Source organism: Bufo bufo, chromosome 3 (genome assembly GCF_905171765.1).
Source record: "Bufo bufo chromosome 3, aBufBuf1.1, whole genome shotgun sequence".
In the NCBI taxonomy this organism is placed as follows: domain Eukaryota; kingdom Metazoa; phylum Chordata; class Amphibia; order Anura; family Bufonidae; genus Bufo; species Bufo bufo.
In genome coordinates this window covers 138,740,341-139,028,698 of record NC_053391.1, presented here as the reverse complement: position 1 = coordinate 139,028,698, position 288,358 = coordinate 138,740,341, and the positions used below count along the sequence as shown (strand labels likewise).

Below are 288,358 nucleotides of genomic sequence, written 5' to 3'. Positions count from 1 at the left end.
GAGCTCCATAGCAAAACAGTGAGATTTCTGATTAATTTACTATGTTTTTTGGAGGACTTTTTTAACAAACTGGAAAAAAGTTACCTTGCTTCCACATGACCTCTATGTCCAGAAAAGTGGAACACGCTTTATAAAGATGGTGCACATATCGGACACATATTTTTTCGATGTATTCACACAAGACAACTGGCATCCAAACGTTGACAAATCGCCACTATACAACCTTATGTCTGCAGCTTCCTTTCCCACAGTGTGTTATAAAACTGTCTGCCCACAGCCACCACTAGGGGGAGCTCAGTAATTGGGAATATATACAGTTACCATTAAACTCAACTGCAGTTGTAATATCTCTTGCATTGAACTCCCCCTCGTGAGAGGTGCTGGAAAAATCTCTAGATTTATTTTGGGAAGCAGGAAAAGGTGACCAGTGCTGGGCCTGCTTTCACCCAGGACCCCATGGCAGTTGCCTGATCTCTCTCCATGGTAAGTATACCTCTAAGATCAGCCTAAGGTAACACTAAGCTAAGTAAGTGCCTTTAAAGCAGAGTTTCCACGTATAGTCAGTTCATGATTGAAAATTTACAACTTTCTAGTATACATTGTGTTCCAATTCCTTAACATTTTCAAGATATTTGTTTGCTATAAGTGAGACTGCTCTTTTTTATATTTATTGTATGGTCTAGTTAAAGGGTTTCTATCACTTTATATCACATATTTAGGTGTCAGACACTAGCGATCCGCTAGTGTCTGCTCTAACAAACCATCCTAATATGATAGGTTTTGGGGCAGCCGTTTTGCTAAAATAACAACTTATATCTATATGCTAATGAGCCTCTAGGTGATATGGGGGCGTCATTAGCACCTAGAGGCTCCGTCTACCTTCATAAACTGCCGCCGCCCAGCGCGTCCCTCCAGCCCGCCCATCTCCTCCTGAATGCGATCCTCTCCGTGCGCGTCTCTGTTCTGCGCATGCGCAGTGAATGTCTGACCGCTTCCCTGATCAGACATCTCCACTGCGCCTGTTCCTCGGAGCACTATGATGTCATCGGCGCAGGCGCAGTGGAGATGTCTGAGCAGGGAAGCGGTCAGACATTCACTGCGCATGCGCAGAACAGAGACGCGCACGGAGAGGATCGCATTCAGGAGGAGATGGGCGGGCTGGAGGGACGCGCTGGGCGGCGGCAGTTTATGAAGGTAGACGGAGCCTCTAGGTGCTAATGACGCCCCCATAGCACCTAGAGGCTCATTAGCATATAGATATAAGTTGTTATTTTAGCAAAACGGCTGCCCCAAAACCTATCATATTAGGATGGTTTGTTAGAGCAGACACTAGCGGATCGCTAGTGTCTGACACCTAAATATGTGGTATGAAGTGATAGAAACCCTTTAAATGCTCCTAAACATGAACTCATTAACGTACAGCAAAATAATATTTTGAAAATGGTGAGGAACTGAAGCACAAAAGGGCAGATTTTATAAAAAACCTGCAGATGGGGTAAACTTAGACAGGCTGTCGAGACCTGCAGCAGATATATCTCCGTGGCTCCGCCTGGATGATAAATGTGGTGCACGGATATATACTTTTCTACGACCCTATACCAAGAATTTTACACAAGAATAATGGTGCAATTTAGGAGTAAAACATTGCAACTTAGGTCACACCCTTTCCACTAAGCCCCAATCCCTTTTTCAGACGAGTAGAAAAAAAATGAAGAAACCCAAGATGTGCCATTTTGCGACATTTTTAGATAAACTCTAGGCATTTCATTTATATAGTGAAAAATCTTCATAAAAATAAAAAAAAAGCTAAACCTTTTACATACTATATAGTAATCTATATAATGATAATATCCTGTTATTGGCAAACATTTGACTCAAATATTGTAATCAGTTATTATAGCCAAGGAACACATTACCATAATAAAAGCACCCACTAGGTCGATAAAGCCAGTTTTGACATATGGACATACTGTATGTGTTTCCTATGACATACACTTCACTCATTGCTTTTCACATTGGCACTATATATATATTGTGACACAGTGAAGGGTATGGTCTGGGAAAACAGGTATTTTCCTCCCAGCGTGTGCTGCTGGGTTGATTTGCAGCCAGGTGGGGTCAAACACCGGACTGGATTATAAGTGCCAGTCTGCGTTTTGACAGCACCTGGCTGTCCTTAAAAAACAGCTGGGCTCAGCAGCAAGGTGTGTGTGTGCTGGGATCTGAGGCTTGTGCCGTGCTGGAGGGCTGAGACCCATGTTTCGGGGAAACAGGACCCCTGAAAGCCTGCTATGAACTGTTGGAGGCATAACTGCCAACAAGGTGATTTTTGCTATGTGAATTTTACATTGCATGTAAATTAACACGAAGACTGCAAAGCGACGTTTTGTTTTTGCCTTATGTGTGAATAAACACAGAAGTTTGATTTATGAACTGGTAATTTGCCTCTGTACTGTGTCTGCTTACCCTGTCTACCAGAGCGAATCCCCACAATATATATATATATATATATATATATATATACAGTTGCAAGAAATGATATGGATTTCTGCACAAATTGGTCATAAAATGTGATCTGATCTTTATCTAAGTCACAACAATAGACAATCACAGTCTGCTTAAACTAATAACACACAAAGAATTAAATGCTACATTGTTTTTATTGAACACACCATGTAAACATTTAAAGTGCAGGTGGAAATAGTATGTGAAGCCCTAGACTAATGACGTCTCCAAGAGCTAATTGGAGTGAGGTGTCAGCCAACTGGAGTCCAATCAATGAGATGAGATTGGAGGTGTTGGTTACAGCTGCCCTGCTCTATAAAAAACACACACCAGTTCTGGGTTTGCTTTTCACAAGAAGCATTACCTGATGTGAATGATGGCTCGCACAAAAGAGCTCTCAGAAGACCTACGATTAAGAATTGTTGACTTGCATAAAGCTGGAAAGGGTTATAAAAGTATCTACAAAAGCCACATGTGTTAATTCATAGTTTTGATGCCTTCATAATCATGAAAATAAAGAAAACTCTTTGAATGAGAAGGTGTGTCCAAACTTCAGGCATCAAAACTATGAATTAACACATGTGGAATTATATACATAACAAACAAGTGTGAAACAACTGAAAATATGTAATATTCTAGGTTCTTCAAAGTAGCCACCTTTTGCTTTGATTACTGCTTTGCACACTCTTGGCATTCTCTTGATGAGCTTCAAGAGGTAGTCCCCTGAAATGGTCTTCCAATAGTCTTGAAGGAGTTCCCAGAGATGCTTAGCACTTGTTGGCCCTTTTGCCTTCACTCTGCGGCGGTCCAGCTCACCCCAAACCATCTCGATTGGGTTCAGGTCCGGTGACTGTGGAGGCCAGGTCATCTGGCGCAGCACCCCACCACTCTCCTTCATGGTCAAATAGCCCCTACTTTCAAAGTTTTCCCAATTTTTCGGCTGACTGACCTTCATTTGTTAAAGTAATGATGGCCACTAGTTTTTCTTTACTTAGCTGCTTTTTTCTTGCCATAATACAAATTCTAACAGTCTATTCAGTAGGACTATCAGCTGTGTATCCACCTGACTTCTCCTCAACGCAACTGATGGTCCCAACCCCATTTATAAGGCAAGAAATCCCACTTATTAAACCTGACAGGGCACACCTGTGAAGTGAAAACCATTTCAGGGGACTACCTCTTGAAGCTCATCAAGAGAATGCCAAGAGTGTGCAAAGCAGTAATCAAAGCAAAAGGTGGCTACTTTGAGGAACCTAGAATATGACATATTTTCAGTTGTTTCACACTTGTTTGTTATGTATATAATTCCACATGTGTTAATTCATAGTTTTGATGCCTTCATAATCATGAAAATAAAGAAAACTCTTTGAATGAGAAGGTGTGTCCAAACTTTTGGTCTGTACTGTATATTATGGATATATGTGTATATGGGATTCATTTATATAATATTTAACATGCCTGTATACATCGCTATGGTTTTGCCATTATTTGATTGCAAGCCTCATTTATAAACTATTACTTCTTAACTTTTGGGATATCTTAATAAGTATGACATTTTATATGCACCTTTGTTAGCACTTATTTGCAGAAAATGTATCCTTTTTTAATTTTGTTGTTTTTTACTTAAGTAGACTATGCTTTTGCAAAAAAGTATCGATGTACTGTATACCTGCCAAACATATGCCTAGTCTTCAGCCATATGTCTGCTTCATAGAAGTCAGGAGTATTTCCTGCAGTGCATGCCAAATGCCAAACATAGTGCCCAAACACAGTGTGAATTCCATATGAATGTGACAGAAAAAATGTTTTCGTATGCTTTGTCGGATGTATAAGGACACATTGCTTCTAGGGGACAATAGCTACAACACTTGACAAAGCCTTTGGCAGCATGTAGATGCACATAAGCATTATACTATAACAAATGTGCTAATTTATTCTTCAATATTTTTATTGATTTTGTAGTAGACATATGAAAAACAGTACAAAAATACTGTGGACGCAGCCACTGCAATACATCATAAAGTTACATAGATAAAACATTGATTGTTATTTTATCAAGCACCATGTGTCACGACATCTACAGAGATGCTGCTAATGGCGGCACACAGGTTGACAAACCATTTCCTTCTCTTGTATACAGCTGGCTCTACAGGTGTCCACAAAGTAACAGTCAAAATGACAACAAAATAATAAAAATAAACTAGTAACCTTGAACCAGTTCTCCAGTGTTTGTGTGCTTCTTTCATTTTAGTGAAGTGCAGGGTCTCTTTTTGTGTGAGTATTAAACACAATAGTTAGATTGTTTCATCCATGGCTCCCACACACGCTCTACTTTTTTCTTATTAATCAAAGTATCTGGTAACATAGGCTCATAATGACATGTCAAATTTAGCGTTCTATATACTTCTTCCACACTTGGGGAGTTTAACTCTTTCCAATGACGAGTAACCACCTGTTTTGCACTTAACACAATATGACCAATTAATGGTCTCGCCTCTGGTGAGAAGCGGTGTATATTGATGAATAGCTAGAAGTAGTTTGGAATCCAAATGCGTAAAAAAATGCCCTGTGAAATCGTAAAGATACTCTTTGGAATTTGGGCCCCTTTGCGCACCTAGGCTGCAAAATAGTGTCACACATGTGGTATCGCCGTACTCAGGAGAAGTAGGGAAATGTGTTTTGGGGTGTCTTTTTACATATATCCATGCTGGGTGAGATAAATATCGCTGTAAAAGGCAACTTTTCCCATTTTTTTTATGCAAAGTTGTCATTTTACAGAGATATTTCTCTCACCCAGCATGGGTATATGTAAAAAGACACCCCAAAACACATTGCCCTACTTCTCTAGAGTACGGCGATACCACATGTGTGACACTTTTTTGCAGCCTAGGTGCCGAAAGGGGCCCAAATTCCAAAGAGTATCTTTACGATTTCACAGGGCATTTTTTACGCATTTGGATTCCAAACTACTTCTCACGCTTTAGGGCCCCTAAAATGCCAGGGCAGTATAACTACCCCACAAGTGATCCCATTTTGGAAAGAATACACCCCAAGGTATTCCGTGAGGGGCATGGCGAGTTCCTAGAATATTTAGTTTTTTGGCACAGGTTAGCGGAAAATGATTATTATATATTTTTTTTTCTTACAAAGTCTCATATTCCACTAACTTGTGACAAAAAAATAAAATTTTACATGAACTCACCATACCCCTCACGGAATATCTTGGGGTGTCTTCTTTCCAAAATGGGGTCACTTGTGGGGTATTTTTACTGCCCTGGCATTTTAGCGGCCTTAAAGCGTGAGAAGAAGTCTGGAATCCAAATGCGTAAAAAATGCCTGTGAAATCGTAAAGATACTCTTTGAAATTTGGGCCCCTTTGCGCACCTAGGCTGCAAAAAAGTGTCACACATGTGGTATCGCTGTACTCAGGAGAAGTAGGGCAATGTGTTTTGGGGTGTATTTTTACATATACCCATACTGTGTGAGATAAATATCTCTGTAAAAGACAACTTTTCCCATTTTTTTCATACAAAGTTGTCATTTTAGAGAGATATTTCTCTCACCCAGCATGGATATATGTAAAAAGACACCCCAAAACACATTGCCCTACTTCTCCTGAGTACGGCGATACCACATGTGTGACACTTTTTTGCAGCCTAGGTGCGCAAAGGGGCCCAAATTCCAATGAGTACCTTTTAGGAGGGCATTTTTAGGCATTTGGATTCCAGACTTCTTCTCACGCTTTAGGGCCCCTAAAATGCCAGAGCAGTATAAATACCCCACATGTGACCCCATTTTGGAAAGAAGACACCCCAAGGTATTCCGTGAGGGGCATGGCGAGTTCATAGAAGTTTTTTTTTTTTTGGCACAAGTTAGCGGAATTTGATTTTTTTTTGTTTTTTTCTCACAAAGTCTCCCTTTCCGCTAACTTGTGACAAAAAGTTCAATCTTTCATGGACTCAATATGCCCCTCAGCGAATACCTTGGGGTGTCTACTTTCCGAAATGGGGTCATTTGTGGGGTGTGTTTACTGTTCTGGCATTTTGGGCGGGGCTAAATTGTGAGCAACCCTGTAAAGCCTAAAGGTACTAGTTGGACTTTCAGCCCCTTTACGCACCTAGGCTACAAAAAAGTGTCACACATGTGGTATCGCCGTACTCAGGAGAAGTAGGGCAATGTGTTTTGGGGTGTATTTTTACATATACCCATGCTGGGTGAGAGAAATATCTCTGTAAACTGACAACTTTGTATAAAAAAAATTAAAAAGTTGTCATTTACAGAAATATTTCTCTCATCCAGCATGGGTATATGTAAAAATACACCCCAAAACACATTGCCCTACTTCTCCTGAGTACGGCGATACCACATGTGTGACACTTTTTTGCAGCCTAGGTGCGCAAAGGGGCCCAAATTCCAATGACTACTTTTAGGATTTCACAGGGCATTTTTTACGCATTTGGATTCCAAACTACTTCTCACGCTTTAGGGCCCCTAAAATACCAGGGCAGTATAAATACCCCACAAGTGACCCCATTTTGGAAAGAAGACACCCTAAGGTATTCCGTGAGGGGCATGGCGAGTTCCTAGAATATATATTTTTTGGCACAAAATGTTTATTTATTTTTTTTCTCTTACAAAGTCTCATATTCCACTAACTTGTGACAAAAAATAAAATATTACATGAACTCGCCATGCCCCTCACGAAATACCTTGGGCTGTCTTCTATCCAAAATGGGGTCACATTTGGGGTATTTATACTGCCCTTGCATTTTAGGGGCCCTAAAGCGTGAGAAGTATGGAATACAAATGTCTAAAAAAATTTACGCATTTGTATTCCGTGAGGGGTATGGTGAGTTCATGTGAGATTTTATTTTTTTCACAAGTTAGTGGAATATGAGACTTTGTAAGAAAAAACAAAAAAACAAAAAAAAAATAACAATTTCCGCTAACTTGTGCCAAAAAAAAGAAAAACCTTTTATGAACTCGCCATGCCCCTCAAAAGTGATCTTTATAGCGCCGCAGCGATTTTACAGTGTTTTTGCAGTGATCAGAATTTTTTTTATTTCTGTCACTGCGGTGGGGCGGACTGAACGCAAGTGTGTGCACAAGATCAAGCCTGATCGGGCGAACACTGCGTTTTTTGTATAGCCTATAGAACATGTCCTATTCTTGTCCGCAATTGCGGACAAGAAAAGGCATTTTCTATATAGTTCTGGCAATGTGCGGATCCGCAAAATGCGGAAAGCACATTGCCGGTGTCCGTGTTTTGCGGATCCGCGGATCCGCGAAACACATACGGACGTCTGAATGGAGCCTTACAGTGGGGTAATCAATGACAGGAGGGTGATCAGGGAGTCTTTATGGGGTGATCACCCCCCTGTCATTGATCACCCCCCTGTAAGGCTCCATTCAGACGTCCGTATGTGTTTTGTGGATCTGTGGATCCGCAAAACACATACGGACGTCTGAATGGAGCCTTACAGGGGGGTGATCAATGACAGGGGGGTGATCAGGGAGTCTATATGGGGTGATCACCCCCCTGTTATTGATCACCCCCCTGTAAGGCTCTATTCAGATGTCCGTATGTGTTTTGCGGATCGGATCACAGGGGGGTGATCAAGGAGTCTATATGGGGTGATCAGGGGTTAATAAGGGGTTAATAAGTGACAGGGGGGGTGTAGTTTAGTGTGGTAATTGGTGCTACCTACAGAGCTGCCTGTGTCCTCTGGTGGTCGATCCAAGCAAAAGGGACCACCAGAGGACCAGGTAGCAGGTATATCAGACGCTGTTAACAAAACAGCGTCTGATATACCTTTCAGGGGTTAAAAAAAAATCGCATCTACAGCCTGCCAGCGAATGATCGCCGCTGGCAGGCTGTACATCCACTCGTTTACCTCCCAAACCTGTGAACGCGCGCTCCTGTGTGCGCGCGTTCACAGGAAATCTCGCGTCTCGCGAGATGACAAACCGACCGCCCACAGGACGCATCCCTGCGTTAGGCGGTCAGGAAGTGGTTAAAAAACACCCTTTTTGGGCAAAATACTATATTTTACAGCCCTTGCTGCATCTGTCAGTGTGAAATACAAGTGTTAGATGCTGCTGTCATATTCTGATATTAAAAAAAAACACCCATTTTGGGCAAAATACTAATTTTGAGGCGTTTGCTGTATCTGTCATTGTTAAATACAAGCTTGAAATACTGCAATATTTTTCTGGCTTTAAAAAGCATAAATTTTTGACATCTGGGGCCCATGCAGCATTTGACAGTGTGAAATTTAAGCTTGAAATACTGCAATAATTTTCTGGGTTTTAAAAAACAGCCTTTTTGGGCAAAATACAAAATTTTTCAGCCCTTTGCTGCATCTCTCAGTGTGAAATACAAGCGTTAGATACTACTGTCATATTCAGTAATTAAAAAAACACCCATTTCGGGCAAAATCCTAATTTTGCAGCAATTGATGCATCTGTCATTGTTAAATACAAGCTTGAAATACTGCAATAATTTTATGGGTTTAAAAAAGCACCCAATTTTGGCAATACCCTACATCTGGGGCCTATGCAGCTTTTGTCAGTGTGAAATTTAAGCTTCAAATACTGCAATAATTTTCTGGGTTTTAAATAACACCCTTTTTGGGCAAAATACTAAATTTGCAGCCTTTGCTGCATCTGTCAGTATAAAATATACGCATTAGATACTGCTGTTATAGTCTGTTATTAAAAAATACACCCATTTAGGGCAAAATACTAAATTTGCAGCCTTTGCTGCATCTGTCAGTGTGAAATACACGCGTTAGATACTGCTGTTATATTCTGTAATTAAAAAAAAACATCCATTTTGGGCAAAATACTAAATTTGCAGCCTTTGCTGCATCTGTCAGTGTGAAATACACGCGTTAGATACTGCTGTTATCTTCTGTTATTAAAAAATACACCCATTTTGGGCAAAATACAAAATTTCCAGCCTTTGCTGCATCTGTCATTGTGAAATACACTCGTTAGATACTGCTGTTATCTTCTGTTATTAAAAAAAACACCCATTTTGGGCAAAATACTAAATTTGCAGCCTTTGCTTCATCTGCCAGTGTGAAATACACGTGTTAGATACTACTGTTATATTCTGTTAATAAAAATAATTTTGGAAAAAATACTAAATTTGCAGCCTTTGCTGCATCTGTCAGTGTGAAATACACGCGTTAGATACTGCTATTATATTCTGTTATTAAAAAAACACCCATTTAGGGCAAAATCCTAAATTTGCGCAGAATGAGGAGAGCGTCGAATAAGGGACGAGGCCCCGGTCATGGTGCTGCTGGTGGAGCTCCTGCTGAAGGGAGAGGACGTGGTCGATCTGTGCCAGCTACACGCACAAGTAAAACACATTCCTAAGGTGCGAGTAGGCAACAGAACCTTCAGCGTTATTTGGTCGGGCCTAATGCGGCTCTACGAATGGTGAGGCCAGAACAAGTACAGGCGATAGTAGATTGGGTTGCTGACAGTGCCTCCAGTTCCTTCACATTGTCTCCCACCCAGTCACCTGCTGAAAGATCAGAGTTAGCACCTGCAGCTGATGTCCATTAGTCTTTCACCTCACCCCCTTGAAAATCAGCCAAGCAGTCTGAGCCCCAAGTCATGCAGCAGTCTCTTCTGCTTTTTGATGACTCTGTTAGCAGGGTTTTTCAGGGCCATCCACAGAAGTGGAAGAGATTGAGTGCACCAATGCCAATCACTTATGTTTCAAGATGAGTACATGGGAGGACCACCGCAGCACGTCTCGGATGATCACGAAACACAAGTGCCAACTGCTGTGGCTTTCTGCAGTGTGCAGACTGACAAGGAGGGCAGGGGTGAAGTCTGGGTGGAAGATGATGTGGAGGACGATTAGGTCCTCAACCCCACATGGAATCAAGGTAATGCGAGTGACCTGTGTAGTTCGGAGGAAGAGGCGGTGGTCGCACAGAGCCACCAACACAGCAGAAGAGGGAGCAGGGTGCAAAAGCGGAGCGGCCATACCCTAGACAGTACGCCTGCTACTGCCCACAGCAGCAAGGGACCGAGCACACCAAAGCAAGCTCCAAGGAGTTCCCTGGCGTGGCAATTCTTGAGACAATGTGCTGACGACAAGACACGAGTGGTTTGCATGCTGTGCAATCAGAGCCTGAAGCAAGGCATAAACGTTCTCAACCTGAGCACAACCTGCATGACCAGGCATCTAAGTGCAAAACACGAGCTGCAGTGGAGCAGACACCTCAAAAACCAAGAAAAGTCTCTGGCTCCTCCGGCTTCCTCTTCTGCTGCAGTCTCGGCTTCTTCATCCACCTCTGGAGTGACAGTGGCACCTGCCACCCCGCAAACAGAGGATCTGCCAGCAACACCACCACCTAGGTCACCAAGCATCTCCACAATGTCCCACGGAAGCGTTCAGCTCTCCATCTCCCAAATGCTAGAGAGGAAGAGGAAGTACCCCCCTACCCACCCGCGATCCCTGGCCCTGAATGCCAGCATTTCAAAATTGCTGGCCTTTGAAATGCTGTCATTCTATCTGGTGGAGACGGAGAGTTTTAAAGGCCTTATGGCGGTGGCTGTCCCACAGTACGTCGTGCCCAGCCGCCACTACTTTTCCAGGCGAGCCATCTCTTCCCTGCACAACCAAGTGGGGGACAAAATCAGGTGTGCACTGCGCAACCCCATCTGTGGCAAGGTCCACCTAACTACGGATACGTAAACCAGTAAGCATGGTCAGGGACGTTATATCTCCCAACAGCACACTGGGTAAATGCAGTGGCAGCTGAGCCTGAGGCAGATATCAGTTTGGCGCATGTCCTTCCACCACCGAGGATTGCAGGGTGCTTTTGGTGGTGCAGAGGTTCCTTTAAAATTACCCCGATATGTCAGAGCTACTGCAGAAAGTGCGGGCCGTCTGAGCACACTTTCGGCGTTCTCACCTTGCTGCTGCTCATCTGTCAGCGCTGCAGTGTAACTTCAGCCTTCCCGCTCACCGCCTCATATGCGATGCGCCCACAAGGTGGAACTCCACCTTGCACATGCTGGCCAGAAATAAACGCAGTTATCTGTGTGAGCAGCAGCAGGCGATAGTGGAGTTTCAGCTGCAGCACACACAGGTGAGTCACTCTGCGGAACAGCACCACTTCACCACCAATGACTGGGCCACCATGCAAGACCTGTGTGCCTTGTTGCTCTGTTTCGAGTACTCCACCAACATGGCCAGTGCCGATAACACAGTTCTCAGCGTTACTATCCCACTTCTATGCCTTCTTGAAAAAACACTTCTGGCGATGATGGAAGAGGATGTGGCACACGAGGAGGAGGAGGAAGAGGGATCATTTCATAGGGTTTCCGGCCAGTCATTCACAAGTGGCTCCGTGGGTGGGTTCCTATACCCACAAACACCAGGTACACAATTTTCCAGCCAGGGCACAGTTCTGGAGGATGATAAGGTGGAGGATGAGGAGGAGGAGATGGAGGAAGAGGAACCGTGTTCACAGCAGGGTGGCACCCAAACCAGCTCATGGCCATCACTGGTGCATGGCTGGGGGGATACAGAGGACACAGACAATACACCTTTCACAGAGGACAGCTTTTCGTTGCCTCTGGGCAGCCTGGCACACATGAGCAATTACATGCTGCAGTGTTTCCGCAACGACCGCCTAGTTGGCCACATTCTAATTTGTGCAGATTACTGGGTGGCCACGCTGCTGGATCCCCGTTACAAGGACAACGTACCGTCCTTATTTCCGTCACTGGAGTGTGATCAGAAGAAGCATGAGTTCAAGCGCACACTGGTAGACGCGCTGCTGTGGGCATTCCCACCTGACAGCGGGGGCACAGTGGAAGCACAAGGCGAAGGTAGAGGAGGAGGAGGAAGAGGTCGCCAACGCAGCTGGGGCACCACCAGCACCTCAGAAGGCAGGGTTAGCATGGCCGAAATGTGGAAAAGCTTTGTCAGCACGCCACAACAACCATAACCACCAGCTGATATGGAACGTCTTAGCAGGAGGCAGCATTTCAGCAACATGGTGGAGCAGTATGTGTGCACACGCCTACACGTACTGAATGACAGGTCTGCCCCCTTCAACTTCTGGGTCTCCAAATTGGGCACATGGCATGAGCTTGCCCTTTACGCCTTGATGGTGCTGGCCTGCCCTGCAGCCAGGGTATTCTCTGAAAGTGTGTTTAGCACGGCAGTGGGCGTTATCACAGACAAGCACAGCCGCCTGTCCACAGCCAATGTGGACAAGCTCACGTTCATTAAAATGAACCAGGCATTGATCCCACAGGTCTTGTCCGTACCTTGTGCAGAATAGACATGTACAGGGAGTGCAGAATTATTAGGCAAGTTGTATTTTTGAGGATTAATTTTATTATTGAACAACAACCATGTTCTCAATGAACCCAAAAAACTCATTGATATCAAAGCTGAATATTTTTGGAAGTAGTTTTCAGTTTGTTTTTAGTTTTAGCTATTTTAGGGGGATATCTGTGTGTGCAGGTGACTATTACTGTGCATAATTATTAGGCAACTTAACAAAAAACAAATATATACCCATTTCAATTATTTATTTTTACCAGTGAAACCAATATAACATCTCAACATTCACAAATATACATTTCTGACATTCAAAAACAAAACAAAAACAAATCAGTGACCAATATAGCCACCTTTCTTTGCAAGGACACTCAAAAGCCTGCCATCCATGGATTCTGTCAGTGTTTTGATCTGTTCACCATCAACATTGCGTGCAGCAGCAACCACAGCCTCCCAGACACTGTTCAGAGAGGTGTACTGTTTTCCCTCCTTGTAAATCTCACATTTGATGATGGACCACAGGTTCTCAATGGGGTTCAGATCAGGTGAACAAGGAGGCCATGTCATTAGATTTTCTTCTTTTATACCCTTTCTTGCCAGCCACGCTGTGGAGTACTTGGACGCGTGTGATGGAGCATTGTCCTGCATGAAAATCATGTTTTTCTTGAAGGATGCAGACTTCTTCCTGTACCACTGCTTGAAGAAGGTGTCTTCCAGAAACTGGCAGTAGGACTGGGAGTTGAGCTTGACTCCATCCTCAACCCGAAAAGGCCCCACAAGCTCATCTTTGATGATACCAGCCCAAACCAGTACTCCACCTCCACTTTGCTGGCGTCTGAGTCGGACTGGAGCTCTCTACCCTTTACCAATCCAGCCACGGGCCCATCCATCTGGCCCATCAAGACTTACTCTCATTTCATCAGTTCATAAAACCTTAGAAAAATCAGTCTTGAGATATTTCTTGGCCCAGTCTTGACGTTTCAGCTTGTGTGTCTTGTTCAGTGGTGGTCGTCTTTCAGCCTTTCTTACCTTGGCCATGTCTCTGAGTATTGCACACCTTGTGCTTTTGGGCACTCCAGTGATGTTGCAGCTCTGAAATATGGCCAAACTGGTGGCAAGTGGCATCTTGGCAGCTGCACACTCGACTTTTCTCAGTTCATGGGCGGATATTTTGCGCCTTGGTTTTTCAACACGCTTCTTGCGACTCTGTTGACTATTTTGAATGAAACGCTTGATTGTCCGATGATCACACTTCAGAAGCTTTGCAATTTTAAGAGTGCTGCATCCCTCTGCAAGATATCTCACTATTTTTGACTTTTCTGAGCCTGTCAAGTCCTTCTTTTGACCCATTTTGCCAAAGGAAAGGAAGTTGCCTAATAATTATGCACACCTAATATAGGGTGTTGATGTCATTAGACCACAACCCTTCTCATTACAGAGATGCACATCACCTAATATGCTTAATTGGTAGTAGGCTTTCGAGCCTATACAGCTTGGAGTAAGACAACATGCATAAAGAGGATGATGTGGTCAAAATACTCATTTGCCTAATAATTCTGCACTTCCTGTATACCAGCCTTACCCAGCCATTGTTATACTACAGCGCAATTGCTCATAGTTGTATGTTTTTATATTTACCACTCTTTTGGGGTGTACCCTAATTTAAAAAATATATAAAATTTAAACAAAAAACAGTGTTGGCTACCTCGTCCTCCTCCACCACCGCTTCCACCTACACCGCTACGTCCACCACCTCCTCAACCTTCTACTCCATATGCACCTCCACCTCATACATCAACATTATTTTTTTATTTATTTGTATGTATTTTATTTTTTGTCATTTCACTAATTTGTCTGTTACAGTTTCGGGTGATATTCCCCTGCTCTACCTAGTGGACAGGTTAATAAATTTCACTAATTTTTCTGTTACATTGTCGGGTGACATTCACCATTTCTTGGCTGTGATATACCCCTGCTCTACCTTCTAGACAGGTTAATAAATTTCACAAATTTTTCTGTTACATTGTCAGGTGACATTCACCAATTTTTGGCTGTGATATACCCCTGCTCTACCTAATAGACATGTTAATAAATGTACCTAATTTTTCTATTACATTGTTGGGTGACATTCACCAATTTTTAGCTGTGATATACCCCTGCTCTACCTAGTTGACAGGTTAATACATTTCACTAATGTTTCTGTTACATAGTTGGGTGACATTCACCAATTTTTGGCTGTGATATACCCCTGCTCTACCTAGTGGACAGGTTAATAAATTTCACAAATTTTTCTGTTACATTTTTGCTGTGAATAAACCCCTGCTCTGCATAGGTGACAGGGACCCAAATTTTTAAAAATCTGTTCCATTGGTGGGTGACATTAACCCATTTCTGGCGATGAAAAACCCCTGCTCTGCAATAGGTGACAGGGACTTAAATTTCTAAAATTCGTCTTTAATTGGCCCTTTCATTCGATCCTTCTACTTTAATAACTTGTCCCACATTTCCGCTCGATAACATTGCAGGCATTGACCTCCCTTGGATGTGCTCTCCCTTTCTCACCCTCTCTCTCCGGCGTGGAACCCTGATTCGCCGCTAACCGTGATCAACATGGTAGCCGCAGAAAAGAACATCGAAAGTTGATAGAGAAGATATTCAATCGGATCGTGGATGTCACGGGGATGTGCGATCAGGCAGAAGTTATCTAGAGTTAACAAACATTTCCAAATCCAAAATATCCCAGTGACTTTCCCTATAATTTTTTATTAATCATTTTAATAACAGGGTATCTTAAGAGTCCTGTATTGTTATTTATCGTCATTACCTCCCCGAGTGGTCGGGAGTGGGCAATTGCCGAGCGCCCCCTCCTTTCATTCGTTCCTTCCGCTTTGATAACTTCTCCCACATTTCCGCTCGATCACATTTAATTTCATACATTGACCTCCCTTGGATGTGGTATCCCTTTCTCACGCTCCCTCTCCATCGTGGAACCCTGATTCACCGCTAATCGTGATAAGCATGGTAGGCACAGAAAAGAACATTGAAAGTTGATAGAGCAGATATCCAATTGGATCGTGGACATCACAGAGATGTACGACATGGTGGAGCAGTATGTGTGCACACGCCTACACCTACTGACTAATTGGTCTGCCCCCTTCAACTTCTGGGTCTACAAATTGGGCATATGACCTGAGCTTTCCCTTTACGCCTTGGAGGTGCTGGCCTGACTTGCAGCCAGTGCATTGTCTGAACGTGTGTTTAGCACGGCTGGAGGGGGTTATAACAGGTTATATTTCCTAATGTTTTGGGGCGTACCCTAATTTAAACAAAAAAAAAATAAAAAAAAAAAAAAAAAAAAGCAGTGTAGGCTACCTCCTCATCCTCCACCGCCGCTTCCACATACACAGCCACATACACCTCGTCCTCCAAGATCAAGATTATTATTTTTTATTTTTATGTATTTTATGTTATTTTAAGTCATTTCACTATCCACATTTGTTTGTAGAGCACTTGCCACGCTCTTAACCACATTTTGCTGCCATTTGCAACCTTCTAGCCCTTTCCATGACTTTTTTACAGCCATTTTAGTGCTCAAAAGTTTGGTTCCCCATTGACTTCAATAGGGTTCGGGGTCAAGTTCGAGTCAAGTTCGGGTCCCGAACTCGAACTTTTTTGTGAAGTTCGGCCGAACCCGTCGAACCCGAACATCCAGGTGTCCACTCAACTCTACACACACACCTTATTGTATTTGCACTGTCTAGTGTTGAGCTGATCTTAAAGGGATTCTGTCACCAGGTTTCACCCCCTCCAGATAAAAATATGGTTATGTTCATGGAGCTTTCACAATTCCTAATGTGGTCTTATAAATGTAATCTGTAGGCTCATTTTGCTAAAGAAAAAACGCTATTACTAACCTGTCATTCAACAAAATAAGGTGCCCAAGGGGATGTAAATGGATCCAAGCTGCCGCCCGCACCCGCCGCCGTTCGTGCCCAGCTCCGCCTTTCCCGACCTCAGCGCCGCCTCATAATCCTGTGTGACGCCTCCGGCTCTCCCTCCCTCCCCCCTCCTTCTGCTCTAACATCTCGCGCGTGCGCACATGGCTCTGCCTGATGCACCCGTGAGGACTTCTCCGTTCGGCTTCATAGAGCGAAGTGCACATGCGCCGGCACTTCGCTCAACCTCTCGATGACCTGCACACTGGCAGAGCCCTGTGCGCACGCGCGAGATGTTAGAGCAGAAGGAGGGGGGAGGGAGGGAGAGCCGGAGGCGTCACACAGGATTATCAGGCGGCGCTGAGGTCGGGAAAGGCGGAGCTGGGCACGAACGGCGGCGGGTGCGGGCGGCAGCTTGGATCCATTTATATCCCCTTGGGCACCTTATTTTGTTGAATGACAGGTTAGTAATAGCGTTTTTTTTAGCAAAATTAGCCTACAGATTACATTTATAAGACCACATTAGGAATCGTGAAAGCTCCCTGAACATAACCATATTTTTATCTGGAGGGGGTGAAACCTGGTGACAGAATCCCTTTAAGACTCCAGTGGCAAAAGCTGCCGCTGGTCGTCTTATTGTCTGGGATTATGGGTCTCACACTCACACACACTAGTATCGTGATCCCACTTTGCTGCCACCAATATGTGACGAATACCACGCCTTCTGCCCGCTTGACGTCACCCACATCGAGCTCACGAGACGCAGTATGGTCATGCGTTACCAAATCGTGACGATGCGCCCTCCAGAGGAGCAGGTAAGGTCAGCTTGGTACAGTTTACACAGACACCTCCTATCCACGCGGGCACAGAGAGGCAACAAGTTGAGAGAGCCTGGTCACTGCAGCAGTGAAAACAGCGCTTTCTCAGCCCGGGAAATCTGCCACTAGCTTCTCATTTGATATAAGCCTGGTCCACTAACGGGATTATATAGGGTGAAAAACCAACCCGGGGTAGCTTATAACTAGGCAGAAACACGGACGTGGGGATTCGTGATAAAGATACAAGACAATATAACAAAACAATAACAAGGACAGGTGCACTCTGCAGTCTCACTAGACCCTCAAACTGATTTTAAAATTGAGAGATTAGTAAACATGTCCTACGGTGTAGAACATGTCTAAGCCCGGACACCACGCCAAGGTTTCTCAAGTAGCCCGGGACCTAACACTCTCCTACCTGAGCCATATGGGCGATACCAGGAGCCAGTGGGCAAATTACAGGAGCATAAGGCCGACTCACAAAAGGCTCACCAGTTACCTCCAGCATGTAGCCATGCTTCCAATGGGAGGAGGGAGGAGTCTGCGATAGGGATGAGCGAACCCGAACTGTATAGTCCAGGTTCGTACCGAATTTTGGGGTGTCCGTGACACGGACCCGAACCCGAACATTTTCGTAAAAGTCTGTGTTCGGGTTCGGTGTTCGGCGCTTTCTTGGCGCTTTTTTAAAGGCTGCAAAGCAGCCAATCAACAAGCATCATACTACTTGCCCCAAGAGGCCATCACAGCCTTGCCTACTATTGGCATGGCTGTGATTGGCCAGTGCAGCATGTGACCCAGCCTCCATATAAGCTTGGGTCACGTTGCGCTGCACGTCACTCTGCTGATTGAAGCATAGGGAGAGGTTGCAGCTGCGACGTAAGGGCGAGATTAGGCAGTGATTAACTCCTCCAAAAGACTTCATTCTGTGATCGATCTGCAGCTGTGGATCATTAACCACTTCCCATCTGGGCCCTTTGCCCCCTTCCTGACCAGGCCAAATTTTGCAAAACGGACATATCTCACTTTATGTGGTAATAACTTTGGAACGCCTTTATTTATCCAAGTCATTCAGAGATTGTTTTCTCGTGACACATTGTACTTCATGATAGTCATAAATTTGAGTCAAAATATTTCACCTTTATTTATGAAAAAATCCCAAATTTACCCAAAAATTTAAAAAAATCGCAATTTTCTAAATTTCAATTTCTCTGCTTTTAAAACAGAAAGTGATACCTCATAAAATATTTATTATTTAACATTCCCCATATGTCTACTTTATGTTGGCATCATTTTGGAAATGTCATTTTATTTTTTTAGGACGTTAGAAGGCTTAGAAGTTTAGAAGCAATTCTTCAAATTTTTAAGAAAATTGCCAAAACCCACTTTATAAGGACCAGTTCAGGTCTGAAGTCACTTTGTGGGGCCTACATAGTGGATACCCCCATAAATGACCCCATTGTAGAAACTACACCCCTTAAGGTATTCAAAACCGATTTTACAAACTTTGTTAACCCTTTAGGCGTTCCACAAGAATTAAAGGAAAATGGAGATCAAATTTTTAAATTTCACTTTTTTGGCAGATTTTCCATTTTAATCAATTTTTTTCTCTAACACATCGATGGTTAACAGCCAAACAAAACTCAATATTTATTACCCAGATTCTGCGGTTTACAGAAACACCCCACATGTGGTCGTAAACTGCTGTATGGGCACACGGCAGGGCGCAGAAGGAAAGGAACTCCACATGGTTTTTAGATGCCAAGTCCCATTTGAAGCCCCCTGATGCACCCTTACAGTAGAAACTCCCAAGAAGTGACCCCATTTTGGAAACTAGGGGATAAGGTGCCAGTTTTATTAGTACTATTTTTGGGTACATATGATTTTTTGATCATTCAATATAACACTTTATGGGGCAAGGTGACCAAAAAATTGGTTGTTTTAGCACAGTTTCTATTTATTTATTTTTACAGCGTTCACCTTAGTGGTTCAGTCAAGTGACATTTTTATAGAGCAGATTGTTACGGACGTGGCGATACCTAATATGTATACTTTTTCTCATTTATTAAAGTTTTACACAATAATAGCATTTTTGAAACCAAAAAATTATGTTCTAATGTGTCCATGTTCTGAGAGCTATAGTTTTTTTATTTTTTGAGAGATTTTCTTATGTAGGGGCTCATTTTTTGCGGGATGAGGTGACGGTTTTATTGGTACCATTTTGTGGGACATACGCATTTTTGATCACTTGGTGTTGCACCTTTTGTGATGCAAGGTGACAAAAATTGCTTGTTTTGACACAGTTTTTTTTTTTTTTTTTTTACGGTGTTCACCCGAGGGGTTAGGTCATGTGATATTTTTATAGAGCTGGTTTTTACGGACGCGGCAATACCTAATATGTATACTTTTTTTTATTTGTTTCACTTTAACACAATAATAGCATTTTTGAAACCAAAAAAATTATGTTTTAGTGTCTCCATGTTCTAAGAGCTATAGTTTTTTTATTTTTTGAGAGATTTTCTTATGTAGGGGCTCATTTTTTGCGGGATGAGGTGACGGTTTTATTGGTACCATTTTGTGGGACATACGCGTTTTTGATCACTTGGTGTTGCACCTTTTGTGATGCAAGGTGACAAAAATTGCTTGTTTTGACACAGTTTTTTTTATTTATTTTTTACGGTGTTCATCCGAGGGGTTAGGTCATGTGATATTTTTATAGAGCTGGTTTTTACGGACGCGGCAATACTAAATATGTCTATTTTACTTTATTTTTTCTATTTTAATTTTTTTTTTTTATTCCTAACTTGGGAACTTTTTTTTTTTTACATGTGAAACTTTATTTTATTTTATTTTTTCAACCCTTTATTTTTTTTATTTTTTTTTACACTTTTCGTCCCCCATAAGGTCATACAAGACCTCTGGGGGACATTTGCTTCACTTTTTCTTTTTTTTTTCACAGTTGATTTCTCCTGTAACTGGGGCTGAGATAGTAGCCCCAGTTACAGGACAAATGCACCCCTATAGAGGCTGTACAGCAGCAATCCTGCGCTGTACAGCCTCACAGCAGGGCTGATCGAGGTCTCTGAGAGACCTCACACAGCTCCTGCACTCTCCGGTCCCGGCGGTCACATGACCGCCGGGCCGGAACAGGAAGCGCACAGCGCTTCCTGCTCTGCAGACACAGCGCTCGGTGAGCGCTGTGTCTGCAGCGATCGTGAAGGCAGGGACACCTGGGCACTGTCCCTGCCTTATCTCTGGGTTGCCCTGCTGTCACTGACAGCGGGCAACCCGATCAGCAGCTGCACGATTAGCGTGCAGCTGCTATTTCTGACAGGACGTTTTAAAACGTGCTGTCAGAAATAGACGTCCACCCATAGGACGTTTATATCCTATGGGCGGACGTGAGGCGGTTAAAGTGCTAATATTGACTTGCTCACTTATTTGAGGCTGCCAAGAGCGTTTTTAGATCACTTTTTTTCTGGGGTGATCGGCAGCCATTTTGTGACTTGTGGTGCGCCAGCACAAGCTATCACCAAGTGTATTTAACCATCAATAGTGTGGTTATTTTGTGCTATATCCTACATCAGCTGCAGGCTGAGCCTGTGTCACCGAAGTGCATTTAACCATCAACAGTCTGGTTATTTTTTGGCCATATACTACATCAGCTGCAGGCTGAGCCTGTGTCACCGAAGTGCATTTAACCATCAACAGTCTGATTATTTTTTGGCCATATACTACATCTGGTGCAGGCTGAGCCTGTGTCACCCAAGTGCATTTAACCATCAACAGTGTGGTTATTTTTTGGCCATATACTACATCAGGGGCAAGTTGAGCCTGTCACCCAGCGCCTAAAAAATAGACCTGACATTTCTATTCAACCAAATCTGTAAGGATATCTTACATTGAAGGTACTGATAGTGTCATTCAGAAAAACCTAAGACACACGCTACCGTGCAGATAGAAGTCTGATTCTGAGATTAAACCTTAACCTGTCACACAGTGCAAAAAAAAACAGGTCTCACATTTCTATTCAAGCAAATCTGTACTGTTTTAGCTGGTCAAGTTATTTGTAGTGACCGTAAAAGCACATTTTTTTTTCTGGGTTGAAAAACTATTCCCAAATTTGCCATTCTCAAAATAACTAGTTTCTGGTATTTGAGGCCTACTTGAAATCTATCCCAAAAAGGATATCTTACATTGAAGGTACTGATCGTGTCATTCAGAAAAACCTAAGACACACGCTACCGTGCAGATAGAAGTCTGATTCTGAGATTAAACCTTAACCTGTCACACAGTGCAAAAAAAAACAGGTCTCACATTTCTATTCAAGCAAATCTGTACTGTTTTAGCTGGTCAAGTTATTTGTAGTGACCGTAAAAGCACATTTTTTTTTCTGGGTTGAAAAACTATTCCCAAATTTGCCATTCTCAAAATAACTAGTTTCTGGTATTTGAGGCCTACTTGAAATCTATCCCAAAAAGGATATCTTACATTGAAGGTACTGATCGTGTCATTCAGAAAAACCTAAGACACACGCTACCGTGCAGATAGAAGTCTGATTCTGAGATTAAACCTTAACCTGTCACACAGTGCAAAAAAAAACAGGTCTCACATTTCTATTCAAGCAAATCTGTACTGTTTTAGCTGGTCAAGTTATTTGTAGTGACCGTAAAAGCACATTTTTTTTTCTGGGTTGAAAAACTATTCCCAAATTTGCCATTCTCAAAATAACTAGTTTCTGGTATTTGAGGCCTACTTGAAATCTATCCCAAAAAGGATATCTTACATTGAAGGTACTAATCGTGTCATTCAGAAAAACCTAAGACACACGCTACCGTGCAGATAGAAGTCTGATTCTGAGATTAAACCTTAACCTGTCACACAGTGCAAAAAAAAACAGGTCTCACATTTCTATTCAAGCAAATCTGTACTGTTTTAGCTGGTCAAGTTATTTGTAGTGACCGTAAAAGCACATTTTTTTTTCTGGGTTGAAAAACTATTCCCAAATTTGCCATTCTCAAAATAACTAGTTTCTGGTATTTGAGGCCTACTTGAAATCTATCCCAAAAAGGATATCTTACATTGAAGGTACTGATAGTGTCATTCAGAAAAACCTAAGACACACCCTACCGTGCAGATAGAAGTCTGATTCTGTGATTAAACCTTAACCTGTCACACAGTGCAAAAAAAAAAACAGGTCTCACATTTCTATTCAAGCAAATCTGTACTGTTTTAGCTGGTCAAGTTATTTGTAGTGACCGTAAAAGCACATTTTTTTTTCTGGGTTGAAAAACTATTCCCAAATTTGCCATTCTCAAAATAACTAGTTTCTGGTATTTGAGGCCTACTTGAAATCTATCCCAAAAAGGATATCTTGCATTGAAGGTACTGATAGTGTCATTCAGAAAAACCTAAGACACACGCTACCGTGCAGATAGAAGTCTGATTCTGAGATTAAACCTTAACCTGTCACACAGTGCAAAAAAAAACAGGTCTCACATTTCAATTCAAGCAAATCTGTACTGTTTTAGCTGGTCAAGTTATTTGTAGTGACCGTAAAAGCACTTTTTTTTTTCTGGGTTGAAAAACTATTCCCAAATTTGCCATTCTCAAAATAACTAGTTTCTGGTATTTGAGGCCTACTTGAAATCTATCCCAAAAAGGATATCTTACATTAAAGGTACTGATAGTGTCATTCAGAAAAACCTAAGACACACGCTACCGTGCAGATAGAAGTCTGATTCTGTGATTAAACCTTAACCTGTCACACAGTGCAAAAAAAAACAGGTCTCACATTTCTATTCAAGCAAATCTGTACTGTTTTAGCTGGTCAAGTTATTTGTAGTGACCGTAAAAGCACATTTTTTTTTTCTGGGTTGAAAAACTATTCCCAAATTTGCCATTCTCAAAATTGTGGTGAACGGGAACAATGAGGAAAACTATCTAATAAGGGACGCGGACGTGGACATGGTCGTGGTGGTGTTAGTGGACCCTCTGGTGCTGGGAGAGGACGTGGCCGTTCTGCCACAGCCACACGTCCTAGTGTACCAACTACCTCAGGTCCCAGTAGCCACCAGAATTTACAGAGATATTTAGTGGGGCCCAATGCCGTTCTAAGGATGGTAAGGCCTGAGCAGGTACAGGCATTAGTCAATTGGGTGGCCGACAGTGCATCCAGCACGTTCACATTATCTCCCACCCAGTCTTCTGCAGAAAGCGCACAGATGGCGCATGAAAACCAAGCCCATCAGTCTGTCACATCACCCCCATGCATATCAGGGAAACTGTCTGAGCCTCAAGTTATGCAGCAGTCTCTTATGCTGTTTGAAGACTCTGCTGCCAGGGTTTCCCAAGGGCATCCACCTAGCTCTTCACCAGGGGTGGAAGAGATAGAATGCACTAACGCACAACCACTTATGTTTCCTGATGATGAGGACATGGGAATACCACCTCAGCACGTCTCTGATGATGACGAAACACAGGTGCCAACTGCTGCGTCTTTCTTCAGTGTGCAGACTGAACAGGAGGTCAGGGATCAAGACTGGGTGGAAGACGATGCAGGGGACGATGAGGTCCTAGACCACACATGGAATGAAGGTCGTGCCACTGACTTTCACAGTTCGAAAGAAGAGGCAGTGGTGAGACCGAGCCAACAGCGTAGCAAAAGAGGGAGCAGTGGGCAAAATCAGAAAACCCGCCGCCAAGAGACTCCGCCTGCTACTGACCGCCGCCATCTGGGACCGAGCACCCCAAAGGCAGCTTCAAGGAGTTCCCTGGCATGGCACTTCTTCAAACAATGTGCTGACGACAAGACCCGAGTGGTTTGCACGCTGTGCCATCAGAGCCTGAAGCGAGGCATTAACGTTCTGAACCTTAGCACAACCTGCATGACCAGGCACCTGCATGCAAAGCATGAACTGCAGTGGAGTAAACACCTTAAAAACAAGGAAGTCACTCAGGCTCCCCCTGCTGCCTCTTCTGCTGCTGCCGCCTCGACCTCTTCTGCTGCTGCCGCCGCCTCTGCCTCTTCTGCTGCTGCTGCCGCCGCCTCGGCCTCTTCCTCCGCCTCTAGAGGAACGTTGGCACCTGCCGCCCAGCAAACATGGGATGTACCACCAACACCACCACCTGTGTCACCAAGCATCTCAACCATGTCACACGGCAGCGTTCAGCTCTCCATCTCACAAACATTTGAGAGAAAGCGTAAATTCCCACCTAGCCACCCTCGATCCCTGGCCCTGAATGCCAGCATTTCTAAACTACTGGCCTATGAAATGCTGTCATTTAGACTGGTGGACACACACAGCTTCAAACAGCTCATGTCGCTTGCTGTCCCACAGTATGTTGTTCCCAGCCGCCACTACTTCTCCAAGAGAGCCGTGCCTTCCCTGCACAAACAAGTGTCCGATAAAATCAAGTGTGCACTGCGCAACGCCATCTGTGGCAAGGTCCACCTAACCACAGATACGTGGACCAGTAAGCACGGCCAGGGACGCTATATCTCCCTAACTGCACACTGGGTAAATGTAGTGGCGGCTGGGCCCCAGGCGGAGAGCTGTTTGGCGCACGTCCTTCCGCCGCCAAGGATCGCAGGGCAACATTCTTTGCCTCCTGTCTCCTCCTCCTCCTACTCAGCTTCCTCCTCCTTTTCTTCCACCTGCTCATCCAGTCAGCCACACACCTTCACCACCAACTTCAGCACAGCCCGGGGTAAACGTCAGCAGGCCATTCTGAAACTCATATGTTTGGGGGACAGGCCCCACACCGCACAGGAGTTGTGGCGGGGTATAGAACAACAGACCGACGAGTGGTTGCTGCCGGTGAGCCTCAAGCCCGGCCTGGTGGTGTGCGATAATGGGCGAAATCTCGTTGCAGCTCTGGGACTAGCCGGTTTGACGCACATCCCTTGCCTGGCGCATGTGCTGAATTTGGTGGTGCAGAAGTTCATTCGCAACTACCCCGAAATGTCAGAGCTGCTGCATAAAGTGCGGGCCGTCTGTTCGCGCTTCCGGCGTTCACACCCTGCCGCTGCTCGCCTGTCTGCGCTACAGCGTAACTTTGGCCTTCCCGCTCACCGCCTCATATGCGACGTACCCACCAGGTGGAACTCCACCTTGCATATGCTGGACAGACTGTACGAGCAGCAGCAGGCCATAGTGGAGTTTCAGCTGCAGCACGCACGGGTCAGTCGCACTGTGGATCAGACACACTTCACCACCAATGACTGGGCCTCCATGCGAGACCTGTGTGCCCTGTTGCGCTGTTTCGAGTACTCCACCAACATGGCCAGTGGCGATGACGCCGTTATCAGCGTTACAATACCACTTCTATGTCTCCTTGAGAAAACACTTAGGGCGATGATGGAAGAGGAGGTGGCCCAGGAGGAAGAGGAGGAAGAGGGGTCATTTTTAGCACTTTCAGGCCAGTCTCTTCGAAGTGACTCAGAGGGAGGTTTTTTGCAACACCAGAGGCCAGGTACAAATGTGGCCAGACAGGGCCCACTACTGGAGGACGAGGAGGACGAGGATGAGGAGGAGGTGGAGGAGGATGAGGATGAAGCATGTTCACAGCGGGGTGGCACCCAAAGCAGCTCGGGCCCATCACTGGTGCGTGGCTGGGGGGAAACAAAGGACGATGACGATACGCCTCCCACAGAGGACAGCTTGTCCTTACCTCTGGGCAGCCTGGCACACATGAGCGACTACATGCTGCAGTGCCTGCGCAACGACAGCAGAGTTGCCCACATTTTAACGTGTGCGGACTACTGGGTTGCCACCCTGCTGGATCCCCGGTACAAAGACAATGTGCCCACCTTACTTCCTACACTGGAGCGTGATAGGAAGATGCGCGAGTACAAGCGCACGTTGGTAGACGCGCTACTGAGAGCATTCCCAAATGTCACAGGGGAACCAGTGGAAGCCCAAGGCGAAGGCAGAGGAGGAGCAAGAGGTCGCCAACGCAGCTGTGTCACGGCCAGCTCCTCTGAGGGCAGGGTTAGCATGGCAGAGATGTGGAAAAGTTTTGTCACCACGCCACAGCTAACTGCACCACCACCTGATACAGAACGTGTTAGCAGGAGGCAACATTTCACTAACATGGTGGAACAGTACCTGTGCACACCCCTCCACGTACTGACTGATGGTTCGGCCCCATTCAACTTCTGGGTCTCCAAATTGTCCACGTGGCCAGAGCTAGCCTTTTATGCCTTGGAGGTGCTGGCCTGCCCGGCGGCCAGCGTTTTGTCTGAACGTGCATTCAGCACGGCAGGGGGCGTCATTACAGACAAACGCAGCCGCCTGTCTACAGCCAATGTGGACAAGCTGACGTTCATAAAAATGAACCAGGCATGGATCCCACAGGACCTGTCCATCCCTTGTGCAGATTAGATATTAACTACCTCCCCTTAACAATATATTATTCTAATCCAGGGCACTTCCTCATTCAATACTATTTTTAATTTCATTTTACCATTATATTGCGGGGCAACCCAAAGTTGAATGAACCTCTCCTCTGTCTGGGTGCCGGGGCCTAAATGTGTGACAGTGGCCTGTTCCAGTGGTGGGTGACGTGAAGCCTGATTCTCTGCTATGACATGAAGACTTATTCTGTGCTGACATGAAGCCAGATTCTCTGTTACGCGACCTCTCTCCTCTGCCTGGGTGCCTTGGCCTAAATATGTGACAGTGGCCTGTTCCAGTGGTGGGTGACGTGAAGCCTGATTCTCTGCTATGACATGAAGACAGATTCTGCGCTGACATAAGGCCAGGTTCTCTGTTACGGGACCGCTCTCCTCTGTCTGGGTGCCGGGGTCTAAATGTGTGACAGTGGCCTGTTCCAGTGGTGGGTGACGTGAAGCCTGATTCTCTGCTATGACATGAAGACAGATTCTGTGCTGACATCAGGCCAGATTCTTTGTTACGGGACCTCTCTCCTCTGTCTGGGTGCCTGGGCCTAAATGTGTGACAGTGGCCTGTTCAAGTGGTGGGTGACGTGAAGCCTGATTCTCTGCTATGACATGAAGACTGATTCTGCGCTGACATAAGGCCAGATTCTCTGTTATGGGACCTCTCTCCTCTGCCTGGGTGCCTGGGCCTAAATGTGTGACAGTGGCCTGTTCCAGTGGTGGGTGACGTGAAGCCTGATTCTCTGCTATGACATGAAGACAGATTCTGTGCTGACATAAGGCCAGATTCTCTGTTACGGGACCGCTCTCCTCTGTCTGGGTGGCGGGGCCTAAATGTGTGACAGTGGCCTGTTCCAGTGGTGGGTGACTTGAAGCCTGATTTTCTGCTATGACATGAAGACAGATTCTGTGCTGACATAAGGCCAGATTCTCTGTTACGCGACCTCTCTCCTCTGCCTGGGTGCCTGAGCCTAAATGTGTGACAGTGGCCTGTTCCAGTGGTGGGTGACGTGAAGCCTGATTCTCTGCTATGACATGAAGACAGATTCTGTGCTGACATAAGGCCAGATTCTCTGTTACGCGACCTCTCTCCTCTGCCTGGGTGCCTGGGCCTAAATGTGTGACAGTGGCCTGTTCCAGTGGTGGGTGACGTGAAGCCTGATTCTCTGCTATGACATGAAGACAGATTCTGTGCTGACATAAGGCCAGATTCTCTGTTACGCGACCTCTCTCCTCTGCCTGGGTGCCTGGGCCTAAATGTGTGACAGTGGCCTGTTCCAGTGGTGGGTGACGTGAAGCCTGATTCTCTGCTATGACATGAAGACAGATTCTGTGCTGACATAAGGCCAGATTCTCTGTTACGCGACCTCTCTCCTCTGCCTGGGTGCCTGGGCCTAAATGTGTGACAGTGGCCTGTTCCAGTGGTGGGTGACGTGAAGCCTGATTCTCTGCTATGACATGAAGACAGATTCTGCGCTGACATAAGGCCAGATTCTCTGTTACGGGACCGCTCTCCTTTGTCTGGGTGCCGGGGCCTAAATGTGTGACAGTGGCCTGTTCCAGTGGTGGGTGACGTGAAGCCTGATTCTCTGCTATGACATGAAGACAGATTCTGTGCTGACATAAGGCAAGATTCTCTGTTACGGGACCTCTCTCCTCTGCCTGGGTGCCTGGGCCTAAATATGTGACAGTGGCCTGTTCAAGTGGTGGGTGACGTGAAGCCTGATTCTCTGCTATGACATGAAGACTGATTCTGCGCTGAGATAAGGCCAGATTCTCTGTTACGGGACCTCTCTCCTCTGCCTGGGTGCCTGGGCCTAAATGTGTGACAGTGGCCTGTTCCAGTGGTGGGTGACGTGAAGCCTGATTCTCTGCTATGACATGAAGACAGATTCTGCGCTGACATAAGGCCAGATTCTCTGTTACGGGACCGCTCTCCTCTGTCTGGGTGCCTGGGCCTAAATGTGTGACAGTGGCCTGTTCCAGTGGTGGGTGACTTGAAGCCTGATTCTCTGCTATGACATGAAGACAGATTCTGTGCTGACATAAGGCCAGATTCTCTGTTACGCGACCTCTCTCCTCTGCCTGGGTGCCTGGGCCTAAATGTGTGACAGTGGCCTGTTCCAGTGGTGGGTGACGTGAAGCCTGATTCTCTGCTATGACATGAAGACAGATTCTGTGCTGACATAAGGCCAGATTCTCTGTTACGCGACCTCTCTCCTCTGCCTGGGTGCCTGGGCCTAAATGTGTGACAGTGGCCTGTTCCAGTGGTGGGTGACGTGAAGCCTGATTCTCTGCTATGACATGAAGACAGATTCTGCGCTGACATAAGGCCAGATTCTCTGTTACGGGACCGCTCTCCTCTGTCTGGGTGCCTGGGCCTAAATGTGTGACAGTGGCCTGTTCCAGTGGTGGGTGACTTGAAGCCTGATTCTCTGCTATGACATGAAGACAGATTCTGTGCTGACATAAGGCCAGATTCTCTGTTACGCGACCTCTCTCCTCTGCCTGGGTGCCTGGGCCTAAATGTGTGACAGTGGCCTGTTCCAGTGGTGGGTGACGTGAAGCCTGATTCTCTGCTATGACATGAAGACAGATTCTGTGCTGACATAAGGCCAGATTCTCTGTTACGCGACCTCTCTCCTCTGCCTGGGTGCCTGGGCCTAAATGTGTGACAGTGGCCTGTTCCAGTGGTGGGTGACGTGAAGCCTGATTCTCTGCTATGACATGAAGACAGATTCTGTGCTGACATAAGGCAAGATTCTCTGTTACGCGACCTCTCTCCTCTGCCTGGGTGCCCGGGCCTAAATGTGTGACAGTGGCCTGTTCCAGTGGTGGGTGACGTGAAGCCTGATTCTCTGCTATGACATGAAGACAGATTCTGCGCTGACATAAGGCCAGATTCTCTGTTACGGGACCGCTCTCCTCTGTCTGGGTTCCGGGGCCTAAATGTGTGACAGTGGCCTGTTCCAGTGGTGGGTGACATGAAGCCTGATTCTCTGCTATGACATGAAGACAGATTCTGTGCTGACATGAAGCCAGATTCTCTGTTACGGGACCTCTCTCCTCTGCCTGGGTGCCTGGGCCTAAATGTGTGACAGTGGCCTGTTCCAGTGGTGGGTGACGTGAAGCCTGATTCTCTGCTATGACATGAAGACAGATTCTGTGCTGACATAAGGCCAGATTCTCTGTTACGCGACCTCTCTCCTCTGCTTGGGTGCCTGGGCCTAAATGTGTGACAGTGGCCTGTTCCAGTGGTGGGTGACATGAAGCCTGATTCTCTGCTATGACATGAAGACAGATTCTGTGCTGACATAAGGCAAGATTCTCTGTTACGCGACCTCTCTCCTCTCCCTGGGTGCCCGGGCCTAAATGTGTGACAGTGGCCTGTTCCAGTGGTGGGTGACGTGAAGCCTGATTCTCTGCTATGACATGAAGACAGATTCTGTGCTGACATCAGGCCAGATTCTCTGTTACGGCACCTCTCTCCTCTGCCTGGGTGCCTGGGCCTAAATGTGTGACAGTGGCCTGTTCCAGTGGTGGGTGACGTGAAGCCTGATTCTCTGCTATGACATGAAGACAGATTCTGTGCTGACATAAGGCCAGATTCTCTGTTACGCGACCTCTCTCCTCTGCCTGGGTGCCTGGGCCTAAATGTGTGACAGTGGCCTGTTCCAGTGGTGGGTGACGTGAAGCCTGATTCTCTGCTATGACATGAAGACAGATTCTGTGCTGACATAAGGCCAGATTCTCTGTTACGCGACCTCTCTCCTCTGCCTGGGTGCCTGGGCCTAAATGTGTGACAGTGGCCTGTTCCAGTGGTGGGTGACGTGAAGCCTGATTCTCTGCTATGACATGAAGACAGATTCTGTGCTGACATAAGGCCAGATTCTCTGTTACGCGACCTCTCTCCTCTGCCTGGGTGCCTGGGCCTAAATGTGTGACAGTGGCCTGTTCCAGTGGTGGGTGACGTGAAGCCTGATTCTCTGCTATGACATGAAGACAGATTCTGCGCTGACATAAGGCCAGATTCTCTGTTACGGGACCGCTCTCCTTTGTCTGGGTGCTGGGGCCTAAATGTGTGACAGTGGCCTGTTCCAGTGGTGGGTGACGTGAAGCCTGATTCTCTGCTATGACATGAAGACAGATTCTGTGCTGACATAAGGCAAGATTCTCTGTTACGGGACCTCTCTCCTCTGCCTGGGTGCCTGGGCCTAAATATGTGACAGTGGCCTGTTCAAGTGGTGGGTGACGTGAAGCCTGATTCTCTGCTATGACATGAAGACTGATTCTGCGCTGAGATAAGGCCAGATTCTCTGTTACGGGACCTCTCTCCTCTGCCTGGGTGCCTGGGCCTAAATGTGTGACAGTGGCCTGTTCCAGTGGTGGGTGACGTGAAGCCTGATTCTCTGCTATGACATGAAGACAGATTCTGCGCTGACATAAGGCCAGATTCTCTGTTACGGGACCGCTCTCCTCTGTCTGGGTGCCTGGGCCTAAATGTGTGACAGTGGCCTGTTCCAGTGGTGGGTGACTTGAAGCCTGATTCTCTGCTATGACATGAAGACAGATTCTGTGCTGACATAAGGCCAGATTCTCTGTTACGCGACCTCTCTCCTCTGCCTGGGTGCCTGGGCCTAAATGTGTGACAGTGGCCTGTTCCAGTGGTGGGTGACGTGAAGCCTGATTCTCTGCTATGACATGAAGACAGATTCTGTGCTGACATAAGGCCAGATTCTCTGTTACGCGACCTCTCTCCTCTGCCTGGGTGCCTGGGCCTAAATGTGTGACAGTGGCCTGTTCCAGTGGTGGGTGACGTGAAGCCTGATTCTCTGCTATGACATGAAGACAGATTCTGCGCTGACATAAGGCCAGATTCTCTGTTACGGGACCGCTCTCCTCTGTCTGGGTGCCTGGGCCTAAATGTGTGACAGTGGCCTGTTCCAGTGGTGGGTGACTTGAAGCCTGATTCTCTGCTATGACATGAAGACAGATTCTGTGCTGACATAAGGCCAGATTCTCTGTTACGCGACCTCTCTCCTCTGCCTGGGTGCCTGGGCCTAAATGTGTGACAGTGGCCTGTTCCAGTGGTGGGTGACGTGAAGCCTGATTCTCTGCTATGACATGAAGACAGATTCTGTGCTGACATAAGGCCAGATTCTCTGTTACGCGACCTCTCTCCTCTGCCTGGGTGCCTGGGCCTAAATGTGTGACAGTGGCCTGTTCCAGTGGTGGGTGACGTGAAGCCTGATTCTCTGCTATGACATGAAGACAGATTCTGTGCTGACATAAGGCAAGATTCTCTGTTACGCGACCTCTCTCCTCTGCCTGGGTGCCCGGGCCTAAATGTGTGACAGTGGCCTGTTCCAGTGGTGGGTGACGTGAAGCCTGATTCTCTGCTATGACATGAAGACAGATTCTGCGCTGACATAAGGCCAGATTCTCTGTTACGGGACCGCTCTCCTCTGTCTGGGTTCCGGGGCCTAAATGTGTGACAGTGGCCTGTTCCAGTGGTGGGTGACATGAAGCCTGATTCTCTGCTATGACATGAAGACAGATTCTGTGCTGACATGAAGCCAGATTCTCTGTTACGGGACCTCTCTCCTCTGCCTGGGTGCCTGGGCCTAAATGTGTGACAGTGGCCTGTTCCAGTGGTGGGTGACGTGAAGCCTGATTCTCTGCTATGACATGAAGACAGATTCTGTGCTGACATAAGGCCAGATTCTCTGTTACGCGACCTCTCTCCTCTGCTTGGGTGCCTGGGCCTAAATGTGTGACAGTGGCCTGTTCCAGTGGTGGGTGACATGAAGCCTGATTCTCTGCTATGACATGAAGACAGATTCTGTGCTGACATAAGGCAAGATTCTCTGTTACGCGACCTCTCTCCTCTCCCTGGGTGCCCGGGCCTAAATGTGTGACAGTGGCCTGTTCCAGTGGTGGGTGACGTGAAGCCTGATTCTCTGCTATGACATGAAGACAGATTCTGTGCTGACATCAGGCCAGATTCTCTGTTACGGCACCTCTCTCCTCTGCCTGGGTGCCTGGGCCTAAATGTGTGACAGTGGCCTGTTCCAGTGGTGGGTGACGTGAAGCCTGATTCTCTGCTATGACATGAAGACAGATTCTGTGCTGACATAAGGCCAGATTCTCTGTTACGCGACCTCTCTCCTCTGCCTGGGTGCCTGGGCCTAAATGTGTGACAGTGGCCTGTTCCAGTGGTGGGTGACGTGAAGCTTGATTCTCTGCTATGACATGAAGACAGATTCTGCGCTGACATAAGGCCAGATTCTCTGTTACGGGACCGCTCTCCTCTGTCTGGGTTCCGGGTCCTAAATGTGTGACAGTGGCCTGTTCCAGTGGTGGGTGACATGAAGCCTGATTCTCTGCTATGACATGAAGACAGATTCTGTGCTGACATGAAGCCAGATTCTCTGCTACTTCCGAACTTCTCGAACCCGAACATCCAGGTGTTCGCTCAACTCTAGTCTGCGAGTCCCACTCAAGACTGGCTGATATGTCCCAGGCCTCACCGGTGCACCTAAATGTGGCCTGTAGATGGAAAACAGGCACATTTAAATTGGAGTTTATACACCTCCAGAAATCTTTATATACAAACTAAGAAGACAGTTTGGCATTAGCAGGAGGTGCTCAAACCCACATGCAGTAGTGCATATATATAGGGGAGCAAATCCTGCACTTGTGGCCCGTTGCAAATGGCAATCCCCAACAAAATGCATACAATGGAGGATGCCTGCGGCGAACCACAAGTACCAAAATAGACATCCTACACAAGATAACAAGTGCGGATGTCATAATTAATATAACAATATAACAAAACAATAACAAGGACATGGGCTCCTGGTATCGCCCATACGGCTCAGGTAGGAGAGTGTTAGGTCCCGGGCTACTTGAGAAACCTTGGCGTGGTGTCCGGGCTTAGACATGTTCTACACCGTAGGACATGTTGACTAATCTCTCAATTTTAAAATCAGTTTGAGGGTCTAGTGAGACTGCAGAGTGCACCTGTCCTTGTTATTGTTTTGTTATATTGTTATATTAATTATGACATACGCACTTGTTATCTTGTGTAGGATGTCTATTGTGGTACTTGTGGTTCGCAGCGGGCATCCTCCATTGTATGCATTTTGCTGGGGATTGCCATTAGCAACGGGCCACAAGTGCAGGATTTGCTCCCCTATATATATGCACAACTGCATGTGGGTTTGAGCACCTCCTGCTAATGCCAACCTGTCTTCTTAGTTTGTATATATAGATTTCTGGAGGTGTATAAACTCCAATTTAAATGTGCCTGTTTTCCATCTACAGGCCACATTTAGGTGCACCTGTGAGGCCTGGGACATATCAGCCAGTCTTGAGTGGGACTCGCAGACTCCTCCCTCCTCCCATTGGAAGCATGGCTACATGCTGGAGGTAACTGGTGAGCTGTTTGTGAGTCGGCCTTATGCTCCTGTAATTTGCCCACTGGCTCTTGGTATCGCCCATACGGCTCAGGTAGGAGAGTGTTAGGTCCCGGGCTACTTGAGAAACCTTGGCGTGGTGTCCGGGCTTAGACATGTTCTACACCGTAGGACATGTTGACTAATCTCTCAATTTTAAAATCAGTTTGAGGGTCTAGTGAGACTGCAGAGTGCACCTGTCCTTGTTATTGTTTTGTTATATTGTTATATTAATTATGACATCCGCACTTGTTATCTTGTGTAGGATGTCTATTGTGGTACTTGTGGTTCGCCGCAGGCATCCTCCATTGTATGCATTTTGCTGGGGATTGCCATTAGCAACGGGCCACAAGTGCAGGATTTTCTCCCCTATATATATGCACAACTGCATGTGGGTTTGAGCACCTCCTGCTAATGCCAACCTGTCTTCTTAGTTTGTATATAAAGATACAAGACAGCACAAGATTAAATTATATATTTAAGGACACACTAGATATAACACTATACACAGAGAATATATACAGTGGTCTGAGGTTACAGATACAGGTGTTATAGGTACAACAGGGTTAAGCAGAGCAAAAGTCAGTTACTGGGTATTTGAAAGTTCTATGATGGTGGAATAGGTATCTCCAAACACAGGTCTCTCCAAACACATTTGCACAATGTGACCCCCTTTCAGAAAAAGACACTGTCTGCTGGCTTGCATGGGCTTAGTTATGACCTGTAGCTGGCCGCTCCCCTGCCCGCCTACGGGTAGGGTTCCCTCCTCCTTCTCTGGTGCTGGCAGAAAATGACCCATAAAACCCCTTAGGGCTCATAGCCCCAGACCAGAATGTCACAGGAAGATGGTTCCAGGCCCAATTGATCCGCCTGGGTTCCGGCTACAACTAGAGCCCAAACATGGTGCTGCTATTTGGTTTCTGTGGGGAGATATGTATACCTCCCCTCCTGGGCATCCTAGTCTCAAGACAGGACTATGTGGATGTTCGGCTTTGCCCCAGGATCGCAAAAATATAACCAAATTATTCCTGGGATGGATGAACGATTCATAATTCCTTATGGAATGTAGGTGCCAACATGTCTGGGAGGTATCATTGATCCTGGGCAAGAGCTGAGACCCCCTGCTCTGGGTTTTCCTGTAGGATTAGCTTGCCTCCAAACTGGCTGGTTGAGGTGTGACATACATTCTAAGACTGTACGGAGATGGATCTCCATATAGTATTAATTCAAAGTTATGAACGAAGCGACCGGATGTAACATCGAAAGCTCGCTTAGCTCATCACTGGTCATCACCATCCTCTCTCCCAACTTCTCCTGCAGCCTCTGTAGCGTCAGTACATTCTACAGAACTGGAACACCTGTGCTTGATGTGTACACAGCTCTCACAGCTTGTAATGCCCTCTCAGTGCAGTCACATGCTACCTCACTGGTGAGACAGGGTCATAGCACCTCCACCCTTCCCAATATGGTGTCACATCTTGGTCTCATTCTTGCAGCTTCTGCAATGCAATCTCCATTGCCTTTACTTTTGCCACCGTTTCTGACTTATCACCCCACATCAATTGATATCCCCTATTGTCTCATTTTATCATCTTGCCAACTATTGTCAAAATGGGGCCAGACTGGTTTGGAGGTAACTTTTTTAGTGGGAGAAACTTACTAAGGGCAAAAGTGGTGGTTACTCACAACTTTTTCCTGAAGCAACAGAATGTCAGTCAAACTCTTGGTTTGCAAACTCAACAACACTTGCAGACCAGCTTCTGCAAGGGGTAATCAGATACAATTTGTGATGTGCTCAGAGGCTAGTGTTTTCTTTTCATCCTGTATGCATTAGACTCTCAAGTCCTGACTCAATTGGCCTGCTTTGACCTGTCAGGCCACTGCTGCTAATACTCCCAACTTCTCCTGGAGCCTTTGTAACCTCAGTTGCTCTATAGCACTGCAGATATCCTGAGGCAAATTTCCTGAGAGAAAGTGGGTTGAATTAATGTAAAACCCTGCCAAAATGGGAGTTTCAGGGCAGGTTTATGATTTAGAGAAACCCTATTGCATATTTTTCTGAAAGACCCCATGGCTATTGTACCCCCTGATTAGAAGGTACTACATCTGACGATTACAAAACAAAAAGTACCACATTTAAAAGGTGCCCCTAGGTTTTAGATGAGGAAAATCAGACAAAAAATATTTTTCATTAGACCTTAGATTAGACCCCCAGTCCTCATCAGACGTCAGATCAGACCTCCAATCTTTATCAGACCTCAGATCAGAGACCCAAATCAGAACCCCAAACTTTATCAGGCCTCAGATCAGACCCCCAATGTTAATCAGATTTCAAATCAGACTAAAATAAAATAAAATAAATTAACTTAACTCTCCTGTCCCAGACGGAACTGCCACTCTGAAGAAGCAGCAGGCTCTTCCTGCACTCACTGCACCCTGGTCTTCTGCAACCCGCCGCACTGTGACCTGATGTTGCACAGCGTCCGTTCATTGTGCATGCCTAGGTGCATTACGTCCTGGAGCTATACCCACTCAGGATACAGTACAGCATGGCACCCGAAAGAAGATCAGGGAGCAGTAAGTACATCCAGCACTGGCAGCACTACACTCACTGCTCCCTGCACCTCCTGGATCCTATTGAGCACTTCTATAATGGAAAAGCACATTAGTATTTGTTTTATAAGACGTACTGTCATTTTCCCCAACTTTTATAATATAAAAGCATAAAGCAAAAATGATGGTAACTATTAGCTGATTTTTTTTTCTAGATAACATAAATTTCAAATATACAATTTCTAGGGTTAATCTGTAAAGACAAGCTTCACTGATAGAGTTAGTGATGTTTTATATAATAGGTTAGTACTTTTTATGCATTGTTATTGCCATCAGACATCTGATAAGCTCTGCCTATTCTATTGCAAACACAGCACAGCATTTAGTAGGGTGTCTTTGAAGACAGAAAAAGCTGGAACTGTAGAAACATTTTCTTTCTTTTTTTTGGTTCTTTGACCAAATCTTTCCCCTGCTGACTCTAAAAAATATTACTAAAGATCTTTTTAGACTGGCAGATTTGGCTTTTACCTGCACACAACAACTTTTACTTGCACACAAAAGATGAGATCAGCCAATAAACCAGTGCTTGGGGATCGACGGGTGCCTTTACATAGGGCAATGATTGGGAATCATTTTTTGCAATTGCAGTGATTCAGCTGATCATCTGCCCCTGTAAAAGGCCCTTAAAGGGGTTGTCTCATCATGAACAATGGGGGAATATCGCCATATGCTCCCATTCACTTTTATGGGGAGCCGGCTTGGTGGTGGCCGGACTGGAATCCTCTAGCCACCACCTTGCGGGGCTCCGTTCTCGATATAGGTGTGGGTCCCAGAGGTGGGACCCGCACCTATCAGACAGTGGGGGCATATCCTAGTGATATGCCCCCATTGTCCATGATGAGACAATCCCTTTAAGGTGTAAAAAGCTGTCCATGTCAAGTCAAAAGAAAATGCAATGGGAAGGTCCAAAATAAACATTTTTAATTAATTATTGTGTACCTTTTATAAAAAAAATATTTTGTTTAAACATCCAAAGCCATTCGCTGCTACATATGACAATAATAGGGGTGTCTCAAATGGGGCAAAATTATATTTTTACCATATTGCTCATACTGTAGATTACTTAATTACATCTATTTCAGTAATGTATATGGTGTTTCTCTTCATTACTGCGCATTAACTCTGTAAAATCATGTTCTCATTGTTCAAAACATTCTGAACCATTATCTTATGCAAAGGGGTATCTCCCAGTCAAAGAGAACCATCTCACGTTTGCCCCCTTTAGGAAGTGGCTCCCTATGAGTTACAGTCCGACTTCTTAGCAAGCCTTGGGACATGACAATGGAAAATAGCCAAGTCAAAAATCCATCCTATGACAGTTGTTTCACGGTTCTTGCCCCTCATTAGTACAGAATGGGATGCTGGCTGGCTGAGTGAGATGCCTTGGATGCAGGGTACTGGCTCTTCATTAGTAGACTAGTTGTGTATGGAGACTTAATGGCAATGCTCCATGGAAAAATGTGATGCAAAGAGGTACTTCCCAGGAAAATAAAACCATCTTGCTACCGCCACCTTTTGAAAGTGGCTTTTGGAAGTGAATTTGACTCATAGGGAGCCACTTCCAAAATGTAGAGCTAGCAAGACAGTGTTGTTTGCCTGGAAGATACATCTTTGCATATTATTTTCTCAAACAGCATTGCCACTAAGTCGACTCTCCATACACAGCTGGTCTCCTTAAAGGGCATCTGTCAGCAGATTTGTACCTATGAAACTGGTTGACCTGTTACTCTCACGGATGGTGTTGCAGAAAGCTGGAACTTATAAATAAACATCCGACTGGCTTGATCCCAAACTAAGGAGCATATGGGTGAGCCCTATAATACCCCGCTGGGAGAAGGAAAGGAGATGATAAAGTGAAACCAAAACAAATAACTTCATGCAAGAGGTAGCGAAGAACGTCTAACAGACCTTCTCATAGAGCTGGCGGTGACAGTACCCCTCCCTCTACGGGTGGACTCTGGACACTCAGAGCCTACCTTCTCAGGATGAGACCTATGGAAAGCCCTGATGAGACGAGTGGCTTTAATGTCCGCCACTGGGACCCACATCCTCTCCTCAGGACCATAACCCTCCCAATGAACGAGGTACTGGAGAGAACCGCGGATAATGCGAGAATCCACAATCCTAGAGACCTGAAATTCAAGATTACCATCAACAACAATCGGAGGAGGAGGCAAAGAGGAGGGTACCGTGGGTTGGACGTAAGGTTTTAATGGGGACCTGTGAAAAACATTATGGATCTTCCAAGTCTGAGGAAGATCAAGACGGAAGGCAACGGGATTGATGACGGACAAGATCTTGTAAGGCCCAATAAACCTAGGACCCAACTTCCAGGAGGGAACATTTAGTTTGATATTCTTTGTAGACAACCACACCAGATCCCCCACATTCAGGTCCGGACCAGGCACACATCTCTTATCCGCCACACGCTTATATCTCTCACTCATCCTTTTCAGATTACCCTGAATCTTTTGCCAAATAAATGACAAAGACGAGGAAAATCTCTCCTCATCAGGTAAACCAGAAGACCCCTCTCCAGAGAATGTCCCAAACTGCAGATGAAACCCATGTGCACCAAAAAATGGTGACTTATCAAAGGACTCCTGGCGACGGTTATTTAAAGCAAACTCAGCAAGGGACAAAAAAGAACACCAATCCTCCTGATTCTCCGCCACAAAACAGCGCAGATATGTCTCCAGATTCTGATTGACGCGTTCGGTCTGACCATTCGACTGCAGGTGAAAAGCAGAAAAGAACAACAACCGAACCCCCAAGCGAGAACAGAAGGCCGTCCAGAATCTGGAAACAAATTGCGTGCCCCTATCAGAAATGATGTCTGAAGGAATGCCATGCAATTTAACAATGTGATCAACAAACGCTTGCGCCAGCGTCTTAGCATTGGGTAACCCAGGAAAGGGAATGAAGATCCACTGTGGCTCTGCTCCCCGGGTGCCCAGCAAGGACAGTATCGTGGTGCTCCTTAAAAACCTTGTGTCGTAAAGCGAGAGGCACAAACAACCTCCCAGGGGGACAAAAATCAGGAGCCTCTGCCTGGGCTGCCTGAACCTCTGCCTCCAAATCAGGATAAAGAGCAGAGACGACCACCCCTTCAGCCAAAATGGGACCCGGGTCTTCAAAGTTCCCCCCTCTCGGGAAAACAACATGACAGGGCATCCGCCTTTACATTTTTAACCCCAGGGCGGAACGTAACAACAAAATTAAATCTAAAAAAGAACAAAGAACATCTGGCCTGTTTCGGGTTCAGACGCTTGGCCGATTCCAAGTAGGCCAGATTCTTATGGCCTGTAATCACGGTAATAGGGTGTCTGGCTCCCTCTAACCAATGGCGCCATTCCTCAAAAGCTAATTTGATGGCCAACAACTCCCTATCTCCCACATCGTAATTTCTCTCTGCAGAGGAGAGTTTCCTTGAGAAAAATGCACACGGTCGTCATTTGGCAGGAGAGGGACCCTGAGATAAGACGGCACCCACACCCACCTCAGAAGCGTCCACCTCAACAATAAAAGGTAGAGAGACATCAGGTTGTACCAAAATGGGAGCGGAATCAAAACTCTCTTTGATACTAGAAAAGGCTTTAAGCGCATCTACCGACCACAAAGAAAAATCTACCCCCTTTTTAGTCATATCAGTGAGTGGCTTAACAACAGAGGAATAATTCAAAATGAACTTTCTGTAATAATTGGCAAAACCCCAAAACCGCATCAGCGCCTTCTGATTCTCAGGAAGCTCCCAATCAAGCACAGCGCTGACCTTCTCAGGGTCGATGCGAAAACCAGAAGCGGAGAGAAGAAAACCAAGAAATTGAATCTCCGGAGCCGCAAACACACATTTTTCCAGTTTAACGTGCAATTTATTATCCCGCAGAATCAGCAAGACCTGACGTAGGTGGTCTCGATGAGTCTTGAAATTTAGGAGAAAAAATCTAAATGTCATCCAGATACACCAGTACAAATTTCCCTATTAAATGATGAAAAATGCTGTTCACAAAATGTTGGAAGACGGCCGGAGCATTCATCAAACCAAAGGGCATAACCAAATTCTCAAAATGACCCACAGGGGTATTGAAGGCCATCTTCCATTCGTCCCCTTCCCTGACCCTGACCAGGTTGTATGCCCCTCTTAAATGCAACTTAGAAAAAACCTTAGCCCCAAAAATCTGGTTAAACAGGTCCGGGATCAGAGGAAGCGGATATGGGTCACGAATCGTGATACGGTTCAGCTCCCTGAAATCCAGACAAGGTCTTAAAGAACCATCTTTTTTCTTAACAAAAAAAAAACAGCGGCAACAGGTGACTTCGAGGGTCGGATGTGTCCCTTTCTCAGGCTCTCAGAGATATAAGTACGCATAGCGACTCTTTCAGGTTGGGAGAGATTGTATAAACCTGGGATGAGATTAATAGGGCAGTCGTACTCCCGGTGCGGGGACAACTCCAAGACACCACTCTCGGAAAACAAATCCGAAAATTCAGAGAGAAAAGATGGCACAGTCTTGGTAGAAACCTCTGAAAGAGACGCCGCGAGGCAATTCTCTCTGCAAAACTCACTCCAACCATTTATTTGCCTTGCTTGCCAATCAATGGTGGGGTTATGTTTAGTGAGCCAGGGTAGCCCCAACACTAGAGGAGTAGGTAATCCGCTTAAGACGAAACATGACATATCCTCAACATGAGCGTCACCCACAGTCGGATATTGTGAACCATGCCCTTTAACGATCTTTGAGAAAGTGGAGCGGAATCTATAGCAAAAACAGGTATATCCTTTTCCAAAGTGAATACCTGGAAACCATGCGTTATTTCAAATTGATTATCAATGAGATTGACAGCTGCTCCACTATCTACAAAAATCTCACAAACAATGTTCTTGCTGTCTAGCGCCACCCTGGCAGGTAGGAGAAAACAGGAACTACAAGTACATGGCAAACCTTCAATTTCCGCATCAACCTTGCCAATAGTAGCAAATGGAAAGTTTTTGGAGGTTTTTTTCTTTTTGTTTTTGTTTAATTACCCTCAGAAAACTCCATGAATCTCCTAGGGGGGCAAACATTAGCCAATTGATTTATACCCCCACAACAGAAACAAACCCTCTTCTGAGAGCTGAATCTACTATCAGAGGCAAGCAAACCCAGCTGCATGGCCTCCTCCTCAGAGGGGATTGAGAGAGACTGAGACCCCTGCGCACTGAATGAGACAGCCCCACTGTCCTTGGACTGAATATGACAGGAAGGAGTAGTCTCCTCTCTCTCTCTCTAAGACGCCTGTCAATACGAACAGCTAGAGACATGGCAGATTCTAACGAGGCTGGTCTCTCATGAAAAGCAAATGCATCTTTCAATCTTTCCGAAAGACCATGGCAAAATTGACTTCGGAGTGCAGCATCATTCCAACCAGTATCAGCTGCCCATCTCCGAAATTCTGAACAATATATCTCTGCGGACTGTTTACCCTGACATAAAAGACGCAGTTTAGATTCAGCCAGAGCAATACGATCCGGGTCATCATATATATGCCCCAGGGCTACAAAAAATTCATCCACCGATCGGAGGGGACGTGCCCCGACCAGCAGCGAAAAGGCCCAAGACTGAGCGTTATCCCTGAGCAGCGAGATGATGATCCCCACCCTCTGCTCCTCATCACCAGAGGAATGGGGAAGTAGGCGAAAATGGAGTTTGCAAGCCTCTCTAAAGCAAACAAAATTCTCACTACCCCCGGAGAACGTATCCGGAAGCAAGATCTTAGGCTCGGAACAAACTCCATGAACGCAAGCAGAACCGGTCACCTGAAACTGAGACACAGTTTTACGGAGATCTGCTACCTCCAGTGAAAGACCTTGCAAGTGGTCAATCAAGACTGAAACCGGATCCATGCTTAAGACGGTTATGGCGGTTTATAATGTCACGGATGGTGTTGCAGAAAGCTGGAACTTATAAATAAACATCCGACTGGCTTGATCCCAAACTAAGGAGCATATGGGTGAGCCCTATAAAACCCCTAGAGCTCTCCCTGACTGCTATGCCCATGCAAATATCTTTATGGTAGACGATTGCATGTCCACGTACCTTATACTATCTGAGACCTGAAAACCTTATAATAGTGAGGGGACACGATCACCAGCTCCCTGCACTTAATACGGTCGGAGTCAGGGTCACCTACAATCAAGCCAGCAAGTAAACACAAATAAAGGAAACAGACTTATCTGAGGAATCAGGAGAAGGAGCATCCAGCAGTGAACAACTCATCCAGGGAGAAGTATAAACCGCAAAGTGAGGCAGTATGGGAGGGAATATAAAGGGAGACAATCAGTGCAAATAGATGACAGCTGGGAGAAGGAAAGGAGATGACAAAGGGAAACCAAATCAAAGAACTTCATGCAAGAGGTAGCGAAGAACGTCTAACAGACCTTCTCACAGAGCTGGCGGTGACAGTTACATGTGTGCTTGGCAGCTGAAGATATCTGTGTTAGTCCCATGTTCATAAGTACCCGCTTTGCTGAGAATTTTTTTTTACATTTTTAATGATTTTTAAATATATATATATTTTTTTTATATATGCAAATTAACCTCTAGGAGCAACAGGGGCATTGCCTTTACAACAAGAGGCTCTGCTCTCTCTGCAACTGCTGCGCCCTATCCACTTTGATGGACAGGGCCAGGCAGTGTAAATGTCATTACCCCTGGCCCCTTCAATCAAAGAGCAGAAGGCCCAGCAGTTGCGGAGAGAGCTGAGCCTCTAGGTGTAACATCAAAACCTCTGTTGCTTCTAAAGGTTAATTTGCATATATTAAAACATAATGTTTCTCAACAATGCAGGCACATATCAACATGGGATCAACACAGATGTCTTCAGCTGCAAGCGCACATGTAAGAGGTCAGCCAGTTTCATAGGTACAAATCTGCTGACAGATGCCCTTTAAGGAGAGCCAGATCTATTATCCTTGAATTAAAGTTCTTCCCATATTGTTGATTTAGGCATTATTGTATTTTGTCCATATTTTGAATGCACACGCTTATAGATGCTGTCCGTGGTGCTGAACATGGTGGTGCTCTAATGAATTTATATGCACACATGGGGCTTAGAATTTATGCTGTATGTATAATATGTGAAGGTTTTTTGCACAGTATAAAACACGCACAGGACCATATTTATCTTTAGTGTACTATCAGCAAAATTTGCAGGTAGCATACTGACTAATTCCTCTCTATGGGGCCATGACCACATCTATATTTTTTAAAGATCCGTGTGGCCATTCCACAAATAGTACAGCGCTATTCTTATACAGTTCTATTCTTCTTTGCATTTAAGTCATCTAAATGACTTAAATATAAAAACATCTTTATTACATGATTACATATAACATAACTTGATCAAAGATAAAAACTACAGAAGAAAAATTACGGTTCCCCTGAGGGACGGTATGGCACTACAATAGTATTCTATAAATATTGTAACAAGGGGAGTCCATAATATAAAGTGAACAATTGACAAATCCCGTATATCATAAATAGATACTTACTGCCTATTAGTAAAGTGCAAGTGCCGGGACAAAAAGTCAAACAGGTATCAAATTCAAAAGGAATGGGGGCTCCCACCTAAATAGCACAATACAACTAATAAAGCACAAATAACATAGGCTACATATCCATCATGTTATGAGGACCCTCAGGAGAACCGCACACCCCAAAGTGCGTTTCGGTGAGCCCTTCCTCTGGGGGCCTCCAGGAACTAAAAGAAAGGCTTCGCCAAAACGTGTGTTGGGGTGTGCGGTTCTTCTGAAGGTCCTCATAACATGATGGGTATTAGGGATGAGCGAATCGACTTCGGATAAAACATCCAAAGTCGATTTCAGGAGCAGGAGCTCCGTACAGTATTAGAATGTATTGGCTCCGATGAGCCGAAGTTATTGCTTTGCGAAGTCTCGCGAGACTCCACGCAATAACTTTGTAAATTTGTACTGTAAAAAAAAACATTTCCCGAACTCAGGTTCAGTTCCAAGTGGTTTTTTACAGTACAAATTAATTTATAAAGTTATTGCGCGAAATCTCGCGAGACTTCGCAAAGCAATAACTTCGGCTCATCTGAGCCAATACATTCTAATACTGTACGGAGCTCCTTCTCCGACCAGTTTTAGAACAAAGTTTTATACGAATCGACTTTGGATGTTTCCTCCGAAGTCGATTCGATCATCCCTAATGAGTATGTAGCCTATGTTATTTGTGGTTTATTAGTTGTATTGTGCTATTTGGGTGGGAGCCCCCTTTCCTTTTGAATTTGATACCTGTTTGAATTTTTGTCCCGGCACTTGCACTTTTCTAATAGGTAGTAAGTATCTACTTATGCTATACGGCAGGGCTGGCCAACCTGCGGCTCTCCAGCTGTTGCAAAACTACAACTCCCAGCATGCCTAGTCTGCCTACAGCTATCAGCCTACAGCAGGGCATGGTGGGAGTTGTAGTTTTACAACAGCTGGAGAGCCACAGGTTGGCCAGCCCTGCTATACGGGATTTACGGGATAGAAATCACAGAAAATTTTAGATCTAACTCTATACTTAGTAAATATAAAAAGTATACAACCACATGAAAGAAAACACTAGGGGGGAGATTTATCATGAGGGGAAATCTGAAAGTCACTTTTTCTTAAATCTACATAGCTGAAATTTGCTCCAAATTTATCAAACTTCACACACTGATAAATTTGGTTCATCTTTAAAGACAAGTTTGTCTATAGATGTTTCTTTTCTTTTTTTTTTCACCACAAACCTTCTGGAGTGAGGTTGTGCCATTTTTTTCAATATTAAAAAAAAATCCCATTTTATAAATCTGGTGTACAACTACTCAACCAGCTAACCACATTCACTTTCCCACCTAGTTTTCAAACATGGCAAGAGGAGTGGAAAATCACAAAAAGTTGCAAGTATTTGCAGAAAATTGTGTGCAGTTATGCCCCAAAACTGTATTACATTTATACCCCATAAAATGGTCTAAGGACATTGAAAATTTTCATCTAAAATATCAAGTTAAGAGATAGATATAACTACATAAATTATCTGTGCACTAATTAGGACAAAAATGAACAGCCTTACCTCCATTGTCTTCTATAAACAGAGTCTGATATCTGATAGATATTGTAGATGGGGCGGATTGAAACTCTTCCTGCATCAACTTACAAGGATTTCTCCTTCCTCTCAAGACTGGATGGCCCCAAAAAGATAAACCCCTTCCCAGCAGTTGGCCTTAGAAAATGTCCTTCTTCTCTTTCCCTACACTCTTCATGTTAGATGAAAAAATGTACAGGCAAAATCCTGCTGAACTTAATGTTTCTACCTCTATATCTAGTCTTCAGGATCAGTTATTAATATCAGATCGGTGGGGGGTCCTTCACCGGGCACCCCCACTGATCAGTTGTTCTCTGCAGCCTATGATGCCAGAACTAACACCTTGAAAAGAACTGGAAGCATAGCTCCATTCAAAGTGTAGTGACCATGTCCACTTACTGCAGTATTTAAATGAGTGGGGCTGAGATGCAGTAACCTACTATTACCATTACACTTTGATTGGAGCTGTCCTTCTGGCTCCTTTGAAAGTGGTAGTTCTGCTGCTGGGAACAGCTGATCCATGGGGATGTTTGGTATTGGACTCCAACTGATCCACCAATATCTGGAGCCCAGAAAACCCAAATAAGGCTCAACAGCAAAAAGGAGTGCAGTGCAGTACTGCTCAGAACAGTGCATGTAGCACTATTTCAGCAGCATCTACATATGCAGTGTTCCCAATGCAAGTGTTGATGTCACCATATTCTTTGCACAGTTAATCCCACAGACTGAATATGGAGAGAGCAGGAGGTTCCTAGCTACTGTTTCTAGGCAGGGCTGGCACCACCCCTTCCTCTCTAGGAATAAGTGAGTTATTATTATTATTATTATTATTATTATTATTATTATTACTATCATTATTTATTTTATTATTTGAAAGCGCCGTTATTTCCATGGAGCTTTACATCAAGTAGGGTTATACATACATAATATAAACATACAATAAACAAGAAACTATTAACAGACTGGTGGAGGGAGATAGGACCCTGTCTGCAAGAGCTTGTAGTCTATAAAGGAAGGGAAGAACACAGTAGCAAAGAGTATAGACTGCTCATAAGGCTATGCGGTGGCAGCATGCTCATAGCAGATGGTAGGCTTTCCTCAAAAGGTGGGTTTTCAGATTACTCTTGAAAGTTTGGATGTTGGGAAGAGTCCGGTGTGCTGACGTACTGAGAGTATGGTGGAGTCACATGAGAAGTTTTGTAGTTGCAGGAAGAACTGATAAGAGGAGAACAGAGAAGGAGGTCCTGTGAGGATTGGAGATTACGTGTTGGGGTGTATCAGGAAAGCAGGTCAAATATATAAGGAGGGGATAGGTTGTGGACGGCCTTATATGCAGTTGTTAGTATTTTAAACTGAATATGCTAGGCAAAGGGGAGCCAGTGAAGGGATTGGCAGAGGCAGAGTAAAAATGAGGGGAGAGATGGATTAACTGGGCAGCAGAGTTAAGAATAGATTGGTCTCCTCATTGCATGCATCAACACCTGCATTGCTGTCACATCATTCAGGGACCCTGCTCTGCACCTCAAAACTCATCTATACCAAGTGCACCCAATGTAACATAAGGCAGGGGCCCAAAACTAGGGTGTGTCCCAAAGGGAAGAAGTAGAGTGCCCTTCCTATCATTGCACGGCCCTGGGAGCGACATAGCAAGGACTGCCGCCGTGTACAAATACTCTCATCCTCTCCATCTCCCCTTGCTGCACAAATTCACACATAGCTAATGACTTGCCTCCACATCAGATTGTCACCAATCAGATCATTGCCAGTCATGGCATGGACCTGGAAATGTTGCAGTCTCATGGAGTGTCCTCTATGTGTTGCTAGGCTGCGCTCGTTTTAACATTCTGACACTAACCAGTCAGGCACTAAATTGGCTTATGTGGTCAAATTAACACTGGATTTTCTTCTAGCTATAGCACAACCATACAAGCATAAACTATACCTCACAGTCAAATACTAGTTAGGAGGTTTATATACTGTACATCAATTGTATTGAAATCATCATATAGCCATTTAAAGGGACACCAAACCATAAAAACATAAAAAGAAAATAAATATGCAATAAACCTGTCCCCTATGGAATTTCAGCGAGCTGCGGAAGAAGCAGTTTTGCTGAAGCCTTACAGGCAAACAGTGAGCCCTTTTCTCCCAGCCTAATCCTTCAGCTGGAGAGCAGCTGGTAGCAGCACCAGTATGAAATCACTGATGAAATCAGAAGTTTAAAGTAAAGGAGCAAGGCTTAGTCCTCATTGATAGTGTTAAGTTAGCATGATCGGCCGAACACCTCGTGTGTAATGCTTGAGTCAGTGCATTTAAATCTAATTTAGCCTCTATTTCTGAAAAATTTCTGCCAGGATTTTAACTCACAACCTTCTACATTAGAGGCAAGGACTTTAACCACTCAGCTATAAAGCTGAATGATAAACTGTAGTTTGTTATATAGTAACTATTCCTATACAGCAGAAGTATCATTTCATATTTCACAGCAGGTTAACATGTAGCTATATAGCGTAGTGGTTAAGGTTCTTGTCTCTAATGTAGAAGGTTGTGAGTTATATATATATATATTTGTAATTACCCATTTATTTTGTGCCATACATTTTTTACAATTACTAAAAACAATATTAAATATATAAATGTAATTTAGCCTCTATTTCTGAAATGCTTCTGCTGGCATTTGAACTCACAACTTTCTACATTAGAGCCAAGAACTTTAACCACTATGCTATACAGCTACATGTTAAGGCTACTTTCACACTTGCGTTGAGAGCGGGTCCGTCTGGTATCTGCACAGACGGATCCGCTTCAATAATGCAAACGCTTAGATCCATTCAGAATGGATCCGTTTGCATTACAATGAACAAAAAAAAATATATATATATATATATATATTTATTTTTTTTGTTCATGATAATGCAAACGGATCCGTTTTGACTTTACATTGAAAGTCAATGGGGGACGGATCCGTTTGAAAATTGAGTCATATTGTGTCAACTTCAAACGGATCCGTCCCCATTGACTTACATTGTAAGTCTGGACGGATCCGTTTGCCTCCGCACGGCCAGGCGGACACCCGAACGCTGCAAGCTGCGTTCAGGTGTCCGCCTGCTGAGCGGAGCGGAGGACAAACGGTGCCAGACTGATGCATTCTGAGCGGATCCGCCTCCACTCAGAATGCATTAGGACTGGACGGATCCGTTCGGGGCCGCTTGTGAGAGCCTTCAAACGGAACTCACAAGCGGACACCGGAACGCTAGTGTGAAAGTAGCCTAACCTGCACTGAAATATGAAATGATACTTCTGCTGTATAGGAATACTTACTACATGACAAACTACTATAGGTTTTTCTCACATAGAATATCATTAAGCTTTATAGCTGAGTGGTTAAAGTCCTTGCCTCTAATGTAGAAATAGAAATAGAGGCTAAATTAGATTTAAATTCACTGGCTGTCCCCAAGCACTGACTACATACAGTATATGGGCATAGCTATATATGGAGTCAGAGCAGGGACTCCTAAGCTGCGGACTCACACTAAGGGATTCCATCACTGTACAGCGATCTTCTGCATAGACCTCATTGGGACCCGGCACCCTCCCTTTTCAGAGCAGGGGGTGCCTGGTTTAATGCTAGGTTTCTTCCATTGTGTTCGGGTGCTCTAGCACCCGAGCATCGCAAAGTGTTCTACTCGAGCACCCGAGCACTTTGATGCTCGATCAACACTACTCATCGACTATAATGGAGTCTGTAAGCCGGGCAATGCTGACCTGAAGCAGGTAATCAATGCAGCTGTCAAGCAGGAATTATATCTGGAATAAATATGTATTGTATATTTATTGCTTTCATTTACAGTACTTTGTTTCCAGTTACTGTATGAAGAGCAGCTGTTATAGACTTTTTTCGGGACTTGTGTAGAATAATGGTAGAAAATACTGTATATTCTTGCTACTTTCACAAAAAATGCAGCAAACATTTGCTGCAGAAATGCTGAGATTATGAATAATATGTACTCAATATTATGTTGATCATTGTATGTATACTTTGGAAAAGAAGAATATATTGACATAAGCAATTATTATGCCTGATATATGAAAATTTTTCAATAATAACAAAATGTTACAAGAAATGCTGAGAAAATGCCAAATGCTCCTAAAAGGCAAATCCCCCTACATACTGTATGACACAGCTTGATAGGGAGGACGGAGGATTTACATGGGCAGATTTTGTATTCAGTAGATCTCTATGACAGCTCCACATTATTATTATTTATTAAAGCACCATTCATTCCATGGCGCTGTACATATGATAAGGCGTATACATACAGTGCATTATACAGACAATTGCACTAATCATGAACAAGACGAGTTACACACTGGTACAGAAGGAGAGAGGGCCCTGCCCGCGAGGGCTTACAATCTACAAGGTGGTTTGTTATCCGTCCTTTCCCAGAAATCTGAAAGACAAATCTTTTTTTTTTAGCATCACTTAGGCCTCTTGCACACGACCGTATGGTTTTGCGGTCCGTTTTAAACTGATTCTTTTTTTCAGTTTTTTTTTGTTTCAGTAGTGTTTCAGTTTCCTTTCTGCCTCTGTTCTATTTTGCTGCTCCGTTTTTCCGTTTGGTTTCCGTTTGTGATCCGTTTTTTTTTTTTGCGGATAGCTAACGGAAAAGGAAGCATACAATAATGTTTAAACAGTGAGTACATAAAAAAATTGGACTGGGCATAAAATTTTCAATAGATGGTTCCGCAAAAACGGAACAGATACGGAAGACATACGGATGCATTCCGTATGCATTCCGTTATTTTTGTGGAACCATTGACCTGAATGGAGCCACGGATCGTTATTTGCGGGCAATAATAGGACAAGTTCTATCTTTCAGTGGAACAGAAATACGGAAACGGAATGCATACGGAGTACATTTCATTTTTTTGGGTGGAACCATTGAAATGAATGGTTCCGCATACTGAATCCACAAAAACAGAACGGAAACAGAAAAAAAACATTTGTGTGCAAGAGGCCTTAGAGTGAGGGGATGCTACTTGACAGATTTAGTATTGAGCAGATCTTTACCAAAGTTTAGCATAATTTGCTACCCATCTTTCCTGGGACCCTGAAAGGAAAATCTGTCTTCCTATGGCATCATTTAGAGTGAGAAGGGTGATATAACGGGGCAGATCTCTGACAGCTCGTTGGCCGTTGTTCAGCTTCCCTGGGACTTTGAAAAGCAAACCTGTCTTTCTATGGCTTTATTTAACCCCTTAAGGACTCAGCCCTATTTCACCTTAAGGACTTGGCCATTTTTTGCAAATCTGACCAGTGTCACTTTAAGTGCTCATAACTTTAAAACGCATTGACTTATCCAGGCCGTTCTGAGATTGTTTTTTCGTCACATATTGTACTTCATGACACTGCTAAAATTGGGTCAAAAAAGTTAATTTTTTTTGCATAAAAAAATACCATATTTACCAAAAATTTAGAAAAATTTGCAAATTTCAAACTTTCAGTTTCTCTACTTCAGTAATACATAGTAATACCCCCAAAAATTGTGATTACTTTACATTCCCCATATGTCTACTTCATGTTTGTAGCATTTTGGGATTGATATTTTATTTTTTGGGGATGTTATAAGGCTTAGAAGTTTAGAAGCAAATCTTGAAATTTTTCAGAAATTTACAAAAACCCAATTTTTAGGGACCACTACAGGTCTGAAGTCACTTTGCGAGGCTTACATAATAGAAACCGCCCAAAAATGACCCCATTCTATAAACTACACCCCTCAAGGTATTCAAAACTGATTTTACAAACTTCGTTAACACTTTAGGTGTTGCACAAGAGTTATTGGCAAATGGGGATGAAATTTGCGAATTTCTTTTTTTTGCCTAATTTTCCATTTTAACCCATTTTTTCCACTAACAAAGCAAGGGTTAACAGCCAAACAAGACTGTATCTTTATTGCCCTGACTCTGCCGTTTACAGAAACACCCCATATGTGACCGTAAACTACTGTACGGGCACACAGCGGGGCGCAGAGTGAAAGGTGCGCCGTATGGTTTTTGGAAGCCAGATTTTGCTGGACTGTTTTTTTGACACCATGTCCCATTTGAAGCCCCCCTGATGCACCCCTAGAGTAGAAACTCCATAAAAGTGACCCCATCTAAGAAACTACACCCCTCAAGGTATTCAAAACTGATTTTACAAACTTTGTTAACCCTTTAGGTGTTGCACAAGATTTAATGGAAAATAGAGATACAATTTCAAAATTTCACTTTTTTGGCAGATTTTCCATTTTAATATTTTTTTTCCAGTTACAAAGCAAGGGTTAACAGCCAAACAAAACTCATTATTTATGGCCCTGATTCTGTAGTTTACAGAAACACCCCATATGTGGCCGTAAACTACTGTACGGCCACACAGCGGGGCGCAGAGTGAAAGGTGCGCCGTATGGTTTTTGGAAGCCAGATTTTGCTGGACTGGTTTTTTGACACCATGTCCCATTTGAAGCCCCCCTGATGCACCCCTAGAGTAGAAACTCCATAAAAGTGACCCCATCTAAGAAACTACACCCCTCAAGGTATTCAAAACAGATTTTTCAAACTTTGTTAACCCTTTAGGTGTTGCACAAGATTTAATGGAAAATAGAGATACAATTTCAAAATTTCACTTTTTTGGCAGATTTTCCATTTTAATATTTTTTTTCCAGTTACAAAGCAAGGGTTAACAGCCAAACAAAACTCATTATTTATGGCCCTGATTCTGTAGTTTACAGAAACACCCCATATGTGGTCGTAAACCGCTGTACGGGCACACGGCAGGGTGCAGAAGGAAAGGAATGCCATACGGTTTTTGGAAGGCAGATTTTGCTGGACTGGTTTTTTTGACACCATGTCCCATTTGAAGCCCCCCTGATGCACCCCTAGAGTAGAAACTCCAAAAAAGTGACCCCATTTTAGAAACTACGGGATAGGGTGGCAGTTTTGTTGGTACTAGTTTAGGGTACATATGATTTTTGGTTGCTCTATATTACACTTTTTTGTGCGGCAAGGTAACAAGAAATAGATTTTTTGGCACGTTTTTTTTTTTGTTATTTACAACATTCATCTGACAGGTTAGATCATGTGGTAATTTTATAGAGCAGGTTGTCACGGACGCGGCGATACCTAATATGTATACATTTTTTTTTATTTATGTAAGTTTTACACAATGATTTCATTTTTAAAAAAAAAAAATGTTTTAGTGTCTCCATAGTCTAAGAGCCATAGTTTTTTCAGTTTTTGGGCGATTATCTTAAGTAGGGTCTCATTTTTTGCGGGATGAGATGACGGTTTGAGTGGCACTATTTTGGGGTGCATATGACTTTTTGATCACTTGCTATTACACTTTTTGTGACGTAAGATGACAAAAAATAGCTTTTTTTACACCGTTTTTATTTTTATTTTTTTACGGTGGTCACCTGAGGGGTTAGGTCATGTGATATTTTTATAGAGCCGGTCGATACGGACGCGGCAATACCTAATATGTATACTTTTTATTTATTTATTTAAGTTTTACACAATGATTTCATTTTTGAAACCAAAAGAATCATGTTTTAGTGTTTCCATAGTCTAAGAGCCATAGTTTTTTCAGTTTTTGGGCGATTATCTTGGGTAGGGTATGATTTTTGCGGGATGAGATGACGGTTTGATTGGTACTATTTTGGCGTACATGCGACTTTTTTGATCACTTTTATTACCTTTTTTGGGAAGTAAGGTGGGCAAAATTTCAATTTCCTAATAGTTTTTATTTTTTTATTTTTATGGCGTTCACCGTGCGGGGAAAGTAACATGACCGTTTTATAGATCAGGTCGTTACGGACGCGGCGATACCAAACATGTGTAGGGAATTTTATTTTTTTCATTTTTAATCAGTGATAAATGTGTTTTTGGATTTTTACTTTTTTTTCACTTTTTTTCACTTTTTTTTTGACCCAGACCCACTTGGTTCTTGAAGATCCAGTGGGTCTGATGTCTGTATAATACAGTACAGAACAATATATATTGTACAGTACTGTATTTTACTTACACTTTGTCTGAACAGATCTCTGCCTTTAGCACAGATCTGTTCAGCACCATGGACAGCAGGATGCCTGAGAGGCGTCCTGTTGCCATGGGAACCTTCCCCGTCTGCTCAGAACTTCGCAGACGGGGAAGGGTAAGGAGGGGATCTCTCGGGGGGCTGTCTGGGGGCTCTCTCCCTCTCCATCGGGGGGCTGCAAAGGCACAGCAGCCCCCCGATGGGAGAGGGAGGGAGCTCCCTCTTACTGTTAACTTTTTCCATACAGCGGTCTGTACGGACCGCTGTATGGAAAGGGTTAAACGGCTGACATCGCATCATCGATGTCAGCCGTTTATACCAGGGTGCCAGCAATGTGCTGGCACCCTGGTATACCCACTAGAGACCAACGATTATACAAAGGGAGGCGGGCGGGGGATCGCGATCCCGCCTGCCGCACCGCCCGCCTCCCGCACCGCCCCCACCGCCCACAACTCCCCCCCTGCACCACCCGCCGGCAAAAAATCATGCAGGGGTGCAGGGGGGGGTGTAAAATATATATTTTAGGGACACTAAAGCTTCTGATCCCCGCGGTCAGGGCCCGCGGGGATCAGAAACTGCACAAAGCGCAGCAAACCGCAGGTCTGAATTGACCTGCGGTTTTCTGCGATCGCCGATGCGGGGGGGTCAAATGACCCCCCCCTGCATTGTTACGGGATGCCGGCTGAATGATTTCAGCCGAAATCCCGTTCCGATTAACCCCTCGGGCGCCGGAATACAGATTTCAAGTTATGACGTACCGGTACGTCATGGGTCCTTAAGGACTCGGGATCCATGCCGTACCGATACGTCCTAAGTCCTTAAGGGGTTAAAGCGAGAAGGGGGATTTAGTACTTAGCATATTTTTATTACAGCATCTTGTGGTTCATTACCCAGCCTTCCAAGGACCCTGAAAATGAATTCTGCCTAGTTATACTACAGTATACAGGATTTATCACTGTGTAAGAAGCTAGATATGTTCATTGCCTCCTCACAGGGACTACCGCCCTGCTTTTCCAGGTTCCTGGAGAAGCTGGATTAGGGATTCATCAGTGTATACCAGGCATGCTCAACCTGCCGTCCTCCAGCTGTTGCAAAACTACAACTCCCAGCATTCCTGGACAGCGTACAGCTATCAGCCTACAGCAGGGCATGGTGGGAGTTGTAGTTTACAACATCTGGAGGGTCGCAGGTTGAGCTGATCCCTGATGTATAACAAGGCAGATTTGCCATTCTGGAGTCTGGGAAAGCTGGGTAATAACCTCTGTGGGGATGTGATTGATGACTTATTGGTTATATAAAATTTCACATTATACTGCTCTGGTACATTGGGGGAGATTTATAAAAACTGGTATACCTATACGCCTGTCTGGCGTCTCTGCCCTGCTGTGCACCAGAAACTGGCACAGTCTGGCACAGACGAAAGCTATAGCTTACAATAGTTTCCGTGTAAGGCACCTGCCCCCTTTTCTCACCACTTCAGAAAAAGTTGCAAATTATAGCGCCCTTGTGGTGTGTGCCATAATTTGTGACTTTTTACGCCACAATAGTGGTGTAAGGTGCTTAGTAAATGTCCCTCATTGTGTGCTTATTTCATGTAGTATCAGGGCAACATGATCTGTGGTCACCATTGTAGCTCCACGGTGCTGCTTATCAGCGTCTTGGCTAAGCTGGGCGACTAGTTACCACTAATAAACCAGGCAAATATTCAATTCAGCAGACTGGGAAAGCTGGACAACAACCTCAAGGGAGGCCACACTTGGTACATACATACATTATATTTATGGTATCAGCTGCGCCTATAGCTGCTGTTATGGCCATGGGGGATCAGTGTACACTCAATAGGAAATCAATAGAAAGGAAGCAAAAGAGAGATTGTGAAGGGGAGGGCAATGAGAAAGAGAAAGGAGAGCTCCGCGGACAGAGGAAGGCCAGCCCTCTAACTAGAAAAGTGCCTAAGGATAAGTGGCGCCCCTGTGATGGAAAAGATATTCAAAGCACTATGTAGCTATTGTAGTAAAGAGAGGGATAGAGGCAGGGATAGAATAGTGCCAGGCTCCTAACTGAAGATAAGTGGCGCCCCAAACAGTTTATTCAGCACCAGTGATAAAGATGTTACATATTATATATTACAAAGTATGGAGGGGGACGATAATAGCAGATGGAACAGGGGTGCTCAGGGAGACAGTTATGATCCAAGGATAATCGGCGCCTGTACCTAGGTAGGGAGATATAATACTCTGTTTAGTCATTTTTTAAGACTACAGGTAACAGCTAAAACTACTGGGGTCAGTTATCAAACTGGTGTAAAGTAGAACTGGCTTAGTTGCCTATAGCAACCAATCAGATTCCACCTTTTATTTTTGACAGCGCCTTTGGAAAATGAAAGGTGGAATCGAATTGGTTGCTATGGGCAACTAAGCCAGTTCTACTTTACACCAGTTTGATAAATTATGCCATATGTTCGTTGATTGGTAGAGTGCTAATGTGGAGGAGCATGTAGATGCTGCTGACCTACACATGCTATGGCCTGCAGCCCGGCTATTATATTTAGAGACTGAGGCTCTAGTTTGTTGCCTGTACATTTTCCTTCTTGATGAGTCCATGTTCAGATGTACGATGAAACACATAGGGAAGGAGCAGTAGTGCATCATTAGTGGTAGGATATCCACTGGGAGGCGCCCCATTTTTTACGGCAGTTTCCCTGTTTATCCCACTCATAGGAGGGTGAGACATCTTTATAGGGAGAGTCTCATCCGCCCTTCCTACAATTGACCGCTGCAGGTATATTCAGGATGGTGGAGGGGAGAAGACTGTTCCCGTTATGTTCTGTTAGTACACAGATGATCTGTAATGTGTATCCTTGTGGTGTTTTGTGACTGTTGATGTGATATCTGTCACTTACCCTTTTGGATTCTAGTTAGTGTTTTGTTTCATGTAATTACCATTTCCATTTTTATGATTGAAGTTCAGTTTTAGATTGGCGACCCCTTTTCCTGCGATCTCTAGCTCTAGCCAGGTCTCAGCTCTTCAGCCCATTATCGGGGAGCTGCTGCCATGTCTCGACAAATACCCATACATCCTCCACCTTGCCTAGGCTTGGAGTCACCGCCGGCCTAAGTCACTAGTCATTAAATCAGCCTCTTGAATTTCCCACATGACCTGTTTTTGCCCATGCATCAGCGATTCTACGGCGTGCCTCCTTGAGCATGTTGATCCTTCAGAGTTAAACAGACCATTGTTGTAATTAGCAATAGCTTGCTTAGACAGGCGTTCACGCTTTTAGCATGTTCCAGGCATTAAGACGATCTTCATCTTTGCAGATGAAACAGACAGAAAAATGCAAATCTACTTGAGGTTACGATGGACTTCTCCTGTGGCTAGGAGATTTTTTTTTTGTAGGCACTTGTCCTACCATTATGCTATGCTCATGTTAAAGCAGAGAGAACTATTCATGGAGTGACGCTGCTCTTCACCTACATTCTCTGTGCAGACTGCAGCTTCGCATTCAGCATTGAAGCCTGTTGCTAATCTCGCAGCTTCTCAGCAGGACCGAGGACAAAGAAAGAGTAGCACAATCCCCCCCCTTCGATTTACATGTTACAGGCTAGAGGCTATGGCTGAAGGAATAGGCTGCCAATTGTATTCATCAGTACTGGCAACATTTCTATCAAGCTACGGATGACGTGCTACTCAGCACAATGTGCGGGCTATACCGATCATTCCTATAATTGTTATCAGGTTCCAGGCATTGGGTAGGAGCAGCCCTTCCCAGTTTTCTTAATAGTAATTGCTTCGAAATGAGGAATCATACTGCAGGGTTATCACATCTCTGCGATGAGAGGCAGCTAATGCTAGGCAGAGCTTACATGATGTTAACCACTCATGGCACGTCCGTTTGCGTTGGTTTGCTACTTCCTATATATTAGTGGCTGTGGAAGACAATTCATCCTGGCATCCTCTTTGTCGTGAATCAGCAAGTCACTGGAGAGCCTCTGATGGTGGTTGTAGTGTAAGGTGAGTAATAGTGTGAATTCAGCGAGGGGCGATGGGGGGGGGGGTGAAGGGTGCTGGTGCCAGTTCTCAAAGTATTTCACGGTGATTTATTCCCCTCTCCTTGTATTTATTTCTCTCTTGAAGGAAGGACAGCCCCTGTGGCAGTTGATTCAGGGAGGAGTGGCTGGAGAAGGTGGGGGGGGGGAGGATAGGGATGTGCTATAGATCATGCTGCAATAGAAGACAGCTTCCTGATGTATGGGGCTTATATCTTATTCTTTTGGATTTGCTTGTATGGGCGTTTATTCATTGAGCCTTTGGCATACACTTCTCTTAAGCTGTAAGTTTGTGAGTGCATTTGAGTAGTCTCTCCTTTTCTAACTAGTAAGCCAGTGGCATTGATGTTTGGGGTGTGTGTGTCGGGGGGGTAGTCAGGGCTATGTCTGCACCCCTGCATTTTCACATCTATTTGTATGTTACCACTTCATTCTCTTTCTTTCAGGTATTAACCAGCCGTATTTCAAGGTAGGAAAATGCCAGTTCCTGTCGACCACTCCAAGAGGAGATTGCAGCTGCATACAAGCGAGAGATAGAGAGGTTTGGGAATAGCCTAGACGTTTCTGGCTGCTTGGATTTTAGCAGTGTTCTCCAGTCATGTGTTGACAGTCTAAGTAATCTCCTGAGACCAATGAAATACACAAAACTGTATCTATGCGATGATCAAGCCTCTTTAAGGATGGAATTCACAAATTCTCGTCTATGGCTAAGACCTCATCAAAGTAGTGAAAGGAAATTAAGACCGGGATTGATTGAAGAGGAGACCTGCAACTTTTAATGCATCAAATCAACAATATCAAACAAGGCGGGTTTATTCGACTTGTAGCATTTGCCTGCATTTCATAGAAATTCTACCTCCTGCTAGAGAAGAAGACGCAGCAATGGGACTCACCTAAGGTGGATTGTACTTTCACTGACAGACCACTCATCCTGCTTCATTTAGCCGCCTTGCCATTTTTTTTTTCCCTGTCGTCAAAATGGTTGAGTAAATCATCTGTCTTGACCCTGATCCTAAAAATGTCTCAGGCACTAAGGTCTGGCTTTCATTCAAAGCCTGAAGAATTCGACGCATCACTTCCTCATTATGAGCAATTAAAAATCAATCCATCCCCAGTGTAAATACAGCAGTGGATATGACTGTCTAAACACAACTTTCAAGACTGTTTTCTGAATACCCAATGAGTTTTTGGAGACCTGTGCACCCACCTAAAAGACACAGGGTTGCAGACTTTGGATTTGAAGTGCATGGTTCTTCTGGTCTACCATGGACTGAGAAGTGAGGCAGGCAATCGTCATATTTCAACCAAACCACATACTTTGCACAGAAATATTGCCTTAGTGAAAGATGAGAGATGATTTTGTCAGTTACATGACCCTATTATTAGCTGCGTTCTGTCAGGTGCATTTTAAACTCTTATGTTGAGGTTTCTTATGACTAGGGAGTCTCTCCGCATGTGTGTGATCCCTGATGGTCCTAGCCAGGCTCTGGGAGAGCCTCAGATCTCAGCCTGTGACTCTCCCCCTCCTTAGCAACCTCTGCACTAGGATGTTGCGGAAGGCTCTGCACAGGGGGCTGAGAACATGTTTTTCAAGATTGGGCTTTTTCATCGCTAGCCATCCAGTGTTTTTTGTATCAGCCCCAATACTGATCTCTATATTGCTGGGGGCTAGTTTTAGCAGGTATAAGGTTGAAGAGAACATTGAATATTTGCTGGCCCCTAAACACAGCCTAGCCAAAATAGAGAGGAACCTGGTGGATAATCTGTTCTCTGTCAATCGCTCAAAACACCGTCTATACTCAGATCTCCAAACACCTGGGAGGTACGGCAGAGTCATCATCACATCATCCAGGAGAGCAAACATGTTGGACCAACACCACACGGATCTCATTCTGAAGGTAATTATACTGCATAGGCTTGCTTCTCCAACCACCTGTAGGCATACAGCTACTTAGCATATTAATGCTGCTCTCTAGAGATGCTGAACAACAATGTCAGATGAAGAGACGTTGCTAAAGTCATTTCTTATTTGTCCAGTTTCTTATTCGCAGGAAATGTATATTTGTTTTTTACTGATTCATTAATAAGGAGAATGTATCTTAATAATAATTGACATTGCTGGGAATACAGTGAAAAGTAAAATGAAAACAGAAATAATAGGTGCAAAAATGGGTGTCAAGTGAGTGTGATTTAAAGGGTTAAAACACTTCAGGTCACTTGTCTTGCAGTGCATGCACACAGATAGGGAATTCCCATATAAAATTCTTTTAGTTCCTGTCCCAAAGCAGTTCTAGGCATGAAGACTGGCATTAAAATTGGCAGGTGACCACTTTTTACATAGTAAAAAAAAAAAGTCATGAGAGTTTTTAAAGGGTTAAATTACATTGGGCCACTGATGTTACAGTGCCAACAGGATGTCTCGCATCAAATTCCGTGGAGTCCGGTCTGACCCAAAATGGTTCCTAAAAAATGGTTCCTAAAAGTGTTAAATGACTATGGACCATCGATTTCACATAAGGTAGAAAGGGATGTTCTACATCAAATACAGTTGAGCATAGGCTGGCCCAAAGTGGTTCTAGACCTAGAAAACTGATATCAAAGTGACCAGGTGGCCACTTTCGTTCCAATATGAACAAGTGACTGGTGTCTTTACAGAATTTGGTTATGGTTGTAACAACCAATACACAGATAGGGATACTTGGAATAAAACTCACAGAAGTATAGGCTGGCCCAAAGTGGTTCTAGACCTAAAAACTGACATCAAAGTGAACAGGCGGCCACTTTCGATCTAATATGAACAAGTGGCTGGTGTCTTTACAGAGTTTGGTTTTTGGTTGTAAAAACCAATACACAGAGAGGGATGCTTGGAATAGAATTCAGTGACTGGCCCAAAGTGGTTTTTGGCTTAATAACAGATATCAAGGTGGACAGTCACTTTTTAGTGATATGAATAAGTATTGCTTTTTGTTTTTTTAAAGCTGAATAAACTGTAAGTGACATGCAACATGCAAGATCATTTGACTGCAAGGTGTTAAGAAGTTTTGAGTATTAATACTGGCATCAAAATGGGCATACAGATTAGATTATGTAAATTTGTGTCAGAGTTTAAATCTCCAGTTAAACTTGACAGTAGCTATAGGGTTGCATGCAGCAATTTTCTTCCTTTGAAAATATATACCACAAAATAAACCTAAAAACTCTATTATGAGACAGTGGGGTCCTGGTGGGCACTGGTTGCAGCAATCATGTGGCTGATATAGTAGGGTGATGTGGCTTCAGTCACGAACAAAAGTCAAGACTCAAGTGTGGACAGAGCCTTTAGGCCACTGATCTCATGATATAGTAAAGTGGAACCAGTCTTAAGTGTTTTAAAGGAGTGTCTAGCCTTACATTTTTTACTAGCCCCAGCCACTTGTTATACCTAGTGAGAAAATGATCCTTACCTGTTCCCTGCTGCTCCATTCTGGCTCCGTTCCTTGATCTTCTGCTCCCCTGCCTATAAACCTCTGGACAGGTTCACCTAGACTGCTGCAGCCAAAGACTGGTCTCAGTGGTAATGTTTCCCCAAGCAGTACATGACCTATTCATGACATGCCACTTGGAGACACATCACTGCTGATGCTTGTTATTGATAGATGTTTACAGGCAGAGGAACAGAACCAAGGAACATCACTGCTGCCTGCCAATCAATGACCTCAGTGGTGATATATCAGTAAAAGCACGCGACCACTGAGCCGCACTTCTGGTCTCCTGGGAATAAGAAGCATAACACTGGAATCAGGAGGCTCCAACATGGAGAGTACTGCTTTTTGTACTCCATACCTTGCCAACCTTAACAATTTTTAGATCTTAGAAAACCCCTTTAAAGGGAACCTGTCACCAGGATTTTGTGTATAGAGCTGAGGACATGCCACTAGCGCATCCGCAATACCCAGTCCCCATAGCTCTATGTGCTTTTATTGTGTAAAAAAAACGATTTGATACTTATGCAAATTAACCTGAGATGAGTCCTGTCCCTGACTCATCTCACGTACAGGACACATCTCAGGGTAATTTGCATATCTATCCAATTGTTTATTTTACACAATAAAAGCACACAGAGCTATGGGGACTGGGTATTGGTGATGCGCTAGCGGCCATCTAGCAACCCATGTCCTCAGCTCTATGCACAAAATCCAGGTGACAGGTTCCCTTTAACTTAAATTTTTAGAGCATCTATCTATCTATCTATCTATTTATCTACAAGTTTGTTATCTAAAACTACACAACACAAGTGGAGTGCAACCACACTATTTATCAATAAAAAATCAATTTTATTCATATAACAGTTAAAATCATAACATATTATACACAATATGAGTATAACTAAGCAGGGACAAACACAGTCATACATCACCCTGTCAGCACACCCCTCTGAAAACTACTCAGTGGTATACCCCCCTTTGATCAGTGATCAGGGAAAGAAATTTCCTGGTGGATGTTCAGAAATGGGGATATACAGTATGGGAACCTATCTAAGTTAAAGGCATGCCTCCCTTACAACTAATTACCGCATGACCACGGCTCAGACCACATGGGTCAAGGACAAAAACCGAGGGTGCATGAAGTAAGGATGAAACATACCGATATAGCGGGGGCTGCTGGCAGGGTCGAAGCGCTCCTCAACGCGCGTTTCGCGTAATTTGCTTCCTCGCAAATTACGCAATGTTGTAAGAAGTACTGTAGCAAAATGAAAGCTGAGCTGTGAGTGGTTGCTATGGGCAACAAACAGATTGGGAAAGATTCATTAAAACTGGTGCAAAGGAAAACTGACTTAGTTGCCCCTAGCAACCAGTCAGATTGGTCCTTTCATTTTCCAAAGGAGCTCTGAAAAATTAAAGGTGGAATCTGATTGGTTGCCCCTATTGGGCAACCAAGCCAATTTTCCTTTGCACCAGTTTTGATAAATATCTCCCTTTATCTTTTAGACAGCACATGCAGAAAAATGAGGGGAGACTTTAATGCAGGGAAGATGTAAGATTCTGAAGACTCTATGCAAAGGGCCACTCTGGCACAGATGAAAAGATGTTTCCTCCATGAATGGGCACCTGGAGCAGTAGAGGCTTTTGCACAGTTTGCAGGTTAGGGCCCCTATATACCTACACATTCAGCTCAGCTGAACATGTATGTGTATGTTAATGAGGAGAGGGGGAAAATCCACTGCCTGACACTTCTGGTGACTGCTTATCTCCTGGGAGAGCAAAAGGATCAGGCAAAAATATCAATTTTGCCATATCCTTCTCTCCCCTTTCTCCACTTCTCTCAATTGTGGGACATGAGAGAAAGGGGGATCTCCATGCACATTAAACTGTTGGCAGAACCCTCCGAGAATGGTGGGTTTGGCCAACAATGGACTAATGTGTATGGGGAACTTGAAAAACAACAAATACATAAGAAATAGTATTAGAAAATATGTATAGAGATAGATGTACACCCAGACATCACCAGGTATATACACCAGTCTAGATTGTCATAAGTACTGTTCTGTGAATAAAGGTGACAAAAATGAAGAATGGTGCATGCTGCAAGTTCCTCTGCAGCAACCAATTGTCTGTGTAGAAAAATTGCAGTGTAAATTGCATTTACTTTAAAGGGAGCCTGTCACTAGTGTTATAGTGTCCCAGTTAAGGGCAACATGAATAAGTGACAGATCCCCTTAGATAAATGCTGGGTCACTTTCTTTAATTGTCTCAGCTGTTTTGCTAAAATCTTGTATTGAGTACTCCAGCATATGCCAATGAGTCCTGAGAATTCATGAGCTCCTGAATATCAGGACTGATTGGCATGTGCTGGAGCTGTTAGAACCTACAGGCATAAAACTAGTGACAGATTCCCCTTATTGGGTCTGTGTGCTATGTAAGTACAGTCCAGATAGCACATGAATCTGCCCCATATTAATGTTCTTTCCTTGTCATATAATGCCCCCATTCACATATTTTGTAGGTCCAGTGGCTTAGCCTGCCTGAAATGTAAATGATAAAATGTAAAATGCCTTTGGTCACTGAAATGAATGCTTGGAAGACTTGGCAAATTTCTTGGGTTGCATTGCTTTCTCCTATGTACTTAAGCGGTACTTGGTACTGTGTCATAAGACTTAGTCCCAGCTGCCAAACTTGGATTGAAAAGCCAACAAAAAGTGGTTTGATTTGTCATAGAAAGGGGACATGGCCTATGCTGAAGGTGACGTGGTTTAGAAAAGGGGCACAGTAATGGCTGGAAGAAGATTCCCACTGCTACCGCCTTTTGTGTATACTACCCTGCAGTAGTCGGTATAAAAGATCATTTTGTGTTGATGACAATCAGCAGTAGAAGCTTTATGATAGACTAGCTGAACACAAAAAAAGGTAAAATATTACAAACTGTTCTAAAACCTGGTGTTAAACCAGGACAACAGATTTAGGAAATTGCCTAAAAGAAAAACTGTCTTTGTTGTTACCCATAGCAAGCAAGCAATCATGTCCCAGCTTTCATCTTTCAAGAGCTCTAAAGGAAATGAAAGCTGCGCTCTGAGAAGTTACTATGGGCAACAAAGACAGTTTTTCTCCTACAAAATTTCATAAATCTGTCGCATGTATTTTGTTTGCCAAAATGACATGGTGCATGGCAAGTAAAAAGATAAAAACTCAACCTAAATAAAAGTGTTCTATGTGTGGATGGTGGAAGCTTTGGAAAATTGTCAAATGCACAAATCAAAGCAAAAGGTATAGTAAATCACACAAGACAACAACGACTACATCATATAGATCCCTGGGGGCATCTGAGCTGCTTTCCTTTATGTCATGGTATATAAATGACTCATTATTTCTCAGCACAATTCTTGAAAGCAAACACTTAACTGGATCTACATTTATATATCTCGAGATCGGTGATGCAGAGTCATTGAAGACTGTTCACTAGAGCAGGTATTAGAAAAAGTGGGTGTGAAATGCTGAAATGTTGTCACATTAAACGGCACATCTGTGTTTTTCAGTCAACTACCCAAAGCCAGGATTTCTGATAAAATTAAAATAATAATATATTAAATATAATATAATAATAATAGTAAAAAATCCCCTTTGTTTCCAGTGTCCCCATACTAATACTCCCCACCAGGCGTTGTTTAATTGGCTGAAGTGGTGACGTGGGCCAATCATTGACCTCTGCGGTATATGGAACAAGACCACTGAGGTCAGTGATTGGGGTATATGGGCACATCACTGCTGAAGCCAAGTAAATAAAATCCTCCAGGGAGAACCATAGAGGAGTACTGGAAGCAGTAGTGGATGAAATAGGTCAATATAACTTATTTTATTATTTCATCACAATTCCTAGCTTTGGGGAGCTTTTTGAATAACTCAAGGGAACCCTTTTAAGTCTACTATCTAAAAAGATCAGGGGCACAAGCTTTAAAGTGAATGTTTCCACCAATCCTGTCCCTAGATAGTTAGATAGATAGATAGATAGATATTTGTTGTTTTTCTACAGTATATAGCACTTACATATTCCACAGGGTTGTACAGATATTGTCATCAGTCACTGTTCCCATTGGAGCTGACAGTTTAAATTCCAAATGAACTTGTCTGTATGTTTTTGGAGCATATGAGAAATCCCACACAAACACAAGGAGAGAATATAAACTACATGCAAATTTTGTCCTTGTTGGAATTTGAACTAAGTACGGTACCTCAGGACTATAAGGCAACAGTGCTTAACCACTGAAGCACCATGCTGTTGAATAATACTGGTGAACCAGGGCCTATTATTACCCACATGTAGTGATTAAAGGGGTTGTCCGCTTTTTTTATATTGATCATCTATACTAGATCGGGGGGGGGGGGGGACAACTCCCGGCACCCTGCTGAACAGCTGTTTATAGAGAAGGATGCGCTCCTGCAAGAGTGGCCTTCTCTTCATTGTTTACCAGCCCGCCGTTGCAACTGCAGTGGTGAGCAGGTGAAATTACAAGTAATTCAACCCATTCTTTTTGCTGCCCCCATAATATACCTGCTGTGTGGCTCAGTGCCCACAAATATTGTACTTCAGATAAAAGGCTGTCATTATTATAATTATCCCACAAACAATGGCAAACAGACATGACAATGTGACAGCTAGTACCCCCAAAAATAACAGTGCCAAACTGATAGTGCCCCCTATTGTGTCACAGACAGTGGTTGTGCCTCATGTGGTAATAGTACACTACATGGTAAAAGTTCCCCCTTTATTCTGCATAAATCTTTGCACCCCATAGAATAATGGTGGCCACAAAAAGTTAAAGTGATCTTCTTAGTGCTCACAAATAGTAACTGTGCCCTTTTTAAGCCCCACACAATAATAGTTTACCTCTTAATGCCCCACACAATAATAATGGCCATAGTTGTGCCCCTACAAAGTAATTATGTCCTTATTCTGCCCTCTAGATACCAATAAAGCAGCCTTGACAGTAAGAATGTCCATTTTCTGTTGTAACATAATAATAATAATAATAATAAGAAGAAGAAGAAGAAGAAGAAGAAGAAGAAGAATGGCCTCCTTGGTGCCAACACACAGTAAAATGCCCACTTTTATGCCTCCTAGAAAGTATTAATGTCTCCCCAAAAAGTAATAATAATAAAGGGGGGCATTTTTATTGCATGGGACAGAAAAGGAGTTATTACTGTTCTGTTGTAGCAAGAAGGTGGTATTGCTGATAATGTGTCCCAATTTTCTCCAGATTATCATTAGTGTTGGACGTGAATATTCGAATCGCGAATTTTAATCGCGAATATCTCCACTTCGAGAATTCAAGAATATTTAGAATATAGTGCATTATATTCATATTCGTGAATATTCTAGATTTTTTTTTTCCATCTGAACCCATGATCCCTTCCTGCTTCTTGCTTGTGGGCCAATGAGAAGGCTGCAATGTCTTTGTCTGAGTTTAGCAACATCCCTAGCAACCAATAGGAAAGTTGCCTACCCCTTAATATATAAGAACCTCCCCAGCAGCCATTTTCTGCTGTTATTTTGCAGTTCTGAGAGAGACAGCAGTGTCATTGCTGTGCTCTGTGCTTTACTGTTTAATTACATTAGATAGTTAGTTAGTTAGTTAGTTAGTTAGTTAGTTAGTTAGTTAGTTAGCTCATATATATATAGTACAGATAGTTAGTGGGAGATAGTCAGTGTAGGTTATATCCTGATATAGTGTAGCGGATAGGTTCTGCTGTCCATACATACATGCTATATACATATAGTGCTGTGATGTCACAAGTTCACAACAATACTTAGTGCACCAATCAGTAATATGTAGTCAGACCTGCTAAAATGGGAAGTTGCACGTATTGCGCCAAAATATGCGCATCATTAATTGCAGATTTGCACAAACGCAAATACATTGGAGCAAGCTACAGTATCTGCATATAAAGCCATTGTAATGTTCTGCCATGCCAATCATTTTCTCCAGTCTCAGGAAACTTCTAGCATCTTGAAAAATGTAGCTACAGGGAGTGCAGAATTATTAGGCAAGTTGTATTTTTGAGGATTAATTTTATTATTGAACAACAACAATGTTCTCAATGAACCCAAAAATCTCATTAATATCAAAGCTGAATATTTTTGGAAGTAGTTTTTAGTTTGTTTTTAGTTTTAGCTATTTTAGGGGGATATCTGTGTGTGCAGGTAAATATTACTGTGCATAATTATTAGGCAACTTAACAAAAAACAAATATATACCCATTTCAATTATTTATTTTTACCAGTGAAACCAATATAACATCTCAACATTCACAAATATACATTTCTGACATTCAAAAACAAAACAAAAACAAATCAGTGACCAATATAGCCACCTTTCTTTGCAAGGACACTCAAAAGCGTGCCATCCATGGATTCTGTCAGTGTTTTGATCTGTTCACCATCAACATTGCGTGCAGCAGCAACCACAGCCTCCCAGACACTGTTCAGAGAGGTGTACTGTTTTCCCTCCTTGTAAATCTCACATTTGATGATGGACCACAGGTTCTCAATGGGGTTCAGATCAGGTGAACAAGGAGGCCATGTCATTAGATTTTCTTCTTTTATACCCTTTCTTGCCAGCCACGCTGTGGAGTACTTGGACGCGTGTGATGGAGCATTGTCCTGCATGAAAATCATGTTTTTCTTGAAGGATGCAGACTTCTTCCTGTACCACTGCTTGAAGAAGGTGTCTTCCAGAAACTGGCAGTAGGACTGGGAGTTGAGCTTGACTCCATCCTCAACCCGAAAAGGCCCCACAAGCTCATCTTTGATGATACCAGCCCAAACCAGTACTCCACCTCCACCTTGCTGGCGTCTGAGTCGGACTGGAGCTCTCTGCCCTTTACCAATCCAGCCACGGGCCCATCCATCTGGCCCATCAAGACTCACTCTCATTTCATCAGTCCATAAAACCTTAGAAAAATCAGTCTTGAGATATTTCTTGGCCCAGTCTTGACGTTTCAGTTTGTGTGTCTTGTTCAGTGGTGGTCGTCTTTCAGCCTTTCTTACCTTGGCCATGTCTCTGAGTATTGCACACCTTGTGCTTTTGGGCACTCCAGTGATGTTGCAGCTCTGAAATATGGACAAACTGGTGGCAAGTGGCATCTTGGCAGCTGCACGCTTGACTTTTCTCAGTTCATGGGCAGTTATTTTGCGCCTTGGTTTTTCCACACGCTTCTTGCGACCCTGTTGACTATTTTGAATGAAACGCTTGATTGTTCGATGATCACGCTTCAGAAGCTTTGCAATTTTAAGAGTGCTGCATCCCTCTGCAAGATATCTCACTATTTTTGACTTTTCTGAGCCTGTCAAGTCCTTCTTTTGACCCATTTTGCCAAAGGAAAGGAAGTTGCCTAATAATTATGCACACCTAATATAGGGTGTTGATGTCATTAGACCACACCCCTTCTCATTACAGAGATGCACATCACCTAATATGCTTAATTGGTAGTAGGCTTTCGAGCCTATACAGCTTGGAGTAAGACAACATGCATAAAGAGGATGATGTGGTCAAAATACTCATTTGCCTAATAATTCTGCACACAGTGTATAGTGACCGATGTTTGTATTGCGCGCGCGCAATACGCGCATATTACATTGGCGATTTTCGTAATCAAGAAAATAATGGCGAATTTGCAAATTTATGATGAATATTTGCCTAAATATTCGCGAAATATCGTAAATTCGAATATTGCCCCTGGCTCTCATCACTAATTATCATCTATACTCATTCTAACTCGATCCCATGAAGAGTGCCTTCTGACAGCTTATGCATGGTCCTGGTGTCTTAATTTATCATTTAGACAAGTTACCGTATCTGTATTAATAAATTAGTAAAGATGAGAAATAAACTTCTTGTAAATAAAGGCCCTTTTACACTGCTTAAAGGTGACCTGTCACATCCTAACATGCTGCCTTTAGCTCAAGCACTATGTTTAGAGTCGGAGGAACTGAGCAGATTGATGATGTATAGACTTGTGGGAAAAGATTCAGTAAAACTTACTTTTTTTTACTTATATCAATGGTTCTTTTGGTGTGCAGGAGGTGGTCCTATCAGTGATCAGCCTTCCCTCTACGACTGTGTATAGCTGTCAATCACTGATAGGACCACCTCCTTGACTTCAAAGCCAAGAATGAGACGGAATTTAAACTAAAGTCTTTTACCACAAAACCATATATCAATTCACATTTTCATGTTGACAGGTTCCCTTTAAATATCAGGCTGATTATTGCTAACACGTGTTTGTATGAACGATAATTAGCGATAACCTATATTCGTAGAAATATTCGTTCATCGAGTTTGCAGATTGTTCATGCGGTCACCTGAATCATCATTTGCAGCAGATTGTGCCATCTAAACAGTAATCTGCAGCCAGCAAACAATGATTCTGTATGGGGACGAGCGATGGCATTAACAATCACTAATACTGTAGAGGAGATCACTGCATGTAAATGCAGCTTTCTCCTGCACTGATGAGCAGGAAATTCTCAGGAAGGAACAGTTCCTTCCCGATAATCGTCAATTGAGCAATTTACTGGGGCCGTAAGAAAGTACATATTCCCTTCTTATAAACTGATAGCATATTATTAAAATATGCCACCACTATATGATTGTGGGATTCTTTGGCTTCTTTCACATCAGCGTTTTAGATTTCCAGTTTTGAGATCCAGCAGAAGATCTTAAAAACCAGGCCAAAACGGTTCAGTTTTATCCCCATTCATTGTCAATGAGGACAAAACTGATTAGGATGCAATGCAAGTCAATGGTGCCGGATCTATTTTTTTGGGTACCGAAAAAACTGGATCAATCAGCCATTGACTTACAATGATTTTAATGCTCCTTTTACATTTAATACAACTGCATATGAATGGAACGGATACACAGTGTTGCATTAAAAGAAACAGATCCGTTTTATTCAGGTTTTTGAGATTTTCTGCCGGATCTCAAAACCTGAATAAAACAGGCAGATGTGAAAGTAGCCTTACTTCTGGGATCCTCATCGATCCTGAGATTGATGAGGCTGCAACAACTCTATCCAAGGGTATAGGGTCAACTGCAGTTCCATGCACATCCAGGCGGCCGAGAGCTTGGCTGTGCACTGAGAAGACACCACATTGCTACACCAGCGCTGCGGCCCATTTATTGTCACGATCCCAAAGTGATCATAAATATATGCCAACTACTAGAAATGTAAGTTAGCTTATAACATGCAGGTTACAGAGCCTGTAGTTCATTAACATCAATCACTCTATGGTCAAACTAGTGCAGATGTGCCGTAGACTGAAAAAATGCAACAGATTAAGGTTAATCTAGATTACTTGTTCACAAACGAAAGCAAAAAGCACTGCTTACAATGTGCTTACACTTATCCCTTAAATCACGGAAACGGCTGCATGTGGGGCAGTGTGCTGGATTACGGCATTTGCATTTTCAGCTATTTAACGTTGCCAAATTTGCCATATTGAAAGATGTGTGAGAAATATTGATATATACACATGTATTAAATAATAGTCATTGGCTGGTGTAAAATCTATGGAAAGCCTTCATGGAAAGTCATGGTGTACAGTACATTACCTGAATATTCGCTAAAGTCTTCTTTGGGTTACTTTCACACTGGTGTTTTGGTTTCCTTTTGTGAGATCTGTTTTAGGGCTCTCACAAGTGGTCCAAAACGGATCAGTTTTGCCCTAATGCATTCCGAATGGATAAGGATCCGCTCAGAATGCATCAGTTTGCCTGCGTTCCGCCTCCATTCCGCTCTGGAGGCGGACACCAAAACGCTGCTTGCAGCGTTCTGGTGTCTGCCTGACGATGCAGAGGCAAACAGATCCGTCCCCATTGGCTATTTTACAGATAATACAAACGGATCCGTTCTGAACGGATGCATGCGGTTGTATTATCGGTGCGGATCAGTCTGTGCAGATCCATGACTGATCCGCACCAAATGAGAGTGTGAAAGTAGCCTAAGCTGAATACATTTGCTTGCTAAATCAATTTTTTTACAAGTTCAGAATAAATGTTCAGTTAAGGCCTCCTTCACACTACCGTATGGCTATTTCAGTGTTTTGCGGTCCGTTTTTCACGGATCCGTTGTTCTGTTTTTTTGTTTCCGTTTCCATTCCGTTTTTCCGTTCCGTTTTTCCGTATGGCATATACAGTATACAGTAATTACATAGAAAAAATTGGGCTGGGCATAACATTTTCAATAGATGGTTCCGCAAAAACGGAACGGATACGGAAGACATACGGATGCATTTCCGTATGTGTTCCGTTTTTATTGCGGACCCATTGACTTGAATGGAGCCACGGAACGTGATTTGCGGGCAATAATAGGACATGTTCTATCTTTCAACGGAACGGAAAAACGGAAATACGGAAACGGAATGCATACGGAGTACATAAGTTTTTTTTGCGGAACCATTGAAATGAATGGTTCCATATACGGACCGTATACGGAACCCAAAAAAACAGCCCGCAAAACGAAAAAAAAAAAACGGTAGTGTGAAAGAGGCCTAAATATGAGAGCTTAAGAGTGTCTGTAGTAAAACGTGGCCCACATTTAATGTAAGTTTCCTAGTTCCATTTATCTTACGTTTCCTAACCCCTATTATAATACTATATTATAGTATTATAGTCATTTGACATATTGACATGATGATTTTTTTCAATTTTTTTTTTTTACTTTTCTGTTCACATAGCTGTATGAGGGCTTGATTTTTATGTGACACAATTTTAATTTTTGTAAACGGCACAATTTAATTTGGTAAATATCTTATAATGGAAAATGGAAAAAATTCCTTGTGGGGTGAAATTGAAAAAAAAAAATAAATCTATCTATCGTTTTGGGGAATTTCATTTTTACAGCAATCATTGCGTTCTAAAACTGACATGTTACTTTTATCTAATGTTTCTTATGCTTTACTGCTTTTAAAAAAATAAGAGCTTTGAAAAAACTAACTTTGTGCCACCATATTCTAGCCCCCATAATTTTTTTAATTTCCGTTTACAGAGCTGTGTGAGGGCTTGTTTATTGTAGACCCAGCAATGATGAGAATAGGATCTTCAAATGTATTCCACGCCCCAGCCCCATTCCCATGAACAACCAAGGCTCCTTTGACCTCAGTGGGATTGCTGAATACAACTACTCTAGTCTCATGGGGCAATTCGGCAACACTTGTGGACCACCATTCTTATAATCACTAAGGGTCACAGTGGTCGTAGCCCCAGTGATAAAACACTTATCCCCTTTTCTGTGTATAGGGACTAAGTGTTAGGCCTCCTGCACAAAACCGTATGGCTTTTTCAGTATTTTGCGGTCCATTTTTTACGGATCCGTTTTTCAGTTTTTTGTTTCAGTAGTGTTTCTGCTTCCATTCCGTTTTGCCATTCCGTTTTTCCGTTTGATTTCCGTTTGTGATCTGTTTTTTGCAGATCGCAAACAGAAACTGAAGCATACAATAATGTTTAAACAGTAACTACATAAAAAATTGGGCTGGGCATAAAATTTTCAATAGATGGTTCTGCAAAAATGGAACGGATATGGAAGACATACGGATGCATTCCGTATACATTCCGTTTTTTTTGCGGACCCATTCACTTGAATGGAGCCACGGATCGTTATTTGCGGGCAATAATAGGGCAAGTTCTATCTTTCAGCAAAATCCGCAAAAACGGAACGGAAACGGAAAAAAAAACATTTGAGTGCAAAGAGGCCTTATTAGGAGCAAGACCTCTTTAAAGGGGTTGTCCGGGTTCAGAGCTGAACCCGCACATACCCTTATTTTCACCCAGGCAGCCCCCCTGAGGCTAGCATTGGAGCATCTCATGCTCTGATGCGCTCCCTGTGCTAAATTGCGCAGGGCACGGGTTCTTTTGTTTTCAATAACGCACTGCCGGGTGGAAACTTCCACCCAGCAGTGTGTTCGGTGACATCACCGGCTCTGATGGGCGGGCTTTAGCGCTGCCCTAGTTGTTTTACTGGCTAGGGCAACGCTAAATACCGCCCATCAGTGCCGGTGACGTCACCGGGCTTCCTGGCGGCCCCATGGAGAGCCCCGGTACGTCGCCGGATCTCCAAAATATGCCTTTGCCCTGCGCAATTTAGCGCAGGGCAAAGGAGAGCATCGGAGCACGAACTGCTCTGATGCTCAAGTCAGGGGGGCTGTCGGGGGGGAAATGGAGGTATGTCCGGGTTCAGCTCTGAACCTGGACAACCCCTTTAAGCTCTGCCAGTGGCTTAACAGGAAGATTACCAGGGTTGCAATGGCAACTGATTGGCATCCGGCAAATATAATGGGTTAATAAACAGCTAACTTTTTTAATTTTTTCCCCCTAGCCATTTCAGCAACCATAATTTTTCATTGACTAAGCGGTCTGAGACCTTGTTTTATGGGGAAGGAATGGTAACACTTTTTTGGCATCATTTGGAGGTATAAATGAATTAGCGTGTAGTTTATATATGTATTTTTTTATTTTGTGGGTAGGGTAAAGAAAAAGTGATTTTAGCTATTTTTTTATGTACTGTATACTTTCAGAGTTGCCTAGAGGGTGAGGGGCAGGGCATCACTACATTGTTCCAAAATAGATGGTATTGATGTGATCCTGCCTACAATACACTGTCATGGCTGAGCAGCCTTACAGGAATGCTCACCACTGTGTAGTAAATGCCAGTTCCAGAGATTACTGTGCAAGTGTTGGCAAGCAGTCCTGCTCATATTCTAGGACAGGTTGCTGGCAACTATTTTAAATCATTCCTAGTGAACTCCTTTAATAGTGCATTAAACTCTATGTCACTACGGCACAGGCTGCTGTTAACGTGCCCTAACAGCAAGTTTACTGGACAGACAGCCCAGGTTTTTTTTCTAGGTTCCTAGTGCTGACTGAAAAGGTTCACCCCAGTATCCTGTTGGGTATTGCAAGTACAGTAGGCATTACTCATTAGTGTTCAACCACTGAAAACATCTTTTGGTGTGACAGGTGATTGATTGTGAGGTGTTCAGCCCAGGGTGAATTCCCATCACCCTTTCCTCATGTTTTTTCTTTTTTTCTTCCTTCCCTCCCCAACCCATGATTTGTTTCCACCCTCCCTATTGTCCTATTGGAGGTTGATGTCCATTTTTACCCCACACAGGGTTATGATTAAGAATGTTGGAGTTCGAAATATGTTAGCCTGTTGCGGTGGTGGGATATGATTTCCACAAGATGTAATCTGCAACCAGATAACCGAAGCAATAACCGGAATATGAAGTGCTGGAACCTCTTCTTTTTTTTTTGCTAGGCATTACTCAGGCTTGCCTCTGGAGTCATATTGTCACTTACAGTATGGTACTGTACATTGGTCAACTGTTAATAATGCAATGCCCTAGCATTTTAGCAAAGTCCATTAAAAGCTGGCTGGTACAAATTCATTGTAGGCATTATGCAAAACTGACAATTTACAAAAGTAGTTTCTATGACGTAGACACATGAGATTCTTTCTTTTTTCACGCTTGTTAGTAGTCTTCGTTGGCCTCGCACTGGAAAAATAACCTGGGTCTTCATGGTGGTAAATCACTGTCATTAATAGTTTATGTCATGGACAAAAGATCTTCTAGTGCCAGGCCTGCTTGGCATTGTACTTATGGGTCTATAGACCTACAGATCAACCTTGTGCTTTTTACTGTCTAATTGATTACACTGAACTGTTTGTGATATAACTTGACAGTTTTGGGTTTTACAACATGTAACATAATTATTATGCATAGATGTAATTAAACTAGGAATATGGCGTCTAGCTAGGGGCGTGCAAATATGGAAGTTCTGTATATACATAAATTGGGTTAGTCATAAAATAGTCATATAGCAGTAAAATAAAAATATATTGATTCTAGGTATACTTGAAAGAACTAGTTTAAAGGAAATGTGTCACCAAAATTTTTTATCTGCCAGTTAAAACCAGCAACACATCTTTTTTTCTAATCTGTATTCATTTTCTGATTACACATTTTTAATTCTATTTTCTGAACGTGATTATGGGGGTGGTCATCCTGCCTTAGCTGTTCTAAACAGCATTTAGAAAGCATTAAGAAAATTGCTTTATGGCAGCCACATAGGCCATAGACACAATGGTCAGGAGGGGACCTCATTGACGTCTATGGGAGAGTCTTCACGCTCTGTGATCTGTGCAGAGGTCATTGTACAAGGAAAGAATATATAAGATCCGACAATCACCTATAGTGAATGATGTATCCTGTCTTATCTATCATTCTAATCCTGCCTATAATGATATCGCCTCTGTGGATAGATAAACAAGTAAAGGTGGATTTACACTGCCCGAATATCAAGCAGATTATCGGGAATAATTGTTCCTGAGAACACTCGTTCCCGACAATCTGCCCGTGTAAATGAGCTGTCATCACCCGATAAACAAGCAAAATGCTTGTTCATCAGGTGATCCTGTCGTTCATGCAGGTACATCAATCATCATTTTTGGGCAGCAGATCATGCAGTAGTAAATACAGTGGTCTACTTCACTGAACAAGCTGACTGGAAGGAAAGCTTCCTTCCCAACAATCGTCTGTAACATCATGCATTGTAAACCCACCTTAACTGCAGTAAAGTGATCTGTACAGACCAAGAAGTGGTGCCTATTATTATTCCTAGTGGCCTGTCAGAAAGGAGGCCTTGGGAGGTTAGGGAAAGAGCAGAAAGCAGGGATGGAAGGCGGGCTGAGCACTTTGAAAAGGAAAGCCCGCCCAGCTGGCTACTTGGGAGATGTTTTTCAAAGGAATAAAGTGCTTTTCCTGTACATAGAATAAACACACAGGTGACAAAAAGGTATGGGTATAATGCTTTTACAACGTTCTGATGGCCATTGCTGGTATGAAATATAATATAGTACATTAGTACTCTGTCTAACAAAGATAAAACCAGCCCTGCACCTCACATGGATCCAGAGATCTCCCCATTCATTGCTCCAATTGTTCTGCTCGATTTATATCAAGGTGGCAGCTCAATGGGAGTGTCCTTTCTTAGGAGACGCGTCATTCTTCTGTAATTCTCTCCCTATCACAGCTCAGTATTGCAAGAGTAAACTGAGGAGAGCCAGGTGTGCAGGACTCAGATCACAGAGGTGAGGAGGGAAAGAAGAGAGTCTCTCACCTGATCAGCATCTAATAGAATAGTTACTTGCTGCTGCATGCCCTCCTGCCGGAGCTGGGAGATAACACTGAAGAAGAGGCAAGGTTAAAACTGAAGACACCGGTGGCGCTGTAATAAGAAGAATATAGTTTTATTGATGGTCCACAAAGAGTTTTACCTGGTTGATGTACTCAACTGAGGAAAAGGTCCATTTGATCCTGAAATGCGCTGTGAACCATCAATAAAACTGTATTCTTCTCCATCCCAAGACTCTCTGTGACTTCTTCTTGCAGCACCGCTAGTATCTCCCCTTTTAACCTTCACTCTTCTTGAGTATAACAGTTCACAAGGCAGTTGAAGGATGAAACTGAGCATGTGCGGCCTTCTCAGTAAGTAGGACAACGAAATAAGGAAAAAACAAACAGCAGGTGGGACTTTACAGATACCTTTAATTGAATAACTCAGTAGCTATAGTAAATTTTTTATTACATGCAAATAAATACAAAATTATTCAGATTCAGGTGCTGGTTTGAAAACTGAAGAATATTTTTATGGGACAACCCCTTTAAAAGGTGTTGGTTACAGTCCCCTGCAGAACCAGGTGGCTGAGAGTACCTCTGTTCAGAGAAAACTTACAAGGGTCTCTTTCATTCTGAGGACTGAAAAGTTGGGCCACCACTGATCAAAAAGTGATATTTAGTATAGTTCATTTTAACATTATGCCCATCACATTATAAGATGGGGAAATCCCTTTAACCAGATAGAAAATATCAGTGTTGGAGTGTTGGAAAAACACAAAACCAAACTTTTTAATTCTGCACTAAAATGCTATATCAACCAGTCTTCTCCCATTGACTAATCGTAATTGCCACTTTGTGATAACAAGAAGCACTCTTCCTTCTCTAAGGCTACTTTCACACTAGCGTTCGGGTGTCCGCTCATGCGCACCGTTTGAAGGGGCTCACGAGCGGCCCCGAACGCATCCGTCTGGCCCCAATGCATTCTCAGTGGAGGCGGATCCACTGAGAATGCATCCGCCTGCCAGCGTTCAGCCTCCGCTCCGCTCAGTGAGCGGACACCTGAACGCTGCTTGCAGCGTTCGGGTGTCCGCCTGGCCGTGCGGAGGCGAGCGGATCCGTCCAGACTCATAATGGAAGTCAATGGGGACGGATCCGCTTGAAGATGACACAATATGGCTCAATCTTCAAGCGGATTCGTTCCCCATTGACTTTCAATGTAAAGTCTGAACGGATCCGCTCAGACAACTTTCACACTTAGAAAATTTTCTAAGTTTTAATGCAGACGCATCCGTTCTGAACGGATGCGAACGCCTGCATTATCGGAGCGGATCCGTCTGATGAAACATCAGATGGATCCGCTCCGAACGCTAGTGTGAAAGTAGCCTTAATTGAATGTACAATGGAGAAAACAATCTGTTTTAATTATTATTGCTTTCCTCATTGAGAAACATCATTCTGACAACACAGTGACTGGCATCAATGCATGTGTCTTTTATTACAGAATGTTTCGACAATTTACATATAGATGTACAATGAAAGGGGCTGTCCCAAAAACACCTTTATAACATGTTATTTAAATATGTCATGAAGGATTGATCAGTCCGTGTCTGACATCTGGGCCAATTGCTAATCCTGATGGCAACGAGCCCGCTGGGGGGACCCAGGAGGAGGGGAATGGTAGTCATGGCATTGATAGGGGGAGGTGGTGGTTCACTGTGGCTGTCCTCACTCCAATGTTTCTGGGGGCCATGCAGTGAATGGAGGGTGCAACTTTTCTTCCCTTAGGGCACACCTTGGACTTTTTGGGCTCCTGCCTGGTGTTATGTGGGTGCCTTTGATGCTATGTAACTGGGTGCAAAACAGGACTAACTAGTGGTGCAGGCAAAGCTATGATGACAGCATTGCAGGTGTTAGGTGCAAAGCTATAAGGGAGCCAGAGCAAGGTAACAAGTTCAATAAGTTTAACTGAGGTATTCTTGGCTAATAACACTTGTGAGGATAAGTTCAGTCTCTCCAGGGTATGCACACAATCTTTCCAAGGCTGTATGGGTATATGAGAAAGCAGACTGTACAGTAGCTATATCTGAGTCTCTCTCTATTGAATCCAGACAACTCCCCAAATTGAACAAAGGAATCCAATTCTGTTCTTTTTCTGCACTTCCCGGGCTAAAGATCTTAGATTCGACTGCCAATCTGTTTACAAAGTGTGGTGGGCTTTGAAGCAATATTTCTTTTCATCACGCACAAGTTCAAAACCAAAGATCTATGTTAACTTTGCTATCATCCACTGTCCCTTATGGTCCTAAACAGACTGAGAATTTGTGGGCTATTTTTCTGAGACATAAGGGTGGAGAATACTTGTAGTAGGCCTCACACTGCAGAGACCCATGCAGCTCCTCACACTTTGGCTGTCTAGGCCAGATTCACTGGCTGATGCAATCAAACTATACAGTACTCCTGACTCAGAGGGGGCAGGGCCAGCCAGCCTTCTGTTGAGTAGGGCACAATAACTATGCTGTTTTCCCATGTTCTGCTCTTTAAATCACATAACACAGCTGTGAAAATACATTAACCCCTTTAGCAGTAAATTAACTTTTTAGCAGTGGTCCACTTAATTAACCACTTTTTGGCAGTAATCTACTGGGTCACTGCATGAAGGCAAGCCAATGCTAGTCCCATACTATAATGAAGAACTGACATGTCAGTCTCTGTTGAAATGAATGGGTATTATAGAAACATCCAAGTGTGTAGCTACCTCTGCAATGACCATGACAAGTTCATTTTTTGGATCACGAGGCTACACCCACATGTTCAGGTTTGTTGATGTATATTAGGAAGCCACAATCAAGAGTGGATCAAAAAAGAAAAGTAAGTATTAATGCCAGATACTGCCTCGCCTCTTTTTTAATTCATTCCTGGTTTTGGCTTCCAAAACCACAAGATACCTGAATGTGTGCCCATACCCTAATAGGTCCTTGCCACAGTCCAGGTACTATAAAGCAGCTGAGTAAAGAGAACACTTTTCAGTGAAGCTGTCAGCAGTTAATCATGGTACAAATTGCTTATGGAGTATCTTTAAACTACTAGTTCATTGTTGCTGGCAGTGAAGGAGGGGACAATGCTGTAGCCAATAGGAGAGGTATGGAAAGGGAAACAATACTGCTCTTGAGGCGAGGGGAAGCAAAGGGGTCAATGCTGCTGCCAGTGGGGAATAGGTGGAAAGGGGAATAATACTGCTGGCAGAGGGGGAGGTCAACAATGCGGCTAGCAGTGGTGCTGCACTGTAGTATTTGCCACTTCAAGGGAAATATTGTGTGTTGCATTGTGACAACTTCTGAGGAGGCATTTTGGGCTGCACTTTGTCATTTAGGGCTTCTGGTGGGGGATATTGTGCTGCACTGTAGTTGTTCTGTCTTCTTACATGTTCACACAGTGTGCAGTCTGACATACCGCATAAACCATTCCTGTCTTCCAAATAAGAGGACTGTTCTTTGTAGTCTAACTTGTTTATTGGTCAACAGGTTGTACTCTGCACGGTGCTCGTGAGTGAGAGATTGTATATGATTGATTAATAAAACTACAAGAATACAAATAGCATGTGTAAGTATTAAGTATAGGATAGCATGTACTACAACATTACATTAACAGTGAAGGCACATGGTAAAATGGCTGCCTATACATAGGATTACATGCCTATCTAACAGTGACAACAACTCCCTGAATAACAATTACAACTAACTAAACAGCTCTGCATAACATCATGTCCCTGAAACAGAGGTAGATCTCTCACCAGATATGCTTTTGCAAGGATAGTGGAGTTTGAGAAGGAGAAATGCATAGGACAGCTCTGAGATACTGGAGACTAGAAACTTCTCTTTCCCAGGATGCCTTCCAATAACCCACAATGCAATAGTCTTGTAACAAAAAAACTAAGTGTAATACAATTTAACACCTATAACCTGACTGAACACTCTGAAATACCCTGACTGTGGCAGAACAGTAGTATTTCTTTGGCAATTTCTGGAAGGTATTTTGTGTTGTATTAGAAGGGTTGCTTGACACATCTAGAGAGTTTGTTTGGCAGCTTTGGGGGAGTACTTTTGCTATACTGAGATATTCATTTAGCACTTCTGGGGGGGCATTGCATGCTGCTCTGTGGTGCTTTTTTGGCACGTCTGTGAGGTATTTTGGCTGGGGTATATTATGAATCTTCTGATGAGGTATTTTGTACTCCATTGTGGCATTTGGCACTGATGGGGCATATGTTGTGCTGCACTAAGATATTTGGGTCCTTCTAAGAGGACTTATGTGCACAACACAGTGGTATTTGGTTGCCTATGTCGGGGTTAATATGGGTGTTGCACACTGGTATTTGTTTGCCACTGTGTTCAGGGCTACTATTTCTCCTTATGGACAATGCCTAGTCTTAAAGACCAGACAATGCTCCTCTGGGAAAAGGGTAGGCAAATAAGCTTTAATTCCAAAAAGAAAACAAATGTAAGGATGTAATACCACTAGATGTAAGGCAGCTATTCTCTAAATCAATGTTTGACTTTTAAAAAAGGCCTTGAGATATAATTTAGAAGTATAGCTAAGCCATTACCTCATCTGCAGACAGCTGTTTTAGGGTGATTGAAACTCATCAATGCAGAGCAGAGATAATTGGCATAACTGAGAGGCCTTTGTCAGGATTAGGGGTATTATTTCTTCTTATGGAGAGTGCCTAGTAGGTGTAAAATGTGGAGAATTTACTTATAGGATAGCTACCTTACATTTGGTGATGTTAGAGGATCTGCTTTCTTTTTGAAAAAAGAGCTGATTTGCATACTTTTAGTCCTGTGTGATATTAGTTATTTGCTGGTGGGGCCCTGGTATCACTGTGGATTGGTAGGGGAGGGAGGCCCAAGTAGAGAACATTTGAGAAGTATTGACCTAGAAAGTAGTCACTTTATTCATGTCCTAAATGTCCACTGTAAGTGGTACTATATATATCAAGGTTCAGAACTGAGACTCTTACTGCTCAATTTTTTCATAGAAACATAGAAACATAGAAACATAGAATGTGTCGGCAGATAAGAACCATTTGGCCCATCTAGTCTGCCCAATATATCTGAATCCTATGAATAGTCCCTGGCCCTATCTTATATGAAGGATAGCCTTATGCCTATCCCATGCATGCTTAAACCCCTTCACTGTATTTGCAGCTACCACTTCTGCAGGAAGGCTATTCCATGCATCCACTACTCTCTCAGTAAAGTAATACTTCCTTATATTACTTTTAAAAATTTTGCCCCTCTAATTTAAAACTGTGTCCTCTTGTGGTAGTTTTTCTTCTTTTAAAAATTAAATATGCTCTCCTCCTTTACCGAGTTGATTCCCTTTATGTATTTAAAAGTTTCTATCATATCCCCTCTGTCTCTTCTTTCTTCCAAGCTATACATATTAAGGTCCTTTAACCTTTCCTGGTAAGTTTTATCCTGCAATCCATGTACTAGTTTAGTAGCTCTTCTCTGAACTCTCTCTAGAGTATCTATATCCTTCTGGAGACAGAAATTTATAGGGTATGGCCACACATTCATAAAAGGAGAGAAAGTATAAAGGGCAGGTACGACTTTTCTTTATTCAATTCACTCCTGGTTTTGACTTCCAAAACTACATCAAGAAACCTGAACGTGCGGCCATACACATAGAGATGTGATTAATGCCAATGTCTATGTCTTTCGTGAGAATCAGTGTGGATACGTGTACCGTTATGCATCTGAGTACTTATAATCTTTCTGCATCATGTTGCATAAAAATAGAGGAGTCAATAGTCAAATGAGATCTGGGTTTACTTGCAGATCATACACTACACAACAACTTTCAGTTCGTATCTGCTTCTAAAGCCAGCAGATTATTTTCATGTATTAAAAGAGGCAGAGATTTAAATGACAGGGATCTAAATTTAGGAGCCTATAAAGAACAATAGTTCAAAACACAAATAATCCAAACGCAACATCAATCCAAAAGTTAAAGACTATTAAACCTACAATATCCCTATGTAATATGTATATGCTGGTATATCCACAAAATAGGCCAATTTACCCTTAGGATACCGGAGGTTTTATAGTTTTTGCATTTTCATTTTTCTTCCCGGTCTTCCTTGAGCCATAACCTTTTTTATTTTTCCATTCCTATATCTATATGAGAACTTTTTTTTTTTTGCGGTTGTGCTTTCTAATACCACCATTTAATATGGCATACAATGTAGTGGGGAAAAAATTCCAAATAGAATTGGAAAAAAAAAGCAATTCCTCCACGGTTTACGGGTTTTGTGCCTACGGTGTTCGCTTTGCGGCAAAACTTACCAGCATCCTCTGGTTCAGTACGATTATAACAATACCACATATGTACAGGTGTTATATGTTTAGATACTGGAGAAAAAAAAAATTCAATGTTGAATTATTATATATTTTTTTCATGATCATATTCTGACCCCCATAACTTTTTTATAGTTATGTCTACTGAGCTATGTGGGGGCTCATTTTTTGTGGGAAAATCTGTAGTTAGTTTTTATGGATATCATTTTGGAGTGTGTGTAACTTTTTAATCATATTTGATAGATTTTTTTTGGTAATTGATGCGATAAATAATGGCAAATTAGCAATTTTGATACTTTTTTCTGTTACGCCATTCGCCATATTGGAAAAATATTTTTATATTTTAATAGTATGGTTGTTTTTGGATGCGATGATGCCCATGATGTTTACATTTTTTATTTATGTATTTTTTTTATTCTAAGCGAAGGGAGGGTGAATAACATTTATTTTATTTTTTTTGCTTCTTTTACTTTTTTAAACTTAAAAAAATATTTTTTTGTAGCAGCACACTTGATCATGGCATCTGAAGGCTGTAATGTCCACGACTGGCATTATTGCCAGTCGCAGACATTAGCCGCAGACATTAGCCTTATTAAATTTCTGGAAGGGATAAAGTCGAGTAGAAGTGTAAAGCACGGTTAGGTTATAAAAAAAATATCCCAAGCTCTGAACATCTCATGGAGCACTGTTCAATCCATCATCCGAAAATGGAAGGAGTATGGCACAACTTCAAACTTACCAAAACATAGGTGTCCATCTAAACTGACAGCCCAGGCAAGGAGAGCACTAAATAGAGAAGCAGCCAAGAGGCTCATGGACACTCTGGAGGAGCTGCAGAGATCCACTGGTGGGAGAATCTGTTCACAGGACAACTATTAGTTGTGTACTCAACAAGTCTGGCCTTTATGGAAGAGTGGCAAGAAGAAAGATATTTTTGAAATCAAGTCATAAGAAGTTCCATTTGCAGTTTACCACAAGCCATGTAGGGGACACAGCAAATATGAAGAAGAACGTGCTCTGATCAGACGAGACCAAAGTTGAACTTTTTGGCCTCAATGCAAAACACTATGTGTGGTGGAAAACAAACACTGCACATCATCCTGAACACCCCATCGTGAAACATGTGGTGGCAGCATCATGCTGTGGGAATGCTTTTCTTCAGCGGGGACAGGGAAGCTGGTCAGAGTCGATGGGAAGATGGATGGAGCTAAATACAGGACAATCCTGGAGCAAAACCTGGTAGAGGCTGCAACAGACTAGAGACAGGGGTGGAGGTTCACCTTCTGCCAGGACAATAACCCTAAACATACAGCCAGAGCTACATTGGAATGGTTTAGATCAAAGCATATTCATGTGTTAGAATGACCCAGTCAAAGTCCAGATCTAAATCCCATTGAGAACCTGTGGCAAGACTTGAAAATTGCTGTTCACAGACGCTCTTCATTCAATCTGACTGAGCTGGAGCTATTTTGCAAAGAAGAATGGGCAAAAGTTTCAGCCTCTAGATGTGCAAAGCTGGTAGTGACATAGCCCAAAATACTTGCAGCTGTAATTGCAGTGAAAGGTGGTCCTACAAAGTATTGACTCAGGGGGGCTGAATACAAATACACACCAGTTTTTTATTCATTTAAATTTTTGAAAACCTTGTATCATTTTATTTTCCCTTCACACATACTTTCTACTTTGTGTTGGTCTATCATGTAAAATCCCAGTAAAATACATTTAAGTTTGTGGGTGTCATGTAAATAAATGTGGAAAAGTTCAAGGGGTATGAATACTTTTTAAAGGCACTGTATATACAGTAACAGCTATATACTGTGTGTATATATATATATATATATATATATATATATAATACCTATTTCTAAAATGCAAACATCAAATATCAATACATCTCATGCAGAACTACCCAGAGAACACCAGTAAAATTGCTGTATCTCACTGTCTGGGGGCTCCACGATGGGTTGTCATTGTGCAGCTAACGTGATACAAAGGAAATGTAATTATAACTGTTTGTTCTTGTTCTATTTTATTATACTGCTTTCCATAAGTATCCAATTCAATTAAAAATTACTTTTAGGAAAGGTTAATAGAAAAAAAGAAAGAAATGCTATTTTATTTTTTTATCTGCAGCTTATTTAATCTATGATTTAAAAGGCTTTTGTGGTTTGAATTTATTTACGAAAATACATTTTTAATGTTTACTAGTTTATTGTATTGAGGTGATTTTAGAGTGTACAGTGATTTTTCAATACGTATACATGCAATTATACAGTAGCAGTGTTCTGGTTTAATTGCTTTGAAAAAAATTGGCACCCAGACCAATTTCCATGTTTATCAAGAGTCTCCCCACACACACAAACACACACACACGTTCCTCTTTTTTAGATCATCTTGCTTACAGTGTACTTAAACTTAAACTGGACATTACATACAGCACTACAAACCTGTTATATTCAGTAATGCCTCCTCTGATGAGACGTTCTCTTTCCTTATCTTCTCCATTTGGGCCAAACCGTCATGATAAAGTATTCCAGCTGCAACTCATCTTTGCAGAGTTTACCACATAGATATGCTAGATTCCTCACTTTTCCATCACCCTCCCCCTCCTGGTGCCCCAACAGTAGTACTACATACTGCTGCTTCCCTCAATACTGTTCCCGCTGTGCTCCCCAATGCCCGAAATTGTAGACTTACAAAATAACAGTGCCCTACAGGTAATCCCAAAGTGCTCTTAAAAGTTCCACCAATAGTAATAATTCTATCCCAGAGTGCCCTCACTAGTAGTAGTGCCCCTTAAGGTGCCCCCAATAGTGATAATGTTCTCCAAGAATGCCCTCATTAGTAGCATTACCCTTCATATTGTGCCCAATCATAATGCCCCACAGGACCCCAATAGTAATAATGCAGTTATAATTTCACCTTGTAGTGCCCCTAGAATTTCCCCTCCAGTATTTATAAGGCCTATAACTGGCTGAGAAGGCTAGGTCAGGATTTGGGGGGGAGGGGGGTACTATCTCTCCTTATGGAGAGCAACCTTAATCGGCTGTCTTATTTATTATTCACGTCATGTCTCAAGGCCTATCTAATGGGTTGAATATAGCTGCCTTACATCTGGTGGCATTAGAGGCAGACCTTGCGAACAGCTCATTTGCATCCCTTATTCCCAGAATTCCAGAGGAGCATGTATGGCCTATAAGTCTCCTCATGCTGAATAACATGCTCTTTGCAAGAAGAGATAATACCTCCAAAAATATGATGGACTTCTACTGGTGTTTCTAGATGTTAGGCTATAATTGGGTCGGTGTACAGTGGTATTTTACTAGATAAAATGTAGCTGCGTGCAGTCATATATAATACTTTTTTGCAAAGGAGACTCCTGCCGGACCCCCGCTGTATGTGTGAATCTAACCTAACCAAGGGTTGTATTACACTGCCCTATCTTCAGGCAGTGCAAGTGCCAATGGAAGATAACACATCTATCAGCGCACGTTTGCAACGGCCTGAATACATAGACGCAGGGGCGTAACTACCATAGTGGCAGACCATGCGACTGCTATGGGGCCCAGGGCAAGAGGGGGCCCAGTCTTAGTTGGGATTATCTCCTCTTCTACTAGAGGGGAAAACTTGGTCAGGACTCTACCCTCTAAAGGAACATCTTTTAGCAAATGAGGCAGTGGAAAAATGACCCAAGGGTCAAGGCAGAATTTCTTCTGTCCTGTGTGGGGGGCCTGGTTTGATCCTTGCTATGGGACCCTTACTTATCTATGTACGCCACTGCATAGACTGATGCATACTGAATGTGGGAGGTATAATTGCTACCACAGTTGTTCCTCCCTTATTCTGTTCTATTCACCATCAGCAGCACATCTCTGATTACACAGGGAGATGTGTTGCTGATAATCGGGCATTTTGATGAAAGGTGCTCCTTCAGCAACCGATCGATCAGCTGCTAGATTATGTGAGTCGGCTATCAGTAACGAGCATTCGTATTCCCAATAATTGTCCTGAAATCGAAGATTTACAATAGAAGAACAAACCTTTGGAAACCATTGTATGGTAATTGTTCATGTCCCACCTTATAATTTTTTCCAGTACAATTGGGTACACCACGAGAGGTTCTTTTGTACAATGTTGAGAGATATAAAGTCCCCATTCATTTTCTATCTTTATCTGTCCTAAGAGTATCATTGTCAGTAATAACGTACCAGTTAAATTATGAGGCAGAGCTTCACATGTATCTAGCTCTAATACCCATTGAAGCTGTTAAGAAGAGCACAGTTATTAATTAGCAATTAGTTTGTCAGAATCTGTGGTCTATGATAAACCACACAACCTTGTCCCTTGTGATTCACAGGCAGAATCGAGCTGCAATTTCCAGGATACAGTGTTTGTTAACCAGAAGCAACCTTTCTGCAAACTTGCTCTTCACATTTGAGAAAGAAAATTAGTTTTAGTCACACCAAATTTGATCTAGATATGACTGTAGGCATTTCACTAAGCTATATCATGCAACGGAAGTAACAAAGCATCTTATTTTCTAATGATCAACCATTGTGATACCGACAGTCATTTGAATCTTTTTGCTTTAGGCTGTATTACCATGAATATATTCGAAGAAATGTGGAGACAGAATAATAAAAATATTTTTTTGGCGACAACAAATTCCTACAAATAAAATGACAATCAATGCAAACAAATGAAGACAATGAGACAAACCAAAGAGGTCCCTGTCCATAAGACATTATACTTCAAATCGGAGCACACATACTGTATGGGATAGCTGTAGGCCATATCACTCCTGACCCCACCATACACATATCTGCTCAACTGAGCATGCATGTGTCCTGAATCTGGAGAGAGGAGAAGGCTGTTACCAGATTTCTCTGACATGACTTGTTTCCTTGAAAACAAAAGCATCAGGCACCGAAGTCCAACTACCAAATCCTTATATCCCCTGCCATCTGCCATCTGGGAAGAGTTGACAGGCCTCCATAGACATTAGATGGCCAACCGAACCCTCCGAAATCACGTTTTCGGACAACTTTTGTCTAAAGAGTATAGCCAGCTTTAATAGAATGAGAAGAGTGACAAAATAGGTACACAGTGCTAATTTTGTCCTAGGGGCCAGCTAAATGTGGTGGCAAAGGGAATATAAATAAAGCTGCCTGAACCAATCACCCAGCCAGAGTTATGCTACAAGGGCAGAGTGGAGTAAAGATACCTATGACCAGATCAGGTCTTGTGCGGTCTATGGCTACGTGAAATAAGCCTTCTTCAAGAAATTTGTTTTTAAGGACCCAGTCTCAGAGTATTTATTTATTATTTATTTTACACACATATAGCGCTGACATATTCCACATCACTTTACAGACATTAGCATCAAGCTGTCCCCAATGGGGCTCACAATCTATGTTCCCTATCATATGTCTTTGGAGTGTAGAAGAAAACTGGAGTATGTACCTGGAGGAAACCCCCGCAAACACAGGGAGAACATACAAACCTCATGCAGATGTTGTCCTTGGTCAGATTCGAACCTGGGACCCAGTGCTAACCACTGTAAATTCAGTGGAATGGATGCAGCACAAGAGAAGTCCTGCAGTTAGGAATGAGAGGGTGTAATAATGGACAATGAGATTTATATTGGCTGAATGAAGAGCATGAGAACATTGGTGGATGGGGTGAGACTAATAATATATAATAGTAAGGTATGGTGGGGAGCTTTGTAAACTAGTAGGAGAACCAGGATGCAAGACACGGGTTATCAGTGTAATAAGTAACAGAGTATAGGTGTTATTGTAACCACTGGACAGAAAGATCAGTCTGGTTACTGCATTCTGAAAAAATATTGCACCTGTGGGTATATTGGTTTCTTTAGGATAAGTGCAATCTTTGAGTCATGGCTTTTGTACGAAAATATGTGCAGCAGGCACCTCCCCCCAGGGCCCTTTAAGAGGAAAAAGTACTTGTTTTCGTGAAGCCAGTTGCAGTGAAGCAACAAGGCTCCAGGGCCCCTTTTAGTGATGTAGTAGATGGTACTCAGGTATAAGAATGCCAGAGTGGTGTAGGGTGACCTAAATGTCCCTTAATGTTGGTGTGCACGTTTCACAGTGCTCCTACCTGGATACGCTGGACCCTAGGCGTTGGCTCCGAAACAATGAAAAGGGGGGCTGCTGATAAAGGGGAAGATGAAAGTCCAGACCTTGTAATGAAGTTTAATAACAGCTTTACTTTCAATAAACGTTCTCCAAAATGATTTACAGGCTTTATCTTGTTTCCAGCAGGCGTTAGCATTAACTATGGCAGGCAAACTCCTCTCTGCTACATCTTTTGCTCTCTGGCTCTGCTGTGCTGACAGGGTAGCTGTATAACTTAGCTTAGCTTTAGGCTGCAACTTCTTTCTGTAGTCTGACTCTAAACTGGTCTAGGGAACTTTACTCCTGGCTTCAGAGGCTTCAAGCTGTGGCCTCCATATCCAGCTGAGCCTAGGGTGCTCTAGCTGGCTGACACAGGGCTTGGCATGGGCACATCAAATGGCAACGTGCTCAGCCCTTGCTTCCTTCCCCTAGCAGGGGGTAAGCTAGACTGACTAGGAACTGAACTCCATCCTTGCTGCAGGAAGTGGGGGAGTTAGAATGGAATAGAAAGCTCCATTCTATGTACCTGTAGCTCTGCCATGTTTGCTGCCACCTGCTGGTGAACCAGTAACATTGCATTTGAACACAACAGTTGCAAAATAGTAAATGCACATCGTGAAGGACTTTGAATAAATACACAGATGACACGAGGTTAACCATAGGAGATAGTAGCGAGTTGCAGAAGTGGTAATGCCACTCTGGAGCGTTGCAATTGTACCAATAAGGAAAGCAATCGGACATGCTGCATATTGAAGGCAAGCTTAAAATATGGTGAAAAGTTGCATTTAGCAGCATTATAAGTAACCACGGAGCACCATAGCAAAAGGAGGCCCCCACTCAGTGATGACCAGCATCAGCAGAGGATTTTCTAAAGTTGCAAAAGTTGTGATTATTGCTTTGCCTGTGGTCTTTTCATCCCTTCATTGAGCATTCAGTGCTCTGCATTTCACTACACACACACCCCCGGCCGCTCCTTTCTGACACTCCTTCAAAACAATGCAGTTGGGGCCCCTCAGCTATGGGGCCCTATAACCATTGCTTAGCTGCCACCCTGGTAGTTAAACACACGACAGTGAGTAAAACTAGCACTTTATTCAGAACCTTCAAAATATGGAACTAATATGTACCTAAGACAAACTATTATGGATGGAGCCTTACAAAGCATGATTTAGGCTCTGTTCACCATGGTAGTATGATGTTTACTATGATCCGTTTCCCCTTTGATTCTTCATGTGGCATGGTCCTCACTAAGAAGAGAACTGATATGCAGATTATATAATGGAACTGAAAAAGAGTCAATGCTAATCTCTCCAAGTAGTGGTCTTGTCAAACAGGTGATCTTTTGGAGAGATTTCCCAGCACTTGCTGTGACCCACCATCGTGGTCAGAAGGTAGCAAAGCATGTAGATTCTCCCACAGTGCTTTTCTGATCAAGCATCTTTTTTATATAATGCACATGTCTATATCCATTTTATATTTTACTATACTATGTATTAAGCAAATGTTCTACTCTATCTAAAGCCCCAAGGATTTAGCATTCAACTCTTGTAATGGGTTTAATGTACCATTTCTGTACCAGGTCAAACTTGTGAACTGATTAATGAGGTTGATTTTAACCATGCTGTGCACATTAACTCTGGTAACTTTAAGGCCTGTAAAATTCCATGTAACTTAATCCCAGTGGAATGCTAATATTTCATTTCTGTCAGCAGAAAGGACCATAACTGACAGACCACAGCTTATATATTTATGATCATGCAAACTATTACTTTCAGGACAAGGGAATATACAAAAAGCATATTAAAGGTTTTATAGGTCTCCAGGGGGAAAAAACTGAATTGCAGAACTATTAAAGGGAAACTCCTGTGATAAACCTGGATTTCCATTGTAATTACTCATTAGACAATCCTTCGGTCAAGCGAATGAAAAATGTCTGGAAATGCTGAGCTTGCTAAACATCTTCTAAATGGTCCAGATGGCTGCCTAGCAACAATCTCTGACACCAGAGGTGACCACTTTGGATGTAATCATTTTTGTGGAGGTCACCTGATGTATGACAGAGAAGCTGGTGGAACATTTTGTTGGATAGAATAATACGGTAGACAACACTATTCTGACTGTCAAAATATAACAGATACCTGACTGGAGAAAATACTGAATGCACATTTGAAGCAAACCCCGCTTTTGGAATCTGTATTTAAACATGTTTTAACTTTAAATCTCTTTAGAAATGCAACGTAGACATATTGAAAATTAGTTTGTGGCTCAACACTAATATAACAACTTCCAGCTTTGTTATCATGTTCAGTGATGGCCAGTTCGCAGTGTTCGCCGACGAACACATGCGATCTGCCATCTTCACTACCAAGTCCGGCGATGCAGAGGTAAGTCCTTACCAATGCCTGTGCGCGAGCCGCTCTGAAACACATGCGGTCACCGAGAGCAGGCAGTTCCGAGAACAGCCTTCATCGGGCTGTTCTCGGAACTGCTGCTCCCGGTGACCGCATGTGTTTCAGAGCGGCTCGCGGCGCAGGCACGGGTAAGGACTTACCTCTGCATCGCCGGACCTGGAAGTGAAGATGGCAGATCGCCTGTGTTCGTCGGCGAACACTGCGAACTGGCCATCACTGATCATGTTCTCCATTGACTTCAATAGTGAATGTGACAACGATGACATCTTTGACAAGGCACAATATTCTAGGGATTGACCTAGTCTGTATGAAATGGTGGGACTACCCATTAATAACAGAAAAGCTGGCGCACATTTTGCTGCTTGCGATTTTGCCATTTTTTCATTCACCCATTTTGTTTTGTATAAGATGCTATGTAGAAGAGGTAGGAGGAACTATCGGCAAGAGAGTGTGGGTCATCTACGAAGACCTGCCTAAAGGCTGAGCAGTCCGTCATTCAGAGGAGGGGGCACAGAGTGTACTGCACATCACAACACACTTTGCGACAGTGACCAACACAAGAAAAAGTTATTTATGCTGTAAGAAAAGTGGTAGGGACACTGTATATTCCTGCTGATTTGCAGTTTTCATACAGTTATGCCATGATCCATGTTGTCAACCTGCCTGAGCTATTCTCCAAATGATTACAAAATAGGCTGGAAGATATTATCCTGCAGAGATTGCCTGAAATGTGCACATGAAAATTGCAGTACCCCAGGGCAGGGGGCCTCAGTGCTTGTAGGAGGTTAGAGGCCGGCTGGCCCCAGGCCTTACTCAGGTCAGTTCTGAGTGAGAGATCGCAGCCCTGTGCAAGTGTCGCCCGTATAGCGTTTTTTCTCCAGACAAAGCCGTGGGTGTTCAAACACAAACATAGGAACCAGGGCTCTATTGCAGCACAAGAGGTGGCATCACCGGATCCTGTGTGAAAATAGAACTGGGCAGCATTCCAAATCAGAATAGAACTGGGCAGCATTCCGAATCAGAACAAGTCTGTCCTCCTTCTCCGAGTCTGCTTTATGGCAGCCAGTGCCTGTAGCCAATTTTTGGAAGCTTTTCTAATATTAAAAAGCATAACACACTGTTGTTAATACTCACAACCATGCGTTTACCCATAGCTATATATGTCAGTGTCATGCTGACATTATTTGATATTGCTGTAATTGCATTCATGAGCTTAAAAATGGGGTGGGGGTAGAGCAAAATTTTGTAAAAAAAAAAAATATGAAAAAAAAGAGAAATGACAAGATATAAAATATCTAGGAGACGTCAGAGTGTCACATGTCAATTTTTATGCCAATTAGAGCTCTTTTTTTTATTTGTGTAGAATTGATTCGGCCACAATTAGATTTTTCATTTTTTATTTGATGAATTGTACACAAAATGAAGAAGTTCAACTCATCTCTAAGTAAGATGATCCACACCAGCCCAGGCCTGACGACTCAAGATTGTTGCTGCAGCCAATCATATATTTCTCCTGTAGCGCCTCTGTATTTCATGTAGCTGTCCTATTTTATACTAGGTTATACAGTATTTCCCTGGTTGGGTGAATTTGAAATGTCACAATGAATATTACAACATATTTTCTGGTGGTTTGAAATTTAGTTTACAGCAAATTTTACCTTCTTTAAATGGCCTGCATAAATCCTATAACTTTTGTATAATTCTATTTTTAGAAAATGTATTAAGGCCACAGATTTATTTTTAATCTAGATAGGCAAACATTATTTTATATTTATTGGTACATGGACGTTTCATTTTTCATTTTGCTGTCAGTTGATTTGAAAAAATCTGATTATGAGATATAGTAAATCCTAGCAAAAACTGTTGTAAACATGCTTCACATTTGATGATAACTCTATACCTAGATAGAAAGATGGATACTGCAGATGATAGATAGATAGATAGATAGATAGATAGATAGACAGACAGATAGATAGATAGATAGATAGATAGATAGATAGATAGATAGATAGATAGATAGGCAGATGTATACATAGATATTAAAATTTTGGCCAGGTGTCTGCTGTTTTACACAGGCGACACCTAAAGAAAGAGTCAATTATCGGCAATAATGCTAATCACAAACATTTAGCCTCTCAGATGCAGTGGTCAAGAGCTACCACAGCATCTGAGTGGTTGCTCCAGGGCACTGAACGGCTCCCTACGCAGAGCTCGAGGGAGCCGATTGGATGATATGTCAACCTTGAGCCTTTCAAAGGCTCTGAGGCCTGCCACAGTTATGCACCTATTAGGCTCTGCCTGTGGCAAGGCTCAATAGGAGCATAGTCAATCTTCCATAGGCTGCAATGTTAAATCATTGCAGTCTATAGGATAAGCAATTATACAATCAAATGTTAGGACTTAAAATAAGTGTAAAAAAAAATAGTAAAAAAAAGTTTTACAAAATATAAAAAAATTAAGTAAAAAGTTATAAAAATGTAAATCACTCTCCTTTTCCCATACTAAAAATAAAAATAATCAATAAAAAAATAAACACCATCAGCATTATCATGTTCCAAAATGGCCAGGAAATGTCACTATGGGAAAAAGAACTAAATGGCCGTTTCATCATTTTTTTGTCACTTCACCTCCCGAAAAATGTAATAAAAGGCAATCAAAAAGTCATAAACCCCCCAAAACTGTATGCATAAAAACTATGGATCACCGCACAAAAATTTAACCCTTACACAGCTCCATAACTTGTAACTATAAAAAAAAGTTATAGGGGTCAGAATATGGTGATTCAAAGAAATATTTTTTTTTCTTGTGTATTAAAACGCAAGAAAAACTCTAAAAATGTGGTATAGCTGTAATCGAACTGATCGAGAGAATGAATTCAAAAGATCTGTTTTACCACATAGGGAATGCTGTAAAAAATAAATCCATAGAACTATGATAGAATTTAATTTTTTACCCCAATTCCACCTCATTTGGGATTTTTTTCACCTTCCCACCACATTGTATACAATATTAAATGGTGCATGTCAGGATCAGGACCCATATTTTAACATCAATCTCCCACTCTGCTAACTTGAGCCACAAGGTTAGCTATCTGACGTCCACTTCTAACGTATCTTAGCTGCCTCCACTTGTCATATTAAGCGGACAAGATGTCTTAAACTAGGTAACTCCCAATTACCCACTCAAACCCTCTAGCTATCATAGGGTTAGTACACCAATAGAGGTTGTGAAATGATTTAGAACACAAGAAGGCTCTTATTAAAGTTTTAATATCTACAGGACAATGCATACAAAAATACAGTTATCACAAGGTAAAATACAATGACTCACAAATACAATGCAAGAAATACAGTAACAGTTTGAAAATAAAAAGGATAAAAGAAATGGAACTTAATACATTAGGAGTCCTGTTACCTGAGGGTAGCAGGAAGTTCAGCCATTTCATCAAACAAGTTGTTCCCCAAAGAAATGACAAAGCTAAAGGTACACACACCTTAAAGAGGACCTTTCAAAAGACCCCCCCCCCCCCATTCGTCTGCTGTTGGCCATGTTGATTTCGGCGCCTTATATTATAATGAGCCGACTCAGTTATACTAGGCGGACACTCGCATTTTCGTTGGGGGCAGTTCTCTTCTCCCTGGCTGTGACCGCATCCAATCAGAGCGCACCGCTCTTAGCCATGGAGAATGTCGAAACATAGGGAGTGTTTTTTTACACTTTCCATTCATTTCAATGGGTGATTCAGCATGAACTCTGCCCCAAGATAGAGAAAGCTGCATTTTTGTCCATACTTCTTTTTCCAGGTGGCATTTGAGGCATTTTTGAGGTGGAAATGCACAAAAATCAGCACCAGAAAAATCTGTGTGGACTGGCCCTAAAGCAGCCAGTTTTTACATCATCTCTGTTTCTGCTGTAAAAACTAAATTGGTCAGTAGTGTTGAGCGCGAATATTCGAATAGCGAATTTTTATCTCAAATATCGCTACTTCGAGAATTCGAGAATATTTCGAATATAGTGCTATATATTCGTTAAAGCGAATATTTGTAATTTTTTCCCATCTGAACACATGATTCCTCCCTGCTTCTACAGTGGGATGCGAAATTTTGGGCAACCTTGTTAATCGTCATGATTTTCCTGTATAAATCGTTGGTTGTTATGATAAAAAATGTCAGTTAAATATATCATATAGGAGACACACACAGTGATATTTGAGAAGTGAAATGAAGTTTATTGGATTTACAGAAAGTGTGCTATAATTGTTTAAACAAAATTAGGCAGGTGCATAAATTTGGGCACGGTTGTCATTTTATTGATTCCAAAACCTTTAGAACTAATTATTGGAACTCAAATTGGCTTGGTAAGCTCAGTGACCCCTGACCTACATACACAGGTGAATCCAATTATGAGAAAGAGTATTTAAGGGGGTCAATTGTAAGTTTCCCTCCTCTTTTAATTTTCTCTGAAGAGTAGCAACATGGGGGTCTCAAAACAACTCTCAAATGACCTGAAGACAAAGATTGTTCACCATCATGGTTTAGGGGAAGGATACAGAAAGCTGTCTCAGAGATTTCAGCTGTCTGTTTCCACAGTTAGGAACATATTGAGGAATTGGAAGACCACAGGCTCAGTTCAAGTTAAGGCTCGAAGTGGCAGACCAAGAAAAATCTCGGATAGACAGAAGCGACGAATGGTGAGAACAGTCAGAGTCAACCCACAGACCAGCACCAAAGACCTACAACATCATCTTGCTGCAGATGGAGTCACTGTGCATTGTTCAACCATTCGGCACACTTTACACAAGGAGATGCTGTATGCGAGAGTGATGCAGAGGAAGCCTTTTCTCCGCCCACAGCACAAAAAGTGCCGCTTGAGGTGGGCTAAAGCACATTTGGACAAGCCAGCTTCATTTTGGAATAAGGTGCTGTGGACTGATGAAACTAAAATTGAGTTATTAGGCCATAACAAGGGGCGTTATGCATGGAGGAAAAAGAACACAGCATTCCAAGAAAAACACCTGCTACCTACAGTAAAATATGGTGGTGGTTCCATCATGCTGTGGGGCTGTGTGGCCAGTGCAGGGACTGGAAATCTTGTCAAAGTTGAGGGACGCATGGATTCCACTCAGTATCAGCAGATTCTGGAGACCAATGTTCAGGAATCAGTGACAAAGCTGAAGCTGCGCCGGGGCTGGATCTTTCAACAAGACAACGAACCTAAACACTGCTCAAAATACACTAAGGCATTTATGCAGAGGAACAAGTACAACGTTCTGGAATGGCCATCTCAGTCCCCAGACCTGAATATAATTGAAAATCTGTGGTGTGTCTTAAAGAGAGCTGTCCATGCTTGGAAGCCATCAAACCTGAATGAACTAAAGATGTTTTGTAAAGAGGAATGGTCTAAAATACCTTCAACCAGAATCCAGACTCTCATTGGAACCTACAGGAAGCGTTTAGAGGCTGTAATTTCTGCAAAAGGAGGATATACTAAATATTGATTTAATTTCTTTTTTGTGGTGCCCAAATTTATGCACCTGCCAATTTTTATTTAAACAATTATAGCACACTTTCTGTAAATGCAATAAACTTCATTTCACTTCTCAAATATCACTGTGTGTGTCTCCTATATGAAATATTTAACTGACATTTTTTATCGATTATATACAGGAAAATCATGACGATTAACAAGGCTGCCCCACACCGTAGCTTGTGGGCCAATGAGTCATTGGCCCACGAGCAACTTAAGCAGGGCGGAATCATGACTTTAGATGGAAAAAATGACGAATATAAAAAAATAAATAATATATAGCACTATATCGAATATATTAGTCTTTTAGAATATTCATATTTTTTTTTCAATCTGTACAGTTGTTCCACTTCAGCATACTCCTCCCCGACAAGCGTTCCCGTCAGATCGTGAAAACTCCCCTCAGGCGTTCCCATAGTGACTGGGATGCTTGTCGGGTAGGAGTATGCCGAAGTGGAACAACTGTACAGATTGAAAAAAAAAAAAAAGACGAATATTCTAAAAAACGAATATATTCTATATAGTGCTATATATTCGTTTTTTAGAATATTCATAATGTTCTAAAACAAGAATATATAGCAATATAGCGAATATTCGAAAAAATTAATGTAAAGCAATTTAGCTAATATAGTGCTATAATCTTCTTTCTCTAATAGTTGTAATTTTTTCTCATCTGAGGGTCAGATTGGAAAACAATTATGACTATAAAAAAAGATTAGAGCTCTATATTAGCAAAATTGCTCTATATTCGTTTTTTTTCCGAATTATCACTGTATTGCTATATATTTTTGTTTTTGAATATTACAAATATTCTGAAAAACAAAAAATAGCACTATATTAGCTATATTGCTCTATATATTAGTTTTTTTAGACTATTCATCATTTTTTTCCATCTGAAGTCATGATTCCTCCCTGCTTAAGTTAAGCAGGGAGGAATCATGACTTCAGATGGAAAAAAATGACGAATATTCTAAAAAACAAACATATAGCACTATATTCTATAGTGCTATATATTCGTTTTTGACCCACGCCTGTATTGTTTGCGTAATATTCGCATATTACGCGATCATTACCTTGCCGATTTTTCAAGTAAAAAAATTGTTGAATATAACGAATATTCTACAAAATATTCGCGAAATATCACAAATTCAAATATGACCCCTGCCACTCATCACTATGGTCAGTGGTCAATTGCAGCACATATCAATGTCATAGTGAGATTTGGAAAGAGGGAGATGGCAGCGTCTCTCAGATGGCAGTTCCTCCATTCTCTGTGATGAAACTTAGGATAAAGCAGCAGTTAAAGAATTTCTCATAAAGAGCAGCCTATCAAGCATATACAAGGGGGAGTTCCATCGTGTCGGGCAGTCACAAGTCACCGCTGAACGTTAGCAACTCCAGCCATGGCCGTGTAAGATCTTGTAAAATGGACAGAGATTTTTCTGGCCTGCCGCAAGATGTCCTTGACCCCGGGGTATTCGGCAACGAATCGCTGCACAACTAAGTTCAGGACGTGTGCCATGGACAGCATGTGTGTCATTTTGCCCTGTTTCAGCGCGCTCAGCAGATTGGCACCATTGTAGCACACCACTTTACCAACTGTTAAATTGAGTGGGGTTAGACCTGATCGGCCTGTGACCGCAAAGCTGAAAGGAGTGCAGGACCGGTGTGGCTCTTGGCTTCCAGGCACAACAGCCACAGCAAGGCATGGCAAAGTCTCACCTGGCACGTTGAATAGGTTCTGGGGAGCTTGGAGGGCGCAGCGGAAGAGGAAGTAGCAGTGGAAAAGGAGGAGTCAGCCGAGGAGGAGACGGAGGATGGAGTAGGAGGAGGAGAAGAAGAGGCAGGCCTGCATGCAATCCTTGGCGGTAACACCAAATCCACACGGGTGCCACGGGTTGCATGCTTGACGGCCGTCAGAAGCTTCACCCAGTGGGCAGTAAAAGTTATGTACCTTCCCTGCCCGTGTTTACTAGACCATGTGTCTGTGGTCAGATGTATCTCGGCACCGACACTGTGTGCCAGAGATACATTCACTTGTCGCTAAACATGGCCATATAGCTCTGGGATGCCCTTCTGAGAGAAATATTTCCTCCCGGGGACCTTCCATTGCAGTGTGCCAATGGCCACAAATTTTCTAAAGGCCTCCGAGTCCACCAGTTAATATGGCAGTAGTTGGCGGGCTAGCATTTCCGACAAGCCAGCGGTCAACCGTTGGGCAAGAGGATTATCCGGCGTCATTATCTTTTTTCGCTCGAACATTTAGGCCATGGAAGCCTGCCTTTTTCCAGATGAACGCGACGACGGCACGGTGGAAGGTGGAGTGAAGGACAAATGGGAGGAGAGAGGAGAAGAGGCAGGACGTGGAGCGCCGGGAGTGAGTCTTTGTGGGTTCTGACGGTGTTGCTACCACTGGGCTCAGTGATGGGAGGCCAGGTGCCTTCTTAAGGTGGTCATCCTTAGGTGAGTGTTGGGCTTACCGCGACTTATGCGTTGACAGCACAGGCTGCAGATGGCAACACTATTGTCAGCAGCGGACACGTTAAAAAAAGCCCACACTGCAGAGCCATGTGCCGTCCTGGGAGCGCCAGATTTGACCGTGCATGGTGGATGGCTCGTTCCAGATACATTAGCAGTCTGCTTTTTGCCTCCTGTGCTCTGTAAGTTCTGCCTGATTCTCCTCCTTATCGTCTGCTCTGTCTCTCCCTCTGAACTCCCCTCCTCTTCCTCTCTTGTGGGCACCCATGTGACATCCATAGACACGTCATCATCGTCCCCTTCACCACCACTGATATTAGAGATCTCGGAGTAGGCAGCAACAGCGGGGACCACCCTCCTTGGGCTGATCTGGGTACTGTCGTCAGACTGCTGGGTGGCGACCATTGATACCTCCTCTTCCTGATCCAATGCCCAGAATGGCTGCGCATCAGTAAGGTCTTGTAATGGATGGGAAAATAATTCCTCTGACTCGAGCAGAGGGGATATGGTGGTGGTGGTGGTGTCTTTGGGGGTGCACACAGCAGAGAATGAAGAGGGTGCAGATAGAGAGGATGAGGAGGGTGCAGAAGTGGAAGGCTGAGTGAGCCACTCAACTAACTCTGGTGCGTCCTTTGATGCAATCACACACACCTTCTGAAACTTCACACTTAGGGCACCGGCCTGGTGCACCTGTCCGACCCATACCACCCCTGCGGAATGGCTTGCCTCTTCCTCTGTCTGTCATTTTCAAAATGACCCTGTGACAAAAGTCCCTATAGAAGAGCAGTATTTGTGGAAGAAGGTATATCACACCCCTGCTTCAATCAGTTTTTTATATCACAGGTATATCACACCAGAAGAAATTATTTGTTCCAATGGTTTTTGTCACTATCTGTAGCTGAGGTAACGCAGCAAAACCGCACACAAATGCTGCACTACCCAAATGCACTATATAGAAAGTATATCATTGGTATATCACACCCCTGCTTCAATCAGTTTTTTTTTTGGGGGGGGGGGCAACTGGTATATCACACCAGTAGAAATTATTTGTTCCAATGGCTTTTGTAACTATATGTAGCTGAGTTAACACAGCAAAACCGCAAACAAATGCAGCACTACCCAAATGCACTATATAGAAAGTATATCATTTGTATATCACATCCATGCTTCAATCAGTTTTTTTGCGGAGCAACTCGTATATCACACCAGTAGAAATTATTTATTCCAATAGTGTTTGCCCCTCTGTATAGCTGTAGTATCGCAGCAGAACAGCACAACTGCTGCACAATACAAATGCACTATAATATACTTTCTACAGCCCTGATCAAAAGTTTAAGACCACTTGAAAAATGGCAAAAAAACATATTTTACATTGTTGGATCTTAACAAGGTTCCAAGTAAAGCTTCAATATGCAACAAGAAGAAATGAGAGTAAGACAAAACATTTTTTTGAGCATTCAATTAATTGAAAATAACAATTAAACTGAAACGGCTGTTTTTCAGCTGATACAAATTTTAGGACCACATGCCTTTAAAAGGCCAAATCTGTGCAAAGATGTGGATTCATTGTCATTTTATGTCAGGTAGTCACACGTTGTGATGGCAAAGGCAAAAAAACTCTCCCTTTTTGAACGTGGTCGGGTTATTGAACTGCATAAGCAGGGTCTCTCACAGCGCACCATGGCTGCTGAGGTGGGACGCAGTAAGACAGTCATTTGGAATTTCTTAAATGATCCTGAGGGTTATGGAACAAAAAAGTCAAGTGGAAGACCCAAAAAAATTTCATCAACACTGAGCTGGAGGATCCAATTGGCTGTCCGTCAAAACACTGGAAGATCCTCGACTCAAATTAAGGCCCTTACTGGTGCTGACTGCAGTTCCATAACCATCAGATGACATCTGAGACTGATGGCCTTCAAAAACAAAAAACGTCTTCAAAGACCTCGTCTCCTTGAACGCCACAGAACTGCTCATTTGGACTTTGCAAGAGAGCACCAAACATGGGACATTCAAAGGTGGAAGAAAGTTTTATTCTCTGATAAGAATTTTTTTTACCTTGATGGTCCTGATGGTTTCCAACGTTACTGGAATGACAAGCAGATCCCACCTGAGATGTTTTCTACGCGCCACAGTGGAGGGGGCGCCATAATGGTCTGGGGTGCTTTTTCCTTCAGTGGAACAATGGAGCTTCATGAAGTGCAGGGGCGTCAAACGGCCGCTGGCTATGTCCAGATGATGCAGAAAGCATTCCTCATGACTGAGGGCCCTCGTCTGTGTCGTAACGACTGGGTTTTTCAACAGGACAACACTACAGTACACCATGCCCGCAGGAGAAGGGACTTCTTCCAGGAGAATAACGTCACTCTTTTGGCCCATCCTGCACGTTCCCCTGATCTAAATCCAATTGAGAACCTTTGGGGATGGATGGCAAGGGAAGTTTACAAAAATGGACAACAGTTCCAGACAGTAGATGGCCTTCGTGCGGCCGTCTTCACCACTTGGAGAAATGTTCCCACTCACCTCATGGAAACGCTTGCATCAAGCATGCCGAAAACGAATTCTTGAAGTGATAAACAATAACGGCTAGCTACTCATTACTGAGTTCATGTTTGGAAGTTGGATTTCTGTTTTGGGGTTTTTTTTGTTTTTTTTGGAGGTGTGGTCCTAAACTTTTGATCAGCTTAAAAACAGCCTGTTTCAGTTTATTCGTTGTTTTCATTAAATTGAATGCTTAAAAAATGTTTTGTCTCACTCCCATTTCTTCTTGTTGCATGTTGAAGCTCTACTTGGAACCTTGTTAAGATCCAGCCATGCTAAATATGATTTATTGCCATTTTTCAAGTGGTCTTAAACTTTTGATCAGGACTGTATGTTAGAAAGTATATTATAAGTATATTACACTACTCAGTAAGTGACACTTATCAATAGCACGCCTATACCAGTCTTTAAAAGAACTTTTGTGGCCCTATTAGCTAGCGTTTTGTGTCCCTAACAGTTTGTCCCTGCTCCACACAGCAACCTCTCCCTACACTGGCAAAAGACTAAATGTAAAATGGCAGCCAGATTGGGTTTATTTATAAGGTAGGGGTGTGTCCATGTGCTAAAACGTCTCAATTGGCTGTCCTGTACCACCTGATGGATGTGTCATGGGTCAAAGTTCTTCACAATGTAAAAGAATATGGTGCCAGCGGATATCGCCATATGTTCGACCGTTCGGTAAACCGTGTACGAGCAAAGTTCGGAGCGAAATGACCGCCGGGCGAACCGCAAGGCCATCTCTATTGACAAATACTAGTTTCATCAGCAACTATTTACCAAGCACAGATAACTTTTCCTGTTCCCCCACGTGTCTGCTTTCCCCTGAATTTTGGGTACTTTTACATCTGTAGCAGATGTCATTCCGTCTTTTATAGAATAGTGTTAAGGAATAGACTAACAGGGAATATTTGGAAGAATATTAATGAATGATTTAGATTTCAATTAATCAGCATCAAGAAATGAAGCAAATACAGTCATTGTTATTAATGTTCTGCTGGATACATCGATAATATAAGAATATTTCCCTTTGACGTACATTTATTTGATAAATTCTCTTTGAAATACTACTGTAACGGATAGATGAGTGTGAGCAGTCTGCACTGGGAATTAATTTGTTTCCAGCATTAAAGTAAAAATAATTTATCATTAGATGAGTTGATGATGTACAGGACAAGCCATGATAACAGCAGATTAACATGATGAAGGATCTTTCAGGATTTAATAGGATCTGCCTATTATCCAGGAAATATATGCATATTTCTATTATGTGGCAAGCCCTGTTCTAAATTGCTCTTCATTTTTTAACTGTTGCCTTTGCTTGGTAAATCTGGATTAAGCAGCAAATCACCATTTTTCCTAGAAGCGATTTCTCAAAAATAAAAGCAAATAACCTCAGAAATTAATTGGTTTGTGCAATTGCTACACTAAAGATCTGAAAGGAAGATAAGGTAATTAATCAGAAAAAGTAGCTTTTGTAGCGTGCAATTATTAGTAGAAAAAGTACTGTTGGAGGAGGGTTAATTGGCACTTGTGAAGTCATTTAAATGCTCAGGGATGCAGGCTTAGTTCTATACTAAAATAATGAACTTAATACAATATACTTATGTATATATTGCTGTTTTTTATGTTTATAGCTAACTGGTTTAATTTTTCAGTTTCTTAAAAGTATGACTGCAGTAAAATGCAATACTGCAGGATCTGAATAAAATATAAAGGTTTTTAGATGCCGGTCTTTTACTGTACTGTAGCTTTGTCTTCTGACATGTTCTCTTTAAATGAACTGACAGATACTTTCAAATGTTTATTTTGCCACTTTTGCACTGTTTTAACCCCTTGACGACCCAGGACGAGAATGCTCATCCTCAAACGCCGGCACTTAGCGCTCGAGGACGAGCGCTCTCGTCCTGCAGTCGTTCCTCCCCCCGCGTGCGGTCCCCCCGGTCAGAAGCACAGATCCGGCGGTTACTGACAGCCGGATCCCTGCTGCATCCACCAGCATTGACGATAATGCTGTTGCCGGTGGATTAACCCCTCATATGCCGCGATCAGCGCTGACCGTGGCACATGGGAGGTTTGCGCTCCCTCACCTCATGCATCGAGTCCCCGCGCTGCTGTGGCGGGGACTCGGTTGCCATGGCAGCCCCAAGTAATGCCAAGGCTTGGGGCCTTTCATGTACCTAAGCCTAAGAGGCCCAGCCCCCAGGCTGAGTCTCCTAGGCAACTGTTAGCGTCTTACAGTGTAAGACACTAACAGTTCAATACAGCACAATACAGATGCATTGTGCTGTATTGAAACAAGGATCAGACCCTGTCCCATAGTGGGACAAAAAATAAAGTGAAAAAAAAGTTAATAAAATTAAAGTTTTACAAAAAAATTAAAAGTTTCAAGTAAAAAAAAAAAAAGCGTCCTTTTCCAAAAATAAAGTAAAGAAAATAGGGAAAAGACATATAGACATATTAGGTATTGTCGCGTCCGTATCGACCAGCTCTATAAACATATCACATGACCTAACCCCTCAGGTGAACACCGTAAAAAATAAAGACTGTGCAAAATAAAATAAAAATTGTCACCTTACATCACAAAAAGTACAACAGTACCAATCTAACCGTCACCTCATCCCGCAAAAAATGAGCCCCTACCTGAGACAATCGCCCAAAAAATGAAAAAATATATGGCTCAGAATATGGAGACACTAAAACATCATTTTTTTTGTTTTAAAAAAGCTGTTATTGTGTAAAACTTACATAAATAAAAAAATGTATACTTATTAGGTATCGCTGCCTCCGTATCGACCGGCTCTAAAAAAATATCACATGACCTAACCCCTCAGATGAACACAGTAAAAAATAAAAAATAAAAACTGTGCTAAATAAACAATTTTTTTAGCACCTTACATCACAAAAAGTGTAATAGCAAGCGATCAAAAAGTCATATGCACCCCAAAACAGCGCCAATCAAACAGTCATCTCATCCCGCAAAAATCATACCCTAACCAAGATAATCGCCCAAAAACTGAAAAAACTATGGCTCTTAGACTATGGAGACATTGAAATATGATTTTGTTTGTTTCAAAAATGAAATCACAGTGTAAAACTTACATAAATAAAAAAAAGTATACATATTATGTATTGCCGCGTCCGTATCGACCGGCTCTATAAAAATATCACATGACCTTACCTCTCAGGTGAACACCGTAAAAAAAAAAACGGTGTAAAAAAGCAATTTTTTGTCATCTTACATCACAAAAAGTGTAATAACAAGCGATCAAAAAGTCATATGCACCCCAAAATAGTGCCAATCAAACCATCATCTCTTCCCACAAAAAATTAGACACTACCTAAGATAATCGCCCAAAAACTGAAAAAAACTATGGCTCTCAGACTATGGAGACACTAAAATATGATTTTGTTTGTTTCAAAAATGAAATCATTTTGTAAAACTTACATAAATAAAAAGAAAATGTATACATATTAGGTATCGCCACGTCCGTGACAACCTGATCTATAAAAATACCACATGATCTAACCTGTCAGATGAATTTTGTACATAACACAAAAAAAAGGTGCCAAAAAAGCTATTTCTTGTTACCTTGCCTCACAAAAAGTGTAATATAAAGCAACCAAAAATCATATGTACCCTAAACTAGTACCAACAAAACTTCCACCCTATCCCGTAGTTTCTAAAATGGGGTCACTTTTTTGGAGTTTCTACTTTAGGGGTGCATCAGGGGGGCTTCAAATGGGACATGGTGACAGAAAAAACAGTCCAGCAAAATCTGCCTTCCAAAAACCGTATGGCATTCCTTTCCTTCTGCGCCCTGCCGTGTGCCTGTACAGCAGTTTACGACCACATATGGGGTGTTTCTGTAAACTAAAGAATCAGGGCCATATATAATGAGTTTTGTTTGGCTGTTAACCCTTGATTTGTAACTGGAAAAAAATATTAAAATGGAAAATTTTCCCAAAAATTGAAATTCTGAAATTTCATCTCTATTTGCCAATAACTCTTGTGGAACACCTAAAGGGTTAACAATGTTTGTAAAATCTGTTTTGAATACGTTGAGGGGTGTAGTTTCTTAGATGGGGTCACTTTTATGTAGTTTCTACTCTAGGGGTGCATCAGGGGGGCTTCAAATGGGACATGGTGTCCAAAAAAACTGTCTAGCAAAATCTGCCTTCCAAAAACCCTATGGCATTCCTTTCCTTCTGCGCCCTGCTGTGTGCCTGTACAGCAGTTTACGACCACATATGGGGTGTTATTGTAAACTACAGAATCAGGGCCATAAATAATGTGTTTTGTTTGGCTGTTAACCCTTGCTTTGTAACTGTAAAAAAAAATATTAAAATGAAAAATCTGCCAAAAAAGTGAAATTTTGAAATTGTATCTCTATTTTCCATTAATTCTTGTGGAACACCAAAAGGGTTAACAACGTTTGTAAAATCAGTTTTGAATACCTTGAGGGGTGTAGTTTCTTAGATGGGGTCACTTTTTTGGAGTTTCTACTCTAGGGGTGCATCAGGGGGGCTTCAAATAGGATATGGTGTAAGAAAAAACAGTCTAGCAAAATCTGCCTTCCAAAAACTGTATGGCATTCCTTTCCTTCTGCGCCCTGCCGTTTGCCTGTACAGCAGTTTACGACCACATATGGGGTGTTTCTGTAAACTACAGAATCAGATCCATAAATAATGAGTTTTGTTTGGGTGTTAACCCTTTCTTTCTTACTGGAAAAAAAATATTAAAATGGAAAATCTGCCAAAAAAGTGAAATTTTGAAATTGTATCTCTATTTTCCATTAATTCTTGTGGAACACATAAAGGGTTAACAACGTTTGTAAAATCATTTTTGAATACCTTGAGGGGTGTAGTTTCTAGAATGGGGTCATTTTTGGGTGATTTCTATCATGTAAGCTTCACAAAGTGACTTCAGGCCTGAACTGGTCCTTAAAAAGTTGGTTTTTGAAACTTTCTGAGAAATTTCAAGATTTACTTCTAAACTTCTAAGCCTTGTAACGTCCCCCAAAAATAAAATGTCATTCCCAAAATGATCCTAACATGAAGAAGAGATATAGTAAATGTAAAGTAATAACTATTTTTGTAGGTTTTAATATGTATTATAGAAGTAGAGAAATTGAAACTTGGAAATTTGCTAATTTTTCCTATTTTTTTGCAAATTTGGTATTTTTTTATTAAAAAAATTATTTTTTTTTACTCCATTTTACCAGTGTCATGAAGTACAATATGTGACGAAAAAACAGTCTCAGAATGGCCTGGATAAGTCAAAGCGTTTTAAAGTTATCACCACATAAAGTGACACTGGTCAGATTTGCAAAAAATGGCCTGGTCCTGAAGGTGAAAATGAGCCCGGTCCTTAAGGGGTTAAAGGTGTCACTGAAGACCTTTAGTGGTGACAACATAAAAACATCATTCAATATTAGGGCGCATTCTCATGAATGTAGTTTGGTTCCCCCTCTGAGCCGCATTCACTACAATAGGGCTGCAAAAGATGTGTGCTGTCCACATCCGTTGCTCCGTTCCGTGGCCTCGCAAAAATTAGAGATAATGTCCTATTCCTGTCCCTTTTGCGGACAAGAATAGGCATTTCTATAATGGGCCGCCAGTTCCATTCCCCAAATTGCGGAAGGCACACGGGTGGCGTCCGTGTTTTGCAGATCCGCAATTTGCGGACCGCAAAACTCATCATGATTGTGTGCATGAGCCCTTAGGCTGAACCCCCCCCATTTTTGTAGGGGTTCATGGACTTCTTCCGGGTACTATGGGGATTCTTTAGATACTAAAGAATCCTAGTAGTATTGCAAAAAAAAAAGGCTGGAAAGTAGGAAATTTGTAATTTTAAAGGGAATGTGTCATCAGAAAATTACCTATTGTTTAAATCATACATAATCTAGTACATGACAACCCTTTTACTATCAAAGCTAGAACAGCCCTGTCCAGAGATCCTTCCATTCATTGCTCCAATTGTTCAAGCTGTCATCTTAGGGGACATATCCTTTCTCAGGGGTGTGTTCTTTCTGCTGTGGCAGTTGAAGGATGGAACTGAGCATGTGCTTCCGTGTCAGTGAGCAAGACAGAGAAATTAGAAAAAGGGCAAACAGCAGGTGGCGCTATTCAGATAGATTTCATTGGATAACTTGTATTACATGCAGTTAGAAAAGTATTCAGATCCATTTGCTGGTTTGGAAACTGTATAATATATATTTTGTGGGACAACTACTTTAAGTAAGGGATTACTGTGATTTTTCATTTTTTTATATGATTTTATTATATATAACATTTAGTGCTCTTTTCAAGAAAATCTTCCTATAGCTTAAGGTTAATCTCCACTTTGTAGAACTTCATAAGATCCTGCCCTAAATATCAGTGAACTTACAGTTTGACAAATAGCTGCAAAGTGATGCAAAGAAATGTATTATAAAAAAAAAAAAATACTGTTAAGCCACTATCACTGATCCATATTTTACAAAATAGGGATATTATACTATATACCAAGCCTGGCTCACATTAGCCTGTGTCCTAAGCATGAATAGATATTCCAATGACTGCCCCCACCCTCCATTCTCCCATTTATTAGCACATAAAACATAAGATAACTTTCATCCACCAGAAGTTTAGTATTTTTGTTGGCAGCATAAAAGCAAGGGCAATTTGCAATCAGAAATACTGCATATTGTAAAATGTCTTTATTTAACTTTTCTGGGAACTCCAAATTTTGATTAAAAACGTGAAGACTTGCTTTACTTACTACTGGTAGAATATTAAGACTACTCCTATCCATATTTAAAAAGGTTCTTTTAAGTAAAACACTAAGTAATATTTACTTTATGCTCAGAGCTACCCTCTGGGTTTCTTGATGCTACTAATGCTAGGCTCCTCAAGGCAACATAAAGAAGGGAGCAGGGATGCGAATTGCATTCTCCTCACTCATGCAAATTATTTTCCCTGAAAGGAAACGCAAGTCTACACAACCATGAGCTTACATAATATTTCATAACATTCAGGGGCGTAGCTAAAGGCTCATGGGCCCTGGTGCAAGAGTTCAGCTTGGGCCCCCTCCCCTTCACTCAGCGCTGGTGCACCTAGCTTTTCTGCTGCCCAAGGCAAATATTGAAATGCCCCCCCCCCCTTCCCTCCAGTCCTACTGTTTAAGCGGTTGTCCTCTTTTTACTACTGATAACCTATCCTCAGGATAGGTCATCAATATCAGATCAGCCGGGGTCCTCCGGCACCCCCGACGATCAGCTGTTTGAAGAGAGGGCAGCGCTCATATGAGAGCTGGTCTCTCTGTTCTCTTCTCCTGCTCACCGTAGCATACAAAAAAAAAAGCAGACAACCCCTTTAAACTTACTTGGAAAACTTTAAACATACAGTACTTGGAAAACATTACATACAGTGCTACAGAACATACAGGGTCATACAGTGCCACATACCTCTTACATCCAGTGACTGCTCTTCTCTGATGTAGACATTCTCTTTCCTCTTCTTCTCCTGTCAGACCAGACCGCGCCTCGTCTCTGCAGAGTTTAACAAACAGACATATTACTTTCCTACTTTTCCATCCTCCTCCTCACCTTCTCAACACCTGCCACCCCCAATACTGTGTCCACTGTGCTCCCAAATACTTTCCTGCAGAAACAGTCCCCCTGAAAATAGTGGTACCACATAGTGCGTCAGTACAAAAACGCCCCTTTATATTATGCGCTAGTACAAAAAAATCCCCCCTTCCTTTCAGATCAGACCCCCATATAAAACCCTAAATGAGACCCCCCTTTCTCAGACCAACCCCCCTTTAGATCTCTATGTCAGACCTCATATCAGACCCCGGTTTTAGACCTCCATGTAAGACTCCGACCCAATATCAGACCTCAGATACGACCCCCATTAGACCTCCAGACCCCATATAAGACCCCCATTAGGCCTCCAGACTCCCACTCGACCTCCAGACCTCCATATCTGACCCCCATTAGATCTCCAAACCCCCATATCTGACCCCCATTAGACCTCCAGAGCCCTAATCCGACCCCCAATTAGACCCCCATTAGACCTCTAGACCCCCAATCAGACACCCATTAGACCTCCAGACCCCAGTCAGACCTCTCCAGACCCCCCAGTCAGACCTCTCCAGACCCTCAGTCAGACCTCTAGACACTTCACTCAGACCTCCAGACCCCCCATTAGACCACTTCAGACGCCCAGTCAGACCTCCAGACCACCCCATTCAAACCTCCAGACCCCTCATAGATCACTCCAGGCCCCCATTAGACCTATCCAGACCCCCCATTAGCCCTCTATATCAGACCTCAGATCAGACTGTAAAATAATAAAGTAAATTACCTCTCCTGACGCCACTCTCCTTGTCTTGGCTGTCTTCTCTTCTCAGAGACCGCGCTGTAGTCACCTGACCTCCTGCAGCATCAGGTAAGAGGGCGCTCTGTACGTCCTGATGCTGGAGGCGGCCAGGAGACAGCAGCGCGGGACCTGAGAAGAGCGAGCGGGAGGAGGGGTAAGTACTGTAAAGCACTCACAGCGCTTCTTTCCTCCTCCTCCTCCTCCTGCAGACTAGTGAGCGAAGCATTATGGAAGCGCTTACTAGTATTCCCTTTATAAGATGCATTGCATCTTATAAAGGGAAAAATACAGTACCACTGTCAAGGGGGGCCCGATTGCAACCGGGACAGCTGCGACCCCTATAGTTACACCAGTGATAACATTTAAGACACAGATTTTTTTATCTCATTTATGTTTGAACTGTATTGTCATTTGTATTATTAATAAGGGCAATACTTTTAAATATGCAGCTTTCAAAATATCTTACTAATTGTGTATGCTTCTTAGATGTACAAATAACAGATGGGACAGCCTCAACAAATCTGTTGTGTGGGAACATGCACTGTGAGGTCTAGATTATGAGCTAGTTTTGCTCTTTTAGTCTTTTATGAAAACTTTGATATAGAAGTTTTGAAAATAAGTGTAATTAGTGATGGACAAACATCGGCCGGGACTGTTCGCGAACGCGAATGCGCTAACGCGATTAAATGTTCGCAAACCGCTCGTTCGCGGCAGGCCCCATTTACTTTAATTGCAACCACCAAATACTTACTAGAAGTGCCCAAATAGTCCCACAACATGGACAGTGACATACCAGAGGGGGATCATTTGCAGAAATTCCCACAAAAAATATGTATTTTATTCAGGGTCCATTTTGATGCGTCTTAAAGGGAAACTCTCAAAAATGTGCCCTGCTGGAGCCTAGAAAAATTTTATTTTAGGCCATGGGAGTACAGGCCCAAAAAATTGATAAAGAAGATGAGGGGGGTGCAGAAGCGGAAGGGTGAGTGAGCCATGCCTTCGCAAATGCCTTCTTCAACCTCCCATTTAGGCTCCGGCCTGGTGCACCCACCCGACCCTACCACTCCTGCGAAATGGCCTACCTCTTCCTCTACCTTTCATTTTCAAAATGACCCTGTGCCTAAGTCCCCAGAGAAGAGCAGTATTTGTGAAAGCAGGTATATCGCAGACCTCAATCAATATTTGGTGTAAACAGGTATATCGAACCCCTTAATCAGTATTTTACGAAAGCAGGTATTTTGCAGCTCTCAATCAGTATTTTGTGGAAGCAGGCATATCAAACCCCTTAATCAGTATTTTGTGGAAGCAGGTATATCGCAGGCCTCAATCAATATTTGATGGAAACAGGTATATCGAACCCCTTAATCAGTATTTTGTGGAAGTGGGTATATCTGTAGCGGTGGGGAGTGGGGGAAACCCCACACCGTGCGGTGTCAAAGGGTAAAAGAGGATCAGCCTGGCCAAAAGGAGTAATAAGGGAGCAGGTCACCTCCTACAGCGCCCCTAATCCTCTCCCTGACTCCTCACTGCATGAGCGGACCCCGATGGTAGGACGACTCATACTCAGGATTCCTAGAGACCCTAAGTTGCAACCGCAAGTGTGGCAACAGTGTCACAGCGCAAACAAAAGGCCGTGACACTTCCACCCCTCAAAGCCCCCCCAAAAAACCTAAACAGAACACCCAAAAAACAACAGAGCGGGGGGGGGGGAGTAACAGGATCAGCGTCAGTGCAAGAAAGTCTCTCAAAGACTGCTGCCAACCCCGGGAACCACCTAGAAACCAGTGAGCCAGCCACCATACAGCTCAGAGAGACCGTACTGAACACTGTGTCCACCTCAGACCCAGTTCACGCAAGGTCGCTGCCAGCAAGTATTCCCAACCAGCACACAGCCAGTACACAACAGGAATGCAGCCAGCACACAACACAAATGACAAAACCACTGAGACATGGAAAAGGGGAAGTAAGAAGATTCAGCGTCAGAGCAAGGATGTCTCTCTAAGACAGCTGCCAGCCCCTGGAGCAACACACAGGAACCAGGGCACCAGCCACCAAACAGCCCAGAGAAACCGCACTGAACGCTGCGTCCACCTCAGACACGGTTCACACCAGGTCGCTGCCAGCATGCATCCCCAACCAGCACACACCCAGTACACCAAAGGAATGCATCCAGCACACAACACAAGCACCTGAACCACTGAGAAATGGACGAGTAGAAACGCAAACACCAGTGACAGTTCACACCAACTGCAACCAACTGTCACAGGGAACCGCACTGATAACAGCGTCTCACCTTTCACCCTCCCTCCGGAGGATAAGCATGCGCGGCAGAAAATGGCAGGCGACACATGCTGGGCCCTCTTCCGAAGGCTCCAAGCAAGGAGCCTTTGTGGCCATACTGTCATGGTGGGGAGTGGGGGAAACCCCCCAATGTGCGGTGTCAAAGGGTAAAAGGGGATCAGCCTGGCCAAAAGGAGTAATAAGGGAGCAGGTCGCCTCCTACAGCGTCCCTAATCCTCTCCCTGACTCCTCACCGTATGAGCGGACCCCGATGGTAGGACGACTCATACTCAGGATTCCTAAAGACCCTAAGTCGCCCTGGTAATCCCTCACCAAGGAGCAGGGAAGAGACGACCTGTTCATCCCAGTAATGGAGGAACAGGAGTCCGTATCTGAGGCCAGGCTGCAAGGAGAGGGGAACACATACAGCATAAGGAGATGACAGGTAAGTGAAACCAATAACACACTTACCTGCCACAGACACACTGACTGGAACCCGTGCATTAGTGCTGCTGTCCACACCAACATTAAAGGACACAGCACACACCACAAACCACACTGGAACCCAGGACAACCATAGCTGCAATAAACATGAGACAGTGAATGTCTAGCAAACATGCTACCACCAGACATGTAACAACCACCAGACATGTAACACCAAACTAGACATACAAACACCCTGAACATAACCCACTCCATACAAATAGGGACAGGAAGGGAGGGAGACACCAGGATGACATTGATGACCACAAGGGTGGCCCTCACTGGACAGATGGAACACCCTGGACTGGAGCAGAGCTTCAGCACCAATGACAGCTGAAGTACAACTGACTCCAGCCAGGGAGCCACAGGGGATAAAACCCTATTGACCACACCCAGTCAGGGAGTTAACCCTTACAGCACCTGACAGAGGGAGGCTACAATTTAAAGGGGAAGTGCACACACAAGCATGCCAAACCACACGTTACCACCGGCAACAGCATGCGTGGCAACCATGTCACGGCAATCACTCAGAAGGCCGAGACACTGCCACCTCATGCTCTCACAGCAAAAGGCTGTGACAATATCGCAGCCCTCAATCAGTATTTTGTGGAAGCAGGTGTATGAAACCCCTTAATCAGTATTTTGTGGAAGCAGGTATATTGCAGCCCTCAATCAGTATTTTGTGGAAGTAGGTTTATCAAACCCCTTAATCAGTATTTTGTGGAAGCAGGTATATTGCAGGCCTCAATCAGTATTTTGTTGAAGCAGGAATATCAAACCCCTTAATCAGTATTTTGTGGAAGCAGGTATATCACAGCCCTTAATCAGTATTTTGCGGAAGCAGGTATATTGCAGGCCTCAATCAATATTTGGTGAAAACAGGAATATCGAACCCCTTAATCAGTATTTGTGGAAGCAGGTATATCGCAGCCCTCAATCAGTATTTTGTCGAAGCAGGCATATCAAACCTCTTAATCAGTATTTTGTGGAAGCAGGTATATCGCAGCCCTCATTCAGTATTTTGTGGAAGCAGGTATATCGCAGCTGTCAATCAGTATTTTGTGGAAGCGGGTATATCAAACCCTTTAATCAGTAATTTGTGGAAGCAGGTATATCGCAGGCCTCAATCAATATTAGGTGGAAACAGGTACATCGGACCCCTTAATCAGTATTGTGTGGAAGCAGGTATCTTGCAGGCCTCAATCAATATTTAGTTGAAACAGGTAAATCGAACCCCTTAATCAGTATTTTGTGGAAGCAGGTATATCGCAGCCCTCAATCAGCATTTTGTGGAAGCAGGCATATCAAACCCCTTAATCAATATTTAGCATATTTTACATATGCTAAAAATGGGGGTATAAAATGATTCCACCTATATGAAGGATGATTCCACCTACAAAAAAGGAGAAAAAGAAAAGGAAAGGAGGAAAGATTCCACCTGTAAAAAAACTTCTCCAATAAATAGTTCATCCACAGTAGGGCTGCAAGGGTTAAAAATGTGGCAAGTAGTTCATCTACTGTGAAAAAGACCGTATTATGTATTGAAATAAATAGATGTAAGTGCTCCCAATTGTGTAACAATGTGTGATTTCAATGTTCCAGATGAAGTAACATATATTGGAGTAAGTTTGTAAGATTATACAAATCGATGTGTTGGTTCAATGTAGATTCCTTATCTATTCCCGCAATTTTCACAGGTTCCTGCGGTTCACATAGATGGTAGGGCTTGATAGTAATACCCTTACTCACGGTTGCTTGTCCCAGCTAGGAAACAGCCCGGCGGTATCGTGATGGACAGAAGATCGGGAAATGTCTTACGTGTATGCCGCAAGTATTACTGTTGGCATCAGTGTTTAGAGCAACGTGCTGGTAATATTTGTGTCTGTGGCCGCGGCGTCCCACATGCCTACAGCGCTAGCAGTGCTCTAGTCTTCCGGCATCTCCTTTTGGTCTGGAGAAATTGTAGAGGTTGCAGGGTCCAAGTGCTGATATGCTTGGTATTGATTGCGGTTAGTATCGGGTACCGCGTGAATGGCAAAAATTAGAGCGCTCTAAAGGAATCTCAGTATTAGTGAATAGCGTATGGCTGGGGGTCCACCATAAGCGTTTCAGAGATCTCAGTCTCCTTCCTCAGTGGACTGCTGTTTTGAAGGCAACGGGTGGTCACACCAAATATTGATCTGATTTAGGCCTCCTTCACACTTCAGTGTTTGGTCATTGATTTCCATCATTGATTTGTGAGCCAAAACCAGGTGCAAGTCAAAACCACAGAAAAGGTGCAAATCTTTCCATTATACCTTATGTTTGTGTTGGCTTCACTTCTGGTTTTGGCTCACAAATCACAAATGGAAATCACTGACCAAACACTGAAGTGTGAATGAGGCCTTAGATTTTAGTTTTATCCATTTACTTTGCATTTTGTTAATTGCTAAAAAGTAAACTATTCACACTTCTATTTTTGAAAGCATTCTCACTTTGCTGCATTTTTCTGACTTTTCAACACTTGCCTAAATGTTTGTGCAGTAACATAGAAACATAGAATGTGTCGGCAGATAAGAACCATTTGGCCCATCTAGTCTGCCCAATATACTGAATACTATAAATAGCCCCTGGCCCTATCTTATATGAAGGATGGCCTTATGCCTATCCCATGCATGCTTAAACTCCTTCACTGTATTTTCAGCTACCACTTCTTCAGGTACGCTATTCCATGCATCAACTACTCTCTCAGTAAAGTAATACTTCCTGATAATACTTACTGATATATACAGTAGATATATTGTGGGGATTCGCTCTGGTAGTTAGGACTAGCGGATGCAGTATAGAGGCAAAGTACACAGTTCTTGAATCAAACAGTGGTGTTTATTCACACCTTGGTGTATAACAAAATGCAGATAATGTGTATCACAAAATGCAGGAGGCTTGGTGTTTGTTCACACACAAGGAAAGTCTATAAACAATAAAAGTCACCTTTTTTCCTGCGTGTTAATTCACACCCTGTTAGCAGTTCAGCCTCATCAAGTTAATAGGCGGCCTGTTCGCCTTTAGAGGGACTTGAGTCCTCCAGCCCGGCTCAAACCTCAAATCCCAGCACAGCCCTCAGTTCATAGCACACAGACTCCTGAGCTCCACTGTCAGAGGGAGGTAAATCCACCACACCTGGCAGTGCTGGGTGTTTATGCCTGGCAAAACCCAGCCTGGAACATGGGGAGTAGTCACCCACCCAGCACTTTGACTACTCCCAGTAAGAGCCATCCCGGAACAGCTATGACAGCCATGCTAAATCTCACGGTGTCAATTAGCAATTGCTGCTGCTGACACATAAAATACTGACTCTTATTTCACTGAGGTCAGGAACCTCGGTGACACATACCTTCCATCCACGATGATTCCAGGTACCTCTCTTGAGTATCTGTACTCTCACTTTGAGTTATTTAAGCACTTTATGATCTCTCTGAGAGGTATATCTGAGGTCTAACTAATAGTTCACTTGCTGAATTTGGTCGTAATTTGCAGTATGCAGTTAGCAGTAACTATTTTCAGATTGGTTGAGTATGAACTGGTATGGTTGTGTGCAATTTGGATTGCAATATGGAATTTTAATAGTTGCAATTGTTTGTATGGTATTTGTAGTTTGCAATTGGTGGAACTGTAAGTAAACACACATATAACTGGTTTAGTATACAGTTCTAATCACTATATTAACAGTAGGAACCCTATATAATTGTTTTAAATACCTATTTTGGCCTCTCTGCTTCCATAAAACACAGCTCTTAGTGGAGTGAATGTCTGTTCAGCTTCTCTCCTCTGGTGTTATGATTCTAGCAGCTCCTGCTAGGGGGATTTGCCACACAGACTATGTGTGAGGCTGGCTGTTATTGGTCAAAACTCCTGGGCTGCGTGAGGCTAGCTAGGATTCGTCAAGACTCCTGCCCAGCAACAACAGTTTAACGCTATGCTTTCTGTTGTTTCTGCTGTGTCATTGAGCTTACCTCACATCCATATAATGAATCTTAAAAGCATATTATCTTTTCTGCTTCTGTGAACACAATATATAACAGTTTTCTGACATCCAAACATGAAGTCACAGTAAATAACTCTGCTTTTGTCTTTAACACACAAACATAGGAACTGTGGAACTGTATTAAGGTTATTGGCAGGTTTAGCTGTATAAACATTTAAGTTATATTAGCAATTTAGGACAGGTATAAGCTGTCCAGCTACATATAGTATGTTTGTAAAATATATGTCCTAAGATTGGTGATTATCATTGAATCCGATGCTAAGCTGTCTGAGCTAATCTTGAATAAACACACAAAATTCCTTTCTCCCTTTCTCCATATATGCATTCGGAATAAGGGCACATTTCTATAAGCCAATCAGCCTGATTATTATACCAATGCTTATTCCCAATAATTGCCCTGTCTAAAGATATCAGACATTGAGTCAAAGAATCATTGATGTAACACCCAAAATCATTGTGTATGGGCAGCAGATAACTCTGTGTAGATCTTCTGCCTAGAAGCAATAAAGAAGTAATACAACAAAAATTGCCTGGTCTATCAGCCCTTGTAAAGGGGCCTTAGGTTCCTGGATTAATGGCTAATTCAATCTACTCTAGTACTTTGAAAAGTGTTCAATACAAATACTATCTTCATAACCTTCTGGTTGCTGTGTAGTCAGTTTGGTTATTGCTATGGTTGTTTGGCTATGGAGCTGCATTGTACGTGTATATGAATGTATATTTCTTAGATTTGATTGTTAGGTTGCCTAGATTGATTCTCAAAACTTCACAGCAAGGGACGAAATGTTTCAAACTGATAATTTTTTTTTCTTTCTCCCTTTCTTTTCACAGTTTCACTCTGCAGTGAAAAGGATTCAAGTCCACCGGCCGGGGTTCAATTATACATTTGCTCACATTTGCATGTTGAACAATGAGAAAACCTGCATAGTGGATGATATAGTACACATATTAGAGGAACTGAAGGCAGCTCGCTCTTTAAATCGAACAAACGTTGTCATTACCTATCCTATAACACAGTTAAAGGATGGCAGAGAAGTTTACAATGGGCATCAGTTGGGAGGTGTCACCGTGCACAGCAAAGATCGAGTTAAGTCTGCAGAGGCCATCCAGCTCACATATTATCTACAGGCAATCAACTCCATCAATGAAATGGTGGCTGAAAAGTGGGAATCTATTTTCTGTGAGACTGTGGAAAGCTTTCAAAGGTTAAATAGAGAGGTTAAAATGTACCCTTTCACGTCTTCATCTCTAGGTGAAGATTTTCAGAAAACCAGCAGGGTTGCAGAACATTACCTGTTCACAAGTCTTATCTTAGTTCTTTCATTGGCTATTGTGTGCTGTTCCATGCAGGACTGTGTTCGAAGTAAACCTTGGTTGGGTCTACTTGGACTTGTGACTGTCACTCTTTCCACTCTCACTGCCGCAGGGATCATCAATTTGACAGGAGGAAAATATAATTCTACTTTCCTGGGAATTCCATTCATCATGCTAGGTAAACTATTTTTTTATTATTCAAAGTTGCAAGTCAAGATTATGAGACTGATGAGCATGAAGCTGAGTTTTAAAGATTTATGAAAGTCCAAAATGCAGCAACAAAAGCCAGAAGAGTAAAGTGCACCATATTTTCTTCAAGTAAGGGTGGGTTCGCACTAGCGTTATAGCATTCTGTTATAGGTTCCATTTATAATGGAATATATAACGAAAAGCCCAGACGGAATCCAAAACGGAAGCCTTTAAGAGGCATTCCGTTTTGCTCCGTCTGAATAGAAGTCTGTGGGCAAGCATAACAGATCTGTCTGGTTTCCGTTATGCAGGACGGAAAAAAAGTCTTGTCGACAGGACTTTGTTTCCATCCTGCATAACGGAAACCAGTCAGATCCGTTATGCTTGCCCAAAGACTTCTATTAGGACGGAGCAATGCCTCTTAAAGGCTTCCATTTTGCATTCCATCTGGGCCTTCCGTTATATTCAGTTATAAACGGAACCTATAACAAAATGCCATAACACTAGTGCAAACCCACACTAAACTTGTTGCTTGAAATATATTGCTCCATCTCTCGGCAGCATATTATAGAGCAGGAGAAGCTGAGCAGATGATATATCATTTTGTAGTGTATTGATTTTCCACATTAATTTAATTTAGAGAAGCACTAAATATAATGTTAGATACATATATATATAACTGATGCTTATAGGAGAAGCAGCTGCTATAATTCACATATGTCCATTAATATTGCAAGGAGGTTATCAGAACTTGAGATATGTAATGATCATAGGGGCTGAATTTTTTGGACTTCCTTTCCGTAATGCCACTTAGTAAAGGTGCCCATATACATAGGAGTAAAGTTGACTGAATCCAACAATTTTCATGGGACCAGCTGACTATTCTCAAGGAATATAAGCCACCGCCATAGATGTCTGCCACCATCTTTCTGCCCTCTCCCCTATGAGAGCACATGCATGCTGAGCAGAGCCAAGCGTGCACATGTTTGGGGGGAGTCAGGTGAACCTTAACACTGTAGTCTGTATCTCCAAGCTAAAAGTGGTTGCACCCAAGTAACAATAGGTAAATTCAACCGCACAGTAAAAAGTGATTTGGGTGGAGTATATACTGTGGATTTTTATTGTGTACAGAACATTTGCAGTATATAGCAGCACCTGCAGAGTGGATGAGATTTTACAAAATGTCACCCACAACAAAAATAAAAATAAAAAAACGCACATTTGGGGTCATTTATCAAACTGGTGTAAAGTAGAACTGGCTTAGTTGCCCCTAGAAAACAATCAGATTCCATCTTTCAATTTCCAAAGGAGCTGACAAAAATGAAAGATGGAATCTGATTGGTTGCTATGGGCAACTAAGCCAGTTCTACTTTACACCAGTTTGATAAATGACCCCAATAATGTGTGGAATAGAATACACACCTGCAGCCCAGAGTATGTAAATATATGCAGAGGATTCCCACCTCAGATTTTACCCTTTGCAGGGCACAGAGTGAATTCTGCGACATACTCACCGTTTTCAGTCTATTGGATAGATTTATCATAACTGGTGGAAAGGAAAACTGAATTGCCCATAATAACTAATCAGAATCTACCTTTCATTTTCCAAGGAAGCTCTGAAAAATGAAAGGTGGAATTTGATTGGCTGCTATGGGCAGTTTTTCTTTACACCAGTATTGCTAAATCTCCCTCTTCACTTCTGCAATAAAATCTGCACCATTTTGTGCTCATTTTTTGGGCTGTGGAATTCTGGAAGATATAACACAGATGTTCTGCTAAGGACAGCCTGAAACCGATCTTTCCCATGGAGAAGATTAAGAAAAAACTTTTCTCTAAAGAGTTTAGTTGTTTCAAGGAAATGTTGGCTGCGTGGTAGCATTGCTGCTTGTGCACGGTTCTCATTATGTCTATGACTGTCAATTCCCCTGGCAGGTGAATTTTGAATTTACACCCTTTGACACATTGCATCTTGTAACGCTTTATGATCCCTGATCACAATGTCCGATTTGTCAAATTTTTAAAAAATTCAATTTACAGTATGTCTGAATCGATTCCTCACAAGTCAAAGTTCCTCCAATTGGCCTTGCAATTGGTATATGACACTCTGAGGTCTGCTAGGACTTAGATTTTCTTTTAAACCTTTTGCTACCAGCCAGCGCCGGAGTGATGGGTAAACATGGAGCCTGCTCATTGCTTCTCTAACTCCAAAAAAATGCTATAAAATGTGATCAAAAAGTCACACACACTCCACAATGGTATCAATAAAAACGACAGATTGTCACGCAAAAAATTAGCCCCCCCTCTCAGTAGATATAACTATTAAAGAAAAGTTATGTAAAAAAAATGTTTTTTTCAAAGTTTTAATTTATTTTTACACTATTTAGACATAAAAACCTATAAATGTGTGGTATTGTTGTACTCATACTGACCTAGAGAATGAAGGGCACAGGTCAGTTTTGCCACAAAGGGAATACTACAGGGACAAAACCCATAAAACAGTGGAGGAATTGAATTTTTTTTTTACCAATTCCATCCCATTTGGAATTTTTTCCTCACTTCCCACTACATTGTATGCTATACTAAATGGTGGTATTACAAAGTACAACTTGTTCTGCAAAAAATCCTCTCATATAGATATGTGAGCGGAAAAATAAAAAAAATTACAGCTCAAGTGAGATAGGGAAGAAAAATGAAAACGCAAAAACGAAAAAGGGGTATCTAAGGGGTTGAGCTATTGAACACAATGACAACAAGAGAAAAAAATGTCAGCGTGATACTGACATATATAGCCATGTGTAAATGCATGGTTAGCGGTGTTAACAAACACAAACAGTGTTAAAAACACACTCGCCGTCACATGTGCTTTGCTTCTTAATATTAGAAGGCTTTCAATTGACACTTATCGAGGGAAGATTGTGTTTAAAAACACACACACACAGTGTTATGGGAAAAAAGCTGGCTTGTTAGGACCAAGCATCCAAAAACTATGTCTTAACCCCTTAATGACCACTAATACGCCATTTTACTGACGTAAACAAAGGAGGTTTTATCTAAAAAGCTTGCTTTAATTAATCATTACATGTACTTAAAATGGTGCATTAAAAACTATAACGTCCTCCAAAAAATAAGACCTCCTACAAGTACATTGATTAAAAAACTAAAAAGTTATAGCTCTAGGAATGCAATTTTTTTAAAATGTGCATTGTCACTAAGGGGTTAACAGATCCCTGCCCCTGTTTACACACACAAATGTTAATATCATAAGAAACAGTCACTTGTTCTGCTCAAGAGTCCAAAAATGAGGCATTAAAAGGGGCAGAATGCCTACCCATAGTTATACAGGCACAATTGTTAATTGTCAGAATAAACAGTTGCTTTCACTAAACAAGCTTTGAAAAATTCTCTATTTTAATTAACAGCAGTACAGCGTAAATGTGGAAAGGGTGGGGTTATAGTGGCTGCAATAACTGGGCAGTAGTATCAGCACAGCATGGAACAGACAAGGCAGGAGATGTGTGTGCAGATGTTTAGCGGTAGTAGTAATAGCAATAATAGTAGCTGTGTTAAGGTAATAGAAGTGGCAGTAGGAGGATTAGCAGCAGGTAGTAGCAGCTGCAGCAGTGGCAGCCGTATGGTATGGAACTTGACAGCAGACAGCAGCAATGGCATAATGGTGGCGGCAGCCATATGGTACAGAACATAATGGTAAGTGGTGCCATGATGTGGCACTGTCAGAAGTGGCAGATCTATTCATTGCCCACAGCCAGAGGAGTGTGAAAATCCTCTAAGAATCCATGTCCTGTTCATTTTGACAAAAGTGATGTTTTGTACACTGCCAGAAGACACCTTTGTCCATTTGGGTGTCATGATGTCACCTGCTGTGCTGAAAACTCTCTCTAAGATGACACTGGAGGCTAGACAAGACTGAACAGAGAAAGCAAACTGGGCTAGTTTGGGCAATTGTTCCAATCTGCCTGCTCAGTCCATAGGGTCAGGGAGCACAGTATGCACCAGAGAAAGGCCAGAGTCCAGGTAAGACTGAACCAGGGTATAGAGCCAGTATGTCTCAGTTTGTGTCAGCCTGGTGTGACACATTAAAAGATGTCTCCACATCATGTTAATGATGCTGAACTTGCTTCTGCAGATTCTGCTGCTTGTGGTAGCAGATAGAGAGCAAAGTAGGTGACTGGGCGGGGGACGGAGCGTGGCCTCAGACATGCAGGCAGCAGCCGCCTGCAACCTAAAAACTACAGCAGGCTGAAAACAAAGTGTATCCTGGTAATAAGCAACTTGGCTTTCCTTTCAGCAACAGTCAAACATTCCTCCATTTTGCTTTAATAGCAAGGGTATTAAATCATGGATATCCAGTAATCAGATGATATACACCTGATACATCCCTGCTCCCCACTGAGATGATTGGTCATCAAGGACTGTATTGTATTGTCGTTATCAGAAGCAGCCTCTAGCTCTTCTTCTATGTGAGGGATACCACCCCTCGTGCCCGCTTGACGTCAACTACATCAAGCTCACAAGACGCGGTATGGTCCCTGGTTACCAAGATTTGACGCTACGCCCTCCTGGAGGAGCATGTAATGTCAGCTTGGAACAGTTTACACCGACACCTCCTGTCCACGCGGGCACAGAGAGGCAACAAGCTGAGAGAGCCTTTTCACTGCCAAAGTGAACAGAGCTTTCTCAGCCCGGGTACACTGACACCAGCTTCTCATTTGATATAAACCCGGTCCGCTAATGGGATTATATAGGGTGAGAAACCAATCGGCAGTAGCTCATAACTAGGCCGAAACATGGACGTGGGGATTCGTGATCGAGATACAAGACAGCACAAGATTAAATTATTATTATTTCATCGCCTTAAGGGCACACTAGATATAACACTATACACACAGATTATTTACAGTGGTCTGAGATTACGAATATAGGTAGTATAGTACAGGATTACACAGAGTACAAGTGAGTTACCGAATAGATGAATGTTCCTTTGGGTTATGATTAGTCCTTTGCTGTATTCACATATATTATCTTGCACAGAATGGATGTTTTTTTAAAACCAGAATATAACTGCAGTATTTAAAGCTTGTATTGGACTGTCACAAATGCAGCAAAGGCCCCAAATGTAGTGTCTTGCACAAAATGGGTGTTTTTTTAAAAACCAGAATATAACTGCAGTATTTAAAGATTGTATTGGACTGTCACAAATGCAGCAAAGGCCCCAAATGTAGTGTCTTGCACAAAATGGGTATTTTTTTTATAACCAGAATATAACAGCAGTATTTAACGCTTGTATTGGACTGTCACAAATGCAGCAAAGCCCCCAAATGTAGTATCTAGGACAAAATGGGTGTTTTTTAAAAACCAGAATATAACTGCAATATTTAAAGCTTGTATTGGACTGTCACAAATGCAGCAAAGGCCCCAAATGTAGTGTCTTGCACAAAATTGGTGTTTTTTTAAAACCAAAATATAACAGCGGTATTTAACGCTTATATTGGACTGTCATAAATGCAGTGCAGGGCGCAAATGTACTTTTTAGCAAAAAAATAATAATTTGTCCCCACAGAATCTAACAGATTGATTTACTTGGATTGTACTTTACAGAAAAAAATGTGTATATGTCACCCCCTGGGTCCCTGAACTCACTGACCAATTCCCTATATTATTTTTCCTTCCCTTACCACATATGCAGTGCAGGTGCACTTAAAAAATGGGTATATGTTGCCCACTGAACTAAAAGAACTGGGTTAAATGATTGTCCCTGGCACATATGCAGTGCTGGTGCACTGAACTTGCACAAAATGTCCGCCGACGCCCACCAAACTAACAGACGGATAAAAATAATTTTTCTGTGTCACTGGGCTCAGGGCATGGTAAAAAAAATTTGCACTGCACACACAAAACAAAATCGCTGTAGATTACAGAGTTAACAACAAGTTCTGATAACAGATAGATTCTTTCCTATTCTCTCCCTCACAGCAGCAGCATCCTATCCCTACTCTACTAAGAGCAGAGTGACGTGCAGCGCTACATGACTCCAGCTTATATAGAGGCTGGGTCACATGCTGCACTGGCCAATCACAGCCATGCCATTAGTAGGCTTCTAAGGGCACACAAGTTAAACGCTTGTTGATTGGCTGCCCTGCAGCCTTTCAAAAAGTGCCATTAAATCACCGAACACTGAACTCAAACCCGAACTTTTACTGAAAAGGGTTCAAAAATTCTAAAGTTCGGTAAGTTCGCTCATCCCTAACCTCAATCCCATGTCTATTGTGGAGGCTTAAAAGATACTGGGCAGAATTGATCAGTTATCTTTAGAAAATCTTTACTGAAATTACTTTACGAGATCCTGTGTTCGCCATATTGCTTGATAACTTCTTATAAAAATTATTATTTTTGGCTAGAAAAATGTCCAAATAAAGTTCTGATCTCCAACTTTAGAGGTTTTGAAACCGCTTAGTAAATTACATTAGTCACTCAAGTTATAGTGGTCTCAGGTTACAATATTTTCAATATGCAATGGTCTTTCCTGGGGCCATTGTAACGTGAAGCCATATTGAAGACAGTCCTGATCAGTGCATTTGTCATTGGTCGGAAGATTCATCCCATCAGTAAGGACATTGGTAAAACTCCAGTATGACTGAGGCACATGCACTGATTATTTGTCTAGTGTTGCCTCTCCACAGTACAAGACAGTACTATATTTTCTGTATTACTGCATATCTGTGCCGGAATGAGCTGCTCCTTTGGGCACCAGGTAAAGGGTCCTGAAAATCTCCTCTCCTCCCGTCAGCTTCCAGCAGCTATTTCAGACTCTTATATGTGGCTTTATTTGCATAGGCTATCATTTTTTTTAATATTTCATCTTAGTCATTCATATTGTGGGTGATATTTTGGAGGCTTCGATTTTCCACTTGAATTACTGTCTCAAGTTAAAATATTTTTAACATATAATGTCGTCCCTGAATGAATTATCATTGAAAATTGACAGAGCATCGGTATTATTAAGTTAAGAACATAATGCTTCAATGTAATAGATAATAGAAACTGTGGAGACAAGCATTTTACATTAAAGGAGTTATCCAAGTTATATTTATTGATGAATAGGTCATCAATATCAGATTGGCTGGGGTCCGACACCCGGCACCCCCGACGATCAGCTGTTTGAAGAGAAGGCTCGCGCCGTGCCAGCGCTGCCTCCCCTTCTAGCCGTTGCATCTGCAGCGGTATAGAAGCGATCCGTACCATTGAAATGAATGGGATGGCTTGGGTGTAATTACAGCTGCTCACCAATCCAGATGCAACGGCTAAAAGGTAAACAGTGAAGGGGAGGCAGCACTGGCACGGCGCGCGCCTTCTCTTCAAACAGCTGATCGGCGGGGTGCCGGGTGTCGGACCCCAGCCGATCTGATATTGATGACCTATCCCGAGGATAGGTCATCAATAAATATAACTTGGACAGCCCCTTTAAGAAACTCATCCCTTATAAATACTGTAGGCTGTTTATTTATAGTTGACAGAGGAAGGGTCAAAGTTCAGTTTAAATGGTTAATATATATATATATATATATATATATATCTATCAAGAAGGACGTACGTATGCATGTATGCATCGATTTACATGAAACTTGGTATACACATACCTTGCTACCTGGAAATAAATCTTGTGGGGGTCACAGCTCTCTAGCACGTACTGTTCCTGAGATATTCCCAAAAAATGCAAATATGGCAAATCACATGACCTACATTAGCCAATAGAAGCCTGCAGGTTTTTCTCTTCATATCCCATCTGCCATACACATGGTCACATGTCCCTTATCAGCCAATAGAAGCTCACAGGCCTTTAGTCTCCACATACACACAGTTTTACACAATTTCCATAACAACCCAGTCATTCTTCTTGACTGCTGCAGGTTCGCTTTAAAGGGGCAGGGAGCTGATTATACTGTTAAGGGAGCGGAGTGCTGTGGAGGTGACAGTTCAGAGGGAAGGTAGGGTGGCCATTCAGGCCACCCTCAAAAGATGGACTTAAAAACCCCGCCCCCAGGTCCTGATAAGCAACACTCTCTCCCACTCTGCAGCCAACAGGGATTGAAAAAATTAAGGTAAAAATCAACTTCCGTCCGATGCAGGGGTGGAAGGGATGGTGACTTTCTCCCTACAGCTCATGCTCAGACAGCATAGTGCTGCTGTCTGAGAGTAAGCTGTTCAAAAGGACATCCCTGTTTCTGTCCAGGCCCTGTGCCGGATGGAGGACTGGGATTCAGAAAGCCGGACTGTCCGGGCTAAAACCAGACCTCTGGCCACCCTAAGGGCAGGCTGCTGTGGAGGTCACAGTTAAGGGGACAGATGCTATGGAGGTCAGTGTTAAGGGGCAGATTGCTGTAAAGGTCACTGTTAAGGGGACGGGGTGTTGTGGAAATCACTGTTAAGGAGATGGGGTACTGTGGAGGTCACTAATGAAGGGGCGGCTGCTGTGGAGGTCACTGTTAAAGGGGCAGGCTACTGTAGAGGTCACTATTAAGAGGGTGGGATGCTGTGGAGGTCACTGATAAGGGGGCGGGCACTGTTGAGGCCTCTGTTAAGGGAACAGGGAAGTGTGGAGGTCACAGTTAAGGGGACGGTTCGCTATGGAGGTCAGTGTTAAGGGGTGGGGTGCTGTAGAGGTCACTGTTAAGGGGGATACTGTCGATATCTTTTAATGACATACACAAACATTAAATTAAATAGATGAAATATACCTGTGCGAAGCCGGGTCCTTCCGCTAGTATTATATATTATATCTAGTTTTTTTTATTAATTATATTTTTTATTATACATTGCAGTTGCCTAATATAATAAGTAAAACAAAAGTACAGAACAAAGATGGAGGAATAGAAGGAATTTCTGTTGGCAATAAAACTCCCTGTTCACATTCCTATTATCAATAAAGAGTTACATTTCCCGGAAGTAAAACAATATATGCATGTCTACAGGACAATTTTATCCAAAGTATATTCATTTTTCTCTTGATTCCCATGGTTACTCAGAAAAGAATGTAGCTGATTAATCCAAACAAGGAAGAAAATAATTGCATATAGCTTCATTAGATTTTTTGGAGTTAATATGCCTGTGAAATCTTCCAGGTATAGTAAATATTCTTACTGACTCCATAAACATGCTGTCACTGGTAAATCAGGTTACTTGTGACCCAATTGCTCCAACATTGTTTATGTACAGAGCTAGAGCTATTCAATATAATAACTATAGCTACCATTAAGCATCTACACATTCTATAATCCCTGTGGTTTACACATCAGCCACCACTTCATTGTTCATGCATAGCTATTTGGGTTTACTGGCCCCAGGTATTTTTAATAAAAATATATCTTGGTTACTATCTTCTATAAATATTTTTATTAAATGTGTTGAGAAAACCTCTAATAACCACTAATGCTAAAAGATAATTGGCAGATGACCACCTCTAAAGTTACCATTTCTTAGGCTCTATACGCAATTATCTGATATTTTTTTAAAAAAAAGCAAAAAACAATGCATTAGGTTTCCAATTTTTGAGCCAATTTACTTAGGCTATGTTCACATCTGCATCTGGGATTCTTGTACTCTCTTCCGGCAGAGGAGCAGAATACTAGAATTGCCATGTATGGCATAGCCAGACACCACTGCGGACTGCCAGATACCCATTTACTACAGTGGGATCCATCAGATTTCTGTCAGTACAACACCACTGCATAATAAATGCTGCAATTCTGGAGTTCTGCTCCTCTGCCGGAACAAAATACCAGAATCCCCGCATGCAGCCTGTAGCCTTAAAGATAATCTGGGATTTACACCACCCTTTTTCATCCTTTATAATTTCTGTGGAGCAAGTTGCATTCAAAATGCTTTTATAACTGCTGTGCGAATTTTGAGATCCGTTAAAGGAAGGTTCCAAGTAAGGTTTGTTAGTTCATAGTTTCTAATATAATTTAATGTCACCAACTCCACCAACCCAACCTAATGGTAGTGATCAGATCTGCCTTAAGATTTTCTTATTCCTGTTAAAGGGGTTCTCTGGGCTTTTAATATTGATGACCTATCCTCAGGATAGGTCGTCAATATCAGATCGGCGGGGGTCCCACACCCGGTACCCCTGCCGATCAGCTATATGAAGGGAAGGCGTGTGTACACGCGTGCTGTCTCCCTTCTGTCACCATAACAGCAGCGGGCAGGAAGAGAGAAGGGAGACAGCACGCATGCACAGGGCACGCCTTCCCTTTATACAGCTGATCGGCAGAGGTACAGGATGTTGGAGGATAGGTTATCAATATTAAAAGCCCGGAGAACCCCTTGAAATATTTTCCGTAAACTGTTTTCTCTAATTCTCAAAGAATGCAGTATACTGAAAAGCAAGTTTCCTTTCTCGCCTTTATATTTAATTAAACCCTCTATAAATAGTTCCAGAACATTACAGTGTGGCATAGCACTTGCTCTGTTGTATACAGGCACATCTAAATAGAATTACATTTATTAGAATTTTTGTAGATGTTTACAGAAGAGCTGCAGGCTAAAGCTTGAAAGATACAGATAATGTCAAATAGACTTTCCAACATAAAAAAAAAAACTATTAAAATATTTAAAATATTTAAAAATATGCAGTTCTTTTTTTATGTTACAATTAGATTAACTAGTAGTAGTATACATGATATATTGTATATATAGAGAAGACAGCAGTTAAAGGGAATCTGTCACAGTTTTCTGCTGCTCTCTTGAGGGCATTATACAGGGAGTGCAGAATTATTAGGCAAGTTGTATTTTTGAGGATTAATTTTATTATTGAACAACAACCATGTTCTCAATGAACCCAAAAAACTCATTAATATCAAAGCTGAATATTTTTGGAAGTAGTTTTTAGTTTGTTTTTAGTTTTAGCTATTTTAGGGGGATATCTGTGTGTGCAGGTGACTATTACTGTGCATAATTATTAGGCAACTTAACAAAAAACAAATATATACCCATTTCAATTATTTATTTTTACCAGTGAAACCAATATAACATCTCAACATTCACAAATATACATTTCTGACATTCAAAAACAAAACAAAAACAAATCAGTGACCAATATAGCCACCTTTCTTTGCAAGGACACTCAAAATCCTGCCATCCATGGATTCTGTCAGTGTTTTGATCTGTTCACCATCAACATTGCGTGCAGCAGCAACCACAGCCTCCCAGAGACTGTTCAGAAAGGTGTACTGTTTTCCCTCCTTGTAAATCTCACATTTGATGATGGACCACAGGTTCTCAATGGGGTTCAGATCAGGTAAACAAGGAGGCCATGTCATTAGATTTTCTTCTTTTATACCCTTTCTTGCCAGCCATGCTGTGGAGTACTTGGACGCGTGTGATGGAGCATTGTCCTGCATGAAAATCATGTTTTTCTTGAAGGATGCAGACTTCTTCCTGTACCACTGCTTGAAGAAGGTGTCTTCCAGAAACTGGCAGTAGGACTGGGAGTTGAGCTTGACTCCATCCTCAACCCGAAAAGGCCCCACAAGCTCATCTTTGATGATACCAGCCCAAACCAGTACTCCACCTCCACCTTGCTGGCGTCTGAGTCGGACTGGAGCTCTCTGCCCTTTACCAATCCAGCCACGGGCCCATCCATCTGGCCCATCAAGACTCACTCTCATTTCATCAGTCCATAAAACCTTAGAAAAATCAGTCTTGAGATATTTCTTGGCCCAGTCTTGACGTTTCAGCTTGTGTGTCTTGTTCAGTGGTGGTCGTCTTTCAGCCTTTCTTACCTTGGCCATGTCTCTGAGTATTGCCTAATAATTATGCACACCTGATATAGGGTGTTGATGTCCTTAGACCACACCCCTTCTCATTACAGAGATGCACATCACCTAATATGCTTAATTGGTAGTAGGCTTTCGAGCCTATACAGCTTGGAGTAAGACAACATGCATAAAGAGGATGATGTGGTCAAAATACTCATTTGCCTAATAATTCTGCACGCAGTGTAGACTGGTGACAGATAACTTGAGTAAAATGCCAGGTCACTTGTACTTGAATAAATATAAAATATAATGCTGTATGTATGTATGTCTGCTAAAGGAATCCGCATCGTTGCATTTACAATCACAGAATTTTGCACAGCCGCCTCCTGTGACTCGGGGAATGTCCTAGACTATGTATTGAGGGGAAATTTTCACCCCACAAAAAATACATCTAGTAACCTAACCACCAAACTACAGGAGCCATTTTCTGTTGGCTGTTGTGGCAGTTAGCATCGATATTTATCAGGTCGCATATAGCAGCCAATCACAGCTCAGCTTCTATTTTGCTACAGGTCATTAATATGAGCTCTGATTGGTTGCTATAGGCAGCGAAGGACATTCTTATTATAAGACAGCTTATGTGTGAGTTAATATGATTTCGATTGCGACGCTTAGCTAACGTTGTTGTAGAGGCTGATGTAACTCATATGACCTTAAGTGTTTTTTTTTTTTTTTTTTTTATGATAATGCAAACGGATCCGTTTTGACTTTACATTGAAAGTCAATGGGGGACGGATCCGTTTGAAGAGTGAGCCATATTGTGTCATCTTCAAACGGATCCGTCCCCATTGACTTACATTGTAAGTCTGGACGGATCCGTTTGCCTCCGCACGGCCAGGCGGACACCCGAACGCTGCAAGCTGCGTTCAGGTGTCCGCCTGCTGAGCGGAGCGGAGGACAAACGGTGCCAGACTGATGCATTCTGAGCGGATCCGCATCCACTCAGAATGCATTAGGGCTGGACGGATCCGTTCGGGGCCGCTTGTGAGAGCCTTCAAACGGAACTCACAAGCGGAGCCCCGAACGCTAGTGTGAAAGTAGCCTAAAGCGGCGGGTTATTATGGATATCACTGTTAATGAGACGGGGTACTGTGGAGGTCACAAATAAAGGGTGGGCCGCTGTGGAGGTCACTGTTAAAGGGGCAGTTGCTGTGGAGGTCACTGTTAATGGGGTGGGGGACTGTGGAGGTCACTATTAAAGGGGCAGCTGCTGTGGCAGTCACTGTTAAGGGGGTGGGTTATTGTGGAAATGGGCGTTCATTGTGGATGTTACTGTTAAGGGGGCAATGGACTGTGGAGGCAACTATTAAAGGGGCAGCTGCTGTGGCGGTCACTGTTAAGGCAGCGGGGTACTGTGAGGTCATTGTTAAGGGAGCGGGGTACTGTGGAGGTCACTGTCAAGGGGGTGTGGTGCGGGAGCTGTGGAGGTCTCTGTTAAGGGGCCAGGGAAAAGTGGAGGTCACAGTTAAGGGGATGGTCTGATATGGAGGTCATTGTTAAGGGGCGGGGTGCTGTAGAGGTCACTGTCAAGGGGATGTGGTGCTGTGGAACTCACTGTTAAAGGGGTGGACTGCTGTGAAGGTCAAAGTTAAGGGGGTGGACTGTTGTGGAGGTCCCATTTAAAGGAGGCAGGGAACTTTGGGTGGGGTCAATGTTAAGGGGATGGGGGGCTGTGGAGATCACTGTTAAGAGGACAGGGTGCTGTAGAGGTCACTCTTATGGGAGATACTGTTGATATCTTTTAACGACACACAGAAACATTAAATGAAATAGATGAAATATACCAGTGCGAAGCCGGGCCTTCTGCTAGTAAACTATATTCATGAGCGCCTGGCTGATATAGAGCAGCATAAAACTGTTGTCATATTCTCTTAAAATTTAAAGTTATTACTTTTTTTAAATATAATTCCTTAACCATATACTGCAACTGCAAGGCGATCACCTATTTAGATCTCATCTGGCTAGGGGGAGAAGTATATCATTTTATCTTGCTGCCCCACACCATGACACCTGGTGTTGGTCCTATGTGTCTCCACACTATGCATGATGTCAGAAGATACTCTCCATGCATCATGCGAACTCTGATGTGGCTATCAATAGCAAACAATATTGTTCAGTGATGAAAGCTGGTTCTTCCTTGGTAGTAGCGATGACTGCATCAGAGTTAGCAGAAGCGGTGGAAAGTGTCTATTGCCATCATGCATAGTGCGGAGACATACAGGACCAACACCAGGAGTCATGAAGTGTAGGGAGTCATTAGCTACCCTGGCCGTTCCCATATGGTATTCATATAGAGAAAACTGACCAGTCTTCAGTATGTACATGATATTGGGGAACCGGACTTATTGCTTTTTTTTGGCCTTGTTAGGATATGTGGTGTTCCAATAACATAACACACACTGCCTGCGCTATAGAACATGCTCTTCAGGATATCTAGTGGCTCGCCTGGCCAGCTTGATCACTAGCTCTCTCCCCCAACAAGAATGTTTGGGACTGGATGGGACCATAGATCTCTAGATGAACATGCCTATATATTAGTTGGCTATGAGTCTGATGCACAGTAAGTCTATGTATAACAGAACAGATTAAGTATGAATGATGCAGCAGTTGAACAAGATGCACAGGGCATTTATACTCAGCCTGCACTGTCCCTGCAGTCTCCTTATGCTCTCCCTATAGTTTCTAAAAACTCTCCCTATGATCTCCCTGCACTATCCCTGCACTCTCCCTACTCAATATTCAGCAAATTTTCTGAAACAATGTCCCTAGCACTTACCACGTCCTACCTATGCTGAGCTCACAGTGAAATGGCGAATACTGCAGGCTTTTATAGGTTTGCGACACCACCAGGGATAGCTATCTGCGATTGGCTGGCTGTATGGCATTATGGCTTATATCACGTTTCCGGGCTTCTTACTTTCACTAGATAACATGTGTAGCCGCCATTTTAGGAAAAAAAAATACTTTACCTTGAAGCGCAAGGAAATTAGGATTTATTGCAAATCAAATTTTTCCTATACTTCAGATCGACTTCCACTTCGAATGCTTTGATTCTCTCATTTATGCACTCAGTATTAATATACCCTGCCTCAACATATACCCTTCTGCAAAACCCAAATAAAGGGTGCACCACCTTGGTTGTCATTGACCAAGCACCACTAGCAGTTTATACTTTGTCAATCTGAGCTTAAAAGGGTTTTCCAGCATTTTTTAACTGATGAAGTATTCTTTGGACCCCAACCGATCAGATACTAATGACTTATCCTAGGATAGGTCATCAGTATAAAAATTTCGGAAAACCCCTGAAACTCCTTCCTGACATGCGCCGTACATGTACATGACATTTTGTAGCTTTAAAGATGGTTCCTAAGTTGCTGGGTGCTTGCTGTTTCACACAGCAGACACCCAGGGCTAATATCTGCAATTGGCGATAATGCCGATTGCAGACATTTAACCACTCAGATGCTGTGGTCAAATAGGATCATGCCATCTGAGTTCTGAAAACCTGGGAAAGATTAAGGGAGCCGTTAGTTGGTTGTGACTAGTTGGAGCTTGCTGAAGGCAGGGATGCCTATCACAGGTATATTCCAATGTAGATCTGCAGCTGGTAGCACTACACTGGAATATGCTGAACTTTCTATTCAGTAATGCATTAAATCCCATTACTGAATAGAAATGGCATTCTGACTCACCCCCTTTCTCCAAAATGAAAATAAACAATCAAAAAAATATAAAGATCATAGTCATCACCGCAACCCAAATAAGCCTGAACTACTAAAATATAAACATATTTATCCAACACAGTGAATGTGGTGGCAATAAAAAGAAAAAATATATATTTGTCCGATGCTCTTATTTTTTTTAAGTATTAAATTACAAGCAAAACAATACAATGTGGTATCACTGTAATCGTACTGACACTGAGAATGAAGTTAAGAGGTCCGCACAGAATATGCTGTAAAAACAAAACCCATAATACTGTGGCACAATTGCGCTGTTTTTCCAATTTTACTCCATTTGGAAAAAAAATTCCAGCTTCCCACTATAGTGTGTTCAATATTAAATGTAGCCATTAGAAAGTACAACTTGTCAAGCCCTCATATGGCTATGTGAATGGAAAAATAAAAATATATATGGCTCAAAGAAGTCATGGAGTAAAAAACAAAAACCCAACAACGGAAAATCGTCATGCCTTGAAAGAGTTAATCACATTAAGTTTTCCAGGTGTTTTGTTTTATTTTTATGGACAGGTGTACAAGTTGGGATATTTAATTCTTGATATTGCAGAATATGCTGCCAGTGATGGTTGTTGCTAATGAATAATTTTTTTAAACACTATTCCAAGGACATTGTGAATCGGAAATGAAATACATCATTTGAAGAGTCTACAGCAATTGACTATTATTTAAAATATAAACATCTGTACAGCTGTTAATCTCTGAAATTACAATTTATACAATGCAGACAACGTTTCCATTTAGGTAAATGGAATAGCTGAATAACAAACTGCTAAATTTGTAATTATGTTGTCAGCTGAAAGCAAGATGGATTATCGTAATTAACAAATATGACTTGAAATGTTGCAATCTTGGATTGTGGAAATACAATTTAAGTTTGCTTAGCCTTAAATAATACAATGTTTACAAATGTATTCCAAATGGGTTTCCTGCTAAAGTCAATGATTTTCTTTTGTTTATTTTTATTTTTTATTGAGGATATTCCAGTCACAAACGAAAGCTTTAAAGGGGTAAAGGGAATATTTTACCTACCGTATCTTTTGGATTATAAGGCCTCTTTCACACTTGCGTTGTCCGGATCCAGCGTGTACTCCATTTGCCGGAATTACACGCCGGATCCGGAAAAACGCAAGTGAACTGAAAGCATTTGAAGACGTATCCGTCTTCAAAATGCGTTCAGTGTTACTATGGCAGCCAGGACGCTATTAAAGTCCTGGCTGCCATAGTAGTAGTGGGGAGCGGGGGAGCAGCATACTTACAGTCCGTGCGGCTCCCGGGGCGCTCCAGAATGACGTCAGGGCACCCCATGCGCATGGATGACGTGATCCATGCGATCACGTGATCCATGTGCTTGGGGCGCCCTGACGTCACTCTGGAGCGCCCGGGGAGCCGCACGGACTGTAAGTATGCTGCTCCCCCGCTCCCCACTACACTTTACTATGGCTGCCAGGACTTTAGCGTCTTGGCAGCCATGGTAACCATTCAGAAAAAGCTAAACGTCGGATCCGGCAATGCGCCGAAACGACGTTTAGCTTAAGGCCGGATCCGGATTAATGCCTTTCAATGGGCATTAATTCCGGATCCGGCCTTGCGGGAAGTGTTCCGAATTTTTGGCCGGAGCAAAAAGCGCAGCATGCTGCGGTATTTTCTCCGGCCAAAAAACGTTCCGGTCCGGAACTGAAGACATCCTGATGCATCCTGAACGGATTTCTCTCCATTCAGAATGCATTAGGATAAAACTGATCAGGATTCTTCCGGCATAGAGCCCCGACGACGGAACTCTATGCCGGAAGAAAAGAACGCAAGTGTGAAAGAGCCCTAAGAAGCACTTTTGAGCAAGAAAAAATCTTGCTAAAAAGTGCCTGCATCTTATAGTTGGGAGTAAGGGTGGTCCAGCAGTGCCAGATCTCCCTGACTGCATCCATTATAATCTGACTGAGCGCTTAAACAGCACTTTGCCTGATCAGTGAGAGGAAAGCGGTTTATTGACCCCTTAATGACCGGGCGATTTTAGTTTTTTAATCGCAGCCTTCCCAAAGCCATAACTTTTTTGGTTTTTCATTCACATAGCTGTATAAGGGCTTGTTTCTTGCAGGACAGGTTGTACTTTCTAATGGCACCATATACCGGTTGCATGCAATGTAGTGGTAAATTTTTTTCCAATGGGATGAAATAATAGAAACAACACAATTCTGCCACAGTATTATGGCTTTTGCTTTAACACTGTTTCCTATGCAGTAAAACTGACCTGTTACTTTCAGTATACCGGACAGTATGATTACAACAATACCACATATGTATCATATGTATAGTTTTTCTTTGGAAAAAATAATTTTTTGTTTGCGTCACCATATTTTTACCCCAAGAACTTTTTTATTTTTATGTGTACGGAGCTGTATGAGAGATCATTTTTGCAGGGTGATCTGTGGTTTTCATTGATACAATTTTGGAGTGTGTATGACTTTTATTTATTTTATTATTTTTTTATTGTTTTATTTTTACAACAAAAAGACTGTGAATAATCAAGCAAATGGTGACGGACACGTAATTGTGTCATAAGACATCACCTTACATTCAATATTGTTAAAATAATAAAGATAAGGATAAAGAAAAGGATAACAGAAACATGTGGATTTCTGCACAATACAATAGATATCATTTTATATTACTTGGGTTATAGCACCCAAGTGGGTAGATTCACAGAGATATAGTCCTGCCAAGGTTTCCATAAGGTGCTGAATGATCTGTATGAGTGATTTTCCCAGGCAGACATTTCTTCAAACCTGTAGATGGAATCAATTTTGTTAAGCCAATGCTCGATTGGAGGAAGTTCGTGGGTCAACCAGTATCTAAGTATCAATAACCGGGCTGCTGACAATAATTTTTTAAATAATTTGAGTGAGATGGGGCAAATGGTGTGTGGGTGTAGGCCCAGGAGAGCAAATTTGGGGCAGGGAGGGAGAAGTGTACTACAGATTGAATTGCAGAGTGTATAGATTTTTGACCACCATGAGCTAATCAATGGACAAGTCCACCAAATGTGGTAGAATGTCCCTTTTCCGGAGTCACATCTCCAGCACAGGTCAGAACCCGAGGATGAGAAACGGCAAGTAACTTCCGGTATTTTATACCATCTAGTAAGGACCTTGTATCCGTTTTCTTGGATTCTCACACATCTGGAGGAAGAGTGAGGTTCAATATAAAGGCGATGTTGATCTTCTAAAGTAATTGGTGTACCCAGGTCCTTCTCCCAAGAGCCGATAAAAGCTGGTTTAGGCATATTAACAGGTGAAATAAGTTTCCTATAGATAAGGGAAATAAGTTTCCTCTGAGGAGGGTTTGTACAAATAAGGGTTTCAAACCAAGTTAGTGGTCTAAGCAGATCGCTATATTGAAAGTTTTCAGATATAAAAGATTGGAGGAAGGCTATGAAAAATATGGATGGAGTAGATGTGGGAAAGAGGTTTTGAATACCCTGTCGGTCTTTCAGTTTACAGTCCTCATCAAAAAGGGCAATTACTGGAGTTTTGGAATTTCTAATCGAGATTGGGAGGCTTTGCGACAATTCCAACGGGGCCATACAAAGAAGGTCTCTTATTTGGGTAAGGGGGAGGGCAAGGGAACTGCTAGATGAGATTCTTGGAACTTATTACATGCATCTAATGTGGCTTTAATATTACGATTTTGTTGGATATGAGTTGGGAGAGAGCGGGTAGGGTGAATTAAGAGGATTCTAAATGAGGAAAGGAATAGAGAGGATTCCATATTTACCCAAGATTTGGAAGGGGTTTCTCTAAACCAATCTACTACTCTGGACATTAAAATGGCCATGTTATAAGCCTTTAAGTCAGGGAGGTTAATACCGCCTGCTGATTTGGGTCTCTGGAGGATATGGAGGCTAATGCGTTTTTTTTCTTATTCCAGATAAAGTCTCTGACTTTCTTATTGATGGTTTGGAAATATGAGTTGGGGACAGGGAGGGGTAAGACTTGTTGTAGATAATTCAATTTCGGCAGAACCATGGATGTGTAAAGGTTTTTTCGACCGAACCATTAGAGAGTTGGGAAATATAGGTTATCAATTTGTGATTGCATAGCTTGAAGTAAAGGGGTATAATTTAGGCTGAACATTTTGGAAAGGTCTGGACCAATTTTAACGCCTAGGTAGGTAATGGTGGGTGAGTCCCAATTAAATGGTGAGGTGGAGGCAAGTTTGTTTCTGATGTGTAAAGGCAAACCAATAGCTAACACGTGAGATTTTTTCATATTAATTTTAAAGTTAGACAAGGGGCTGAATTTCTCTAGGTGTTCATATATACGTGGTAGGGAAATGGTGGGATTAGTGGTTATTAGTAAAAGGTCATCTGCAAAAGCAGCAGCTTTATGTTTATGGCCTCCTAAGTCAATTCCCTTGATCAGGGAGTCCTGACGGATGGATTTCAGAAGGGGCTCCATGATCAGGACGAAAATCAAAGGGGATAATGGACACCCTTGCCGCGTGCCGTTCTTGATGGGGAAAGGGGGAGAGAACGTGTCGTTCACCAGCACCGATGCCGAGGCATTGATATACATGGAAAAGATCGCTTGTATAAAAGGTTCCGGAAGACCAAACTTCATCAGGACGAGACGTATGAAGTCCCAGTTGATTCTATCAAATGCTTTTTCGGCATCGGTGCTGACAAGGACAAGTGGGCAGGGGTTAGTTTTAGCATGGAATATGGCATTTAATATTCTTGTTGAGTTATCTTTACCTTCCCTGCCGGAGACAAAACCTGTTTGGTCCTTGTGTACCAGGAGGGGTAAGAGCGGAGATAATCTATTAGCCAGAATTTTAGCCATTAGCTTAGGGTCCAGGTTTAGAAGGGAGATGGGACGATAGTTTTCGCAGTAAGCAGGGTCTTTGTCTGTTTTGGGAATAATTGTGATATGTGCCTTGGTCATATCTTGGGATAAGGGTGTTCCCTTCAGGGATTGGTTGAAGAGTGAGGTTAGATGGGGAGCTAGGAGATCTTTAAAGGTGCGATAATATATTGCCGTTAGCCCATCAGGCCCAGGGGCTTTGTTTTTAGGAAGTTGTTGTATAGCTATTTCCACCTCTCTGAGTGTAAAGGGGGATTCAAGGGGGAGTAATTGAGAATGGTTCAGGGAGGGGAGGGATATTGATTGGAGAAAGGCTTGTCTAAATGTGAAGGTTTTTCAGTATGGGGAGTGTTGTTGGGGATATTATATAAGGAGTGATAGAAATTTTGAAACTGCGAGGCTATTTCTTCGGTCTTGGTGACAGCGACCTTTTTGTTAGTGTATATTTTACTTATATGGTTATGTGTTCTCCTCTGTTTTATCCTGTTCATCATAAATCTTGATGCCTTGTCTCCGTGGGCAAAGAACTTGAATTGGGAATTGAGGAAATGTTTAGCTGATGCATTATTCAAAAGGTTTTTTAGTTCAGATCGAAGTCTGGTCAGTTCAGTTAGATGAGTTTCAGAAAGGGTTAATTTGTGTCAATAAGGTGTCAATTTGGGCCGACCTAAGTTTTTTTGCATAAGAGCCTAAACTGATGAGTTGACCTCTTATGAAGGCTTTATGAGTATCCCACAACAAGTTGGGTAAGGTCCCAGGGAGGGCATTCAAAGTAAAAAAATCTTCTAGGGTGTTCTTTAATTTGGAGACAAAGTTTGGGTTGGAGAGAAGTATCTCGTTGAGTCTCCAATTGAATGATCTAGGAGGAGGCATTGTTGGGGAGATGGAGATGAATATGGGGGCATGGTCGGACATATGGATAGAATCAATGCGTGGGTCTTTGCATATTTGGATATCTTCCTTAGGGACAAACAGATAATCCAGTCTCTGGTAGGACCGGTGTAAATTTGAGTAGAAGGTATAGTCCCTCACAGATGGGTTTAATATTCTCCAAATGCAATTCTGCTAGGGATTCCCTGATTGAGCGGAGTGCCTTTTTGGAAAGAGCGGATTTATTAGTAGAGGAGTCTAGGGACGGATCTAAGGTGGCGTTGAGATCACCGCCTAAAATCAAAGTACCTTCTCGAAATAGAGATATTATCGGGATAAGATCTTTAAGCCAAACAGCTTGGTCGACATTTGGAGCATACAAATTGACAAAGGTGAACATGCATTTATCAATATACCCTTTTAGAAACAAGTATCTACCATCAGCATCTTGTTGGTGAGAGCAATATTGAAAGGATACATTTCTACTAACACCAATACTGGTTCCTCTGCACGCAGAGGAATTGGAGCCGCAATGGTACCAGACTGGAAAGCTGGAGCGAGAGAGATCGGGATACTTAAAATGCGTTTCTTGTAAGAATAGAACTGATGTCTGCTTTTTCTTCAAGAAAGAGAAAATTTGACACCTTTTAGAAGGCGAGTTAAAGTCTTTTACATTAAAAGACGCTATATTCAAATTGGTCATCTTATTTTTAAAAAGAGATCCCGATCTATCTGACTCCAAATTAAAGGTAGTGCTTTCGGCCAATGGGGCCGATAGAGTAATCTCTGTAATAATATAAGTATATAGAGGGAGGTATGGCAGGTCCACAGAACATAAACGGTAAACAATAAGGTATTAACAATATACCATAATAATATGAACATGTGCGCGCTTGCGCATATTAGTAGAATGTTGGACATGGGGGTAACAAATTTTCCGGCCCTGAATTGATCGCCCTGAGTTGATATGTTCGCCGAACATACATTTGCATCGAAATTTTTGGGGAAAAATCAAAAAATAATCGATAGATTAACGGAGGAGGGGGTGGATGGGAGGGCCTGGGAGAGGAGAGATTTAATCGAAGAAGGAATCGTAGAAGGACAGGGAGAGAAGGAAAGAAGGTAAGAGATGCTGAGGGAGACAGTGGGTGTAGATAGAGGATTCAAGTAAGCCACAGGTCTCTGAATACTTATTCTCCCATGGGTAAGCGTCTCGGTGTAGTAAGGGAGACATCTCTTCTCTGTTTGCTCGATCTTGGGGTGCGTTGGTTCTCCCATTGGTCGATCACGGGTAGTGTCGGAAGAGAGGAGAGATCTTGTACAGCGTCCCAATTCTGTATGTTGAGCGGTTCGATGTTAAGATGATCGTATACTTGATCCAGGTCAGCGAAAGATGAAACGGCCATCCTGCGTCCCTCAAAGAAGAAGGAAATGCCGAAGGGGAAGGTCCATCTGTAGAGGATGCTGTGAGATCTAAGCCAATCGGTGAGTGGTTTTAGCGATCTTCTCTTTTGGAGAGTTGTTTGGGCTAAATCTTGAAAAATGGAAACTGGATATCCATCCCAGGTGACATCTCCGGATTGTCGTGCTTTAGTGAGGATGGCTTCTTTAACAGGAAAGGCTAAGAACTTGCAAATTATATCCCTCAGCGGGGCATTTGTGGCTGGTTTGGGTCTTAGAGCCCTATGAGCTCTCTCCAGGATCACGTCATGAGCTGAATCGGGCCCCAAGAGGGATAGACAAATTTGTGTTATAGTGTGCGGAACATCACCGGGTGCAACAGATCCCGGAATACCGCAAAAGCGCAGGTTATTTCGTCTGCTCCGATTTTCTTGATCTTCCAGGCCACAATACAGGGCATTTAAGTTTGCTTGTATGGAGCTGACATGTGGAGAGACCGCTTGTTGGTGTTTCAATATAGCGGTTTGAGATTCTTCAAAAGTCTCTACCCTCCGACCGATATGTTTCACATCTTGTTTGATAGAAGAGAGATCGGATCTTATGGGGTCAAGTGCTGCAGATAAGGAAGACATTAACGTGTCTTTAAAGTAAGTTCTGGAGAGAGGAAGCGTGTCCAGTTCTTCATCTCCCGCTGCAGCAGCTTCGGGCTGTTCTTTCTGTGAGCGGTTGCCTGAGCGCGGGGAGACAGGTGCCATCTTGCTTTCTGAAGCCACATATGAAGCGGCAGCTTTTTTAATAAATTTGTCCATTTCTCCCTTATGGACTGTGGATTTCTGTTGATCGGAGCCTTCACTGGGTTTGGATCCCCCGATTTTCACCAAATTGGCTTCTTGTTTGCATTCGCCTCGGCGGGCGAACATATGCGATGTTCGGTCCGCCCCCTATACGTCATCATTGAGCAAACTTTGACCCTGTACCTCACAGTCAGCAGACACATTCCAGCCAATCAGCATACCCTCCCTCCCAGACCCTCCAACCTCCTATCAAATAGCAAGGGCAGCATCCATTTTAGGGACAGCATCCATCTTAGATTCATTCTGAAGTTGTAATCGCAATGCGATTAATACGGGTTATATTATTCGCATTGCGAATTCAACTTAGAGCTGGGTTCCTAATGGTTTTTGTATTGCTAGAATATAACGAAGATTGAGATTATAGTGCTACATCTGTTATATTCGTCAATTCTAGCAATACAACCATTAGGAACTCAGATCTAAGTTGTAATCGCAATGCGATTAACACAGGTTATATTAATCGCATTGCGAATTCAACTTAGAGCTGGGTTCCTAATGGTTACAGTGGCGTTGCTATGGCTGGTGTCACCCGGTGTGGTAGAAAATGGTGTCACCCCTGGATCCCCCGATTTTCACCATATTGGCTTCTTGAAGCTAAAACTCCAAGCTGTTAGGGCGATTTCTCACACGGAGCTGAGCACTCACACAGCAATTCACTGCAGGCGCTGGCTCCGCCCCTGTGTGTATGACTTTTTGTTAATTTTTATAATTCAATTTTTTGTGGGAGGCAAAGAGACCAAAAAACATCAATTTATCGGCCATCTTGACTTTTTTTTCCCATTTTGCCGTTTCACGTATGGGATAAATTTTTATATATTTTAATAGTAGGGGCATGTTCTCATGTGGTGATGCTCATGATGTTTATTTTTTTAAATTGTTTATATACTTTTATTATAATTTTGGGGAAAGGTGGGTAATTTGAATATTATAATTATTATTTTTTTTAAAACTTTTTAATAGTTCCCCTATGGAACTTTAACAATCATTAGATTGCTTCTCTCATAAACTCCAATGCATTAGTATTGAAATCTATGGGGATTACACTATGTTCCTATGAAACCCTGCCACAGGCAGGGGCTCCATAGGAACTAATGTGCAGCAGCCACATATCACTCAGGAATACAGAGGCTGCCGCACCCACACTACGGCTTCCCCTATCCTTGCTAGGGTCAGGTGGTGCATGACTGGGAGAGGGTGCTCCTGGTTGTTATTCTCCCAGATGTCATGGATACATTTGATTATAGCATCTGATGGGTTAAATGTGTGCAATCAACATTATTATCTACTGCATCAATTAGCCCTGGGTGCCTGCTGTTTAAAGTACCAACTGCCAATGTATAAATGTGTACGGCAGTCAGGAACAGGTTAAAGATAATTGTATGTGTGTGTATATGTATGCAGCAGAGCTGTGGGTGTATGTAGAAGACCTTTGTGTTTGTATTTTGAGCATACTGCAGAGTTGTGTGTGTATATAATGTGCATACTGCAGAGTTGTGTGTGTATATAATGTGCATACTGCAGAGTTGTGTGTGTATATAATATGTGTACAGCGGAGCTGTGTGTATATAATGTGCATACTGCAGAGCTGTGTGTGTATATAATATGTGTATGACGGAGCTGTGTGTATATAATGTGCATACTGCAGAGCTGTGTGTGTATATAATATGTGTACATCGGAGCTGTGTGTATATAATGTGCATACTGCAGAGCTGTGTGTGTATATAATATGTGTATGACGGAGCTGTGTGTATATAATGTGCATAATGCAGAGCTGTGTGTGTATATAATATGTGTACATCGGAGCTGTGTGTATATAATGTGCATACTGCAGAGCTGTGTGTGTATATAATATGTGTATGACGGAGCTGTGTGTATATAATGTGCATAATGCAGAGCTGTGTGTGTATATAATATGTGTACGGCAGAGCTGTGTGTATATAATGTGCATACTGCAAAGCTGTGTGTGTATATAATATGTGTACGGCAGAGCTGTGTGTATATCATGTGCATACTGCAGAGCTATGTGTGTATATAATGTGCATACTGCAGAGCTGTGTGTGAATATAATATGTGTACGACAGAGCTGTGTGTATATAATGTGCATACTGCAGAGCTGTGTGTGTATATAATATGTGTACGGCAGAGCTGTGTGTATATCATGTGCATACTGCAGAGCTGTGTGTGTATATAATGTGCATACTGCAGAGCTGTGTGTGTATATAATATGTGTACGGCAGAGCTGTGTGTATATCATGTGCATACTGCAGAGCTATGTGTGTATATAATGTGCATACTGCAGAGCTGTGTGTGAATATAATATGTGTACGACAGCGCTGTGTGTATATAATGTGCATACTGCAGATCTGTGTGTGTATATAATATGTGTACGGCGGAGCTGTGTGTATATAATGTGCATACTGCAAAGCTGTGTGTGTATATAATATGTGTACGGTGGAGCTGTGTGTATATAATGTGCATACTGCAGATCTGTGTGTGTATATAATATGTGTACGGCGGAGCTGTGTGTATATAATGTGCATACTGCAAAGCTGTGTGTGTATATAATATGTGTATGACGGAGCTGTGTGTATATAATGTGCATAATGCAGAGCTGTGTGTGTATATAATATGTGTATGACGGAGCTGTGTGTATATAATGTGCATACTGCAGAGCTGTGTGTGTATATAATATGTGTACAGCGGAGCTGTGTGTATATAATGTGCATACTGCAGAGCTGTGTGTGTATATAATGCGCATACTGCAGAGCTGTGTGTGTATATAATATGTGTACGGCGGAGCTGTGTGTATATAATGTGCATACTGCAAAGCTGGGTGTATATAATATGTGTGCGGCAACAGTAGGCGTTTTATGTGTTTATTGTAAGGACTTATTGACATGTGATTCACAAACACGGATCTAGCGATGAGAGAACTAGAGATGTCCCGAACTATTCGCCGGCGAATAGTTCCCGGCAAACATAGCTTGTTCGCGTTCGCCTCGGCAGGCGAACATATGCGATGTTCGGTCCGCCCCCTATACGTCATCATTGAGCAAACTTTGACCCTGTACCTCACAGTCAGCAGACACATTCCAGCCAATCAGCATACCCTCCCTCCCAGACCCTCCCACCTCCTATCAAAAAGCAAGGACAGCATCCATCTTAGATTCATTGTGAAGCTGCAGTGTCACAAATTTGACTAAGTTGTAATCGCAATGCGATTAATACAGGTTATATTAATCACATTGCGAATTCAACTTAGAGCTGGGTTCCTAATGGTTGTATTGCTAGAATATAACGAAGATTGAGAATATAGTGCTATATTCGTTATATTCATCAATTCTAGCAATACAACCATTAGGAACTCAGATCTAAGTTGTAATCACAATGCGATTAATACAGGTTATATTAATGGCATTGCAAATTCAACTTAGAGCTGGGTTCCTAATGGTTACAGTGGCGTTGCTATGGCTGGTGTTACCAGGTGTGGTAGAAAATGGTGTCACCCCTGACCCCGCCCCCCCCCCCCCCCCCGAAGCCATAATAAAGAGATAAAGAGAGAAAAATCGAAGTCACTAAGTCAGATCCAATCAGATATCTGCATAGACCCAGAGTCTTGGTCTATGTGCAGATATCTGATTGGAGCTGACTTCTTATTTTCTCTTTTGCACATAAACGTTTAAACTATATTCCTTAGTAAAAATGACCAGTCCACAGCATGTGAGTCTATATTTATGAGGGCCCCCCTGAGCAAAGATTAGTAAATGTGGCTGGGTGGCCCCAGCCCACAGTTCGACCCAACCCCTTATGTCTCCTGGCCTGGGGCCGTCTCTATAATAATCCACAGTAATTTATGAATGGGGTTAGGTTATTAACTTATTATTATTGGGGTATTATTAAAATAATTTGGTCTATAAAGTCAGAGCCGCTCTACCTCCCCCTCCTCCCGGCACCAGAGGCTCCTGCAGGGCAGCTGCCGCGGCGCCCCACCACTCACCAGGCTGCAGTGAGTCACACCCCCGTCCCCCTTTACCACGTGACGGCGCGACCAATACAACCATTATGAACTCAGACCTAAGTTGTAATCGCAATGCGATTAATACAGGTTATATTAATCGCATTGCGAATTCAACTTAGAGCTGGGTTCCTAATGGTTGTATTGCTAGAATATAACGAAGATTGAGAATATAGTGCTATATTCGTTATATTCGTCAATTCTAGCAATACAACCATTAGGAACTCAGATCTAAGTTGCAATCGCAATGCGATTAATACAGGTTATATTAATCGCATTGCGAATTCAACTTAGAGCTGGGTTCCTAATGGTTGTATTGCTAGAATATAACGAAGATTGAGAATATAGTGCTATATTCCTTATATATTCGTCAATTCTAGCAATACAACCATTAGGATAGATTATATTAATCGTATTGCGAATTCAACTTACCACCCTCTGCGTCAACTAGGTAATTTTCCATGGGAGTTTTGCCATGGATCCCCCTCCGGCATGCCACAGTCCAGGTGTTAGTCCCCTTGAAACAACTTTTTCATCACTATTGTGGCCAGAAAGAGTCCCTGTGGGTTTTAACATTTGCCTGCCTATTGAAGTCTATGGCGGTTCGCCCATTCGCGAACATTTGCGGAAATTCGCGTTCGCTGTTCGCGACATCTCTAGAGAGAACCAGGCAAGATTCTTTTGAAGCTGGCCAAAAGAAATGTTTGAGAGAGCACTTAGTACATCACTGTGTTATCTGTGCTGTTACATAGGACTGCAGGTAACATCTCCTATAGTATCTGTACTCAGAGATTTATCACTGTTACCTGTGGTGTTACATAGGACTGCAGGTGATATCGTTATATGTACTTGTACCTCCCCAGATCTGGCAGGACAGTATCAGAGTTCAGTGGCTACTTAGCTTTCATACTATGTTTTAATGGGAGGGTGGCGCCATTAAAATTTTAGCCTCAGGCAGCAGAAGAGCTAGAATCGGCCCTGGCCCCAATGACTCTTTAGTGGAACAAAAGAAGGACATGGAGGAAGTGCCAATAAAGTAGTGGAGGAAAAAAAGATTCTTTTAAGCCAGGTTGTGGCACAGCAAACACATGCATCACTGTGCATCACTATTAGGCCTATTGCACACGACCGTATGGCTTTTTCAGTGTTTTGCGATCCGTTTTTCACGGATCCGTTGTTCCGTTTTTTGTTTCCGTTGTGTTTCCGTTTCTGTTCCGTTTTTCCGTTCCGTTTTTCCGTATGGCATATACAGTATACAGTAATTACATAGATAAAATTTGGCTGGGCATAACATTTTCAATAGATGGTTCAGCAAAAAACGGAACGGAAACGGAAGACATACGGATGCATTTCCGTATGTGTTCCGTTTTTTTGCGGACCCATTGACTTGAATGGAGCCACGGACTGTGATTTGCGGGCAATAATAGGACATGTTCTATGTTAAAACGGAACGGAAAAACGGAAAAACGGAAACGGAATGCATACGGAGTACATTCCGTTTTTTTTGCGGACCCATTGAAATCAATGGTTCCGTATACGGACCGTATACGGACCGCAAAAAACGGCCAGTAAACGGGAAAAAAAAACGGCCGTGTGAAAGAGGCCTTAGGCTCAGTTCACACTTCACTTATTTGGTCAGTTACTGGGTCAAAAACACAGAACAGGTGCAGATCTTTTCATGAACCTTATCAAAGAGTATAATTGGCTCCTTATTTTGGCTCACAATACAGTAACTGCTGGAATTAACTGACCAAATAACTGAAGTGTGAACTCAGCCTTACAGGTCAATGTTGGTGTCAGGTGTAATGTACTTAACCATGAAGTGGCCAAAGATTCTACTATAGAGTGAAAGCATGGTTTCATTTTACACCATGTGCTGTTAACACATAGATTGCTAGTTAACTTGTTCTGTTAGCCACTGATTCTACTATAGAGTGAAAGAGCTGTCTCGTGTTTTACACTATGTGCTGTTTCCGTATAAATTAATAATGGCCTGTTGGCCACAAATTCTGCTAAAGTGGGAAATAGCTGTCTCATTTCACTATTTGTGGGGTGTCCACATTGATTATTAGATAACTTGTTCTGTTAAGCACTGATTCTACTAATGTGGGAAATTTTCACCATCTGCTGCTTCGACATAGATTGATAGAAAATATTTTTTTATTTTTATTGATAGAAGTAGTGGCCCAGTCAGCAGTAAGTTTGTGTTGACATCACTGTTTATTTTTCCCTTCTTCTGATCTGTCAGAAGAACAACCCAAAAAAAAGGATCCTGTTTTTTGATCATCTGCCTTCACATGGTCAGTATTTGGTCAGTAATTGATCAGTATTTGTAAGGCAACAATGTGAAGGAAATATTTGCATGTCTTCTGTGTTTTGGACCCACTGCTGCTTTTGGCGCCCAAATCATGTTCAAATCATGATTTAAAATACTGACCGTGTATTTGAGGCCTTATTGATGCTCCAAAGACAGAATGTGTTGTGTTTTTTCATTTTTTGGTTCTTTTGATGGATCAGAAGAAAGATAAAATAAAGAGTGATATCAATAAGGCCAAACAGGGACACTAGTGGTCCCAGAACAGACTGGTGAGTGTGGCAACAGCATGAAGAGTCAACATAGTGGCCCCATAACAGAATTGGCAGAGTGGCAACAGCATGAGGAGTCAACATAGTAGCACAGTCACAGAGTGGGGAGGGTGGCAACAGCATGAGGATCAAATTAGTGGCCCAGTCACAGAGTGGGGAGAGGGAAGTGTACATAGCAGTGGCAGTAGAAGAAGATGGTAGCAGAGGCAGCAGGTGGGTGGCAGCATCAGAATAGTGGCTGAAGCACATGGCTAGATTTAACGGGCCATATTTTTCAATGTTCTGTTGTTGAAGCACACTTCAGTCAGTACATTACTGGCAGATTTATCTAGTCTGCATACCGTGTTGAAAGGCCCCCACTCCCACCCCACCCCTCCTCCAACATTCATGGCAGTGGAGTGTGAGCACAGAGAGTCCACCCAGTCAGACTTTTGTGGGGATGGGCGATGGCACACATACCGTAGCCAGCGACCAACCATCTCCGAAGAATATCTTGATAGTAGTTGAGTTTATTATCCATCGGAGGAGGTGTGAAAAAGGCCCCCAGTTTGGCCCGGTAGCAAGGGTCTAATATCATGGAGAGTCAGTAGTCGTCCCTCTGCGGAATGGTAATAATGCAGCTGTCACTAAGCAAGCAACTCAGTATGGATCTGGCCATTTGTGCAAATATATTACCTGCAATTACTTGGGCATACAAACCATAACTGTAATGAAGCCATGTTTTTAGCTAATATCCAATTCCAGGTAGTTCCTCTGGGTTTGTGGCTATAAATTCAACATGTATATGAGGGCTATTCTCCCTGATCATACCTAACTATGGTGGTCACTCCAAATATCAACTATGATGGGGCTTGCTTTGATGAATCATATTCCCTTTGAAGTTCAGCCATTGTCTTGCTTTTCCTGGGCTCTCATTGCAGACACACTTCAGACAAGTCTTTTCATAACTTTCCTCCCTGGTCAGGATGTGTGCGTAATTACCTCCAACCCTGAGTGAGAATGTTATCTGATGCCAAATACAGGCCTTAGTGATAAAACCTTTAATCAATACTTCTGACACCTTGGTGAATTTAGGGCCAATTAAATCCTCGTCCAAGAGTAGACATCTTGTGATGGTAGTAGATATGCTTTCCTTAAAGAAGTTCTCGGGAAATAAGAAAATAAAAATACTTAAATATTACTTTATTATAAATATATTCCCAAATACCTTTCATTAGTTATGGCTCTTTTTGTCTGGGGAACAAAATGGCCGCTGTCCTATTAGTACACACAGAACCTGTCCTAATCAAACAGGAGGACACGTTACTTCACAACACTGAGCTAAAGAGTTGCCTCCTCCTCTCTTGTCAGGGATTATGATCCTGAATACAGATATTAAGATCTTTAGCTCAATCTCTGTTGGAATTGAGTTCATGAGCAGATGTGGCTAATGAGCAGCAGCACTTTTGTGCAGTCCCCATTAGCACAGTCTGTCCTGTCCATCCTCTGTACTTCATGTCTCCTGATGAACTTCATTCTCACAAAGATTCAGCTAAATATCATATTAAACTGTATTCAGGACCATAATCCCTGACAAGCAGAACAGAGAGGAGGATGAGGCAGCTTTTTACCTAAGTGTTGTGAAGTAACTTGTCCTGCTGTGTGATTAGGACAAGTTTTGTGTGCACTAACAGGACGGCGGCCATTTTGTTTCTCCTAATCATTGATCCCTAGACAAAACGAGCCATTATAACTAATGAAAGGTATTTGGGAATATATTTATAATAAAGTAATATTTACATATTTTCATTTTCTTAATTCCAGGAGAACCCCTTTAAGAAAACTGATTGGGTTATGAATGGACAATTAGTATTGATAGTTTTACCTATAACACTACAATGTTTATATGCACAGAAATAAAAATTTTCTTAAGTATGCAAGTATAGTTTATCCCACTTTTATTTGAAATTTTCTCTAATTTACTCTCTATTATATGCTGCAGATTTACTATCCAGTTTAAGCTTACGGGTATAAGATGTGCTGTGCCCGAAAATTTGAACATTTTTGGTTGTCTTGTCAGTGCAGTAGACATTTACAATAAATTTATGAAGTATTTGCATCATTATGATTTTTCTTGTGGGTTGGGCCAAGGCTAAAAGTTTATATTTACTGAGGGTTGGCCTGATGTTTTGTGTGTTGAGCTACATTTTCAATCATTATTATCACTGCAACATTTTGAAAAAAGTCGCATAACGTTACAGGTGTACTGCAGTAGAGTAGAGTGCAAACTATTGTAAACTTTGCAATAAATAAGATTAGCCCTAAGAGCAATCACTATGTAGCTTGTGCAGCAAATATAAAAAATTAGAAGGACACAATCGAATGCAAACCCTTTTTACATTTTGGGTCGAATTTCTGAATTTTAGAATTGATTCACTCATCTGTCTCCACATGGACACAGCAGATTCTGCTTCATCTCACTTACTTAGAATCATTGAGAAGATCCATGTAAGACAAGTAGAGAAGTGCAAAGCAGTATAGATGTGAGCACCTGGGTGAGATTTAATACTTATTATTAGCTGTTGAGTCATGGCTGTGCATCCCTCTCACAATGCTGCTCACTGCTCCTTCCCCCTCCCCACTCTATAGATATATATAGGATGACGTAATCTGATCCTTCAATGAGACGGATTTCTCACAAATTTCATGAAAAAACGTTTACGAAAGGGCAAGGGGGACAGCTATTTACTCTAGAACAAAGCATTTTTCTCTGATTATATATTACAAAGTTTGTTATATTTGTCTATAATAATGATTTATGCTCAGTATGTGAAAAAGAAATGGCTAGAGATTAGCGAATTAAAGCTGACAAAGTGGAATTCGTTGCAAATATTTTTTTTCTGAAATTCGGAACAAATGCGAATTTCCTCACGCTTCGTGGTAACGAATCACAATTTTTCCTAAAATGGCAGCTAAAATGGCGGCTACACGTGTGAGTACATGGGACAAGGAACTCTGGTAAGGCGGGATGACCCATAATGCCATGCATGCAGCCAATCAGCAGCCAGCCAGCCCTGTGATGTCACAGCCCTATAAATACGGCGGTCATCTTGGATTCAGACATTTTCCAGCGTTCGGAGTGCAGGGATATTTAATATTAAATGGAACCAAAACTTGATTACAATTATAAGAAACTTAAATTCGCCAATATATTATCCCAATCTTCTATGGAAATTCCCGGACAATCAATTTGCCAAGCCTTTTGTGCTGGAGAACATGTGTTCTTAAATCGTGCAAAGCCGAAATGGCTTCCTCATGCTGCTGCCACCTCCACACTTTGTCGTTGTGCCACTCTGTGGCCTACTCATGCTGCTGCCACCTCCACAATCTCTCGTCGTCGTGCTATTCTGTGGCCTCCTCATGCTGCTGCCACCTCCACAATCTCTCGACGTCTTGCTACTCTGTGGCCTACTCATGCTGCTGCCACCTTCGCAATCTCTTTTCGTCGTGCTACTCTGTGGCCTCCTCTTGCTGCTGCCATCTCCACAGTCTCTCATCATCGTTCTACTCTATGGCCTGCTCATGCTGCTGCCACCTCCACAATCTCTCGTCGTCGTGCTATTCTGTGGCCTCCTCATGCTGCTGCCCACCTCCACAATCTCTCATCATCGTGCTACTCTGTGGATCCGTTTTTTGTGGGTTATTGTTCTGACTCATCAGAGGAAGGGCAAATTATTCACTGATGTCAACACAAACTTACTGCTGACACCCTCTCCACTCTGTCAGGGGGCTCTACCTGTATAAGGGTTTAATAGAACAGGTTCTATAGACATCTATGTGGAATCAGCTGACGATGGTTTAAAAGGAGTATGCTTCTTCTTGACGCTAACATCGACCTGTGAGGCTGAGATAATATTTGAGTTATTTGGTCAGTTTTGGCCCGTGACTGCCCAAATAAGTGAAGTGTGCAGTGTGAAGTGTGCAGAGATTCTAAGAGCGACGCCTGTCATCTGCATGTCATATGGACTCAGTATTATTTCACTACCAAAGCACACTCCCTATGCATGTTACTGCAAGGCACAGTGTTTTACACCACTAGAAAGGCTCTCTGCAGGCAGGAAATAGGGTTTTTTAAATGTAATTTGCTGTGAATAAATTCGGATCAAACTGAATTTTTCCCAAAAAATTCAGCGAACCTGCGAATCGAATTTTTGAAAAATTCGCTCATCTCTAGTAATGACCATTTAAGTGAATAATACCTATAGTTAAATGGCAGTAATTGTGGTAGTCATGAGATTATGAGGTGAGCCATTATGTTGCATAAATCCCAAAAATAACTGGTAATGTAATGTCATCTTAAGAGTAGGATCAAATCCTTATTTGTCTCATACTTTTCTGAGATCCTACTTTTAAATAATAAATGTTTATTAATGAATAATTAATGCTAATTGTAAAGTATTCAAGAAAGTTTATGAGTTTGCAAATGGTAAAATATTTAAAAAAATGCTATCCAACACATTATATGGATGTGTCCCCCTTACTTTTCCTTTTAGCTTGCCTATCAGGGTAAGGCCTCATGCACACGACCGTTTTATTCCGTGTCTGTTGCGCCGTTTTTCGTGATTTTCAGCGAACCCATTGATTTTCAATGGGACCGTTGAAAACTCGGCTAATGCACCGTTTGCCATCCGCGTCCTTGATCCGCGGTTCCAGTCCGTCAAAAAAATATAACCTGTCCTATTATTTTCGCGGAAAATGGTTCGCGGACCGATTCAAGTCAATGGGACCGCTAAAATACGCGGAGGCACACAAGATTGTCATCCGCATTCGCGCTTCCACGTCCGTTTTTTTCCTATCATTTGCATGGCAAACCTTTTTTTTACTTTCCTTTATGTCTGGTGGTCCTCCAAAAATAAAGGAAGACACACGGAAACAAAAACGGACACGGATCACGGAACAACGGAACCCCATTTTGCAGACCGATAAAAACAACTGTCGTGTGCATGAGGCCTAACACAAAAGGTTTGTTTTTCTTTCAAAGTTGGTTATCTAGTCATCTTGGGATATCTCAAGCCAAGATAAAAGGTAAAGAAGTACACATCTAAATGTACCCAAAACTGTTCCTATTAAAACTACATGTTCTGCAAAGTCTCATAAACCTACATTGAAGAAAATATAAAAGTTTATGACTGGAACACAGGAAACTTTACTAGTTCTTAAGGTTAAAATTACTGTGCACTGACAGCTACATAGCATTGGCTTCCATGGCCCAGCAGCTTCATGCAAACCTTTACATTACTGAGTACAACACCAAGTGTTGGATTGAGGGGTGTAAAGCATGCAGCCACTGGACTTAGAAACAGTGGAAACATGTTCTGTGGAAAGACAAATCACGTTTCTCTATCTGGAAAGTCTGGATTTGGTGAATGCCAGGTGAACATTACCTGCCGGACTGCATTGTGCCAACTGACTGACTGCATTGTGCTCCTTAATTCCAGTGAAGGGAAATATACAGCATACCAAGATACAGTATTTTGCACATTTGTATGCTAACAACAGTTGAGGAAGGCCCTTTTCTGTTCCCACAAAGTTGGCCCACACAAAGCCCTGACCAGAACACCTTCGAACAACTTTGGGATGAACTAGAACAAGAATTGTAAGCCAGGTCCTCTCATCCAACTTCAGTGTCTGACCTTAAAAAAAGGTTCTTCTGGATGAATGGGAAGAATTTCCACAAGCACACTCCAGAATCTGGATCGCCTTCCCAAAAGAGTTGAAAACTGTTATAGCTGCAAAGAATATTAATTATCTTCATATTAATTCCTATGGATTTAGAATAGGATATCATAAAGGCTCCTATATTGCAAGTGTAATGTGTAGGTGTTCTAATACCAGATAGTGTATATGTAATGGGATATTTGTTTAAACCAATATATACACCACCTGTTTTAGCTGGGGCAGCATTTTTCAATTCACAGGAAATGTTGATGTTCCTTGGGCCTAGCCTCCAGATATAAAATTGGCCCTTTGATATTTTTTGTTGTTGGGGGGGGGGGGTTGGTTGACTCTTCTATATTGAAATGAATTTGGTGTATTCTGATTATTTGCAGATAAAAGAATATTTCTCAAGAGAGTATAATTTTTTTAGATTTTATGCTTTGCCAAAATATGGAAACCTTAATTTGCCCATCTATAAATATTGCTCTTTCATGTTACTGCTATGTTGCTAGGGTACAGTTTCTTTTAACACATTCGGTTTTCAGAGATTTAGATTGCTGTGCATTTAAACCCACAGAGTATTTTGAGATAAAATACACATCTGGATTTCTTAAGTAAAGATACAGTATCAACAGACTGCAGACAGATTTGAAAGCTTTAATCTCTGAGTATCCAGGGATTTAACTTTTTCTAAAATCCATGTGGAATTTCTAGAACGAGAACACTAACTACAAGTTGATAGCACAGGCCGCCAAGATAAAAATGATTACTGGATAACATGTTGGCCACACTGAGTATGGCAGTATTTCCAATCATGGAACATTAAACATCACAGAAAACAATATTTCAGGCAATTTATGCATATAGCTTATAACCTTCTCTATATCATCATGTGTACCTGTATTGTGAGGTGTGATAACATGTATTTACTTGTTACTGCTTACTCATTTAATATTCTAATTTTTCTTTATACTTTGTCTTGTTTTTCACCCATGGGATGAAACAAGCTAGCTTCTTTCTCTTTAAATTTTAATTATCCATAAATAAAATGCTATTTTTTTTTAATTTTTACTTTCATTTTACATTTACAAGCATCTGAGAAATTATTTTTTTGAAAACAATAAGTTTTTATTGTTTTTTTGTCAAATAAACACATAATAGACAAAAAAGAGAAACATTAAAATACACAAAGAAAATTTTACCAGGTAGTTGGGAATACATCTGTCATTATAACATTCTCTACACCTGAGGAGATGCATATTTCGATGTTGCCTAGAGTCCCAAATCCTCCCAAAGCCAGAGACGGAATGATTTATATACGCTAAGATTCTCTGGCATGAATAAGTGGTATTAAAGGGGTTATCCAGTATCTACAACAGTCCCCCCATGTGCCGGGCCCCTCCGTGGGAATATACTTACCCAGCTCCCCACTCCTTTCACCGCTCCTGGTCCCTGCACTGCGGCTGCTACTTGCTACTTCTCCCTGTACACGGATGAAAACATCCGGTGTCGGGAGGTAACAGGCAATGGCAGGCGGGGACAGAGACAAGCCTCCTTAGCACCGCGGGTGATGCTAGGGAGGCTCAACCCCCCCCCCCCCCCCCCCCCCCCCCCCCCCCGCTGACACTGGATGTTTTCAACCGTGTACACGGAGAAGCGGCAGTGAGCGGAGCGGGGAGCAGGGTAAGTATATTCCCACGGAGGGGCCCGGTAGATACTTGATAACCCCTTTAAGTTGCCAAATAATTTCAGGTAAAGAGGGAACCGTAAGGCTTTTCCACTTTGCTGTAATAGCGAGTTCCCTAGAAATAAATAAGTGGGCTAAAATAGTCCTATGTTTGGCCTAAATTTCTGTTATGTCTATAAACAGGAGGGCCAATGAAGGCGATGGCAACAACGGTGACCCTAACAATTCAGAGGCCATTTCAGGAGAGCTTATGGGTCCCCTTTAAAGTCTCTAATTTTAATAATCTCCAATTAAGAATTATTTTAATGTTTTAAAGGGGTTGTCTAGTTACAAATAGTTGTGGATCCAACTTCCAGCATCCCATCAGTTACCTGTTTGAAGAGCCATGCTTACATGGAGCCATCTACCTGCATGTCATCTACTTAACAGTGGTGCAGGGGATCAGCCTCCTCATGTTCACTTGACTAGGACTACTGCTAGTTAGAAGATGGTGTGGAGGCTGATGGCCTCATGCAAATAATAAAGATACCATGCCAAGAGTTTGTTCCCCATTGATTTGGGATTGTCCATGAATATGCTGAATCAAAAAAAAAATCTTCAAATGGGTTGTCCTGCCATATATATTGATGACCAGTCGTCAGGATAGGTCATCAATCTCTGATTAGCAAGACAAGGGCGGACACAGACAGGAGAGGACCCCTGTGCAAGACCAGCAAAAGGGCCCTTTGCTTTCAAACCGCTCGCTATAGAGCCCTCAATGCCTCTCTAGCCATCCACAAATGCCTGCAAATGAAATTCCTTAGGGTACTTTCACACTAGCGGCAGGAAGGATCCGACAGATCTGATCGGACATGCATTGCTTTTATTCCGGCGGCCTCTCACCGCGCACTGCCGTGCTGCGCCGGAGCTCCGCCCCATCCAGATTATAGTCAATGGGGATGAAGCAGCGGTCCGGCGGCACGGCAAAATAGCGGCAGGACAGATCCGACAGGGTGAACAGCCTGTCAGATCCATCCTGCCGCTATTGTGAAAGTACCCCTAGCTCAGGCCATTACATACAGTCTAACAGGCAGCAGAAAGCAACTTTCAAGGTGACATTGGGCCCCCCTACCTCCTGGGCCCCTGTGCAGCTGGTTGCACATATGACATGTCCGCCCATGGGCTGGGGTCTGACACCCGGCAACCCTGTCAATCAGCTGTTTGAAGAGGAGGCGGTCCTCCATGCAAGCGCTGCTTCCTGATCATTACACTAGACGTTGTCTCCCATGGAGCGGTGGCGTAGTGTAATTACAAGTAGTTACTCCATTCAAGACAACGTGGAGTGTAATGAAGAGGAAGCATGGAGTGCTGCCTCCTCTTAAAAAAACTGATCAGCAGGAATCTGTGTATCTGACCCCTGCCAATTAGATATTGATGACCTATAGATTGCAGGACAACCCCTTAAAATCTATGTTTTCTTAGTGACGTTCACAAATTGAAAATAACTTGCACCTGTGCAAATATATTGTTTGCAATATATACAAAAATTCAAGTTATGTCATGCATGTTAAGCTGATCATATAGATTAAGTAGTTGTTGTTCTGTCATTTCATCAAAAGCTATTGCCTCCCCTTGCAATCCATTAGCAGCCATATCTGGTCTGGTCAAACGCACATATTTTTACTTTTAGTGGAGGCTAAAATGGCTGTCAGAAACCAATGGAACTGCTTATCTCTGGTTATAACAAATCTTTGGATGTGTTTCAATCCCCCTGCAGATGTCAATCCTCAGAGACACTAGATTGCTGGAGAAGTCTGTCAAAATAAGAAGGACCTGACATTGCAAGTCTAATGAGCATAGTCATCTTATTCCCTTCAAAAGACACCATTAAGATCCAAGAACCAAGCATTGAGTAAAACATAAGTGGGAATAACCAACAATGAATTAACATGTTCTGAATTCCTTTATCTAGACTATTAGACAAACAGTGAAGAAAGAGAATTCATTCATTCATTCATCTTCTTTAGACAAAAATTACAGAAAAGCAATGACAGATAACTTTTCTCAGAAAAATATCATGAGTCCCTGTCAGGCTCTGTTATACTGCCGTGCTAAACTGCATCCCGAGAGAGTTACCTGCTGACTCCCATCATCTTTTCAACCCTTAATCTGAAGAATCTATATGTCAGTCACCATCAAAGTCAGATACTTATTACCTACAGACACAGAGAGCTGTTGTTAGAAGAAGACTTGATACTAAAACCAAATGACAATGGCCTGAAATATTCTGGAGGCTTTTTTTTGGGATGGACTTTGGTTCATTTTGAAATGTCGGTACAAATAACATCTTCATTAGGATCATTAAAAATTCTGAAAAATGGACAGACCTTTCATAGTCTTCCATTATTTTCTGAACTCTCCTGCTTTGTATGCAATGGCTTAATTATCATACTTGCAAGTATCAGAGCAATGTCTGCTTATTAAAGGGCAAAGATCGTGTACTCTGTAAAATGAGGAAATAATTTCTGCATGCAGTGGTAGAGGCAGACACCAAAGATAGATGGAACATTTTTCAAAACCAAGATTTCTGTTTAAAGGACAGTCAGCAGCACCAACCAAACAAATATAATACCATTGTTAATACATATCTCAAAGTTCCTCAGGGTCCAGCAATAGACTTAAAGGGAAGGTATAATCAGAAAATTGCCTATTTTTTAAATCACATTTTTATTTTTAACTTCATTTTTAAAGAATTTTTGGTGATGTTATTTTTAATTTTCCAGTGAAATATCTATATTTAAACAATATCTATAAAATCAAGCAGTTTTTGCACTGGCCACTAAGCCTAATAATAGGCGCCTCTTCTTGGTCTATAAAGATCACTTTACTGCAGTTGCCTGCTTATCTGAGATTCTAGTCCTGCCTTTAATGATATCACCTCTCTGTATAGATAAGACATGATCCTCCCTTCACAACAGGTGATTGTCAAAGCTTATCTATTCTTTCCTTGTACAATGACCTCTGCACAGGTCACAGAACATGACTAGAAAAGTTTCCCATATAGGTCAATGAGGTTCCCTCCTGACCATTGTGTCTATGGCCTATGGGGCTGCCGTAAAGCAATTTTCTTAATGCTTTCTAAATGCTGTTAAGAACAGCTCATGCAAGATGGCTGCCCCCATAATCATGTTCAGAAAACAAAATAAAAAAATCTGTAATCAGGAAATAAAACAGATTAGTAAAAAGGAGATAATTGGCAAATAACATTTTTGGTGACACATTTCCTTTAAAGGGAATGTGTCACCTATATTATATTTTCTGCCAGTTAAAACCAGATAGTGACAGATATCCTTTTTTTCTAATGTGTTTTTATTTTCTGACTGCAGATTTTTTTTTATATTTTCTGAACATGTTTTTTTTTTTTTGGGGGGGGACATCTTGCCTGAGCTGTTCTTAACAGCATTTAAAGATATGTTTTCCAGCAGCCACATAGGCCATAGATACAACAGACTGTGACATGTGCAGGGGCTATTTTATCAGCAAGGAGTTGCTAAGCTTTGACAGTCACCTACTGTGAATGATGGACCTGACCTGTGTTATCTATATACAAATAAGTGATATCTATCATTCTAACCTTACCTCTGATCATAAGGAGATGATAGCTAAAAAAGGATCTGAACAGATCTTGAAGCCTGTTAGGCTTAGTGGCCAGTGTGAAAACTGCAGGATTTGTTTTTAAATATATTGGCAAAAATTCTTTGAAAATGTTTAACATAAAAACTTGATTTAAACAAGAGGCCATTTTTGTTGACATATTCCCTTTAATTCCTGTCACGCATAATGACATCAGGGTCAAAGTGCCACTTTATCACACTGACGACCCATTGCAAAATTTTACTGAGTTGTCTTACTTTACTTAGTTTCCCTGACTGGAACATTCCATACAAGGGGGTAACTAGAGTTTTCTTCCTGCAGGGCAAATATTCAGTTTAGTACCCCCCCCCCCCCATCTCATCCTTTAGAATATGGTCACACATAGCAGATACAGAGTGTCTGCAATGTGGTTAAAGAACATGTCAATATCAAAATATTTACATAAAGGAACAGCGGATAAAATACACAGGAACAAACAGGACCATATAACTAGATCACAAGTAAATATTAACTACAGTCCAAGGTGTATTCTAATGCTGAAACAGGTAACTAATAATACCAATATAAAATCCTAAGCTAGGATACAATAACCATAAGTTTATACCAGTAAAAAAATAATAATATATATATATATAAAGTGCATAGTGCCAAAACAATCAATAGACAACAAAGGAGAGTAGGTAATAGTAAAAAGTCCCAAAAACCCTGACGCGCGTTTCGCGTTTAGCTTCCTCAGGGGATGTGCAAACAGTGAGCTAACAGGGCTTTTTATATTCATACCAACAAGACATGATTAAAAACATATGGGGTGTGCTTAATGGTGTATGGGGAGAGATCTTAGAAGTTCAAATAGACGGAAGACTCAGGAGTCTATCTGACAGATCTCTCTTGTTTTTATTGTTGCTGACAGGTTTCCACCCCTCCACAGATGCTGCTCATTATCAGTCAGGTGGTTCTTTATATGTTCCTCCTCTCACTTGTTTCCTTGCGACTGATAGCTCTTCTGTGGAGTGCTCTGCTTGTGTGGTGGTTCTCCTGTTCCAGTTACATCTCAAGCTAAGTCCTTTCCCTTTTCTTGGTGTTCTGACTAGGCCTCAGGGAGACACTGGCTCCTTCAGTTTGGAAGGAGCCGGTTGCCTCTTTCCCTGTTTCCTAAGCAGAGGGTTTGGTGCAGTGTTTCAGCAGTCTCAGGTTCCTGTGCATGTGCATTTCTACCATTGAGATTTGCACATGTTGTTTGCAGCTTAGGGTGAGTATCAGGGAATGCTAGGAGGTGTCCTCTTTATTTCTTAGGTTTGTGGCCTAGTCTGTTGTTTAGTTGTGGTTCCTTTTGGTTGTCTTTCCTTCCCCGTACTTCCCGTAATAACAGCATGCTTTTCCCATATTTGTAACTTTTTTATTAATGCAGTCCTCACCGCCACACCCAAGTTAAGTTTTTCTTCAAGCCTTAACCTTAAGTATGTATATCAAATCTCGTTCAGCAGGGATTTTTATTACATTACAAAAATTACCAACAGATAATTGTGACAGCAATCATTTCATTATATGCAATCTCAGAAGGCCATGATTGCAAATTTTCTTGCACTGATTGCTTAAATCATGTCATCCTTTTTTCCTGGAGCATTATATTGATTTTGCTGGTCCTTTTCAGAAAAATAATATCTTTATTGTGGAATACCAGCAATAGAAATTGCTATTTTTGTCTTATTTCAGATGGCTACCATACCTTTCAATAGTTATTAACATCTAATTAGAGATTTAATTTCTTGAATTTTTTTGTTTGTGAGATTTGTGTCCTAATCAATTCTACATGAATCAAATATGCATTATTTTGCCTGAAAATTGGTATGACACTCTATGGTCTCCTAGGATTCAGATTTTTTATATCTTTTAATTATCTTAATTTTTTTATTATTTTTTTTACAAATGTTTGCTCTTTCCCCCACCCCCCTTTTTAAACAGTTGAACACAATGACATAGTGAGACTGAACTATATAGCTATGGGTAAATGCTTTTTTTTGTTAGAATCCTTGCAAAAATGATCCCTTATTGGGTCCAGTTGGTGTTTAAACACATGGTGTTATGGGAATTTTTTTTTACTTTTTGGGAGCAAGTGTCCAAAAATTAATCTTAACTGGGGCAGATCCTCTCCTTGTTTATACATACAATCACATGTTAATATCAGATCAAACACTGGCTTGTTCTCTACAAGAGTCCAACAATTTTGCATTAATAGGGGTAGAATGCCTGCCCATATTTTAACACACACACAAGTATTAATTGTTAGAAGAAACAATAGCATGTTCTGAAGTTGAACAAACCTAGAAAAATTTAATTTGGGAGCAGAAGCAGTACAGCATGGATGTAGAAAGGGTAAGTAAAGTCTGTAAGGGTAAGAATGGCAGCAATGGTAGACACAGCAGTAGCAGCATAGCATGGAATAGAGATGACAGCATGTAGATGTATGTGTGGCTGTATTGGGGTAGGAGTAGTAGTAGTACTAGTAGTAAGGCTAATCGAGGTGGTAGTCGGGGGATTAGCGACAGGGAGTAACAGCTACGTCAGTGGAGGCAGGGGCTGCCATATGGTGTGGAACATGATGGCAAGCAGGCAGCATCTATGTAGTACAGAACATCCCTGTAATCTTGCAGTAATATGCAATGCTTTTAACCTCTTGGGGACATAGGGCGTATAGGTACGCCCTGATGTCCCGGTACTTAAGGACTTGTATGCCCTGTGTATTTCCGATCACCGCGGCGGGCGGTAATTGGAACTGGGTGCCTGCTGAAATCAATTAGTAGGCACCCTGGGACAATGCCGAGGGGGGTCCTGTGACCCCCCCCCCCCCGTATTGGCAATCGCTGCGAATTAATCCCTTCTATGCCGCTGACCGCGGAATAGAAGGGGTTTGTGTTTGAGTGAGCCAATCGAGTCCCCGCGCTGCTTTGGCGGGGACTCGATGTCTCAGAAGGCAGCCCAATGCCGTGCAGAGGCTGCCCAATGCCTTGCACGGCATCGGGACCTGCCTTCTACGGGATTGCCCAAAAACTGAAAAAACTATGGCTCTCAGACTATGGAGACACTAAAACATGTTTTTTTTTGTTTAAAAAAATGAAATCATTTTCAATAGCAAGCGATCAAAAAGTCATGCACACCACAAAATAGTACCAATCAAACCGTCATCTCATCCCGAAAAAAATTAGCCCCTACACAAGACAGTTGCCCAAAAAATAAATAAAACTACGGCTTTCAGAATGTGGAGACACTAAAAAATCTTATTTTTTTCAAAAATGCTTTATTATGTAATACTCAAACAAACAACCAAAAAAAGTAGTCATATTTGGTATTGTCGTGTCCGTGACAACCTGCTCTATAAAAATACCACATAATCTAACCTGTCAGATGAATGTTGTAAATAAAAAAAAATAAAAAAAACGTGCCAAAACAGCTATTTCTTGTTACCTTGCCTCACAAAAGTGTGATATAGAGCAACCAAAAATCATATGTACCCTAAAATAGTACCAACAAAACTGCCACCCTATCCCGTAGTTTCCAAAATGGGGTAACTTTTTTGGAGTTTCAAGGGGGCTTCAAAGGGGACATGGTGTCAAAAAACCAGTCCAGCAAAATCTGCCTTCCAAAAACCATATGGCGTTTCTTTTCTTTCTGTGCCCTGCCGTGTGCCCGTACAGCAGTTTACAACCACATATGGGGTGTTTCTGTAAACTACAGAATCAGGGCCATAAATATTGAGTTTTGTTTGACTGTTAACCATTGATTCGTAACTGGAAAAAATGGTTTTCAAATGGAAAATCTGCCAAAAAAGTGAAATCTTGAAATTTTATCTCTATTTTCCATTAATTCTTTTGGAACACCTAAAAGGATAACAAAGTTTGTAAAATCTGTTTTGAATACCTTGAGGGGTGTAGTTTCTAGAGTGGGGTAATTTTTGGGTGGTTTCTATTATTTAAGCCTCACAAAGTGACTTTGTCTGGTCCTGAAAAAGTGAGTTATTGAAATTTTCTGAAAAATGTCAAGATTTGCTTCTAAACTTGCAACGTCCCCAAAAAATAAAATAGCATTCCCAAAATGATCCAAACATGAAGTAGACATATGGGGAATGTAAAGTAATAACTATTTTTGGAGGTATTACTATCTATTATAAAAGTTGAGAAATAGACATTTGGAAATTTGCTAATATTTCCCAATTTTTTGTAAATTTGGATTTTTTTAAATAAAAAAACTATTAATTTTTTTGACTCAATTTTACCACTGTCATGAAGTACAATATGTGACGAGAAAACAATCTCAGAATGGCCTGGATAAGTAAAAGTGTTTTAAAGTTATCACCACCACATAAAGTGACACATGTCAGATTTGCAAAAAATGGCCTGGTCCTTAAGGTGAAAAATGGCTCGGTCCTTAACGGGTTAATAACAAAGGTATAAAAATTTTGTTATTGCAGTATTCCTTTTGCTATAACTACCCACTATCTTGCAGTAAAAGGCAACACATTCAGTAACACATGTATAATGTACTTAAATTACCAATTACAAACTGTAAATCTAAGTGTCTGTGAAGGTTCTCATTTATCCAGGTCATGGTATATCTGTAAATAATAAATCAAGGCAACTGGACTTACTGTAGATTTCTTGAAAACGTTTTACTCGTTCTTCCAATGAGCTTTCTCAATTCTGAGTGACTGTACATATTTATTCCCAGAGAATTCTTTTACAGTCACTCAGATTGAGAAAGCTCGTTGGAAGAACGAGTGAAACGTTTTCAAGAAATCTACAGTAAGTCCAGTTGCCTTGATTTATGCTTTACAGATGTAAATCTAAGTGCTCTTTCACATGAGTGCTAGTTATTTCGCTCTGTTATGGGAGCGGAACAACAAAAACAATGGAAGTGCCGGATTCAGTAAAAAATTTAGGCAAATGGAGTCTGTTCCAAAGAACATTTTTTTTTGGTGGAGAAAAAAGTGAGAGAGACTAGTATGCTACTCTAGGTTTCGGAGCAATATATATTCATTGTATGTGGGTGCTATTTCTAATTATGGTGAGTTCCTAGTATGCATAGTACATGTGCAGAGTATTGTAGGCCAGATTTTCTGCGAAGCTATTCAAATTAGCTTTCCTAATCCTACCTGATGTCAGCAGATCTAAGATGTACAAATTTTTATATACCCAGAGGAACGTTCACTGGCACAACGATACTCTTCATGCATACTCGGCACCCTCCATAAAGAGAAATAGATTTGCCATTGGGGATTTATGTTCGGTATATCAGCAGAGTATAACAGTACAAGAAAAGCGATAATCCATATGTATGGATTTTCCCACAAAAACTACAGCTCATATGGTCATACTCTGAAGCTGCTGAAATATTGTTACCAATGAGTTGATGCCAGCTGATGAGTGTGTTCCACTTAATGGCGTTATGCCATACTTAATTTAAAAAATGAAAATCATATAGTACATGAAAATCTCTTTCACACTGTTATTTAATATGTGTTCCATAAAATATTGTAACGGTATAAAATTATATTGTATATCTTTAGTGTAGCAGAGCCTATATACACCTTCTGTTTTCTTTTTCTACTATTTTTAATTTCTATTGTTCCTGCTTATCAACATACAGTCATGGGTCTTAGGTGTCCATATTGTTCAGGACATATCTTTCTGTCTTTTAATAGCATAAAAGGTCATAAAGACTTGCTGGCTGTTTGCCATGATTTGCAATGGTTAGCAGAGGAGGTCAAGCATTATGAATGGTAGATGAGCATGGAAACTTTGTCGAGCTTCTAAATACCTTTATATCAGCTATACAATTCAGAATTGTAAAAATACATTTTGGATAAATTGCAAAAATACAGTTCTATAATGTATATAGAATAGACCTTCATTACAACATAACAGGAGAAATAAATGCACCAAACATCCTCTTTTGTCGCCTGAAGCAGCCTGGACAATAAAAGAGTGAATGTATTTATTCCTATACTCCAGGACTTTTAATGCAGTACCATTAGTGATATAGAAAAAAAAAAAAAAGAGAGAAAATCAAGGCTAGAGTGGGAAATCAGAGTGATCTCTATGGTTGTGCCACCTGTAGCAAAATTATCATGGTCAGTCATTTTATATTAATCTATGTATAAATAGTGACACCTCTCCAAAAAACCTCCTCTTTGAGAAGAAATTTTCTTTAGACCAGATTTTCTGTGATGGATCTTCACTTCCATCGTGTCTATACTGGTCATTCTGTTTAATCCTGAGTGGTAGTCTCAAAGCCGTTTGACTTTATTGGTCCATTTTTCCACTTTTGCCTCCCTGTGTTTCCATAGTAGAAAGTCTTATGATATGTACATGGAGAAATTCCACTGTTAAAACCCAGATACATATCATAAGACACAAATGGATCCAGTTTTTACTTATACACATAATTTGTCTTGTTAGCTCAAAAGTGTGGAAAAGAGAGTTAAAGAGCACCTGTCAGCATGATCAAACCAATTAAACCAGGCATACTGCCTGGTAGCGCTGATTATGCAGATTAAAAAAATATTGTCTTTTGCTTGTACTGCTGCAGAGATTTCATTACTTTTTATTTATGCAAGTTGAGTTGGAGCATTGAGGGGCCGACTGTAGCACTAGGAGCACTGCCACAGCTCTGCCCTTAGGCTCAGTACACTCCCTCATACCATTTGATTGACAAGGAAATACATCAGAGTGGATAGATGCTCTTTAAATCTAAGAAATAAATCTACCTTAAAATCCATAAAATATTATAGCAACCATTGGTAGTGAATTTGGCTTCTCATGATATATTTCTCCCCATATTAACAAATGTACCAATGTTGACCATCAATACATTTTTTTTTAAGTTCTTTAAAAGAGCCATTATGGCAAGATGGGTTTAAGTTAACAACAATTGATGCAGAGCCTATATGCACACATTCCACGTGGAGCTGGCATTTTTGCAGTAAGGAAAATGGAGCAATAAAATACGACGTATAAATGTAGAGATTTTATAGCTGATGCTTTACAATTTGATGTTTCTCACAATGCATCCAGGCTTAACTATTAATGGTAAACACTAAATGACAAGCCTGTGATGGAAACACCCATGGTACTGGAGTATACAAGCATTTTAGCCCATTTGAGGAGAAATATTCCTGTACAACTTTGATCATTTTGTTAAATATGTTGAGTTGTTAGTAAAATTCTTGGATAACATTTTTATAGCGTGATCAGGTACAGCTGAACAACTTAAGGCGTTCATGTCGGATTGCAGGACTATTAAAGATGATCATAATTGAGGTTATTTACTTTGGAAAACGAGATGGCTGAATACTGGCCCCATCACTGGAGATATATATCAAAGCTCAGTACAAAGATGTGTCTAATGATCTAATTATACCCAGCACTTTATAACAAGGTAACATACATACAGGAAATAAGGTTTCACTATCATCATAAACGGGATTCTTTATTGTTAGAGCAGCAAGATTATGGAACTCCCTGGCAAAGGAGGTTGTGATGGTGTAAAGGTTACCAATTTTAAAATTAAATAATGTTCTTAAAGGAATAATATTATAGGGTAACTGTACTGGAGAAGGATAGTTAATCCAGGGATTTATTCAGATTTCCATTCTTGTAATTGAAATGGAGTATTTTCCTATAAGATGAGGAAAAGTTGTTTTGCTTTCTTCTGGATCTCAAACAAACATAGATAGCATGTATATATATATATATATATATATATATATATATATATATATATACAATATATGTTTACTGAAAACACACTGTTATTTATCTGTTTTCTATAAAAATGCATGTATTTATGATATATTATATATCTTTTGTGTAGTAGTGCCTATATACACAATGTCTGTTTTCTTAGAGATTGCATGGCTTGGAGTCTGTGGTCTGCTACTATTTTGCATTTTTAGTGTGTCCGCTTATCCATATATATATTTTCCCTAGGCTTCTTTTATATACAATGTACTAGGCTACAGGAAGTGGATACCTCATCTAGGAAAACTGGATGAGATATCAGAAATCCAGGAAAGATGGTTTGTCTTTGGTTAATGGCGTTGTTGGGCCTGGATTTTTATGGAATAAAGGGCAGGTTGGTCATGGGGCTCATTATTTCCTTCCTGTCTAGTAAAGGTTTTCCTTATAGCCTTCAGCCAGTTGATGGGGCTCAGCTCATTACTGGGCTATAAAGGTCTGCACTATGTGCATGCATGCTAGATGTATGTACGTGTGTATATGTGTACCTGCTGTCCAGACTGTCTTGTACCATTACTGCTGAAGTCTGCTGAAACCTCAAAAGGATATTGTAAGTTTGCTTTGCATTGCATCGTGTGGCTGGTAGTAAGTCACCCGTATATATATATATATATATATATATATATATATATATATTATAACATTTTTGTGTAGCAGTACGCACATACACATTTTCTGTTTTTGTTTGAGACTGCATGGCTTTGAATCTGGTGGCTTTCTACTATTTTGTATTTTGTAAACACAATATTTTATATATTGTGTCTTCTTATCGATGTACAGTCATGCCTTCTGGATCAACACTTTGATGTATTTAAATTAAATTTACATTAAATTATTATCTAAATCTTGAAATATAAAGTGTGTAAGAGAGAGGTTGTTTTCATCTAACATCTATAATACACAAAATATAAAATCAAAAGGCTGAAATATTATATATTTCATTTCTCAATCTTATATCACAAAGAATAACTCAGTAATTACTTTCTGAAACTTACTAAACTTTCATATATGCAGTTAGAAACACTCAAAACATTTTTAAGCACAACTACCCTTTCCATTTTAGGGTTATAATGAGAAAGTCCTCCATGATTCACTTCTGTTTGAAAGAACAATGCCTGCCACCACATTGCTTTGCACCATCTGCTCGTCCTCTATCTTTGTGGGATTCCTGATTTGTATTATTTTAGTTGAACACTGTCAGTATAGGAAATTACCATTTTACAGGGAGTGCAGAATTATTAGGCAAGTTGTATTTTTGAGGATTAATTTTTATTATTGAACAACAACCATGTTCTCAATGAACCCAAAAAACTCATTAATATCAAAGCTGAATATTTTTGGAAGTAGTTTTTAGTTTGTTTTTAGTTTTAGCTATTTTAGGGGGGTATCTGTGTGTGCAGGTGACTATTACTGTGCATAATTATTAGGCAACTTAACAAAAAACAAATATATACCCATTTCAATTATTTATTTTTACCAGTGAAACCAATATAACATCTCAACATTCACAAATATACATTTCTGACATTCAAAAACAAAACAAAAACAAATCAGTGACCAATATAGCCACCTTTCTTTGCAAGGACACTCAAAAGCCTGCCATCCATGGATTCTGTCAGTGTTTTGATCTGTTCACAATCAACATTGCGTGCAGCAGCAACCACAGCCTCCCAGACACTGTTCAGAGAGGTGTACTGTTTCCCCTCCTTGTAAATCTCACATTTGATGATGGACCACAGGTTCTCAATGGGGTTCAGATCAGGTGAACAAGGAGGCCATGTCATTAGATTTTCTTCTTTTATACCCTTTCTTGCCAGCCACGCTGTGGAGTACTTGGACGCGTGTGATGGAGCATTGTCCTGCATGAAAATCATGTTCTTGAAGGATGCAGACTTCTTCCTGTACCACTGCTTGAAGAAGGTGTCTTCCAGAAACTGGCAGTAGGACTGGGAGTTGAGCTTGACTCCATCCTCAACCTGAAAAGGCCCCACAAGCTCATCTTTGATGATACCAGCCCAAACCAGTACTCCACCTCCACCTTGCTGGCGTCTGAGTCGGACTGGAGCTCTCTGCCCTTTACCAATCCAGCCACGGGCCCATCCATCTGGCCCATCAAGACTCACTCTCATTTCATCAGTCCATAAAACCTTAGAAAAATCAGTCTTGAGATATTTCTTGGCCCAGTCTTGACGTTTCAGCTTGTGTGTCTTGTTCAGTGGTGGTCGTCTTTCAGCCTTTCTTACCTTGGCCATGTCTCTGAGTATTGCACACCTTGTGCTTTTGGGCACTCCAGTGATGTTGCAGCTCTGAAATATGGCCAAACTGGTGGCAAGTGGCATCTTGGCAGCTGCACGCTTGACTTTTCTCAATTCATGGGCAGTTACTTTGCGCCTTGGTTTTTCCACACGCTTCTTGCGACCCTGTTGACTATTTTGAATGAAACGCTTGATTGTTCGATGATCACGCTTCAGAAGCTTTGCAATTTTAAGAGTGCTGCATCCCTCTGCAAGATATCTCACTATTTTTGACTTTTCTGAGCCTGTCAAGTCCTTCTTTTGACCCATTTTGCCAAAGGAAAGGAAGTTGCCTAATAATTATGTACACCTAATATAGGGTGTTGATGTCATTAGACCACACCCCTTCTCATTACAGAGATGCACATCACCTAATATGCTTAATTGGTAGTAGGCTTTCGAGCCAATACAGCTTGGAGTAAGACAACATGCATAAAGAGGATGATGTGGTCAAAATACTCATTTGCCTAATAATTCTGCACGCAGTGTAATACCTACCGCCTTACTGGAGGATTGTACTATACTCAAATTAATTGGACGCCACCCACTTTATACAAATTGCGTATGGGAAGTAGCTACACTCACCTAAAGAATTATTAGGAACACCTGTTTTATTTCTCATTAATGCAATTATCTAGTCAACCAATCACATGGCAGTTGCTTCAATGCATTTAGGGATGTGGTCCTTGTCAAGACAATCTCCTGAACTCCAAACTGAATGTCAGAATGGGAAAGAAAGGTGATTCAAGCAATTTTAAGCGTGGCATGGTTGTTGGTGCCAGACGGGCCGGCCTGAGTATTTCACAATCTGCTCAGTTACTGGGATTTTCACGCACAACCATTTCTAGGGTTTACAAAGAATGGTGTGAAAAGGGAAAAACAGCCAGTATGCGGCAGTCCTGTGGGCAAAAATGCCTTGTGGATGCTAGAGGTCAGAGGAGAATGGGCCGACTGATTCAAGCTGATAGAAGAGCAACGTTGACTGAAATAACCACTCGTTACAACCGAGGTATGCAGCAAAGCATTTGTGAAGCCACAACACGCACAACCTTGAGGCGGATGGGCTACAACAGCAGAAGACCCCACCGGGTACCACTCATCTCCACTACAAATAGGAAAAATAGGCTACAATTTGCACGAGCTCACCAAAATTGGACTGTTGAAGACTGGAAAAATGTTGCCTGGTCTGATGAGTCTCGATTTCTGTTGAGACATTCAAATGGAAGAGTCTGAATTTGGCGTAAACAGAATGAGAACATGTATCCATCCTCTGATGGCTACTTCCAGCAGGATAATGCACCATGTCACAAAGCTCGAATCATTTCAAATTGGTTTCTTGAACATGACAATGAGTTCACTGTACTAAAATGGCCCCCACAGTCACCAGATCTCAACCCAATAGAGCATCTTTGGGATGTGGTGGAACAGGAGCTTCGTGCTCTGGATGTGCATCCCTCAAATCTCCATCAACTGCAAGATGTTATCCTATCAATATGGGCCAACATTTCTAAAGAATGCTATCAGCACCTTGTTGAATCAATGCCACGTAGAATTAAGGCAGTTCTGAAGGCAAAAGGGGGTCCAACACCGTATTAGTATGGTGTTCCTAATAATTCTTTAGGTTAGTTTATATATCTCAGCAAATAGCAGAGTTCATTTCAGCACTTGCCAACTACTGCTCTATTTTAATTTTCAGAAAGAACTATTTATAACAATTTGTCTTAGAAAGAAAAATTTGTGACATAGTAACATATTTCAGAATACTGTTAAGCCATTTTCACTTCAAAGGAGAATATGTTTCATGATAAAATATTTGAATATAAAATTAAAATATTCCAGTTACTGTAGGAAAGCACTATTGATTAGTATTAAAAATCATTCAACTAAAAATCATCATCAACTAAAAATGTGTAAATCAGTTCCTCTAATTTGGAGTTCAAACTCAATTTTTAGAAAGATTGGAATGCTAACACAGAGTTCTTGAGATTCATTTTCAAAGAAAAATATCTTCTTAGAAAGCAAACATACACTATAGCTTTCCTTCATGAAAAGCCAGCCAGTGTAGTGCATCTATTCAAAGATAATGCTTAGCCTTTTAACCACTTCAGCCCCCCTAGCTTAAACACCCTTAATGACCAGACCACTTTTTACACTTCTGCACTACACTACTTTCACCATTTATTGCTCGGTCATGCAACTTACCACCCAAATGAATTTTACCTCCTTTTCTTCTCACTAATAGAGCTTTCATTTGGTGGTTTTTCATTGCTGCTGACATTTTTACTTTTATTGTTATTAATCGAAATTTAACGATTTTTTTGCAAAAAAATTACATTTTTCACTTTCAGTTTTGAAATTTTGCAAAAAAAACGACATCCATATATAATTTTTTTCTCTAAATTTATTGTTCTACATGTCCTTGATAAAAAAAAATGTTTGGGTAAAAAAAAAATGGTTGAGAGAAATATCTTGGCAAAAGACAACTTTTCCCATTTTTTTTATACAAAGTTGGCATTTGACCAAGATATTTATCTCACCCAGCATGGGTATATGTAAAATGACACCCCAAAACACATTGCCCAACTTCTCCTGGGTATGGCAATGGGGGTGATCAATGACAGGGGGTGATCACCACATATAGACTCCCTGATCACCCCCCTGTCATTGATCACCCCCTGTCATTGATCACCCCCTGTAAGGCTCCATTCAGATGTCCGTATGTTTTTTTACGGATCCACGGATACATGGATCGGATCTGCAAAACACGTATGGACATCTGAATGGAGCCTGACAATGACAGGGGGGTGATCAATGACAGGGGGGTGATCAGGGAGTCTATATGGGCTGATCACCCCCCTGTCATTGATCACCCCCCTGTAAGGCTCCATTCAGATGTCCGTATGTGTTTTGCGGATCCGATCCATGTATCCGTGGATCCGTAAAAAACATACGGACATCTGAATGGAGCCTTACAGGGGGGTGATCAATGACAGGGGGGTGATCAATGACAGGGGAGTAATCAGGGAGTCTATATGTGGTGATCACCCCCCTGCAAGGCTCTAGTCAGACGTCTGTATGTGTTTTGCGGATCCGATCCGTACGTAAAAAACATACAGATGTCTGAATGGAGCCTTACAGGGGGGTGATCAATGACAGGGGGGTGATCAATGACAGGGGGGTGATCAGGGAGTCTATATGGGGTGATCACCCCCGTCATTGATCACCCCCCTGTAAGGCTCCATTCAGACGTCCGTATGTGTTTTGCGGATCCGATCCATGTATCAGTGGATCCGAAAAAAACTTACGGACGTCTGAATGGAGCCTTACAAGGGGGTGATCAATGACAGGGGGGTGATAAATGACAGGGGGTTGATCAGGGAGTCTATATGGGGTGATCAGGGGTGAATAAGGGGTTAATAAGTGACGGGGGGTCGTAGTGTAGTGTGGTGCTTGGTGCTACCTATTACTGAGCTGCCTGTGTCCTCTGGTGGTCGATCCAAACAAAAGGGACCACCAGAGGACCAGGTAGCAGGTATATTAGACGCTGTTATCAAAACAGCATCTAATATACCTGTTAGGGGTTAAAAAAATCGCATCTCCAGCCTGCCAGCGAACGATCAGCGCTGGCAGGCTGGAGATCCACTCGCTTACCTTCCGATCCTGTGAACGCGCGCGCCTGTGTGCGCGCGTTCACAGGAAATCTCGCCTCTCGCGAGATGACGCGTATATGCGTCCACCCAGAAGAGCAGGGCTGCCGCCAGGACGCAATCCTGCGTACGGCGGTCCGGAGGTGGTTAAAGAGGCCTCCCAGTATAACATGTATAATAACTAAGCCAGTATGTCATCTGCAGCTGAGAGGCCTTAGTCTGGATATTTGGGATGCTATTTCTCCTTATGAAGTGTACTGTATAGTATGCATAGTAATTAGTATTAGCTAAAGAGAAGTAATACTCCAACCAAGGCCTCTCAGGCAGACAAAAATTTATTTATTTATTTTATGTGTTTAATTTTTTGCTTAACTTTGTTAAAAGGTTAACTTGATAACGCTAAAGTTTTTTTTTTTTTCTGTGAGGTACTCCGTTTCCTTTTACTTTCTGGAAGGGAGTCTAGCTTCCTTTTAGAAGGAAAGCTGAACTGCACATCTTTTTTTTCCCCAGAGATCTATTACTGGAGCTAGTTTCTCTATCTCTAATAAGACAATCAATTTGAATCTGAATTTTTTTTAAGTCACTCATCTTTACCTACAACCAAAATGTAGACTTGCCATGTACCAGTAAATTTAAAGTAACCAAAATTATGTTCAGTTTTATTTGCTTAAAGTGAAAGTGCTATTTTTGCAAAAGTAATAACATGAAGTTCGGCTGTATTAGTTGTCACATTTGAATTAGCGTCTTAAAAACTGATGTTAAAACTGAAGATGGTGACAGAATGGCAGTTCACAATCAGTTTTTTAGGAAGATAATTCAAAGGTGACAATTAATATAGACACAATTCTTGGACTATATAAACACTATTAGGACTATGTTCTCATCACGGGCATCTATGCTCTTTTGATGCAACCTATTATGTTATTGGCCTTGGCAGCAGCTGCCTGACGCTGGTTTCTACAGCTTAGTTTGCTGTTCACTAAAATTCCTAGGTCCTTTTCCATGTCAGTGTTACTCAGTGTTTTACCATTTAGTATGTATGGGTGACTTGCATTATTCCTTCCCATGTGCATAACCTTACATTTGTCAGTGTTAAACCTCATCTGCCACTTATCTGCCTAAGCCTCCAATCTATCCAGATCCCTCAGTATACTGTCCTCTTCCTTGTTAATTACTTTACATAGTTTAGTGTAATCTACAAAAATTTTTATTTTACTGTGCAAGCCTTCTACAAGATCATTAATAAATATATTGAAGAGAATAGGGCCCAATACTGACCCCTGAGGTACTCCACAAGTGACAGTTACCCAATCTGAATGTGTACCATTAATAACGACCCTCTGTTTTCTATCATTGAGCCAGTTACTTACCCACCTACAGACATTTTCTTCCAGTCCAAGCATTCTCATTTTATATAGTAACATTTCATGCAGTACAGTGTCAAATGCTTTGTAGAAGTCCAGATATACGACATTCATTGATTTGCCCCTGTCAAGTCTAGAACTTACCTCCTCATAGTAACCTATTAAATTAGTTTGACATGATCAATCCCTCATGAAGCCATGCTAATATGGCGTTATTTGCTTATTTTCATTGAGGTACTCCAAGATAGCATCTCTTAGAAAACCTTCAAACATTTTACCCACGGCCTATAGTTTCCAGGCTCTGTTTTTTGACCCTTTTTGAATATTGGCACCAAATTTGCTGTGCGCCAATCCTGTGGAACACTTTCTGTCAGTATACAGTCCTTAAATATCAGAAATAAGGGTCTGGCTATGACATTGCTTAAAGGGACACTGACAGGGCCAATAAGCATATTGAGGTATATATATGGCAGTACAGGTCTTATAATGGGTATTACAATCATCTAAGTATCCCCCCTGTCCACATTATACATACAGTAAACTTAAGTTTTATAACCTGCTCCAACGGTCTTCAATCTGCCCAAGGGGCGGCGTTTCACCTCTCTTGCGCCCAGCCAGCCTCCCCCAACTGCCGCTTTGAAGCGCCGCCCAGCTCATGAATATTCAGTTTGCTGGGCGGCTTCTGCGGTCCCCTCTCTGAAGCGCTGCGCTTAACAGTGCCCGGCGCATGCGCCGGATCTTGTGAAGTCCGGTACAGTAAGCGCCGCCCAGCTCATCAATATTCACTTCGCTGGGCGGCGCTTACTGTCCCTGCGGGGACCGCAGAAGCCGCCCAGCAAACTGAATATTCATGAGCTGGGCGGCGCTTCAAAGCGGCAGTTGGGGGAGGCTGGCTGGGCGCAATAGAGAGGAGAAACGCCGCCCCTTGGGCAGATTTAGGACCGTTGGAGCAGGTTATAAAACTTAAGTTTACTGTATGTATAATGTGGACAGGGGGGATACTTAGATGATTGTAATACCCATTATAAGACCTGTACTGCCATATATATACCTCAATATGCTTATTGGCCCTGTCAGTGTCCCTTTAATTCTTTTAGGATACGGTGGTGTATGCCATCTGGTCCTGGCGATTTGTCTATTTTTAATCTTTTTAAGACGCCGCTGTAATTCTTCCTGGGTTATACAGGGCACTTTTAATGGGGAATTTACTTTTACATTCTGCATTTCATCCTACAATTTATTTTTCTTAGTGAATACAGTGGAGAAAAAAAATATTTAATAGTTTTGCTTTCTCCTCATCGCTCTCTGCAACTCCCACCTCATTACTCTGTAAAGGGCCGACACCTTCAGATTTATACTTTTCTCCATTTATATAATTGAAGAACATTTTAGGGTTAGGTTTACTCTCTTTGGCAATTAATGACTATTTAGTTTGGCTGCTTTTATTTGTTTTTTACATATTCTATTTCTTTCCTTATAGTTATTCAGTGCTTTCTCATTACCTTCCTGTTTTAGCAATTTAAATGCTTTCTTTTTGTCATTTATTGCTTTCTTTACAGTTCTATTTATCCACATTGGTTTTTTTCTTGTCCCTTATCCTTTTATTCGCTTAAGGTTTGTACCTCTCACAATTAGATTTTAGGATGCTTTTAAAAATATCCCATTTTGTGGCTGCATTTTTGTTTTTAAGGACTTTGTCCCAGTTAGTTAGGCCTATGGTCTCTCTTAGTTGGCTAAATTATGCTGTTTTTAAGTTTGGTATTTTTGTTCCTCCCTGAAGAAACACTCTTTTTAATGACAATTGGAAGGTTATTTCTTTATAGTCACTATTTCCCAGGTGTTCCCCAACCTGCACATCTGTTGTTCTGTCAGGTCTATTGGTTAATACTAAGTCCAGTATGGCTGTTCCTCTAGTCGGGTTCTGAACCAGTTGGGAAAGGTAATTGTCTTTGGTTATTGCCAATAACCTGTTTCCTTTATGAAATATACAGGTTTCAGTTCCCCCGTCTATATCTGGGTAGCTGAAGTCCCACATAATAATGACCTCATTATGATCTGCCACCTCGTCTATCTCGTTTAGTAGCAGATTTTCTGTGGACTCTGGTATATTAGGTGGTATTATTGTTTTTGCCTCCATGTTTTTCTACTCACAGTGACTCTACATGTTCATGTCCCTCACTTATATTTTCTTGGACTGTGGGCTTTAGACAGGACTTTACATAAAGGCAGACACCTCCCCCTCTCTGGTTTTGGCAATCCTGTCTAAACAGACTGTAACCCTGTACATTAACTGCCCAGTCATAGCTATCATCCAACCATGTCTCAGTTATTCCCACTATGTCATAGTCCTCCTCACACATCACTAATTCCAATTCGCCAGTTTTATTAGTCAGGCTTCTGGCATTAGTATACATGCAATTAAGAGGTTTATGTATATGTTTTACTCTAAACATTTCCTTTTGAACTGTTCTAGTCCTTCCTTCCATTCCTCCCCCAGTCCTATTACCTTGCACCCGGTCTCTATCTGCACTATCTTCCCATCCTATAACGTTATTACCCTCCCCCCCAGTCCTTAGGTTAAACACTCCTTCAACCTTCTAGCCATCTTCTTAACAACACAGCTGCCCCTTCACCATTGAGGTGCAGTTAATCCCTATGATAGAGCCTGTAGCCGACAGAGAAGTCAGCCCTGTTCTCCAGAAGTCCTACACCAGTTCATGAGCCACTTATTTACCTCCCTAATCTCCCGCTGCCTTTCTTGTGTGGCTCATGGTAGAGGTAGTAATTTAGAAAACACTACCTTTGAGGTCCTCTCCCTAAGATCATTGTCATTGCTGATGTCTTCTCTCCTTGGCATAGTATTAATAGATGAGTGAATGCTCCAGCCCAGCAAACTACCAAAACTTCAACTTTTATAGAGGTGGTCACACTTGCTGATGATCAATTAATCAAGGGAAATTGATTGGCAGCACCTGGCTGCAACTTACCCTCTGAATTTCTACAGAAGAAGTAAGGGTGAATTTCATTTTCGCACACAACTTTTGAATATTGTCCTAGTTTTTGTTAAATTAATAATTCATCATATGTTATTGCTCACCTGAGGTTCTAATTACCTAATGTTAAGACCTTCACAGGACCTTTTTTTTTTTTTTCTCAAGACTGTGTATTCAACATACTTTGTGTTTGTTAACCTATATTTAACCAAAATATATCTGTTAAATTATCTGTGACTTTTGATTAAGTTTTGGAAGCATAGTCTTTCTAAAAATACAGTGACCATTAACTTAGAAACACTTTCCATCGTCATAAAATGTCTATTATTTTTTAGTCTCCTTTTCAAAATCATAGTTATTAGAAAATATAGAGATTGACCTTTCTGACTGAAATAGGTATTTTTTTCTTCCTCTCAATATAAGATTACCTTTTTCATTTAAACCTAGAGGTAAGAGTATTTCTTCATAAGCATTCTGTCTTCAGCAGTAGACAGATAGATTCCCCCTTTGAGTAAAGCTTTGTCACTGGTCCAAATTCCAGACTTTAAAATGTTGATTCTGAATTACTAAAGGCTATGAAACACTTTAGATTAAATAATGCACTTGTACTTACTTAACTTCATCTAATATTCTTTTTACCTATGTTTTGTAGTCAGATGGAAGAAACAGATTTTTATTTATCATAATCATAAAGCCAATCATGAAATTACCTTCTTCCACTTTAGACCTTGATAACATTTATTTTTGTACAAATCTGATTAAAGGGTTTTCCACCAAAAACATTTATCACCTATCCATAGGATAGCTGATACATTCATGAGTGCTAGAAACCCCACCACTGGGAACTCCTTGATCACTAGATCTGAAGTCTGGAGATCTGAGTCACTCATTCCTCCTCACTGATATGCTTGAATGCTATTCCATTTAAATTCCTTACACTTTTTATGTGGGTGAGGAGAAATAGGGCCCTGAGACACCCATTCTAGTGGGGTCTCAGTGGTGGCACCTCGAGTGATCATACATTTCAAACTATCCTGTGTATAGGTGATTAATGTACTAGAAAGTAAAATCCATTTAATGTAGCAACAATACATGAGGGAAACATTATTAAGTCCTGCCAAATCGCCCTTCCCTTTTCCTAAGGTCAATGTCCTTCCTGAAGAACAGAAGAGCTGGGTAAACTGGAACTTAGGTAAATTATATATTAATACAAGTCATCGGAACAGATTTAATGGCCCACATCAAAGAACTCTTCAGATAACTATGCCATCTAAAAAGTATAAAGCAAAATGGGGGGAGCTGTAGGGGATGTAGGCTCACAATCAATTATATTAAGACTAGGGCATCTATGACTCATGGTAAAATCTATTTTTTTCCATAGTTGCAGGTGACCTTGCAAAAAACTCAATTGTCACAAGGTTTCCATCAAGACTAATTGAAGAAAAGCATACACTGAGGAAAAGCCATAATTTTAGAAATCCACAGTAAAGTTCTAACAATGAATGAGGTACACAATAACTTATAACCAGGCTGTTAGACATGGTAGTTTTCTAGTGTTGATCGAGCATGTTCGGCCGAACACCAGTTCGGCTCGAGCATCTCGATGCTCGGCACATGGCCCAATTCAGCCGAATACCGCATGTGCTCGAGCCAAGTCTCCTACCCGCACGTATGTTGGCTGCTATTCAGCCAATAAATGTGTAGGTAAGTACTGCCCTTCACTGTAATGCCATAGCCATGTTGGTTACTGGCATTACAGTAATTGGCTGGCCGGAACACGTCATCTGGTGCTTTAGAGAAGGGGGTGCCTGGTTTAATGCTCGGGTTCTCCCATTGACTTCCATTGTGCTCGGGTGCTCGGTAGAGCACACGAGCATCCCGAGTTGTTTGACCCAAACACCCGATCAACACTATAGTTCAACACTATAGTTTACTGCTAATTCCAAAACTTGGTTGGCACTGTGATAGCAGAGAGAGCAATAAAATCAGCTTGGAATTAGTCAGGTCATATCATTGAGATTTTCCAGTGATAAATTCATCTATATTATGTCATTGCTTTAAACACTTTTGGTGGAGTTTGTCAATGGGTTTTAAAGGGGTTATCCCATGTGTAATGTTAAAAATGAAAATAGGACATCATACAGTACATGACAATACCTTTCTAACAAAGCTAGGTCCAGCCCTGTATCTCACATGGATCCAGAGATCTACCCATTCATTGCTCTGCTGGATTTATATCAAGCTGAAAGCTCAAGGGGAGTGTCTTTTCAGCTGTAGCTGAGGAGGCGTGTCCATGCTCTCCCTATCACAGCTCAGGAGGCAGTTTAAAGATAAAACTGAGCATGTACGGCCTTCTCAGTGAGCTAGTCAAATAAATAAAAAAAATTAAGTAGCACTATAGAGATAAATTTTATTGAAAAACTCAGTAGCTCTACAAAATTTTTAATTACATTCAATTACAAAAGTCCAGGTGCTGATTTGAAACCTAGAATATTTTTCGTGGGACAACTCCTTTAAGTCAGTTTTATGTTGTAAAAAAGCTGAACATTTTTGGTGCAAGCCAAGTATCTTGCTACTTTAAAAAAGAGGATGTTTTAGCAGCAGGAGGCATGTCTTTTGTCTTCCGCATGTCTTTCATGCAGCGATCTCCTTCACAGTATGAGAATGAGGGATTGCAATACCTTTTTAGAAAGCACGATCTGCTGCCCAGAAACGGTGACTGATATGCCTGCATGAACGACAGGGTCGCCCAATGAACAAGCATTTCACTCATTCATTGGGTGATCAGGGACACATTTCGATGGGCAGATTGTCAATAACAAGTGTTTGGAGGAATGGTTGTTCCCAATAATCTGCCCGAAAATATGGTAGTCTAAATCCACCTTAACACTCTCCCCTGTATTGCCAGTGGAGGGAGACAGAAGTCAGTGAATAAATGTAATGGCTCATGATAGAAATTTATCTATGTTATCATATCCAAAGTGACTGTCTAAATGGTTAAGATATTCTCCTTAAAAAATATTCTTAAGCATATTTTCCGTACACAAAAGTAGACATATGAAATAGGAAGATAGTATAACTTTCAAAATCGATTGTGAGAACTATAGTACTTTCTTATTGTCTGAACAATGTAAAGTCAATTAAATATTTAAAAATGTGTGGCTGAGTCAAATTCCTCATATTTAGTGAAAAACTGATATTGACTGTTCTCCGTTTTAGTGAAATGTCACATTCATAGTAATAAAATAGTTGTGTTAATAAAATTACATTTGGCCACTTTGTTTAGAGCGCTGGAACTTGCTGGATATTAAGGGAAATGTAGCAAGCATTATGCAAGTTTGTATTATTGATCAAACATATTCTAAAATAATCACATCACAAAATGGAAGAACAGCTTTATTAGGTTCTTTCACTTTTCTCTTTTTTTGTACAGTTTTATGTGATTTGCCATCAAAATACTATTGGGAAGACATTTTATGAAAATAAAAGCACAATTCTAGGGAAAGGAGTTTATGATTAATGTGCCAGAAAGAAACTTAAAGGGGTTCTCAGAGATTTTTATATTCATGGCCTATCCTTAGGATAGGTCATCAATTTTAGATAAAAGGGGCAGTCCAACTCAGGCTTTGGGGCCAGAACTGTGCAGTTTTATCCATTGTGTAATGGACACAACATTTTTTTCTGCTAATTAAAACCAGATAGTAACACATATCCTTTTCTTCTAATCTCTTTTTATTTTATTTTTATTTATTTTTTATTCTGTTTACTGAACATGATTATGGGGACGACCATCTTGCCTCAGCTGTTCTTAACAGAATTTAGAAAGTATTAATAGACTTGCTTTACGGCAGCCACATGGGCCATAGACACAATGGACCGAAGGGGACCTAATTGACTTCTATGGGAGAGGTTTCTGTAAACAGAAAGAACAGATAACCTTTGACAATCACATATTGTGAATAGTGGATCCTATCTGACCCATTTCTGTACAGCATTAAAATGTATGGGCTCTGGTGAGGTGAAGGGAGTTAATCCTGAAGTTTTGCGAGACTTAGGTGAATAACTTTGGCCATCTATTTTAAAACTTTAAAACCATTTTAAAACATAAATCCGAAGTGGGCTTCAGTACCAACTGGTACTTTGATACCAAAGCCGACTTTGGATTCATGTTTTAAAATGGCTTTAAAGTTTAAAACTCAAATCTTTGCCAGAGCCCAGACATTTGAATGCTGTATGGAGATGAATCTCCATACAGCATTCAAAGAAAGTTTTGACTGAAGCGACTTTGGATCTATGATCCGAAGCTTGCTTTGGTCAACACTAATTCTAATTCTGCCTGTAATGATATCACCTCTGTGTAGAGATAAGCAGGTAACTGCAGGGAAGGGATTTGTACAGACCAAGTTATTAGGCTTAGCGGCTAGAGCGAAAACTGCAGGATTTTATGGTTTGTATTCAAATATATTAACCAACAAGTTTTTTTTTTTTTATGTGGTGCTTGATCCATGAATCACCCAATGAATTTCCTGGTTCAATAAGAATTGGTATTTAAACAGTCCTCCTCATCATGCTGTTCACATTTTGACATCATGAGACCAAGACGACATAACAATTGATCAACAGTACCTTGCCATTGCAAGGCTTCAAGCAGAATCTTCTCAAATGGAAGTGGCCACTGAGCTTAGAGTGTCACAGAGTGTCATCAGCAGGTTGCAACAGAGATACAGAGAGATTGGAAGAGTCACAGAAAGGCATTGAAGTGGACGTCTTTTAGCCTCATCCCACACTGATCATCGTGAGCAATGCCCTGCGGAACCGGATGATGAATGCCACAAAACTCCAGGCACATTTAAGGAAGGTGAGAGGCACCCAAGAGTTATGTCAGACCATTCGAAACCATTTAAATCAGCGTGGTCTGTGCGCTAGACAACCTGCAAGGGTACCTGACCACACCACCAGGCACAGGCTTTATTGTCTTGCATGGGCCCGGGAGCATCTACACTGGACGAGGGACCAGTGGGCCTTGGTGCAGTTTACTGATGAAAGTCAATTCACACTGAGCAGAAATAATGGCCACCAATGATGTTGGAGATGTCAAGGAGAGCGCTATGCATCAGTCACTGTTTTCACCAGACGAGCCTTTGGTGGTGGTGGTGTTACAGTGTGGGCAGGTGTTCCTAGTCAAAACAGAACTGCCCTTCATTTTGTGAATCGTACAGTGACAAGCCCATACTTCTTGACTAACATCATTAATCCAGTTATTGTGCCTCTGCATGAATAACACAGGCCTAATTTCATCTTCATGGATGACAATGCACAATGCGCATCATTAAGGGAACAGCTTCTGGAGACTGGGGTACTTCAAATGGAGTGGCCTGCCCTTTCTTCAGACCTGAATCCCATGGGATCAGCTGGGTCACTAGGTAGAGACTCGTAACTCTGTACCCCAGAACCTCAATGACCTGAGGGCTGCCCTTCAAGAAGAGTGGGGTCCCATGCCTCAGCAGTCAATAAGTTGACTTGTAAATAGGGATGAGCGAACCTGAACTTGGCCCGAACTTGCCCCGAACCCGAACCCCATTAAAGTCAATGGGGACCCGAACTTCACTTTATTATTTTCCGTTGTAACATGGTTATGTCACGGCCACGGTTATGGTCGTGACTCCTTGGGAGTCGCATACAGTTGCCCGCGGTTTTGGTTGTTGTGTCAACCGCAGCTGAGGCATTATGTAGTTGGCCTCGGTGCGGTTGCCGCGGACAACAGCTTTGTGTGCGGTTCCCGGGGAGTTGTGTGTGGAAGCACGTTTGTATGTCTGGTGTGCACTGTGTTTTATGTTTGTGTGCGCACGGACATCATTCCCCGCACTGTGGTTACCCGTGGCAACCTTAGGTGGTATTTTGTACATGTGGTGGCAGTGTCCCGGCCTTCGGGCTGACTCCCTGGACACGTGTGCCACCCATGTCGTTGCTTGCGGCAACGGCCACAGTGTGATCTGTTGGACACTTTTCCTTTTTGTGAGTTTCCCTTCTGTGGTGTGTGTAGGGTTAACGCCCTTCCCAGTGTGTGTGTGTTGTCACTGGGTGTGTCCTTCCTTTGGGTGTGGCCACTTTGGGCCTATATAACCTCTCTCTGTGGCAGGGCTCAGGAGGTTGCTTCAGCATGCTTGCTGATAGCAGCCTCCTGTGTTTTTCCATCTGCCTGTGAGAGCCACCACTGTGGTCATAGATTTAACTTTATGTTTATGCTTCTTGTATGTCATGTTGTATGTGATGTTCTGTTGGGACCTTCCTTGTCACTTTTGTGCAGTTTACGGTTCTGGATTCCTGTTGCTCAGGGATCCAGTCAGCAAGGCTGTGGCAGGTTGGAGGAACTTCTAGTTCGCCTGCCATACCCGTAAAACTGTTTGTGTTCCCCTTTTTCCCAACAGCTTGGCCAGTGAGACTCCTGCTCCTCCGCGTCTAGGAGGAGTAGGTCGTCTTACCCTGACTCCTAACGCAGGGACCGGACGGAGGGTGAGTTAGGGATCCGAGGTTCCTGCGCATGGGTCCTCCTACCTTTAAGGTCGGCCCATGCAGTTAGGAGTTAGGGTCAGGGTAGGGACGCTGTTAGGAGGTGACCTGCTCCCTATCTTGTTCTCCTGGCCGAGTAGGCCTACAGCATCTGGCATTGCACGGCTGAGGATTTCCCCCATCCTCAGCCGTGACAGTATGACCACAGCGGCATCTCATGTGGCGTTTCTCCCTCGAAAGAGGGTAGAGCATGCACCGCTATCTACGGATGGGGTGCATGCGCGCTCTTCGGAGGTAGAGCGTTATGGGGGGTTTCGCCGCTTACGGCGCGGTGAGTGGCTTTTCCCCGCCCTTTCCTCACCGTGTTCGTTTGGCGTCCCCTGTTGTTTTTTATCCCCTCACCCTGGTGTTTTTTTTGGTGTGTGGGTGTTGTTCGGTATGCGTGTGCATACCTTCGAAAGAGGGTGCAGCATGCAGTGCCATACCTTTGTGGCCTGCATGCGCGTTCTCCGGAGGGAGAACGTCCCGGGGGGATCATCCTTTGCGGCACGGTTGGTGGCTATTCCCCGCCACCGTACCTTCCGTGTCCATGGTCCCTCGTGCCTCTCCATGTTCCCATCTCTGGTCGTTTGCTGGCAGCACTCCGTAAGTAGTCCAGCTGCGTGCTGGTTAGGGGTGTCTGCTGGCAGCGACTGGAGTGGGGACGTGTGTGGAGAGTCCCTTCGTCCATCTCTCAGTGGTTCTTTCCCCTTTGTTGCTGGTGCGGGCTGCAGTCCTCGTCGGACTGGCTAGTGTGAGCCGGGAGAGGATGCAGCTGACAGCGACCCCTTTTTAGAACCGGCACTGAGAGTGGACTTCCCCTTCTCCTATCCCCTTGTCTGAGTCCCTCACGTATTTTTTTTTTTGGTGGGGGGGCTTTGAGGGGTGGGAGTGTCACGGCCACGGTTATGGTCGTGACTCCTTGGGAGTCGCATACAGTTGCCCGCGGTTTTGGTTGTTGTGTCAACCGCAGCTGAGGCATTATGTAGTTGGCCTCGGTGCGGTTGCCGCGGACAACAGCTTTGTGTGCGGTTCCCGGGGAGTTGTGTGTGGAAGCACGTTTGTATGTCTGGTGTGCACTGTGTTTTATGTTTGTGTGCGCACGGACATCATTCCCCGCACTGTGGTTACCCGTGGCAACCTTAGGTGGTATTTTGTACATGTGGTGGCAGTGTCCCGGCCTTCGGGCTGACTCCCTGGACACGTGTGCCACCCATGTCATTGCTTGCGGCAACGGCCACAGTGTGATCTGTTGGACACTTTTCCTTTTTGTGAGTTTCCCTTCTGTGGTGTGTGTAGGGTTAACTCCCTTCCCAGTGTGTGTGTGTTGTCACTGGGTGTGTCCTTCCTTTGGGTGTGGCCACTTTGGGCCTATATAACCTCTCTCTGTGGCAGGGCTCAGGAGGTTGCTTCAGCATGCTTGCTGATAGCAGCCTCCTGTGTTTTTCCATCTGCCTGTGAGAGCCACCACTGTGGTCATAGATTTAACTTTATGTTTATGCTTCTTGTATGTCATGTTGTATGTGATGTTCTGTTGGGACCTTCCTTGTCACTTTTGTGCAGTTTACGGTTCTGGATTCCTGTTGCTCAGGGATCCAGTCAGCAAGGCTGTGGCAGGTTGGAGGAACTTCTAGTTCGCCTGCCATACCCGTAAAACTGTTTGTGTTCCCCTTTTTCCCAACAGCTTGGCCAGTGAGACTCCTGCTCCTCCGCGTCTAGGAGGAGTAGGTCGTCTTACCCTGACTCCTAGCGCAGGGACCGGACGGAGGGTGAGTTAGGGATCCGAGGTTCCTGCGCATGGGTCCTCCTACCTTTAAGGTCGGCCCATGCAGTTAGGAGTTAGGGTCAGGGTAGGGACGCTGTTAGGAGGTGACCTGCTCCCTATCCTGTTCTCCTGGCCGAGTAGGCCTACAGCATCTGGCATTGCACGGCTGAGGATTTCCCCCATCCTCAGCCGTGACAGGTTATAACGGAAAATAGCATTCTTAAGACAGAATGCAAAATAAAATGGCCATTGAGGGGTTAAAAATAATTTTAAAAAACTCACCTCACCTATCCTGTTCTTGCTTCTTTCTGCAGGACCAATTATGTCACCGCACTCACCGCGTGGTAAGCGCGGTGACGTCACCGCAGGTCCTTCTATCTTCATTCAGCAGAACTTGAGATGACGTCACTGCGCTCACCACGTGTTATAATGGAAAATAATAAAATCACCCTAACACCGAACCCGAACTTCAGTGAAAAAGTCTGGGTTCGGGTCCGGGTACCCTAACTCGCAAAGATCGGTACGAACCCCAACTTTGGAGTTCGGGTTCGCTCAACCCTACTTGTGGACAGCATGAGATGTCGTTGTCAAGCTGTAATTGATGCTCAAGGCCACATGACAAGTTATTGAGACACCAAAATTTTTTGTGGGGGTACACCCACCACTTTTGTTGGCTTTTGTTTCAATAAATTGTTTGAGATGAGGAAATCACCATTGCATGCTTCTACTTAAATGCCCTACTTTCATGATATAATATCACTGTAATGTGAACTTATTATATTTTCCATAAATTTCGCCCAAAAGCCAAATATCCCTTTTTGTAAGTAGTGTATATCCGATATTAGTAAAACTAAAAATAAAGCATCAGATGTGGCTAAAAATTTTGTTGAGGAACATGCAGGAATTTTCTTGAGGAACATTCAAGAATTCGTTAGGATTTATCGTGTAGAAAGGGTCAACATACCACAGAGAGGAGGTAATTGCCAAAAATATGTTCTAAATACAGAAGCTTTTTGGATCATGTGATTACAAACTAGATATCCCTCTGTGTATGATCACAAACCCTGAATGTGAACACAGCCTCATTGGGTTTCAAAAAATAAAATAAACATACTAATCATAATCAGTAGAGATACTGTTACTAGAGTTACTAGAATACAGTAGGACAGTGGTGCCCAACCATTTTTCATCTGAGGGCCGCACTAGACTTGGTATAAATTTTGCGGGCCGGAACCAGACAGCTTTGCCAGAAAGAAATGCAAACGCTGTGAGGGGGCACGAGTGAGCATTACTACTGTGAAGAGGGCACATATCTGGGCATAACTACTGTGAGGGGGCACATATCTGGGCATAACTACTGTGAGGGGGCAAATATCTGGGCATAACTACTGGGAGGGGGCACATATCTGGGCATAACTACTGTGAGGGGGCACATATCTGGGCATAACTACTGTGAGGGGGCACATATTAGGGCATAACTACTGTGAGGGGGCACATATCAGGGTATAAATACTGTGAGGAGGGTACATAGGGCATAACTACTGTGAAGAGGGCACATATCAGGGCATAACTACTGTGAGGGGGAACATATCTAGGCATAACTACTGTGAGGGGGCATGTGTGAGCATCATGTCTGTGAAGAGGGCACATATTTGGCATTATTACTGTGAGGGGGCACATATCTGGGCATAACTACTGTGAGGGGGCATGTGTGAACATTACTACTGTGAAGAGGGCACATATCTTGGCATTATTACTGTGAGGGGGCATGTGATGTATACATGTGTGTAATGTATGTAGTGCAGTATGTGATGATCATACACACATGTATACATCACATACTGCGCTGTCACCTTCTTCTGCAGGTCTACCTTGATGTCTGGTCTTTAGGCTTCAGTCAGATCTTCCACCGCCATGCTTGTGCCATGTGCCTAACACCACCAGGATCTGGCCCCTCCTCCTTTCATCTCCCGACGGCTTCTCCTACAGCAGGGCGCTCTATCGCTCCAGTGCCCGCCCAATCTTACCAATCAGGGGCGTAGCTAGAAATGACTGGGCCCCATAGCAAAAAAATGTATGGGACCCCCCTTCCTGGATTTCCCACCCCCCACATACCTATTGGACCTCCCACCCCTTCCAGAGCTCCCACCCAAAGACCCCTCCAGGACCTCCCACCCCAACATCCACACACCCCTCCCTAGATCCCCCCGTGTCATCCACAGATCCCCCCGTAAGTGTCATCCACAGATCCCCCCGTAAGTGTCATCCACAGATCCCCCCGTAAGTGTCATCCACAGATCCCCCCATAAGTGTCATCCACAGATCCCCCCTCAGTGTCATCTACAGATCCTCCCCTCAGTGTCATCCACAGATCCCCTCTCAGTGTCATCCACAGATCCCCCCCCTCAGTGTCATCCACAGATATCCCCCCTTCAGTGTCGTCCACAGATATCCCCCCTTCAGTTTCGTCCACAGATATCCCCCCTCAGTGTCGTCCACAGATATCCCCCTCAGTGTCATCCACAGATATCCCCCCTCAGTGTCGTTCACAGATATCCTCCCCATCCAGAGCCGCTTCCTAGCTAATTTATTCACTGCACTTGCCTCTGTATAATTAAAGAGAAGCGCCGTAATCTCGCACTGGCAGAGGCCAGGAAGACGATACATGCACACTTCGATGCCTCTGCCAGTGCTTAAATTTCACAGAGGCAAGTGCAGTGAATAAATTAGCTAGGAGGCGGCGCTGGGTGGGGAGATTGCAGGCACAGGCAGCATCGCTTTGCTGCCTGTGCCGTTCGCAGCGCGCCCTGCGCTGATAAAGTCCTGTCACTGCGTGGGCCACATGACAGGACGCGGGCCATAGGTTGGGCATCACTGCAGTAGGAGAATTGATAAACTTATTATGCTCTCAAACTTTGCAAATGACAATCTTGGAGGATCCTTTAACAATCGTTATGACTGGGGAATTGTAAAGCAATTTGATGAGGCATCAATTGTGCAAAAACGTTCCCATCTCAGCTGATGTGAGAGTATACTAGCTATAGTGATATGTCAGCCGGAAAAGAGATAGTAGTACACTAAAGGGTTATTCTCACATAAAGATATACTGTATATCCACAGAAGAGGTGGCGACGTCTTGCAACCAATGTGAGAGGAGAGAGGATCGAGTTTCATTCACATCTATAGGAGTTCCAAAAATCGCTGAGCATAGTTACTCATTTATTTAAATGTTGGCCATGAAATGGTTTGTCATTCTCCAGATGAGTGTATCTCCTGTGGACATGCCATAGATGCCCACATTGGGAAAAACCTGCCTTGTACTATTAAAAGAGCACACTTACTTTTGGATTAAAAAAAAAAAGTCTGCTTTATTTCACAAGCAGTGCCACTCTTGGCGAATAGCTGTATCTGGTAGTGCAGTTCATCCCCATTTAAGTCAATAAAACTGAGCTGCAATACCAGTCCTTGGGTGTTTTCTTTGCTCAGAGTTCCTAAACCTTAAAATCCTTTTGTTCAGTCATGATATATTCTATATTTTATGCTTTTTTATGAATAACCATCAGATTTATTTAGAACAACTACCATGATCTCTAATTCCCTTACTGGGTATCCTGTCACAAGTTTTTCATTCTTTTTTTTTGCCAATGCATTTATTCTCATGTCATGGAGCCCTTCATTTCAAGTTACCAGTTTCTATAATGTACATAATTACACAATGCTTTATTATATACTTGAAGAATATAATTAAGTCCTTTATTAGACCTTTGATACTAAGTATAGGGAATTCATTATTCCATGCTACAGTTCTCCAGTTAAATGATTCTCAGTAACTCTGCTACACACAGCACTACCTTCTGTAAGTGTAAAAATAAATGTTTTCTGAATAAATTACTTAACGCAGCTGCAGCTCAGGGGAATATCACCCATAAAGAGAAAAAATGTACACTCCTAAAAATAAATAGTCCATACTGAGCTGAAGAAACAGCATCTGGAAGCTTATCACTTCTGTGACAAGTTCAGGAAATTGCCGGAATTGTTCATGCAGTATATCTGCTTTTTATTGCATGTTGTACAGTTTTAATGATCAGAAAATCATATGAAATATTTTCACACCTCCACATTTGAGATTCTAGCAGAATGTAATTTGTTACATTTGTTCTTTTGTTATATTTTGTTCTTTTTAAGATTTTATAATCACAAAATGATACAGATAGATAGATAGATAGATAGATAGATAGATAGATAGATAGATAGATAGATAGATAGATAAATTGTTATGTTCATTTTGCTGGAGCCTAAATGTATTGGAATTGACCCAAATTTTGTAAAAATTAGAGGTGGATCTGAAAATGATTTTTTTGAGTTTCAGATCCATCATAAGCAACAATAAACAGGAGTTTGTTTTATACATGCTAGAGAAAAAGTAACAACAAAGTTTGTTCACAACATTAGAATATATAGATAACTTTACTTTAAACTCATTTTAATACAGTATAATTATGCAAATCATATATAATAAACCATGTATATAATGTATGTACATAAAATATAAAACACCATTTTTTTTATTCTCTGGCATGTTAGAAAAGTACATGATGCAAATCAGAGTGATTCTCAGCTGTGTCATGTGACCAACACTCTGACTCTCCAACTGACACAGTGGGGGACTTTTATTACTAAAGTGGACATTTTTTCATTAAGATTATACTCCTCCTCACAGTGATTAGACGACTGAGACTTTCTGGTAAATGTAAAGATAGGATTTCTAGTCTTTGCTGTGAGCAAGAGTGCTTGGCGTTTGAAAAGTGTTTGTGGATTTTCACTACTCACTCACTGTTTCATCATATTTTAATGAATACTAGCTGATGACCCGGCGTTGCTCGGGTATTTATTTATTGCAACTTAATATTAAATAACAGTGACTTTCACAATGGCCGCCCCTTTAACGGTGACCGCCCCTTTAACAGTGACTTTCACAGTGACCTCCCCTTTAACAGTGACTTTCAAAGTGACGGCACCTTTAACAGTTACCGCCCCTTTAACAGTGACTTTCACAGTGGCCGGCCCTTTAACAGTGACTTTCACAGTGGCCGTCCCATTAACAGTTACCGCCCCTTTAACAATGACTTTCACAGTGGCGGTCCCTTTAACAGTGACCTCCCCTTTAATTGTGACTTTCACAGTGACTGCCCCTTTAACAGTGACTTTCACAGTAACTGCCCCTTTGACAGTGACCTCCCCTTTAATTGTGACTTTCACAGTGACTGCCTCTTTAACAGTGACTTTCACAGTAACCGCCCCTTTAACAGTGACTTTCACAGTGACCGCCCCTTTAACAGTGACTTTCACAGTGGCCGCCCCTTTAACAGTGGCCGCCCCTTTAACAGTGACCTCCACGGTGCCCGCCCTTTTAACAGTAAACTCCACGGTGCCCGCAACTTTAACAGTGAACTCCACAGTGCCCGCCCATGTAACAGTGAACTCCACAGCACCCGTCCGTTTAATAGTGGCTCCTGCCCCCCATGCATGTAACAGTGTAGTTGTGCCGTCATACGTAATATGACTGAATGTTTCAGGACCTGCGAACTGCTAAAACCTATGATCAGTTGTTATGGCAACCTGGAGTAGGACCTGCAAGCTTCTATTGGCTGATAAGGGACATGTGACCGTGTGTATGGCAGTTAGGATTTAACTGAAAGGCTGGCAGGCTTGTATTGGATAATGCAGGTCATTTTTTGGAATATCTGGGGAACGGTACATCCTAGAGAGCTGAGACCTACACAAGATTTCTTTCCATGTAGCAAGGGATGTGTATTTTGAGTTTTCTCGGAACATACAGTACATACATACACACATACATACACATATTTTTTTCTTTTTTTTATATATATATATATAGATTACAATAAAGTCAGTCTAACACCTTTTACCAGACGGTGGATTGCTTCTATGAACATTTCTACGTTTGCCTCGTGGCTGGAGTATGGTCCATGCAATATGGTGGAGTAACAACAACATGTTTGGTGAGATGGTGTTTTTTCATTTAATGACATTTATCTGACAGTTGCTTATAGCAACCAATTAGATTTCATCTCTCAATTTCATCTCTTTGGAAAATAAAAGGATCTGATTGTTTGCTATGGACCACTAAGCCCTTTTGCCTTAGAAGCTTTGTTGATAAATGTCCCTCATAGTCCTATGTGTGGTCAAGAAGTTAGTTTCTCTATTCATTCCTATGGGTGCCTTGAGTCAGTCTAATAGGAATGAACAGAGAAACTGATTTCCTGACCACAAATATTATGTTGTGTCGGTTGGAGAGGCAGAGTGTTGGTCAGAGAGCTGAGGACCAGAAGGGAGTGGATACCGTAGCTCACAAACACAGTCATCGGTAAGCAGATTGACTTCGCAATTAATATCATGTACCTTTCTAAACAGGTCAGAGATTAAAATTTTTTGTCGGAACGCTTCTTTAAGTAATAGTTAAAATTTACCCTCTATACAGTTTTCCCACAATTAAAGGTGTAGACTAGAGATGAGCGAATCGAATCCCAAGAAGTGGAATTCAATCTAAATTTCCGGATAAATTAGATTTGCCTAGAAACCGAATTCGTGTCAGCAAATTGATTTATCCTAAAATAGTATTAAAAGCAAAAAAAATGTAACTTACCTCCTCCATTTGCTTGTGATGGGCCACCAGATTACATCATCACGCTGGCCGGCATGATGACGTCATACATCACCACGCCAGCTGGCGTCATGACGTAATCTTGCACCGCACAGGATTTCAGCCGAGATCTTCAAGCAAGATGGCGGCGGCCGGCCCGTCGCGTGCAAATGGAGGCGGAAAGATTGATATAATAGTTTTTTTTATTGTTAATTTTACACTGTTTTTAAACTCAGATGCCGCGATCATGTATGAATGCGGCATCTGAGGGGTACAATGATGGGGGCGGCAAAATTGCAGCTCCCTGTCATTGCACCCGCTACTTACAAAAAAATAAGTGACTTGTCACAAAGCGATTTTTTATTTTCAATTCGGTGAAGCAGCCAAATCGAATTTTGAAGAATTTCACTCATCTCTAGTGTAGACCATTGTAAATGAAAAATTTAAGGGGTTTTCCAGGGAGAATTCTTTTTTACAATATAGGTAAAAAGGTATTACAAGTAAGAAATTATTATTACATATGTCTACTGGTCCACTGATGCTGACAATCCAACACTGTTCCAGTCCTCATTGTTTTTCACTACCTAGTCTTAGCCTCCATCACAAGAATGCCTTTCCTTGCACTGCAGCTCCTCTGCCTTCCCCACTTCCACTTCCCCCTCCCTTTGAGTGACAGGGCCAGGCATCCTGACTGCCTTTCTTCCTTCCCCTGTAGTCCTGCACATACGCTGGTGAATCTTGACATTTGCACAGTACTACAGGGCCAACAATGAACTGTATTATCAGCTGCCAGAGGGAGAAGTAAACTGATTCTGTCCAGCCTCAAAGACTAGCTTCAGCAACAAGGGGCCAAGTGGAAGCAATTATTATAAGTTAATTTTATGCACTAGGAACACTGTAAACTACTTTGAAAAAGTACTTCAACACTTTTGGTATGAAAAGGATTCATGGGATAACCCATTTCCCCTCTTCTGACATGTCAATTTTGGTGAATTGCTTATGTAATAACAGTTCTGGAGCATCTTTTCTCATAACTCTGTTATTATTGTGCTGCGCTGATCCTCTGTTATTCCTCTTAAAACCTTATGAAAACCACAACAACTGGGTGTTACCAGTTCATGTATAACTTTATCTATCATCCATCCATCTATCTCATATCTATCTATCCATCTATCTATCTATCTATCTATCTATCTATCTATCTATCTATCCATCTCATATCTAATAGATATGAGATAGATAGATAGATAGATAGATACTATCTATCTATCTATCTATCTATCTATCTATCTCATATCTATCTATCCATCTATTATATATATACATATATAGTAGTGATAACTTTGGAATGCTTTTACTTATCCAAGCCATTCAGAGAATGTTTTCTCGTGACATCTCGTACTTTATGTTAGGGGTAACTTTGGGTTGATAACTTTTACCTTTATATTATAAAAAATCTAAGATTTACAGAAAATTTATAAAAAAATGTAATTTTGAAAATTTTTATTTCTACACATTAAAGGCAGAAAGTGATACCTCATTAGACAGTTTTTACTAGATTCCCTCTATGTATACTTTATGTTGGCATCATTTTAAAAATTACATTTCATTTTTTCAGGACGTTAAAAGGCTTAGAATGTAAGAAGCAATTTTTCAAATTTTCTATAGAAATTTTCAAAACTAACTCTTTCAAGGACCAGTTCAGTTCTGAAGTCACTTTGAGGTCGTTACATAATATAAACCACCCATAAATGACCTCATTTTAGAAACTACATCCCTCAAATTACTCAAAACTGGTTTCACAAACTATGTTAACCCTTTAGGTGTTCCACAAGAATTAAAGGAAAATTTTCAGTTTTTGTGCAGATTTTTAATTTTAATCCAATTTTCCATATAACACAACAATGATTATCAGCAAAACGAACCTCAATATCTATTAGCATGATTCTGCAATTTACAAAAACACCACATTTATGCTTGTAAACTGCTGTATGGGTGCACTGCAGGGCACAGAAGGAAAGGAGCAACATATGGTTTTTGGATGACAGATTTAGCTGGAATGGCTTTTGGGTGTCTTGTCATATTTACAGGCACACTAAGGCACCCCTACAGAAGAAACTCCCCAAAAGTGACAACATTTTGGAAACTACACCCCTCAAATAATTTATTGAGGGTTTTACTGACCACTGTGACATCACAGGCATTTCATAATATTTAGAAACACATGGCTGTGAAAAGGAAAATATATATTTTTTACGAGAAAAAGTTGCTTAAGCCCAAATTTTTCACTGGAGAAAATGCACCCCAAAATGTGTTGTCTGTATGAGCAGACCACAGAATTCAAAAGGAAAGGAGCAGCATCTGCATTTTCTAACGTTGGAATTTGCTGAAATAGATTTTAAGGGCCATAGCTTTTTTATTTTTTTGTTGATTAAGCTGTGTGGGGGCTTATTTTAAAATTTTTGGCAGGATGGGCTGTAGTTTTTAATGGTACCATTTTTGGGTACATATGACTTTTTTATCGCTTTTATAAAAAAAATTGTGAGGTGAAGTCGGCTAATATTGCAATTCTACCAGTGTTTTTTGTTTTTATTTTTTTATGAGGTTCTCCATGTGGTATATTTGATAAGATAATAAAATTTTTTGGGTTGATAGGGTTATGGCAATATCAAATTTATATTGTTTTATATATGCTCTACCACTTTTATATCATAAAATCACTTTTTATAAAAAAACTTTTTTTGCATCACCAAATCGAAAACCTATAACTTTTTTATTTTTCCATCAATATAGTGTGAGAGCTTTTTTTTTTGCAGGACATGCTGTAATTTTTATTGGTACAATTTTGGGGTCTATATGACTTTTCTAGCGCTTTTTATTCAATTTTTCTTAGGAGGTGAAGCAGGCAAAATTGCATTTCTGTCAGTGTTTTTTATTTTTACTTTTTCTGGGGTTCTCCATGTAGTATATATATATGGATAAGATAATTTTATTCTGTGGGTTGCAACAGTTATGGCAACACCAAATGTGTATTGTATTTTTCATGTTCTACCACTTTTGTATTAAAAAATCGCATTTTATTAAACTTTTTTTTTTTTGCCAAAATCTAATACCCATATATATTTTTTTCTGTCAACATAGTTATGTGAGGGCTTATTTTTTACGGGATGGCCTGTAGTTGTTATTGATATAATTTTTGGTATGCATATGACTTTTTGATCACTTTTTTAAAAAAAATTGGGGAAGTGAGGCAAAAAAACAGCAGTTCCGCCATAGTTTTTTATTTTTATTTTTACAGCGTTTACCATATAATCATTTTATAGATCAGGTCATTACGGATGCAGCGATACTGATTATGAGTAGTTTATTTAATGTTTTTAGTTTTTTAATCTCCTTTAAATGAGCGGGTATGTGAAAAGGCTATTTATTTTCTTTTTATTTTACATATTCTTTTACATTTTTTTTTCCTTTTTTTTTCTTGAAGATCCAGTGGGGCTGATGGCTGTACTGTACTTTGCAATGCTCTTGCATTGCAAAGTATAGTACTATCAGGTTTCCTGGTAGATGGCAACACTGGACGCATTTGCAAGGCATCCGGTTGCCATGACAACCACCTGGCCGCTACCATCGCAGTGTGCCAGCCCGATTGGTTGAGAGAGGGAGCATACAGCTGACACTCGCTGCTGATGGAGGAGGCTCAGTTCCTCCTTCACATTCAGAAGGACCGCAACAGGGGGGACAGATGGGGGCTGGGCACACAGCCGGGCACAATTGAAGACAGGGGCCGGCATGTGCAGAGCATGGCCGGCAAAGTTAAAGGTACTGCACACAGATTGTGCACAGGGCACAGACGGGGGAGGCAGGAGACATTAGGGCACACAGATGGAGGCACAGATAGGGGAAGAGGACACATCAGTGGGCACAGATTGGGGGCACAGATCAGCTTATGCCTGATTTCAGGCTCTGATCTGCAGAGCAGTCAGTTGAACTCGACAGATGCCATTGTGCAGTCTGTAGATTTGGAGGATGTCCGGTGAGTATGTTTACTCCACCAATAACCGGGCTGCTGATGGCCTTCACTATGGCTGTGAAATAATCTATAAGTCATCTATGCTTTCATGGAACATACATGGCTGTTAATGGAATTTGAGAAATGTAATTGTAAATTGGCCAACTCATTTAAGGAGTGTAACATGATAAGGAGTTAAAACTGGTCTACACAATAAAAATTGGGCTAGTGTATACATTGGTCTGTAAGAAGTTTATAACTATAAAAGTAAACGTTAAAGCCATTCATGAAAATTGTGTTTCTACTTTGATGAAAGTCATACAAATGGCCAAAAATTATCCTTTTAAGTCCACAATTTGTAATGAAATCCTGAGTCTGATGACAGGTTACACATATGGGCACCTAGATCAAGTCACAGTGGCAACTGGATATTAATAATGGACCAAGTAGCTGGAATAATCACTCTTTTGTTACTAATGCTGCAAAAATGCACAGTGTTTTACCTACAAGAAAGAAAAATCTAAAAATAACCTAAATAGGGTTGTACACAATTTACTTCACCCCTCCCCACTGGACCTACGAAGGGAAGCATACTTACCTGCTTTTCGCTGCTCGGTTCTGGGTCTGTGGGTTCAGGACTGTCTTCACTGCACTTCGGTCCCTGCATGAAACTCCCGGCATGGACGGAGAGGGAGGTATTTAAAGTTAATTGTGGACAGTTCCTTTAAATAGGTTTCCTGGTAACAAGAAGGTATCCCCTCTCCAGTTGATAGGGTATAGTTAGTAGAGGTCCACACAGTTGGAATCCCATGATTCTAAGAATGGGAATGGAGGTCACCTTTTCCCTGTTTGCACGGAGCAATGGCTAAACATTTTCACACCAGCCTTTAGTATGGGGCTGTCAAAGCTATGTACAGCACTCAGCTATTTCTAGAAGCTAGACCCCTATCACTGTAGACCTCAGTGGTCTGATTTTGACCAATCTAACAAATATTCTCTATCCAGAGGATAGGGGATAACTTTTTGATATTTAAATATCCCTTTAAACTTTCTATATATTCTTCCTTTTTTTATATCTAGCATCTTGTGTACTATGCATGATGCTGTGCACTTTTCAATAATACACCTGTGCAGAATACAGATTTCCCAAACCCAGAAATAATAATGCTTCCCTCAACTTTCCAGATGCCAATGCCGGAATTTTATTTGATTTTTTTTTATTAAACTCACCTGCCCAGTAAAAGCTATAGCTCACCCAACTAAATACCATCTCTCACTCAGCTTTGTTGGCAGAAATTTTTTTTTTTAAAGGTGTATCGCAGCAAAAAAAAAAAGGAAAGCATAAAAAAACCATATACATTTGGTAACTCCATAATCGTACTGACCCACAGAATAAAGTTAAAATGTCAATATTACTGTGCAGTAGGTTGGAAAGAAATGTACTGCAAAAAAATGGCAAATGGAAAAAAAAATTGCAAAGTCTTAGGGCTCTTTCACACTTTCACGCGTTCTTGTCTTCCGGCATAGAGTTCCGTCGTCGGGGCTCTATGCCGGAAGAATCCTGATCAGGATTATCCTAATGCATTCTGAATGGAGAGAAATCCGTTCAGGATGCATCAGGATGTCTTCAGTCTACGTTTTTTGGCCGGAGAAAATACCGCAGCATGCTGCGCTTTTTGCTCCGGACAAAAATCCGGAACACTTGCCGCAAGGCCGGATCCGGAATTAATGCCCATTGAAAAGGCATTGTTCCGGATCCGGCCTTAAGCTAAACGTCGTTTCGGCGCATTGCCGGAGCCAACATTTAGCTTTTTCTGAATGGTTACCATGGCTGCCGGGACGCTAAAGTCCTGGCAGCCATAGTAAAGGGGAGCGGGGAGCGGGGGAGCAGTATACTTACCGTCCGTGCGGCTCCCCGGGCGCTCCAGAGTGACGTCAGGGCACCCCAAGAGCATGGATCACATGATCGCATGGATCACGTCATCCATGCGCATGGGGCGCTCTGACGTCATTCTGGAGCCGCACGGACTGTAAGTATACCGCTCCCCCGCTCCCCGCTCCTACTATGGCAACCAGGACTTTAATAGCGTCCTGGGTGCCATAGTAACACTGAAAGCATTTGGAAGACGGATCCGTCTTCAAATGCTTTCAGTACACTTGCGTTTTTCCGGATCCGGCGGGCACCTCCGGCAACGGAAGTGCAAGCCGGATCCCAACAACGCAAGTGTGAAAGAGGCCTTAAGTACCAAACTAGACTACATGCTTAAGGGGTTAATATTTTGAACATTTGTGGCTGTGGCAATGAAAAATAGAAACATTTTTTAAATTATTTATTTATTTATTTTTAAGTTTATTCAACCAATTTTAACTTTTTTTTTGTCCGCTTAGGGGACTTGTACCTGTAATCATTCAATCACTTGTACTATTCACAGCAATACTCCTGTATTGCTGTGACTAGTAGGGTCCGCAACATAGCAGGCCTGGGGGCCTTCAGAAGGCCTTTGGCTGCTATAACAACCAATCAGCAACCCAAAACAACCCAGCATAACAGATCTGTGTCTGTGTGACCTCGGTTAGAGTGTCACCATTTCTTAATGCAAATGCTGTACATTAAAGGGCTTCTGTCACCCCACTAAAGTGATTTTTTTTTTTTGGGCTAGTTAAATTAGTTATATTGCGATATATGAAAATATAATTGTGTTACTTACTTTGATCCAGCAATTTCTTCTAAAAACAAAGTTTTATAATATGTAAATTAGGTCTCTACCAGCAAGTAGGGCGGCTACTTGCTGGTAGCTGCTGCAGAAATCCGCCCCCTCGTCGTGTTGATTGACAGGGCCAGCCGGGATCTCCTCCTCCGGCTGGGCCTGTCGGCATTTCAAAAATCGCGCGCCTGTGTTCATTCGGCGCAGGCGCTCTGAGATGAGGAGGCTCGTCTCCTCAGCACTCCCTCAGTGCGCCTGCGCCGATGACGTCTTCTATTTCGGTGATGACATCGGCGCAGGCGCACTGAGGGAGTTCTGAGGAGACGAGCCTCCTCATCTCAGAGCGCCTGCGCCGAATGAACACAGGCGCGCGATTTTTGAAATGCCGACAGGGCTGGCCGGAGGAGGAGATCCCGGCTGGCCCTGTCAATCAACACGACGAGGGGGCGGTTTTTTGCGGCGGCTACCAGCAAGTAGCCGCCCTACTTGCTGGTACAGACCTAATTTACATATTATAAAACTTCGTTTTTGGAAGAAACTGCTGGATCAAAGTAAGTAACACCATTATATTTTCATATATCGCAATATAACTAATTTAACTAGCCCAAAAAAAAAAATCACTTTAGTGGGGTGACAGAAGCCTTAAAGGGCCTCATTCACGGCCTGACAGACGCTGTTCTTGTTTTAACTGTCATTAAAAACAGTCCCATTGATTTCAATAGGGTCTGTCAGGCCGTTTTGTTTAAGCACCTACTGTATCTAACAGTTGTAAAAAACAGGTACATTATGTTAAAAAAAAGTGCATTTCAGGTGTTAGACAAAAAGAAATACTCATCTATTCCACATGAAAGAATGCCTGCTCCGCAAAGGAGGCAGCAGAATCTGACACTTCCAGTGTTGTGACATTACATGATGTGACATGAGGACACTGGGACCATCAGGTTCTGGTGCCTCCAGTGTGGAGCAAACATTTCCTTTCGTGCAAGTGGATGAGGTGAGTTTTTTTTAAAGAGGTTATTTGGGTAAAGATAATGATGACAATCTGTTGTTTTAGAGAGCCAAGCACAGTATCGTACATCGTATAGCGCCTGTGCTTGTTATTGAAGCTCAGTCCCCTTGACTTGAGTGGGGCTGAACTGCAATTAGGTCACGTGGCCGATGAACAGTGACGTCACATGGCCTATGAAGAGGCCGCAGCACTCATAGGGGACCCAGCCTATTCTAACCATTGATCTGATATTGATGACCTATCCAAAAGCCAATAAACTGCATCCATTTTTAATGGCCGTTACAAACCGATGCAAAAGTTATGCAAAATGGCCATTAAAAAAAGATAGACAAACAGAATATTTATGCATACATGGGTGAAAATGGCCATGAAAAACTGACCTTGTGTCCTTTTGCAGTAATTCTTTGTCGCACTCCGTAGAATTTGCTGTAAGTAGAGTTCCAACACCGTTTGTAATAATCAATACAACTACAGCATAAGACTTTTTTTATCTTGATAGTAGAGAATTTTTTATTTATTTTTTGACATGTGGCAGTAATCATATGTGTAACGTTTCGGAACGCAGGCCTTCTTCAGACACTATGCCGCAGTGATGTAGGAAGAGAAGGAAAGACACAGTAACAAGTGGAATTTGTGACCACATGTATGAAGGAAAGCGTCTACGTCACTGATGCATGTCAAAAAATAAATAAAAAATTCTCTACTATCAAGATAAAAAAGTTTATTGCTGTAGTAGTATTGATTATTGTGTCCTTTAGTTTTTTTTCACTAGCATGTGAATGTAACTGTCACAGATGAAGTAAGGGAGAACACCAAAAGACAACAAGAAGGAAGCAGAAAGACACTAGGCCTCACCGCTAGGGAAGAAAAAGGGTCACCACCTATAAAACCCTGCTCCGGGCCCTAACTTCTATTCGTATGGGCACCTCTCAATGGTAGAGATGCCCATACACAGTAACCTGGAAAACCCTGGTAACCCTCGGATGCCCTAAAAGTAATGACAGGGCAGCGACAACCCGTTCCTTCCCTGGTGAAGGAACCAGCATCTCGCTGAGGCCAAGTAAACAACCGGGGGGGGGGGGGATAAAAAACACAAAAAGCGGAACACTTCTGAGGATTATGGATGAACAGGACTTCAACAAGAACCACACTCCAGCTCTTCCAAAACCAAATTAAGCTATCCAGACTCCAGAGCAAGGAGTGATGGGTAAAGTCAGACTGAATTGAGAGGTAAAGGTCACATGATCCACACCTGAACAGGAGGTGTGGACATACCAGCAACACACAGACAAAGTGAAACCAAAAGAGTCTGTCAGATCATTCATGTGCAGTCAGTCTTTCAGACCTTCTAACACCTGTCACAGGTGTGACAATAACCTAAGGGTTATGAACACTTTTGAGGATATTTTTTATTATTGCATTCTAACCATTTAGGGATAAAAAATTTTTTAATTGGTCTCTATTAAAAATTGCAGCAGATTTCCCTCTATAGCTGTGAGTTTATGTCTATTTGCAGACTATTGCTTTCTGTTTAGGGTCCTTTCACACGTCCAAAATTTCTTTCCGCATTTTGCGGAACAGAATTGCAGACCCTATCATTTCTATGGGGCAGCACTATGTGCTGCCCGGATCCGGAATTGCGGATCCGCACTTCCGGGTCCGCAATTCCGATCCCGAAAAAAATAGAACATGTCCTATTCTTGTATGCAATTGCGGACAAGAAAAGGCATTTTCTATGAGAATGCCGGTGATGTGCGGTCCGCAAAATGCGGAACGCACATCGCTGATGTCCGTGTTTTGCGGATCCACGTATCCGTGGATCCGCAAAACACACACGGACGTGTGAATGAACCCTTACAATATGTCCTGTCAGCAGCTCTGAATTCTCAGTCTAAACCTCTTATCTCTGAAATCCTGAAAGCTCATAAATACCGTATTTTTCACCCTATAAGACGCACCGGCCCATAAGACGCACCTAGGTTTTTGAGGAGGAAAATAAGAAAAAAAAAATTTTTAACCAAAAGGTGTGCTTTTGGTGGGTTTTGAACTAATGGTGGTCTGTGCATGACACTACTATGGGGGATCTGTGGGTGGCACTGTTATGGGGGATCTGTGGATGGCACTGTTATGGGGGGATCTGTAGATGGCACTGTTATGGGGGATCTGTGGATGGCACTGTTATGGGGGGGGATCTGTGGATGGCACTGTTATGGGGGGATCTGTGGTTGGCACTGTTATGGGGGGATCTCAGGGGGGAACTGTTATGGGGGGGATCTGTGGATGGCACTGTTATGGAGGAGGATCTGTTGTGGATGGCACTGTTATGGGGGGTGGATCTGTGGATGGCACTGCTATATATGTGTCACCCACAGATCCTCCACCCCATAACAGTGTCATCCACATATCCCCCACCCCATAATAGTGGCATCCACAGATGCCCTAATATACCGGAGCTAAACCTGTGGGAGGGGCCGGTGAAGTAGGCGGCGCAGTCACGTGACATCAGTGAGTTCCGGCCGGCCGCCTGCCCTGCTCTTCCTGCTACAGGACATTTAGTAAGTAGTACAGATGGGGCTGGGGATCGGAACTTAAATTAAGGTTATTAATATAAAAGGTTTAGTCAATAAAGCAGTGAGTGAGCGGCGGGGCCGGAGTACAGTGACCGCACCGCCCCGCCGCATTTGCATGACACCGGCCCCTCCTCCCTCCCCCCTCCAGCTGATATGGCTTAAATGAGTGTTTATGAGTTGTTAGGAGTTCAGATAGGAGCTGTACATAGCCATCAGAGCTGCTGTCTGTAAACAGAAATCAATAGAAATCAAATAGACAGAAACTGACTGCTGTACAGAGAAAACTGCAGAAAATGTTTAATAAAGACCAAATGAATAAATTATTTTTTAGCCAAAAATGTGTATAATGCAATAATAAAAATATTGCCCCCAAAGGTGTCCATAGCTTTTAAAGCAAATTCTCCCCTAGAATTACTGAAGTCAGAGCTCATAGAAAAATATGTCTATTAAACTGAGCCAAAAAAGAAGGAGCAACTGCAATGCAGTTCCATTTTGCATTCACGCACTGCACACAGTGCAAGTGGTGTGTGACATGCCTTATAACAATGCATGAAGTACCAAACAGTATGGAAGGTCATTCCTGGCCAAAGTCTATGGGGAGATTTCTGAATGCTTTAGTGGTTTTAAAAAGTTGCAAATTATGACATACCCCATATTTGCACCATAATTTGTGACTTTTTGTGCTTCCCAACACTTTCCTAATGTGGCCTGCCGTATTTACTATGATTTATGTCATAAAGTGGCATTAATTATAGCTAAAGTCTTTGCCAGCCATTAGCTGGTATAGATTTGAGTTTCTGGCATACAGTGGGCCAGAGATGTACTTCATTTATTAAAAGGCATTTGCCTCTTAATAAATTAGGTGTGTGTCACTCTAGCGTACAGGAGATCAAGACTGGCTGAAGAAACGCCAATCTTGATAAATCTCCTCCTATGAGTTCATATTCCAGGTCTCTGTGCAAAAGAGCACCGCCAAAACTGATGCAAGACTGTTTGCACAGTGAAAAGGCACCATAGGTACTTTCTTGTTTTAAACAGGTTAGGGTTTAGATATTATATAACATTTGTTCTGGAAGCAATTCTGTCTCTGGGGATTGCTCTTTATCTGCCTAGATATAGTTTCATTTTAAAGACAGCAATTACTTGTCATCCATGTTCCAAATGTGTAATCTTCACAGTTTTGCTCCATATATTGATCTATATTTCACATTGTCTTGTCCACATATTTTTCTTTCAATTACAACTCAATGATTGGACCATAGGATCAACTCTCCATTTGATTTTTCCCAGATCAAAAAAGATCACAATCACAAAAGGCAGAAATTTTATCAAACCCTATCCCATATCCATTGCTATGGACCTTCGGCTTTCTAGCCTGGAGACCTTCAAAAAAGAATAGCTCTTTTATTATAATTATAATTTCTTTTCACAATAGTAAACACTAACTTGTGACTTCATAGATCTGTCTGAAAAAAATAAAAAAGAGCAGAATATGATGGATACATAATATACTCAGGATCACGATCTGCAATATGGGGAGAAGGGAATAGTGACTCATTTCTAGAGGGATAAACTAAAATACTCTTTCAAGAAAAAGTAATATACAATAAATGGCTTCTTAAAGTTGTTTTCTGGTTCAGAAAACCCAAGTTCAAGTACCCTCATTAGAAATGCTGAATTGGATGGGGTTCCCAGATTTATTGTTTAATGTACTGTAAGTTTTACAAGTGAAGGCAATGGGCCAGATTTATCATTAGCTCAGGTCAGAATAATGGAGTGAAAAAGTCCCAAAAAAAGTCCCAAACGCTAAAACTGCGCACAAATTTGCGACTTTTTTCTGCTCTACACTATGCTCGCCAGTTTTCTGAAAGTGGGCGTGTTTTCTTATGTAATTTAATCTCTAGACAGATTTACTATTGGGACTATTTAAAAAGTCGCAAAAAAGTTGCAAAAAAGTCGCAATTTCACTCCAGTGAGGACCATGCTTATCTTATGAGACTTTTTAATAGAAAATGCGACTTTTTCATAAAAACGTGCGACTTTTTCGTAAAAGATGTGCGACTTTTGTAAAGCTGCTTACTGATGGATAAACTGCTACCGTCAAACCACATTTATTACAGTCTTAAAGGGCCGATCATAAATCTGACTTGGCTAAAACTGACTTTAGCCAGATGTTAAAGTGGAGTGAGCTGTCAGAGTCATGATAAATCTGGCCCAATGTATTTACACTTTTGTAGTTATGAATAGAAACCTGTACTATCAAGGGTTGAGATCTCCACACCAGAACAGAAAACACCGGTCAAGTTGCTTATGCTTTTCTCCACATGCGTGGACTTCAGCACCCCACTGATATTAGTGGTACATCAGAGTTATACAGTATGTGGTTAGTAATCCAAATGCTACATCAATCCTTGTAAAAAATCCACCCAAGTTAGATTTAGTTGATTATGGCTTCTGCTGGGGTATGGATAACATGCCAAATCCAATACGATGTATAACCAGAGTTTTTGCAAACATTTAAAAATATTATTAAAGAAACCATAAATAATCCAGCAAGCAGCCTTTCATATTTATATATTCAATCATTATCATCTTAAAGAAGAACTCCTGCCAAAAATGTTAATCTCTGACCTGTTAGAAAGGTACATGATGTAATCTTTAGTGAGTGTAATTTTCTTACCAGTGACTGTATTTGAGAGCTATCCCCTCCTTCTGCTTCTCGGCTGTGTCATGAGACCAGCAATCAGACTCTCCAACTGACACAGCATCTTATGTCTGGACAGGAAGTCAGTTTCTCTATGTGTTCCTATGGGAGCCTCACTCTCAGTCTGATAGGAATGAATAGAGACGTAACTGACTTCCTGTCATGTGTCCGTTGGAGATCGAGAGTTGGTCATATGACATCACTTTCTAGCAGGTCAGAGAATAAACATTTTGCTGGGAGTTCTACTTTAATTTGTATCAAACCAGACTCCAATTAATATCCTCATTTATTGGATGTAGCATAGCAACTATTAGTATACTGTACATGTGAGCCAACACAGCAATTGTTGCCTAAAGTGCATGCCAAACAATACCCATCCTGGTAGTGACAGATCAGGTAACCTTCAATTCAGCCAACGTCCAGAACTTCAGACACTGGGAAATACAGTATGAAAGAAAAGAACATTGATTGTATAGATAAGCAGAACAGCAAAGGAAACCTATGCTATAGCATTAGCAATTCTTAAAATATAGTAGATTGATAGATTTCTAAATTACTGTATTTTTGGGCCTATAAGATGCACTTTTTTTTCCCCAAAGTGGAGTAAAAACGTCAGTGTGTCTTATGGGGCAAATACTAGTGAGCGCTTCTATTATGGAATCGCTTTTTAGTACGGTAAAACTTGGGAGCGGTGAATTCAGCATTTCCTGTGCGGGCTTTATACTCACCTCTTACTGGTCTTCTCCTTCAGGTGCTGCACGCTGTGCTGTGACCTGCGCACAGTGTGAGGATGTAGGTGCGCTCTGTGACATCACACTGTGCGATGTCGTGTCACAGCACAGCGTGGCAAAAAGAGCATGAAGTGCACTGAATCTCAGGAGCGGTTGCGGCTTCTGGAACTGGAGAATTGAGTTGATTCTTTGTCTGATATGAAGTCTGGTTAACATTGACAGTCTGATCTGAAGTCTGTATGGGGTTCTGATTTACATTGAGGGTCTGATCGGAGGTCTTTTTGGGGGTCTGAGCTGCAGTCTAAGAAACACTGTGGGTCTCATCTGAGGTATGATTACCATTGTGGGGTCTGATTGGGGCTGTGATCTGCAGTCTGATTAATATTGGGGTCTGATTGGGTGTCTGATCTGATGAAAAAATATGTTTTTCTTTTTTTCTTCCTCTAAAACCTAGGTGCGTCTTATGGGGAGAAAAATACTTTAAAAAATCAGCCGTAATAAGATCAATCCAAGTAACATAGTGAAATTCCCATAATAGATTAAAAAAAAATTCAAAGATTTAAATACTGATGACTAGTGCTGATCGAGCATGCTCGGCCAAACAGCAGTTCGGCTCGAGCATCGCGATGGTCGGCACATCGCTGTGCTCGGCCGAATACCGCGTGTGCTCGAGTCTCCTCCCCGCACGTTTGCTGGGTGCTACGCAGCCAATAAACGTGCAGGTAAGTACTACCACTCACTGTAATGCAGTAGCCATGTTGGTTACTGGCATTACAGTGATTGGCTGTCCGGAACGCGTCATCGGGTGCTATATTGCACCTGATAACACGTGGTTCGGCCACTCTTAGTCAGGGAGAGCTGTGCTGTAGAAGGGACAGATAGTGTAGGGAATTTAATTTAATTTTTTTGTTAGGCAGGGTTGGTATAAGTATAAGTGAAAGGAGAAAATTACGTGCTTCTAAAATTACCTTTAATAGTCGAATTGGGGTAATAGGATATACCTATTGATACACAGTGTTACACTCACCTGACAATAACTATATAGCAGATACACAAACGGGTGGTATGGGTATAGGCATACTCTCTGGGGGAGGCATTATGTACTGGACTGGGTGGTTGAAAAAGTCTGTCCCTACCCATCCCTTAAATAGACTCTGCCCAGGGATGCCCCCTAATGGTGGAGGCACCCTGTCCCCGTGCCTAGGCCCTAGACCAAACCCTATAAAACCCTACATATATATATATATATATAGATATATAGATACACTGCTCAAAAAAATAAAGGGAACACTTAAACAACACAATGTAACTCCAAGTCAATCACACTTCTGTGAAATCAAACTGTCCACTTAGGAAGCAACACTGAGTGACAATCAATTTCACATGCTGTTGTGCAAATGGGATAGACAACAGGTGGAAATTATAGGCAATTAGCAAGACACCCCCAATAAAGGAGTGGTTCTGCAGGTGGTGACCACAGACCACTTCTCAGTTCCTATGCTTCCTGGCTGATGTTTTGGTCACTTTTGAATGCTGGCGGTGCTTTCACTCTAGTGGTAGCATGAGACGGAGTCTACAACCCACACAAGTGGCTCAGGTAGTGCAGCTTATCCAGGATGGCACATCAATGCGAGCTGTGGCAAGAAGGTTTGCTGTGTCTGTCAGCGTAGTGTCCAGAGCATGGAGGCGCTACCAGGAGACAGGCCAGTACATCAGGAGACGTGGAGAAGGCCGTAGGAGGGAAACAACCCAGCAGCAGGACCGCTACCTCTGCCTTTGTGCAAGGAAGAACAGGAGGAGCACTGCCAGAGCCCTGCAAAATGACCTCCAGCAGGCTACAAATGTGCATGTATCGGCTCAAACGGTCAGAAACAGACTCCATGAGGGTGATATGAGGGCCCGACGTTCACAGGTGGGGATTGTGCTTACAGCCCAACACCGTGCAGGACGTTTGGCATTTGCCAGAGAACACCAAGATTGGCAATATTCGCCACTGGCACCCTGTGCTCTTCACAGATGAAAGCAGGTTCACACTGAGCACATGTGACAGACGTGACAGAGTCTTGAGACGCCGTTGAGAACGTTCTGCTGCCTGCAACATCCTCCAGCATGACCGGTTTGGCATTGGGTCAGTAATGTTGTGGGGTGGCATTTCTTTGGAGGGCCGCACAGCCCTCCATGTGCTCGCCAGAGGTAGCCTGACTGCCATTAGGTACCGAGATGAGATCCTCAGACCCCTTGTGAGAACATATGCTGGTGCGGTTGACCCCGGGTTCCTCCTAATGCAAGACAATGCTAGACCTCATGTGGCTTGAGTGTGTCAGCAGTTCCTGCAAGACGAAAGCATTGATGCTATGGACTGGCCCGCCCGTTCCCCAGACCTGAATCCAATTGAGCACATCTGGGACATCATGTCTCGCTCTATCCACCAACGTCACGTTGCACCACAGACTGTCCAGGAGTTGGCACATGCTTTAGTCCAGGTCTGGGAGGAGATCCCTCAGGAGACCATCCGCCACCTCATCAGGAGCATGCGCAGGCGTTGTAGGGAGGTCATACAGGCACGTGGAGGCCACACATACTACTGAGCCTCATTTTGACTTGTTTTAAGGACATTACATAAAAGTTGGATCAGCCTGTAGTGTGTTTTTCCACTTTAATTTTGAGTGTGACTCCAAATCCAGACCTCCATGGGTTGAAAAATTTGATTTCCATTTTTTAATTTTTATGTGATTTTGTTGTCAGCACATTCAACTATGTAAAGAACAAAGTATTTCAGAAGAATATTTAATTAATTCAGATCTAGGATGTGTTATTTTTGTGTTCCCTTTATTTTTTTGAGCAGTGTATATATATATATATATATCTATATATATATATATATATATATATATATATATACCCAGCAAAGCAATATATAATGCTCACGCTACCAAAAGACATTTATTAGCGACTCCAACGCGTTTCTTCCGCAACACGCGGTTCATCAGGGGGTAATTAATTAATCAAATATTCAAGTAGGGATAATACTCTAGATATACAAAGATAATACTCTAGATATACAAGGAAGAAAGGTACTTAGCGTCTCTGAAGTCAATGTGAGAAATAAGATGGAGCAGAAGTGCCAGTCGATGTGAAAAGCTGAACAGGGAGACAGGCAAAAAATCACCATCATATTCCAATACACTCCTGATCAATTGATATTTAGTACATCTGCAAAGCCATACTTACTGGCAACGATCTCACAAGACCCGACCCATTGATGACATGGGGAGCTCTGCTAGCTAATGACTGCCGCCAGTGCTCTGAAATTTAAACGCAGGCGCCAAGCATCATTTCCGGATGCCAAAATGGACACTTCTGGTGCGTGAAACGCATAGATGGAGCGCACACATGTTACTTCAGGGATTTGGAGCGCAAGGTGGAACGCATCGCTCCGAATATGAGGAAGTAAAGAAGCTGGAGACCCAACGATGATATTCAATAAGAATGCAGGCACAGCGCTTCTATTTACTAGATATATCTGTGAACCATAATGGAGACAGGCATGTAAAATATTGCCAGAATAAGTCACAGGTTATTAGCTAAAATTTATTGAAAGGGGAGGGAGAAACATACGAAGGATAATAATAATATAATATTAAATTGGTGATAGACGCCCCAAATTATAATAGAGAATCAGTCACCAATTATTAGATAATGAGGACCCCGATATAAGGGGTAACAACCCATAACAAGTTCGTTCCAATTTGGGCCAAAAGAGAGGGACACTAACAAAATAATTAATGAAAGCTAAGCTCATACTAAGATAGGAGAGACCATCTCAAATGAAACACGTGAAAGTAAGTCTCTCATTCAGACCAATTGGTGACTGGGATCGGAAGCGATAAATCCACTCACTTTCCTTTTGAAGAATCTTCCAATCCCAGTCACCTCCTCTAGGGGACAATGGAACAGCCTCCAAGGCTGAAAAGGTAATGGAATTGGGGTTCCCCCCATGATGTTGATTTACATGATTCGCAATGGGGGTGTCCTTATGTTTCACAACATCATTGACATGTGCACATATTCTGCGTCTAAATTCCGTTTGTCACTTTGTGTAGCAGAGGGAACGCAGCAGCGCTTGCAATTGCCAGAACACCGACTGTTGTGCGACGTGAGCTCATCCTGAAACTCCACGTTCCACATGTTGGCCAGGCTTTGTGAGCAGCAGAGGGCAGTAGTGAAATACCAGCTGCAACATGGTCGTCACCTTTCCAGTCAGCTTCCGCTTATTTTTTCCAATACCGTTTGTCACTGTGTGTAGCAGAGGGAACGCAGCAAAACCACAAACAAATGCTGATGAACCCAAATACACTATATAGAAAGTATATTATTGGTATTTAACACCCGCTTCTGTCAGTTTTTTTGGGTGCGACTGGTATATCACACCAGTTATAATTATTTTTTCTAATTGCGTTTGTCACTCTGTGTAGCTGCAGTATCGCTGCAGAAACGCTCACCACTGCTGCACAATACAAATCCACTATAATATGCTTTCTATGTTAGAAAGTATATTATAAGTGTATTACACCCCTCTGTACTGCACACCTATCAATAGTACACCTATACCAGTCCTTAAATGGACTTTTGTGGACCTATTTGATAGCGTTTTTGTCCCTAACAGTCTGTCCCTGCTCCACACAGCAACCTTTCCCTACACTGACAAAAGACAGATTGTAAAATGGCAGCCAGATCAGGTCTATTTATAAGGTAGGGGGTATGTCCATGTGCTGAAACTTTTCAATTGGCTGTCCTGTACCACCTGATGGATGTGTCATGGGTCAAAGTTATTCACAATGTAAAAGAATATGGTGGTCAAAATGTTTGCAACGAGCAAAGTTCGCTGCGAACCGACCGCCGGGCGAACCGCAAGGCCATCACTAATCGTAACCATGCCACTTCTGTGTCTACTGAAACGCTCGTTGCTCACAAGGAAGACGGATGCTCTGCATGTGGAAGAGGTGGAAATGGGGGAGAACAGTACACAGTGTGATAGACAGACGAGCCTCAGTATGTCTTCTCAGCGCAAATTGGATGATGATGATGATGAGGAGGAGGAGCAGGAGACGGTTGCCTCCCATACAGAGGGTAGTACCCATAACAGGTTTATTCCATCTGTTCAGCGTGGATGGGCCGAAGAGGAGGAAGAGGATGAGATTGAGAGTCATCTTCCTGATGAGGACAGCGAAGTCTTGTCTGTTGGGACTCTGGCACACATGACTGACTTTATGTTATGCTGCCTTTCCTGTGAACTTTGCGTTAGATGCATTTTGGCCAACACCGATTACTGGTTGCTCCAAAAATTTCCAGCTGACAACGCTGGCAGCAGAGTACGTAGTTCCTTGGGAAAACGGGGAGGGGAGATGAGGGGAACACACAGCAGTTCCAACAGAGGCAAGGCAACACTCTCCAAGGCCTGGGACAGTTTCATGACACCCTGCCAGCAACCTCACCCTGATGCACGGCCTAGTGTTACAAGCAGAGAAAAGTTTTGGAAGATGGTGAAGGAGTACGTAGCAGAACGTGTCAGCGTCCTCAATAATCCCTCTGTGCCTTACAACTATTGGGTGTCCAAGCTGGACACGTGGCACGAACTGGCGCTCTACGCCTTGGAGGTGCTGGCCTGCCCTGCCACCAGCGTTTTGTCAGAGTGGGTATTTAGTGCTGCTGGAGGCATAATAACTGATAAGCGCATCTGACTGTCAACTGAAAATGCTGACTAGAGATGGCCTTGCGGTTCGCCCGGCAGTCTTTTTTGCAGCGAACTTTGCGCGTTTGTGATTCGCCGAACATGCAATCATATGGCAATGTCCGCCGGCGCCATATTCTTTTGCAATGTGCCGAACTTTGACTCATGACACATCCATCAGGTGGTACAGGACAGCCAATTGAGACGTTTCAGCACATTGACACACCCCCTCCCTATCAAAGAACCGATCTGGCAGCCATTTTACATTCTGTGTTTTGCCAGTGTAGGAAGAGGTTGCTTTGTGGAGCAGGGACAGACTATTAGGGACTCCAAACGCTAGCTAATAGGACCACAAAAGTCCTTTAAAAGACTGGTATATGTGTGCTATCGATAGGTATGATATACTGAGGGGTGTGATATACTTATAAAATACTTTCGAACATAGAAAGTATATTATAGTGCATTTGTATTGTTCAGCAGTTGTTTGCGGTTCTGCTGTAATACTGCAGCTATATAGAGAGACAAACGCTATTGGAACAACTAATTGCAACGGGTGTGATATATGTGTTGCCCCAAAAAAACAGGGTGGTGTAATATAACTGTTGTGGCAAAAGAATTCATTGAGGGGTGTGATATACCTGCTTTCACAAAATACTGATTAAGTGGTTCCATATACCTGCTTCCACCAAATATTGATTGAGGGGTGTGATATACCTGCTTCCACAAAATGCTGAATGAGGGCTGTGATATATCTGCTGCCCCAAATAAACAGGGTGGTGTAATATAACTGTTGTGGCAAAGAAATTCATTGAGGGGTGTGATATACCTGCTTTCACAAAATACTGATTAAGTGGTTCCATATACCTGCTTCCACAAAATACTGATTAAGGGGTTTGATATACCTGCTTCCACAAAATATTGATTGAGGGCTGCGATATACCTGCTTCCACAAAATACTGATTAAGGTGTTTGATATACCTGTTTCCACCAAATATTAATTGAGGCCTTCGATATACCTGCTTCCAGAAAATACTGATTAAGCGGTTTGATATAGCTGCTTCCACAAAATACTGAATGAGGGCTGCGATATTCCTGCTTCCACAAAATACTGATTGAGGGCTGTGATATACCTGCTTCCACAAAATACTGATTAAGGGGTTTGATATACCTGTTTCCACCAAATATTGATTGAGGCTTACGATATACCTGCTTCCACAAAATACTGATTAAAGGGTTTGATATTCCTGCTTCCATAAAATACTGATTAATGGATTTGATATACCTGCTTCCACAAAATACTGATTGAGGGCTGCGATATACCTGCTTCCACAAAATACTGATTAAGGGGTTTGATATTCCTGCTTACACAAAATACTGATTGAGGGCTGCGATATACCTGCTTCCACAAATACTGCTCTTCTTTAGGGACTTAGGCACAGGGTCATTTTGAAAATGACAGGCAGAGGAAGAGGCAGCCGTTTCACAGGGGTGGTAGGGGTCGGGCAGGTGTACCAGTGGGAAGTTGGAGAAGGCGCGTGCAATTACTTCAAAGGGCGCACCAGAGTTGGCTGAGTGGCTCACTTACCCTTCCACTTCTGCACTATCCTCACTCTCTGCTGTGTGCAACCCCAAAATAAACCACCACCACCATAGCCCCTCCACTCGAGTCAGAGGAATTATTTTCCCATCCATTCCCAGACCTTAATGATGCGCAGCCATTCTTGGCATCGGATGAGGAAGAGGAGGTAGCAACGGCCACTACCCAGTGGTCTGATGACAGTACCAAGATCAGCCCAAGGAGGGTGGATCCCGCTGTTGCTGCCTACTCCGATATCTCTAATGTCAATGGTGGTGAAGGTGACGATGATGACGTGTCGATGGACGTCACGTGGGTGCCCACAAGGGAGGAAGTGGAGGGGAGTTCAGACGGAGAGATGGAGCAGCAGATAGGGAGGAGAAGGAGGAGAAGCAGGCAGAACTTACAGTGCACCGGAGGCAAAAAGCAGACTGCAAATGTATCTGGAGCGAGCCATTCACCATGCACGGTCACATCTTGCGCTCCCAGGATGCCGGCACATGGCTCCGCAGTGTGGGCTTTTTTTTTTTTACGTGTCAGCTGCGGACAATAGTGTTGCCATCTGCAGCCTGTGCTGTCAAGGCATAAGTCGCGGTAAGCCCAACACTCACCTAGGGATGACCACTTTAAAAAGGCACCTGGCCTCCCATCACCGAGCCCAGTGGGAGCAATGTCGTCAGAACCCACAAAGCCCCACTCCCGACGCTCCACGTCCTGCCTCTTCTCCTTCTCCTATCTCCTCCAATTTGTCCTCCACTCCACCTTCCACCGTGTCGTTGTCGCTTTCATCTGTCAGATGACGCCGGATAACCTTCTTGCCCAACTTCTAGCCCGCCAACTACTGCCATATAAACTGGTGGACTCGGAGGCCTTTAGAAATGCAATGGAAGGTCCACTGCAATGGAAGGTCCCCAGAAGGGCATCACAGAGCTATATGGCCACGTTCAGCGGCAAGTGAATATATCTCTGGCACACAGTGTCGGTGCCAAGATACATATGACCACAGACACGTGGTCTAGCAAACACGGGCAGGGAAGGTACAGAACTTTTACTGCACAATGGGTGAACCTTCTGACGGCCATAAAGCATGTAACCCGTGGCTCCCGTGTGGATTTGGTGTTACTGCCAAGCATTGCATGCAGGCCTGCATCTTTTTCTCCTTCTTCTTCTCCATCCTCCATCTCCTCCTCGGCTGACTCCTCTTTTTCCACTGCTACCGTCTCTTCCACTGCACCCCCCAAGCTCTCCAGAACCTATTTGACATCCCCGGTCAGATGTTGCCATGCTGTGCTGCAGTGTTGTGCCTGGAAGCCAAGAGCCACTCCGGTCCTGCACTGCTTTCAGATCTGCTGTCACAGGCCAATCAGTGGCTAAGCCCGCTCAATTTGACAGTTGGTAAAGTGGTGTGTGACAACGGTGCCAATCTGCTGAGCGCGCTGAAATAGGGCAAAATGACACACGTGCCGTGCATGGCACACATCTTGAACTTAGTCGTTCAGCGATTCGTTGCCCAATACCCCGGGGTCCAGGACATCTTGCGGCAGGCCAGGAAAATCTCTGGCCATTTTAGAACATCTTACACGGCCTTGGCTCGCCTTGCTAACATTCAGCGGTGACACCACTTGCCCATCAGTCGTCTGATTTGTGACAGCCCGACGCGCTGGAACTCCACCTTGTATATGCTTGATAGGCTGCTCCAGCAGCAACATGCCGTTAGCGACTACCTGTACGATCTCTGCAGCAACACAGGTTCTGGGGAGCTTGATTTCTTTTCACAACGCCAGTCACTGCTCATGCCTGATGCATGAAGACTTCTGTGGCCATTTGATGAGATCACCAAACTGGTCAGTCGCAGCCACGATGCCATCAGTGACATCATACCTTACGCCTTCTTTCTGGAGCATGCATTGCATCGTGCCATTGATCAAGCCGTCAAGGAGCAGGAGTAGGAAGATGAGGAAGTCGCAATGCTGAATGAATTCCCAGGTTGGGGGGGTACTCCATTTGATACAAGTCAGCAGGAATCTGAAGAGGAGTAAGAGGAGGATGGTGGCTGGGGCGAAGAGGAGCAAGAAGAGCAGGTTTGAGGGGAACTTTAAACTTTTCGGGGATCCCTGGTGTGGTCAGTGGCTGGGGGGAGGAGACCAAGGGCGATGAGCAGGAGCCAGGGCGCTCCACCGCTTCCAATTTAATGCAAATGGGGGCCTTCATGCTCCAGTGTTTGAAGAGGGACCCCCGTATAAAAAGCATAAAGGGCAAGGACCAGTACTGGGTGGCAACGTACCGGGGGGGGGGGGGGCGGGAGTGCAAATACAAAGTGGCGGACATGTTACCAGCATCCCAGAGGTCTGTCAGAATGCAGCATTTCCAGGCCTTGCTGCGAGAGATGTTGCATTCTGCTGTTGCGGATGCTGGCAGAGGAATTTCCATCCACAGCGAAACAGGTGCAGGTGCCAATCCTACCGCGCCTGCAAGAAGAAGGCGATTTGAAGATGTGTTGGTCACTTCGGATATAAGATCATTATTGCAGCTAAACTATTGACAGCCTCCCTCCAGATCCAGCCTCATGGAACGCCTAGACCGACCGGTGTCTCCGACTACATCGGGTTAACGGCCGATGTGGACGCTTTGAGAAGCAAGGAACCCCTTGACTACTTGGTGTGCAGACTTGACCTGTGGCCAGAGCTGGCATAATTTGCCATGGAACCCTTGGCTTGCCCCTCGTCGAGGGTCCTGTCCGAAAGGACGTTTAGCGTAGCAGGGGGGATCGTGATCGATAAGCGCACTCGCCTAGCTCACGGCAGTGTGGACTATCTCACATTTCTAAAAATGAATGAGATATGGATCTCGGAGGAATTCAACACCTGTGATGACCACGTGAAATTGAATTTCTTCATGCCAGCCCACACATATCTGCCACCACCCAGAACAAAGAATGGTCCTTGTCTTATGTATATACAGTGGAATAAAAGGCCTTTTCTGTCAGGTGAATGCCTAATTTTTGGGGCCTGTACTGGCCTACAACAAAATTTTTATCCAGTGACCGCCTAATGTACCTCCAGCCACATCGATGCAAGTTATTTTCTGTCAGGTGAATGCATACTTTTTGGGGCCTATACTGGCCGACAGTAAAGTTTTTAGCCATTAACTGCCTAATGTACCTCCAGCCACATAATCACAAGTTCTTTTCTGTCAGGTGAATGCCAAATTTCTGGGGCCTGTACTCCCGTGGCCTAAAATAAAATTCTTCTAGGCTCCAGTAGGGTACATTTTTGAGAGTTTCCCTTTAACCGCCTCCGGACCGCCTAACGCAGGATCGCGTTCCGGAGGCGGCAGCCCTGCGCAGAGTCACGCATATATGCGTCATCTCGCGAGACGCGAGATTTCCTGTAAACGCGCGCACACAGGCGCGCGCGTTCACAGGATCGGAAGGTAAGCGAGTGGATCTCCAGCCTGCCAGCGGTGATCGTTCGCTGGCAGGCTGGAGATGTAATTTTTTTAACCCCTAACAGGTATATTAGACGCTGTTTTGATAACAGCGTCTAATATACCTGCTACCTGGTCCTCTGGTGGTCCCTTTTGTTTGGATCGACCACCAGAGGACACAGGTAGCTCAGTAAAGTAGCACCAAACACCACTACACTACACTACACCCCCCCCCGTCACTTATTAACCCCTTATTAGCCCCTGATCACCCCTGATCACCCCATATAGACTCCCTGATCACCCCCCTGTCATTGATTACCCCCCTCTCATTGATCACCCCCCTGTAAAGCTCCATTCAGACGTCCGCATGATTTTTACGGATCCACTGATAGATGGATCGGATCCGCAAAACGCATACGGACGTCTGAATGGAGCCTTACAGGGGCGTGATCAATGACTGTGGTGATCACCCCATATAGACTCCCTGATCACCCCCCTGTCATTGATTACCCCCCTGTCATTGATCACCCCCCTGTAAAGCTCCATTCAGATGTCCGCATGATTTTTACGGATCCACTGATAGATGGATCGGATCCGCAAAACACATACAGGCGTCTCCCTGGAGCCTTCCAGGGGGGGTGATCACCCCATATAGACTCCCTTATCACCCCCCTGTCATTGATTACCCCCCTGTCATTGATCACCCCCCTGTAAAGCTCCATTCAGACGTCCGCATGATTTTTACGGATCCACTGATAGATGGATCGGATCCGCAAAACGCATACGGACGTCTGAATGGAGCCTTACAGGGGCGTGATCAATGACTGTGGTGATCACCCCATATAGACTCCCTGATCACCCCCCTGTCATTGATTACCCCCCTGTCATTGATCACCCCCCTGTAAAGCTCCATTCAGACGTCCACATGATTTTTACGGATCCACTGATAGATGGATTGGATCCGAAAAACGCATACGGACGTCTGAATGGAGCCTTACAGGAGTGTGATCAATGACTGTGGTGATCACCCCATATAGACTCCCTGATCACCCCCCTGTCATTGATTACCCCCCTGTCATTGATCACCCCCCTGTAAAGCTCCATTCAGACATCCGCATGATTTTTACGGATCCACTGATAGATGGATCGGATCCGCAAAACACATACAGGCGTCTCCCTGGAGCCTTCCAGGGGGGGTGATCACCCCATATAGACTCCCTGATCACCCCCCTGTCATTGATCACCCCCCCTGTCATTGATCACCCCCCCCCCCCTGTCAGGCTGCATTCAGATGTCCGTATGATTTTTACGGATCCACGGATACATGGATCGGATCCGCAAAACACATACGGACATCTGAATGGAGCCTTATAGGGGGGTGATCAATGACAGGGGGGTGATCACCCCATATAGACTCCCTGATCACCCCCTTGTCATTGATCACCCCCCTGTCATTGATCACCCCCCTGTCATTGATCACACCTCTGTAAGGCTCCATTCAGACATTTTTTTGGCCCAAGTTAGAGGAAATTATTATTTTTTTTCTTACAAAGTCTCATATTCCACTAACTTGTGTCAAAAAATAAAATCTCACATGAACTCACCATACCCCTCACGGAATCCAAATGCGTAAAAATTTTTAGACATTTAGATTCCAGACTTCTTCTCACGCTTTAGGGCCCCTAGAATGCCAGGGCAGTATAAATACCCCACATGTGACCCCATTTCGGAAAGAAGACACCCCCAGGTATTCCGTGAGGGGCATATTGAGTCCATGAAAGATTGAAATTTTTGTCCCAAGTTAGCGGAAAGGGAGACTTTGCGAGAAAAAAATAAATAAAATCAATTTCCGCTAACTTGTGCCAAAAAAAATAAATTTCTATGAACTCGCCATGCCCCTCATTGAATACCTTGGGGTGTCTTCTTTCCAAAATGGGGTCACATGTGGGGTATTTATACTGCCCTGGCATTCTAGGGGCCCTAAAGCGTGAGAAGAAGTCTGGGATCCAAATGTCTAAAAATGCCCTCATAAAAGGAATGTGGGCCCCTTTGCGCATCTAGGCTGCAAAAAAGTGTCACACATCTGGTATCGCCGTACTCAGGAGAAGTTGGGCAATGTGTTTTGGGGTGTCATTTTACATATACCCATGCTGGGTGAGATAAATATCTTGGTCAAATGCCAACTTTGTATAAAAAAATGGGAAAAGTTGTCTTTTGCCGAGATATTTCTCTCACCCAGCATGAGTATATGTAAAAAGACACCCCAAAACACATTGCCCAACTTCTCCTGAATACGGCCACATGTGTGACACTTTTTTGCAGCCTAGGTGGGCAAAGGGGCCCACAATCCAAAGAGCACCTTTAGGATTTCACAGGTCATTTACCTACTTACCACACATTAGGGCCCCTGGAAAATACCAGGGCAGTATAACTACCCCACAAGTGACCCCATTTTGGAAAGAAGACACCCCAAGGTATTCCGTGAGGGGCATGGCGAGTTCCTAAAATTTTATATTTTTTGTCACAAGTTAGCGGAAAATGATGATTTTTTTTATTTATTTTTTTCCCTTACAAAGTCTCATATTCCACTAACTTGTGACAAAAAATAAAAACTTCCATGAACTCACTATGCCCATCACGAAATACCTTGGGGTGTCTTCTTTCCAAAATTGGGTCACTTGTGGTGTAGTTATACTGCCCTGGCATTCTAGGGGCCCAAATGTGTGGTAAGAAGTTTGAAATCAAAATGTGTAAAAAATGACCGGTGAAATCTGAAAGGTGCTCTTTGGAATATGGGCCCCTTTGCCCACCTAGGCTGCAAAAAAGTGTCACACATGTGGTATCTCCGTACTCAGGAGAAGTTGGGGAATGTGTTTTGGGGTGTCATTTTACATATACCCATGCTGGGTGAGAGAAATATCTTGGCAAAAGACAACTTTTCCCATTTTTTTTATACAAAGTTGGCATTTGACCAAGATATTTATCTCACCCAGCATGGGTATATGTAAAATGACACCCCAAAACACATTCCCCAACTTCTCCTGAGTACGGCGATACCACATGTGTGGCACTTTTTTGCAGCCTAGGTGGGAAAGGGGCCCACATTCCCAAAAGCACCTTTCGGATTTCACCTGTCATTTTTTACACATTTTGATTTCAAACTACTTACCACACATTTGGTCCCCTAGAATGCCAGGGCAGTATAACTACCCCACAAGTGACCCCATTTTGGAAAGAAGACACCCCAAGGTATTCGCTGATGGGCATAGTAAGTTCATAGAAGTTTTTATTTTTTGTCACAAGTTAGTGGAATATGAGACTTTGTAAGAAAAAATGAAAAAAAAAGAAAATCATCATTTTCCACTAACTTGTGACAAAAAATAAAAAGTTCTATGAACTCACTATGCCCATCAGCGAATACCTTAGGGGATCTCACTGCACTTACTGTTATCACTGGGCGCCGCTCCGTTCTCCCGCTATGGCCTCCGGTATCTCCGCTCACTAAGTTATAGTAGGCGGAGATTTCAGTCACTAAGTTATGGTAGGCGGAGTCTGCCCTTGTTCTGCTCTAGTGCTGGCCAATCGCAGCGCAGAGCTCACAGCCTTGGAGGTTATTTTCTCCCAGGCTGTGAGCTCTGCAATGCGATTGGCCAGCGCTTCAGAAGAACAAGGGCAGACTCCGCCTACCATAACTTAGTGAGCGGAGATACCGGAGGACATATCGGGAGAACGGAGAGGCGCCCGGGGATAACAGTAAGTGCAGTGAGATCCCCGGGCGCCGCTCTACATGTCTGTATAGTTAGTTCATAGTGTCATAATAGGTGAAAGGTCCTCTTTAAGCTATAGGGGCTGAGGTGGTTAAGACGCATAAAAATGGCCCCCATATTTTGTGGAAATTTTTGCCAATGATCCCCCTCTGGTATGTCACTGTCCATGTTGTGGGTCTATTTGTGCACTTCTAGTAAGTATTTGGTGGCTGAAAATATGACCTGAAGGTTTTTTAGGTTTGCCTGCCATTAAAGTCAATGGGGCCCCCCCCCGCGAACGCATGGATTACGAACATTTGATCGCGAACACGCGTTCACGAACCGTCACGGCCGATGTTCGTCCATCACTAATGCTGACAAATTGAATCTTATCAAAATGAACAATGCCTGGATTGCCCCTCACTCTCTTCTCCACCAGAGGAAAGCGGCTGAACATAAAGGCACTTTAAATGTGTTTTTTATGGTGTATTGAATACACTGTATTCCCATGCAACCCTTCCACCACAAAAAAGGGTATATGGTTCAATCTTCCTTTTCTCGTCCTCCTCCTCCTCCATCATATCAATACTTGCCCCTAATGTTTTAGAGAGTCAGCTCACCAGCAGACCCTCAACCATAATTTTTTCGATGGTCAGCTAAGCAGCAGGCCCTCACCCCTTATGTTTTAGATGGTCAGCTCAGCAGCAGACCCTCACCCCTAATGTTTTAGATGGTCAGATCAGCAGCAGGCCCTTGCCAATAATGTTTTAGATAGTCAGCTCGGCAGCAGGCCCTCGCCTATAATGTTTTAGATGGTCAGCTCGGCAGCAGGCCCTTGTCCATAATGTTTTAGATGGTCAGATCAGCAGCAGGCCCTCGCCAATAATGTTTTAGATAGTCAGCTCGGCAGCAGGCCCTTGCCTATAATGTTTTAGACGGTCAGCTCGGCAGCAGGCCCTCGCCCATAATGTTTTAGATGGTCAGCTCAGCAGTAGGCCTTCGCCCATAATTTTTTCCATGGTCAGATTAGCAGCAGACCCTCACCCCTAATGTTTTAGATGGTCAGATCAGCAGCAGGCCCTCACCCCTAATGTTTTAGAGGGTAACCAGCAGGCCCTTGCTCCTATTGTTTTTGAGGGTCACCAGCAGGCCATCAATCATAATTTTTCAAGGGTGTGTATGATGCCCTCCTTTATGTGTAACAAAGGGTGTATTGGAGTGGCAGTTCCATGTAATTTTTGGCAGCCCTTTCGCTTAGTGCATAGGCTTTATGAGTGTAGGAGTCCCACTACCTGAACAATTGTACCACAATGTGAATGAGAACCTCTTTTATGCAGGGCCGATCCTAGGGTCACAGGCGCCTGGGTGCAGAAATATTTCTGGCGCCCCCACATGGGCGTGGTTATCTTACTAACTCCTCCCCTTTACAATGTTTCTATGGCTACAACTTCAGCCCCACGAATCGACGGCTCGGCTGCTCGGCTTAAAAAAAAAAAAAGTCAAAAAAAAAAAAGTCCCGGCGGCTCGCTCGGCCAGGGCCGGACTGGGGATAAAAACCAGCCCTGGAAAAAGTTGCACACCAGCCCCACAGCATTGCGTCATTATTTACTTGTTTATAATAGGAGAAAGCATTCATTTTAAAACACGTGTGTAAACACGAATATGAACTTTGCCCCACGATAGCTCTTTTGTAGAACCCCCATAAAAACTTACAGTTACTTGACTTGGCCCTTGGGGATCTCGGACGCCACTTCAACACTTTGGCCGGGGGCTCGGCGGAGCTGATGTTGTGCTTTAACCTAATGAGAAAGATTTCATAATAAGGATTTGGAGAAAGGGCAGAGGGATAGCAGAGCAGGGAGAGGCTGGTGCTGCTACTAGGGGGTCATACCATGGGGGAGTAATAAAGCCCACCATAATGCCCCCCCAGTAGTAATAATTCTCCTTATAATATGCAAAACATTTGTAATGCCCCCAGTTGAGCTAATGTTCCCATAATGTGCCAATATAAAATACCCCTTCTCAGTGCCCCCGTAGATGACCCCCATAGTGCCCCCCCCTTCCCCATAGTACCCACCATAATGTGTCCCAGTATAAAATGCCCCTATACAGAGCCCCCATATAAAATATCTTCTTTTTTAGCCTCAGTAGATGCCCCTATAGTGCCCCCCAATAATCTGCAGTAAGATGTGCCCCCATAGATGCCCCCAATCATGTGCCAGTAATAAGAGCCCCCCCACCATCATGTGCCAGTAGCCAGAGCCCCCCCATATCATGTCAGTAGCCAGAGCCCCCCCATATCATGTGTCAGTAGCCAGAGCCCCCCATATCATGTGCCAGTAGCCAGAGTGCCCCCAATCATGTGCCAGAAATAAGAGCCCCCCCCCCACCATCATGTGCCAGTAGCCAGAGCCCCCCATATCATATGCCAGTAGCCAGAGCCCCCCCATATCATGTGCCAGTAGCCCCCCTTATGTGCCAGTAGCCCCCCTATGTGCCAGTAGCCCTCCTTATCATGTGCCAGTAGCCCCCCTTATCATGTGCCAGTAGCCCCCTTATCATGTGCCAGTAGCCCCCCTTATCATGTGCCAGTAGCCCCCCATATCATGTGCCAGTAGCCAGAGCCCCCCCCCATATCATGTGCCAGTAGCCAGAGCCCCCCCCCCCACCATCATGTGCCAGTAGCCAGAGCCCCCCCATATCATGTGTCAGTAGCCAGAGCCCCCCCATATCATGTGTCAGTAGCCAGAGCCCCCCATATCATGTGCCAGTAGCCAGAGTGCCCCCAATCATGTGCCAGAAATAAGAGCCCCCCCACCATCATGTGCCAGTAGCCAGAGCCGCCCCATATCATGTGCCAGTAGCCAGAGCCCCCCATATCATGTGCCAGTAGCCCCCCTTATGTGCAAATAGCCCCCCTATGTGCCAGTAGCCCCCCTTATCATGTGCCAGTAGACCCCCTTATCATGTGCCAGTAGCCCCCTTATCATGTGCCAGTAGCCCCCCTTATCATGTGCCAGTAGCCCCCCATATCATGTGCCAGTAGCCAGAGCCCCCCCCCCCTTATCATGTGCCAGTAGCCAGAGCCCCCCCCCATATCATGTGCCAGTAGCCAGAGTGCCCCCATATCATGTGCCAGTAGCCAGAGTGCCCCCATATCATGTGCCAGTAGCCCCCCATATCATGTGCCAGTAGCCCCCCTTATCATGTGCCAGCCCAGTAGTCCCCCCTTATCATGTGCCAGCCCAGTAGTCCCCCCTTATCATGTGCCAGCCCAGTAGTCCCCCCTTATCATGTGCCAGCCCAGTAGCCCCCCTTATCATGTGCCAGCCCAGCCCAGTAGTCCCCCCTTATGTGCCAGCCCAGTAGCCCCCCTTATGTGCCAGCCCAGTAGCCCCCCTTATCATGTGCCAGCCCAGTATTGTACCTATATAAAAAAATATAAAAAATAATACACTTATACTTACCTCCAGCAATGCGATGCGATGCAGGCCACCTCTTCCGTCTGTGTCCCTCGCTATACGGCTCAGGCGACGCGATGACGTCATCGCGCCATCACCGGCCTCTGATAGGCTGCCAGCACTAAGCCGGCAGCCTATCAGAGGAACAGGAGGGGACACACCTCTCCCTCCTCTGCCGCAGCACAGACAGGCATCTGTATTGCCGTCCTGAGGACGGCAATACAGATGACTATGGAGATGAGCGCTTCCGCAATGGAGGCGCTCATCTCCTGCTCTGCCCTGCCGCCGGCCGCGGCCGCCCCCACTTGTCACCAGGGCCGCAGCGCTGGGGTGCGGGGCACCCACTGCACCCCGTGTAGGATCGGCCCTGCTTTTATGTGATATACAGGTTGTATTGGAGTGCCTCTTCCTTGTAATTTTTGGCAGCACTTGCACTTTATATGCAACTAAATATACAGGAAAGAATGTTTCCTAACAATTTTTCCTCTAAAATCAATTTTATCTTCGATTTTGTGTGTTTTATTGTCAGTCTGTAAAATTGGCGTACTACTCAGACAACATCTTTCTCAGTAGTGACCTGGGAGTCCAAGATGCATCCAGACATCCTCCCCATGCTGTTCCCAAAACATTTCAGTGGTGTTTACATCAATTTCTGACCTTTTCATGTGAACCAGACACCCTCCCCTCTTCAGAGCAGGGGGTGCCTGGTTTAATGCTCGGGTTCTCCCATTATCCCGAGGTGTTCTACTCAAGCACCTGAGCATTTTAGCGCTCGATTAACACTACTGATGACCTATTCTCTGGATAGGTCATCATTACCTGATCGGTAGGGGTCCGACTGTTTGAGAAGGCGCCGGCGCTCATGTGAACACCACGGCTTTCTCCCTGCTCACCAAGTACAGCGTCGTATATTGAATAGCGGATGTTCTTGGTATCGCAGCTTAGCCCCATAGCTCAGCTTCATTCACTTCTATGGGGCTGAATTGCTCCTAGGCCATGAAGTGACTGATGAACGAGTCATCACTCAACCTAGGGAAAACTGGAGAAGGCTGTGGTACTACTGTGAGTGCCGCTGCTTTTTCCAACAGCTGATCAGCAGGAGTCCTAGGTGCCAGGCCCCCACCAATTAGTATTTAAGTCTTGGAAAACCCATATTATTAATTATAATAAAACAGTGACATTCCACAAATTATTAATAACTCGATAACTTTATGACTCCCTTTAAGAAACACTATATTTAAATGTCGAGGAGTCAGTAGGGGAGATTTATCCAAACTGATGTAAAGGAAGGTGTAGTTTCCCATAGTAACCAATCAAATTCCATCTTTCCTTTTCCAAAGAAGCTCTGAAAAATGAAAGGTGGAATTTTATTGGTTGCTAGCGGCAACTAAATCAGTTCTACTTTACACCAGTTTTGATAACTCTCTACCATAATGTTTTAAACTCATATTACTGTAAATACTTCCCATGCCACCATCATGTGACAATGTATGTGTGTTTAAGTTTAAAATGTGCAGTTGCCCCATGGGTCTCCTTTCCATTTCTAATGTTCCTACAGTGCTCTCACCTCCTAGTTTTTAAGTCTTTAATTTTCTTCACTTTTTGTAACATTTTTGACACATCTTCTAAAACCTTTTTACAGTCATTGTCATGTGATCTCAGAGGCCTGTGTTACTTTCCATGACGAATGAAGTCACGTACTTCCATCATGCTCAGTAGATGCACTCCTCCAACCTATGCCACATCATCATTTGGGCAGTAGAGATGTCCCGAATAGTTCGCCGGCGAATAGTTCCCGGCTAACATAGCTTGTTAAAGTTTGCCGCGGCGGGCGAACATATGCGATGTTCGGTCCGCCCCCTATACATCATCATTGAGTAAACTTTGACCCTGTACCTCACAGTCAGCAGACACATTCCAGCCAATCAGCAGCAGACCCTCCCTCCCAGACCCTCCCACCTCCTGGACAGCATCCATTTTAGATTCATTCGGAAGCTGCATTCTCAGTGAGAGGAGGGAGAGTGCTGCTGCTGCTGATTCAATAGGGAAAGCGTTAGCTAGGGCAGTGTTCTGTGTCCACAGACTCATCTGCTGTAAGGACAGCGTCCTGACAGCACCCCAAAAAGCCCTTTTCAGGGCTGGTACATCAGTCTGCTTTTTCTTTTTTATATATATATATATATATATATATATATATTGCAGTTGCCTGCCCGTGTGTGAGAGGCTGCAGGCTCAGTCACAGACAGTACTGTGTGCACACCATTCATACAGGGTGTGACAGAAAATACCTCGCAGATAAAAAAAAATTATATTTAATCTTTTTCTGTGATATAATCACATTTGCAAGCCCGTGTGTGTCAGGCCCACACAGACTGTATTGTGGCCACTGGCTAGTGGCTAGGCCTCCACTCATACCGTTACAGGGTGTCACTCACTCACAAATACCTTGCATATAAAAAAAAAATCTATTTAATGTAAGGACAGCGTCCTGACAGCACCCCAAAAAGCCCTTTTCAGGGCTGGTACATCAGTCTGCTTTTTCTTTTTTTTATATATATATATATATATATATATATATTGCAGTTGCCTGCCCGTGTGTGAGAGGCTGCAGGCTCAGTCACAGACAGTACTGTGTGCACACCATTCATACAGGGTGTGACAGAAAATACCTCGCAGATAAAAAAAAATTATATTTAATCTTTTTCTGTGATATAATCACATTTGCAAGCCCGTGTGTGTCAGGCCCACACAGACTGTATTGTGGCCACTGGCTAGTGGCTAGGCCTCCACTCATACCATTACAGGGTGTCACTCACTCACAAATACCTTGCATATAAAAAAAAAATCTATTTAATCTTTTTCTGTGATATAATCACAGTTGCAAGCGAGTGTGTGTCAGGCCCACACAGACTGTATTGTGGCCACTGGCTAGGCCTCCACTCATACCATTACAGGGTGTCACTCACTCAAATACCTTTGAGATAAAAAAAATTATATTTAATATTTTTCTGTGATATAATCACATTTGCAAGCCCATATGTGTCAGGCGCACACAGACTGTATTGTGGCCACTGTCTAGTGGCTAGGCCTACACTCATACCGTTACAGGGTGTCACTCACTCACAAATACCTCGCAGATAAAAAAAAAATCTATTTAATCTTTTTCTGTGATATAATCACAGTTGCAAGCCAGTGTGTGTCAGGCCCACACAGACTGTATTGTGGTCACTGGCTAGGCCTCCACTCATACCGTTACAGGGTGTCACTCACTGAAATACCTTTCAGATAAAAAAAAATTCTATTTAATATTTTTCTGTGATATAATCACATTTGCAAGCCCGTGTGTGTCAGGCCCACACAGACTGTATTGTGGCCACTGGCTAGTGGCTAGGCCTCCACTCATACCGTTACAGGGTGTCACTCACTCACAAATACCTCGCAGATAAAAAAAAATTCTATTTAAACTGATGAGAAGAGAGTACTACAGAAAATACCACTCATATCGGGTGTGGCAGTAAATTGCACGGCGCAGACGCAGTGACCGTGGCATGGATTCAAACAAAGGGGAGGGAGCCAGCGTTTTTTTAACCATCTCCCCGTTCGAAAAATCTATTTAATAAATGGACCCCAGATTGGGGACGTAACAGGGATTAAACTGATGAGAAGAGAGAACTACAGAAAATACCACTCATATCGGGTGTGACAGTAAATTGCACGACACAGACGCAGTGACCGTGGATTCAAACAAAGGGGAGGGAGCCAGCGTTTTTTTAACCATCTCTCTGTTCGAAAAATCTATTCAATTTACCTTTCGGGGACCCTTGGTGTTGTACGTGGCTGGGTGGAGGAAGAAACCTTCAATGACATCAAAGGGACATGGCTAGCTTGGTATCCAACCTTGTGCAAATGGGTAGTTTGCGGTTGGGCAAATGGACTGTTTGCGGTTGTTTGCGGTGCATTAAAAGGGGAGTTTGGTCTGTCAATGTCTGTGAAGCAGGCGTAACCCTTACACTACCTGATCAATACAACATCATACCTGATCGTATACACACAGTGGATGTTTTCAACCACGGTGTTCAAAAAAAATTTGGATTGTTAGGTGATTTATGCCCTTTATGGATTAAAACCCGACTCTGCGTCAACTACGTAATTTTCAATGGGAGTTTTGCCATGGATCCCCCTCCGGCATGCCACAGTCCAGGTGTTAGTCCCCTTGAAACAACTTTTCCATCACTATTGTGGCCAGAAAGAATCCCTGTGGGTTTTAAAATTCGCCTGCCTATTGAAGTCTATGGAGGTTCGCCCGGTTCGCCCGTTCGCGAACATTTGTGGAAATTCACGTTCGCCGTTCGCGAACGGAAACTTTTATGTTCGCGACATCTCTATTTCTGAGCATTAATGCATGCTTAGTGGACATAAACTCAATCCTCCTTGTTCTGCAGATAATGAATCACGTGGCATTCATCAGGTTTTCCTAGATTGTGTAAAGCAGCGGTGAACATGGCATCATGGTTGCTTTTATTATTCCTGCAGAACAGAACAAAGGAAGGACATTTACCAATTACCAGAGGAAAAAAGAAATCACAAAATTAGCTTCACTATGTATATCCCCTAAGGCTTCTTTCACATTAACGGTATTAGCTCCACGCAGTTGTTTTTGTCCAGACGAATTCTGTCATATTTGCCAGGTAGCGGCCGGATCTCTATAGGACCCAATTATGGTCAATGGGACTAGTAAGCATTGCAGCAATATCCAGCAATGCCTGCTGGAACTAATTAATGCTAGTGTAAAACTAGCCTAAGGATAGGTCTACACGACGACATTTGTCGCGCGACAATAAGTTGCGCGACAGATATGGCACAACTACACTGCGACCAATGTCGCACGACAATTTTTTATAATGATAGTTTATGGTGTCGCAATGCGACACTATAGACTATAATTATAAAAATTGTCAGGCGACATTGGTGCGACAAAATGTCGCGTGACAAATGTCGTCATGTAGACCTAGCCTAGCACTTTCTAGTGGATGTAAGACACTTTTTTTTTGTTTGGCCCACTAAACCTCTTTAACCCTTTCACTGCTATTAAGTTTTTGACACGGAGCTCACTCATAACGCGTGTAGAGGAATCCGGACATCCCGCCAGCATGCATCATGCAGTTTCACAGTAGGCAAGTAATATCGTGCTAGTGTTAATGAATTGAGTAACTACTAATGTTGATTGTTCTTTACTAGCCCTGTGCATAGCATATTATATGGATAGTGTTATATCTCTATATTCATGCAATGTTATATAATTTGATAGCGCTATAAATAGGACTTGTTACTAGTATTTAGCTTAGCAAGCATTTATATGTAGCAGATTCTGGCCACTAAAAACATATATATATTGTTCAGCTTCTGATCGGCGGGGGTCCGACACCCGGGACCCCCGCCGATCAGCTGTTTGAGAAGGCAGCGGCGCTCCAGCAGCGCGGCGGCCTTCTCACTGTTTACTACAGGGCCAGTGACGTCACGTATCAACTGGCATGGGCGGGGCTAAGCTCCATTCAAGTGAACGGAGCTTAGCCGCGCCCAGGCCAGTGATACTAGTCGTGACATCACTGGGCCTGCAGTAAATAGTGAGAAGGCCACGGCGATGCTGGGGCGCCACTGCTTTCTCAAACAGCTGATCGGCGGGGGTCCCGGGTGTCGGACCCCCGCCAATCAGAAGCTGATTATCTATCCAGAGAATAGATCATCAGTTAAAACAAACTGTAGAACCCCTTTAAGTATGAACTCAGCCTTACAGGTCAATGTTTGCGTCAAGAACATTGTCAAGAACCTGTTCTACTAACCGCTTATGCAAGTAGAGCCCCCTCCCCCGACAGAGTGGAGAGGGTGTCAGCAGTTAGTTTGTGTTGACGTCACTGATTAATTTGCCTTTTCTCTGACCCGTCAGAACAATACCCCACAAAAAACGGATCCTGTCTGTGGAGCATACGCTTTCACTCGGTCAACATTTGCTCAATAATCCATCAGTATTTCGGATGCCCAAAAAAAACAGGACTCAATATAAAACAGAGATGACATGTGAATGGAATATTTGCATGTCTTGTGTGTTTTGTACCCACTCCTGCTTTTGGCTACCAAACCATAAGCCAATTCTGATGGGACCATACAGGCTTTCTGACAGATCAGAAGGGTCAAACAAATGATGATGTCATCATTGCGTTCATCAGGCAAAAGGCAGGCTTCTGTGGCTGTAATGTTCAAGCATAAAAAAAAATTATGACGCCGGATAATCCTATTGCCCAACAGCTGACCGCTGGCTTTTCAGAGCTGCTAGCCCGCTAACTACTACCATATAAATTGCTGGACTTGGAGGCCTTTAGAAAATGTGTGGCCATTGGCACACCGCAATGAAAGGTCACCGAAAGGAAATATTTCTCCCAAAAGGGCCTCCCTGAACTACAGTCAGGTCCATAAATATTGGGACATCGACACAATTGTAACATTTTTGGCTCTATACACCACCACAATGGATTTGAAATGAAATGAACAAGATGTACTTTAACTGCAGACTGCCAGCTTTAATTTGAGGGTATTTACATCTAAATCAGGTGAACGGTATAGGAATTACAACAGTTTGCATATGCGCCTCCCACTTGTTAAGGAACCAAAAGTATTGGGACAATTGGCTTCTCAGATGTTCCATGGCCAATAACGTGTGTGTTACTCCCTCATTATTCCAATTACAATGAGCAGATAAAAGGTCCAGAGTTTATTTCAAGTGTGCTATTTGCATTTGGAATCTGTTGCTGTCAACTCTCAAGATGAGATCCGAAGAGCTGTCACTATCAGTGAAGCAAGCGATCATTAGGGTGAAAAAACAAAACAAACCCATCAAAGAGATAGCAAAAACATTAGATGTGGCCAAAACAACTGTTTGGAACATTCTTAAAAAGAAGGAACACACCGGTGAGTTCAGCAACACCAAAAGACCCGGAAGACCACAGAAAACAACTGTCATGGATGACCGAAGAATTCTTTCCCTGGTGAAGAAAACACCCTTCACAACAGTTGGCCAGATCAAGAACACTCTCCAGGAGGTAGGTGTATGTGTGTCAAAGTCAACAATCAAGAGAAGACTTCACCAGAGTGAATACAGAGGGTTCACCACAAGATGTAAACCATTGGTGAGCCTCAAAAACAGGAAGGCCAGATTAGAGTTTGCCAAACAACATCTAAAAAAGCCTTCACAGTTCTGGAACAACATCCTATGGACAGATAAGACCAAGATCAACTTGTACCAGAGTGATGGGAAGAGAAGAGTATGGAGAAGGAAAGCAACTGCTCATGATCTTAAGCATACCACCTCATCAGTGAAGCATGGTGGTGGTAGTGTCATGGCGTGGGCATGTATGGCTGCCAATGGAACTGGTTCTCTTGTATTTATTGATGATGTGACTGCTGACAAAAGCAGCAGGATGAATTCTGAAGTGTTTCGGGCAATATTATCTGCTCATATTCAGATAAATGCTTCAGAACTCATTGGACGGCGCTTCACAGTGCATATGGACAATGACCCAAAGCATACTGCAAAAGCAACCAAAGAGTTTTTTAAGGGAAAGAAGTGGAATGTTATGCAATGGCCAAGTCAATCACCTGACCTGAATCCGATTGAGCATGCATTTGACTTGCTGAAGACAAAACTGAAGGGAAAATGCCCCAAGAACAAGCTGGAACTGAAGACAGTTGCAGTAGAGGCCTGGCAGAGCATCACTAGAGATTAAACCCAGCGTCTGGTGATGTCTATGCGTTCCAGACTTCAGGCTGTAATTGACTGCAAAGGATTTGCAACCAAGTATTAAAAAGTGAAAGTTTGATTTATGATTATTATTCTGTCCCATTACTTTTGGTTCCTTAACAAGTGGGAGGAACATATGCAAACTGTTGTAATTCCTACACCGTTCACCTGATTTGGATGTGAATACCCTCAAATTAAAGCTGACAGTCTGCAGTTAAAGCACATCTTGTTTGTTTCATTTCAAATCCATTGTGGTGGTGTATAGAGCCAAAAATGTTAAAATTGTGACGATGTCCCAATATTTATGGACCTGACTGTATATGGCAACGTTCAGCGGCAAGTTAATTTATCTCTGGCACACAGTGTCGATGCCACAGACACGTGGTCTAACAAACAGGGAAGGTACATAACTTTTACTGTCCACTGTGTTAACCTTCTGACGGCCATCAAGCCTGTTCAGCGCAGTAGGGGGGATCGTGACGGATAAGCACACTCACCTAGCTCACAACAGTGTGGACTACCTCATATTTTTTAAAATGAATGAGGCATGGATCTCGAAGGAATTCAACACCTGTGATGACCATGTGTAATAGAATTTCCTCAGGCTAGCCCACACATATTTGCCACCACCCAGAACAAAGAATGGTCCTTGCCTTATGTATATACAGCGGCATAAAAGGCCTTTTTGTCAGGTGAATGCCTAATTTTTGGGGCCTGTACTGGCTGACAGTTACATTTTTTATCTCTAGCCACATAATCACACCCTTGTCTCACTGCTCTGCCTCTCATTACGGTGGCGTATATGAACTGCATTCACCATAAGCACCTTCTAAAGTCACAGGGTCATGTGACTGTGCCCCTCACCTTGTACTGTGCCCCGTTTATACCCTGTGCCCCCTTATGCCCTGCATTACCACACCCTGTGCATTACCCCTAGTCATTTCCTGTACTGTTCCCTCTTATACCCTTTTATCCGGTCACGGTATGGCGGTGTTATCCGGTCACTGTACAGAGGTGTTATCAGGTCAATGTATGGTGGTGGTATCCAATAATTGGATGGCCAAAACTGTATACCTTTCCCTACCCACGCCATCCTTTTTTAGACCTGGCATGAGCAGGAAAAATATGCAGATTGCAGTGCTAAGGACCTTTGCGCCACAATCTGCCTAAGATGGACATATTTCTATATAATAAATGACCACCTAATTGTATTATTATTCTGGGGTAGGGCTAATATTTTTATATTATATAGATTCTAGTGTATTATACTGTGCCCTGTATTTTCCAGTAGAAAATGATCCTTGGGAAACACAGTCCTCATCCCTGACCATCAGGACTGTCAGTACATGGCGGCCTCCCATCTGCGCCACGCTGCTCCGTTGTGTACTAGTGCTTATTCTGACACCAGGGCTGGTTTCACATCCTATTTTTGCCATCCATTTAATGCATACCAAAAATGTATGCATTAACAGATGCCTCAGACTGATGCCGTAAAGTGGCATCCGTTCACCATACAGTTCCATGGCAGGAAAAAAATTGACGTTAACGTATGCATTTTTTTTATGGACTCTTCAGGATACAAAAACGTGGAGTGCTGCACATTTGTATACATCAAACCGATAGGAAATACAAATTTTCTAGGCTCCAGCACAGCACATTGAGAATTTCCCTTTAAGACGCATAAAAATATCTCCTGATTAAAATATTAAGATATTTTCTGTGGGAATTTTTGCCAATGATCCCCCTCTAGTATATCACTGTCCATGTTGTGGGACTATTTGTGTACTTCTAGTAAGTGTTTGCTGGCTGCAAATATGACCTGAAGGTTTTTCAGGTTCGCCTGCCATTAAAGTGAATAGGGCCCTCCGCGAAAGCACGGTTAGCGAACATTTGATTGCGAAAGCGCGTTCGCGAATCATCCTGGCCGATGATCGTCCATCACTAGCCCTAATCTTATGTCTTGACACATGGCAGGGCCCAAACATAAAGGAGCACCCAGTGGCTTTCAGAACACAAAATTTGCTTGAAAATGTTTTAGGTCCCATTGCACACTTGTAATGGCGTTGAGCTACCAAAGCAATAGAAACCCCCCATAAATAACCCAATTTTGAAAACTAGACTCCCTTAAGTATTCATCTAGGGGTGTAGTGAGCTTTTAGAACCCCCTAGTTTTTTTTTGTAGAAATTAATGCTAAGCAAAGGAAAAAAAATATTTTGATTTTTTTACACAAAAGTGTCCATTTAAAGACAGATTTTTTTCAGCAAAGCACATGAAAATGAAGAAATACACCCCAAAATGCATCACCCCATTTCTCCTGTCTTCAGAAATATCCCCATGGTGGCCCAAATCTTATGTCTTGACACACGGCAGGGCCCAACCCAAACAACTTTGTAGCGTGTATTAGTGGCAAGAAAATATATATTATTTTCCGTTCTGCGGTGCAGTTATATGTTCTGAAGCCTTTCATGGCGTGTATAAGTGAAAAAAAGTTAGTGGCTATTTGCCTGTCAGCGGTGCAGTTATATGTTCTAAAGCCCTTTTTGGCGTGTATTAGTGGCAGAAAAAAAGTATTTGCCGTTGTGTGGTAAAGTGAGAAAATTATAGCCCTTTTTTAAGGTGTATTAGTGGCAAAAAAAATATATATTTGCTGTTCAGCGGTGCAGTTATATGTTCTAAAGCACTTTTTTGCATGTATTAAGCCACATGCACACGTCCGTGGAACACGGACCGTGAGATACCGGCCTGGATTCCTGCTGAGTGCAGGAGCGCACTGCGTCATTGGTTGCTATGACGCCGTGCGCCCGCTGCTGTACAGTAGTACACTCGTATTATCTATACAAGTGTATTACTGTACAGCAGCGGCGGCACAAAGCGCACGGCCTCATAGCAACCAATGACGCCGTGCGCTCCTGCACTCAGCAGAGATCCAGGCTGGTCGCTCACGGTCCGTTTTCCACGGACGTGTGCATGAGGCTTTAGTGGCACAAAAAAAGTATTTGTCATTGTGTGGTAAAGTGAGAAAATTGCAGCCCTTTTTGATGTGTATTAGTGGCAAAAAAATATATGTTTGCCGTTCAGCTGTGCAGTTATATCTTTTAAAGCCCTTTTTGACGTGTATTGATGGCAAAAATATATATATTATTTGCAGTTCAGCGGTGCAGTTATATGTCCTAAAGCCCTTTTTGGCATGTATTAGTGGAAAAAACGGGCTTATTAGCCGTTGTGTGGTGAAGTGAGAAAATTGCAGACTTTTTTTAGGTGTTTTATTTTCCTTTTCATTTATTAATTTGATCTAACAGTATGTCAGACAGAGAAGTGCCAGGCCCTGCAGAGAGGAGTGGCAGAGGCCTTAATGTTTCTAGCGCAGGTCGCAGCAGGGTAAGGGGTTGTGGCAGCAGGAGTCACAGCGAGAGACCTGAGCTCCCTGTGTCATCTAGCGGTCGTGTCTTGACCAGCAACCCAGCGGTTCTTTAATGATTGACTCAGTCATCCACTTCATCCCAAGTGACATCAGACACCCCCAGCCAAGAGTCGGTGGGTTCGTCAGACACAACCCTTAGTTTAGCATGTGCCCTCACCTGTCCTCAACCTGCCTCTGTCCTTTTCTGTTCCCTCAGACACTATACAGTGAGGATGAGCTACTAGAAGCCAAGATGTGGAGGAGGCATCCACCGCTTCCTCCACTAGGAGGACAAATAGTGATGAGGATTGTGGCGTGGGAGCTGGTGTTGCGAGCGGTCAGGCTCCTGACCCAAAGACGGTTGAGGAGGACATCAGTGACGTGCAGACAGTACTCGATGATGATAATGTAGCTGAGCACACTTGGGAGCCAGGTGATGAAGGGGCCTCATCATCATCTGAAGAGGGTGGCAGCTTGCCTGTGAGGCAGTGGCAGAGCCAGCAAGTCGCTAGCATGTCCGTGAGTCAGCAGGGAGGCAGCAGTGGGAGGTCCAGAGCCAAACGTGCCCAGGGTAGACCACTGCTTCGCAGGAGCCTACCTGCACGGAAAGTAGTGGTGCAGGGTTTTACGGAAGCAGCGGCAGTAGCAGTCATTCAGTGCGGAGTGTTGAGGGTAAAATCACCTACTCGGCGGTGTGGCAGTTTTTGTTAAGCCGCTAGAGGAAGTGAACATGGCCATTTGTAGAATCTGTGTGCAGAAGGTGAAGCGTGGCCAGGGTGCCAATGTTGGCACCATGGCCCTGCGTCAACATATGCAGCATCACCATAAAGTGTTCTGGGAGAATCGTGGCTCCGATGTGGTGGTCCAGCCTGCCGCTGCATTACCCAGTGACACACACTCGATTTCAGGCAGTCAAGGCTCCACCACCTCAGCTCAAGGCAGCTGTCTGTTCTTCCCATTATCTGCTGGTCCTCATGCTCCTGCTCCTCCTCCTCACCAGTCATTCCGTCAGCAATCCAGCACCGAAGCGATTGCCAAGAGACAACAGTATGCGTGCACTCATCCAACGGCACAGAAGCTGAATGTGCTCCTTCCTGGCCAAATTGCCAGTGCTGCAGTCACTCCCTTTCCAAGTGGTGGACTCTGCACCTTTCAGAGAACTGATTGCTTGTGGCGAGTCAAGGTGGAGAGTTCCATTTTGTCCCTTTGCCAAAAAGGCAGTATCAGCCCTGCACATGTATGTAGAACAGAAGGTGGGCCAGTCCTTGAGCCTGTCGGTGTCTGCCAAAGTGCACGGCAGCGCCAACGCGTGAAACTGTAACTACGGTTAGGGACCATACATGTCCTTTACGGCCCACTGGGTGAATGTGGTTCCTGCACAGCCACACCAGCAACTTGGCCAGGTCACACCGATTCTGCCTCCACGTTCTCCCGCCATTGGTCTTGCGCAATGTCCGCTTCTGTCTCCTCATCTTCCACCGTGTCCCCAGCCTCAATTGCAGGGACGATTCACAGTGCCCCTCCAGCATACCAAATGTGCACGGCAGGGTGGTGTCACGCTGTTTTACACCTAGTTTTCCTGGGCAAATGGAGTCACACAGGGGATAAACTGCTCCGTGTTCTTCATCAAGAAATCGAATCCTAGCTTTCTCCGCGACAACTCAAAATTGGAACCATGGTGACCAACAACCGGAAGAACATGATGTCAGTGCTGCATCATAAAGGGCAGAGCCATGCGCCCTCCATGGCACACGTGTTCAATCTGGTTGTCAAGCGGTTCCTGAAGTCTTCCACCCAAATGCAAGACATCCTAAAAATGGTCACGAAACTTTGCATGCACTTCAGCCACTCGTACACTGCAAAGCACACCCTCCTTGAGCTTCAGCGGCAAAACGACATCCCCCAACATAGCCTGATATGCAACATTTCCACCCATTGGAATTCCACCCTCCATATGTTGTACCGACTATACGAACAGAGAAATGCCATAAACAAATTCTTGATGATCCAAGCGGATAGGAGTACTCCCCTGTGTAACTTTGATGTCAGTCAGTGGCAGCTTATGCGTGACACCTGCCATTTGCTCAGGCTCTTTGAGGAGGCCATGTTTTTTGTCAGTTGCCAGGACTACGGGATGAACAATGTAATTCCACTGCTTCATGTCCTGGAACAGATGCTGGTACGGTAAATCTGTCTGGTCAGGGGACTGGAGAAGTGGCGCCTAGATCTCATGGCCTCATGAGCCCAGTGGGGGCTGAACTGGAGGAGGAGGACATTGGAGCACAAGCAATGTGTAGCAAAATGGGTGGTTTGTATACACAGGTGACAGGTGAGGAGGAGAAGGAGCATCCAGAGGAACTACAGGGCATTGAGGAAGACGAGGCAGAGGACCTAGGCACACTGTGGCAGTATACAGTGGAGATGGAGGCAGGGAGTCCATCTAAGTCACTTGCACAAATGGCACGATGCATGCTCATTTGCTTGCATAGTGACAGCCGAATTGTCACCATTCGGCAGAGGGATGACTTCTGACAGCAGGTGGTGGCAAATTGGATTTGTGGCTGCAACTGGCAGCGTTTGCCCTGGAAAAGCTGTCCTGCCCGGCCAAAAGTGTGGCATCAGAGCGGGCGTTTTTGGGGGTTATTGTTCTGACAGATCAGAGGAAGGGCTAAATAATCAGTGACGTCAACAAAAGCTTACTGCTGACACCCTCTCCACTCTGTCGGGGGTGATCTACTTGTAAAAGCGTTTAATAGAACAGGTTCTGTAGAAATCTATGTGGAATCAGTAAATTGGTGCAAAAGGAGTCTTATCTTTCATGCTATACAGGGAGTGCAGAATTATTAGGCAAATTAGTATTTTGACCACATCATCCTCTTTATGCATGTTGTCTTACTCCAAGCTGTATAGGCTCGAAAGCCTACTACCAATTAAGCATATTAGGTGATGTGCATCTCTGTAATGAGAAGGGGTGTGGTCTAATGACATCAACACCCTTTATTAGGTGTGCATAATTATTAGGCAACTTCCTTTCCTTTGGCAAAATGGGTCAAAAGAAGGACTTGACAGGCTCAGAAAAGTCAAAAATAGTGAGATATCTTGCAGAGGGATGCAGCACTCTTAAAATTGCAAAGCTTCTGAAGCGTGATCATCGAACAATCAAGCGTTTCATTCAAAATAGTCAACAGGGTCGCAAGAAGCGTGTGGAAAAACCAAGGCGCAAAATAACTGCCCATGAACTGAGAAAAGTCAAGCGTGCAGCTGCCAAGATGCCACTTGCCACCAGTTTGACAATATTTCAGAGCTGCAACATCACTGGAGTGCCCAAAAGCACAAGGTGTGCAATACTCAGAGACATGGCCAAGGTAAGAAAGGCTGAAAGACGACCACCACTGAACAAGACACACAAGCAGAAACGTCAAGACTGGGCCAAGAAATATCTCAAGACTGATTTTTCTAAGGTTTTATGGACTGATGAAATGAGAGTGAGTCTTGATGGGCCAGATGGATGGGCCCGTGGCTGGATTGGTAAAGGGCAGAGAGCTCCAGTCCGACTCAGACGCCAGCAAGGTGGAGGTCGAGTACTGGTTTGGGCTGGTATCATCAAAGATGAGCTTGTGGGGCCTTTTCGGGTTGAGGATGGAGTCAAGCTCAACTCCCAGTCCTACTGGCAGTTTCTGGAAGACACCTTCTTCAAGCAGTGGTACAGGAAGAAGTCTGCATCCTTCAAGAAAAACATGATTTTCATGCAGGACAATGCTCCATCACACGCGTCCAAGTACTCCACAGCGTGGCTGGCAAGAAAGGGTATAAAAGAAGAAAATCTAATGACATGGCCTCCTTGTTCACCTGATCTGAACCCCATTGAGAACCTGTGGTCCATCATCAAATGTGAGATTTACAAGGAGGGAAAACAGTACACCTCTCTGAACAGTGTCTGGGAGGCTGTGGTTGCTGCTGCACGCAATGTTGATGGTGAACAGATCAAAACACTGACAGAATCCATGGATGGCAGGCTTTTGAGTGTCCTTGCAAAGAAAGGTGGCTATATTGGTCACTGATTTGTTTTTGTTTTGTTTTTGAATGTCAGAAATGTATATTTGTGAATGTTGAGATGTTATATTGGTTTCACTGGTAAAAATAAATAATTGAAATGGGTATATATTTGTTTTTTGTTAAGTTGCCTAATAATTATGCACAGTAATAGTCACCTGCACACACAGATATCCCCCTAAAATAGCTAAAACTAAAAACAAACTAAAAACTACTTCCAAAAATATTCAGCTTTGATATTAATGAGTTTTTTGGGTTCATTGAGAACATGGTTGTTGTTCAATAATAAAATTAATCCTCAAAAATACAACTTGCCTAATAATTCTGCACTCCCTGTAGTAGGATCTTGGGCCTCTGCACGGTTCTTTATACCTGACGCTAACATTGACCTGTAAGGCTGAGTTCACACTTGAGTTATTTGGTCAGTTTTGGCCCCGTAACTGCCCAAATAAGTGAAGTGTGCAGTGATTCTAAGGCTGGGTTCAGACCTGAGCGTCTTTGATATGCGCGTTTAACGCGCGTTTTTGACGCGCGTTTTTGACGAGCGTTTTTTGCAATAGTAAACGCGCGTTTGACGCGCGTTTGACGCGCGTTTGTGTGATTGACTGCAATGTCCTATGGCCACAAACGCGCATCAAAACGCCCCAAAGAAGCTCAAGTACTTGTTTGAGCGTAGGGCGTTTTACAGCGCGTTTTTCAGCGCTGTAAAACGCTCAAGTGAGAACCAGGGCCATAGGGAAACATTGGTTTTCATGTGTTGAGCGTTTTACAGCGCGTTTGAACGCGCTGTAAAACGCTCAAGTGTGAACCCAGCCTTAGAGCGACGCCTGTCATCTACATGTCATACTGACTCACAGTATTGTTTCACTACCACAGCAGACTCCCTATGCATGTTACTGCAAGGCACAGTGTTCTACACCACTATAAAGGCTCTCTGCAGCCAGGAAATAGACGTTTTTTAACGCGATTGACCACAAATAAATTCGTATTGAACAAAATTTTGGGGGGAAATTCGGCAAACTGGCCGAATCGAATTTTTGAGAAATTCGCTCATCTCTAATTAAAAGTGGTCATGAGCGGCAGGGGCAATATTCGAATTTGCGATATTTCGCTAATATTTGGTTGAATATTTGTCATATATTTGCAAATTTGAGATTATTTTCTTGATCGCGAAAAATCGACAATGTAATATTCGCGTAATGCGTGTGAAATACAGACGTGGGTCATTTCCTGAGACTGGAGAAAATGGTTGGCACGGCAGAACATTACAATAGCTTTATATGCAGAGTGCTCCAATATATTTGCGATTGTGAAATCGGCACTAATGATGCAATTATTTTGGCGCAATACGTGCAACTTCACATTTTAACAGGTCTGACTACTTATTAGTGATTTGTGCACTAAATATTGTTGTGAACTTGTGACATCACAGCACTATGTACCTTATTTTTCGCCCTATAAGACGCACCGGTCCATAAGACGCACCTAGGTTTTTGGGGAGGAAAATAAGAAAAACATTTTTTTAACCAAAAGGTGTGCTTTTGGTGGGTTTGGAACTAATGGTGGTCTGTGGATGACGGACACTGTTATGGGGGGATCTGTGGATGACGGACACTGTTATGGGGGGATCTGTGGATGACGGACACTGTTATGGGGTGGATCTGTGGATGACGGACACTTATGGGGGGATCTGTGGATGACGGACACTTATGGGGGGATCTGTGGATGACGGACACTTATGGGGGGGATCTGTGGATGACGGACACTTATGGGGGGATCTGTGGATGACGGACACTTATGGGGGGGATCTGTGGATGACGGACACTTATGGGGGGGATCTGTGGATGACAGACACTTATGGGGGGATCTGTGGATGACAGATACTTATGGGGGGATCTGTGGCTGACGGACACTTATCGGGGGATCTGTGGATGACGGACACTTATGGGGGGATCTGTGGATGACGGACACTTATGGGGGGATCTGTGGATGACGGACACTTATGGGGGGATCTCTGGATGACGGACACTTATGTGGGGATCTGTGGATGACGGACACTTATGGGGGGATCTGTGGATGACGGACATTTATGGGGGGGATCTGTGGATGACGGACACTTATGGGGGGATCTGTGGATGACGGACACTTGTACAGGGGGGGATCTGTGGCTGGCACTGTTACAGGGGGGGGATCTGTGGATGGCACTGTTATATATGTGCCATCCACAGACCCCCCACCCCATAACAGTGCCATCCACAGTGCCCCCCCAGCCCATAACAGTGCCATCCACAGACCCCCACCCCTTAACTGTGCCATCCACAGATTCCGTGTGCGCCCCTCCCCCCCCCGCCGCCGCCGCCGCCCCCCCCCCCCCCAGTATACAAATATAAAATGTATTATTGAATTAAAAGTTATTAAACATGCCACCCTCACTCCTAATAGTACCGTATATCCGAATCTCTTCTGTATAATGCCGGCAGGCGGGCCGGGCGGCCGGCGGGCCGGGCGGCCGGCGCGTCCCTCAGTGACGTCACTTGTCTGCACCGCCTGCTTCATTCATAAAGGAGGCGGCGCAGGCACGTGACATCAGGGAGTTACGCTGCCGCCCGCCGGCATTATACAGAAGAAATTTGCATATACGGTACTATTAGGAGTGAGGGGGGCATGTTTAATAACTTTTAATTCAATAATACATTTTATATTAGTATACCGGACCGGTGGGGCGGGGCTATAGTACAGTGACCGCACCGCCCCACTGCTATTGCCGGCCCCCAGCTCCTCCTCCCAGTCCCTCCCCCGGCCCCCGCTCCATACATCGCTGGATGCGATGTAAAACTGCCAGCATTCGCCCCATAAGACGCAGGGGCATTTTCCTCCCATTTTTGGGGAGGAAAAAGTGCGTCTTATGGGGCAAAAAATACGGTATGTAGCATGTATGCATGGACAGCAGAATATATCAGCTACACTATATCACTATCTAACCTACACTGACTATCTCCCACTAGCTATCTGTATTATATATATACACTCACCTAAAGAATTATTAGGAACACCTGTTCTATTTCTCATTAATGCAATTATCTAGTCAACCAATCACATGGCAGTTGCTTCAATGCATTTAGGGGGGTGGTCCTGGTCAAGACAATCTCCTGAACTCCAAACTGAATATCAGAATGGGAAAGAAAGGTGATTTAAGCAATTTTGAGCGTGGCATGGTTGTTGGTGCCAGACGGGCCGGTCTGAGTATTTCACAATCTGCTCAGTTACTGGGATTTTCACGCACAACCATTTCTAGGGTTTACAAAGAATGGTGTGAAAAGGGAAAAACATCCAGTATGCGGCAGTCCTGTGGGCGAAAATGCCTTGTGGATGTTAGAGGTCAGAGGAGAATGGGTCGACTGATTCAAGCTGATAGAAGAGCAACGTTGACTGAAATAACCACTCGTTACAACCGAGGTATGCAGCAAAGCATTTGTGAAGCCACAACACGCACAACCTTGAGGCGGATGAGCTACAACAGCAGAAGACCCCACCGGGTACCACTCATCTCCACTACAAATAGGAAAAAGAGGCTACAATTTGCACAAGCTCACCAAAATTGGACTGTTGAAGACTGGAAAAATGTTGCCTGGTCTGATGAGTCTCGATTTCTGTTGAGACATTCAAATGGTAGAGTCCGAATTTGGTTTAAACAGAATGAGAACATGTATCCATCCTCTGATGGCTACTTCCAGCAGGATAATGCACCATATCACAAAGCTCAAATCATTTCAAATTGGTTTCTTGAACATGACAATGAGTTCACTGTACTAAAATGGCCCCCACAGTCACCAGATCTCAACCCAATAGAGCATCTTTGGGATGTGGTGGAACGGGAGCTTCGTGTCCTGGATGTGCATCCCTCAAATCTCCATCAACTGCAAGATGCTATCCTATCAATATGGGCCAACATTTCTAAAGAATGCTATCAGCACCTTGTTGAATCAATGCCACATAGAATTAAGGCAGTTCTGAAGGCAAAAGGGGGTCCAACACCATATTAGTGTGGTGTTCCTAATAATTCTTTAGGTGAGTGTATATATAAGCTAACTAACTAACTAACTTTGTAATGCAATGACACAGTAAAGCAGTGAGCACAGCAATAACACCGTTGTCTCTCTCAGATCTGCAAAATACTGCATACAAGGGCTGCTGGGGAGGTTCTTATATAGTAAGGGGTAGGCAACTTTCCTATTGGTTGCTAGGGATGTTGCTAAGCTCAGACAAAGACATTGCAGCCTTCTCATTGGCCCACAAGCAAGAAAGGAGGTTACTGATGAAGTACCGAGATATATATATATTCAAAATTACGAATATATATCACTATATTCTAAATATCCGAGAATTCTCGAATTGCTGATATTCACGATTAATATTCGCTATTCGAATATTCGCGCCCAACACTAATTATAAGCAAAAGTTGAAAATTCAAATAAAGTAGCCATCACTTGATTTATAATTTTAAGTGAAAATTAGTTCCTCTTTAGCAAGAAATCCAATATGCATCATGTAAATTTACAGCTTCTTTAAGATTCATTAGTCACCACTATGTGGGCACATATTCACAGAGTAGTAGGAGTGGACAGCAAAATATAAAAATGCAATTTCTAGTTAATAAAGTGAACCCCACAATTCATATGCTTTCGTAAGTTCCCTGTGTAATTATTGGAGGAGCAACTCCATACATAGTGTGTTACCTGGGAAATGTTAAGATCCAATGATAATTTGTAATGAAATTGTATTATTTCGGAATGGTTTATTGTCTATCATATATTGTTCATTGCCATTATGCAGTAAAAATAATGTGCAAATAGTAATAAATGAAAAGGATGAAACTCCTATCTCAAAGACTTGGCAGATGGTGAGATATGTGCAAGTAAAGGTCAAGCTGTTTTTATTAAGAGCACAGTGAAGAATGCTATGAAGAGAACTGTAGCAGTTCCCCTGCTGGGAATTGAATATAACTATTTAGAGTGCAATTAATAATGAATTGTCATTTTGAGCTGCACGGTTACATACAAGATTAAGGTAAAAGCTTTTCACTTTTAGCTACAGTCTCCAGCTTCTTCATTAAATGGCTATTGGTATTGTAGCTGTTTATTATTGTACTGGTTTTTAGATTAACCCTTTCAGGACCCTGCCATATTTCACCTTAAGGCCAGGTCGTTTTATGGATATCTGACATGTGTCACTGTATGTGGTAATAACTTTAGAACATTTGTACTTATCAAAGCCTTTCTGAGATTGTTTTCTCGTGACACATTGTACTTCATGATAGTTTTAAATTTCAGTTAATATATTTCATTTTTATTTATTTAAAAAATACAAAATTTACCAAAAAATATGAAAATTCGCAACTTTCCATATTTCAATTTCTCTGCTTTTAAAACAGATAGTGATACCTCATAAAATAGTTTTTACTTTACAGTTCCTATATGTCTACTTTATGTTTGGATCATTTTGTGAATGCGATTTTATTTTTTGGGGATATTAGAAGGCTTAGAAGTTTAGAAGCAAATCGTGAAATTCTCAGAAAATTTCCCAAACCCACTTTTTTAAGGACCAGTTCAGTTATTAAGTCACTTTGTGGGGCTTACATAATAGAAACCACCCATAAATGGCCCCATTTTAGAAACTACACCCCTCAAGGTATTCAAAACTGATTTTACAAACTTTCTTAACCCTTTATGTGTTCCACAAGAATTAAAGGAAAATGTAAATTCAATTTCAGAATTTCACTTTTTTGGCAGATTTTCCATTTTAATCCATTTTTTTTTTCCAGTAACAAAGCAATGGTTAACAGCCAAACAAAACTCAATATTTATTACCCTGATTCTGTAGTGTACAGAAGCACCCCATTTGCGATTAAGGTTGAGCGAATCCGAAATTTAAAGTTCGGGTTCGTACCAAACTTTAGGATTTTTGGACCCCGGACCCGAACCCGAACATTTCCGTAAAAGTTCGGTTTCGGTGTTCGGCGCTTTCTTGATGCTTTTTGAGAGGCTGCAGAGCAGCCAATCAACAAGCGGTTGACTGTCTGACCTTAGAATCCATCACAGCCATGCTTACTAATGGCATGGCTGTGATTGGCCAGAGTAGCATGTGACGCAGGCTCTATATAAGCTTGAGTCACGTAGCGCTGCACGTCACGTTACAAGTGTACGGAGAGGATGCTGCTGGACTTGTGATTTCAGGGAGAGAATAGGAGAGAATCTAACTCAGCGATCTACAGAGAAATATTTGTGTGGGTGCAGGGCACAATCGTTTTACCCTGCCCTGAGCCGATTGACCAAAAAAACTAATCTTTTATAATTCTGTTAGTTAGGTGGGTGGCGGCGGCGACCATTTTATGCAAGCTCAGTGCACCAGCACTGCATCTGAGCTTTTGGGACATTGCAAATCACCATTTTATTGGCAAACTACAACGTCTTGATTAGTCATAGTCAGTGTGCAATTTAAGCTAGAAATACACCCATCATTTTCTGGGGTTTGAAAAACACACTTTTAAAAAAAAAAAGTATTTTCCAGATCTGCAAGTTTTAAATTCAAGTTTAATATATACAGCTTTCATATTCTGTTACCAAAAAAAACACCTTTTTGGCAATCTATAACATCTTGATTAGTCAGTGTGCAATTTAAGCTAGAAATACACCCATTATTTTCTGGGCTTTGAAATACACACTTTTTGTTTTTCAAAAAACAGTATTTTCCAGATCTGCAAGTGTTAAATTCAAGTTTAATATATACAGCTTTCATATTCTTTTACCAAAAAAAACACTTTTTTGGCAATCTACAACATCTTGATTAGTCAGTGGTAATTTAAGCTAGAAATACACCCATCATTTTATGGGCTTTGAAAAACACACTTTTTTGACAAAAAACACTATTTTCAGGTCTTGCAGCATCAGCACGTGTGAAATGACAGGCTTATATACTGCTGTCAAATTCAGTTGCTAAACAAACACTCGTTTGGGCACAAAAAATTTAGTTGGCAGCCTTTGATGCAGATGTCATTGTGAGATACACCCTTAATACATTTGGGTTACATTCTGAGAATTTAAATACCGCCATTTGGTGCACCAATATTGAATTCAGGCCTACACTGGTTCAGGCCGTGTGAGATACATCCTCTCCATACAGGTGTTTGATTCAGGCATTTGAAATACACCCATTTGAAATACAGCCATTTTGTGCAAAGAAATATTTAATTTAGGCCTACACTGGTTCATGCCCTGTGAGATACTCGCTCTACATACAGGGGTTTGATTCAGGCATTTGAAATACCACCATTTGGTGCACCAATATTGAATTCAGGCATACACTGGTTCAGGCCGTGTGAGATACACCCTCTACATACATGGGTTGGATTCAGGCAATTGAAATACAGCCATTTGAAATACAGCCATTTTGTGCAAAGAAATATTTAATTTAGGCCTACACTGGTTCAGGCCCTGTGAGATACACCCTCTACATACAGCGGTTTGATTCAGGAATTTGAAATACAGCCATTTGAAATACAGCCATTTTGGGCAAAGAAATATTTAATTTAGGCCTACACTGGTTCAGGCCCTGTGAGATACACCCTCTACATACAGGGATTTGATTCAGGCATTTGAAATACAGCCATTTGAAATACAGCCATTTTGTGCAAAGAAATCTTTAACCCCTTTGGGACACAGCCTTATTTCACCTTAAGGACCAGGCGATTTTTTGCAAATCTGACCAGTGTCACTTTAAGTGGTGATAACCATTCTGAGATTGTTTTTTCGTCACATATTCTACTTCATGATACTGGTAAAATGAAGTAAAAAAAAAACATTTTTAATAAAAAAAATACAAAATTTTGCAAAAATTTGTAAAAAAATTGCAAATTTCCAAGTTTCAATTTCTATACTTCTATAATACATAGTAATACCTCCAAAAATAGTTATTACTTTACATTCTTCATATGTCAACTTCATGTTTGGATCATTTTGGGAATTATATTTAATTTTTTGGGGATGTTACAAGGCTTAGAAGTTTAGAAGCAAATCTTAACATTTTCCAGAAATTTGCAAAAACCCAATTTTTAGGGACCAGTTCAGGTCTGAAGTCACTTTGCGAGGCTTACATAATAGAAACCACCCAAAAATGACACCATTCTAGAAACTACTCCCCTCAAGGTATTCAAAACTGATTTTACAAACGTCGTTAACACTTAAGGTGTTCCACAAGAGTTAATGGCAAATGGAGATAACATTTCTGAATTTAAATTTTTGGGCAAATTTTCCATTTCAACCCATTTTTTCCACTAACAAAGCAAGGCATAACAGTCAAACAAGACTGTATCTTTATTGCCCTGACTCTGCAGTTTACAGAAACACCCCATATTTGGTCGTACACTACTGTACGGCCACACAGTAGGGCATAGAGGGAAAGGTGCGCCATAAGGTTTTTGGAAGGCAGATTTTGCTGGACTGGATTATTTACACCATGTCCCATTTGAAGCCCCCTGAAGCACCCCTAGAGTAGAAACTCCATAAAAGTGACCCCATCGAAGAAACTACACCCCTCAAGGTATTCAAAACTGATTTTACAAACATCTTTAACCCTTTAGGTGTTGCACAAGAGTTATTGGCAAATGGGTATGAAATTTGAGAATTTATTTTTTTTGCCAAATTTTCAATTTTAACCCATTTTTTTCACTAACAAAGCAAGGGTTAACAGCCAAACAAGACTGTATCTTTATTGCTTTGACTCTGCCGTTTACAGAAACACCCCATATGTGGTCGTACACTACTGTACGGCCACACGGCGGGACGTAGAGGGAAAGGAGTGTCGTGTGGTTTTTGGAGGGCTGATATTTATGGACCGGTTTATTTACACCGTGTTCTGTTTCAACCCCCCTGATGCACCCCTGGAGTAGAAACTACGGGATAAGGTGGCGGTTTTCTTGGGACTATTTTTAGGGTACATATGATTTTTGGTTGCTCTATATTACATTTTTGTGAGGCAAGGTTACCAAAAATTGAAATTCTGAAATTTCATCTCATTTGCCATTAACTGTTGAGGAACACCTAAAGGGTTAATAAAGTTTGTAAAATCAGTTTTGAATATCTTGAGGGGTGAAGTTTCTTAGATGCGGTCATTTTTAGGGAGATTTTACTATAGGCGTGCATCAGGGGGGCTTCAAAAGGGACATGGTGTCAATAAAAAAGGCCATCAAAATCGGCCTTCCAGAAACCATGTCGGTCCTTTCCTTTTGCGCCTTGCCTTTTAGTGATACAGCAGTTTACGACCACAAATGTGGCGTTTCTGTAAACTGCAGTATCAGGGTAATAACTATTAAGTTTTGTTTGGTTGTTAACCCTTGCTTTGTTACTGGAAAAAACGGATTGAAATGGAAAAGTGCCAAAAATAGCTGTTACGGACGCGGCGATACCTAATAATTCTACGTTTTTTACAATTATTTAGGTTTTAGACTATATTATCCTTTTTGATACAAAAATTATTTTTTTTGTATCTCTAAAGTCTAAGAGTAATTCTTTTTTGTGTTTCTTAGCCGATTATCTTATGTAGGGGCTCATTTTTTGCGGGATAAGAGGACAGTTTTATTGGCACTATTTGGGGGGCTATATGACTTTTTGATCGCTTGCTATTAAACTTCTTGTTATGTAAGGTGACAAAAAAAATCTTTTTTTGCACCTTTTTTTTTTTTTTTTTCGACCGTGTTAATCTAGGTCATGGGGTATTTTTATAGAGGAAATTATTACCGACACGGAGATACCTAATTTGTATACTTTTTTTTTTATTATTTTAGTTTTTACAAATTTTTTGGGTGTCTCAAGTCTGAGAACCATAGTTTTTTTATCCGATTGTCAGTGGCAACATTGGGATATAAATTTAGTACTCCATGGAAGTGTGGTACTCCCTGAAGCAACCAATAATGCAGAGGCCCAGATGATCGGGGCATGTGTCATATTGAGTAGTTGTGTCCTTTCGTATTCCCCTCCTGTGACACACTCTGCACCTTTTTTGGGTTCGTCCCTTCTTTCCAGTATGGGACACCACACCTGGAAAGTGTTGGCTAGGGACGATCCGGGCACCTCCAGTTCCCGAGGTACTCCGGCCTGCTCTTTCCCGGTCCGAAAAGATCAGGGCCTTGAGGACTGCCTCATAGAACTGAAGGAATGTCCCTGTGTTGACAGCACAAAAGAGTTGTACATGGCAACCTGCACCAAGTAGACCGCAACTTTTTTGTACCATGCCCAGGTTTTGCGCATGGTATTATATGGCTTGAGGAGTTGATCAGAGAGATCAACTCCTCCCATATACCGATTGTAGTCGACGATACAATCGGGCTTGAGGAATGTTGCCGCGGTACCTCGCACAGGGACAGGGGTGATGCCGTTACCATGAATTGTGGACAGTACAAGGACATCCCTCTTGTCCTTATATCTGACCAGCAACAGGTTTCCAGTGGTAAGGGCACGGGTCTCACCCTTGGGGATAGGTACCTGGAGGGGGTGGGCAGGGAGGCCGTGTGGATTTTTCCGCACGATCCCACAAGCGGATGTGGATCTGGCGGCGAGGGACTGGAACAAGGGGATACTAGTATAAAAGTTATCCACGTAAAGGTGGTAACCCTTATCTAGCAGTGGGTGCATAAGGTCCCACACAAGTTTCCCGCTAACACCCAGAGTGGGGGGACATTCTGGGGGTTGAATACAGGAATCTCGCCCCTCGAACACACAAAACTTGTAAGTGTACCCTGAGGTACTCTCACAAAGTTTGTACAGCTTCACGCCATACCTCGCCTGCTTTGAGGGAACATACTGGCGGAAAATGAGTCTCCCCTTGAACGCACTGAGAGACTCATCAACTGCGACCTCCCTTCCAGGTACATAGGCCTGTACAAATTTGGCCCCAAAGTGATCGATGACCGGCCGTATCTTATACAGACGGTCATAGGCAGGATCACCTCAGGGGGGACATGCTGCATTATCTGAATAATGCAGGCATTTCCGAATGGCCTCAAACTGGGAGCGTGTCATGGCCGTACTGTAAAGTGAGGTCTGGTAGAGGACGTCCCCACTCCAGTAATGCCTGACACTAGGTTTCTTGACTAGGCCCATATGCAGCACGAGGCCCCAAAATGTCCTCATCTCGGCTGCACTGACCGGCATCCAACTACCAGGCCTAGCCAAAAAGGAGCCTGGGTGTTGAGCAACGAACTGTTGGGCGTACAGGTTCGTCTGCTCCACCATTAGATTTACCAGTTGGTCACTGAAAAAATGACTAAAAAAGTCATATTCAGTGAAGCCCACTGTGGAAATCTGGATTCCTGGTTGGCCTACAAAATCAGATATCACAGGCTCAAATCGCTCTGGGGGACACCAGACAAGTTCACCGGCAGGGGGCTCCGGTGGATTTAACTGATAGGCCGGAAAACTAGTACAAGCCCCAGAGCTGCTCGTACTAGGGTGGGCCACAGGGTCCCTAACATGGCGGTCCCCTTGCCCAGCCTGGCGGCGTCTCCGCCGCCTTGAGGGCTCATCATCATTGCTAGATGATGAGGAGGACGCGGATGACAACAGGAAAGTGGGATCATCCTCGTCCTCACTGGGACTCTCAGACTCAGAGGCAAGCTGGGCGTATGCCTCCTCGGCTGAGAACATCCGGCGGGCCATAGGGGAGTGTGTGTCTGCGTGTGTATGTGCGTGCGTGTAAATCTTTATTTGGTGTGCGTGTGTGTGGGGCACGGGTGTTCACCTACTCACCCTAAGCCTAACAGACAAAAAAAAAAGACTAACTAAAAAAAGGGGAAAAAGTGTGAAAAAAAGTAAAAAATAAAATCAGAACTGCTGATCAACCGTCCGAAGTTGATCAGCGGTGGGGTGTGCAATGCACTAACAGTGGCCGGACGCTAAGAGTGCCGGCCACAGTCAGCGTACGCACAAAAAAAAAAATGCCTGCGCCCCAAAAAAGTTGGGGGGGGGGGGCAAGCAGCATCACCCCTGGGGGGTCTAGGGTCACACAGCTGTGCTGTGGACCCCAGACACCCTACTTAGGGTGATGCAATAAAACTTTTTTTCACACTAACTTTCCCTTTATTTTCCCTGCCTAGCCCACCCTTTCCCTAGACTTTCCCTAATTACCTGCTGATCAGATGGGGGTGCTGGGGCACAGATCGGGTCCTGGGGGGAAAGGATGGGTTCTGGGGCACAGATGGGGTGATGCTGGCTCAGATCCACACGTGTAGGCAGCGCTCCTTTCTCCTCGGGCTCCGGACACAAAAGGAGGAGGAGAGGAGCGCTGCTATGATTTGAATCTCCCGCCGCCCCACCCACCTACCAATCAGAGGCGATCCTGAGAGGTGATGTCACCGTCACCTATCAGGATCGCAGGATGGTGATTGGTGGGGTAAAATCACACCACCGATCACCATCCTGTTCCGGGTTATCGGGTCCTCAGAGACCCGAATAACCTGGAAACGCAGAAAACCGCAGGTCTGAATTGACCTGCGGTTTTCTGCGATCGCTGACATGGGGGGGTCACAGGACCCCCCGGCGCATTTAGCCAAGGTGCCTGCTCAATGATTTCAGCAGGCACCGGGTTCCGATCACCGCCCGCTGGGCGGCGGTGATCGGAACTATACATGACATACCGGTACGTCTTGTGTCCTTAAGTACCAGGACAACATGCCGTACCGGTACGTCATGTGTCCTGAAGAGGTTAATTCAGGCCTACACTGGTTCAGGCCCTGTGAGATACACCCTCTACATACAGGGGTTTGATTCAGGCATTTGAAATTCAGCCATTTGAAATACAGCCATTTTGTGCAAAGAAATCTTTAATTTTGGCCTACACTGGTTCAGGCCCTTTGAGATACACACTCTACATACAGAGGTTTTTTTCAGGCATTTGAAATACTGCCATTTGGTGCAACAATATTGAATTCAGGCCTACACTGGTTCAGGCCGTGTAAGATACACCCTCTACATACAGTGGTTTGATTCAGGCATTTGAAATACAGCCATTTGAAATACAGCCATTTTTTGCAAAGAAATCTTTAATTCAGGCCTACACTGGTCCAGGCCCTGTGAGATACACCCTCTACATACAGGGGTTTGATTCAAGCATTTGAAATACAGCCATTTGAAATACAGCCATTTTGTACAAATAAATCTTTAATTCAGGCCTACACTGGTTCAGGCCCTGAGAGATACACACTCTACATACTGGGGTTTGATTCAGGCATTTGAAATACCTCCATTTGGTGCAACAATATTGAATTCAATCCTACACTGGTTCAGGCCCTGTGAGATACACTCTCTACATACAGGGGTTTGATTCAAGCATTTGAAATACAGCCATTTGAAATACAGCCATTTTGTACAAATAAATCTTTAATTAAGGCCTACACTGGTTCAGGCCCTTTGAGATACACTCTCTACATACAGGGGTTTGATTCAGGCATTTGAAATACAGCCATTTGAAATACAGCCATTGTTATACTGCAGCGCAATTGCTCATGTTTGTATTTTGGATATTTCACACTCTTTTGGAGTGTACCCTAATTTAAAAAAATAAAATTTAAACCAAAACCTTTGTTGGCTACCTCGTCCTCCTCCGCCGCTTCCACCTACACCGCTACGTCCACCGCCTCTTCAAACTCCTACTCCATATGGAACTCCACCTCATAAATCAAAATTTTTCTATTTTATTTGTACGTATTTTATTTTATATTATTTCACTACTTTGTCATTTACATTTTCAGGTGAAATTCACCAATTTTTGGGTGTATAGTACCACTGCTATACCTAGTAGACAGGTTAAACAAAACAAAAAAAATTGCCAGTTATATATTCTGGTGAAATTCAAAAAAATTTGGGGGTGATGTCCCACTCCTATACCTAGTAGACCGTTAAAAAAAATAATTTGTCAGTTACATTTTCCGGTGAAATTCACAAATTTTTGGGTGTAATGTACCACTGATATACCTAGTAGACAGGTTTTAAAAAATTATAATTTGTCAGTTACATTTTTGGGTGAAATTCACCAATTTTTGGGTGTAATATACCCCTCCTTTACCTAGTTGACAGCTTAATAAATTTCAATAATTTTTCTGTTACATTCTTGGGTTGACATTTTACAATTTTAGACGTAAATAAACACCTGCTATGCATAGGTGACAGGGAATAAAATGTAATATATTATTCAGTAATTAATGCGCGCCACATCCTTTCATTCAATGCTTAAACTTTGAAAAGTTTTCACACTTTTACGCTTTAATAATTTCTCCCATATATCAACTCTATAACTTTAAATTTGAAAAAATGAATCCCCCCTTGGATGTGGTCTCTCTTTCTCACGCTCCCTCTCTGGTCTGGAACCCTGATTCCCCGCCACCCGTGATCACCATGGTAGGCGCATAAAAGAACATCGAAAATTCATAGAGCAGATATCAAAATGGATCGTGAACATCACGGGGACGTGCAACATGGTGGGGCAGTAAGTGTGCACACTCCTACACGAACTGACTGACAGGGGTCAGCCCCTGCAACTTCTGGGTCTCCAAATAGGGCACATGGCCTGAGCTTGCCCTTTACCCCTTGGAGGTGCTGGCCTGCCCTGCAGCTAGTGTATTGTCTGAACGTGTGTTTAGCATGACTGGAGGGAGTTATCACAGGTTATATTTCCCGATGTTTTGGGGTGTACCCTAATTTAAAAAATACAAAAACATTTAAAACCAAAAACCAGTGTAGGCTACCTCCTCCTCCTCCACCGCCACTTCCACCTACACCGCCACATCCACCGCCTCCTCAACCTCCTACTCCATATGGACCTGGTCCTCCTAGAGCAAGATTATTATTTTTAATTTTTATGTATTTTATGTTATTTTAAGTCATTTCCCTATGCACATTTGTTTGCAGAGCACTTGCCATGCTCGTAACCACATTTTGATGACATTTGCAGCCCTCTAGCCCTTTCCATGACATTTTTACAGCCATTTTAGTGCTCAAAAGTTCGGGTCCCCATTGACTTCAATGGGGTTCGGGTTTGGGGTCAAGTTCGAGTCAAGTTCGGGTCCCAAACTCGAACTTTTTTCCGAAGTTCGGCCGAACCCATCGAACCCGAAAATCCAGGTGTCCGCTCAACTCTATTCAGAACGTATAACTTGACCACTGAATGGCAATTATATTTAAATTTTTCTACTTATACACGCCACAAAACGCCTTAGAACATATAACTGCACCGCTGAATGGCAAATATATTTTTCTTTTGCCACTAATACACGCCACAAAAGGCTTTAGAACATATAATTGAACAGCTGAACAGCAAATATATTTTACTTTTGCCACTAATACATGCCACAAAAGGTTTAGAACATATAACTGCACCGCTGAATGGCAAATATATATTTTTTTTGCTACTGTTACATGACAAAAAGGGCTTTATAACATATAAATGCACCGCTGAACAGCAAATATATTTTTATTTTTCCACTTATACACGCCACAAAAGACTTTAGAACATATAACTACATCGCTGAACGGCAAATATATTGTTCTTTTTCAACTTATACATGCAACAAAATGCTTTATAACATGTAAAGAGATAAGCAGGCACACTCATATATGGGTAGAATCTGATCTAATTTATTTATAGGAATAATATAGATAGTGCTAATTAAGAGATGAATAAAATCAATAGTCCAAAGTGTAACTCAATAAAATATTCCTTGGAGTAAAAATAAAAATGAAAATAGAGAATAAAAATAAAAATATAAATACTGTGGAATGATTCCTCCCTATCCTTTCTTAGTGTTGATCGAACATGCTCGAGTTTCCTCCCCGCACGTTTCTTGGCTGCTACGCAGCCAATAAACATGCAGGTAAGTACTGCCCTCACTGTAATGCCAGTAGCCATGTTGGCTACTGGCATTACAGTGATTGGCTGGCCGGAACGCATCATCGGGTGCTATATAGCACCCGATGACGCATGTTCGACTCATTCGTAGTCAGGGAGAGCTGAGCATAGGAAGGGACAGAGAGTGTAGGGAGTGTAATTGAATATTCGTTTTGTACAAAAATGTTTCAGAGACTCAAAAGTCCTTGTAAGGACTATTGTGTGTGACAGCAGCAATTTATGTTTGTAGCGCAACCTGCGCTAAATTGCTCAGTGTTAGGGAGAGCTGTGCATAGAAAGGGACAGACAGTGTAGGGAGTGTAATAGGAAGATTTTTATACCAAAAACTTTTCAGAGACCAAAAAGTCCTTTAAGGACTATTGTGTGTGACAGCAGCAATATATATTTTTTGCGCATCCTGTGCTAAATATCGTGTAATAGGCTGCCGCGGACAGTTAAATTATCCCCACCACATCTCCTGTTTAAAGTGTGCGCATCCCTAAAATATCAGTGACATCCAGTGTACTTTTTCAGTAGACGGTGTCCGGTGTGGACAGTTAAATTATCCGCGCCACTTCTCCTGTTTAAAGTGTGTACATCCCTAAAATATCAGTGACATCCAGTGTACTTTTTCCATAGACGGTCAACTGTGGACAGTTAAATTATCCGCACCACGTCTCCTGTTTAAAGTGTGCACATTCCTAAAATATCAGTGACATCCAGTGTACTTTTTGTGCAGACACTCGCAAAGTCAGCCCAGTGCGAGCAAGTGGTTGGTTGGATTGCAGAAGATAATTCTTCCAGTCGGTTAAGCACCACCCTGTCTTCCACCAAGTCCAGTCTCAGTAGCCAGGAGTCTGGTCAACACAATACGCACCCTTATCCTTCTTCCTCCCACCATGTACAGTCTGGCCAAACAAGTGATCCCACACTGGGATATTCCGAGGACCTCTTTTTATCACCATTACTTGATTTGGCCCTCTCGTCAAGCACGCTTGAAGAGGGACATGAGATCTTGTGCCCTGATTCCCAACCTCTTGAGCATCCACAGTCACAAGAACATGACGGTGGGAAACTGCAATTAGTGTTTAATGAGGTGGATGATGATGAGACAAAGTTGCCAATGAGTCAACCGCAATTACTGTCTCAAGAGGTTGATTAAGAGGATGACACACAGTTGTCAATCATTAAGGTTGTGGTTAGGTCAACAAATCAGGAGGATGATCAGAGTGAGGAAGTGGAAGAGAAGGTGGTGAATGATGAGGTCACTGACCCAACCTGGAAAGGTGGAAAGCGGAGCAAGGACAGGAGTACAGAGGGGGAGGGATCTGCAGCACCGCAACAGGCTGGAAGAGGCAGTGGGGTGGCAAAAGGGAGAAGGCGGGCCACACCAAACAGGCCTGCAACTGTTCCACGGAGCACCCCCTTGCGGAAATCTACCTTGCCAAGGGGTAGATGTTCCGCAGTATGGCGCTTTTTTGAGGAAAGTGTGGACGACAAAAGAATAGTAGTTTGCAACCTGTGCGATACAAAAATGAGCCGGGGTGTGAACACTAGCAATCTCACCACCACCAGCATGATCCGCCACATAGCATCCAAGCACCGTAATAAGTGGGACGAATGCCTGGGTCCACAATCTGTGTCTGCGGGTCACACAACTGCCTCCTCTTCCCCTGTGTTACGTGCTGGCCAATCCCCTGTCGAAGGCGCAGGCCCGGATGCCTCCCGCTCTGCACCTGGACCTTGATGTCGGCGGCCGTCCCTCGTTACGCAGTCCCCAGCCGCGAGTATTTTTCAAGGTGTGCCGTACCCACCTTACACCAGCATGTTTCCCGTAACTTCACATGTGCCCTGACCAACGCAGTTACTGGGATGGTCCACTTAACCACGGACACATGGACAAGTGCATTCGGCCAGGGACGCTACATTTCCCTGACGGCATGCTGGGTGAATGTTGTGGAGGCCGGGAGTGAGTCATACCCTTGGATGGCAGAGGTGCTACCGATGCCAAGGATTGCGGGCCCTACGTCGATCAGGGTTTCCGCCAGCACCTATGTTAGTGGCTCCAAACCCCACTTTTCCCCCTCCGCTTCCTCCTCCACTTCCACCTCTGAATTATCCATGTTCAGCACCAGTCAGTCATCAGTCGGTAGCTGGAAGCAGTGTAGCACTGCAGTGGGGAAGCGGCAACAGGCTGTGCTGAAACTAATTTGCTTAGATGACAAACAGCACACCGCTGCAGCATGGTTGTGCCTGATAATGGCCGTAACTTGGTGGCGGCTTTGGAGCTCAGCAAGCTCAGACACATACCATGCCTAGCCCACGTGTTCAACTTAGTGGTTCAGCATTTTCTCAAAACCTACCCCATTTTGCCTGAGCTACTGGTGAAGGTGCGCCGCATGTGTATCCATTTCCGAAAGTCATCTACAGCCGCTGCCGGTCTGGCAACGCTGCAGCAGCGCTTGCAATTTCCAGCTCACCGACTGTTGTGCGATATGAGCACGCACTGGATCTCCACGCTCGACTTGTTGGCCAGGCTTTGTGAGCAGCAGAGGGCAGTAGTGGAATTCCAGCTGCAACATGGTATCGTCGACTTCCCAGTCAGCTTCCGCTATTCACAAGCGAGGAGCGGGCATGAATGTCTGAACTCTGTGAGGTTTTAAGAAACTTTGAGGAATCCATACAGATGGTGAGCGGCGATAACGCTATTATCAGCGTAATCATCTCACTTCTGTGTCTACTCGCTGCTCACAATTAAGGACGACGCTTTGCATGTGAAAGAGGAGGAAATGGGGGAATACATTACACAGGGTGATAGACAAACCACTCTCAGTTCATCTTCTCAGCGCGAATTGGACGATGAAGAGGAGGAGGAGAAGGATACGGTTGCTCCAAATTGCTCCAAAAATTTCCATCTGACAACGCTGGCAGCAGAGTCCGTAGTTCCTTGGCCAACCGAAGAGGGGAGACAAGGGGAACACACAGCAGTTCCAACAGAGACAGGGCAACACTCTCCAAAGCCTGGGACAGTTTCATGACACCCCGCCAGCACCCTCACCCTGATGCGCGGCCTAGTGCCAAAAGGAGGGAAACATTTTGGAAGATGGTGAAGGAGTACACAGCAGACCGTGTCATCGTCCTCAATTATCCCTCAGTGCCTTACAACTACTGGGTGTCCAAGCTGGACACGTGGCACGAACTGGCCTGCCCTGCCGCCAGCGTTTTGTCTGAGCGAGTATTTAGTGCTGCTGGTGGCATTATAACAGATAAGCGTATCCGCCTGTCAACTGAAAATGCTGATAGGTTGAACAAAGCCTGGATTGACCATGACTTCTCGACTCCACCAGAGGAAAGCTGATGAACATAAAGGCATTTTAAATGTGTTGTTTATAATGTACTGAATACACTGTATTCCCATGCACCCCTTCCACCACAAACAAGGGTATATGGTTGAATCTTCCTTTTCTCATCCTCCTTCTCCTCTTCCATAATATCAACACATGCATATTCGTCGCATATAATGCCCTCGCATATATGCCCTTCGCTCACCAGCAGGCCCTCACATATAATGTTTTACAGGGTCAGCTCACCAGCAGGCCCTTGCATATGTTTTAAAGGGTCAGCTCACCAGCAGGCCCTCGCAATTAATTTCTTAGATGGTCAGCTCACCAGCAGGCCCTCGCATATAATGTTTTACAGGGTCAGCTCACCAGCAGGCCCTCGCATATAATGTTTTAGAGGGTCAGCTCACCAGCAGGCCTTCACCTACAACCTTTTATAGGGTCAGCTCACCAGCAGGTCCGCATCTAAAATCTTTTACAGGGTCAGCTCACCCTCGCATATAATTTTTTACAGGGTCAGCTCACCAGCAGACCTTCACCTACAATCTTATACAGGGTCAGCTAACCAGCAGGCCCGCATCTAAAATATTTTACAGGGTCATCTCACCTGCAGGCCCACACCTAAAATCTTTTACAGGGTCAGCTCACCTGCAGGCCCTCACCTTATTATACCTAATAGGTGATTTGCGCACAAGATGCCTTGCTTGGATGTGGTAGCCGCAGCTGTTTCTGAGGCTCCCTCTCCAGAATTGAACCATGATTCTCCCGTTACCCATAGTCACCATGGTTTGCGCTGAAAATAACATCAAAAGTTGATAGCGCAGAAATCCGAATGGATCGTCACCATAACTGGGACGTGCGATTGGCCCCAGGTTATCTAGTGTCACCAAAGCGGCAGCAGGCCCTCGCCCATAATTTTTTAGATGGTCAGATCAGCAGGCCCTTGCTCCAAATGTTTTTAAGGGTCACCAGCAGGCCATCAATCATAATTTTTCAAGACTGTGTAAGATGCCCTCCTTTATGTGTAACAAAGGGTGTATTGGAGTGCAGTAGAGCACCCGAGCATCCCGATGTGTTTGGCTAGAGCACCCGCGCACCTTGGTGCTCGATCAACACGAATCCTTTCCCTACACCTTAAATAATCTTTCCCTGCACTTGTAAATCGTTTTTTTTAGCACAATGAAGTTGTTTCTAACACTGTCCCTAGCGCCTGCTGATGTCTCTCCCTACACTAAGTACACTGGAGAATGGCAGAATCCAAGATGGCTGAGGCTATTGATAGGGTTGTGACATCACAGGGCTGGCTGGCTGCTGATTGGCTGCATGCATGGCATTATAGGTAATCCTGCCTTCCCAAAGTTCCTTGCTCCATGTCCTCACACGTGCAGCAGCCATTTTAGGAAAAAATTTGATTCGTTACCATGGAGCGTGAGAAAATTTGGATTTGGTGTGAATAAAATGTTTCCTGAAATACGGATCTAATTCCACTTTGTCAGCTTCGATTCGCTCATCTCTAATCGTTGGGTTGGACTGGGAAAGATAGAGCTGGACTCTTCTTTAACATGACTCTTTACCAGCATGTGATGCCAGCATTAAAATTATTGGCATCAACTTTACTTGAGCAGCTAAGACACACACCACTGCTTTCTGCATGTTTGTCACTATTTTATGCTGATCTTAGTGACATTTGACATTCTATTTTTTTTTTTTTGGGGGGGGTCAAAAGATGGCCAAGTAATAGCAATTCTCTTGGTGGCAATTTAGTTTTTTATGTTTTAATACTTTTGCATCATAACATAACTTTTTGTAATACAAATAATCCGTTTTTTTCTTGTGTAGCCATATTCTAAAATCCATATCATGTATTATGTGTTTTCTGTGGGATGACCTGCAGTTTTTACTAGTGCTATTTTGCTACACAGTAGAAACATAGGGGGAGATTTATCAAACTGGTGTAAATTAGAACTGGCTTAGTTGCCCATAGCAACCATTCAGATTCGACCTTTCATTTTCCAAAGGATCTGTGAAAAATAAAAGGTGGAATCTGGTTGCTATGGGCAAGTAAGCAAGTTCTACTTTACACCAGTTTGATAAATCTCCCCCATAGTTTATATTACAAAGTTACTTGTTCTTCATTCTGTTTTCTATTACATACATTTATTGCTCATGCAATTTTTAACATTTTATTTTCAATGTCTGTTCTTCTTTCCTCATTCTGTTTTTGCTACAGATTTCAGCAGACACACATAGTCATTTGGATTCACGCCTTTCATTATTAGTTTTCCAGTTGGCACACAGAATATGAAATCCTATGTGGTGCTATATCTTAGTTTATGTGCCAGCTCTTAATATTTCCAGTTAGGTCAAGGATAAGCAACTCATAGTGCCCCAAATGCATGCTGAGATACACAGCCCATTACAGCATTTGCCCTTGAACAATGTAGTCTACATAATTGACCATATTTCATAATTGCTGACAATTCAGTAATGTCGTGAGGAGAAATGAATGGAATGAATACAAAATGTGTGTTCTTTTCTACAAGGTCAGATTACTGTTCTAAATCTAGTCTTTGGATTTTATTGCTATTTCTTAAAATGTCAAACATTTATGGTACGCTCACAAACTGAGGATTTTGGTGCAGGTTTTCACTCTGACAGATTTCTTGTGAATTTTGCTGTTGAGTTAACCATTGTAATGAATTCATCACTAAAATATTTATGTGCAAATTAAATAGTGTCCTGCTACAGATTTCTCCCTAACTTTCCATTAACCTGCACTATTCTGCATTTTTTGCACAAATTATAAGTTTTGCAATGTAGAAAAAAATATTTAGAAGCATAATCTACAGTAGAACATCTGCCTCTTCTGATGTATGAAATGCAGACATTGATCACATAAATGCTGCTAAAATCCCCCTCGAAAGTAAACAAGTAATCCACTGCCATGCTCAGTGGCGAATTTCAGAGGCCATTAAATTCTAATTGATGAAATAATAATTAATTCATTTATATGCCAGTGCTAATTGTATGTCTTTCCATGTCTTGATCTTTAGTTTTGTTATTCTACCTGTTTTTCTTCTTTATATATTAATAGTTGATGGCATTATCCTGAGGATTTGTACCCACTTAATTAGTGTTTCCAAATAGTGCTGCTATTTTCTTTTGTTAGATAAATAGATAGAATTCATAAACATTTCATGTAGGAATTTAGGAGGTGTTCCAGTTTTGCAAATTTTCTAAATCACTTGACAGGAAACAATAAGTTATCACTTAGGCCTCATGCACCGCGGATCCGCAAAAAACGGAAGCCGCCCGTGTTACCTTCTGAATTTGCGGAACGGAACGGGCGCCGGCAATATAAATGCCTATTCTTATCTGCAAAGCGCGGACAAGAATAGGACATGTTATATTTTTTTAGCGGGGCCGCGGAACGGAGCCACGGATGCGGACAGCACACAGAGTGCTGTCCGCATCATTTGCGGCCCCATTGAAGTGAATGGGTCCGCATCCGAGCCGCCAAAACTGCGGCTCGGATGCGGACCAAAACAACGGTCGTGTGCATGAGGCCTAACTAATAGTGATTGTTTATCTGTAATGCCCCATTTTCCTTCACTCAATTGAAGTCACATGATTTCCCATTGTGTCATTTCCCTATCCCGATGATATCACATCAACATCTGGGGCATAGCAAAGCTTGTAAGGCTACTTTCACATCATGAATTGGGACAAAACCAAATCAGCTTTGTCCCCATTCGTTGTCTATGGGGACAAAACTAATCAGAATGCATTCCGTTCCGTTTTGTTGCATTCCCATGCCGGACACAAAAGCGCTGCAAGCATCGTTCTTGTGTGCAACATGAGATACTGATCAAGATGGATCCTGCATGAAACACAATGTAAGTCAATGGTGCCTGATCCGGTTTTTTTTTGGACACGGAAAAAAATTATCCGGCGCCCATTGACTTACAAAGGTTTTAGTGCCGGATCTATCTTGTTCATTAAATTGGAGATAATACAACCAGATCCATTCTGAACGGATGCAAATTATTTACCAGATGCATTTTTGCTGATCCCCTGCCAGATCCAGCAAAAACACATATGTGAATGTAGCCTAAGACTCTCCCCTGTCAACACAACATCATCAATGACCTTGCCTCAAAGATTGATGTTCTGCTTATTCTCCTGGACCCTGCCCTGTAGATATGATGTCAGCAAAGATATTGTGTCCTAGGGCATAGTTTTTCCAGAGAGGCTTCAAGCAGGATTGGATCGGTGTCGTTTGAGCTGGTAAGGGAAGAAGTGGTAGAGACCTAAGGCTACAGACACTCCATGTGAGGCTTGCGCCAGGATGTAAACAAAAAGTGTGGGTCACAGATTGCAATTACACTTGAGGAGTAAAAAGGCACTCAGGACTTTATTATCTGACTTATATAATGCAGCAAGCTTGAATGCTGGTTTTATTAACTTTTTTTGTGAAAACAGAAAACCTCTTTAAGTAAGCAGGGGAAATTCTTCACAGAAAATGAAATAGTATAAATGAAATATATGTTTTTCTAGATATCTGCCTTTTGGCTGTTGCAATAAATATCTTTAATAGGGCTTTCCGAGATTTAAATACTATCCTCTAGATAGGTCATTAGTATCTGATCAGTGGAGGTCCAACACCCAGGACATCCACCGTTTAGCTGTTTGAGAAGGCACCCGAGCTTCTATGAGCACTGTGGTCTTCTCTGTGCTCACCAAGCACAGCGCCGTACATTGTATAGTGGCTGTGCTTGGTATCGCAGCTCAGCCTCATTTACTTCTAGGAGCTGAACTGCACCTTGGCCATGTGACCGATGAACATGTCATCACTTGACCTAGGGAAAGCTCTGCTGCCCTCTCGAACATCTGATTGTCAGGAATCCTTAGTGTCGGACCCCCACCGATCATATACTAATGACCTACAGTATCTTCTGTATTTAAGTCTCAGAAAACCCCTTTAAGGAGTGATGTACTCTGAATAATCATATCTTAATAAAAGGATACATTTTAACTCTGTGGTGTTCTTTCTTATTTCTAGGTCATGGATTATACGGGACATTTGAAATGTTGTCTTCTTGGAGGAAAACCAGAGAAGATCAACACGTAAAAGAGAGGACGGCTGTTGTGTATGCAGACACCATGATTTCCTTCTCACTCACCACTGCTATGTATTTAGTCACCTTTGGGATTGGCGCCAGTCCCTTCACAAACATTGAAGCTGCAAGGATATTTTGTCGCAATTCATGCATAGCAATCCTCTTCAACTACCTCTATGTACTATCATTCTATGGCTCTAGCCTTGTGTTTACTGGGTACATTGAAAACAATTACCAGCATAGTATTTTCTGCAGAAAGGTGCCAAAGCCTGAAATCCTACAGGTCAAGTCGTTGTGGTACAGGTTTCTTATGACTGCAAAATTTAGTGAAGACACAGCGGACTCCGAAGAAACAAATTCTTATGAAAGTCATCTTCTAGTTTGCTTCCTCAGACGCTATTACTGTGACTGGATAACAAATACTTATGTAAAACCTTTTGTAGTTCTCTTTTATCTTGTTTATATTTCCTTTGCCTTAATGGGCTACCTGCAGGTCAATGAAGGGTCTGATCTTAGTAACATTGTAGCAACCGAGACAAGAACCATAACTTACACAAGCATTCAGCAAAAGTATTTCAGCAACTATAGTCCAGTTATAGGCTTTTACATTTATGAGTCTATTGAATACTGGAATACAAGTGTTCAGGAAGATGTTCTTGAGTACACAAAAGGTTTTGTGAGAATATCTTGGTTTGAGAGCTACTTGAGTTATCTAAGAAAGCTTAACATGTCTACTGGATTACCCAAAAAGAACTTCACAGATATACTTCGGTATTCCTTTATAAAAAATCCGAGATATGCACATTTTTCTGAAGACATTATCATACCCAAAAATTATAACAATGCAGTTGACGTGGTGGCCTCTAGGATGTTCTTGATTGCCAAGACCATGGAAACAAACAGGGAAGAACTTTATGATCTCCTTGAAACATTAAGGAAACTTTCTCTAACCTCCAAAGTAAAATTCATTGTCTTCAATCCATCCTTTGTCTACATGGATAGGTATGCTTCTTCAGTGGGAGCTCCATTGCAGAACTCCTGCATAAGTGCTTTGTTCCTGCTTTTTTTCTCTGCATTTCTTGTTGCAAGCTCTATCATCAATGTCTGGATTACGCTAACTGTGGTCTCTGTCGAGTTTGGAGTTATTGGATTCATGACTTTATGGAAAGTAGAACTGGACTGCATATCTGTACTTTGTCTTATCTATGGGATTAATTACACCATAGACAACTGTGCACCACTGATATCTACTTTTATTTTGGGAAAGGAATTTTCAAGAACTAAATGGGTGAAAAATTCATTGGAAGTACATGGGGTAGCCATTTTACAGAGCTACCTCTGTTACACTGTTAGTCTGATCCCTCTTGCAGCTGTGCCTTCAAATTTGACCCGTACACTGTTCAGGTGCTTGTTTTTAATAGCGTTCGTCACATTTTTTCATTGCTTTGCCATTTTACCAGTTCTGCTTACTTTTGTACCACCTTCAAAGAAGAAAAGGAAAGAAAAGAAAATGCAAGAACATCGTGAAGAGATAGAATGTGTTGAAATGGTGGACCTAGACAGTACCAGAGTGGTTGACCAAATTACAACTGTCTGATATAGTTTCTTTGTATGTTTTTTCACCCTAGGTCTTACCAAGAAAATGTTTTAATTGAACTTTTGATCTATAAGGGGAGGAAATATTAAAACATATATCCAATACAATCCTATTGATGGATGTTCTAGAAACTTACTTTTAGCCTCAGTAAAAAAAAATATACAAATGATATATGCATTGGTTTCAAGATGGTAGTCTATATCCAGATAATACTGTAGATTTTGGTTTTCTCTTCAATCCTATATATATATATATATATATATATATATATATATATATATATACACAAACAGGCTTGAATACCATTTGAAGACCTTTTAATATTCCAAAGTTAAGAGAGAACACAGGAGAAAAGAATATGAAGTCTGAGTTTGCACCACTTAGTTGTTTAAGCAGGAAATGCTATTTATATGCTGCTTGTAAGGCTGTTACTGTTGCTGAGTCCAAACGCCTACAAAGGTCAATTGTTAAGACAGAGTTACTTGTATCGATAAAATTTCCAACATTTTGTGAACTTATCTCAGATTTTAAAGTTCAAGATAAATTCTTGAAGCTTTGTTGTCAACGCTTTCTTTTTTAAGCTGGTGTATATTTTATATAGCACAAAATATTTGACGCTGTATTCATTCATTAACACACACAAGATAAAAAGTATCACTCACTGTACAGCACATTCATGTGTAATCTGGAATGGCTAAATATGATAAATCTGTAAAATTATGGATATCTAACAATGTACACAAAGACATTTGCTCTTTTCTTTGTATATTTTTCAGTAGAAGTATTTTTATCAAGGGTTTTACTACATTGACAAAACTGGATTGCCAGAGCCACATTACCACTTGTGCTCCATAATTCACACCGTTGCAATGGGGCAGATATCTCAACAACTTTACACCAGTTATCTCTCATAAATAAATAAAAAAAATATCTGTTTTTCAACATAACAATTTACTTTCTTTCTGTGTTGCAATAAAAACTGTATTATATTATGTTGCGTGTAGAGATGAATCAATTTTACATATATCACATTTTTGTTATGGATTTCCCAAAATATTCTAATTTCTGCAAATCCGAAACTTTTGTGATTTGTCCAGCACAAATTTATCAAAATGACAGCGTCAATTATACAGATCAGAAGACAGAGAAGAAGGCATCTGCCACCAAAAAATTATAATTTTTGGATTCTTTTTAATTAAAAAAATCTTAAAATGCAGTGTGTTTTTAAACAGACTGTTTGTTACCACTGGCCACCATCCATTTACCCATAGCCATATATGTTGATGTCACTTTAACATTACTAATGCTGTCTCCTAGTAGACTTCACAGTGTTATACATGACTTTTCTGGGCACTTTATTAATATTTATTTATTTGGGCCAAATTGAATCTGCTGGCTGATTTGACCAAATCGGGCTAGAAACAAAAATTTTGAAATTTACTCTTCTTTAATTGGGAGATATTTCATTTTAAATAACCCAGTGTAGGCTAGATTAAAAGGGTTGTACAAGGTTAAAAATTATAGCTGTTTGTCTCTAAAAAACTATGCCACGATTGCCTGCAGGTCAATGGTATTGCAGCTCTTCCGATTTACTTCAAGGAAGCCTAGCTGACTACCAGACACAATCCATGGACAGGTGTGGTACTGTTTTTTGGAAGAAAGCAACTACCTTTTTCGAATTCTGTATAGTACCCTTGAACTTTGCACACACACAATATCATAGTAATATCAATTTTTTTTTAAAGTTGTTGATTATTAGTAAAAGAAAGAAGAAAATAGACCTTGAATTAGTGCAATATGTTTAAGATTTAAGACCTGAGCTAAAATTAGAGCCTAGCAAATGATAAAGTATTTACACTCACCTAAAGAATTATTAGGAACACCTGTTCTATTTCTCATTAATGCAATTATCTAGTCAACCAATCACATGGCAGTTGCTTCAATGCATTTAGGGGTGTGGTCCTGGTCAAGACAATCTCCTGAACTCCAAACTGAATGTCAGAATGGGAAAGAAAGGTGATTTAAGCAATTTTGAGCATGGCATTGTTGTTGGTGCCAGACGTGCCGGTCTGAGTATTTCACAATCTGCTCAGTTACTGGGATTTTCACGCACAACCATTTCTAGGGTTTACAAAGAATGGTGTGAAAAGGGAAAAACATCTAGTATGCGGCAGTCCTGTGGGCAAAAAAGCCTTGTGGATGCTAGAGGTCAGAGGAGAATGGGCCCAATGATTCAAGCTGATAGAAGAGCAACGTTGACTGAAATAACCACTCGTTACAACCGAGGTATGCAGCAAAGCATTTGTGAAGCCACAACACGCACAACCTTGAGGCGGATGGGCTACAACAGCAGAAGACCCCACCGGGTACCACTCATCTCCACTACAAATAGGAAAAAGAGGCTACATTTGCACGAGCTCACCAAAATTGGACTGTTGAAGACTGGAAAAATGTTGCCTGGTCTGATGAGTCTCGATTTCTGTTGAGACATTCAAATGGTAGAGTCCGAATTTGGCGTAAACAGAATGAGAACATGTATCCATCCTCTGATGGCTACTTCCAGCAGGATAATGCACCATGTCACAAAGCTCGAATCATTTCAAATTGGTTTCTTGAACATGACAATGAGTTCACTGTACTAAAATGGCCCCCACAGTCACCAGATCTCAACCCAATAGAGCACTTTGGGATGTGGTGGAACGGGAGCTTCGTGCCCTGGATGTGCATCCCTCAAATCTCCATCAACTGCAAGATGCTATCCTATCAATATGGGCCAACATTTCTAAAGAATGCTATCAGCACCTTGTTGAATCAATGCCACGTAGAATTAAGGCAGTTCTGAAGACAAAAGGGGGTCCAACACCGTATTAGTATGGTGTTCCTAATAATTCTTTAGGTGAGTGTATTTTCTAATGATAACATTGAATATAAAAAATTATTCTTGTCCAGAGGCGTTTGGATCCAGAAGTAGAATAAGTACTTTAATGTAGCATTCGGAAGAATTATTTGTATATTTATTTGGTTTGTTTAGCTGTGTTGTGTTTGATTATTTTATATCTAAAGTTATTCCATGTTATCGGCACAAAATCCTTTGTATTGTATCAGCTATCATAGAATTTTATTTAAAAAAGGTCCGGAGTTGCACAAGCTCAGGGATCTTGCACAAATGCCCTTTGAAAACTGACGCCTTTAAAGTCTCAATAATGCAGAAATAAACAAATAAAAAAAAACATACATTTACTGTTGTGAAATTTTATTGTTAACACTGATTAATATTGTATGGACTGAAAGATTGATAGGAAGACTGATGGTCTGTGTGATGGCTGCCATCAGAATGCTAAAGGTAGTATTGATGTCTGTGGCTGAAGCATATAAGGGGCCTAAAGTCACCTATACACTGATGAACTGCTTCCCACTCATTGCTACATGGAAGGACCCTAGCCAACAGAGTTGGAAAATCTTACTACCAATACCGTTACCTTTATTTCATTTAGGCCTCATTCAGATGTTAGTCTTTTCAGTTCACATGCTATCCGGACTGCACCCACATATCCATTCAAAAGCAATTCACTCATCAGTTTCTCCACATGGACCATTGATCTGTGCAGAGAAACTCACAGCCTTCACCAATCTTATCTGTGTTCTGTGAGAAACATAAGCATATTTTTCTTGTGATAATTTGGCCCTCTATTCCTGAAAAATTCTTAGTTTTATATTTCTACGAATACATTTTCAGTGGGCCGTGGGCAGGGTTGCGCCTTTTCGTGCAACATCAATTGACCAGTAACTCTACCCATCATCTTCCTCACTTTTTTTATTGATAATCCCAGAGACTTCAGTCATAGCCATAACGCAGAGGAAGTCAGGTGCACCGAATAGATAAGCCCTGCCCACAGGACACCCAAAGCCTTATTTGCTGAAAATCATTTCTCAGGATGAAGGGACTAGATTTTTATAAGAAAGGTATGGTTATGTTTGGGCAATCTACCCTGCATGGTGGTACGCTTACTTCAAAACTGATTTTGGAGGTGGCAGGCTCCCTTAAGTTATATTTTGTGGCTGTGAACAGAGATGAGCGGAGTTCTTCAAAATTCCATTTGGCTGCTTCGCTGAATTTTACAAAAAATTACTTTGTCACAAACCGCATTTTTTTGTAAGTAGCAGGTGCAATGACAGGGAACGGCGATTGCGCCACCCCCCATAATTGAACCCCTCAGATGCAGCATTCATATTTGATCGTGGTAACTGAGATCAATATTAAATATTAAAGCATCAATATAAAATCTTTTTTTTTCCTAAAAAAAATAAAATAATTTAAATTGTACTTACTTCATCCATTTGAGTGCGAAGATGCCGCCGCAGACATCTTGCTTGAAGATCCAGCTCAAAATCTCACGCCGCCCTTGATAACGTCATCACTGCGGCCAGAGTGGTGAAGTCATACATCACCGCGCACAAGATTTAATGCAGGATCTTCAAGCAAGATGCCCGTGGCTTCAACTTCTCGCTCAAATGAATGAGGCAAGTATAGGGTAATTATTTTTTTTTTTTTTCATTTTTACCACCATTTCAGGGAAAATCGATTTGTTACCACGAAGCACGAGGAAATTCGGCTTTGCAGCAAATTGCATTTTTCCTGAAATTCGGATCAAAGTCCACTTCGTTAACTTTAATTCTCTCAACACTAGCTGTGAATATGCCTGTGCAAAATATAATTCTCTCTGTATTTCTCTCTTATGACCAGTGGATTTCATTATTTTCTTTTTTCTCTTTCTTCCTAGAAAATGGTACAGTAATGCACAATTAAGCAAAACAGTAAGTTCTGTTCTTATGCAATTACCATTTAATTAATGACTATTCACCTTGTTTCTCACTATATTTAATGCGTGCTTGTCTGTGAGGCTGCAGTAGCTTAATTCAAAGTTAAATGGTAATTGCATACAACAATATTTTTGTGTCCAATAAATTTGATGATCATCTAGTTTTAACACATTGCATTTCTGCACTTCACTATATATATATATATATATACAGTCAGGTCCATAAATATTGGGACATCGACACAATTCTAACATTTTTGGCTCTATACACCACCACAATGTATTTGAAATGAAACGAACAAGATGTGCTTTAACTGCAGACTGTCAGCTTTAATTTGAGTGTATTTACATCCAAATCAGGTGAACGGTGTAGGAATTACAACAGTTTGCATATGTGCCTCCCACTTGTTAAGGGACCAAAAGTAATGGGACAGAATAATAATCATAAATCAAACTTTCACTTTTTAATACTTGGTTGCAAATCCTTTTCAGTCAATTACAGCCTGAAGTCTGGAACGCATAGACATCACCAGACGCTGAGTTTCATCCCTGGTGATGCTCTGCCAGGCCTCTACTGCAACTGTCTTCAGTTCCTGCTTGTTCTTGGGGCATTTTCCCTTCAGTTTTGTCTTCAGCAAGTGAAATGCATGCTCAATGGGATTCAGGTCAGGTGATTGACTTGGCCATTGCATAGCATTCCACTTCTTTCCCTTAAAAAAACTCTTTGGTTGCTTTTGCAGTAATGCTTTGGGTCATTGTCCATATGCACTGTGAAGCGCCGTCCAATGAGTTCTGAAGCATTTGGCTAAATATGAGCAGATAATATTGCCCGAAACACTTCAGAATTCATCCTGCTGCTTTTGTCAGCAGTCACATCAATAAATACAAGAGAACAAGTTCCATTGGCAGCCATACATGCTCACGCCATGACACTACCACCACCATGCTTCACTGATGAGGTGGTATGCTTAGGATCATGAGCAGTTCCTTTTCTTCTCCATACTCTTCTCTTCCTATCACTCTGGTACAAGTTGATCTTGGTCTCATCTGTCCATAGGATGTTGTTCCCGAACTGTGAAGGCTTTTTTAGATGTCGGTTGGCAAACTCTAATCTGGCTTTCCTATTTTTGAGGCTCACCAATGGTTTACATCTTGTGGTGAACCCTCTGTATTCACTCTGGTGAAGTCTTCTCTTGATTGTTGACTTTGACACACATACACCTACCTCCTGGAGAGTGTTCTTGATCTGGCCAACTGTTGTGAAGGGTGTTTTCTTCACGAGGGAAAGAATTCTTCGGTCATCCACCACAGTTGTTTTCCGTGGACTTCCGGGTCTTTTGGTGTCGCTGAGCTCACCGGTGCGTTCCTTATTTTTAAGAATGTTCTAAACAGTTGTTTTGGACACGCCTAATGTTTTTGCTATCTCTCTGATGGGTTTGTTGTGTTTTTTCAGCCTAATGATGGCTTGCTTCACTGATAGTGACAGCTCTTTGGATCTCATCTTGAGAGTTGACAGCAACAGATTCCAAATGCAAATAGCAGACTTGAAATGAACTCTGGACCTTTTATCTGCTCATTGTAATTGGGATAATGAGTAAATAACACACACCTTGCCATGGAACAGCTGAGAAGCCAATTGTCCCATTACTTTTGGCCCCTTAACAAGTGGGAGGCACATATGCAAACTGTTGTAATTCCTACACCGTTCACCTGATTTGGATGTAAATGCCCTCAAATTAAAGCTGACAGTCTGCAGTTAAAGCACATCTTGTTTGTTTAATAAACCCATTGTGGTGGTGTATAGAGCCAGAAATGTTAGAATTGTGTCCATGTCCCAATATTTATGGACCTGATTGTATATATATATATATGTGTGTATATATATATATATATACATTTACCTTGCAGATATATACTTGGGCCATAGATACTATGTCTTCATGTATCCAAATAGTCAAAATTTCATAAAAATATGCATTGGATTGAAAAGTACAGACAAACTGCTGTCAAATGTTAGCACATTTAGTATAAAACACATGCAGCACTGAAGTCTCAGCCTGACCCCGGGTTTTGTCCTCCCGAAAAAAACTGTTGGAGGGTGAAACTTTTAAATGATATCAGCTGGTTTGCACAATGTTTTCATTAAGTATCTTAGTTTCTTGCACCAAGTTTACCATTGTTGTGTAAAGGGTAGCAAGTAATATTTCCTTGAGGGGATGACTTTATTTCCTAACTATTAGGCCTTATGCACACTACCGTTGTATGTTTTGTGGTCCGCAAATTGCAGATACGCAAAACACAGATAACGTCTGTGTGTGTTCCTCAATTTGCAGAACGGCGCGGACAGCCATTAATATAACTGCCTATTCTTGTCCGCAAAAAACGGACAAGAATAGGACAGGTTATATTTTTTTGGCGGACCACGGAACGGAGGAACGGATGCGGAAAGCACACGGAGTGCTGTCCGCATCTTTTGCGGCCCCATTGAAGTGAAAGGGTCGGCATCCAAGCCGCAAATACTGCGGCTCGGATGCGGACCAAAGCAACTGTCGTGTGCATGAGGCCTTACTTTATTTATTTATCCCAGTGTAGCAGTCTCAGATCGAATAGGATACCTGAGCATTAAGCTGACATGCCTAATACAATGCACTACAGAAGTACTGCAGTGTATTCCAGTATATCAGCGATCAAGCCCCTTAGATATAAGCTAGAAAAAAACTAAAAAATGTACTTTCCCATTACATATTGCTAAAAATTAAAACAGTAAAAAATTACTCAGAATTTGTTCATGGTTGATAAAACTATTAAATTAACACACCACCACTGGTTTGTGAATATACACATTAAAGTCAATGGATAGATGTTCTGTCGGTAGATTCACTGACATGTGAAAGAGGCCTTTGACCCTTTTTGGAAACTAGGGGATAAGGTGCCAGTTTTATTGGTACTATTTTGGGGTACATATGATTTTTAATTGCTCTATATTATGTTTTTTGTGAGGCAAGGTAGCCAAAAAATAGCTGTTATGGCACTGTTTTTATTTTTTACAACATTCATCTGACAGGGTAGATCATGTGCTATTTTTATAAAGCAGGTTGTTACGGACACGATGATATCAAATATGTCTACTTTCTTTGTTTGTTTGTTTCAGTTTTACATAATAAAGCAATTTTGGAAAAAAAAAATGTTTTTGTGTCTCCATTTTCTGAACGCCATATATATATATATATATATATATATATATTTATTTTTTTTGCCAATCGTCTTGTGCTTGTTTTTTGCAGGAATATTTGACGTTTTTATTGGTACCATTTTTGGGTACATATGATTTTTTGATTATTCATTATTACACTTGATGGGGCAAGGTGACCAATGAATTGCTTGTTTTAATACAGTTTTATTTATTTATTTTTACAGATCGTTACAGACAGGGCAATACCTAATATGTATATTAATTCTTATTTATTAAAATTTTACACAACGCAGTGATTTTCACGCATCACTTGTGCGTTGCGTGAAAATCGCAGCATGCTCTATTTTGTGCATTTTTCACGCAATGCAGGCCCCATAGAAGTGAATGGGGTTGCGTGAAAATCGCAAGCAACGCATGGTTGCTAGGAGATGATCGGGATGGGGACCCGATCATTATTATTTTCCCTTATAACATGGGTATAAGGGAAAATAATAGCATTCTTAATACAGAATGCTTAGTAAAATAGGGCTAGAGGGGTTAAAAAAAAAATTAAAAAAAATTTAACTCACCTTAATCCACTTGTTCGCGCAGCCCGGCTTCTCTTCTTTCTTCTTCTTTGCTGTGCAGGAGGAAAAGGACCTGTGGTGACATCACTGTGCTCATCACATGGTCCGTCACATGATCCATCTCCATGGTGATTGATCATGTGATGGACCATGTGATGAGCGCAGTGATGTCATCAAAGGTCCTTTACCCAGGTCCTGAAGAAAGAAGAAAGAAGAAAAGCCGGGCTGCGCAAACAAGTGGATTAAGGTGAGTTAAATAATTTGAAATAATGTTTTGCACTACCGTGGAAAAAGCGCACATTTTCCCGCGACGCACCCGCATCTTATCCGGCCCTAATTTCATGCTCGTGTGAAAGAGACCTTAATCTCCATAGTCTGAGAGCCATAGCTTTTTTATTTTTTGACCGATTGTCTTAGTTAGGGTCTCATTTTTTGCGGGATGAGGTGACTGTTTGATTGGTACTATTTTGGGGGGCATAAGCCTTCTTGATCGCCTAATGCTGCACTTTATGTGATGTTGGGTGACAAAAAAATGGCTTTTTTGGCACTGTTTTTATTTTTTATTTTTTTCACGTTGTTAACCTGAGGGGTTAGGTCATGTGATATTTTTATAGAGCAGTTTGTTATGGACCCGGCCATACCTAATATGTGTACTTTTTTATTTATTTCACTTTAACACAATAATAGCATTTTTTAAACAAAAAAAATGATGTTTTAATGTCTCCATGTTTTGAGAGCTCTATTTTTTTTTTCTATTTTCTTATGTGGGGGCTCAATTTTTGCGGGAAGACGTGACGGTTTTATTGGTACCATTTTGTGGGGACATGCCTTCTTGATCATTTGGTGTTGCACTTTTTGTGTTGTAAGGTGACAAAAATGTTTTTTTTTTTACACAGTTAAAAAAAAAAAAATATGGTGTTTATCGGACTGGGTGGATCATGTGATATATTTATAGAGCCGACCGTCACAGATGCAGCAATACCAAATATGTCTATTTCATTTATTTTTTCTATTTTAAAAAATAATAATTATTACTTACTTGGTAAGTATTTAACATTTTTTTTTTTTTTTTTTACACTTTGCGTCCCCCATAAGGTCATACAAGACCTCTGGGGACATTTAGTAGCCCCAGTTACAGGGAAAATACAACCCCCAGAGAGGCTGTACAGCATAATACAGCGCTTTACAGCCTTAGTGCAGGGCTGATAGAGGTCTATGGAAGACCCGACAGCTCCTGCACTCTCCCTGCCCCGGAGGTCATATGACGACCGGGCCGGGACAGGAAGCGCAAAGCGATTAGCGTGCTGCTTCCATCTCTGAATGGACATTCAGAAATGTCCATTCAGAGATAGAAATCCACCTCCCGGACCTTTAAAGTCAACAAGCAAACTTGAGGTGGTTAAGCGTCCGTTATGCTCATTTATGCACATTTTGCTACGGTTTTAGCCATTTTTGTCTGAGATCCATTATCTTAGATGGAAAAAAATGTCCTACACAATTTTTTTAGCATGAGCATAACTGATGCTTAAAATACAGGATCCATTTTTACTGTCATTTTTTGTTCTTCTGACTGATCAGAACAATGGACATCGAAATTGTGATGTAAACCCAGCCTTAGGCAAGCTGGCTCAGGAGTGAGTATAGCTCATGAATATATGCATACTTGGATTCGATGTAACTAGGCTTTCCTGCACCTGGGGCAAGGATTTAGTACGCCGATCCCATACCACACCCCAACACACACACTTACGTTACAACTTTAGTAAATCTGAAAGGGAGAAAATATCAGCATTATTTTTTTTTTTGCATGAGCATAACGGATGCTTAAAATACAGGATCCAATTTTCTTGTTATTTTTTTGTTCTTCTGACGAGTCAGAAGAATGGAAATCGAAATTGTGATGTAAACCCAGCCTTAGGCAAGGTGGGTCAGGAATGAATTTAGCTCATGAATATATGCATACTTGGATTAGGCATAACTAGGCTTTCCTGCACCTGGGGCAAGGACTTAGTACACTGATCCCATACCACACCCCAACACACACACACTTACCTCGCAATTTTAGTAAATATGAAAGGGGGACAATATCAGCATTGTGCATTACGCGCTTTCTTGCCTTGCCTCTAACTCTGCCCAGTAAATAACTATACTTACCCAGTCCCCTTAGGGTTATTGATAAATAGCTTAAAACTTTACTGTTAGTAATAATCTAACAAATATTTGCAACCTTTTTGCAACCATTTTGGAGTGGCGAGTGCATGAGGGGGGCCAGGACTCTGGCTCGACACATTTACTATTGTGAGGAATATGGATTATTATTTAATGTCAGCCATGTTATCACACCAGCCATCTGCTGTCTGATAGCAGATGGAGGAGCACCACAGGGGGTCCTGGCTTCAAACAAGCAACTCGTTTACACATAGCACCTACTCCAGCCAGCCAGGAACCCAGTTAATTGAACAGGAAAAAACTCTGCAGGAAATCTAAGCCATTCACAACTTCAATCAAATTTATCAGATATCAAGGAATCAGGGATTCATAAGGAATTATGACTCGCCCGGCCATCGCAGGCATAAACCAGATACATATTTGTGTCCCTGTGGCCAAGATGAACAGGCCCGTGGTCATAGTTTGGTGGTGGGATGCCAGGGAGGGCTGGCACCTCGCTGCCGCCGGACGTCAAATACTTAGAGCCAGCGATATACGGTATATTCACTGGTTACCAAGGCATGACGTTAACCCGTCCCTGAGGAATGTGTAAGGTCAGCTTGGTACAGTGTTCACAGACTCCTCCTGTCCACACGGGCACAGAGAGGCAACAAGCTGAGGGAGCATTTTCACTGCCCCCGGGTATACTGCCACCAGTTTCTCGTTTGATATAAGCATGGTCCGCTAACAGGATTATATAGGTTGAGAAACCAACCCGCAGTAGCGTATAACTATGCCGAAACACAGGCTTGGGGATTTGTGATCAAGATACAAGACATTATATATTTAATCTCCTTAAGGGATCACTAGAGATAACACTATACACACAAAGAATATATACAGTGGTCTGAGGTTGCAAATACAGGTAGTATGGTACAAACAGGATTAAACAGAGCAAAAGTCAGTTTACCAGATGGATGAGTCCTTTGGGTTGTGATGAGTTCTTAGCTGTAGTCACATGGGAGTCAGTGATGTCAGTAGTTTGCAGGTCCCTCTAAATACATGGCATACTGTGACCCCTCTTCAGAGAAAAGACATGCCCGCTTGCTGGCACAAGCCTTTGGACCTGTAGCCAGCCCCTCCCCTCCTGGCCTCTGGGAGAAATCCACTCCTCTCTTCTGGGGCTGGCAGCAAATGAGTCCAAAACCGATTAGGTCTCATGGCTCCAGACCAGAATGTCGCAGGGAGGTGGTTCTGGGACCAATGGACCCGCCTGGGTTCCAACTTCCAGTAGAGTCCAAACATGGTAGCGTTATTTGGTTCCAAAGCTTCCCCTCCTGCCTGGGGCCCCTCGCTTATGCCCTCCCTGGCATCCCACCACCAAACTATGACCACGGGCCTGTTCATCGTGGCCACAGGGACACAAATATATATATGGTTTATGCCTGTGATGGCCAGGCGATTCATAATTCCTTATGAATTGCTGGTTCCATGATATCTGATAAATTTGATTGAAGTGGTAAATGGCTTAGATTCCCTGCAGAGAGGTTTTTCCTGTTCCATTAGCTGAGTTCCTGGCTGGCTGGAGTAGGTGCTATGTGTAAACGAGTGGCTTGTTTGAAGCCAGTACCCCCTGCGGTGGTCCTCCCTCTGCTATCAGACAGCAGATGGCTGGTGTGAGAACATGGCAAATGGCAAAGTGGTTTGGCTGGAGCACCAGGCTCCCACGTACCCACCTGCCATTCGTACCTGACCAATAGAGTCACCCTGACTGAGCATGATACTGAGGCCACAATTACTGGCGTCAGCCGGTACTATAAATGGCCGCATGAAGTTGACTGCCTGTGTTACCGGGAAAGTGAAAAGGGCATCCCCCAGCGCCTGGACGGCCGCTTCGCAGTCATTTGTCCAATCGATTGCGAAGGGCAACTTCTTCCTGGTGCGGTCCGTCAGGGGACTTGCCAGGCTACTATAGTGGGGTGCGAACCCCCTATGGTACCTAGCGGTGCCCATGATGGACATCACCTGGTTTTTGTCCCGGAAGATGAGCCAGGATGCACTGGCATCTACTCTCCCAGGATCCAGTTCCAAAGCTTCCCCGCCTGCCCGGGGCCCCTCGCTTATGCCTAGCTGGCACTTTCCTGGCGTAAGGGTAACTCATATCCAAAAACAAAGGGTCAATTCCAGCTTCTGACGTATAAAATAATTGTTCTTTATTCGGCTTTCAAAGTTTAAGATCCAACATACATCACATGGAGAGACACAAAGTAATTGTGACGCGTTTCGGGCTATGGTATTGAGCCCTTCATCAAGACAATACATAGTGCACTAAAAACAGATACTTATATACAACACAAATGGGTTCCTCCTCTTTCTCTAATTGAGGTTACATCCCAAGCCCAGGTGTTCCTGGATTAGGTGGGAAGTCCAACCACGAACACATGGGCGGGGAGGTAGCAATTTAATATTATGCATTTGAAATCACATACTGATGAACTACATATACTGCAAAGTTAGATCATATTTTCTGTTTAGACCCTTCGGTATGCAGGTTTCCAGAATGAACATCCAATATGTTTCTCTGCTCAAAAGCTTTTGTTTGCGATCACCTCCTCTAATTGGTGCAGAAACAACTTCCACGCCCTGCACAGAAAACGCAGAGATGTCGCCCTTGTGAACAATGGCAAAATGCATTGTTGGCGCTGAAACATTACGAGACATAAAATGAGGGACATCACTTAAATGCTTCCTTATGCGTACTTTTAAATCATTTGTGGTGCAGCCCACGCATTGTAGACTGCATATTTTACATGTTATGACATATACTACGTGGTCTGTATTGCAGTTTATATATTGCTTCAGCATATGCTTTTTGTTATTGGCCATAGATATGACCTCTTTTGAGATAAACATATGTCGACAGCAAATACATTTTTTGCTACCACATTTGTAATTCCCATTAGTTTTAGGCCAGGTGCATATTCTGGGGATGTTTTCCCTGAATAAACTTGGGCTTATTTTTTGACCCACTGTGGGGGCTCTTTTCGCTACACATCTAATCCCTGTGGATGCTATATTTCTCCATTCCTCGTTGAAGTTTAGAACCGGAAGATGTTTCCGTATAATTTTACATGTTGAAATAGTCTCTACTATAGTTGGTAGTAAAAGTAATAGATTCATCTTTGTTCAGAACATTTTTTTTCCTGTTTTTTGTTTTATTTTTGTTTTTGTTTTTACTTCTGTATTTTTTCCCTTCCTTTGTATTTTCGTTCTCATTCTTATTTTCACTACTATTATTTCTTTTGGAAAAAATGAGGGTCTCTCTATCTTTTAATCTGGCAAAATGTATACCTCTATTTATACTGGATTGGGTGTATCCTCTCATTCTGAGTCTGGCTGCAATATTATGAACTTCTTTTTCAAATAGTTCCTTAGTGGAGCAGTTCCTTTTTGCCCTTATCATTTCTCCCTTAGGGATGTTTTTGAGAACGTGTGGTGGATGACAGGAGGAGGCAGAGAGAATAGTATTACCAGCTGTTGGCTTTCTATGGGTATATGTGACCACCTTATTATTGCCCTTATCTACTTCCAGACAAAGATCAAAAAAAAAAAAATTTCCGGATCGCTGGAAAAAGTTCGTTTTTTTGATGTAGTACAGTTATTTAGGTACTCTATACATTTTACTATTCTCTCTTCGTCCCCCTGCCATACCCACAGCATGTCATCGATAAATCGACCATACCATTTGATGTCCTCCCTATACGGGTTATTGTCAGAAAAGAGGAACCTGCTTTCCCACCACGCCATATATATATTTGCGATTGAAGGTAGTACTTTTTATTAAACATAAAAAAATTATGTCTCATTAAAAAATCTATACATGAACCTAAAAAATCCTGCAGCTCTGGAGTATAATTACTGTAGCATTCTAGGAACCATTTTAAAGCAACAATAGCTGATTGATGTGGTATGTTCGTGTATAATGCAGAGATATCTGCTGTTACCCAAGTAAAATTCATATGCCAGTCAAAAGAGAAGAAGTTTCCTAATACTGTGCCAGTATCCCTTAGATATCCTGGTATTAACGGCACAAGTGGCTGTAGCAGGGAATCTGCCCATTCCGATAAATTTTCGGAGTAAGAGCCGATGCCTGCCACAATCGGACGTGAAGCCTGATTCTCTGCTATGACATGAAGCCTGATTCTCTGCCATGAGACCTCTCTCCAATTGATATTGGTTAATTTTAATTTATTTTATTTTATTTTAATTAATTTCCCTATCCACATTTGTTTGCAGGGGATTTACCTACATTTTGCTGCCTTTTGCAGCCCTCTAGCCCTTTCCTGGGCTATTTTACAGCCTTTTTAGTGCCGAAAAGCTCAGGTCCTCATTGACTTCAATGGGGTTCGGGTTCGGGGCGAAGTTCAGGTCGAGTTCGGATCCCGAACCCGAACATTTCCGGGAAGTTCGGCCGAACTTCTCGAACCCGAACATCCAGGTGTTCGCTCAACTCTACTCATAATGTCATTTTTTCTGTACTGTGCATCGTACTAATAATTTTAAAAAAACTAAGTCAAATTGTGCTGAATTATTTTTGGTTTACTGAAAAAATAATATGAACACAAAATATAGTCATATTTGACATAAATAATCACATTGACAACAATATAAAACTTCCATCAGTTTACAAGTTGTAGTAACGTGAGGGTGTGGGGGGGTTAACATCGGATTGCGATGGCTGGTAACTGCCTTGAGAAGAGGGGGCAAAGTGCTGTGGTGGAGCAGCCTGAGCTGCGGAGGGTGCAGGTGGAGGATATGCTGCCTCTGCACGGTATAGGGGCCCATATTGTTGGGGTGGAGGGGGGTATGGTTGCTGAGGAGGAGGAGGGTAGTGGGGAGCCCTGTTCGGAAACTGTGAAGGAGGCCTAGGTGGTGGCCCATAGATGTTCCCATATAAGCGCCAATTTTACAGTGCTATAAATAATTCTGTGGGATCTTTTGGCGGAGTGGCTGCCTGAATAATGATCCCAATGGCGCCTTGGGTCAGCAGATAAAGATCTTCAGGATTTTTTTTTAATAGTGTTCCAATACTGCGCCCATATAACTCATAATGGTCCTCCTGCCGGACTCTGGACAAGTAGTCCAGTACACGAGTATTCACCTCCACTTCAGCTGTGGGCATTGACCGTTTCCGACGTGCCCCCAGCTGAAGTGAAGGTGCAGACTCTGCAGGAGGGATGTGGATGTGGAGCTGGTGGATGGTCCAGCTTCTGACATCTCCTCTGTGTCCAGGGAAGGGGGAATCTCTTCCTCAGCAGCAGAAGAATGCTGCTGGGCAGCCTGCTCTGTCTCTTCCTCCAGGTTGTCTTCTGTCCTTCAATAGAGAAAACATTATTAAAATACATGTTTATATACGGAACCTGTCATCAACTTTATGCTGGCCATAATCATGCCAGAATAAAGTACAGACTGGTGAGTTGATAACAGCGGTATGTAATTTGAAATAGTCCAAAGGCATTTTTTGCTGAATAGCCACATCACAATCATTGCAGACTGGGTCTGGAAAATTGCCACGATAATAACATGAGAAGAGTCATGGTTTTTACTCCAAAACTCCGCCTCTACATGACCACCTGCTGATTGTCAGTCTGTCCATCATTAGCAGATGGGTGAGAGAGCAGGAGATTATGAATAACCATGACTATTCTCAGGTAGATTTGACTCTTTTCAAGGCCTGGCCTGCAATGATTCTGATCCTGGTTATCAGAACCTACTTACTTTTAGGTCATATAATATAAGTGACAGGCCACTGAAATCAGCATTTGTGTCACTAATTTATTCTGCCCTCAGGGAGGATAGCATAAACTTGATGACAGGTTCCCTTTAAAAATACTCAATTTATTTCGGCCCATACGATAATTATTATTTAGGATTTATTTAACAGTAAGGATATAGAATTACATATGCACTTACGGGCGCACGTCCATTATGTCTCTGAGGAACATTAGCTGTTCTTTAAAATTATAGGGCCTTTTATTCAGTGGCCCTGAACCTGTAATGACCGGCGTCACGCAAAGGGAGGGAAATGGGAAGGCCCTGTGCAAGGGAGAGGGAAAGGTGGTGACCCCTGACTCACCTTGCGGCTGGCACCTGACTGCCCTGACGTCCCTAGATGGGTACCTCACCCGTACGCCGATCACGTGCCTAAACCCTGGCTTTCCCTAAGATGAGCCCTATGTAGTGAACGGGGCGGTGGGATCACTAGTCCGCACCACTGACACTAAGAGGAAAACACCAAGGAGAGGACAGACAATACAGACAAACATATAATCCCAGGTGGGCGACAACAGCAGACCACGAAGGCCCAACAGGGATCCGAAGGGTAACTTTCTGGAACAACGACCAGGGAACACAGCTACACAGCTCCAGTGGGTCAGTATAGAAGTCCAGGCAGGAAGCTTTATATCTGGCAACCAGAGAAGTGAGAGAGGGGAATATAAGGAGGTTGGGAGTGCTGGACAAGAAACAGCTGAGGAGAAGGAGCTACGGATCCCTGAGTGAGCCAAAAAGGGTTGCAAGGCAAACCCAGAAAGCTACCATAAAGTAACAGCACAATCTTTCTACATAGAGTGCGCAGCCACCCGCTGCGACTTCTGGACCCTGGGTATAACGGAGTCAGGCGTGGCTCTTGACACCCTCGTGACAGTACCCCCCTCTCTACGAGGGGCCTCCAGACACTCAGGACTAGGTCTCTCAGGATGAGAGGCATGAAAAGCCCGAACTAACCTGTCGGCGTTTACCTCAGATGCTGGAACCCACATTCTTTCCTCGGGACCGTAACCCCTCCAATGCACCAGATAATGAAGAGAGCTGCGGACCCGACGAGAATCAACAATTTTGGATATTTGAAACTCTAGATTACCATACACAATAACAGGAGGGGGTGGCAGCGGTGACGGTTCTAGAGGTGGAACATATTTCTTGAGTAGCGACTTATGGAAGACATTATGGTTTTTAAAAGTCTGAGGTAGCTCCAGGCGAAAAGCCACGGGGTTAATGATGGCTACTATTTTGTAAGGGCCAATGAACCTAGGACCCAGTTTCCAAGAGAGAACCTTTAATTTAATATTCCTAGTAGACAACCACACATAGTCATTCACTCCTAGGTCCGGACCTGGCGACCGTCTCTTATCAGCCATGCATTTATATTTACCTCCCATTTTTTTCAAGTTAGCTTGCACCTTCTGCCATACTGATGAAAGAGATGATGAAAACCGTTCCTCTTCGGCAACCCCAGAAGACCCCCCCTCTTTGAAAGTACAGAATTGGGGATGAAAACCATATGCACCAAGAAATAGTGACTTACCAGTAGATTACTGACGGCGATTATTTATGGCAAACTCGGCTAACGGTAAATATGATGACCACACCTCTTGGTTTTCAGACACAAAACATCTTAGATATGTCTCAAGGTTTTGGTTGGTATGCTCAGTCTGTCCATTTGACTGAGGATGGAAAGCTGAGGAAAAGGACAAGTGTACCCCCAAACGGGAACAAAAAGCTTTCCAAAATTTAGAAATAAACGGTTCCCCGATCCGAAACAACATCGGAAGGGACCCCGTGAAGCTTCACGATTTCACTGATGAATACCTGAGCAAGAGTCTTAGCATTAGGTAGTGCGGGTAACGCAATGAAGTGTACCATTTTGCTAAACCTGTCCACTACTACCAAGATAACTGTTTTACCCGCAGACAAAGGTAAGTCAGTGATAAAATCCATTGACAGATGTGTCCATGGCCTATTGGGAATGACAAGTGGCAATAAAGACCCTGCAGGACGTGTATGAGAGACTTTCGCGCGCGCACAAGTAAAACAAGAAGACACAAAATCCATTACATCCTGACGCAACCTTGGCCACCAAAAAAACGACGAGACAATAGCTCCAAGGTTGCTTTACTACCCGGGTGCCCAGCAAGTGCCGAATTATGATGTTCCTTTAACAATTCGAGACGCAGGTTCAACGGTACAAACAATTTCTCTGAGGGGCAGGAGACCGGGGCGTCCCCCTTGGCCTCTAACACCTTCCCCTCCAGAACAGAGTGTACCGCAGAGACAACCACTCCTCTTTGTAAAATGGGTACCGGATCACTCACATTACCCCCTCCAGGGAAACAACGAGATAATGCATCTGCCTTGGTATTTTTTGCCCCAGGACGATAGGTAATAACAAAGTTAAACCTGGTAAAAAATAGCGACCACCTAGCTTGTCTAGGGGTGAGACGCTTAGCTGATTCGAGGTACAGAAGGTTTTTGTGGTCCGTAATCACAGTGACGGGGTGGATTGCCCCCTCTAAAAAGTGACACCATTCTTCAAACGCTAGTTTAATAGCTAACAGTTCCCTATTGCCAATATCATAGTTCTTTTCTGCTGCAGATAGTTTTTTAGAAAAGAAAGCACAAGGACGCCATTTGCCAGGAGACGGACCCTGAGACAGCACAGCCCCCACTCCCACCTCTGACGCATCTACTTCAACAATAAAAGGCTGGGAGACATCAGGTTGGATTAGTACAGGTGCCGAGGTAAACCTCTCTTTTAGAGAGGAAAAAGCTATTTTAGCGGCGTCAGACCATTTAGAAAAATCAGTCCCCTTCCTAGTCATGTCAGTAAGGGGTTTTACAATCACCGAATAATTTTTATTAATTTTCTATAGAAATTTGCGAAGCCCAAGAAGCGTTGCAGTGCTTTGAGGTTCTCAGGAAGATCCCAATCTAAAATTGCCTGGACCTTCCTAGGATCCATACGGAAACCTGAAGCAGATAATAAATAACCTAGGAACTGTATTTCCTGAACGGCGAAGACACATTTTTAAATTTGAGCATATAATTTATTCGTCCGTAGGACCTGCAGTACCAGTCTGACATGCACCTCATGTGTTTTCAGATCAGACGAATAAATTAAAATATCATCTAGGTATATCACCACAAACCTGCCGATAAGATGACTAAAAATGTCATTAACGAAATGTTGGAAGACAGCAGGATCATTGGTCAGACCGAAAGGCATGACTAGATTTTCATAATGCCCCTCAGGGGTGTTAAAAGCTGTCTTCCACTCATCCCCTTCCTTAAAAAGAATCAGATTGTAGGCCCCCCTAAGATCAAGTTTGGAGAACCACCTAGCACCTGCAATCTGATTAAACAGGTCAGGAATGAGAGGAAGAGGGTATGGGTCTCGGATGGTTATCCCGTTTAATTCGCGAAAATCTAGGCAAGGACGCAGGCCCCCATTTTTATTTTTAACGAAGAAAAACCCTGCAGCCACGGGTGAAGAAGAGGGTCTGATGTGTCCCTTAGCCAAGCTCTCGGAGATATAATCTTTCATGGCTTGTCTCTCCGGACCCGAAAGATTATATAACCTGGTCTTGGGTAATTTTGCACCGGGAATCAGGTTAACCGGGCAATCATAAGGACGGTGAGGTGGTAACTTCTGACAACCCTTTTCAAAAAAAAGTCCTCAAAGTCCGAAACAAATGTAGGTAGGGTAGCTATGGAGGTGACTAAGCAATTGCTATTTAAGCAATTTTGCTCACTCACTCCGTATGGACCGCTGTATAGAAAAGGTTCACAGCTCAGGGAGCTCCCTCCCTCTCCCATCAGGGGGCTGCAGTGCCTTTGCAGCCCCACGATGAGAGAGGGAGAGAGCCCCCAGACAGCCCCCCGACAGCCTCGTCCTTACCCTTCCCCGTCTGCGCAGTTCTGACCAGTACTGAGCAGACGGGGAAGGTTCCCATGGCAACAGGACGCCGTCTCAGGCATCCTGCTGTCCATGGTGCTGAACAGATCTATGCTAAAGGCAGAGATCTGTTCAGACAAAGTGTAAGTAAAATACAGTACAGTACAATATATATTGTACTGTACTGTATTATAAAGACATCAGACCCATTGGATCTTCAAGAACCAAGTGGGTCTGGGTCAAAAAAAAGTGAAAAAAAAGTGAAAAAAAAGTGAAAAAAAGTGAAAAAAGTTAAGATAAAAAAAAACACATTTATCACTGAATAAAAAAAAAAATAAAAAAAAATACACTACACATATTAGGTATCGCCGCGTCCATAACGACCTGATCTATAAAACGATCATGTTACTTTCCCTGCACGGTGAACGCCATAAAAATAAAAAAATAAAAACTATGAGAAAATAAAAATTTTGCCCACCTTACTTCCCAAGAAAGGTAATAAAAGTAATCAAAAAAGTCGCATGTATGCCAAAATAGTACCAATCAAACCGTCATCTCATCCCGCAAAAATCATACCCTACCCAAGATAATCGCCCAAAAATTGAAAAAACTATGGCTCTTAGACTATGGAAACACTAAAACATGATTTTTTTTGTTTCAAAAATGAAATCATTGTGTAAAACTTAAATAAATAAAAAGTATACATATTAGGTATCGCCGCGTCCGTATCGACCGGCTCTATAAAAATATCACATGACCTAACCCCTCAGGTGACCACCGTAAAAAAATAAAAATAAAAACCGTGTAAAAAAAGCCATTTTTTGTCATCTTACGTCACAAAAAGTGTAATAGCAAGCGATCAAAAGGTCATATGCACCCCAAAATAGGGCCAATCAAACCGTCATCTCATCCCGCAAAAAATGAGACCCTACTTAAAATAATCGCCCAAAAACTAAAAAAAACTATGGCTCTTAGACTAGAGCTTAAAACATTTTTTTTGTTTTAAAAATGAAATCATTGTGTAAAACTTACATAAATAAAAAAAAATTGTATACATATTCGGTATCGCCGCGTCCGTGACAACCTGCTCTATAAAATTACCACATGATCTAACCTGTCAGATGAATGTTGTAAATAACAAAAAAAAAAAAGTGCCAAAAAATCTATTTCTTGTTACCTTGCCGCACAAAAAAGTGTAATATAGAGCAACCAAAAATCATATGTACCCTAAACTAGTACCAACAAAACTGCCACCCTATCCCGTAGTTTCTAAAATGGGGTCACTTTTTGGGAGTTTCTACTCTGGGGGTGCATCAGGGGGGCTTCAAATGGGACATGGTGTCAAAAAAACCAGTCCAGCAAAATCTGCCTTCCAAAAACCGCATGGCATTCCTTTCCTTCTGCGCCCTGCCGCATGCCCGTACAGCGGTTTATGACCACATATGGGGTGTTTCTGTAAACTACAGAATCAGGGCCATAAATAATGAGTTTTGTTTGGCTGTTAACCCTTGCTTTGTAATTGGAAAAAAAATATTAAAATAGGAAATATGCCAAAAAAGTGAAATTTTGAAATTGTATCTCTATTTTCCATTAAATCTTGTGCAACACCTAAAGGGTTAACAAAGTTTGTAAAATCAGTTTTGAATACCTTGAGGGGTGTAGTTTCTTAGATGGGGTCACTTTTATGGAGTTTCTACTCTAGGGGTGCATCAGGGGGGCTTCAA

General features: G+C 42.5%; 1 protein-coding gene across 1 annotated transcript; it reads left to right on the top strand.

Annotated features, from left to right (window-relative positions):
* The first annotated feature begins 59,814 nt into the window (after positions 1 to 59,814).
* Positions 59,815 to 266,174, top strand: PTCHD1 (patched domain containing 1). The gene is made up of 3 exons (XM_040421820.1): positions 59,815 to 60,180; positions 118,362 to 119,022; positions 264,520 to 266,174. Exons 1-3 carry the CDS (start codon positions 59,830 to 59,832, stop codon positions 266,172 to 266,174), a joined length of 2,667 nt encoding a protein of 888 aa, XP_040277754.1. The 5' UTR covers positions 59,815 to 59,829.
* The last annotated feature ends 22,184 nt before the right edge of the window (positions 266,175 to 288,358 follow it).

Bases quoted from the DNA above. Each gene is read 5' to 3' on its own strand.
- PTCHD1 (XM_040421820.1), top strand. From the start codon at position 59,830: ATGTTGCGGAAGGCTCTGCACAGGGGGCTGAGAACATGTTTTTCAAGA. The intron at 60,181-118,361 runs GTAATTATACTG...TTCTTTTCACAG, and splicing joins ACACGGATCTCATTCTGAAG to TTTCACTCTGCAGTGAAAAG. The intron at 119,023-264,519 runs GTAAACTATTTT...TCTTATTTCTAG, and splicing joins AATTCCATTCATCATGCTAG to GTCATGGATTATACGGGACA.